This window comes from Macrobrachium nipponense, chromosome 2 (assembly GCF_015104395.2).
Source record: "Macrobrachium nipponense isolate FS-2020 chromosome 2, ASM1510439v2, whole genome shotgun sequence".
Lineage (NCBI taxonomy): Eukaryota > Metazoa > Arthropoda > Malacostraca > Decapoda > Palaemonidae > Macrobrachium > Macrobrachium nipponense.
This window is the reverse complement of record NC_087201.1, coordinates 118,494,107-118,766,018: the sequence shown is the minus strand read 5'-3', so window position 1 is coordinate 118,766,018 and position 271,912 is coordinate 118,494,107. Positions and strand designations below refer to the sequence as shown.

General features: G+C 38.4%; 2 protein-coding genes and 1 long non-coding RNA gene across 6 annotated transcripts in view; 2 read left to right on the top strand and 1 right to left on the bottom strand.

The window, feature by feature from the left end:
* Nucleotides 1-14,811, top strand: part of LOC135220946 (F-box only protein 11-like) — a 103,096-nt gene extending 88,285 nt beyond the window's left edge. Inside the window, 7 exon segments of the mRNA XM_064258601.1 lie at nt 2,783-3,086; nt 3,743-3,913; nt 4,366-4,498; nt 4,782-5,002; nt 5,118-5,351; nt 5,463-5,670; nt 9,826-14,811. Coding sequence (XP_064114671.1) covers nt 2,783-3,086; nt 3,743-3,913; nt 4,366-4,498; nt 4,782-5,002; nt 5,118-5,351; nt 5,463-5,670; nt 9,826-9,958 — 1,404 coding nt within the window. The 3' untranslated portion in view covers nt 9,959-14,811.
* A 14,033-nt stretch (nt 14,812-28,844) lies between these two features.
* LOC135220944 (protein held out wings-like) lies at nt 28,845-214,823 on the top strand. Of its 4 annotated transcripts, none has more exons than XM_064258598.1 (9): nt 28,845-29,079; nt 158,649-158,782; nt 193,885-194,001; nt 199,243-199,386; nt 199,733-199,823; nt 200,216-200,278; nt 203,041-203,331; nt 208,415-208,503; nt 211,760-214,823. In XM_064258598.1, the coding sequence occupies exons 1-8, from the start codon at nt 28,959-28,961 to the stop codon at nt 208,489-208,491; spliced, it is 1,038 nt and encodes a 345-aa protein (XP_064114668.1). In that variant the 5' UTR covers nt 28,845-28,958; the 3' UTR covers nt 208,492-208,503; nt 211,760-214,823. The 4 variants fall into 4 exon arrangements, with proteins under 4 accessions (XP_064114668.1, XP_064114667.1, XP_064114670.1 ...); XM_064258597.1 differs by having other exon boundaries at nt 203,014-203,331; XM_064258600.1 differs by lacking the exon at nt 200,216-200,278.
* Nucleotides 214,824-215,279: 456 nt separating this feature from the next.
* On the bottom strand, nt 215,280-228,880 carry LOC135220945 (uncharacterized). The gene is made up of 3 exons (XR_010315832.1): nt 222,708-228,880; nt 215,895-216,049; nt 215,280-215,427 (listed from the first exon to the last, which is right to left on the bottom strand). It is a non-coding gene; the product is annotated as an uncharacterized LOC135220945 (long non-coding RNA).
* Nucleotides 228,881-271,912: the final 43,032 nt, after the last annotated feature.

The following is a 271,912-nucleotide window of genomic DNA, read 5'->3' as shown; positions in this document are numbered from 1 at the left end:
AGGAATATTATTGTGGAGGCTCATTCTCAAGTTAAAGAATCAGATTTTAATGCAATGAAAGTGAAAGCTCACAAAGTGAGAGCAGTGGCTACGTCACTTTCCTTTATACATATCCTCTCTAGATTCCATTATCTAAGCGACATATTGGAATGGCAAATCAGTGTTTGCCTCTCATTACCTGTGTTAAATCAAAATGGTTTATGACAACTGCAGTACCCTGGGTCCGTATTTAGCTGCTGAGATGGTGTTGAGTGAGAGTGTATGGGAAGTCGTTTCTTCCTAATGTAGTCTCTTCGCCTTGAATAAGGTTGTTGAGTTTTAAGGGGAGCTGGGGGCTACCATTGATGTACTAGGAATACCCTTCAGTCTTTTATTAGTTGGGTATGGTTTTTAATTTTTGGAGGTGATATATTTACTCTGGTTTGATTATGTTGATTGTGGTACTGCGGCCTGGGCCGAGGCATCTTTCTGTAGACCATGCTATCCAAGGACTATTTCCTAGTTGCATGGATCCTGCTAAAGTAGAGGATGACCCTTTGCTATACCACCACGTCTCTACAAGTAAGATGAGCATCATCCAGAGGCAGTAATCAGGTGGGAGAGGAGGACCTTAGTTTATTAAGAACTAAAGCTTGCGAGATCAGATTGGTAGCCACATCATTGTCTTGTAGACATTTGTCTATTGCATCTATTTTACAGGCTGTCTATTGGAAGTGTTGATGAGTCTTTGCAACAAATTTTTTGAAGGATGTGGAAGTGATTTATGATAAGTGCAGTGCATTAGGGCTTTTATCCGTGGCTGGCAGGGTGTTGGGAGGAAGTGTAGGAAGCGTTTCTTCCCATCTGATTTTTTGCCTTGATATCAGGTTTTTGTGTTCATGGGGAGTTTGGGGGCTCTTAGTGCTTGGAGTGCCCTCCACTTCTCATTTATGGTTGGGTTTGGTAATTTTTATATGTTGGTTGGTGTAGGTGTTTATTGTTATATAATCTGGTCTTGTTTACTCAGATACATGCCCAAGGCAGGGGCAACTGACTACCTGTATGCTTAGTAGTCACCGGTTTCGTACCATGCTACAAAGCTCCACTGTTGTAGAGGTGAGTCGAGCCAAGTAGCCACACCCTACATGGATAAGATATCATGTGGCGACCAGAGGCAGTATCATCTCGTAGCCACTTATAAGGTGGGGAACAACAAGCATTGATTCAGTGCTTTTATTTTCTATGTCTCTGCTCATTATTATCGTTAATAATGCATGAGGTAGAATTAACCACATCCCACCTCCGGGTCAATTTGGGATTCAATAATATAATTACTTGGTAAGTTACATATATATATATATATATATATATATATATATATATATATATATATATATATATATATTATATATATATATATATATATATATATATATTATATATATATATATATATATATATATATATATATATATATATATATATATATATATTATATATTATATATATATATATATATATATATATATATATATATCTCTCTCTCTCTCTCTCTCTCTCTCTCTCTCTCTCTCTCTCTCTCTCTCTCTCTCTCTCTCTCTCTCTCTCTCTCTCTCTCTCTCTGGAAATGAGATATTTATGATAAAATAATGATTTATATATATATGCACTTGCCAAGTAATTTATATATATATATATATATATATATATATATATATATATATCTATATATATATATATATATATATATGTATATATATGTAACTTGCCAAGTAATTACAAATCAGAGCCTTCCCTCCTCCCTGTGTTTGGGATTGGGCAGAAAGCTACACCAATAACATAACTAGTTACCGTGATTGTAAAATTTTAAGCAGTTGGCACTAGTGAAACTGTAATTCATGTTTCTTTAAATTCCATAGATGTTTTTACTATATTTTCAAATCTGAAAGTCACTATATCCTTGGTTCTTTCCTTTAGTACATACTCGTAGAGGATCATTTTTAAGGCATCCAGCACATGAATCTCCTAAGTAAGTTTCAGTTCAGGCATATCTGTCAATCCCTCAAAATCACTGCCTTGTGCACAGTTTTTGTGAGGAATAACCCTTCTGGTTGATGAATACCATGGGGAGAGCCTATGCATGTGTGGACATGCTTGTTTTCTGACAAATCAGAAGACTGATGGTCATGGGAACATTCAGGGCACATAATATAGGCAGTCCCCAGTTATGGAAGAGGGTTTCATTCTTCATGGGGTGCTTGTAAGCGAAAACCGCCATTAACCAAAACTGTGATTTATGGCGCATCTGGCACCGATATCTGATTAATGGAGCCTCTGTTAGGTATGTTATGGTGCTATAACTCTATATAAGGCAACAATAACTGGAACTTGCCATGTTGTTAGACAAGCGCCATAAACCAGATTTCCAATAACCAAGCCCGCCAAAAACTGGGGACTTCCAGCATATGATGAGTGAATTTGTATGAATGAAACTGTTTTGCACATGTTCTGGGTTGCATTCAGAATTTGGATTAATTTTTTCAACAATGTGTAATTACAAAGATTATCAGTAGTTAGGTCACATGGAATTATACTCAGTGTTTTTAATTTACTGTATTGGCTGAGCTATTACAGCAAGTTTAGTGACTATGCTTTTAGGGATTATTATAATAGTTTCATTTTCTATTTTAATATTAACCAGAACTAGATTCTATAAAAGAACATTATATACACTAATTTGCAAAAGTTTATTGTAGTCTGGTATGTATGTAAACTTGATTTTTATACTGCTTTTATTTTCCAGGGATATTTTGAGGCAAATGATATCCATAATAATCGCATAGCAGGCTTTGAAGTGAAGGCACAGGCAAATCCAACAGTAGTGCGTTGTGAAATTCATAATGGCCAGACTGGAGGAATATATGTCCACGAGCATGGCATGGGTCAGTTTATTGAGAACAAGATCCATTCAAATAAATATGCAGGCGTGTGGATAACTTCAAATAGTAACCCAACTATAAGACGGAATGAAATATATAATGGACTGCAAGGTGGTGTCTACATATTTGGAGATGGTCGAGGCTTAATTGAACACAATAACATATATGGTATGTGTTTTAGAATAATTTTCAGTAGGTACAGTCAGTAAGAATGGAATTCAAAATTTTTTTCAGAAACCAGTGATATTTATCAACAGAATGTGTTTTTCTGAAGGTTATTACTAGGACTTTTGATCATATTAGATCTCATTCGTTTAGAGTCAAATAATATTAGGGGAGTGGTTGAGTAGAATTTTTGCTTTTGAAAGGAACAAAAAAAAATTACATGAGTTTTTGAGGATAAAGTTGATGTACTCTGTAGTTTAAGGTGCCTTTTGTGCCAGATGTAAATAATATATATCCATATCCCAATAGATAAAGACTTTCGCCTCAATTTTCTCCACTATCTTTTCATGTGTACTCTACTGCCTAAATTTCCTGTAGGGGCTACAAAGTGCCTTCAGTGCACCTCACATGGTATACTATAGGCATTACTAAAGGTTGTTTTCATTTTCCTCTAGGTTCCAGCTACACCTGCTTTTTTTAGCCTTGTACTTTACATCCAATTTAATGGAACTTTAGGGTTTTATGCTGGTCTCACCTTAGGTCCTTGTACTTCATCTCATTTATTTTCTTGATTGCTTTTATCTTACTGTCTATCCACTCAAGCTCCTTTTCACTGCCTTAATATATTTGTGTTAATCAGTTTGTCTTCTTATTTCAAGGTAATGCACTAGCTGGAATCCAGATTCGAACCAATAGTGATCCTATAGTACGGCACAATAAGATCCATGATGGTCAGCATGGTGGAATTTATGTACATGAAAAGGGTCAAGGCTTAATAGAATGCAATGAAGTATATGCCAACACACTTGCTGGAGTTTGGATTACTACAGGTAAGAAAGCTACTAGCTGTTGATTTTTCTCTAAGGAATAGAACAAATATCAAGCAAATTCAGTTGAGTTTATAATTGTGTAATCATAATACATAAGTTAAATTTAGTTACACTAATAGAAAAGACCTGGTCTCATTTGATGATAAGTATGTTCCATCAATTTTAGTGGTTTCAGTGAGTCCTCTGTAAGGAATGAAGTTACTTCACATGTGATTATGTTAACATTTTATATTATGAGAATTTGAAAAATCATAAAGCTCATAACTATTGATATTGTAAACTTATATTTTTTTTATGTACGTCTTACAAAGCGTGATATTTCAGGAGAGTAATTAAAACTGTAAGCTGCAATTTTGATTCAAAAGAATGTTACAACATGTTCTGTCATTTATGAAAACTAAAAGTTTCCAGTGTTTGGTTTATTTTCATTGTGAGTTTTTTGTTTTTCACAGGAAGCACACCAACTTTACGGAGAAATCGTATTCACTCAGGAAAGCAAGTTGGTGTATATTTTTATGACAATGGTCATGGTCTCTTAGAAGATAATGACATTTTCAACCACTTATACTCAGGTGTACAAATAAGGTGAGTACAATTTCTCTCTCATCAGGTTGCTGTCATCATTTTTGTGTAATATAGTCTTAATTCTTTGAAATTCTTTTTTTAATACATGCAGCATACCTAGTTAAATCTTTTTCATTAGAGCTTAGCTTAGTTTTTGTAGTATGTTTTAGAAGGGTAACAAAAATAGGTGAAAAGTTATCTGGATAATCTTTAGTTATTGAAAAATGGCAAGTAACAAATAATAGAATATATTTTTTTTTATTTTGATTTGGATGAAATAAATGTGTAATTTGCATATTTGCAGAACGGGGAGCAACCCCAACATCAGACGAAATAAAATTTGGGGAGGCCAAAATGGAGGAGTGTTAGTATACAATGGAGGCCTGGGTCTCTTGGAACAAAATGAAATATTTGATAATGCAATGGCTGGTGTATGGATCAAGACTGATAGTAATCCAACTCTTCGAAGAAACAAGATCTTTGACGGAAGGGAGGCTGGAATTTGCATATTTAATGGTGGAAAAGGTAAGCATCATTTGCCATTTCAGTCTGAAGGTATGACATATCTGTTAACTATTTAAACTTAGCAGACGAGGAAACTGGAAAGTTCCAATTAACTTCCTTTTAACTTTATTTACAGGTGTACTTGAAGACAATGACATTTTCCGTAATGCCCAGGCTGGGGTCTTGATTTCAACACAAAGCCATCCAACTCAAAGTCATCCTATTTTGAGAAGGAATAGAATATATGATGGCTTAGCGGCTGGCATTGAAATAACCAATAATGCTACTGCAACCCTAGAAAATAACCATATTTTTAATAATCGTTTTGGTGGTTTGTGTTTAGCATCTGGGGTCAACCCAATTGAGCGAGGTATGGATGTTTATCCTTTTTGTATACTGAAAGTGTTGGTAAACTTGAATTAGATGCATTCAACTTTCTAATGTCTACACATGTCTTCACTGGTTCTTTTTTTCTTTACAGCTAATAAGATATTTGATAACCATGATGCGGTACAGAAAGCAGTAACAAGTGGTCAGTGCCTGTATAAGATTTCATCCTACACAAGTTTCCCAATGCATGACTTCTATCGCTGTCGTACATGCAATACTACAGAACGTAATGCCATCTGTGTGAATTGCATCAAAACATGTCATAGCAGTCATGTGGTGGAATTTATAAGGCATGACAGGTAAGAAAATATTGTTTTGAACCTTACTGTCAGTTTACCCAATATAAATTAGTTGGACAACTAATAAAAAAATGCTGGGGTACCAATGGCATGTACAGTATTCTTGGGTAAATTTATTTGGTGATTTTAAAAAATATGGTTACCATATTTTCCAGCATGTAAGACTTACCCTAATTCTAGGAGTTTATTCTGATAAAATTAAAAATAACCACTTTTGTCAGATCTTCATAGTCCTTCACAGTTTTAATGTTATTTTTCAAGCATCTTACCAGTATTCAGATATTCCTGAAGTAATAAAAGGCAAAAATTTTGGGATGGTATGTGATCTGACTCTCAGATTTGCATTTTTCTTAATTATATTGACAGCCTTTGCTTCACTCGGTGAATTGTACGAGTTTAGCCACAGTCTCATCTTTCTCCTGCCTTTTGTTGCCATTCATTTCTGATACATCATTTTTAATCCTATTAATAAAGTAACATAGCACTACTACTACTACTACGTATTATTATTAAAGTGGTATGCCGTAGAAAAAATGCTGCATCATCACACAAATTTTATATACATATATACAATAGTACCTTGATTTATGAACACGTTTCGTTCCTAAACTTTGTTCTTCTTTCAATATGTTTGTGACCTAAAGGTCGGGGAAATCTTGTTCTAGAGATTTGTTCCTTATGGTGTTTTTTTCCTTTCTCACAAACATCACAAACTTATCCAATGTCTGTTGCTTTGTCCTTTCTGCATAAGTGATCTAAAATGATTCATTAAATTTTCGTAGACCACATTTGTGATCCTGTTTGTAACAATTTTGTTTGAATGGTGCAACTCAAGGAAACGCTGGACAACATTCCACTTTTCCATTGTGTATTTAATTAATTCAAAGTGGGCATATGTAACTTCCTCCCTATTCCCAGCACCTTTTGCTGCTCTTTGTGGAGTTGAACCAGTCTGCCCGCTGTCAAATCCTCCACATGTTCAGCCACCAGTTCATCAATTTCTTCATCATTGAATTCCAGACCCATTTTTTTTTGCCCATTGACACAATTTCCTGTACAATCTCTGCATTGAAGCCCTCAGTCATGGTCAGTTACGCACTTAGGCCAAAGTTTCCACCATGCAGAATTTAATGTGCTCTACATGACCTCATTCCATGCATTGTCGATGAAGAGTTATGCAGTGAAAAACATTAAAAGACTTCTTCCAAATTTCTTTCAAAGTTAATTTTTTATTGTGGTTCATATGGAAGCATTTAGTGAAGAGCGACTTGGTGTATAATTTCTTAAAATGACAAATGACTTGTTGGTCCATTGGCTGCAGAATAGGGATCATGTTTGATGAGAGGAACCCGACCTATATGAAGTCATGTTCAATGCTGTCAGCCAAGTAAGGAGAGTGTGGCGAGGCATTTTCCATGACCAGAAGGCACTGCTAGGGTAGCTGGTTCTCGCTTAAGTACTGACTCGTAGTCAGTGCGAACACTTCATCCAGCCACGCCAAAAAGCAAGTTCCATGTCACCCATGCCTTTGTGTTGGCCCTTCACATTACAGGCAGTCTGGCCATATTTATGTTGTGTTGCTTAAAGGCTCAGGGGTAGTTTGAATGGTAAACAAGTAGCTGCTTTAGTTTCAGGTCAGCATTTGTATTCGCACATAACAAAAGTGTAAGTCCAACGGGGCATCTTCTTCCAGATGAGGCCTGTTTCATCACAATTGAAAACTTGTTGCAGGATGTATCCTTTGGCCTCCATGTACTTGGCAAACTTGGTCCCGTACGCCTCGGCAGCAGCCTTATCACTTTAGCAGCATCACCCTGCCTAAGTACACAATGGATACCAGTTCTCCTGAAGTTGGGGAACCACCCTTTACTAGCCTTAAACTCCTCAAGCGTGGCACTAGTAGAGGGGGTTTCCTTCATTAAACTCTGATGAACTTGCTGAGCTCTCTTGTAGATGATTGGCTCATTGATGCTATCACCTGCTATCTGTTTCTTGTTTAGCCACTTCCAAAGGATATTTTCTACCTCTTCAAGTGTTTGGGATCTCATTAAGTACAGTCATGTTCTTTGCAACATTAGCCTCTTTCGTGGCCTCCTCCTATTTCAAAATTGTCAAAATCCTTGATTACTTCGTAAATATATACAAAAAGTTTTTTAGTATAAAAATGTCATCTTGGCCATCTTGTTATTGGTCGTGAGGTCAGTCACACGAAATACCCTGCTCATACTTCTTTATAATTTCTTTATTTCAATGGTTAACTTCTTCTGCACCTTCTTACCATCACTCCTCACTGTCTTTGGGGCCATTATAAAGAAAAATCACTAGGTTGCAGGCAAAACAAGCACAGTTTGAAGTGTATGAACATGCGTCTGCTGAAGACCATAATAAAAACCAGACTAATCATGGGTGAAATTGCATGGGAGATATACATACAGTACCCTACAATAACAAGATGGCGGCCCCCATAGTGGCTCAGATGCACCCACATTAGATGAGCAATTGGGCACATTTTTTAAATGTTTGTGTGTCGGAAATGACTTTGTGAATCAAACAGCCTTTTTATTTATATTTTTCTTCATTGGTTAATGTGTTTGTGAATCGAGGTCCTACAGTATATGTTATGTAGTTATGTATATGAAATATATATCTTTACAGCATCAAAACTATCATAGTTATTTGCATCATACAAATGAACTCGAACAGTTAATACATTCATCTGCATGACTAGCTTAAACAAATCTTTGTACAGCTGCTATTGATACTACAATTTGGTTATTTAAGTACAATTATCACACCTTGCAAAGGTCATTAGGTTATTTCAATTTGAATCTGCACCGAAACAAATGTATGTTAGCTCTCTCTCTCTCTCTCTCTCTCTCTCTCTCTCTCTCTCTCTCTCTCTCTCTCTCTCTCTCTCTCTCTCTCTCTCATAGTAGTTGTGATGGATGCACAACTATTGCAGTTTAAAACTGTTTGCACTAGTTGCTGATTATATAAGTAATCTGTAGATATAAAAATGGATGTGTTTGTTCCATCATAACTGAAATGCACTGAGCCATTTCAACCAAACTTGTTATACGTACAATGACTTTACTGTCTTGGAAAGAATACTCTGGGGGTAATACATCACTAGCACCAAAGGGTGTTGGGGGTGGGAAGGCTTTCCTGGAAAGGGGCTTGTTCTGCCTGAGATTTAGTAACTCAATAAATGAGGAATTTATCGTAACCACATTTCAGTATACATACAATTTACAATCTGGAAAAGAATATTTTGGGGGTGGGGGTTAAGCACCACATACCAAAGAATATTTCGGGGTGGGGGTTAAGCACCACATACCAAAGGGGGTGATACGTTAAGATAACCAAAACCAACATATATTAGTGTCTAATCCAAAGTTTTTATGGTCATTAAGATGAATGGTGACACTCCTGGTGACCTTTACGACCAAGTTCAGCCCTGAAGGGTAGGGGATGAGAAGGGGTGAAAAATAAATGACAGATATTAGGTCTTATCCATAGTTTTAGGGGTTGCTGAGATGAATAGTAGTAATACACCTGATGCCCTTCAAGTCCAATTTCAGGCCCAATATGAACGGAGGTTGGGTGTGAGGAAAGGTGAAATATAAAATGTCAAAAATGCTGGGCAATGTAATAGAAGCAGCCATCCTTACATGATTTCATACCATATATAATTTTTTCTGTTAGTCTATGTTATTTTTTAAAATATGGTAATGGACAGTTTTATAATCTGTTGAGTAGGATCACAAGGAAAAATTGTATGTATTAGACCAATGTACGCTTGTTTGTATTTTTTGTTTCAAGGGATCACAGTAATTTGTGTTAATGTTGGTGGGATGTGTTACTTGTCACTAAAACCACTTGCTCATATTATTTTAGTTATAAAATACAGGAAATACACTGCAGTGGTGATGATGACTTGAGTATGAGTTTGCACATTTGGTGGAGTGGGATTTTTATACTTGTAATATTTTTTATATATAGAATCTAAAGTACTAAGTACTGTATCATAAATTGCATTATCTTTGTTGGGTTACCTTTCTTCCCTTGAACTTTTGAGAAAGATATGTTTTGTGATTGGTAGCCCACAAACTTCGTTTCAAAATAAGTTTATGAATGACATCTTCATTGTTTCAGGTTCTTTTGTGACTGTGGTGCAGGAACTTTAAATAATCAGTGCCAACTTCAAGGTGAACCTACACAAGACACCGATACTCTTTATGACTCTGCTGCACCCATCGAATCACAATCTCTCATGGCAGAAGTTTAACTGCCTTCATGGCAAGTACACTATTTTCACTAGGAAATTTTGCCATGTGATGTAGCCTTGGAGCTCCCATAACTAATTGAAAATAAAATACAAGATATACAGTAGAGTGTGGCTCCTCCAGTATCTGTTCAACTACATTAGTGTGTCTGCAATAGGTCAGCATGTTCTGGCCACCAGCCTTTCTATTATGACATACATATACACATATATAATCAATATTTAGCATTGCAGGATTACTCTTTGTCCTCCATCCCCTTACTCCCTGTATGATAGAAAAGTAGATGAAAAAAAGGCAAAGGAGGTGCACCACTTGAGACAAGAGTTTATTGGGTCTTTATAAGTGCATTCCTTTATTGTTAAATGAGTTTTCTTGATTCCCACTTGAGTGACATATGACCTAGAAAAGACCACATTACAGTATATCCTTATTAAAGAATTATGTGTTTTTCAAAAGAAATATTATTTGGGACAATTTACATACTATTTTCAATCCAGAGTGGTTTTTGGAAAAGTTACCATTTAAAAATAGCCTTTAGTATTACTTGAGTTTGAAGTTTTTTGGAGACATTTAATATTTCAGATATTTGATATACACTACATACATACATTATATATTGCAACCTTATTCCTTATGAATTTCACATAATGAAATTTTATTATAAAGCTTTATATACATACAGTATGTATTGCAACATAACTTCTTGTGAAATTCACATAATGAAATTTTGAGCATTATAAAGCTTTATTTATCATTTGAATGTTAAATTATGAATTGTTTAGTATGGACTGTACGTAATTTGAAATTAATGGATTTCTTTTCAAATAAGTATCATCAGTATACAAAGGGTATTTTTGTACTCCTGTTAAAAAATTTTATGTAATCCTATAAATGATTTCAGTTATTCTGTAAAGATGCTGATCATTTAAATACCAGTCTTGCAATGACTATTTACTCACCATATGGACAGAGCCTGTGCGTTTACAAGTGCATTAAAGGTCCACAAGTAATATCATATTCAGACTATTGTGGAATGCCTGTGATAATTCCTGCAAGTTTTTCCTGTACATTATTTGACTGCAGTATTGAAAATGAATAGGAAACAATTAGTTAGGAAAGTCCAATAGAGCATCTAGTTTGAAGTGGTGCCCTTTTTATATTTTCCTTGTTTCATCCCCCTCCAAACTGTTGAAACATCCTAGGGAGGAAATATACATTACATATACCTATATGTAGTTTTTACGCCCACCAGAAGTGCAGTGATTTGTCCACAAATCCGTAGCCTTACAAATACAATGTACTATTAAAAGTGGACTTGTGAAACTCTGGATTTGAGAGTGAATATCCGGTGGCTTGAGTATATTGTGAGGTGATATCAAGAGTACATAGTTTCAGTTACTGTAGGTGGAATGACAATGACTCCACGTGAACATTTCAAGTGAAAAAAAAAAGACGCACGACATGAAGGTTGCCTTGCATTATTGTGACACTATACAATAGTTACGTTAAAACAGTTGATGTGTATCACACTGGCTGTTAGAGTGTATAACGACACAACTTTTATAAATGGCCTCTAGCACAAGAGGGGTTTTTCTTCCCTTGGGTCATTTTAAAGTGGCATACACAAAGGCCTTCTAAGAACGTGTTTAAAAAAATTGGTTCATAACCAGAGAACTGCAGTTGATCAAGATGGCACAAGATTATACGTGAAGCACAAGACATACATTTTTCTACCTACAAGACAATGTAAAGTGTACAGTGGTACCAGTGATGTACATAGTACTGTATGTGACGTGAAGTTTTGTATTGCAAGTGAGTGCAAAAGGGAAATAGTTGTAATTTTTTTCAATTTCCCATTTGGTGTGAATCATTGTGCAGTGTTATGGTCGAATAAAGTTCGTAAATAGGAATAAGCTGTTAAAATTTTTATGTTGAAATATGCAGTAATTGTAGTTGTTTTTTGATAATTTCATGTTTTGTTTGGAATATATGTTGTATTTTTTGCATGTGGAGTTAAGTTACATTTTGCAATGTCTTTGTGAGTTGGAAGAATATTTGTTGTCATTATTTTGTTGAGAATTTATAGATTGGAACATACAGAAAACTGTGATGAAAACCAAAATATTTGTATGCTTTGCGTGCTCGTAAATTGAGCAGTCACATATGAGTGCACCTGCAATCCTAGTAGCTCGAGACGCAGGGATCCTCAACTTAGTGGCTTTCAGAAATTGACTGAGCAAAGATAAAAAGTTATTCCCTACAGAATGTAATGTTAGAATATTTGTGCAGCTTTGTAAAAAAAAAAAAATGGATTTAGATAGTGCCTTTATTTTTGCATTCTTAGGTAGTGCCTCATGGCAAGTTTTCAATTCGTTGCTTATCCCTTACCATCATCATCATTTATTTTGTATTTTTCTTGTGAATCACTTTTCAGCCTATATCTCAGGATTCTTCTGAAGTAACTATAGTTTCCCATCCTTTCTTCCTCTCCATTTATATATTTATATACAGTATATAATGTGTAACCAAGATAATGTCATCTAACTTCTTATTGATCTCGACTGCTCAAAATTCACTGTCCCACCATGTCTGTCTGCCTTTTTTCTTGCTGCTCATTTACCTCTGAAATCCAAATGTTAAATACCTCAACATTTCCCGTGTGTGTTTCTGTAGTAAGAAGCCTGCCACTTCTCCGAGCCCCATGTTCTAAGTGATTGCTTTACAGATACACAAGTAGCCTACATCTGTGCACATCAGTCTTTTAATACTTCTATTTAGTTATTTTCTTCTTCCCCAAAACTGTAGAATTAGAATTGTTATTGTTGCTCAATGTGCCATATATGTGTTTTAGGTCTGTTTGGTAACATCATTTAAGTTCAGCTTGAATAATTCGTTGCTGTTGATGAGGAAAAGCAAAACGTGCGAAAGATAAGAGTGACTTTCCAATCCTTGGCAGATAGGCGCCGAGAGAATATTACCTTTACATTTATATTATTGTAAGTGGTCTGCATATTAATGTTAAAATGTGTATTCAAGAATAACATATCCCTTTTTCATAAAATTAAAACTTATAGGTACTGTATTTTTTTATGCACATCTTTGGGAAGACGAGTTGGTCGTTAACATTTGAGAGTGATGGTGAATAGTGAATAATTGTGGCACAAGATTTTGAAACATATAAAACTAAATTCCTATTTGTGTTCAAGTGTGCTTCCACATGAGTTTACAATGAATTTTTCCCCCAAAGATAAGAGTGAACGTTATCCTCCTGCTTGTTTAGTATACTGATAAAATAACAGAAAATCATTAAATAATCAAATAACATCTCCCTGAAGTAAAAATTAAAAGAATGGAGCAGTTGCAGCACTGCTTCAGCAACAATCCTTACAGTAAACAAAAATATAGACATAAATGGTGTAGTATTATGTTTTTCTTATTCTTTCATACTTTATTTTCTGTCCCAAGTAGTGTGAGTGTATGTTAGTGTTTGCTTCTGCCATGAGTTTGTATCAGTGGGTGTACATACGTTTTAGGCTGTACACCATTTACTCAATGTGTACTTAGTGCGTGCAGTTTGTCTGGTGTAACAGTGATGAATAAAGTATATATAAAAGTAAAAAAAAATAAAGAGGGCTATTTTTTTTTATCTACCAGTGAAGTCATGCTTACAGTTTGACCAGCATGTCTAACTATCTCTCTCTCTCTCTCTCTCTCTCTCTCTCTCTCTCTCTCTCTCTCTCTCTCTCTCTCTCTCTCTCTCAAAAATGAATTTTATAGTAAATCACTGTAAAATCCTTAAGTTAATCATTGTTTCCTTTAAAGAAGTGCAACATAGGTATATAATGAAGTTTGATACAAAATCTTTGCATGAAATTAATATTTAAGACTTGTTATGATTAAGCTTAATTGTGAAAGCTCGTATGATGTAAAATAGGCTAGGTTGAAATTTGGAAGTTTTTATTCTTTACTTGACAAAATGCAAAATCCATAATGCCTGCAAGTGAGTCAGTAGAAGTATTTTCGAGTACAACTGCTGACAAATCATATCTTTCATAAGCAAAAAAAAAAAAAGGAAAAGTTTCCTCGGCATGTAGCAGAGGTGATTGGAAGGCGAAAGATTATATGTGTGGTAGGTCTTGAGCTTTAGCTATTTTGTTGACCCAGTTATATTTTGCTTCTTTGTAACAGATGAAATCCTTGAGTTTTATATCTGGGTCACAAAAGTATTTAAAAGTTTCAAGATGGAGATGTATTGTACCCAAGCCCTTGCCGTAAGGCTTTGAAATATGTTTTATTCAGCTGACGATTTCCAGCAGAATTAATATTCATCATCTCATTATTCTGTAGGTTATCATTTTCAATTTCTCTTGGTCTTTTTGATATTGCATAAACCTACATTCTAATATTAAATTTCCAGTTAGCTTTGTCTCGGTATATGATTTCCCTACACATTTTGTATCACTTGCATTTCGTTTTCATATAGTTCCTGTTCGTTGTATGTGCAGAAGACAGATGGTAATGTTTTCCTTATCTGTCATGATTTATCAGTTTTTTAATGTATAGAGAAATATATATGTCTGTATATATTTCAGCTCTTCAGAGCCTGCACTTCAAAACCAAGTACAGTACACTTCATATCCTTTTACGTTAATCATTTCATTTCATATGCAAATGTGTGGCTATGTATTACTGAGATAAATATTAGGTAAAATACCTCATACTTAGGGCTGTCCCTAAGGTATTGTAATAGACCTTGGGTACTGTGCATTCTCCTATGCATGTAGTGGAGGTTCATGTATGATGTGCACTGTATAAAGGGCCTAGAATTGTATATACAAATAAAAAATGAAATGTCTTTGTTTTATATTGCCCTATATATATTGAATTTTCTCGTTTTCAGCAAGATTGCTAACTTGCAACCCTTGCTCTTCCATTGAAAAAAACTGAGTTAGGTGTGGTTTTCTTGAAGACTACCTTTTCGTGTATCCAGAACCCTGCTGATTTTTTTTAGCCTGGGAAGATTATTTCCCCCTTTTTGGTGGTTGCTTTCCTTGTTGGAGCACTATAGTTGCAGTTTGGTAGTAGTAATGGAAAACCATATACAGGCAGTTCCCGGGTTACGTCGGTGTCGGCTTACGACGTTCCAAGGTTACGACGCTTGTCAATAGACATTATTTCCAGGGTTACGACGCATGTTCCAGGGTTACGACGCTCATCTGGGAGATGAAATATGACACCAAAAATGCAAAATAATCAATATTTGAAGGTGTTTTTGATGGAAAATGCCATAAGAATGCACTTTACATAGTTTTCAATGCACCCAAAGCATTAAAAGTAAGGTTTTCTTAGGATTTTTGACGATGTTTCCGGCTTACGACGATTTTCGGCTTACGACGCGTCTGAAGAACGGAAACCCCGTCGTTACCCGGGGACCGTCTGTATAGAGATAGATGAGTTATGTATTAAGTACCCTGCTTAGTGAAATAGCCGCTGGCCCAGTTTGAACATAGATACTTTGACCAATTCAACTACATGAATAAAACTTCCATATAGATAGTGATGTGGATGATTGAAATTAAAACTGGGATAAGAAATTTATTGAAATTCTAAGTTTTTATCTAATACTTTAGAGTTGTCTGCTAACGGTCAAATTGGAGATAAATATAAATGTGGAAGAATAGGAATAGCCAGCGCCTCAGTGGCGTGATCGATATGATCTTGGCCTGCCACCTCGGTAGCCACGAGTTCGATTCTCTGGCATTCCATAAGAATTTCACTCTATGTGGTTCAGAAGTCGCATAAAGCCATTGGTCCCGTTGCTGAATAACCACTGGTTCCATGCAAAGTAAAAGCACTGTACAAACAAACAAATAAGAACATCTACTCTGACAGACATAGTCTCCACAGTCCTGAAGAACTTTATTAACTTATTTTACAACTGAAGGAGAAATATGAATGTAGTAGGTATGTTATCAAAAGTAAACTTTCTGAGTCGGGGTGTAATAGATGAAAGCACGTCCATGCTAGACAAGTGGCTAGTATAGCAGGAACTGGCGTTATTGCGACAGCATGTTGCAGTACAGAATGCATCCTATATATAGATTAACTGAACGCAAAAGAAATCGATGAAAAACTTGACTTAATGACGACCTGATGTAACATGTTTCACCAAGCTTTGGCTGGAAGGTTAGTTTCCAAGCTCTGAAGATGCACGCAATTCTTTGCAGCGTCCCTTCACTCCTTAGCTGCAACTCTTTTCATTCCTTTTGCTTTGCCCCCATTCATATTCTCTTTCTTCCATCTGACTTTCCACCCTCTCTAACACTTGTCGCACAGTGCCACTGTGAGGTTTTCCTCCTGTTACATCTTTCAATTGAGTCTCCTTACTGTCAATTTTCCTTTCAGCGTTGAATGACCTCATAGGTGCCAGCGCTTGGCCTAAGTTCTATATTCTGTCGATACAGGTAAGCTGAGTTCTGACTGACAAATTTGTATGGCCACGGTCGTCTGCCTCCACTCGCGCATCTTACTGTATACATAATATATACTTGATAAAAAGAAAAAAATCCAACCTTTACTTTTTGTTGATCGTATGACCACAATTAATGGCAGGAAAACACTTTTATTCAATCTCCTCCAAAGTATGACTACCTATAGATTCTTCAATCCACTTGTCTGTCTATTTCTTTTATGCATTATATATATATATATATATATATATATATATATATATATATATATATATATATATATATATATATATATTATATTCCACCCGTTCTCATGAACCCTTATACCATGGGCGGACGCTCATCGGGAAAGGGGGCACTTGCCTCCCTCTGAAATCTTGGAAAATTACACACACACACACACACACACACATATATATATATATATATATATATATATATATATATATTATATATATATATATATATATATATATATATATATATATATATATATATATATATATATATATATATATATATATATATATATATATATATATCTATATATATATATATTATTTGTATATATATATTTATATATATATATATATATATTATATATATATATCATATATATATATATATATATATATATATATATATATATATATATTTATATAAGTGGTCTATTTATTATAGAAATGCAGGCGTTGATAGTGATACTTTTTTTATTATTATTATTATTTATTTGCTAGTTCAAAGGATCAAGTGTTTGTCTGCTTAATAACGGAATCTATCACTGTAGATACTAAGGTTTGCCCGCTCCCCCACCCCCTTGGAAAATATACTGCGAGCGCCCCTGCTCATAGAAACACTCACTGGTCGTCAGCGCCTGAGACGCCCTTTTTCCAAGACCATTCAGTTATTTAGTTTCCACCATTAAATCCTGCACATGAATGTTCCTTTTTCCCGAATTTTGCTGGCAACAGGCTCTCCTTCTGAGCTTGGCCATTACGACACATTTTATACTTTTGTGTTTTTAAGGCCAAGGCACACTGAACCTTATCATTCGCACTCCATTCTAATTAATTAATCCTAATTTACTCAGGCTAGCTGATGAATTTATACACATCACTATATCAGTAACGTCAGTGATCATTACAAGAACAAGGACTCAGTCGTGGACCTGTCTTAATTTGTGGAAGTCTAAGGTTTGTAGAGAAAAGACTTCTTCCTCTGCATTAGTTTTACCTAATTTAAAATGAGATGTCCTTTTAATAAGAGCTGCAAGGTTACCGAACAATAAGCTACATTTCGTATAAAAAATCACTCTGGGAAAATTCAGAAACATGACTCTCTACTGATTCTCCATAAAAGCTTGAATGGAGGAATAATGGTAGGAAACATTGCATTTGCTCATCCTCCCTATAAAATGGGCCACGAATCATGCTATTTATAATATTAACAAAGTCTGATAGTTGATTATGTTCGTCACTTCATTAGAATCAAAGTCTGTCACCCTTTTCAAGTATAGTAAATATTACAAATGTTTTATTTTACTTTTAACCATTATAATATTTGGACTTGAAAGTATCCTACCCATACGTACCTTTTAATGTGTACTTTGAACCCTACTGACATTAATTTTGTTGGCGAACGAATAATAAATTTAGAAATATTGATATATTTCATTCAGATAAAGGTAGAATTATGGAATGTTTTAAAAATCATGTACTAGGGTATGGACGCAGTGCCCTAGGATAGGTTAGGTTACTTGTAGTTTCTTGGGTCAAACGTTCAGAGCGCACACGAAAACAAGGGGAATACTATTTTCAAGTCCAGAATGCGATAATGGTTTAATGTAAAATTTCATCAGTGTCTAGTACACATCCAAAGGGTTTGTTATTAGTTTTCCCAACTGAAATCCAGTTGAACGATCAATGTGGCACATTCGTTTTTTTTTTTAGTTTGACTTTACTTATGAGATTTTTATTTATCCAAGTATGATACTGCACAATGTTATTGTTTAATAATTTCATGGATAATGTAAAGCATTTTTGGATAGTGGATTTTTAGAAATTTAGTAAACTGAGGAACATTGGCCTGAAAGTGCTTTTTTTTCTGGTTCCATTACGTGTGTTACTTTGGAAACGTTATTGCATAGCGAAGAGGCTGAGGAATAGACGTAGAGGATTTAGTAAAATTATATATATATATGATATATATATATATATATATATATATATTATAATATATATATATATCATATATCTATTATATATATATATATCATACAATATATATATATATATATATATATCTATATATATATATATATATATAAATTCTATTTGAAAAGATGTATTTTGTATTATGCTTAGTTGACTGCAAGTTCTGAACATTTGAGAACCACTGTAAAATTAAAACAAGTTACGTCAGGATGAAAAGATAAAAATGTCATATAAAAGAAAAAAAAAGTCCTTATGAAGCAAAGAGCTGTTAGTTGAAGGAATTTAAATTTGTACACGCATTTATGTGCTTCTCTGGTTAGAAATTTGCTCTTGTGTTTGGACTGAACAACATAAAAAAAATCCAGAAGTTCTAAATTGAGTTCCTTTAATATCAGTTTACTATGCGATATTTGTTTTATGCCATCATCTTAAAAAAACAATACTAATAGTCAGAGAAAATAACAAATTTGAAAATTTAAGTTTAAACAGATTTGTCTTTCTACATCTCAATGGCAGATATCAAACATTCTGTAACATTTTCAGCAATATAAAAGAAATTTGAGTCAGCATAGCTGAACAATAAATGCGCCGGCATTTTACGTGTTTTAGCCGATTGATTTGAAATAAAGACATTATATCGTCTTAGTCACACGTTAAACGAACACGATTCGACTTATTACCTGAATGACTCAATTTTTAAAATGCAAGTTAAAATTAGGAAGTTACCAGACATATAGTTTTAGAGAAGTACGGGAAATTTAATTTTAAAAAATAACATGGTTATTTTTTTTTTATAAAATTTAGTTTCCCGTACTTCTCTAAAACTATATCTGCTGGCATGAAAAAATAAATGTGACAGGTGTGTTAACTCGTAAAAGTACGGTAGAAAAGCATAGTTCGCAATATACTGAATGCTTTAGAAGGGTATGATGGCCGCTGTAGCTTTCTCTGCGTCTTTTACCAGAGGCGTCAAGATAGGAGACTGTTCTCTCTTTCGTTCGCCTTATTTGATTTGCAACACCAAAACCTCCATCGGTGGAAAGGAGGGGGTGGAGCCGGAGGGTAGGTGGGGAACTCGCCAAAGTTGCTGAAAACCAGCCCCGATAAAAACTGCGGTGATCACGTTCAGGTGCTCTGGTAGAAAGTGTTTGTGACTTTTAGATAGGAAAGTTCTTACCAACGCGGTGTTTTAAATCTGAGGATAACATCAGTGAAAGTCAAAGGACTTACAATGTAGTAAACAGTAGTGAACGTTCTCACTTTCATACATTCACTACTATTATAGCTATCGTGGCATTCCTATCAAGATAGGCGAAACCAGCAATCTATTCTTAAGAGCCTTGTGAATTTGTTTCCCAGACTTCCTGGGAAAGGAATAGGAACTAATTTGTAAGCAGCTCTCGTCTTTTAGGTATGCTGACCATATAAATGAGAAAGCGATTCCTAAAGCAAACATCATTTTCTACCGACCCCCTCAAGACAAGACCAGAGAAACACCCAACAATAAAATAAAAATTCCACACGTAGACAGGATTAAGACGGTGACCCAGACGATTGGAAAATCTAACCCTGTTACCTTTACCTATCCTACCTTAGCTAAATCCCTGATTAACGTCCAACAAAAGACAATCCTAAATCCCATGCCTGGACTTACATCTATTTTACAGGAAAATCACTTCCCCAGAGATTAACACAACATAAACGGTCAGTTAGGTATGGGCAACAGAACTCGGCAATTTTCAACCATATAAATAACCATAACCACAGAATAAACTGGAATTTGTCATATAATTTATAGCAGCAGCTGTCGATACAAAAGTCAGATGATAGGGTCGGCCTTGATTAAACAAAGACAGGTAATGAACATTTCAAAGGGTGCCTGGGATTCAGATGTCATAGATGAAATCTTCCGTCAACCCACACTTAAGAGAATTAAAGAGGAATTATCAGTGAGAGTGACCTAAAATTGCTTAACTGTGGATGGATCTCTTAGTATAAATACTGCCTGTTCTGTAACTTTTCTCACTATTACCTGCCTGAAGAGAGACAGCAGTCTCTGAAATATAGTACTTTCTTTTTATATTTTAGCATTCTTATGAGCTCCTTTTATTGGATGGAATTCTGTTGTAACAGAACATTTTCACCAGTCATATGTATATATATATATAATTATATATATAATATATTATATATATATATATATATATATATATATATATTACATTATATCACAAGCGTGAGGTAAAGCCACACACATATATATATATATCATATTATATATATACTATATATATATTATATATATATATATATATATTATATTCACAAGGCAGTGAGGTAAAGGCATGTCTCAGCGTACATAATTTATTGCCGACGTTTCACATCGGTTCGATGCATCTTCAAGGCTGGGGAATTGATAAGAATGCACACATATAAGTCACTAATAAAACACAGTACAATATCTAAAATTGAACACTAAAACACTAGAACATTTAAAATGTAAACATTACTGTACAATAAAACACTAGGTTGGAGAGACAACCTACCAGAGTAAAAGTTAGAGTGACTAGGACAGAGCGGGGGAAAAAAAACACACACACACACAAAACTATACAAAAGACAAGAGACTGGGACAGAGCGGGAAAAAAAACTTTTACTCTGGTTGGTTGTCTCTCCAACCTAGTGTTTTATTGTACAGTAATGTTTACATTTGAAATGTTTTAGTGTTTTAGTTTTCAATTTTATATAATGTACCGTGTTTTATTAGTGATTTATATGTGTGCATTCTTATAAATTCCCCAGCCTTGAAGATGCATCGGACCGATGTGAAACCTCGGCAATAAATTATGTACGCTGAGACATGCCTTTACCTCTCCACCTGGTGATATTTGTAGGGTTGAGCCCCCTTACTAGTCTTCTATATATGTGTATATATATATCATATAATATCTATATATATATATAATTAATTATATATATATAGATTACTATATATAATATATTATTATATATAATATACTATATATATAAGTAGATATATATATATATCAAGCATAAAAGTCCCATTAAAACACTCTGGTTTAAAGCTAAGGACTATATTTCGCTGGTCTGACTTCCATTATCAAGCAGTGCTAAGGCTCCACTGGAAGTCAGACCACCGAAGTAGAGTCCTTAGCTTTAAACCAGAATATTTTAATAGGCCTTTTATTATTGAGACGTATCCTGTTTTACCAAAAGAATTCATTTACACACACACACACACACACACACACACACACATATATTATTATACATACAGTATAGGTTATATATCTTATATATATATATATATATATATATATATATAATGCTTAAAAAATCACAGTAGATGCACGTGACTTCATAAATAAGCGAATTCCACAGGAAAATGATAGTCAGAAATCCAAGCGCTTTCGTCTTTACTCAGACATTGTCAAGGAGTTAATGAAGTACAATTGGAGAGAAAGGTCTCAGGTACAACACAAGATCAAGAATACCAGACGGTTAATTGTCAAAAGGGTAAAAATTAAAAGAGATAATCCAGGATTATCGGATATCACACGGTCACAAACCTAAACATATTGTCCCTAACCGAAATTACAAAGTTTCTTTACAGTCCAAAACATGTAAAAACTGAATATATTAATTTTGTTGCTTATGTTTATCTACAACTTTTTTCATTATGAAAGCATCAAGTTTAAATAAACCAAGACTTAAATTTAGAACATTTCTATTATTTGACTTGATGAAACAAGATTCAATGATATTCCTTTTAACTGTGTCATTACATGGGATTAAGGCTCTTGCTTGACTCCAGTTAATAGGATGGTCTAAATCTCTCATATGTACGAATAATGCATTCGATATTTGCCCAGTTCTCACAGAATATTGATGCTGTTTGAGACGTTGTGAAAGAGATTTAGCGGTTTGTCCGTAATAGACTTTATCACACTTTTTGCAAGGAATTTCATATATGCAGCCTGGAAGATCTTTAGGAGAATTTTGATTACTAAATTCTTGACATTAATATTACTGAAAACAACATTTATGTTAAAAAGATTTAAAATTCTAGGAATATCTAAAAACCTGTCATCATAGGGTAATTTTAGAATGTTATGCTTACTAAATTCAAATTTGTCATTAGTTGAATAAAAAGTTTTTCTAGCTCTTTTCCATGCCACATTTACAAAAGTCCTTGGGTATTTAAGTTTCATTGCAATATCATAAATAGTTTTAATTTCAGCGTCAATAAACTGAAACATCCCAGAAAAAAAAACAGAATTTAACATTTTGATGGTGATTGGAGCAGTAATGAGCAAAAGAGGCAATGTTAGTTGATTTTCGAAAGACTGAAAAGGTGAAATTTCTATCATTTCTATGGACAGTTACATCAAGAAAATTCAAATTACAATTTCTTTCTTCCTCTACAGTAAATTTTATTGAAGGGACTAAATTATTGAGATTATTAAGGAATTCCTGGAGATTTTCGTGAACTGGCCAAATACAGAAGATATCATCCACATATCTAAACCAAATAACTTTTTAGGGCAAAATTCTTGGTAAGAGTTTTGTCTAAAAAAATTCCATGTAAATATTGCTAAGGACAGGAGATAAGGGATTACCCATAGCCATGCCAAACTTTTGTACAAAAAATTCCCCATTAAAACAAAATTTACTATCTTTTATACATAACCTTATGAGACTAATGAGGTTTGCCACACTTAAGGGAATGTCATGACGTTCTAATTCCTCCTCCAAATATTCAAGTAAGTCATCTACAGGCACTTTTGTAAATAAAGAGACAACATCAAAACTAACCATATTAAAATCAAAATTCAAATTTAAACTATTCAATTTGTTTATAAAATCAACATTGTTTTTAACAATGTTGATTTTATAAACAAATTGAATAGTTTAAATTTGAATTTTGATTTTAATATGGTTAGTTTTGATGTTGTCTCTTTATTTACAAAAGTGCCTGTAAATGACTTACTTGAATATTTGGAGGAGGAATTAGAACGTCATGACATTCCCTTAAGTGTGGCAAACCTCATTGGTCTCATATTTATGATATTGCCTTGAAACTAAAATACCCAAGGACTTTTGTAGACGTGGCATGGATGAGAGCCTGAAAAACCACTTTATTTAACTAATGACAAACTTGAATTTAGTAAGCATAGCATTCTAAAATTACTGTATGATGAAAAGTTTTTAGGAATTCCTAAAATTTTAAAGCCTTTTAACATAAATGTTGTTTTCAGTAATATTAATGTTAAAAGTTTAGTAATAAAAAATTCTCCTAAAGATGTTCCCGGCTACATATACCTGTGAAATTCCTTGTAAAAATGACAACCGGAAAATCCCTTTCACAACGAACCATACTGTACAAATATCGAGTGCATTATTCGTACATATGTGAGATTTAGATCATCCTATTAACCGGAGTCAAGCAAGAGCTTTAATCCCATGTAATGACAGTTAAAAGGAATATCATTAATCTTGTTTCATCAAATCAAATAATGAAATTGTTCTAAATTTAAGTCTTGGTTTATTTAAACTCGATGTCTTTATAATGAAAAAAGTTGTAGATAAATATAAGCAACAAATTAATATATTCAGTTTTTGGACTTTGTATGGCTAAGCTTTAGTTTCTCTTATGGTTAAATCTATGTTTAAGTTTGTGACCGTGTAATATCCGATAATCCTGGATTATCACTTTGATTTTTACCATTTTGACAATTAATCATCTGGCATTCTTGATCCTTTTGTTTTCCTGGTGACTTTCTTTCCAACTGTATTTCATTCGCTCCTTGACGATGTCTTAGTAAAGACGAAAGCGCTTGGATTTTTGCTTATCATTTTCCTGTGGTATTCGCTTATTATGGAAGTCACTTGCATCTAATGTGATTTTTTAAAGAATATATATATATATATATATATATATATATATATATATATATATATATATATATATATATATATATATATATATATATATATATATATATATATATATATATATATATATATATATATGTGTGTGTGTGTGTGTGTGTGTGTGTGTGTGTGTGTGTGTATGCTCTCCAACCCCCCACCCCCGCCCTTCGTCACGCATTTATTCATCACTTTTTGTATTCCGCAATTGCAGATTATGAGAGGTTAAATTCTAAGAACAACTGTCATATTCGAGTTCATGCGGGCCTCTTTCCTTCATTACAAGAGTTCCAGTTCTATTAGGGCTCAAACCGTCTCTTATCGCAATTTATTCAGGGACCTTTCATGGCCAATAAATGATGCTCACGTAGTGGGACTGTACCACAAGTCGGTGAACTCCTTGCTGTCTACTTGGACACGCCGACTAACGTAACTGTGAACAGGCCACTGCTGATTAGCAACTCTGTGTCAGTGTAGAAAGCAAGCAATGTCGTGGAAGTTTTCATCGCAGGAATATTAATGTAGCAGTGATCGTTGTCTTAACGTTTCTTGGGAGCCACGCCTTTTATGAGAAAGAGGCCATAGTTGGAATTATATATGTATATATGAATTTTTTTCCCATCAGCGTGATTCATATATATATGCATCAAGCTACAAATGTCCTTTAATATCCAATTCGCTATACCTTGGAATTAATAAATTTTCATAGATGTTAACAGAAAGGGATTTTTTTAGGTGATAATAATTTCATCCTCTCGTGGGTTAGAACCAGCGCCCAGCGGATCCGCCGGGCGCTGGCTCGAATCCACGAGAGGACGAAATTATTATCAACCAAAAAATCACCTTCGCTTAACATAAATGAAAATTTATTAATTCCAAGGTATAGCGAATTGGATATTAAAGGACATTTGTAGCTTGATGCATATATATATATACACATATATATGTGTGTGTTTTGTAACTACCAATTTAATAAGAGATTTAAGCTCCTCAAGCTCATAAGGAACCTCGGCCCGGGGGCCTAGTGCTGTCAGTGCACCTCAAGTTGTGCACTTAAAGCATTACCTAATGTTCTTTGCAGCATCCATGCACCCCATAGCTGCAATCCCTGTTATTCCTTTTGCTGTACCTCCATTCGTATTCCTTCTTCCATTATTCTCTCAACCCTCTTGTTTCGTAGTGTAATTCGCGTGGTTTCCTCCTGTTACACCTTTGAAACATGTCTTCTCTCAAATTTCCTTTCAGCGCTGATCGACCCCATAGGTCCTAGCGCTTGGCCTTTGGCCAAATTCGGTATTTCATTCCATTAAGCAAGCAACCTCGATTCTAGAGCACTATGGTAGATTCACATCGTCCGTGCATCTAATGTCTAGGCCAATCCCTTACGACGTTCCTGATTGGCTGTTGAGAAGCCAATGACAGGGCTGGAAACTCTGTCTCTCTTGAGAGTTCACTTAGGCAGGATGTATGTTCCACGTCGCCTGAGGGATACGTCTTTCTGGAAAGGTGGAACAATTATCCTGTCTATGTGAACTCTCTCGAGAGACTGAGAGTTTCCAGCCCTGTGATTGGCTTATCAACAGCCAATCAGGAACGTCGTAAGGGACTGGCCTAGACGTCAAATGCACGGTTGGCGTGAGTCTATTATAGTTCGATTCAGCGTTTGGAGAACGGCAGCCAACCATCCACTTAGCTAGAAGAAGAGTGCCAAAGCCCATCATTATTCCAGAAATTCGAGACAGTTGAGATAACTCGTATAAAGTGAAAAATCAGCGAGGCGTCGATCGAGCTAATCTGTCGGAGGAAACGGAAGTTGGGAAACGGAAACGTTTGTTTACGCGCGACGACAACGGCGCAAAGATAAGGTCACTTTAGGAGAGATAACCAAAAGATAAACCCCCTTCTGTGTTCTCTTGCAATGTTTTCCTTACATGGCGTGCCACAACAACAGGCGCCGTGATTTTAATAATAAATTCAATGCTTTGGTCAATGCTTTTGTATACCTACCCCGCACAGTTAATTATGAATCGTTTGGTTTTACTTGTATACAATATATATATATATATATATATATATATATATATATAAATATATATTGCACACACACACAGCACACACACATATATATTATATGTCTGTCCATTCCTCTTACTGAATTTCCAATATTGATAACATTGGAAGTTAAAGAGATTTTTATGATTACTGTTGTGAACTCAGGGCTGAGGACATGATTTTGTTCAGTTTGTCGGTTCTTTATTAGGACTACGGAAAAAATGACCTCGTTTTACGTGATTTTCCCCAAAGCCTGGTCTCCTGACAAGCAACAGGTGATTAGTTTTTGAGAGAAAGTGGAAAGGAACTTTGACGAAGAGCGACCTTTCGTTTCAAGACTGAAGACTTACTCGCCATTGTTGTAGATTCTGGCAGTTCAATTTAATAATTAAACCAATAAAGAGAGTCTGGCTAGAAGTTACGTTCCCTCTTTACCGGTAAGATTTTGTCTGGATGCCAACAATGAACGTTTCCGGTTCAGGAAATGTTTTCACAAGGGTTTAACGTAGGCGGAGGTATGCACTCTCTAAGTAATTGTGAGCTGAAAATGGTAGCAATGTATTTTACGAACCTGAGGTGCAGCCACTCACAAGCTTATGAAGTGAAAAAACTTAATTTCCCTTCATAGATATTTTTATCGTAGTTCAGCTTCAGAAGCGAGTCACTTTCTATTTGATATAACAGCCCTGGTCTGTTCTGTAATGAAAGCGTAGGGTTGCTATGACCATATCTTGCGTTGGAAATATAAATAATATTTATTGAAGCGTGGTTTGTGTGCAAGGGAATAAATATTTGGCATTTCTCTGGGGTCTTGGCTCATTTTCTTTTTCATTTTTTTCAAAATGAAATCGTTTCTTAGCTGACTTTGGTAGAAAGTGATTTTTCACGACATCCTAACCGTGCTGAAGATCGCAATAATCATGCGATCTTCAGTAATGTAAATGATAAGATTATAAGCGACCAAACACGACGAAAGGATTAATGAGTTATGATTTTATTTTGGGAAGTTACCTTGTCAGTTAATGGCCATTCAGGGCTTGATCCATTTGGACGTGTTCAAGATTTGAACCTAAACAATAGCGACCAAACTTGGCTTGATTAGAAAAAAGTTATTACTTTTAGATATTCCTAAAAACTTTTGTTATTAAATAACCTTTATTTCTAATTAAATCAGTAGACGTACTACTAAATTGTAGGTTAAAACGTGCAAATCACCATCCTTATCCTGATAATTGTATCTCCAAGACAGTATGACGAGATTTTACAGTTCAACACAACACAGGATCCGGAGTCAATGGAAGACATTCTTCGTTTTATGAAGGAATTTCTTCCCTCAAACACATAAATATACACAGCGAGACTTTAACCAGAGTGGTACAGTTAGGAGACTGGAAGATTAAAATACTAATGCAACTGTAACATGAAGAGATCTTCCGTTTGTTATGAATAAAAAAAGAAAAACATACCGTTATACATATATAGTGATAAGTTTAAATAAATTCCATTGGTATACTGTATAAAACTTTATTCATATTCTGCGACCTTAGTCCCAACGCTTCAAGCCCAGCTTGACCTAACTACAACGCGTGAATGAGATAGATTAGTTTCCGCTCAAATAACTGGATTCTACTTGATGCAGTTACTCCTCCAAAAGAAGGCCCGAAAGAAAACGTACTGTGTTGGGGCGGGAGGGGATGTTCTAACCGGGAGGACGTATATCACAGATAAATTGAAAATGACTTGTTCTAAAGGAACATCACAACAAATAAACCATATGAATTTTAATTATACTAAGGGAAAACAAACGGGTGTCCTTTACTCTGCGTATTAAGAAAAAATCTTAACTTACGCATAAAACAAAATACGCGTTGGTACCATTTCTTCCCACTAATGGGGGATGAAAGGGGAGGAGCCAAGATGAAAAGATGGAAATGTTGGAAGATAAAAAGAAGTTTCAACCAGATACGAATGTTGTTAAAGTTCTTGATTAATAGCAAATCATAAATATAAATGATATACTCGATCATGGCATTTAATCTATTTACTCGGATCCTTTATGTTCTGAGATTTTATTGGTCCTTGGGATGAAGGAAAGAGAGAAGAAAGAAGAGAAGGGGGGTGAAGATGGAAGGGGGCAGAGAGAGTGCTAGTGCGCGTGCGCGAGTATAGTGGTGAGTGAGCAACAGTTCATGGAGGTACAGTACTGGTAGACTCTTGCTCCGTAGTAGTGTCACAACTAACCTCTTGTAAATCTCACCCCCTCGTCTTCTATAAGCTACTTTTAACACAAGTCTGACATAATATATTTACACAAAATGGGTGACTCTAACAATACTCATAGCATTGCGGACTACCTCGCGCAGCTGTTAAAGGATAAGAAACAGCTAGCAGCCTTCCCAAGTGTGTTCTTACACGTCGAAAGACTTCTCGATGAAGGTAAGATTTCAAACAAGTTCATTGTTAAGTTTTTCTCATGTTTCTGTATTAGTGCCTCGCCCCTGGAGGAAACCGCGAGTGAATATTTTGTGCAGGATTTATGAAGTGAGAGTTAATTGCTCCGGTGTTTCGCAAGGATGAAAGATTGTTTAGTGTTTGCGGGTAGTCAGCTGACGACGAGCATGGCCGATGATCTCCCTACCCCCTCCACCAACCACGCTCTGCCTCCTCCTGCCCCTCCTACTCCTCCATCTGCTGAAAATAGTGCAGCAGCGTGGGCCATCATCATCATCCTCTTTCTCTTTCTCGAATGTTGAAGTTCTGTAAGAAAGTGTCACAGAAACCGGATGACCAGGATTCATGAAGTACATAGCCTAAGTTGCTTATCAGCTCTGCCGTTGGTTTCACAAACGTTTCTGTGGGTATTTTGCGCTCCTGCCTAAGGATTTTGTGTCTTAGGCCTAATTAATTAGTTTTGGTAATTGATTGAAGAATTACGGATGATGTTGAAGTATAGTTACCTTTTCCCAAGCTTCCGTTATTGCGGGCTGATTGGACTTCATGAAACCTGCTTGGTTTTGCAGAAATAAGAATTGCAGACAACCAAAGGAAAGCGGTTCAGTCTGCTTAAGGCCTAGGCTTACATGTCTCTGCAGCAACCAGATTTCAGAGGCTCTGAGATAGCTAACAGAGAACCGTTAGGGAGATAGTTATGGTCAAAGGTAGAATAGGCTGTTCGGACGGAATTACGTTAGGGACAAATTTGTGCTCCTTATGTGGGTAGCCAAAACCTGCCTAGGCGTAGTTTAATGCCAAGCTGTGTTTGTTGGCGTAATTGATTATATTGAGCGAGTTTCGATGCTTATGTTTTGGTATCAGATTAAGGATTTCTCTCTCTCTCTCTCTCTCTCTCTCTCTCTCTCTCTCTCTCTCTCTCTCCCCTTGCCGAGTAGGTGAGTCCATGATGCGTCTTAATGTGTGTTATTGGGAAATCCAGAAATGTGGGGTATTTTGGTGTATTTTAATTCATATTCTTAAATCAGTAAGTGTATGTTCCGGTATTACATAGTTGATACCGCGAAGTAGTTTCAACGTCGTAGTGGTGATTTGATGCTGTTTTTATTATCTGTAATATGCTGAATGTACCATGCGCTGGGATAATTTCACTAATATTGTTTTGGTCTCCAGTTCTTATGTATTTCAGTGTATGCAGAATACAAGAGCCAGGAATTGGATTAAGTTTGAGTATTTGAAAATCTTGAATTATCAGTGTTAAAATGCCGTAATTAAATGTACGATTCCAGATGTTTTAATGTTTTGCCAAATTTCGCAAGAGATTTCTTTCTGAAACGGATGGATAATAAATGCCGTAGTCTCCGCGTAGGTTAGGAAGGAGCATATTCATGCTTCGTAATTGTTTTAGACTGCGGAATTTTGGTAACTTTCTTGCAATGTTTATTCGGAATTTTTTTATATCTCTGCAAGAGGTGCGCCATAATTTTGGCTTTTAAAGATTTAGTTTTATCTTCATGGCAAATTTTCTAGATTTATAAATTATACGTGCCCTCTCAGATAACTTTTTTTGTGATTGCCTGACGATTACATGCACGCGCGCTTGCACTATATATATATATATATATATATATATATATATATATATATATATATATAATATATATAAATGCTTAAAAATCTCAGTAGATGCACGTGACATCATGATATAAGTGAATACCACAGGAAAAGTAATAAGTTATATATATATATTGTATATATATACATACACATACGCTTACGCTTACATGCATTATATCCTATTGATGTAGTCATTAATTCTATTAATATTATATATATATATATATATATATATATATATATATATATATATATATATATACATATACTATATATATGTATATATATATATATATATATATATATCTATGGCGGTATGTTGATAGTGTTTGGTTAAAATCCTTGTTTTAGACAGCCAGCTAAAACTGAAGCCCTCTTGCACTTGCGCGAGAAGACGTCGCCACCTCGTTGAGAGCCCTAATTTGTTCCATTGTTAAAATCAGTTGGAAAGTATTTATCATAGGTTCGTTGGGGAGGATGTTATGCCAAAGATATGAGTCTGTCTGATTTGTAGCTATTAATTACCATTTTGTGATTTTTCTTTAAATTTAAGGGCCTTAATGTCAATAACCATATTGCCTTGTTACTGTTTTTCTCCCTTTTTTTATAGTTAAGGTTGTCTTTATTTCCTTATTTTGTTGATAATGACCCACTGCTTTACATTAGAATATGGGAAGTTTCTTATCAGGCGCTTCCCGCCAACTTCCTAGTTTCATTTACGCCATTTACCCTTTTACCTGTGTTCTTGAGTGTTTAGATTATGGGTTGTAAGGCGAAGAGCGCGAATACTTCGATTTAGAGTGAGGAGCATGATTGCAGAAACAACGGTAGTCCAACCGAACTAGACGTCACTGAACTGATTTTGCTTCCGGTATGTTTGATATATCATAATCATGGAATTCCGGTTTGCTTAAAATATATATATATACTGTATACATTGTTTATCCAAAGGAAGCGTGTCCGTAATTAGTACCCGAGTAATATTCCTTAACTATTTTATTAGGTATTAATCAGGTTTTTTATCTTGCTCTCCGTTGGAAGTTGACCTCTTTGATGTGATTTTATGAATTTCATCCAATTTAGTTATCGGCTAAGTATGGCCACTTTTGGACTTTGAAATTCAAGTTGCAATATATTTTTCCATTAAGACGTGAAAACATTATATTTTTGGTGGAATCCCTCTTGGTCACCACGCTCAAGAGTATGTTTAAACGTTGCTTTTTGTGATGCGTCTACGTTACCTCCCACCCCTGATCTACTTTCACCGTACTTGGCTAAGTCGGTTTCAACCCTGAACGTTGTGCATAGACATGCCGCTCAAAGCTTAATGTCTTAGACCTAGTTATTACTATTTGCAACCTTACGCATATTCCAAGTATGACTCAATTGTGCAGACAGAGTTAATTTTTTCTAGGCTTACTGTCAGATTCAGGTATGATTGCTTGTTATTTGCAATTCGTGTCTCAAAGGGTTTAAGCTGCGGATGTGATAGTCCTGTTATATAAAGCTAACAGTTTGTCAGTATGTGGAAAGGACTGGGCTATCGAAGTTGCTTTTTCCATCTGGTTAATTGTCATGATTTATACATTTTTAAATTTTTATTTTTATATCAATGAGGTGGATGGTTGGTTAGTTAATTGTTAAATTTTTGGTTGTAATTGAGAAGTTTTAATGCCTTTGTTCTATCGAATGATATTTTTTTTCTTTTCTGGAACATCACGGATAATGAATGCTCACTTCACAGCCCAGCAGTAAGAACCATTTTTGAATGAAGTAGAGAGCCTTCGAATGGCGTTTTTGCTACATTGTGGAGACATCATTGACAGATAAACACTCAAAGGAAAATATACCGTTTTCACTATCATTCTTTTACCTCTGTAACGGTAGTGATCGTCATGGGAGTCAAAATCAGCTGGGACTTCAAATTTATTGTTGGTGGTCCACGAAGCATGGGAGTGAGTGCGTTACACGCAATTTCATCAATTGATGAGTTTGTACGTTATACCTTTGGATTCCCCGCCCTCTTGATTATGAATGGGGAAGTTGTGAGCGTTTTTTTTATCAGTTTTGGAATGTATTATGAAACTGGAAGAGGATATCAGGTGTGTTGAAGACATTATTCTTGCCATTGAAACTTCTCATAATGTTTAGTCTACGTCACATCCCTCGGTATATACTATATAGGTTGTTTGAAATCTGAAGTTGAGTCTTAGCTCAATTTTTGCTCTCGTGTAATGTAGGTGCTTTTGATGTCACATGAGTGTAGCTGAGCTTTGTAGAAGAATACAGGCTGGTCAGATTTTCTGCCCAGTTCAGTGAGTTTATTTCTGGATAATTACGGGGGTTATCTGGGTGCCATGTTAGGTAGTAGTTTACACGATTCTCCTTTTACTCTAGTTTGGTCCCATTTTATCGGCGTTAATTCTCAATTTCCTAATTAATTTTCTCACGAGGTTAAATGTTCCAGGTGAAAGCCTTTCAGTTTCGGTGCGGCCGTGACGGTTTTCCAAAATAATAGTATTTATGCCTGTCTAGAATTCGATTTTGAATGACCATTGGGTCTTTGCTAGGACGTTTATTGTAATTTAGTAATTACTTTTCATACCTGGGCTGTCGCGTTATGGAGATGCTGTATATGATATAATGGGCCTTTTCGTTGTCTTAATTATTATGTAAATGGCCGTGTAACAGAGGAACGAACCTTTACCCCTGTAAGTGTTTATTTTTTTTCTAAAGCCCATGGAAGAGAAATCTTCGACATACCATCTCCCTCTCCCCCACCAGTTCCCACAGTTCTGTTTAAACTCCTTCCCCAATTTGCTCCCACACATCTTGCCCACAAGGCACGGACGTTGGCGTCGGATCATGAAGTCTCCGTGGGCGGCGAAATGACTGGTGTGAGATGGGCGGCGCCCTATTTGAGAAAAGTTCATAATGAGTTCCCTCTGCCCTTGTACCAGAGATCAGTTTGGAGAGGCTCACTTCCCCCTCTTCCTCTCGTTTTTCTCTATACTTTTACTTTTGGATCTTGGGTGTATCCAGGCATTTTAAGCTGGAGAGTAGATCAATAGTTTAATAGCTTTTAGGGGATCGTCCTATATTATTCCATAGTTTAATATCGGGTGCAGTTTGGTTGAGAGAACAAGTGTCCGGTGAAGTATACACGACTTAGCTTATACTATATTGTTAATCTCATGTATCTTAAAAAGGCATTGTGTACATCAAGGTTTCCCTGCAGATCACTGTAGATAAGGCAATATTGAGGTCATTTCTTGTTGCAGGTTTTAAAATGAAAGTAAAGGGCTTTCTATGTGATGCGAGGTCACTTTATTATTGTAATCTTTTGCTTCGTGGCTTATTGTGATTTATGAACAGGTGTGTGGTTACGTTTTGTTGGCATGTGTGTGGATTCGTAGTTTTGAACATAATTCTTGTAATACTCTTCGGAATTCGGTTCTTACAGTTCGAGTCTGATCACTGCCTGTAGATCACATCTGCCATTTCCCATTAATGAAGTATTAGCGTGAGTTACGGCCGAAAACCACATTTGTCTTCATTTTAGTCTTTACTGCCATTAATGTAATTTATGTTTCAAAAGGTATAATATTTGGGATACCTGAAGTAGGTAGAAGGATTGATGCTTATAAGGTGTATGTATACCCGAAGGCCAATTCTCTGCATAAAAAGTTGCCTTCACTGATGGTGTTTGCCGAGATGTCAGGGAAATGTTGGAATAGCTTATTGAGTGGCTAGTAAACGAGTTGTAAAAATATAAGCATAGCTCATTATTATATAACAAATGACAGTGGTGATAGAATTTCTGCGGTTGGCTCTCTAAACCAAAGAGGGCGTGAAGGCATCACTTTGCCTCACCCCTGCCGGAAAAAGTCGACTATTCTGAATTGTTTTTCAATCAAAGGTGTAAGTGTCCATGGCTCTGCTTGTAACTCCTGATCTCATTTGTCATGTTTACGTATTGGTAATATACCGATTTGTAGAGGCCCACTGGAGCCCTCTTCGTATTTGTCTTTCAACTGAATCATATTTGGGTGAACCCCTGTCGTTTTATGGATGTCTGCATTTCCTTTTCCTCTTGTTTTACATTGAAGAACAGCGTCTTCGACTGAGGATGAATTTCTAGTTTTACTTTGTCTTTTAGTGATATGAGCCCCTGTTATGATATTGCAAATGTCTATTGTAATGATATTGTTGTGCAAGTATTGCAAATCAGTCTGGAACGAAGGAAGATTTGGGTTTCTTTCCTCACGTTGGAGAAGTTCAAGTTAGCCTCCCTGTTTTCTCGATGTCTTGGAGCCTTTGTCCTTCTGCACCATGGATACGAGACACCCCGCTAGCAGGCACTTAATTCATTGCTTAATGTAGCATCCCGGGATATATATATATATATATATATATAATATATATATATATATATTATATATATAATATATATATATATATATATTTCAAACACGTAATAACAGGATTCACTGTAAATAGGGTGATGCTTAACGGATATTTTTATTCAGAAAAATACAAGTTTTCAAGGACTATCTCTTCTCCTCGTCCTGTAGCTCTTAAGTTGCCTTTGGGGGGAGGGAATTAACTTGTCAGGGTCCAAAGTTCCCAATTTGGGAATACAACTTCAAAACAACTTGGAAGTTCGCTAATACTTCTATCACATCAGTTATTACCCTTTGCGTTAGTGAATCTTTACTAAAAATAACAGCCTCAATTATGTTTTCATTATAAGAAAATTTTTATTTCATTAATTTCATGATTACTTTTTTTTTTTTGCTAAATACCTATCCGTATATTTTATATCTCATTCAAATTAACTGAGAAAATTTTGTACATGATACATTTTTGTAAGTTGCTCTCAAAAGAAGAACGTTGGACACGGGGACACACAATATAGGTGCATTATTATGGAACTTTGGGATGCATTCAATAAGCGCCCCTGACAAGAGCAGCGCTACGAGGCTAATCTGATGAGGGATACTTTCCTGTGACTTATAATAACAATTGAGCAGCGTCAAAGATGGGCAAAATTTTACCACTGCTTGATAAATCGAGGTATGATTTCCCGAAATTTGGAATATTCCATGAGTTTCTGAATATTGAAGAGTCGATACCTTATCACGGACATCGTAATGCGAAACAGTTAATCAGAAGAAAGCCTATTAGATTTAGGTGTAAAATTGTATGGGTGCAGTGCTGATGATTATCCGCACAACTTTTCGATCTGTTGAGGAAAGGATTATAATAGGAAATTGCCACTAGGAGCACAAGGAGGTATGCTACAGCCACGGGCGAATAAAGGTGAACGTGTTGCTGTCATGCATTCATGGGTTAGCTTACAAACCAAGGCATTCGCATCTTTGGAAGTATTAGATGATAACCAAACTGGAAATTTAGGTCCATACGGTTATAGATTTCATGGTGCTGTTTTATGCGTAAAGAGGAATGCTGCCATCATGTTACCGTTGCTAGCAACTACTGTGGAGAACATTCCCGTCAGAAGGTAGACAGGTGGACGAAGAAGGGAGGAGAAACGGGAGTGAACCAACCCTACCCAACAAGAATGTATAATAGAAGCACGAGTGGTGTGGTTGCGTTTGACAAGCTCCTGTCAGCCTCCAAGGAATGGTGGTGCAATATCTTCTCTCAAATTGAATTTTGTTGTTGCCAGCTTCCGGTTCTACCAGCATATAAAAATCCTGGCTCGGGGCTCCACCGTAAGGATTTGAGGAGAGACATGGCTCGAACACTTGTAAGGGTTCGAGCGCCCAGGAAACTGAAACGACAGTACCCGAGGCAAAAAGGTATGATAGTTCGATCAAATTCTTGAGCAGTGTAGGCAGGAAGGTACTATGAGTGGGAACTAAATCTGCACGATTCTGTGGCACAAGATGTGAAAAAAGCTTCACATAAAGTGAAGAATTGAATTTTGCAATTAAATAAAATGTCATTGTCAGTGTCTGTCAATTCCGTGGAAATGTGAAGATTAGGAGAAAATGGTTATAAAGGACTAAATATTGCAAAGCTAATGTGTAAAATCAAGTTTTCCCCACTATTATGCATTGGCCATATATTTTATTAGTATATCGTGACCAACTACAGAAGCTGATGCTGTAGACAATTTTTAGATTTTTTTTTTTTCGAACATTTATAGCAAAAATGAGTCGAAAAATGCAAATGACAACGAAATGTTTATTTTACTCGGATTTGAAAAGCCAATTAAATATCCATCGTTCCGATTACGGGGACACCAGAAAATGGTGGAAAAAATTCCAAATGGGCAATATCTAATTTTTTTCCTCCTAAGGACTTGAACCAATAATTTCCTAGATTTGTATGTTATCGTCATTTGTGTGTGTGAGTATGTATACATATATATATATATATATATATATATATATATATATATATATATATATATATATATATGTGTGTGTGTGTGTGTGTGTGTGTGTGGTTGTGGGTGTGTGTGTGTGTGTATTTAATTAGGCGTGGAAAACATAATGATCAGCCCTTGTTTTTTCTCTTGAAAATAATCTTGATTAATAGGGTAGATATCTAGATAGGAATGTGCCGGCGTGCGTATAGAGAACATGGTAAAGATTTTTAGTGGGCAGCCTTAGCAGATAAAACTGGTTTTCTTTGTCTCAATAACGAGATGTGAGGAAAGTGCGACCGACTTCTTTCGCTGGCTGACGGACGTATAGCATATTTGTGAGGGGGGGAAAGGTTCGTTTATTATACTCTGGTGCATGTGGATTGCTGACGAGTTGTACGTCGCCTTTATTTCCTTAGGGGTGACGCCAGTGATCGGGATTTGGCATGCCCTGTTTCTCTTGAAATTATAACATTCCATTATAGATTTATATGGGTATGTAGCCATGGCCGGTTGTTGGTTATGGGTTTTCATTTGTTAATTTCCTGAACAGTCGGTTTTGTTCTCTTGAGTGTACCTTCAGAACGTAGTCATGTATGGTTTTGTCTAATATTTTTTTTCTTGTAGCTTTAATATTATTGGTACTGAGGGTTGAAACACTGGAAGAATTTCTATTATGCGTCATAGTTTAATGATATTCATCTTCCTGTACGACAGATAATGGTTAAAGTAACGTTGGGGATGTTACTTCCGACATGATTTCAAGTGAGTATAGGTCAACAGAAGTTAATTATATGGTTGTCGCCACATTCCATATTATGTCGGCGGCGCCACCTTGACGGATGGAATGAAAGGAGGGTAAGATTCCCTGCATTGGTTTGTCTGCTTGCCCCCCCCCCCCCAACCCCCCCCCCCCGCCTCAGATATGGAGATGATTATTTGAGGATGTTTTTTTTATTCCTCATTTTCTAGTCTTAAATTTTCACGCTGTATAGAGATGACCAATGGAAGTGATTTTATTTATAATCCGCTCCGTCAGCCACCGTGTTGTGGTTTTGGTGTTGCCATTTTTTCAAGTGTAATTTTGGTATTTCTATTAATGGAAATTTTTTTTTACTAACATTGGGTGGTAAATTTTACGAGATTTGTGACCAAGTTTGTTTTTAGCGTTACTGTTTCAGATTTGTGAATGTTATGATTGCATGTGGTATCATACCTTAGTATGGTACGTTTAAAGTCATACATTTTTAAAGCTGGGGTTTCATGAATCATATTCCTTATAACGTGTATCAAATCGTCTTCTTACATTGATTTTTTGGACTTCTCCTTTCAATGTGCTTTCAAGGTGTTCTCAGGAGATGCAACATTTAATAACAAATGTTTTCTTAAGGCCTTTTGCCTTTGGCGTTGCATGTGCAGTTAGTGTGCCTTCATTGGCCTTGGTTAGGATACTCTCCTATTGGGTTTCTTACGGAGAAGTTTTGTTTGTTAGGCTCTCTATTCAGTGCAATGGTTGATGAGGCATGGCCTGGCGTTAAGCGCTCTCTCTCTCTCTCTCTCTCTCGCTCTCTCGCTCTCGTCTCTCTCTCCTCTCTCCATACTCTCTCTCATATAGATATATATATATATATCAGGTATATTATATATATATATGTATATATATATATATAAATATATTAGGTATATATATATATATATATATATATATATATATATATATATATATATTGAATAGCTTGATCACGAAGTATATAAAACGTGATGCTATGTATATATATATATATATATATATATATATATATATATATATATAAAACTATTACACGCACACAAAATTATATGAAATGATTTCGTGCAAGTTTGAAGCATCCTGATGTCTGGCCATAACGTGTTCTTTTAAAGTTCTCTGTCGCCTGTAGCCTTCCAGGATGCTAGTAAGGCGCCAGGTTCATGTTGATTGCTAATTAATATCTCCTATGCCGGTCACTTTTAGATTGGAGATGAATGCGCTACATTCAGGGGTCAACTCTATCAAAATTGTGTATTTAGAGTTTGCTAGCGTCTTTATATATAGCACTGTACGCTCGTGTTATGTTCTCTATACAAATATGTAAACAATATAAAATGTCGGCTCTTGATGGGAATGTAAGTCAAAGCCCCGGTATAGTGGCCAAGAAAAACCTTGTGTTATTTGCTTATTTGCAAAGTTTAAATATCACAGGCGAGTGCGAGAATGTAATACAATGAGTCTGAGAAATATCAGCCTGCTTAAATTCGATCTCACGACGACAGACGAATAGCTCAAGTAGAGGATGCGATGAAAGCGACCGAATAATGAGAATAAGACAAAACTAAACCTATTTACAGAATGTTGAAAACCGGTTTTGTAATTTCATATCGGTTGGCCATGCAGCAGCAGATAGCCACCAAGTCCTGTAAACCGGATTCGTTTATAACCGAAGCGGGCGTACTTGGTGTATGTGTCTCTTAAGTGTATAATAGTTTGAAATTGGTTAATGCAGTGGGGGCCTTTGGGTAGGGTGTAGAGGCGTCCCGGTTATGTTTTTCAGGGGTACGTGAAGGGCGGGGCTGTTCGTCGAGTGCAGAATCAATGTAGGACTCCTGCTGTTTGTCAGATGTTGATATGGGCCGCCTAGAGCGTTGCAGTTTCACGTAGCCTCTTCCCTCAATGCCCCGTCCTCATCCTCATCCCCGTCTCCGTCCTTTTTCTCTTCTCTCACGCCTGCAAGTTGCTTCCATCACAACAGTGCCTTCCTTGTCGCATTGGGATCTCTCTCTCTCTCTCTCTCTCTCTCTCTCTCTCTCTCTCTCTCTCTCTCTCTCTCTCTCAGATTTGGTTGGTACTTGGAATTATAATTTTCCTGGTGCATCTAGGAAAAAAGGAGTTGGTGTACTATTGCAAGGTTATGCGTCAGAGATGTTAAACAGTTGGGTAGCATTGGATACGAGGCCAACACAGCCGGGAGAAGAAGTCGCCCCCATCCGGCGTAACAAATATTCACAGCCTCTTAAGCTTCATCTCATGCCGCCCTAATAATATGACACTGAACGTCATAGGCTACACCACCCTTGACGCGTCTTCCCAGTCCTTATCGGGCATTCGAACTCCACAAGACAATCTGGGTTGAAATAAGGCACTTAATATCGTCGAGTGATTCGAATGACTCATTAAGGAACAAATCGAACACTGAAACCCTACAGGTTTTTTTATTAGGTGTATACGAAACGTTGGACAGGTTGTACTATAGATAGGAGATTGTACAAAATAGGACAATGGGCATAATTGCGAGAAACCGGCGAGTCTTCTTCCGAGAGAGAGTAAGGGAACTGAAAAAGGTAAAAGCCCCTACCGCCAGACTCAAACAGCCATCAGAACACCAGCTGGAAAACAAGGCAATAGAGAGTATACCAAAATAACCCCAAGCTCTTCCATAGACACGCAAACTAAAAAAAAAGTGAAGAGTGGAATTGCCCCTACCCAAAGTAAATGGATTCTTATCGCATCACCAGACAGATATGCGAATGCCTGTCAGATCCGAATCGCAAGATAGAGGATTTAGAAGCATTCTTCTACCTAAGTGGGAACGACTTCCCGACACTGCGAAACATTAACCTTGCTGGAAAGAATTATATAAGAGAAAATGAGAATGAGCTGCATTTGGGACAGACCGCTTCCCGGCAATGCTATCGAAATGATGCAAAAATGGGAATCGTTAACATACAATAACAAAACAAAAAATCTTTTAACCACTCAGCCCAGCCGTAAAGCCAAACAAACGAACTCTATCTTCCGAAGTCATACATGAGTCAAGCAGTTGTCAAACATTTGATCGATAACGTTCTCCTCCATCAACCAATTAGACAATACAAGGGAAATCCCTGGCATCATAGGTAGTCATTCAGTTTGTTATTGGGGTCTAGGATCTGGCATTGAAATTAGCACACAGTATATCGACTTTGCAAAGGACTTTTGATAGAGATGACCACTTCCTACTGCGTAACGGTTTCTAAAGAAAAATCAGAGCCTGTCTATGTTAATCCATCCAAAGGAACTTTCAAGTAGGATATGAGCCATTGGAGCATTTTCCAAGACCAGCCCAAGTTATATCAAGGCAAAGGTCCTTGATATCAGGTGTCCCGCATGGAACTGTGTCTGGCCCTGCTCTCTCTTTTTGATTAAGATGAATACGGATTTTGATGACGCGAGGAAACTGCTAACAGTTCATTGAATAATGGGAGTTTTCTGCCGTCGGTTAACGGTCACAATGAAACGGGTACTTAAATATATTCCCGGGCACGCAAAACAATGCTTTTTTACCGGGGTCAAACTAAAGTACATACACTTCGGTAAGAAATAGGGAAGTTTCGATCATTAACTCAGATGAAAATGCCAAGTAAAAGATTTTGGAATCGACACCACCGAGCACTGAATTTGGTCTATACTTAAAGATAAAATCGTAACAAATATGAGTAGTCGGCGAGGATGTTAAGATTTTCAAAAAGATGCCAAGAAGCGTTGCCACAGTTCACTTCTAACTCGATTTGTCATCTTGTATTCTTTCATGAAGTGAGATCCACATCATATGCTTTCAGTAAAGGTATCGTGGTATTTTGGGTGTATGTATGATTTTGTTAAATATGAAAAATACTGAAACCGTACGTTATTTTGCTGAGGATGTTCAGTTCGTAGAATATTGGATGGTTACGTGGGAAATGATCTGCCAAGATGTTTTTTCGTCAGAGGTACAGTGTCGTGTAAAGAATTATTTATACCACGTTTATATATGTTCGTATTAATACTGAATTTTCATTATTCAGCAATTGCATCTAGAATCAGTTTAGGACTATTGACGGTTTGTGGAAGTAATGTTTTTGGTCTTCTAGTGTGATAATTTGATAATTGCTTATACTGAATTTAGAAGTGTCTGGTATTCTTTTCTAAATGGTCTTTTATTTGTATTTAGCGAAATTCAAAAAGAACTGGTCGACTGTTGGCACTGACAGTTAACCGTGAACTATTTTAGGTGCCATATTAAATTACGAGGGGCTCCGATACATCGAGTAGTGTGACGTGGCTCTCTCTCTCTCTCTCTCTCTCTCTCTCTCTCTCTCTCTCTCTCTCTCTCATACACACACACACAAAGATTTTGTTGAGCATTAAGGCGCGTGCACCTTGTTGTTTATTATTTGTGAAGGCAAACGTTATTGGTAACGTTAATGCTTTATCTAATTGGTCGTTGAAGCAAAGCTAAGAAGAGGGCAGGAAGTGTTGCAAGGTAGTACTAACATTTGACTTTCGATTTTCTACTTGTGTAGGTCGTGTGTAGGTGGTGATAGTAGGAATCTGAAGGTGAAGTGGGCGAGTGCCCTTCCGAGAAGTAAATACGCCCATAGCATCCAGATATATTACTGGTGTCGATATTTCTCATGTTATGTGCGTAGGAGCTTTCATAAGTCTTTGCAGCTAACGGGAGAAGAGATAGGACACCTGTCAATGTGCCAAATATTGTGTAGGGTACAGTCCTTGTCACTGGGGTCAAGGGTATTTAATTTCATGTCCTGGAATATGTGATAGAGCACTGTCATCTTTAGGTTGTTTGGGGTAGAGGTAGTCTTCAGGATAACGTGCTGTAGGGTGCATATAGTATATAATGTAAATAAAGGCGGGAATGAATTTGAGTTGATGAAATCGTTGAACAAGCCCGGTCGGTATATTTGTTGCCACTGTAGGTCTGGATGTTCTTCTTGCTGTTTTTTTTCTCCCATGTGTTAGGACATTGCTATTATCTTAGACTTAAAAATTGAAACTAAATTCTTTGTAGTATTTGTGATTCAGTTTCTTCATTTTCTTTCACTTTGATTAGTTTTTCCTTTCATTTCTTTCACTTTGATTAGTTTTTCCTTTCGGAAAAAGAGAAACGACTGTGGAAGGTCCGTTTTCGTGTTCTGTGCCAGTGAAACGTGAAAGGGAAGGGCTGGGGCTTTTATCCAACAATAAGAATCATATTGACCTGATTCCTAGACTCTTGGTTGCAACGGGCGATGCATATCGTATGGTTTTAAACTTCACTCGAAAATTGTATGTTACTTTGACAATGTGGCCTTCTCTCCCGTAATGATAATTGAAAAGAAGTCCATCGGCAAGACAGTGGCATTAATTACTGAATGAGATAAAACGCATGTTTTCTGAGTATGGGTATAATACGCACTTCAGGTGAAGAACCTGCTGAAGCTAATCAGTATAACGGCATCTTGCTATCGCTATTCGAAGAGTGTGCAGCTGAGTCTGTTTGCACAGCATAGAAGATTAACCGAGTCAGTTACGGTGGGACTGCGTAGTTCTTTCAGAAAAGTCTGTCTCTATAGAAGACAGTCTTGTCTGTTTTGAGATTGCTGTGAGGCAGCCAGGCCAGCTGGTTATGCTATGGGGCAACGTTCCGCGGTGTCTGCTCCTAATATGGAGTATGACCTGCCTTTAGGATAGGACGGCTTGTTTGGGGGGTATGGGGAGGAGTAGGGGGGTGTGAGAATTGCAGCAAAGGTAGAAGATTGAGTTGGTCGGGGGTAGAAAGGTTAGTTGGAGAAGGATAATGTTACTTCTGCAGTTTTTGAACAAAAAAGGAGTTGGTGACAGGGGTGAAGGAAGGTTTCTTGTGGGAGGGTGAGTGGGGTAGTTAGTTACCCATCAACCAAGATACTTCATTCAGAATTGCAGCCCCCTGGCCTCCCATGGGCTGGGCTTAGGGACGGTACCGACGTAGAAGATGGCTGGGTGGCAGGGGTAGCTGCTTGGTACTTGATTTTTTCTGCTTGAATAATATGCCACAGTCACAGTCATGTTTGCTTCGTCTATCTCAGTAGTTGGTGTTTTTAGATGACTGACAGATTATATCTCTATTTCGTTTTATTCACGTAAATTGATGCTGCTATAGAATGAATGGTCTTTACCATCCGATTCTTTTGATAAGTACTAGAACGCTTCCTTTCCCTTTTAAAGCAGAGTTCATTCTTCTATTGCTGTTCATGAAAAATACCTGGGTTTAATTTTTAGTGCGTTGTTGATTGTTAGATTACCATTACGATAGTTGCTGCGGTGTAACGCGTTTGTTACTAAAGGTAGAATAGAAATTTGAGAACAGTATTACTAAGTTAGCTGGAATATCCGATAACTTCTGCTAGTGACCAGTGTTTGAAGCTTGTCATGCTAGAATTCGTACGGTTTGGGAAGGAAATAATATACGCCTGAGTTGTTTTGCAAGGCTGTAGTGATTTGTAATCAAGGTTTCTGCCTTGAGTTTCAATTAACGTAAATTTGTGTGTGACAACTGAATGGTATTAAGATATCTGGATGAGTTGAACTGCGGTTGAAGCAGCAAAGGTGAAACTAGTGATATACTTGATTTTTACAATCACGAAATTGAAACCTCGGAGAACTGTAAAGTAATAAAGGTGAGAAGGAAGTTGAATCGTAAGCGAAAGTACAGTATAGACTTAATATACGTAGATATGTGACGAGGGGGACTAAAATAAGACGAAATGGATACCTGCTGTGTTGATTGTTAGTACATTCCACACTGATTTTGAGGTTACATCGAAATCTCCATACCCGTCTGCGCCTGTCTTAAGACGGCAATTTCAGCCTCCGCTATTGAAATTTTCATCCTGGCTAGCCAGTGGTCCCCGTAAGGTGTCTGGGTATTAAGGATGTTGGGGGGGAGGGGGAGGACGGGTATTCCAGGGTATCGGTTAGGAGTTGGGGGGTTGCGAGAGGAGTGTCTCTTGGGGAGATGATGGAATGGGGAGGAGGAGGAGGAGGAATGTTCAACGTAATGCGATTGGTTGCGAGGTGGGTCTTGGAGCCTGGCAAGCCATCAAAGGAAAAACTTGAGACGCCTCCGGAATGGACAATGAGGCACTCTGTTCTCCCTGCTCCCTCCGTTCTCCTCCAGTCCCTCCCCCTCTTATTCTCCCTTCCCATGAGATGAAAATCTAAGTGGCCAAGCGAAGTCGTCATTCTCAGGTAGGCAATATTTGGAGAATTTGCCGACGGGCAGTCATTGAATAAACATGGGCGACATGGAAGTACTTTGACGGAGACGAATTGTGAATGGTCTTTGTAGTCTTCGGTTCACACGCACTATATGTACACGCGCGCGCGCGCACACACACAGACATATATATATATATATATATATATATATATATATATATATATATATATATATATGTGTGTGTGTGTGTGTGTGTGTGTAAAGAATGTTATCACGTGCCGAGTACTCTGTAGAACTTTTTTTTTTTTTTTTTTTTTTTTTTCAAGCAACCATCTCTCACTTCTCTTACACTTGGGTAATAATGGGTCCAGTAGGTCGAGCAGTGGTCTTGGGGATAATGAGACAACAGATCACTTTCTTATCCTTTAAATTGATGTTTGGTAAAGAAACGTAATATTCAGACTCGAACTTTTGAGGTGTGAAAACATTTAATCGAAAGTGTCTATGATATTTCTATCACGTTAATTTGGCAGAGGAAAAGCAAGAGATCTCAAAGGATGGGTTCTGAAAAAGAACAGTTAAAGATATTCACTGTTGTCTAGTGTGTGTGTGTAATGAAGGACCATTACAGCGACCCCAAATGGGGACAAGCTTGTAGAGAAAGAAGTAGTCTAGTGTGTGTGTGTGTGTAGTGGAAATGAAAGCTGTTGAAATTTATGTTGTTGTTCACTATTGCTTGTAAATTGAATGCGGATAAGGCTGCTGCAGAGGTCTGGTATAGCCCCTGGCTGTTCTGGTAACTGTGAAGGTAGGTAATCTTGGATGGTACCTAGTGTGGAATGTTGATTCAAGGCGTAGTTCGTGTTCGATAGTGATAGTTTTGTTGACAATTTTTATTTACCTTTATTGATAATTGTATGAGGGAATGTACAAGAACCCATGAACTTTCTTTTTTTTACCTTGGGCGATGTCATCCTTTTCAATTTTGTAGTCTGGGTTCTCGTGTAATTGATGGTAAGTATTCTTGGCCCCAGTTAATAAACTCGTTCCTGGTTTGTGTCCACTCCCAAGGCCATCCATCCTTGGCATCCTCATTCATCTCCTCGTTATGAAGTCTCTCTCTCTCTCTCTCTCTCTCTCTCTCTCTCTCTCTCTCTCTCTCTCTCTCTCTCTCTCTCTCTCTGGGCAAGAATAAGGTGTGCATAGGCTTCAAGAAACGATCGGATTAAAAGGTGTCATGCTCGAGGAATCAGTCTGAGAGTTGGGGTGTGGATTTTGGGTTTGGCGTCGTCTTTAGAATGTCTGAAGGTACGCATAGAATATAGCCAAGTCCAAGTCTGTCCCAGGGGATTCAAATGAGCTCATGTTTGGTCTGGTAACTTCGTTGGTTAGATACCCTCCACCACCCATCCCTTGACTCGCGCCAGAGGGAGTGGTGTACGTAAGTGATGTCGGTGTCTTGTGAGACGTCTTCTCTGGTATTAAAATTGGTATGGCCGATAAGGTTTGTCTTTGGCAAACCCATCACGTTAAGGAACTTAATTGGGATGAAATGTGTATCGTTCCCTGGTGTCAGATGTAAGTGATATGTGGTCTGCTGCTTTGTAAAATGGCGGGCTTCTAAAGTTTACGTGCCGACCCCAAGATCCATTACAGGATTTTCGATGAGGTATTGGGTTTATTTAAGGTTTATATGCCACACATATCGTTAAGTATCCAGTTCACTCGGGAAAAACTTACACCCAAGGGGAATTGTAATTGATCACTGAGCCATCAAGAGAAGTGTGAGTGAATTGGATGTTAAATGATATTCAATTTAATGTTTAGGAATATTAAAAATATCACTTCGTATGTGACAGAAGTTCACACATATATAATTGCTTTTAGAGTAGGCAATGATATTATATAATTAGTTGTAGCAGCAACTGTTGCACCGATGTTTTTTATATCATGGCCTTTTGAAATCTTCGACGCTGGCTAACTGGCTTAAACAAACGAAAAATAAGTATTGCCAGTTCACTGGGATTTCAAAAAGGTAAAAACAAACGAGCATTACCTAAAACAAGGACAGAGGTTTCCTTTGCAGTGTGGTGGTCACGGGAATTTGACCCAACTTTCCTCACGGATACAAATTAGTGAATGGAAGCAGAATAGGATGAGACAAACTTGGCGAACATTCTTCACTGCAGAGTACGATGAGTCCAGATATTCGAATAGGACCTCGGGAATAGTCTCTCTCGGGGACCATTTAAGGAGGATTTCATTTAATTGGTGAGAACCTTGAATTTTTTTTAACCTTGAAGTGAAGTATAGTTTTTGGCTAGTGGATTGATGGACCTTTGACAATTAGTATTTTCCGTTATTGGTAAGGTTGCGTAGGTCATATCCCTATTGCTTCATTCCATAAGACTATTCAAGGTTATATAGGTAAAGGTGTCCCATTGAAATTATTATTTGTGATAAGACTTTTCTCGTGAGTTTCAGACCAAAACGCCTGCGTACAAGTTACGATCCTTGCTTTTGTATTATGAAAGCGCTTTGGACCGAAGATGTTCATGTCTAGCGAGAATATGTCTGTTTCTTCTGTAGAAGGCGGCAGGATGGCGCCGGTTGCTGAGACCTCGCACTTAAGGTATTTCACCACGCCCACTTGATATTCACCGACACGCCCTGTCCCCACACCACCCACCCACCCACCCACCGCCCTTGCAGGCCCTCATCTGCCTGCCTTCCATGTTCTACTGCAGAACAACTGTGTCCTCAGTCGTTTTAGAGGAAGCTGATACGCAGTGTAGGAACTCTGCCGGGATATATCTGTCCACTCTTAGATTACAATCTCTTTATTAGTATATTTGACTTTAATCCGTAAAGGATTCTTGTTAGAAGAGGAGGACTTGTAATGAGCGTATCTTTATATTCATCTTTATATCCATTTTCTAGTATAAGTGAAAACAAATTTCATGTGGGTGCTATTGTTTTGGTCAAGTCCTGTGAGCCCTCATTCGCTCATTTTCTCTGGAATCAGGGCATGAAATATTGTCGTATCATCGATTTTTTTTATTGTTATTCACGGACACTATTTGCAATCATGTTCCCTATTTAAGATGACTATTTCATCACCTTCAGTCTTGTATTAGGTAAATATGTTGGCCCAGAGTCGAGTCGTCGTTGATGCAAGGCTTATTGCTTCTCCCTGAATTTATTTTATGAAACGCCGTACTCCTATTGGTTGAGTGAGTAATTACCCGCATTTGATTGGCCAAGGCGTGGTGACGTCACGCTCTACCCCCTTCCACCCAGCGTGTAGTTTGGAGTTGTAGCAATTTCATTTTCATAGCATTTTAAAGTGAATTTTTGTGCGAGTAATCTATTTAGTTGAAAGAGAGTTTAGTTTTAGTGTAGAAGGGTCTGTTCTTTCTTATTGTATGCACTCGATTCTCTGTTAAAATTATAGGTTAGAGTATATTTTCTCTCTCAACTTCTGATTGCATAGAGTCACATGCTTTGTACCAATGTTTTTCCTGAAGGTACTAAAAAATGAATCCACAAGCTCGTGTATATTTGTATTGAAATACACGTAAATTCAGCTTGTTGGTGTTTTATACAGCACAATACTAAAGAATGCGTGGAATCTAATCTGTTTTATGTAATCAGGCCGCCTATAATCTTCTGTAATGGTCGACCCTTTTTCAGCCAGCGAGATGTTCTCATGTTTTTATTCTCCTCAGTCATTTTCGGCAAGCGCTGATTGGTGTGTGGAGAAACAGCGTTCATAATTTGCTGCTATTTCCGCTTTGGTCTGAACTGTTACTTCTCTGTTCTTGAAACTCTTACTGTTTCTTTTTCTTTAAGGCGAATTGACTTGTCTTGGTGGTCAGTGTGTTTGCTGTCTGCAGGTGTACGTACTCGAATCCTGTGGCAAAGAACCAGGTTTATGATGTCGTTCGTTCATTGCTGATGGTGAAAAAAAAAAGTCGTCACAAGTTTTTGGGACCTGAAGCGCCTTGACCCTGCTATGGCATTTCAGCGCCGGCGGTGGTGGTTACTGGTAACGGGAAGTGTAGGCAAATGCCAGGGGTCTCTCTCTCTCTCTCTCTCTCTCTCTCTCTCTCTCTTCTCTCTCTAGGTCACATAGTAATTGAGATAGTTTTCTCAGGTTATATTTTTTTCTAGGTAATGGTGAGATTTATATTTTCGCCATGAGACGTCGCTGAAAATGTTTCGTCTCATTGCTTAAATTGTAATTATTATTACATTTTCATATTTTCGAAGTCAGCTTGACCATGTATATTGAGGAACACAATTCTTTACTAGCGGATATGGGGAAATAATCTTCATTCATATACGTATTATATATATGTGTGTATTTTAAATATATATTATGTATATATGATTAATTTATAACATATATGTGTGTGCATGTATTATGTAATCACGTAGGCTTCCTTATTAGTAAGTGATCTAATGAAGATTGTGTCTTAACACGGGCTTTCCTTCTTCGAATCTGTGCCAAATATGAATTTTTTTCAATGAATTTTGTAGTGCATCATCAAAGTCTGGTTTGAGAACCACCTATAAGACAGTTCGTAGCATAAAACTCGATCCCTATATCGAAAACGGTCATAGATGATTTCTCTCGAGTTGTGCTGTAGAGCACTGCCCATCGAAGGATTGGGCAAGAGACGTGTAGCTGGGCATGGCTGGGCTGCCGTCCTTTGCTGTGACTTGAATACTCGGAACCTAATTTCTAGGTCGTTTGGTGTGCTGTTAATACATACGTCCATCCCTGTTGCTTGTGAAACTTGACAATTTCCTCGTGATTGAGTCTCATTTGATCTTGGAAACACCTGCCCACTTACACGGTAAACGCTAGAAAACTTCAATCTCGGTATGAGTTTTTTTTTTTTTTTTTTTTTTTTTTTTTTTTTTTTTTTTTTGTGCAAGTCAGTTTGTCACTGATTTTATTCTTGGCAGGCGTGTTATTCACTCTTGGTACGTTGTTTTGAGAATCTGTGTCTATAAGTATCGGCTAATGAATGACTGAGGTAGCCAGCTGTCCTGTTCTCTCTGTCCTAATAATGCGGTTGTTTCATTTGCAAAATAATTTCTCATGTCGACCAAGTGGAACACTGCTAGAATTAATAACAGTTTTAAAATGAGCCAGGTGGTTGAGGATTCGCCCATCTCGAATTGGAACATTTAAACGCGTATATTTTAGTAAGACACCCGTCCTACGTACTAGACCCTAATAGAGCGACTTGAGAAATTGATAAAAAAAAAAGAACTACAGTTGTTAATGCATTTAAACAGGAATCTGGTAAGAAGTAACCAATGGGTTTTATCAATTTCTCAAGTCGCTTTATTAGGGTCTAGTTTGTAGGACGGGTGTCTTACTAAAATATACGCGTTTAAATGTTCCAATTAGAGACCTCTTCAGATTTAATAAGACGTTGCATCAGAAACGGGAAACATTTGTTATTCAATTTCGCCTTAATCCTAGAACCTCAGTTGAGATTGATCCTATATCATTTCGTTTGCATCTTCTGCCTTAAATTGATCTTTGTTGCATTTCAACCACCACTTCATCATCTAGTGCATGTGTTTAAAAATAGGTTATACGTATACATGCTATCTCATCGTCCATTTCAGCCATCCCAATGCAAGGAGCAATTTCATCACCTTGCATTCAAAGTCAGGTTTGGCATTATTGCTTTCACTATCGCAAGTAATGAACAAATCAAAACAGTTGGAATTTCTCTCTCTCTCTCTCTCTCTCTCTCTCTCTCTCTCTCTCTCTCCACGCTGTTTGGTACCATGAGTTGGGAACAATTTTGGAGATGTAGTACCATGGAATATGCCTAATGTAATGGGACTGGCGTAGGCCTAACATTATTGGCTTGTTTTAGGCTTAGTTTTGTCAATTTATCCACTTTAACTTTCTCCAATGGCCCTTTTATCTTGTTAGTCTCAGAATAAATGGATGGATAATTCGACTTTCTCGTCTTGTTAGTGATCTCAGATTATTTTCAGTGTGAAGCGGAAAAGGTGGCCTCTTTTGCACTGGTCTTTCTCCTAAAATGATGAATTGAAACTTGGGAGTCGGGTGGTCTTCTGAAACCTCCTGTAAGAGGAGGAAGAGGTGGATAGTTCGATTGCCATCGTGTCGGGTTGCAGGGCGAAAGTAAACAAACTTAAGTTTCGTTCCCTCATAGTACAATGTGGGTTGCGATGTTTGTGGTTGGTTGAATTTTATTCTATAGCTATTTGTAAATATATATATATATATATAATAATAATAATGATAGTTGAATTCTTGAATTTTATAAATCTTTCAGGTAGGTCCTTTTTCAGACGTTAGTTTTCAGCAACCATTCCAATATTCTCCTAAGCAGCCAACAGGAGAACAACGGCTTCTTACAAGTTGTGTTGAGGGGCTTTGACTATTGCTACGGGCCTGTGAAATAAATTATGCCTCCATATCAACGCGAATTGTTTGCCGGTGACTTATTATAAAACATTTGTCTACTGGCTACTGTTGACCTTTTCCATATGCAGTGCACCAGGTTGTTTGTTTCCCCGTTCTTCGCCGACTTCGCGTCGATAGTCGTTAAGAGTCGCTTGGGAGTTGGAGAGGTGTTGAGCGAGATGTTGATGAGTGGAATGACGTCACAGCTTTTTCCCATTTTTGGTGCTGAGACGGGAGGTGTGTCTTGCGCAATCGTTTAGATTTGTTTTCCATCACAATTTAGTTGACTGGCAACTTATCTTCGTGGATATTTCGATGAGTATGAGCGAGTGGGATGTGAAATGGCTGTCGTCACTTTTTCCGTTGAGAGGTCCATATATGCATGGCCCCCGTAGGAGGATAGTACACCAAATGAGGTGCACTGGCGGCATTATTTAAGGTCTTTGCAGAGTCCCTTCGGCCCCCCTAGTTGCAACTACTTTCATTCCTTTTCCCCAGTGCATGGCATAATGCCAAAAAATCTATTTAAATCAAATCAAAGCATGCATGGCATTGAAGATCTCTGGTTTTTCAGCGGCTTTGCTCTTGTAGTTAGAGCTTTTTTCACGGATTACAGTGAACGAATGTAGTAGTTTTACGTAGCTTGTATTTTTCTTGATATAGAGTCCTGTGAGGTCTTGCTTGTTTTCCCTAAGTGCACATATCCACTTTATTGCTTATTGTTTGGGTGTTAATTCATTGTGTAGAAACGCCTGACCTGGTAGCATCGAAATCCTTTAATTTTTATCGTTCTGCTGTTTGAATCTTTTTAGTGGTCCTGGAAAATTTAGGTTTACATATTTGGAGGGACTTGTTTAGATAACACTTTTCCTTTGTATTGCACTGCCTTCTTGATTAATACTTATGAATATGAATTTGTACAATCAGACCATTGGACAGCAGTTCGAAAGATTGAAACAGTTGAAAGAATTAATTTTGGAAAATATTTATTAAGACTCTCTCTCTCTCTCTCTCTCTCTCTCTCTCTCTCTCTCTCTCTCTCTCTCTCTCTCTCTGTGGTTGTACTTATACATATAAAAAAGAGAGTAATAGTAGTGCAGAAGATAAGAGGCAATTTGAAAAGCTATTAGATATGCTACTAGAATACAACATTCAACAAATAAATCACCTGCCAACAAGAAAGGAAAATACTTAAGACCTAGTATTTGTGAACGAGATGAATTATGTTAAAGAAATAATAGTTTATAATGCGAGTATTTCAGATCATAATGTCATATAATTAACAGTTCATCCTCCCAAAGCAGTGAAAAATAGAGATAAGCAAGAAATGAAAAAGTGGGAAGGATATGGAAAAATACAAACTTCTACAGTAAAAATATAAAATGGTCAGAAATTAATGAAGAATTAAACAAAGATTGGATAAACATTTTCGTAAGTGATGACATAAGGGTAAATACGGAGATATTATATAAAATATTGGAGAAAATAGTGGATAAATATATACCGAAGAAGAAAAGTAAACATCATACATGCATACCAAGAGACAGAAGGATCTTGTTCCAGAAAATCAGAAAGTGGAAAAAAGGTCTTGCAAAAGAAAAAAATGCATGGAAAGTTATAGAACTAAAAAGTAAGATAGAAAATGCAGAACAAAAGATTATACAATCAAAAGAAAATGAAAAACGGGACTTGGAAGAAAAAACCCTATTAAATATCAAGCAAAACCCCAAACTATTATACTCATATGCGAAGAAGATGAATAAAAGAAGAATAGAAATAGGCCCTCTGAGAATTGAAGGGAGATTAACGAATGAAAAAAAAGGAAATTTGCAACATACTGGCAGAACGATATAAGAGAGAATTCACCCCTAGAATAAATAATGAAGATAATGAATATAGAAGTAAGGGACGAAAATAGTGAATATTTAGCTGACATAGAAATTAATGAAGCTGATATTGTGCAGGCAATTAATGAAATTAAAATAAGGAGCTGCTGCAGGGCCGGATGGAGTCCCTGCTATTTTGTTAAAGAAAGTAGTTCATTCTATCGCAAAGCCACTTGCAATATATTAAGACAAAGTGTAGATACAGGCAAGATTTATGATGAGCACAAATTAGCATATATCACCCCTACTTTCAAAAGTGGATCAAGACTAGAGGCAGTAATTATAGGCCTGTGAGTCTAACATCACATATTATGAAAGTGTATGAAAGGGTAATGAAGAAAAATATTATGAAACATTTTAATAAAAATAATTGGTTTAATATATGGACAACACGGTTTCGTACCCGGAAAAAGTACACAAACCCAACTGTTAGTCCACCGTGAGAACATATTCAAAAATATGAAAAGCGGAATGAAACAGATGTGGTTTATCTAGACTTTGCAAAAGCTTTTGACAAAGTAGACCATAATATATTAGCAAAGAAAATTAGAAAACACAATATCGTAGATAAAGTAGGAAGATGGTTAAAAGAATTTTTACACAACAGAAACAGATAGTTATTGCAAACGATGAGAAATCGGATGAAACCAAGGTAATATCCGGTGTGCCACAAGGTACGGTGCTAAGCTGCAATATTGTTTGTTATTATGATTGAAGACATAGACAGTAATGTTAAGGATTCGGTAGTGAGTAGTTTCGCTGATGACACAAGAATAAGTAGAGAAATTAACTTGTGATGAAGATAGGAACGCTCTACAAAGAGACCTTAACAAAGTATATGATTGGGCAGAGGTAATAGGAATGGTATTTAACTCTGATAAATTTGAATCAATAAATTATGGAGACAGAGAAGGAAAGCTATATGCATATAGGGGACCTAATAATGGAAAGACAATCACAAATAAGGAAAGCAGTTAAAGACCTTGGTGTGATGATGAATAGGAACATGTTATGCAATGATCAAATAGCCATTCTGTTGGCAAAATGTAAAGCAAAAATGGGAATGTTGTTACGGCACTTCAAAACAAGAAAAGCTGAACACATGATTATGCTTTATAAAACATATGTTCGTAGTCCACTTGAATATTGCAATATGATATGGTACCCACACTATCAAAAGGATATTGCACAAATAGAGAGTGTACAAAGGTCCTTTACAGCTAGAATAGAAGAAGTTAAGGACCTAGACTACTGGGAAAGACTACAATCCTTAAAATTATATAGTCTAGAAAGGAGAAGAGAACGCTACATGATAATTCAGGCATGGAAAACAGATAGAGGATAACAGAAAATATCATGGAACTAAAAATATCAGAAAGAGCAAGCAGAGGTAGATTAATAGTGCCCAAAACTATACCAGGAAAAATAAGGAAAGCACACAGAACATTAATCCACTACGCACCAGCATCGATAATGCAGCGTCTATTCAATGCGTTGCCAGCTCATCTGAGGAATATATCAGGAGTGAGCGTAGATGTGTGTAAGAATAAGCTCGACAAATATCTAAACTGCATCCCAGACCATCCAAGATTGGAAGATGTACTAGCAACTCTCTGGTAGACATTAGAGGCGCCTCACACTGAGGGACCTGGGGCAACCCGAACGAACTGTAAGGTCTGTAAGGTAAGGTCTCTCTCAGTAGATTTGAGGTATTTCTCTTTTTTTAGGGAAGGAGAGCTGTGTTTGGCTGTTAGGCCTCAGGTAGTTTGCCTAGATCAGTCATTTGGAGCAAAAGGTGGATGTTTCGGAAGGTTAGCGAAATTTTGAAAAGGATTAGCTAAGTATTTCTGTACCTCAGATTTTTTTTAATTCTTATTTCCTAACGGTAGTTGAACTTATGTCTTAATAGATATTCTTTCGTAATTCGATTCTTGTATTTAAGTATAAAAGTTTTTTTTTTTATTTAGATGGTGAAAAATTGTGTCGGACATCTAGATAGCGTAGTAAATGCTCTCATAACGCTAACTTTTTCTAACTGCTCTTACTAAAAGAACCACAATGTTAAACTATTTTAACACTCTCTCTCTCTCTCTCTCTCTCTCTCTCTCTCTCTCTTCTCTGCAGAATGGGAGTAAGCACAGTTAGCACAAAGTGGAGATGTGGTCGTTTGGCAGTGTAATTGGTTTCCTAGCCCGTGTCCCTTTGTACCAAAATGAGGAATCCGTAGGGTAGTAACATCTAAAAGTAGCTAAGTTTTTTATTATCTTTGGTTTAGCATTTTCCAATATTATTTCCTTTTAATATTTTGCCTCCCATAGGTAAAATTAGACAGTTTTATCCCCGAAGATTAAATTTTACAAACCATGTTGCGTATTAATGAATAGTTTCTTTAAAATTATCAATATGTTATGATGGAGCGAAGTTTATATTAGCTTGCTATCTTAGTTTTTATGATACCTTATGTTACCTTGAACATTAACTGATTTAGCATTTGTCTCTCCGTCAGCTCTCCCTCAAACCATTCTTTTATTCTGTTTACAACTTTTAGATTTGCAATTCCTCATCGAGTGAGAAGGAACTTGTTTGATGTAATTTTACCCCCAGCCGATTAGGCGGTCAACTATCAGAAGTTGCGTTCACATTTGACGGTGTTTTCATCATCACCATTGAGCTGCAGCTTATTCCAGTTTAATGTAGCTTCGTGTGGAATCGTCTCTCTCTCTCTCTCTCTCTCTCTTTTCCAAGGGTTCCGTCGCACCACCCTGTTTCAGAGCACGCAGAGGGCATTAATTCATGGGTGATTAAAACCCCTTGTCCATGCAAGCCCTTGGAATGTCGCATAAGAAATGCACAGGACGTGCGTAATGCGAAGACAGTTCCACAGCGTACGGAATGCTTCATGCGTTGGGAGAGCTAGAATGGGAGGAGGTTCTTGGGGTGGTGGTACTACCTGTCATGCCCCGGGACCGGTGGGGTTTTAGCAGGGAGGTTGGTGGATGCTGATGTTACTGGTATGTATCCAGCCCTTCTCTAACCCCTTTCTTTGCTCTAACCTCATTTCCCGTCATTTCTTTATCTTCTAGCTTGCTATTAATTTAATCTTAAGCTGCTCTTTATTAATTGACCTTTCCACATCGTCACATCATTGGCGTTATGATAGTGTATCCCCCCCCTCCCCCGTTACAGCTCGTGATATCCCCTCCCTCCACTTTCCTCTCTTGGTGATCCCCTGAGACGCCAGCAACCTTCCAGGCATCACCTGCAGGCCATCTTAGGGTCTGGAAAGGTGAACGGGGGAGGGGGCCTAGGAGGAGGCAATGGTGGTGGCGGGTGGCGATCACATAAAAAAAACTCGTTATGCTGGGGGAGTTTTTTGGTGGCGAGTCGGTTTAAAGAAGCAAAATTTGTTTAAAAAGTTATTTACCTTTTGGTTGAGTGGTAATGTACTCAGGATTCCTTCCATCTTTTTTTTTTCTCTCCACTGAGTAGCTTTTTATTAATTTGTATTTCATACACTTGTGAGTCTTGACTCGACATTCCGGTTTGCTGTTTCCAGCGAAGCCACAGGGCCAGAAATGGGTTGTTCTCTCCTGGATGTTTGGGTGACTTGTGGCGGTTGGGTGGGACGTTTGGGGAGGTCTCCCATCTCTCATGGTCCTGAGGAAGTGGGGGGGGGGGGGGGGGGAGTGAAGATTTGAGATTAGTAGGATTGGGGGAGATGGAAGTCGTCTTGGGATTAACTGTGTGACGGGAGCAGATGTCTTCGTGATTTTTTTTACATAGAATGTTACAGGAAAACATACTCTAGAGTTATTCAGAAGAAACTGTTCCTGGAATTCACAGATGATAACGATTAAATGCTGACTCCCTTGTTTCGTGGGATGGGTCCTCATATCCCTCACTTTGACCTTGGCGTCTTTCGCACCACATTCTCGAGGTGCATCACCATTCATTCTTGTCACCCTCAAACTAAGTGTTCTCTTTCTGTAAGTTTCCCTACTGACATTTTTCGCCCAATTTATCCTCCATTCCCAGAGAGAGAGAGAGAGAGAGAGAGAGAGAGAGAGAGAGAGAAGCTGGTACACCTGCCACGGGAGTCGGTGTATGGCCTTAGGGGAAGCAGGTGTGTTTTAGGGTGGCTCAGGTATTACATCTCTCACCCTAACGTTCCTTTTGGTCCTCCCCTCCCTTCCCTCCTGTGTCCTTCCTCCCTTCGTCCTTTCTTTTGCCTTCTCCCCTTTTTATCCACGTGCCTCTTTTCATATTCCCTCTTTCGTGTTTTGCCGTACCTTTTACACCAACAAAGGGACTAGGATGAGTGCGGTGTAAAAGGAATGGCTTTCAGAGAGGGGGTGGGATGGACTTCGTCGGGGGAGGAGAGGAGAGGGGGTTGGAGGGTTGGTTAGCGGGGAGTGGACATTGCTTTGAAATGTGGAAGTCGCGGAGGATGAGAAAGTAAACTCGGGATTTGGGATGATGTTAAGGAGTGTTGGATGTGTTGAGTGTTCTCGGTTATGCGATCTATTAACTGGCCCCTCCATCCCCTCCCCTCTCCTCCCCTCACCTTGCGTCGTGTCTCCTTTCCTCAGGGGTTTCCTGAGAGTAAGCGGCGTTATGAAAGGGACTGCACGATTATCCTGGTGCGGCAGCCAAAGGAAAACAGCATCAGTCAGTTCTTCTCTCTATTGAAAGAACTCGCAGACAATCATGACTTTTCATTTTAGATTGTTTTAGAGAATTCAGTGTGATCTTACGTTACTTCAGACATTAATATATTGAGAAGTGTTCGATGCGTTGTGCATTTTGATATTATTGGGAGTTCTTACTAACATGACCTGATTATATTTAGATTGGTTTAGTCATTATGTACCTTCCATTTTGTTGAATTCCGATTGGTGTCTTAGGAGTAGCAGCCTAGTTATGTATCTCTCTCTCTCTCTCTCTCTCTCTCTCTCTCTCTCTCTCTCTCTCTCTCTCTCTCTTATTGGTCATTACATGAGACGCACATGCATGACAACGACTTGCATGTGTGAGTCAACCATTGTTCTCGACTGTTTGTTTATTTCTTCTCTCTTTGAAACTTGTGCTCACTTCAAGCTGTTCCTGCTATTTTCCAACGTGAATTTAAATTGTTGTACAAGATGGTGGCCGTTGACAATGTCACCCTTGTGTCCGTTCGTAGCCCGTGCCTGAAGAAGAAATCTTAGTGGATAAGAAACCTTAGTCAAGAAGAATTTTTCAAGGCCCAATCCGTCATGTAACATCATCTTTTTATTTAAAAAGTTTGGTGTTTTATTTTCCTAATTTATCTGGTCCGTCATGTGCATGAGTAACAGAAGCTCTGGCTGTGTCCTTGGTGGTGTCAGTTGTAACTGCGTTACTGAATCTCTCTCTCTCTCTCTCTCTCTCTCTCTCTCTCTCTCTCTCTCTCTCTCTCTCTCTCACAATGTATTGCAAGAACGCTGTGTTTGTGCTTTGTTGCAGGTTATGCATTGCATAAAAGTCAGATGATCTGGTTGATAAAAATCGCTTGTCGGGTCAAGTTTCCCTAAATGCGTAGATATTCTCGTTAACTTGAAGTTGTGAGGTTCTTGGGATCATGAATGTGCGTATGCATATGTTAAAGACTGCTGGTCTAACAGTTTAAATATGAGACTTGTTGAAATCTGTTTGTAGAATTAAAATGTGAAAAATTTGAAAATAGCGGTGAGAAACTTATTTTGCTGTAAGAATACAAATCAGTGTACCACATGGCCCCACCAGTGAAAGCATCACGAGAGAAGGAAACGCTGTACAGTGGTGTACAGAATTGAATAATTGAATAAATATAATTTTTTACCATTAAGAGGTCCTTACCAAGAAGTTCTTTGGTTTTTATTTTTATTATTATTATCAAAGTTCAACAGAAAAATAATGGTAAAAACTTACGCTAACTATTACTTGTAGAAGAGCCTTCTAAAGTTGCTGAGAACGTATTTTAAGTTGGAGATCAGAAGGGAGGCAGGAGGTTCTAAAGGAGATGAAATCTTAATAAGGTCGTTTTACTTACGGCTGGATTTTAAATTTCCTCATGTTCAGCGTCCATTTAGCCTTCCCCCACCCCTCCCCCCTTCTCCCTCTCAGTCATATCCCATTCACTCCCTGACCTCCCTCCTTACTCCCTCCCCCATGTCCATAAAACATCCCACTGGAAGAGGTAAGAGATGAGAGCTCTTGGTATTCGAGTCTCGTGGAGGCGAGGCGACCGAAAGACGCCTTAATGAAGCACATCGGTCTTAGGGTGTCTTTCTTTCATTTCTTCCTCTTGAATGTCTCCAGTGTGTGCATGTTTAGTTTTCTAGTCCCGTCTTGGACTGGACTCTTGTGTACTTGTGAAGGATGGTTTTTGGTTGTCCGGCGAGCCATCAAAGTACATTTTAATATTAACTAGAATGTTAACATCTCTAGGTGGAAGAGGCCAAAAGGTCGTATTAGTGTTCTTAGGGAGTAGTTTTTTTTTTCCTTTTTCTTTTGTGGCATTAACTTTAGCAGTTACATTGGAGAAGCCCCTGGAAAGTTGTAGGTTTTTATTTTTTTATATATTTTTTACTGTTGTCGTAAATCTTAATTTCCATGAACTCAGCTGATAAATTTTTTATTCAGCGGCGTGTCGATATTTAGATTTCGCCGCTGGAAATGAACTTCAAATGAAAGAGAACGGCGTTTAATCAGAATTGAATTGTGTAAATAAGACTTCCTCTGATAAATTGGCCGTGGAAACAACTTTTTGGTGTTGAGTGTGGTAGTTTCACTTTCGTTGTTGAATGAAGCTAAGGGCTCGGAGTGAAGTGAGAACCATTCTATGTTAAAAAAAAAAAAAAAGTTGAAAATCAGTTAGGGATTCGTTATATCTATTAAAATCAAACTGAATTGGAAGTCAGCTTTGCAAATTATAGTGTTGCTCACGAGTGCTCAGTTTTCCAATAAACACTATTATTAAAATTGAACATTGTATCCGAAGAATGGAAGTATTTGTTCTTGATAGAACCCCAAAGAAAGGGTAGACGAGTTTGATTATCGGTGATTGATTTGTACAGGAAATAAATTGTGGGCTAATTGTATTTCAACATTCTCATATTCATCGGTAGGTTCTCTATATATGAATGACTTTTATAGTCCCTTCTCTTTAAAAGACTGATTATTATTATTATTATTATTGTTGTTGTTGTTGTTGTTGTTGTTGTTGTTGCAGCAGTAGCAGGAACAGGTAAGACCATAGAGTTGCCGGTGCAGCGTGTCTTTTCACTATTGGATCGATACGTGAAAATACAAAATCTGAGGAGTTTGCAGAAATTGTCGTTCTTCCTGATTTTCACGGTCCTTCAACCAGTACGCTTATTTCAGATGTGTTTGTACTAAACACGCAAAAGATGCAGTTGTATTTTGTGGATTACCTCAGGATTTTGCACCGACAAGCAAAGTATCACTGCCACAGCGCCCTCTTACCTTTCTCTAGAAGGAAAAACAAACAGGTTGTAAACCCCTGACCCGTCTGACCAAGAGGAGAGGTGGTAGAACTCGAGGAAAGCGGAAAAAGGAGGATAGAGGAGATTTTCTTACTTGAGGATAGAGGAGATTTACTTAGGAGAGTTACTTACTTTAATGTTCGTTGATTAAGACCAGAGTCAGTTAACAATTTTCATCTCGATCTCAAGTGCCATCGCCCTTGATCAGTAGGAGGCTTCTTTTTTATGACGTATATCGATTTTGGCAGAATTTCGCCGCCGTCAACTTTCCAGTTACCGGAGTCTTTTATTTGTCCATCCGAATCAAGTCACCAGACTTTCTTCAGTTCAGAAGCACTCGATTAAGTCGACGAACTAACTTGTCAAGAGTCGACTCATTATAGTTATCACAGGTTTTGTCCTAACTTCCCAGAAGGAAATGTTGAGTATTCCCCACAATTTTCATGTTCTGTGCAATATTTTTAAATCAAACGCACACATATATGTGATAACAGATTGGCTTACACACACACACATGCACACACACACACACACACACACACACGTGTATGAATGCAATAATAGATTGGCTTTCGCTCATAGTATTATTATGTAACCGGACTGTTAGGTTCTGTGTTTTCTTTGGTTGTTGGCCAGTGTCTGTAATGCTGTCTCTCTCCTTGAGTTATTCATGCCATGTCATGCCATTGTGTCTGTCAAGAGATCGTTATCTTGTTACAAAAAAGATCGGGATTTTTCTTCCATAGATCAGCTTCTCACATCGGGTTTTTTCATTGTTACTGTTTAGTATATTCATATAAAACTTTGTTATTATAATTACAATGTTGTATTTTTGTGCAAACAGACTGATATCTAAGTCCGTACGTTTTTCAAATTATAATTTTTATAGATATACTAGTTTAGTGTATAAAAAGAATATATCTATGGTACCGATGCTCCCTTTTATAAAGTAACCACAATAGAAAGGACAGCCCTAACGAATGGAGTGCCCCAAGGCAGCGTTCTTGGTCCACTGCTATTTGGCATTTACTACACAATTGAACTATATAGAATTCGAAATAAGCCGAAGGTTGAGTATAAACTCTCTGCTGATGATACTCGGTTTTATTATCCTGTCGAAACTGTAGAAGACGTCATGAGTAAAATTGACGGGATAATGCAAGATATCAAAAAATGGATGTCGGTGCAGAAATTGCAACTTAATGAAGAAAAACAGTTTGTTGTTTGGATCTGACAATGCACTACGAAAATAAGAACACTAAAGGAATAACTATTGGTTCGTCAACAACGAATATTGTAGCAACAGTGAGGAACTTGGGAGTGTTTATCGATGATAAATTGTTATTGAAGAACCATATATTGAATATTGTAAAAACGTGCAGCCATCACTTTAGAAAATACCTAAACGACGATACTCTAAAAACAGCAATTTGCAGTCAAATACTTTGAGGCTTGACTACTGCAACGTTATATACTACGGTCTCCTTAAGTACCTAATAAGAAGATTGCAATGAGTACAAAATAGAGCCACCAGATTAGTAAAAGGACTACGTTCCCTTAATAGAATAACCCCAGCACTAATTGAGCTACTTTGTAAAAACAAGGATAGAACAAAATACTTCTTAACGTCTTTAAAGCACTAAAATATGGTGAACCAACATATCTGAGAAACTGCTTAAGCTTCTTTAGACCTGAAATGAATATGGTGATCACACATGCAAATGAAGCGTGAAGACTATTTGAACCTAAAACAAATTATTAGTCGGGCGAGAGGTCTTTTATGCATTGTACACAAAGACTACAACAAGACGCCGCCTGAAGTGAAAATCATTCAAGAAGAAAGCAAATATAAAAACGAACGTAAGACTCCTATTCTGCAGCTATTATAGCGACAAGAAAACATAATTATAACATAAGTACAAGGGCCCACCAGAGAGGGAATCATCCCTTTGGAGGGCTGTGCATTAAACCAAACAAAGTGAAACTACACACACATATATATATATATATAGTATATATATATATATATATATATATCTATATAATTGTGTGAACAAGGGGAAGGTAGGTTTAGAATGAAAAAGGGAGTTAGTTTTGACCTTGGAAGTTTGAGAGGAGCCCCAATCATCCAACCAGCCCATAACAAGTCCCTCCCCGCCGTCTTCACTCTGGAGAAAGTGGGTGTGGGCGTGGAAGTGTGAAGAGAGCTGATCAAAGATGTCAGAGGGGAGTACGAGAGAAAGGAAAAAAATCGGCTGAATTAGAAAATGAGAGCAACATATGACCGGGTGGTAACTACAGACACCAGGCATTCCGTTGCTGCTGCAAATCGGTATTTCCTTTATTCTCAAGTTTGGTTTGCTCTTTGGTGAAGCCCTCCGACAAGTCTGTTTTCTTAGTCAGAATAAAAGATAAGCAGGTTTCCCTTTGCTTATAAAGGTACTTCAGTTAAATGTATACTTTGCTTTTTTTTCCCCACCTTAAGAATATTTGATACTGTCTCGACGCTCGGGCCAAATGACCTTCATTTGATACATTGGCAAGAGAAGCTGTCCCCTGGCTGGAAGACGGCAGGTTCAAAGGAGTTTATTTTCTCTACACTTGTTGTGGAGCGCCCCAGTGGTGTGGTCGGTATGGTGTTAGCGTGCCACCTCGGTGGCCGCTTGTTCGATTCTCGGGCATTCCATTGAGGTGTGAGATGTGTATTTCAGGTGACAGAAGTTCACTTTCGACGTGGTTCGGAAGTCACTTAAAGCCGTTGGTCCCGTTGCTGAATAAAAAGTTTCCATGCAACGTAAAAACACCGTGAAAAAAAATACACTCGTTGTAACACTCAGATATTTATTTATAGACATTGTGGTTTTTCATAGAGACGGATCCACGCGTATATTTATTTTTATTGAATCATATAAAAATGACTTTCTGATTTAGCGTTATTCGTCGGTTTTCGTTCAGTATCTATGGTATGGCAGGAGGTTGTACTGACTCGGCTTCAGATAAAATCAGGGTTGAAGGAAGTCGGGGCTGTGGGAGAGGAGGCGATGGAGACGTCGCGTCCCGAAAAGAAAGTTGAGGGGTTGGGGTGCATGCCCCCCCCCCTCCCCCTCAAACCCCGGGAAAAGAGAACAGGATTTGGGTGGGAGGGGTGTGGGTAAGGTCGCGGAGGCCACCCTTATTTAAGCCTTAAGCAGATCGTTAAGTCAGATTTTCATGATTTTGCTAGTGACTTTACTCCATTTCTGTTTTGTTTTAAAGTCGCCTGATCACAGTACTCTCTGCCTCTAGTATTCACGGCGGGAAAAAATCCCGGCAAGTAGTGATGACCTGGTCTAGATTTGCTTGCAGTTCCTGCCTTCTGCTTGCTTGAAAGTCAGACGAGAAAGCAAGAGAGGAAGGAGGAAAAAAGTCGTTCATATGATTGGTTCAGCTGGCATCCTTTTGAAGTTTCCAATTCGTGACCTTTTAAAATAGAGAGAGAGAGAGAGAGAGAGAGAGAGAATAAAACTTAATATGTACTGGATATGCTTTTGCTGCCTCCTAAACTCATTATTCTTTGTTTATAGATGATTGATCTACGTACCTCTTACATTTTTGTTTATGGATGTACTTACTTTTAGTGTGCGAATAACTCTTGAGAGAGAGAGAAGAGAGAGAGAGAGAGAGAGAGAAGAGAGAGAGAGAGCAGTGGCTTTGATTATAGGATGCGGGATCGGGGCGAAGGAAAAAGGAGGTTGTGCATCTACTTAATTACTTTGATACCAGGATTATATGTAGGGAACAAGGTTTGCTTGTTGGTCTATTTACGAGGGATGAAAAATGGAGGATTCCTTAGAAGGTATCACTTTCTGAGGGGTTATCGTGTTTCCATTCAACACCAGTGTGTTACTATCATGTACCTCAATGCTATTCAGTCGGTTATATTTTGTATAAATTTCTTGTTTGTCCAAACTCCGTCGCCGGTTTTATGATTGTTTTAATGTCTATAGTTTTTTAGATTATGTGACTGAAATAATGTTCGGACGGGAATCGCTAGTATTGCTTATTTCCAATTGACACTTATAGAGATTAAGTACCGGAGTTTATTGTTCTTCTGCACCTCTTTCGAGGGTCTACTTTTTGCTCGTGAGTAGCAAGTTGCATCGGCCGCGCCTGTGCTCTGTTTCTCTCGCTTTCTCTGGGTATGTATTGAGATCTTTGCAATTCGATTGTGATACAAAGCGTTATGAGGAGAGAAGACTGGTTGCAGCTTATCAGTATAGGCTAATTTATTAACAGTTAACCACTTTTATTTGAGGCGGATACATGGGGAAGTGGAGGGGAGCAGTCAACAAATATGGTAGGCTGTAGTGCCGAGTATCGCTAAAGGGTGTTTGTAACGTCTCGTCGGCCCAAAGCTGCGACAACTTTTTGGCCTTCTATTTTTGGTTCCTTTCTCCCTTCTTGCTGATCAACATTTCACACTATCACACCTTAGCGCAGCTGTAAGCCTGTCCCAGATTCAAATGTACTTTCTTTTACTTCATCTTGTACATTTTTGTTCTTCGTCTTTATTTTCTAGATCAGTTCATTTCTGTGTCCAACCTCTCCAAAATCCCCCTTGACATGTCTTGAGCACTGGGGGCTGCAAGAGCCCCAGTCAGTGCTAGTGCTTGTTGTTATAGCTCAAGTTTCACTAGTCATTCATTCAGTCATTTATTATTCATTCATTCCAGAAATATACCACGTATAACACAACACGTCAGCACTAGTACTACTTGGTCTAAGATCAGGTAGTGGTGTAAGACCTACTACAGTAACTTCCCTTCTCCATCTCTTAAACTCACGTCACTTGTCTCTTATGGGCTTAAGGTAACTGAAAAAAAAAGATAATGGTGGTTGTGTCAAGATAACCTGTAAGCTGAAAACAGAACTGCAACTCGAAGATAGTTTGATATGTTTTTAGATAGAAAAATATAAACGTATATAAGTCTACAGTGCAATATTTCATGACGTCGTGATATAAAAGTGAATTTTCTTTACGCAAAATTACAACCTCTATACACATGACTTCATTCAATACTAAACTTACATTATCCAGTTTATTAACCCATCATACACACAGTGAAGCAGCTAAAGTTAAAGATTAAGATCTTTAACAAACGAATGACTTTGGAGGGTAGACCCTAATTATAAATAATTTTTTTATTTGAACGCTTTGTTTATAAGTTAACGTCATCCTTATTAGCATAAACGGTTACTATAATTATGGGGTGGTTATTAATTATATATATATATATATATATATATATATATATATATATATATATATATATATATATATATATATATATATATGGAGCCCATAAAAACACCAAAATATGAAGTACTATATTTCAGAGACTGCTGTCTCTCTTCAGGTATATACCTGAAGAGAGACAGCAGTCTCTGAAATATAGTACTTTTCTCTCTATATTTTTGGTGTTTTTATGGGCTCCTTTTATTAGATGGAATTCTATTGTAACAGAACATATATATATATATATATATATATATATATATATATATATATATATATATATATATATATATGTAAGTAGTAGCTGATAGATGCTGTAGTCATGGATAGTGACAGCTTTCACCTTGCTGGCCTCCCTCCACCTCTTTGTTGGTTTTGCCAGTGTTGCTGTAATTGCAAACTACGATATTTGAACTTTGTCAGAATTATTTATAGTTCTTATAATATAGGGATGGCTGTGATTTATGCATTTCATTCAGCAATCATGTCAAAGAGAGCTATGGTTGTTTTGACATCCATTTACGCACTCATTCGGTTGTGTAGAGGGCAGGATTTTCTCTTCAAGTGGTTGTGTATATTTACGTTACAGTGTTCAGTGAGCCTTTGGAACACAGGCTTCGAATCCTGGAGTTGATGCAAGCTGTGGCTGGGAGCTTGGCTGTCTCAGACCAGTTGTTGTTATAGGGACGCTAATTGGATGGATCTGTGAGAGAAGTGAGTGGGATGGTGATACTTTTACCTTGATTCCTGTCGAATTGTGTAGACTTTAACAACATTTACATAATGAAAATTTAGGAAGGAATTTGAAAGGTCTGTCTTTACGTTAAAAGGTTTTTGGGTAAACTATTTTTTTTCATCTGTTACTTGAAATAATTTTAGCTTGATTAGCTTTTTTCAGCTATGATAATTGGGGAAGTTCTTATTTCATCTCTCCGTATTTAAAGTTCAGAAAATGATGTTAAAGTAATTTCTCGTATGTGTGAATATTAAAAAAAAAAGGTCTTATAAAGTCGTGTATGTGGATTTATAACGTCAATTTTAATCACGATTTCTTTAACCTATTTAGTATATAGCTGGTAACATTATAATGGGTTTATATGGAATACCTGATGATGTGTTATTCTCTGTAAATATGTTACACTACAACATATTTGTACAAGACAAGATTTGTAAACTGTGCTCTATGCTGTTATTATTGTCCGATATCTCTTTATGCAGTGGTGAATACGCCAATTTCATAGGGAAAGCTACCAGTTACCCAGTGATCTAAGCAGAAATATTTTTGTATATCACTTATTTCTCTTCTAATTCCTGTACGCCGAAATCCCATTTCTCCTTCCAAGGCGTCTCATTATCTTTAAAAGGGATGAAGAAAAATAAGACCTCGCTACCTTGGTGTACCTGACAGAATAATGGGGTCATTATTCCATCGAGTGACAAGAAAAGAGAAACAATACTCGGCAGCAAAGGAGAAAGAAACAATACGACTCGGGAATTATAGCGTAACTGTAGTCTTGTGGGGAATACGGTGGCAGTGGTGGTTATGACCTTGCCTCCCTCTGCTGTTCACCCCCCCCCCCCCTCTCTCTCTCTCTCTCTCTCTCTCTCTCTCTCTCTCTCTCTCTCTCTCTCTCTCTCTCTCTCTGGACGCATTTGCAAGTGATTTTGGTTTTATTCAGTGGATGATTCATGTTTCTCGGGATTATTCAGCCAATGTTCAAATGGTAGAATTTCTAATTGATTACCTTTCATTATTATTGAACTTGGTTTTATTACTTATTTTTATAAGCACTTTACACATACCCTTGTGCATATGTGTGTATATTTGTGAGTAAACACAAGGTTTCTGCAGTCTTATACAACACTGAACACAAAATTCTGCCGGTCATTGGCCGGCTCAGTAGCTTGCATTAGATTATGATAATGGTCTAGTTCTTATTCCCGGTTCGGGCCTGCTCTAATTTCTCACGCGTTAATTCTTAGTCTGTTGGTGCTGTTTTTTGTTTTTAACAGGTGTAAAGAATAACACGAATTGCGCTCTTGTTATTACATAGTGAATGTTTAATTTATTGGTTATGTAATGAAAATATTGCGGAGTCACTGTCAGTTTTAATTTGTTAACTTCAAGTAATTTAGGAAATGTGTCGCATGTTCTGTAGTGGAGGTTATTTGGGTTTGTAAGGAATGAATACTAAATGTCAGCTGTCCTCTTAGTAAGGGACTTGATATGTTTTAATCAATAGTTTACATTCACTTTGTGTGTGAGCAGTAAGCAGGTTAGCCTTTTTGTTAACCGCTTCCGTCTCTGATGAATTAGCAATATTCGTAAAGTTGGACACATTCTCAGGTTTGACACGTGTGCTATTCTATTTTCCATGATGTGAGAACTTCGTTATTTCTCGTTTTGTAGGTGAGGTTGTGATCGCCTATTCCCATTTTGTCACTTCCTCGTGCAGTGCATATGCCATCTGTAGTGTTCCTTCCTTGGGGTCTAGGCCGGGGGATGGAGGAACAATTGACATTTGAAGCCCTGAGGGCTCCTTCATGAGGTGGTTGCCACCCTTCCTCTCTCTCTCTCTCTCTCTCTCTCTCTCTCTCTCTCTCTCTCTCTCTCTCTCTCTCTCTCTCTCTCTCTCTCCGACCTACTGAACTCATCCTGTGTCGTGCAGTGAACTTGTCGAAGATGGGAGGACGGGAACGAGAAGGACCCAGTATTTTAAATTTTGTTTCTTAAACCGACTTTTTTTATATATATAATATATATATATATATATATATATATATATATATATTATATATATATATATATATATATATCATACGTATATATATATATATATATATATATATATTATATATATATATATATATATATATATGTGTGTGTGTGTGTGTGTGGTGTGTGTGTGTGTGTGTGTGTGTGTGTGTATGGGTCCAGTTTTTGTCATGCAGTTTTCCGGTGTGTTTCTAAGTACAAAGGTAATCCGCTTCGCCCTTCTCCACCTTTTCTTCAAAAGAAATTTCATCGGCCATCCTGTTATGTTTCCGTAGGAGAGGATGAGAGGTGAGGTGTGTAATTGACACGTCGTTCCGTTTTAAACGCCTTGGAGTGGGATTTTGTGTCTGTCGCTTTTGAACGAAGGAAGTTCGTGTACTTAATGTCATCATTGTAGCCTCTGAAATTTTAACGGTTTGTCTTGGTTGGCTATTGGATGGAAAGCGGTATAAAGAATGCACGCGGAGTGTTTTGTAGCTGATAATTCTGATTGTGACAGAGAGAGAGAGAGAGAGAGAGAGAGAGAGAGAGAGAGAGCAAATATATATAAAAACATGAACAAAGTATGTGTCAGAGAGAGAGAGAGAGAGAGAGAGAGAGAGAGAGAGAGAGAAAATATATATAAAAACATGAACAAAGTATGTGTGTGAGAGAGAGAGGGAGAGAGAGAGAGAGAGAGAGAGGTGCCAATGTACATAGTGCCACCCAGAGAAAGTTCATCTTCCAAGGAAGTCTCAGCCTTCTCGAACGTGACTGTTGGCGAAAGGTTTAAATGGTGTCTGAGGCCACGGTACTCAAGAAGGCTGTAATGAAGGAAGTTCTAAATCTAAATTACAGAGCTCTCTCTCTCTCTCTCTCTCTCTCTCTCTCTCTCTCTCTCTCTCTCTCTCTCTCTCAATTTAAAGATTTCGCTTCATATTTAATACTCGAATTGTATGTTCCCGTGCTCATATATCACTTTAAAATAAAATTTTAAAAAATCATTGGATTGAGGAGTGGAATCGGAGTTTCTAAGCACTACGGTTGTTAACTTATTTGCCCCATGCGGGTAGACAACAAGGTGGGGACGTAGGGGTGGGAGGAGGGGAGTAGGGGCTCTCTGTTTGTCGAACTTTGAAGTAGATGACTGACGCTACGCAATTTTCCCCTAACCAATGTGTATGGAGTTCGATCTTAATTAAATCACTCGTATTTTAGTCTTCATGTCCGCCGGTGACTTGGTCGTTCGTCCGTTGGAACATTTGAGCTTTCTTGTTGGGCAAAAATGAGTTCAGGATGTCTGAGGCATTAAGAAAAAATGATAGTTATGGTCAAATTGGTTTGGTAGGGGTTACAGTATTTGGTAAAGGAATATGATAATGTGGATGTCTAAAACTTTTTCTTTTTATTTAATTTTCTCGTAATCTTTTCCGATGTAAATGCGTCGTTGAAGTAGAATTGAGAATTTTGAGAATTAATAATGGGGAAAATACCAAATTTTCGCAGTTTAGTAACGCCCTTCACACACAACTAATTCCAGGTAACTTTTTATGTAGATTTATGATATTTAATTATAGGCTATATATGGCCATGGTGTAAATACAAGTCGGATCATTTCTGTGTTTTTGTTGGGCTGTGCTGTGCTCTAGTCCAGCCCCAAACACGGACCCAGAGGAAGGCTTTTCTTTGTAGTGGCGTTGTTCAGACTAATTATATTGCCTTCTCTCCTGCATCTTTCTTAATCGCTCCGGTCTCGTAGTAATTATGCGAATCCGGGATAAACTTGGCGGAACAAATGAGGGAAATTGCGTGAGAAATGGTGGTGGTCGTGAGAAGATCATTCCTTTTCAGTAAGAGGTCAAAGGGAGAACTAAGGAAGCAGAAAAAAAGAAAACCAAAGAAAAGAATGAAAGGGTAATGTGATGTGATAGTAAATGGCGGTTAGGTAGCGTAACGTGTATGTGGGAGATTAGAATGAATTAAGGAACTTATTGTTACGTAAGTGTCTGCAACACGTGTTAGTTGCCAGTCTCTCTCTCTCTCTCTCTCTCTCTCTCTCTCTCTCTCTCTCTCTCTCTCTCTCTCTCTCTCTCTCTCTACTGGGTGGTAGCATTTTGTTTAAATTTTAGACTAGACGAGGAAGACAGATTGTCTTGTTTTCTAGAATCCAGCTTGCCTCAGTTAACCTGTGCAATGATTCATGTACTTCGTTGTTAGACGACTATTCTTTGTTGCAGTAAGAGGGTTTAAAAGGGAGATGAAACTGAACTTGAGCTTTCATTGCTGTCAAAAATGTATTTAATAATCAAAACGAGAGATTAAATCTTCATCCCTGGGGGTTGAAGTCTCTCTCTCTCTCTCTCTCTCTCTCTCTCTCTCTCTCTCTCTCTCTCTCTCTCTCTCTCTCTCTCTCTCTGTAGGCCTGTAGGCGGTATATACATTCATCATGGAATAAATTGGTCTTTGAGACACCCTAATCTTTGTAACTCCTTGTAACATAAATTTGTTTTCACTAAAATTGGTTATCTGCAAAGGGACATTAAAATCATGGATATTCACATTCTTTGTAATACGGAAGTAGTAAGTTCTAAGTTAAAGGGTGGATACCTAGTATAACTGTTTATCGTCAACAGCTTATCCAAGTTCCCTACTCAGCCTGAAAACTTTCAACATTTATACTTCCACAAAGAAGATTTGACAATTGATTTCTTTGTGGCACATCGTTGGCTCCGAAGCCCACACCTTTCTTTTCTGTCTATTGTATTGGCCTTGTTAGCATCCATTCTTCTCCTGCTGTGACATTCTTCTCCTATCACACCATCATTCATTCCATTTACTGCTAAATATTAGTAGCAGCCACTTCCATTCTTTCACCATTCATGTTACCATTCATTGTTCATCCTCGTAGTTTCAGTTTCACATCTAACCTTACACTTTCTCATATTTTGTAACTCTTCTCTTACAAACACAAATCTTTCACTATTTTTTTTCTATCATAATTATTACTATATACATTGTTTTTCTTTCATTGTCCCTCGTTAACACTGTCATGTACAAATATCAGGTCCTTGCTACTGATTAAAGATAGCGCCTCATCGGCGTGACTGGTACGGTCAAGGCCTGCCATTTTGATGCCTGCGAGTTCTATTCTTGGGCATTCCATTGAGGTGTGAGAGATGTGCATGTATTTCTGGTGATAGAAGTTCAATTTCGGCGTGGTTCGGAAGTCACGTAAAGACGTTGGTCCCGTTGCTGAATAACCACTGGTTTCATGCAACGTAAAAACACCACTCATACAAGCAAACTAACAAACTGATTAACCTGCTTCCAACGTCGCTTTTCTTTTCTCTTCTCATCGCCTCATCCATACAGAGTTCACACACCCTCACCTCAAACCCGTTTTTACACCTAACCAGCCACTCTCTGGTGTACAGAAGGTTACAGGCTTTGCTTTAGTCCTCAGAAAAGAAGTGTATTCATTCATCACATTTTGTCCATGGCCATGTATGCCAAATACAGATTTTTTTTTCTCTGTTCTCTCAAACATACAGGAGTGTTTTCGGGAGTTTTCTGGGCCTAAGTCTCTCTCTCTCTCTTATATATATGAACGTTTCTTGATTGAAACTTGGTCCACACTTTTCTGCACCTAAAGCCCACACTGCTCTTGCCCTATCATTACTTCTCTAACAAATCATAATCGTAGAAAAAAATTGTCCTAGTCTGTATGTGTATGTCATTATTTCCTACATTCAGTCTTCCCTCATAACCAGAGGTAATTTACTAAAAAGGCAAGGTTTTGTTTACTCTCAATCGTAATGTAAGCGCATATATATGCATGCATATCTATATATATATATATATATATATATATATATATATATATATATATATATATATATACAGTATATATATATCTGTGTGTGTGTGTGTGTGAAAACTCATCACCACTTTCTTGCCCTCGACTTTACTAAAAAAAAAAAATCCCATGGAAGTGCCAGGCCCGTGGGCCTTTGAATGATTCACCGAAACACTAAAACTAGGTTTTCTACAGCCGTCCGGGCCTTACTTAGTGTTGTCAAGACTAAAGGGTGGTATCGCTACCCAGTGCCACTCGGTTTTAGCTGTTATTGGACCAATCAGCATGTTAAAAGATGCAGCAGGCGGTTGGATTTTGTCTGTAGAGTTGGAATCTCAGTATTTTATGACCGCCGATTGGTCGTTAATAGCGGCCTCCTTAGCATGGCACTTTGTTACTCCCAAGTGATGTAGATGGTCACATCGATGCATTCAGTGATGTCCCTGGCTCTTCAGCTTAACCTCTCCCCTCCCCCCTTCCTCCTCCTCCTCCTCCTCCTTTCCCGCCCTCCTCGTCTGTTTCACTGGCTTAGTCATGGCGGAGTCTCTCTAAACGTACTCACTTGACTCAAATAACTGAGTCATGCTGCTTTAATTGATATTTTACTCATCTTGTGGATAGCAACGTATTGTTGGCTTGTACTTGACAGCATGTTTTCCGTTCCTCAGCATCGCCATTTTTACGTTTGTTGTCTATTATTTGTAGTCTTTATTTTTAGAAAACATTTTCCTTATAATCTCTTTGATATTTGTTTGAGTTATCTCTTCGATAGCACCATAGTGTTGTTTTGGCCTGCGGCATGTTTGTCGGTCACGATTTTCTCTTCCTTGAAAACTGCCTATTGAAGTTTTGTCGTCTTCGTATTACGTTCATTTTTTGTAGTTCTATTGGTGTATGTCGGAGTGTCAACAGTTTCTACTTATACAAATAGACATGCCAGGCATTCTCTTCTGAAGTGTTTTCGTAGGTTTATGTCAATAACCCCGACTGTCATTTGCATAATCTTGCATCCTGGGGGCTTTGTAGGCCCCTCAGTTTTCAAGGTAAATAATTTCATGAGGAGTTTCAGAAGATAGAAGATTTTTATTCGTAGTTACAAAGTGAGTTGTTAAAAAGAAAAATCTTGAATTTAAACTTTTACTCTGTACTGCACCAAATGTTGTTGATGATATGGTTGTTAATATCAGTTTTGAGCCAATCTTTTTCGTGGTTTTGGTACTTCTTACTTCTTACTTAGGTCCGAGAGAGAGAGAGAGAGAGAACATTACCTTACCTTACAGACCTTACATCTTGTTCGGGTTGCCCAGGTCCCTCAGTGTGAGCACCTCTAATGTCTACCAGAGAGTTGCTAGTACATCTTCCGGTATATTTTGCATCTTCCAATCTTGGATGGTCTGGGATGCAGTTTAGATATTTGTCGAGCTTATTCTTAAACACATCTACGCTCACTCCTGATATATTCCTCAGATGACTGGCAACGCATTGAATAGACGCTGCATTATCGATGCTGGTGCGTAGTGATTAAATGTCTGTGTGCTTTCCTTATTTTTCCTGGTATATTTTTGGGCACTATTAATCTCCTCCTGCTTGCTCTTTCTGATATTTTTAGTTCCATGATATTTTCTGCTATTCCTTCTATCTGTTTCCATGCCTGAATTATCATGTAGCGTTCTCTTCTCCTTTCCAGACTATATAATTTTAAGAATTGTAGTCTTTCCCAGTAGTCTAGGTCCTTAACTTCTTCTATTCTAGCTGTAAAGACCTTTGTACACTCTCTATTTGTGCAATATCCTTTTGATAGTGGGTACCATATCATATTGCAATATTCAAGTGGTACTACGAACATATGTTTTATAAAGCATAATCCATGTGTTTTTTCGCTTTTCTTGTTTTAAAGTGCCGTAACAACATTCCCATTTTTGCTTTACATTTTGCCAACAGAGTTGCTATTTGATCATTGCATAACATGTTCCTATTCATCATCACACCAAGGTCTTTAACTGCTTCCTTATTTGTGATGGTCTCATTATTAGGTCCCTTATATGCATATAGCTTTCTTTCTCTGTCTCCATAATTTATTGATTCAAATTTATCAGAGTTAAATACCATCCTATTTACCCTCTGCCCAATCATATACTTTGTTAAGGTCTCTTTGTAGAGCGTTCCTATCTTCATCACAAGTAATTTCTCTACTTATTCTTGTGTCATCTGCGAAACTACTCACTACCGAATCCTTAACATTATTGTCTATGTCTTCAATCATATAACAACAGTATTGCAGCTAACACCGTACCTTGCGGCACACCGGATATTACCTTGGCTTCATCCGATTTCTCGTCGTTTGCAATAACTATCTTTTGTTTTTCTGTTGTGTAAAATTCTTTTAACCATCTTCCTACTTTATCCACGATATTGTGTTTTCTAATTTTCTTCGCTAATATATTATGGTCTACTTTATCAAAAGCTTTTGCAAAGTCTAAATAAACCACATCTGTTTCATTTCCGCTTTTCATATTTTTGAATATGTTTTCACGGTGGACTAACAGTTGGGTTTGTGTACTTTTTCCGGGTACGAAACCATGTTGTCCTTTATTAAACAAATTATTTTTTATGTGTTTTCATAATATTTTCTTCATTACCCTTTCATACACTTTCATTATATGTGATGTTAGACTCACAGGCCTATAATTACTTGCCTCTAGTCTTGATCCACTTTTGAAAGTAGGGGGTAATATACGCTGAATTTGTGCTCATCATATATCTTGCCTGTATCTACACTTTTGTCTTAATAATATTGCAAGTGGCTTTGCGATAGAATGAACTACTTTCTTTAACAAAATAGCAGGAATTCCATCAGGCCCTGCAGCAGCTCCATTTTTAATTTCATTAATAGCCTGCACAATATCAGCTTCATTAATAATCTCATGTCAGCTAAATATTCACTATTTTCATCCCTTACTTCTATATCATTATCTTCAATTATCTATTCTAGGGGTGAATTCTCTCTTATATCGTTCTGCCAGTATGTTGCAAATTTCCTTTTTTTCATTCGTTAATCTCCCTTCAATTCTCAGAGGGCCTATTTCTATTCTTCTTTTATTCATCTTCTTCGCATATGAGTATAATAGTTTTGGGGTTTTTGCTTGATATTTAATAGGGTTTTTTCTTCCACCAAGTCCCGTTTTTTCATTTTCTTTTGATTGTATAATCTTTTTTTCTGCATTTTCTATCTTACTTTTTAGTTTCTATAACTTTCCATGCATTTTTTTTCTTTTGCAAGACCTTTTTTCCACTTTCTGATTTTCTGGAACAAGATTCTTCTGTCTCTTGGTACATGAATGATGTTACTTTTCTTCTTCGGTATATATTTTTCCACTATTATCTCCAATATTTTATATAATATCTCCGTATTACCCTTATGTCATCACTTACGAAAATGTTATCCCAATCTTTGTTTAATTCTTCATTAATTTCTGACCATTTTATATTTTTACTGTAGAAGTTGTATTTTCCATATCCTTCCCACTTTTTCATTTCTTGCTTATCTCTATTTTCACTTGCTTTGGAATGAACTGTTAATTCTATGACATTATGGTCTGAAATACTCGCATTATAAACTATTATTTCTTTAACATAATTCATCTCGTTCACAAATACTAGGTCTAAAAAAAGTATTTTCCTTTCTTGTTGGCAGGTGATTTATTTGTTGAAATGTTGTATTCTAGTAGCATATCTAATAGCTTTTCAAATTGCCTCTTATCTTCTGCACTACTATTACTCTCTTTTTTATATGTATAAGTACAACCACAAATCTCCTATTCGTTCTTCCATTCTACGAAAGGAAAGTTTGAAGTCACCAGATTAGAGGAAGAATAGTCCAGTTCCTTGTGATTTCTACATATATCATCCAATTTTTCAATTATTAAGTCAAACTCTTTAGTATTAGGGGAGTCTATATATTACTATGTCATCAATTTTTCAGATTCAAATTCTACCGCTATTAGTTCACATTCTGAGTTACTATATTTCTCATATATTTTTTCCTTGTTTTTTGTCTTTCCCATATATTTGCGGTTCCCCCTTGATTCCTATTTTTTCTATCTGATCTAATAAGGTTTGGAACCTTTTATTTGATCATCATTCCCAGTCTCTTGGGAATACCAGGTTTCACTTATATTCATTATATCTATTTTCTTTTCATTTTGGGTTAGTTCTTCTAAGTACTCTATTTTTCTTTTTGAGTTACTCGTAACTAAACCCTGCGCATTCATCACTATGATGGTTTGCGTGTTTTCTCCTTCATTTAATACTGATAGTAATAAGGATTTTCCCATGTCTCTTTCCTGTTCTGGTATGTTGTTCTTTTTTTCATTTCCAGAAATTCTGACATTAAAAATCCAACTTTTCCATAATATTTGATCTTCCTTCATCATAATTATTCATTTTGTGTCTGAAATCTGCAATTTTCTCCGTTTCTGCAATATCCTCTTGCATAATAAATACAGTTATTATCTCTTGAGTAGAATTTCGGAGCTGATGCTTTGAAATTCTTTGCTGACAACCTCTGCATATCTCATTGGTGGTTTCGCTTCTCTTTTACCTGATATTCTTGATTTCTCTCTTTATTTGTTTCTTTCTTATTTTGGATTTTATTACTTGGTTGGTTATTTATTTGATTATGATTCATGGCTACAGGGTGCATATATTTGCATTTTTTGTCGAACTTACATCCTTTTCCTTCTTTTAGGTTTTTTACATATTTTTGGATGCAGATCTCTGCAATCATCCCCATATCCATCTAAGTATGCACATTTACCATATATTTCATAGTTTTGACATATCTTAGGATGTTTGTAGTAACATCTTTCCTCCAAATCTGCAATTCCCTCTTTTCAAAAGGTTGCAGATTTTGTCTTCTTGTCTATTTTTTCCTCTTTCCCGTCATTGTATAGATCTGGGTAGAGCCTCTTCGGGAATTTGCTTTTCTGTTGTCATATCGTAATTTATTTCTTCGTAGGTATGCTGCTTTATTGCCTCATATGTAGTATCAATGAGTATCTCTGCATCCATACTTTTATCTTGTTCTTGTTTTTTTCTTGCATTTTTTTCTGTCATTTCATTTTGTTTACTTCCTCTTCGTTTTCCTCTTCTTCTTTTTCTTCTTCTTCTTCCTCTTCCTCTTCTTCTTCATCCTCAACTATTTGTACATTCAATCTTGATTTAATAACATTGTCTATCCATGATAGACATGTTGAACAAAAAATTCTTGTGTCTTTTCTCAAATCTTGTATTACCTCGCACACTGTGGATGGGTCGGAATGTTGCATGCAGCACATTTTCTGATTAGGTTTTGTGGATTGACTATGCTATCTACCAAACCCTTACACAGTTTTATGCATGCTTTTGGCATTCTTTTTCCTAATGCATCATTAGTATATTCACAAGATTCACCTTATTCATTTTCTTTGTCGGAATATGTTGGTTTATGTATATTTTCTTTATGATCTCTTGACCACTTGGATTTTATTTGGAACTTCTTCAATTATTTTCAAGATGTTTTCATTAGATTTGTTCCAGTTTGAAGGATTATATCCTTCTAATATATCTATGAATGCTTTTGTATCTTTTTGGTTAGGACTATTGCTGATTTCATAGATGAGAAATGCCAGTTCCCTTCCTGCTACCTCATCGTATTGCGAATCTGCTAGACACGCCAAATTACGCCACCTTTCCCGCAGTTGGAACTTACTGCCATCTTGTTCTGATTTATAGTATTACACTTGATAAACTAACTTAGAAGACGCTTTATCCTACTATTTTCACACTAATCTTATCACCGATAGTTCACGAACACTTCTAGATATTTCTCAAATTCTAGTCGTATGTTAAACTTGTGATATCTGTTGATTATTGTGACTTCACGCGGGTACGTCTCACCAAGCAAGATGGCTACTAGAGAGAGAGAGAGACAGAGACAGAGACAGAGACAGAGGGGGGGGGAGGGGGATTATTAAACGTTCTTGAGAGGGAGACAGTGTAAAAAAAAGGTGGAAAGGAACATGATAAATTATCTGGAAAGTGCATCCGTGCGTTAATTGTGGCTGGGTTAGAAAAATCCCATTGAGCAGTTTTCGGCGTCTTTATGCAATTCAATAGTGGATTTCTGAAACATCAGGACTTGAATACTCGAGTTGAAATAATGGGTTTCGAGTAACAGGAGATGGGAGAAAATGAAGAGGTCTCCTGATGACAGGCAGTTTGGGAGTGGAGGTAGTTCTTGCAGAATATGATAGAATAGCTCAAAATCGGACTCCTGTATCGAATGGGATAATGAAAATATGAACAATTTAATAATTTCGGACGGTGGATGTGCATCACATCAAGATGCGTTCAAACTTCAAAATCATAAATTGCCTGGTAACTATCCATGTTTGCGTTTTTGGGTGAGGTAAGCCATATTTTGTATTCCCTGTATAGGGCAGCCTACTGCGGTCTAGGCCTTCCTTTTGCAACAGCACCTCAAAGTATAGTGAGGTTTCTTTCAGTTTCGTTGAAATATGTTTATTTTTATTGCTGCCACATCTGATGTAATAACCTTTTTCTTGCTCCGGGATCTGCTTCAAGGAGCATTTCAATTACTTTTCGAGGTTGAACTCTTAGTCACGACAGAGCCTTTTGTAATGTGACTGCTGTTCTTTTTCATTGAGGTTTTCGTGTATTTGTAGAAGAGACAGCTGACCATGTATGGAAGGTGAATCTCCCTCTATCTCTGTTTCTTTCTGTTTGATTATGAAGTGTGCCAGAAATCTCTTGCTACCAATGAGTTTGCATTCGAGAGACTGATATCGCAAGAGAGATGGTAGACGATCAGTCAACAGTCCGCCGACAATGTAGTGCATGCTTCGGGATTTATTCAGTTCTGGTTGTTTTGCTTCCCTTGCCATTAATTTGGTCGATTCTCTCTTGCTCTCCCCTTCCTCATTCTCCCCCTCTCCCCTCTTTCTCTATCCCCTCCCCCCCCCCTCCCCCTCTCTCCCCCCCTCCCCCTCGCGCGCCGACACCCAGAAACTGACGGTTGCGGTTTTTTTTTTTTCTGCTTTTAATACATTGCGGATGAGTTTTTAGAGACACTGCCAACACGAATTTCATGACTACAAAGAACCCCGAGATTGAAGTGATGAATAGGGGAGAGGTGTTGGTTTTGCTCTCCGAGAGAGAGCAAGAGGAGGAGAGAGAGCGAGCTAGCGAGTTCGTCCATCATTGTAGTGAGGACGGTCGTTTTCGTTTATTTACTTTGTCTTTGCCTCGGTTCTTCTCGAGATATCTGTCGAACAGCTGCTTCTGCTAGTTGACGTCGCTGCCGTTGGAGCTGTTGCCCTGCGCCACTTGTAATGATGACATTGATGTCAAGATCCTATGCTGTTGCCTCGGGTCTCCTCCCTCCCTGCCTCCCACGCGTCTCCTCTTCCTCGTGTGTGTCTCTCTTTTGTCGTTGCCTGCTCTCTTTGAGGCGTGGAAGGCCCATGCGTTCATTTTCCATTTGAAGCTTCGAGGGTCTAGGTGGTGTCCTGTTTCAGGGTTTGTTCGGAAGTCGAGTGAAACGGAAACGTTCAGCAGCATTTTGCAAAGTTTTCATTATTGAAAGTCATTGCAAAGTTGCCGCCTCGTCGCAGTTGAGCTTTTCACCAGGACTGACTTGATCTAAATTACATAATATTATCACAAGACGATTCTTGGCTGCTGCTGTCCTCTCCTGTCACTGACGATTTCCTGTTCATCTTACTTGGTTTTATGCGAGTGATTATTTGTTCCGTGCATTTTCATGTGGGAGATTTCCACACAAGCCATTAATGTAGAAAGAAAGAATTATTTGTATCGCTTTTTTCTTGTTCCCATAATTACTTTTCTCATGTTTTTTTATGAGTTGACAGTGACTTGACAGTTCAGTAATTAAATGTATCAGTTTATGGTTTATATTTAATAGTAAAAATTTTTCCCTGTGACTTTATAGCGGGTACAATCGGAATGCCTTGAAAGTGTTGTGTAAGGAACTTGGGACACCGCGGATTGAAGCGAGATAGACCTTGAGGATGCGATTCAGCTAAATCTTTGACGCGTGATTGACCTTGAGATTGAGGTTAGCCAAATTCGTGGGTAGAACCAATTGGGGCTGCAATCAAATTTGCAGTGAACTGTTCCTTTAATGTTTCTAGTTTGAATACTGTACACGCGCTTTGAAATGTAGGTGGCATTGAAAAAATAGGGACGTTTTTATTAATGTTTTTATATGCTATTCCTGGTTTGATTCGAAGGCAGGCGCCAGTCTCAGAAGTTCTTTTTGTTCGTGAGAATGTTCCTCAGAGCGCAACCATCACAGTTGTAAAGGTTCGGAGGCCTCTGGGTTTTGAGTACAAGTCGATCTCATGGTTTGCCAATGCTATGTATGAGTACCTCTGTTTAGCTTGTTTATTTTCGGAATTCAGGATAGAGCTTTAAATTTAGATTTATTCGCGCGTTTTATCATTTGTATAGTCATTTGCATCCCATACTATGCCAAGTAACGCCTGTTTTGGCCGTTTGAGGAAATGTAACCAATGCATTCCTGCCCATTGTTTACTGAGAATGACTCCTAAGCCGCCCCTCCCTCACTCCCTCCCTCCCCTGGAGGGGATTTGGCGCGGCTGAACATGAGGGGTAGCTTCTGCCAAGACCTCCATATTGGAAGTAGGCAGTCGAGGTTACACCAACAGACACGTGTTTTCCAACCCAACCAAGATTTCTGGTTTGGAGAGGAATAAAGGGAACACTGCATGGTGGGTGCCCTTCCCTCTCGCCCCACATCTTCGGTTTTTAATTTATAGCTTCGTGTCTGCGATGAGGCTTATTGAAATAGAGTTTTGTGTGTGTGTTTTAGGGCGAGACATTGAGCAGGGCTCTGATCGAGTGGAGTGAAGAAGTGTCAAGAGGGAGGGAAATAAGCTGAGACAAAGCGAAACTATTCAATTAATGTTGGTAAGTCAGCAAAATTGGGAAATGAATAGATTAAAGCTGAATTGATTTGGAATTCGTGAAAGCGAAATGGATACGAGAGAAGTATCGCCGTTCATCAAAATTTACTTACAATATTGAAACGAAACAGTAGAGCATTGAGCTATGAAGAGAATGCCAATCTCTTTATGACCAGGAAGCCTTTTTGTTGCAGCTAGTTGTGGTAACCTCATCAAGCCACGGGAAAAACGATTTTGCGAATCAGCCATATTCCTCAAGGGAAGGAAAGCGAGCACCGGAATTCTCTCTCTCTCTCTCTCTCTCTCTCTCTCTCTCTCTCTCTCTCTCTCTCAAGAAGTATTGCGTGTTTTATATATACTTACATGTATGCACACATTCAAATCACACACACATATATGTATAAAGATAATGCCAGGGATGAAAATGAAAAACGATAACTGCCGAGATCTTTCGGTCTTAACGACCCTTTACTAAAGGTAAATGTCGTTAAGGCCGAAAGATCTTGGTTCTCGTTTTTTATTTTCCTCCGTGGCGTTACATCTATTTGTACATAGCGTCAGTTTTATAGATTTCGTGATATATATATATATATATATATATATATATATATATATACATATATGTGTATACATATATGTGTATACATATATATATATATACACATACATCTGCTGCCCTTCCTTTGACTTCTTGAATCACTCATATCATAAGAAAATAAATAGCAACAAAGTCCAAACGCATCTTTGTCTCAGCCTCAGTTTTACTTCAGACTGCACATCTCTCGTATGCACCGGGACCATTCACATTCAAAACCGCGAGATGCAACAACCTTTTACTTCTTGTTATTTGCAGTGAAGGAAGGTATGGGGCTGCATTCTCAATGCCCCTGTCATGTGGAATCTCAAAGCACGTCGGGCAGCGAGATTGCTATTATTTTCCAGAATGCTACGGGAGAGTGATGCGTTTGTCATTGGCCACATCTAGAGTCTCATATGCCATTTAGGAGATCATTTCTTTTCCCAAAGGGTCCATAACCCCTCACTAAGCACACTTCTGTCTTGGAGTACATCCAACCATTGATACTTCATGGAGCACAGAGGTTGCACCTTAACCTACGAAACACGCCACCAGCCCTTATTTATGGTACCAACGGCACTTTTAACTATATGTATGTTCATGCGCTGTGCTTTCACCCTAGCACTTATATAAATTAATCTTACTTACCAGTCCTTTTGAAAATGTCTGACTAGACGGAACAGTCAGGACAATTTCTTCGTTTCATTTTTCTTGTGGTATTTTTGTGGTCAGACTTCATCTGCGCTGTGAGTTACGCCCATGTATAAGCTAAATATTCTAGGGAAACGAGTCTTCTAATTTTGTTCCCTTAAGATACCTGAATAACTGAAATTGTGCTTGACACTGAACCTTTTGTCCGTTATTTGCCAATGGTACTCGCTCAAACTAACATCATGTTCACACTATGATTTTGTAACACACGCATGTATGTTTTGTATTGTTTCACGCATACTTTTTTTTTTTCGCGCGTCCAGCCCAGTCAGCTGCCTATCATGTACATAATTCGAACCCGCATCCCGAGTGATCAGAATGAGGTCATGTGACCTCGTTCTGATTATTCGGGATGCAGGTTCGATTCTCGCTACAGAAACAGAATTTCTTGCATTTGGAACCAAGGCTTTCTGGTGATACGTGCTTCCAAAAAGTGTGAAGAATTCGAGAAGTGAAAGAGGTCGTTGGGGCTATTACAATTAACATACGTATCCCGGTAAAGAAAAGAAAGAAAAAAAAAATATATATATGTTATTAATATAGTATTATTATATGTATTATATAATAAATATATATAGATATATTATATTATATATTATATATATATATATATATTATATATATATATATATGGCATGTATGTATTATATGTAGGTACATAAATTACCCCTATCCTTCTGGCTAGCGTCTGTGTTAAAGATAAATCTTTCTTTTCTCTTGCCATCATAAATCTCGGCAGGGCTCTTTCATTTCAGCGTTTAATTTATCTGTTTGTCAGACACATTAATAGTAGCACCCGACACTAGAGGCGAAAATTGCTTCAGAATTATTTTAGTTTTTTTTTTTTTATTCTAATGTGTTCGGTCTCTATTTTTCTTGTCTATTTATCAAATCTTGGAAATGTCGTATTTTGTGGAGATGAAAGGTTTGTTCATTGCATTTTTCCTTAAGTGACCCAAGTGATCCAAATAGAACGATCTGTAAGACTGTAGTATTTTCTGGTTATTGTTTTCTGTTCAGAAGCCAGAGATAGGTATTTGGATTCATCGCCCGTCATATTCAGCCGTGTTTCATATAGAGCATTTGAAACACTTCTCCTTTAAATAAGGAACTTGCTCTTCAGACGTTTTAGATCTCGTCATTTTTTGGTTGATTAACTTGTTTGGTCTTTTATCTCTTCAAGTTTCCTTAAATTAAATTTTGTCTCGTCTTATTGTATTTTTATCAACCAGCCTTTTCCTTTTCTCTCGTCGTAAGAATGAGCCCTCTCGTAGCATGTTTTAGCTTTCTTGAAGCGTGGCCGGATAAGGACATGGTCATGTGAGAGCCAGATCTTTTAGTACTAGAATCACGTGTGGCATTCGTATGCAGGAACCATCTTATTTCACCTTGGCTCGGCTGCGCATATTACACCTTCCTCTGCGCACGCATATGTTGTCTCTGAACAAAGTTTACCGATGAACCAGCAAGGTTGCATTTTTCCAATTTAGATTGTCTTTGCAAGATACAGATGTGATGAACTATTAAGAGCCTGTGGTGAAAACATGATCTAACACACACACACACACACACACACACACACACACACACACACACACACACACACACACACACACACACACATCGTCATCGTCATCGTCATCGTAATAAAGGTTGTGGTGGGTGATGTTTCGGTGGCCGTCCGTTGCAAAGACGAGGAACTGATGTATTTGTGAAGTCATAATATTTTGAGTTGTTCAGGACCTTTATTTTTACATCCATTGTTTTAAGTAAAACTGTGACTGTGGAATCTACCGCATATGTTTTAATTTCACGTCTGCAGAGTGGGTGGTGTGGCGCACAGTTTAAATTAGCCACCCCTCTGCACTCGAAAAAAAATGACAGGGTTTTTGTATAAATAAATATTTTTGGTGTACGGTCATCAAGTATCAATTACAATCGTTTATATTAACAAAATTTTCATTTTAAATTGGGTTTCAACCTTTTAAAACTAAATCATTTGTCTCGAAATATAACTAAATCTGTTGTCCAAAGAACGTTGTGTAATGTTTAGAAAGAAATATCGTTGTGAAAATGTTACGAATACTTTATTACTTCTAATTACTTTTTAGATTGATCATGAAAATTTATTTGTAACTATTATTCGTAAGTTACAGACATCTTGCAAATGGGGAAAAAAAAACTGACGATCAACATATGACCGTGTGGAAGAGGAGGTTGGAAATAGCACTTTTTAATTTACCTGTTTCCCCTTTCGTTGAGAAGAGAAGAAAGACCCCTCTGAACACAGCCACCGGGGTTTATACTGAGGCAGCTGTTTGGTGGGTGGGGAGAGATATTTTAGGGCGAATAACCAACCTCGGGAAGAAACAAGAGGGATATCAAGACGGTTCCTCCACCTTCTATGTTTTGGAGAGACCTAAGATGGCGCTTGAGGAAATCGGCAGCACACCTTTCTTGCATATGGAGGATGCTTCATTCTCTGTGTATATATATATATATATATATATATATATATATATATATATATATATATATATATTATATATGTATGTATGTATGTATATGTATATATAAGCGAATACCTGTGATATTCGCTTATTTTAATGAAGTCACGGGCATCTATTGTGATATCTTAAGCACTTAAGCATATATATATATATATATATATATATATATATATATATATATATATATATATATATATATATATATATAACAGTCTCGAAAGTTTTTCACTTTGCCTTCGTAGCTTCGTACCTTTATAATATATATATATAAATAATATAATTATATAATTATATATATATCTATATATATATTATATGTAAACCTAAAACATAGAGAGATATATATATTATAGTAAAGAAAAGGAGAGAGAGAGAGAGAGAGAGAGAGCGAGGAGAGAAAGAAGAGAGAGGAGAGAGGAAGCTGGGAGGGTGGTGAGTGGGCTATGTTTGGAGACGTCAAAAACGAACTCATTTTCTTCAGGTTCTCCTCGGCAGCTGTTGCCCTCCCTCTCCCCTCAGCACTCACTCTACCTCCGTTCACGTTCTCTCCTACCTCGACTTTCGCATCTTCACTCTAATTATCGTTGTTAAAATATCTCTCTCTCTCTCTCTCTCTCTCTCTCTCTCTCTCTCTCTCTCTCTCTCTCTAGTACAAGTACACAATTAAATTATTGATAATATATGAAATTTGATAGACTATTGATCTTCATGCTGGAAAATTATGTTGATTATCATAAGTATGTGTATATATACTTAAGTATTTAGCGTGTGTGTGTATATATATATATATATATATATATATATATATATATATATATATATATATATATATGTATATATATATGTATATATATAATTTATAAATATTTGTTAGGTGTAAGGCTATTTATCATTTCACCGGTGCAGTAACTTAATGTGGAATATTTATCAGTTTTCCGTACATCTCAAGGTATCATTATATAATGCTCCTTATTTTTTGTTTACGTGACAAGTCCATTTATTTTGTTTTCATTCATGTTGCGCGGTATGCGCATTAATTTCTTGATTTCTGACACATTTCTCTTGTTAGCGGTTTTTATACCAATCATTTTCCTTTACAGGTATGTGGAGAACATTAGCGTGCGATTGACCCGTCTGTGCCGTTTGGAGGTAATGTTGTTGTCAATCTTATTTCCAACATGTGAATGACAGTCATAGATATGAGGCAAACATTGCCGATGGCAATATGACTCACTTGAAAGAATAGCCACTCTGTCGTCCAATTTGATTGTGGAAATCTGAACAGTTTAAGGAAATAGATCTCTTATTTCTATATATGTAGGGGTAGTTTGCTATTGATTTAACTATGTTATGCAAGCTAATCAATCGTAAATGCATGTGTAATATATACTGTGATTTACTATTGCTTGCCTGTGCGCTTCGCTCCTCGGGAACGTGTAGGAGAGAGGATTGGGCTGTTCGGTTATGTCATGATTGGTATGGATTTCAAAAAAATATCTTGAATAACAGAGGTGGGAAATGAAAAAGGAGTAATGTTGCAGTGAATTCTCATCTAAGTAACCACAAAAAAATGGAACGTAATGTCTCATTGCAATATTTAGGATTGTGACCGAGGTAGAATTCTCGGAATAGAAAGATAACATACGGCGTGAATCATGTAAACACGTCATGACGTAATACGAAATGAGAACATTCCAGTCCCCCTTTGTACGTTAAGCAGTTATGTCCTCGGGGCTTGGAAACTTCTCAGTCATTCTCTGTCTCTCTTTTCGTTACAAGACAGTAATCTATTGTTTTTGGTCAAGAGATTGATCGGGTCCACTCGGCAACCATAGTCATAGAAGGCAGGAGAAAAACGAGATAAAAGCCATATGCTGGCTTTGCGACCAGTTCTGACATTTGTACAGCTACTGCCCGTGAAAAATTTCGTCCGTAATGGAGATGGTAGGAGTGACGCCAGGCAACATACGTCGTTGGCGTAGGTGGGCTATTTTTGATTTGAGTGTAATGAGTGACCAGTGTATGAATTACAAGTGGCATTCGGTGACACGTTGACTCGGTGACATCACAGGAAATGGTCGGAATGACATCATTGGTCTTACTCCGCTTACGAAGCAGACAAAGGCATGCTTGCCTCAGGTGACAGCGTCACCCAGACACCAGTCGCGTTCTTTTCTCTTTTTTCGATCTTAAGGTATTTACGCCTCTTCCGCAATTTTCTCGTCAGCACGCACGTACACAGTTCGGTTCCTCTCTCGTATTTTGCTCGTTTTCGGACAGTATGATAATCGTTTTCTTATGTTTGCCGTTCTATAGACGACAGAAATAACATTCCACGAAATTTTAAAATGTCAAAAGAACAGAAATCAGCAGTTGTTGCCCGATTAGACTTCAGTTGCCATCGTTCTTTCTCTTGTAATCCTGTGATCGATCCTGTTCATTGACTACACACTGTCACTAATATTCACTCTTTTTATTCACTCTAGTCGTCAGTTATACCATCTTTCAGTATTAAAGTTGTTTAAATTTGAATGCTCCATGCATTTCTCCAGCCCTCTGTTCAGCAGTAGAATTCGAGGGCCAGCAGTTGGCGCTTGCAAAAGGGTTGGTAGTATTCCACTTTGTCATTGTTTAGAGACCTTCCTTGACATTCTCAGCATGCCGTACTTGACGCTTCGTTACACTGTCACGCAGCAGAGATCTCGTTCTTATCCATAAGTCTTTAATCTTGCAGCACTTCATCGTTGCCTCTGTTATCTGTTGGCCTCATTCGTTATAGTTGAGCACTTTAGGTGCAGTTAAAAGTCTCCCGGTTAGATTTAAAACTGGACGGGACCATTCTCTCTCTTCCTTTGGAACTCGTGCATCTGGTTCACCCACCCTCCTCTCCTCCTCCCTCTCTCATTTCTGTCATCTCTCTCCTCCTCTCCCTCTTCTCCTCTCCTTCTTTTCACTCTGTTTTCCCTGTCTCTCTCTCTCTCTCTCTCTCTCTCTCTCTCTCTCTTCTCTCTCTCTCTGTTTCATGTACTATTATTAGCTCCGCTTCCTTTTCAACCCTCCAATCTTCTCTCACTTACCCTGGCTCTCTTGAATTTGCTCAGTGTTTGTGGCATTGCTATACAGGGCTTTTTGCTCTGCGAATTATAACTCGGTCTTATTATTTGCTTAGCAGCTAATGTTATTCAACTTGAATGACCGATCAGATTGTAACATTAGATTTAATATGATCAGTCAGTCTTGAGTTGATTCGTTGTGGCATGGAATTATTTACTAGTTGAGGAAATTTTCTTCTTATATATTATTATTACTATTGGTGCAGTTTTAAGTATCTGGTTCCGTAATATAGGCTGTTTATATCAGTGGACAACTCATGGAATAAAAGTGAGGCGTAGGGTATGAATGCTCCAGTAACCGTTGAGGATATCACCGATTCCAGGACAATTGCCATCTTTTTATGACTTTTTAGTGTCGATAATAATGATTTTGAGACGATTGCAGATAAGAATTTTTAATGAAGACATGCTATCTCTAGTGATTTTTTTGTCTGTCAAGAAGTCTTGTTTGGTTGAGAAGGCTGCCTTCGTGTATAAGTACCAGAATTGGCAGGTCAATGGAACACCATCTACAGGATTGTTTTCACCAGACAGCCGAGCTCTTAATGATCCAGCAGATATAGGTTTTCAGTTTACACTTAAGTGTGAAGAAGCACATGTCGCGTTTCAACGCCTGTCTGTGTACGTCCACTCGCAAAATGAACATGTTTATCTCTTCGCAGTAATATACCCATGGACATATGCATTGATATATATTTTTGTTTATTAGCGAACGTATGTTAGGAGAGACTGGTGCTTCGTGAGATTCAAGACTGGCATCTGTAGTCTATCAAAAGATAGAGTAACTTGTGCTTGACTGCTGTCGTTTGCATTCATTGCTCATTGGAACCTTATCAGGAAAATCATTCCTCTCTCTACCACTGATAGAAATGTTTCTCACATCAGTCAGTCGAAATTGTTAGACAACAGAGTTTAACCGTTGCCTAGTGCATAAACTTATTTTTTATGTGAATTATAATGCCTTGCGTAAATGAGTGTTTTTTCTAGCTAAAGTGCTTACCGGCGGTCAAATGTTTAAGCATGAAAAATGCTTGTCTACGCATTCCAAAGTTTGTTAGGGGCTTAAGTATTTTATTTGATAGATATCTAGCTGAAGTTTTTTTTATTTAATGATTCATTAGAAACATAAATAGAAGGTATTTTTTTTACTAGTATGAAAATAAGCATAATTGATAGAGGGTCGTCAAACGTTACATAAATGATGTCCCCCACAGTGTGACACATTCCTTCAGTCAGGGAACGGAGGACGAATGTCAGTTTATTTTAAGTATCAAATTCAGACCCGCTCTTACCGCCTAATCCTGAGATAGGTTGACAATCGTATATTTGTTTTTATTTACAAGCAGACCTAGTTCTCGTCCCCCTCTAAATCCGTAGATTGATCATCTTGTTTTTATTGATCTTGTTTATATTATGGCAGTGACATTCAAGTGTCGTCAATACGCTGCTGTATTTCGGGTCAAAGGTCAGGTAGGGAGAGCTCTGTGAGGTGGGTCTGTTTGGTAGCTTTAAAGAAGCTGGTCTCGGTATTTCTGCTTAGATTACTCCTGTTAGGTCTTATCGTCGTTTTTCCATTAAGCTTGCGTCAGTTTGTTGTGAATGTCGTTACTTTTGAAAGCCCTTATTTCTTGCCGTTGCGTAACAACATTAAAGGTGGTCTCAGCTTTCTGGTATTTATCATTAAGCTTCTTCACTGGGTAAAGTTTGTTCAGCAGTTTGCCTCTACCTTAAAGCCTCAGAGCTTTTGAACAGTTTGGTGTGTGCGTAGTATAAATGTCTCGGGGCTGTTACAGCGTTTTGTTTTTGATCTTTCCTTGGGTGTAGTAGAATGACCGATGGAAATGTCAAGGGAAGGGCGACACTGCACTTTCAGGCAGCTGATGTGGATTAAGATTGAGGATTTTTATTGAGCGTGATATAACTCTAATGCCAGCGAACTTTATTGATGTAGTATGTTGATATATCATTGCGAAAGTTACATTTCTGGTCTTATTCCTGTCTATATTTTTGTTGATGACCAGTTCGTGTTGACGTTATGGTAGCTGGAATAATGTATTATTATTGTCATTAGATTAAGCTGCATTTATGCCCGTAAGTAATTGTTCATCTGAGATTCTGTGAATCTTGCTCGTTGTTGTTAAGGTTTCTATTTTAATTGTTGCTGATGTACCAGAGACGGTTGTTAATGCCAGTGCAGTTAAGATTCGTTTATTACCAGCTTTTGTACTTTGTGAATTAATAAAATGTGCCATCTATGCCTTCCTCATCGTTGCCTCATGTGTCCTGTGCGCTTGGTCCAAAATGGGATTGGCTTTAGAGCGAGTGATAAATGGATGCAGACGTTCGAGGCGGATACGTTTATGTGAAGAGGTTGCAAGAGGAAAGAAGGTGATTGACGCCGAGGGTTTAGGGAGGGGGAGAGTCTCAAGTACATGAAATCTGAGAGAGAGAGAGCAGAGAGAGAGAGAGAGAGAGAGAGAGAGAATTTTTAAGCTTTTCAAAAGGGAACTGGATGAGAGAGAGAGTAGATTGAATATATAACTGCACGGATTCATGGTGTGTCATAGAAAAATAAGGTGGTAACACAGTATAGACGAGAGAGAGAGAGAGAGAGAGAGAGAGAATGCTGTTGCTCTTCAAGTGATATGCGGGATAGAAAGATTTGGGTTTGATTGTGATGGTCTGATAATAGAATCAGGTCTAGAAATACGGTGATGATGGATTAAAGAAATGATTAAGCATATTGGTTTTGATCACCGACATAATAAAAGTTAGGAAGAGGGAAGCTATTATAAGAAACTTCATAGAGCATGAATAGATCACCTGTGAGATAAGTACTCCCACAGTGGTTCACAATCTGTGCTATCCCTTTGGCTTGATGGTCTCTTTCACGGTAGTTTCAAAATCGCCATCTCTATCATCACCTTCACACTGTTCAAGCCTGAAGAGTTGCAAAACTGCAAGCCACTTATCGAGCTGCTAATAAATGCATAATAAAAAACCGAAGCCTGATTTACTTCTAGTTTCTGTTAGAAAAATTTTTCTTCAGATTCCAGCCGAGTTTTGTGTGTAAGCTGCACAATTTATCTAATGCACAATACATTTATCATTAATGAATTCCCCTTGGCTTTCTTGACGTGCATTGGATCATCCGTATTTTGAATGATTAACCCGTAAAGGGAACAGTTATTATTTTAGAAGTATGCATTCGTTTACTTTAGCGAATTCTGGAAATATTATGCAATGCAAAATACCTACCGCTGGGGTCAACTTACCTTCCAATCCGGGTTATACATTTTGATGAGAGAGAGAGAGAGAGAGGAAGCCGGTTACAATTAGTTTTCATTTCCTACTGAATTTGCAGCATAGTGTATCCTAGGTTGTTTATATATGTGAACTTGGCGTGCTTAACGTAATGAACAATATGCCACTTTAAAAGGCGAACATCAGCAGTACATAGTTTGGGACGTGTGTGTAAGTGTTCAAAAGATTCTAACCATTTTAACTTTAATCCTTTAAAGGTATAACAATTGTGACCACCCTCCATTTGCAAAAAGGATTTTTTTAAAGCAGAATTGAGAGAATTACTTTTTTTATTTATTTATTTAATTATTTTTTGTCATCAGTAAGAACATGCTAAGAGCAATGCACATTGGTGCCACGTGATCATATATATATATATATATATATATATATATATATATATTGTTATATAAGATTATGTATATATGTGTGTTTGTATATATATAATCTAAAGTTTAAGTATGCCGTATTAATTGGACTTGTTGACAATTTCCAAAGTAATATAGGTGCTCTCATGATCTAGAAATCCACGGAATATACGTCAGCTTGTAAGTAGTGAACCACTGATTAGAACTTCATACCCACGAGGTCTCAGTATATATAGACTCATAATCCGGGAGATGGGAAATCGTTCAAGATGATTTTATCATAGCATTCACGTCTATTCATCAGTGAAGTCATCTAAATCCTCATATTCCCTACATGTGTTCTTGATACATTATCGTGATTTAGTTTCTTTTTGTAAATGTGTTTCATCATTCTCATCCGCGTGACACGGCGTGGGATTGGTGGCTGGGGGCATGTATCGTGTGGAAGAGTTTGTAGAATTGTGTAGTTAAATCTCAAGTCAGGTGGGAATGAGTTGAGGGAGTGCGGGAAAAAAGTGTGGCATTCTTCCAACCCTTGCCAAGTATAAGGAAAGAATTCAGGAAAGACTTGAGGGAGAATGAAAGGGGAACACGAAATTGATGGAGGGGGACTGGGTTGCAGTGAGAGTAAGAACGAGGAATGTGAAATAGATGGAAAAGTGTGGTGACGACGTGATATGGCAGATACATGGAGAGAGGAGACTGGGAATGTAAAAAGGAGGAAAGAGGACATTGATTGGGTTGGGGGTCGTAAGTGAATGTAGGAATTTATGCGAAAGCTTGGAATGATCAATAGTTAAGATAGCCGGAGAGAGGAATGACATGAATTAATGAAGGTTGTGAGGTATTTCGAGGCTTAGGTGAATAGGAGAGACTGGTTGTTGACGGTGCATGTATATAGTATATATGGCCAGCTCTCTTACTTCCCAAACTGAGGGACCAGAGTTAGGTTCTCGATTCGTTTGAGGAATGACGAATAGCAGGGCTCCCTAAAATCCGGTATGACGTCAACAGTGCACTGGCCACCTAAGTGTTAGTCGATCGTTGTAGGGCGAAATTAGATGTTTCTTAGAGAGAAAGAAAAAAGAAATAGAACCGAGTGTCTGCTGCTCCGCCAGAATGTTTTATCAATAATACAGTAAGGCCTCGACGAGGAAAATCTCGCTTCACTGGGCTGAAGCTTTTCGTAAAGACTCACTCCCTTTCCGTAGGAGTGTTGGAAGCTGCTTACACGATATTAGAATATCTTGAGTTGAAGTATTTATTCTCTGTCACACAGCGCACAATCTTCAACGAAATTTACAAGTTTGTTTTCAGTGCCCAATGCGGGTGCGGGCGTTGGCCTTCGTTTACAGATGCCGATCTAATTTCTTAGAAGTCGGTCTTCATTCTTCTGAATGCTATGGTGTAAAAGTCTGTGTTTTATTAAAGATTTCTTTCTGTGAACATTTCTACTTCTATCACTTCCCTCTTTCCTCTCATGGTTATTTTTATTTCTTGGTATTCCGACGTATTTTTATATTCGTTATTTTGCTACATCCGGGGAACAGATGAGCGTCTCCACCAATCGTCGCAGCTTCCCAACATTACTGACACTCTCTCTCTCTCTCTCTCTCTCTCTCTCTCTCTCTCTCTCTCTCTCTCTCTCTCTCTCTCTCTCTCTCTCTCTCTCTCTCTCTCCGTAAATTAATCTGGAATCTTGTATACATTGCCAAAGTCAGATCTTAAGTAATTGCTTACAACTACTTCAACAAATAATCTCCTCTTAGTGGAAGCAAACTACAAGTAACTTTTCAAATAAAACTCTCTCTCTCTCTCTCTCTCTCTCTCTCTCTCTCTCTCTCTCTCTCTCTCTCTCTCTCTCATAATTGTTGCAAGTGTGTTCCCTTTCGTCTCTTTCCTCCTTTAGTTTTATATTAAGCTGGCCTTATGCCAGCATGAGTTCTTCCTAATCTCCTTGAATAAACCCCTTGCTCAAAGGTGCTTATTGCATCCGTAATTCAGTGTGAACTGGTTTTTTGTAACCGCTGAGATAAAGCGAAAATGGTAAGCATAATGATTGTCTCAAGTAAAAATTAATATTTAAATCTAATAAAAATGATAAACACTCAAGTAATTTTCTTGTCTTGTTCCCCTTTGAATATTTACATTTGACACCGTATTTGATGATTTTCAACGTAATTATTTATGTAATATTGTTCAGAATTGAATATTCTTTAATGTATTCAGTCAATAAATCCTCTACGGATTATGTTACGTACAGAGATTTTAGGAAGTGGGCGGCCAGGCAAGACTCGATTAGCTGAACTTTCCAGAGGCCCTTTTGCGTCTTCTGGTAAGGCGGTGGAGGCGGTGATGATGAATTTTCAGTTTTACAAGGTGACTCCCAGGTTGGGCTGTCGATTAATTTTTGCCAGTGGTTACCATATTTTTGTTTCTTTTTCCCAACGTTTTCCCCGTGTTGTTGCAAGTTATTTCTTTGTGCAGTTATTGTTTGTTTCTACTTTTATTACATTGATTACATGGTTTCATTTGGTGGTTGGCGGATTTTTGTAGATTTGTAGTTGAAGTGTAAACCAGATTGTGAATTGAGTTCTAGCAGTGTCATGCTAATCAGGCCTGTAAGAATTTGCGATGGGTTTGGAATTATTTTTGCATTCGTTAGCTGCATATTCCTAGCTTTACCACAATCTGTGAATAGTCTTATACAGTACGTCTTAACGAAGTATATTTCAGGCGTTAAGCAAAATTCGTTTACAATTGCTATAGATGACATTGTTTGAGAAATGTTGTAAGATTTAAAATGATTGATTCCTAGACACGGCGAAGCTGATATAGATAAGCGCATGTCTGCTGTCAATAGTAGGTAGGAAGCGCCTCAGTGGCGTGGTTGGTATGTTGTTGGTGTCCCACCTCGGTGGTGGCGGGTTCGATTTTCGGCCATTCCATTGAGGAGCTAGAGATGTGTATTTCTGGTGATAGAAGTTCACTCTCGACGTGGTTCGGAAGTCACGTCAAGCCGTTGTCCCGTTGCTGAATAACCACTGGTTCCATGCAACGTCAAAGCACCATACAAACATAAAAGCAAAATAGTAGGTAGGCTAACCGGTAGGCGAGTTGCATTTTAATGTTGTGTTTTTATTTGGATGGCATAGTGTGTTTAGAGAGAGAGAGAGAGAAGAGAGAGGAGAGGAGGAGAGGAGGAGAAGAGAGAGAGAGAGAGAGAGAGAGAGAGAGAGAGAGAGAGAGAGACTCAGTTCTTCCAGTTTATACGCCATTTGTTGTTGGCGGACTTCCTTTGAAGCCTTCCGGCGTTTTACTGTTATTGTTTCCGTTTAGGTGAAATTCAAATATAGTCTTCATCTCTTACTATCTGAAAGGAAAAGAATTTCCTTCGTTGGCAGGAAATTGATTTGTTCCTGTTCCGGCCTCAGATTTGCTGAAGTTATACGATTGGTAATTTTAGTTATTTGTAATTGGGAAAGTCTTTCTTTTTAGGACTTCAAATTACCCTCAAGGGTGAAATATTTTGTTTTATATATTTATGGTACTTAGAGTCATTCCTTTATATATATATATATCTATATATAATATATATATATATATATATTATATATATATATATATATATTATATATATATATATAATGTGTATATGTATATATAAGGGGAGTAATAACTTGATAATTTGATGCCTTAAAGATTAAAGATATAAAAACTCAAGAGGCCTGATCTGACGTCAGCGTGACTCAATGGTACACAGAAAGTTTCAGTCAACACTGAAAATAGAGGTATTGTGACTTTTGGTAATGATTACGTCGATTCTGTGTGACATTAGGACTGGGATCAGTCAAAGTTAACCTAATTAAAAAAATCGGTAGAAAGTTCCCAGGAAGCTACTGCTTCTTGTTTCCGAGGAAACCTACATTAGAATAGTCATGTTTATTTCCTCATGATACTTTCCATACCTTTGTGCCTCCTGACCTATGCAATTCTTTCTATAATATTTCTACCCCTGTCTCCGTCGGGATTGTCATGTAATTTGTTCTATCTCTTTATGCTGCAAAATCATCCTTTAGATAAACTACGTTGGGTTTGTATTAAAGGTTATATCTGTCATTGTCCAAAATCAGGAATGTTGCTCTTACATTTGGACTTCTTCCTTTGTCTCCCTTCCCAGTACTATTGGACAAAGACGATTCCTTTATTCATTGACCACATTTTTTTTTATCAGTATATCTCTCTCTCTCTCTCTCTCTCTCTCTCTCTCTCTCTCTCTCTCTCTCTCTCTCTCTCTCTCTCTGGGCAGAGTTTTGTCATCATTTCCATCTTTTCAGTGTGGCTAAAAGCCGTTACGTATCTCTCACGTACGAGTGGTACCCGTTTACCCTAAGATTTGAACCCTTGTGTAATGCTCGGTTCAGTGGTCGTCGTTCTGTCCCTTCCACAGTACTGCCAAGCTTCGGAATTCGCCCCCTCCTTTCCTGATGTCTGTAGTCGTTCTTGTTTAGAGCATGTCTCTGTCAGTTCTTTCGAGAATAGACTCGTTCTTGCCTTTGTTATTTCCGTCATTAGGCCTTGACTGGCCACGGCATGGTGTGTCCGTGATTGACGACATGTGGAATATAATGGTTTCTTGTATGTCATTATTTCGGGTCATGGTGCCGCATTGTTCTGTGGAATATCTTAAGTGAATATGAAAGTAGTAAAGACTTTGTTTTGTTTGGGTGTAGTACAAGAAATATTACCATTTTATGCATTGTTACCAAAATCTTCTTCAGCTCCATGTAAAGTAGGTTCTCTCTCTCTCTCTCTCTCTCTCTCTCTCTCTCTCTCTCTCTCTCTCTCTCTCTCTCTCTCTCTCTCATTGTCAGTAGTTATACCTGTTATTTACACGTCTCCGATGTCGTGACAGAATCGTTATTTATATACGGTATATTTGTTCGTGTCTTGTACGATATTTGATGAATGGCTGCAGTGTGGCGTTCTTATCCCCTGGTTATGTTGTCTTGACAGAGGGAATTCTGTGGCTTGATCGGTCAAGTGTAGCTTTACGTCACCTTTTCTTTTATTTTCCTTCTTGAAATGACGCAATGAATAACGCCTGTAACAGCAATAGCTGTGAAGTCTTGGGAAAGACTCGAGATAGAGTGAGAAATGAGTCACTATGGAGTCGTTCCATCGGTGTCGACGTGAACTCTGAGGAAGACGCCTCTGAGAGTGAGCGAGTCTCGTGTGGGTGGTACCTGCAGCCTCCTCTCCCGTGTTGTCATTTTCAATAATAGCTGCCAAATGTTTTCCTGTTAGTTTTTTCTACGCTGTGACCCGATTTGGTATTGACTATTTGTTTTCAGATATCCGCCAGGTGTTTGGCTTTGGCTTTGGTTTGATAGTGTTTGCTCTTGCTCTCCATAATCATTCTCCTTATTGCTGAATCATGAGCTATTTTTGTTAATAGGCGAGTTTTTTTTAAAGTGAAGGCCATTTGGACATCGTAAGAATAGACAGGATGTGGGGGAAAGACAGATTTCTGTAATTAGAGTGGTTGGATTCTAGGATAAGTGAGGGCTGATGTTCAGCGGAGCTTGTGTGTACTAGAGAGCCGCTGTTGGTGCCACTGTTCACGGGAGAGTGAGGGAGTTCACGGTTCTCTAGCCGTGGACCAGGAGCCTTCTTAAATGCTTAAAAACTTCTTAGAAATAACTCTCTCTCTCTCTCTCTCTCTCTCTCTCTCTCTCTCTCTCTCTCTCTCTCTCTCTCCGTGAAGAGGGTGCCACTAGAAAGGCTCGTTAGTGAGTCATGGGCCCCAAGCCAGCTGCTGCAATCCCGGAAATTTAGTTTCTTTTGTTTTTTATCCGGATCTTCTGGGGCTTTACGTCAGACCTTTTCGATCTTCAAGTTTGAAAGAGAAATTGACATTAGGCAAAGGAAGCAGCAGATCAAGTCTTTGGGTTCGTTGAAAATGTAAATTATTATTCTTGTTATTATTTTGTTGTTTTAACTAAACCGTTTATGTAAAATGCTGAACTCAGTGGCATAGCCCAAGGGGTGGAAGGCCTCCGAGTGACGAAGAAACAAATGAAGACTAGCGAAGAAAAATCTAATGATGAAGAATGCACAACTAACTATAAAAACTCGCATGAAATTAGCGTGAACGACGAGACTGTTGTATGCGTGACCTATATTAGTTGACTTAATGTTGATATTACGATATTAAAAGTTTTTATTTCATTTTATTGGGAATAAAAATTCGAATATCATTGGTTAATTTTTCTCAAAACACATTTCTTTGTCGCAAGTATTGTCCTCCTCTACAATCTAGTCAGTCTCACAAGTGTATTTCCTTATCCGTGATTCGGCTTCAAGTCTGTACTAATCCCGCTGTTTTGCAGTAGAAGTGTACCGTGGGAATGTGTTTGTGTAGGAGCCTGCCCAAGGCGTTTCTGATACTACCCGATCAACCCAGTGATGCCAGCGCCGTGTTGCATTTAAAATGGTACGTGGCGTGGCTGAAAGAGCTCCCTCCCGGCTATAGGCGTATAGAGCTTAAAAATATATGAACAAGTTTTCTCTCTCTTCCTCTCTCGCGTCTGCGCCAGTAGCCAAGAATTTCGGGGACTCGGCGCTGCCGTATTTTTCGTTCTTTTTCCACTCGAGCCCTTCTCTCAATCTCTTAATGGCCTTTCTTTGTTCATGCCCGAACTTTGTGCTGTAAGTAGCCTGGAGGTTCGTGTTCACTGCCGAATACGTTCGACGATCTGCGATCGACCAGGTGGTGAATTTTGCGGGGGATTTGAACATTTTTTATTGCCTTCGCACACAATCGTAGTATTCGGTTAGCAACTGCCATTTGTTCGATGTGGGCTTGTATGTATTAAATAATAATAATAATAATTATTATTAATAATAATAATGCAGTATAACTCATTGATGTCGCAATACCATGGGACACCAGAGTTGAAGGGAAAGAAAGGGAAAAAATGGATAAGTATCAAGACCTGAAAATAAAAATAAGAAGGATATGGGATATGCCAGTGGAAATTGTACCCATTATCATAGGAAAACTAGGCACTATCCCAAGATCCCTGAAAAGCAATCTGGAAAAACTAGAGGCTGAAGTAGCTCAATGACTCGTACAGAAGATTGTTATCCTAGAAACGGCGCACATAGTAAGAATAAGAAAAGTGATGGACTCCCATAAGGAGGCAGGATGCAGCCCGGAACACCACACTATCAATACCACCCAGTCGAATTGGAGGACTGTGATCGACAAAAATATATAATAATAATAATAATAATAATAATAAACGTTGGAATTAGGGCTAATTTTACGTTAGAAAAAGGAAAACCCCGTAATTGAGGTTTTCTTCTTTTGAAAATGCCAAATTTATATCATGCCAGTGAATAAGTAATTAAACGGACGGATATTTTGGAAATGGGTGGAGATAAAATGTGAAAGAAAGCTTGCAGTTTTTTGGAATAATGAGGCTATTGTACCGTCATGGATTTTTCGGTATAAAACCTTTAGAATCCAATGCGATACATTGATAATTCTTGAAGGAAATTGACGATCAATAAAAAGATTTAAATTGGTGACGTTTTGGAGGTGCAGTTATTTTGATTGAAATTCCATGGGAGTCACGAAGGACAGTTTTTGCTGAGTAAGGAGAAATAATTTTAGGGATTTGATGACCCGCAGGAAGATGAAGATGATCCTGGGAAAGTGCCTCGGGGCGTGTCGTCCTTCCAGATTCAGTGAAGGACCCCCTTGGGCTCGTCTGTTTCAATGCCCCCTTGATTGTTCGGTCGTTAATATGAGTGATGATGTTAATAGATCTCGGGGAGTCAACAAGTCAGGGACGATGGTGGTAGTTGTAATTATAACATTGTGGCGGTTATGAATTAGAATAATACTGATAAAAGCAGAAATATCATACAGATATAATTATTATTATTGTTGTAGTTGTTGTTGTTGTTGTTGTTGTTTTTCTAAGGGGTCTACAATAATAAAAAATGTTGAGAGTTCGTGTATAATTTTAAAACTTTTTACAAAAGGCTTTCGAACCCTTCCCTCGGATCATCTCCCTTACTAATTATTATTATTATTATTATTATTATTATTATTATTATTATTATTCTGGAACAGTCATTTAAATTACTGCTTGTAATATAAAGTTTTCGATACTTATTGACCTCGGATTTCTTAACCCTCCATTTAAATGGAACATCCTCAGTCTTTTTTATGTATTTAGTGTCGGTATTTCCCTTACAATATGGCTTAGATAAATCCTCATGAAAAGTCAAAAGAGGTAGCGAAACTGCATTGAATAAGAATGACGAAGGGGAATATGACATATAATATCACATTCATACATATTGCAATTGCAAAAAGAAAGGTTATCATTCGATACATCATGCACAAGGTCGTCATGTCAGGTCTGTCAGGGGGAAGAGCAACTTTATTGCTGAACTTTTTTTATTTGTCCAGTTGCCGCACGAGATGACAAAGGTTCTTGTGGGAATCATGTGAGGAACGCAAATAATAAAGGGAACCTCAGCGCTCACCTTGGCGTATCTCGTGATTGATGCTCATTTGTGATCTCTATGAGAAACCTCAGAGACGTTTCGGTAACCTTGTCCTTCCTTCCTTCCCTCCTGTGTCACTCCCTTCGTCACGGGGTCTTTTAAAACCGACGGAAATGTTGTTTCCCGACGCGCAGGGCCTAAATAAGTCTGATGATAAAATACTGAGCGGTTTATATTAAGGTGATCCTTGCCTGCATTTATTCGTGTGTGGTATTGCCTTTTATTTTAACGCATAGTTTCTTGTAACGCAATAGTACGTAGAGTAGGCATGTCTGTGACTGGCCAGAAATTTGATAAGCAATTTCCCTTTTCCTTGAATGACTGGTGAGTCTGAAGATTTGCATATAAAATTTATGAAGGGTTATTTGGTAATAGCAAAGGAGCTCTTAAAGGAAATTTTGACACCCTCGAAAAATGACTCGCGTTAATGGGGAGGTGCGTTTGACACGAGAGGATTGGATAATAATGACAGAGTTGTTAGAGTAATGTCTTTTGTTATTTTTCAAGGATGTGTTGAAGAAATTCTTTTCATGGGAAAAGGCGTAGGTTGGATTTAGTTGTTAGTTCATCTTCAGAGATGATCGTCATCCCAAATGTGCAGGTGGCAAATATAATTATGATGTGCCACTTGACATCCTTTTTGGGCAGTTTCAAGGTTTTGTCTGAAGTGACGAGGGCAATGAAAGGAAATTCATTGTTAGGGAAATGTGCCACATCATCGCTTTCATTTCTGCAAGCTAAATACCTTACTTTGCAGAAATTAAGACGATGCATTTGTTAGCGGTGGGGAAACCATTTTTTTAGGAGAAACATAGAGGAAGAAAGTAGAATTGGAAATAATTTAATATAAGAGATTTTGTGAGTGTATTTTAGCTTTGCTTATTAGCCCCGGAATAGTTTCGAGGTAATTTACAAAAAGTGTTACACGCTTTATCTTCTGGGACGAACGTATGTAATATTATGTCTAATCTAGGCCGACAGAGAACAGTTGGCAATAGGATAATTATTAAATTTTTTTCCTAAAGATATTGAACGCCTTTATTTTCTGCTTTGTGTAAGTACAGTATAAAGCTGCCGTCATTCAGTGATGCTATTAATTTTAGCCAATTTTCTTGAAAGTTTTCTTTTTGATTCTAAATGAGAGATGATGAGTTTTTCGTCGTAATTAACGTCTTACACGAGGTTAACGTCTTATCAAATCGTGAGCAGTTGTCAGAATTTAGAATCCCGAGACAGGGAGGGGAATAGTCCATGGCTAGTAGTTTACGATCCTCCATAATTTCTAGGAATCGTATGTGGGTGCTGAACAAACATAATAATAAACTTCCTCGTAAACTATAGTTTTTGCATAATAAATTATTTTTTCTGTGGAACCTATTATTGTTCTGTTTAGAGTCTATTAAAAATGGACGTGAATTTAATTTCTCAACCGTAGAGTACTTGGCCGTATTGAAGATGGCATTCAGATTTTAATAACGTCAGTGCCATAGAGTAGTAAGAGCTTCTTTGATGTTCCACGGTTGGCATGATTCCCCTTTTTATCTCGCGGTGGCAAAAAGTTTTTCCGCTCGAATCTTCCGGGTTGTTTGCTTTTCAATTATTGTGCATAGTGCAATGTTGCAGATTTAGTGAGACATCCCCCCCCCCCCCCCACACCCCCCCACACACACACACACACACACACACACACACACAAGGATCCTGCAGGACTAACGCTTTAACTCTTTAATTAGGAGCGCGTTAAGGTAGTCTGGGTTTCAGTTCTCTTTATTGTTTAAATTTCCTTTTTATTTCTGTCTTTTCGTCCTTTTTAATTTTTACCGTTGTGGTATTCATTTCGTTAGTTTTCTTTTATTATTCGTCTTACTTCTTGATTGCCGAATATGAACGGGGCTGTCTCATCATGATTCACTCATCTGTACCTGACTGACGCGCGGCACTTCCGCGTCAGGAGGCGCCGCTCAAAGGCTTTGAGGAGGGAAGGTTATTTTTAAGGGAAAATAAAATGAAGAGGAAAGCGGGACTGCTCTCAGAAGGTTTTAGAGCGGATGAGGGACGATACTGAATTTAACGCAGTTGTATATAAAAAAAAAGTAATAGTAAGCTGGTGCACATTCGGCAGACAAATAAAAAAAATGACTTGAAATGTGGAAATTAGAATGCCGTTGACAGTTTTACAGAATGTGGGGTTGGTGTAATTTATTTACATCACTCGATTTACTGGTCTCTTACATTATTCATGTCACTGGGAGAATTCGTGGGTTTTGTGTAAATTCTAACTAGTGCAAAACACCATTCATATAACGTGAAGGAACAATTCGTGTTGATATTTCATGTATGAAAGCGCATTTTAATGTTTCAAAACGTTTGCTGTAAGTTATTTGGTCATTTGTTCCTTGTTTAGAATTTCTTGGCACTCGGCTGTGACGTATTTCCCTCATTGATACAAAGGGACCACAGATGTTCCCTAGCGCTTCAAACCCGCTTTGCCCCTTAGCGAAAGGGCGCCCTGTTTTGGCGACGGGACTCCGCACGTATTTCGGGTGCCAAAAGTCATTAGTTGTGTCATTAGATTATGCACCGTTAACCTGCGGAGGCTCAAGATATCAGTGAGAATTTCAATAGAAATTGGGAATATCATAGCGTGGTAGCTCTGATAGATGGATGGATGTAGGTTGCGAAAGGGAGGGAGAGAGCTTTAGATTATCATTGTGTGCTGGAGCAGTATGTGAGTCAGGCGTCTGAAGCAGGGTGTAGAATCGCGCTTCTATTTTGTAAGCCAATAATTCTGTACGCATATAGCACTCTTTACGGCTACAAAATCTGTAGTTAAGAAAAGTATACTGTGGATTGAGCGGAATAGTCATAGTTGGAATGGAAAAGTAATTTAAACAGCATAAAAAGAACTGCAGCTGTATATATTTTACGAGAAGGAAAGAGACAAACAGACGGAAAAGAAAAAAATGTGAGAAAACGTGCAGCAGATGAAAGTGGAAATGTTTGTGCTGCCCCGAGGATTTGGCAACAGCTCTTGGTACGACTGACTTCTTTTTGGTTTCCCTTTAATGAGTAAAGCCGTCGAAATTAGCGACTTGGTGTCACACACACACACACACACACACACACTCTCTCTCTCTCTCTCTCTCTCTCTCTCTCTCTCTCTCTCTCTCTCTCTCGACGAGTCTGTTAGGTGAGTTGCCTTTTCGGTTCTATATACAGTCGATTACTTATAGTTTCCATTACCAGAGGTACAGCTTTTCTAGGCGTTTGTTTGCTCTCGTTCAGATAGGTTATTCGTGGTTGTCATTACTCTCTCTCTCTCTCTCTCTCTCTCTCTCTCTCTCTCTCTCTCTCTCTCTCTCTCTCTCTCTGCGTGGTATTGAGAATTCTTCAACCACTAGATCACTGTCCAGCCTTTAATCCAAGGAGAGAAGTCCCTACAGAATCCTGGCCTTGCGTATCACCGACCTCCCGCCAATTTGAAATCTTTCAGAAGGTTGTCATTCAAGCAGCTTTCATTCATCTGACCAATAACGTTCTCTCCCATCAGCCAGTAAGGCTATATACTTGGGGTATCTCCGGTATCATATCTAAACAACCAGATTCAATAATGAAGAATCCTAGAATCGAGCAGTGAAACTGACACTTCTTTATCCTCAAGGCATTGGACAAAGTTGACCTCTTCAGCATCAAACACGAAGGAAAACGGATAAGTGGTCCTCTTGGAGCCTGGTTACGTAATTTTCTTTCAGATCGAACGCACTATGTATCAGCTAATGAGGCATTATCCAAACCAGCTCAAGTCATATTAGGGGTCCCACAAGGAACTGCTTTCGGTCCCGATCCCTTCTTTATTATATTGATATTATGTTAATATTGATAATGAGCGATAATGGTAACACCCACAGAACCAATTTGCACCTTTATTTGCCGCAGTCGTGTTTAATTTATTGTATTGCCTCCAACGCCGCATTACGCATGGAGGGTTTGTGAAATTCCGTCACTTGCCTCACTATAGTAGATTCACATCGACCGTGCATTTAATGTCGAGGCCAGTCCCTTACGACGCTCCTGATTGGCTGTTGATAAGCCAATCGCAGTGCTGGAAATTCAGTCTCTCTCGAGAGCTCACATAGGCAGGATGTATGTTCCACCTCTCCTGAAAGACGTATCCCTCAGGAGAGGTGGAACATAGAACCTACCTATGTGAACTCTAGATAGAGACTGAGAGTTTCCAGCCCTGCGATTGGCTTATCAACAGCCAATCAGGAGCGTCGTAAGGTACTGGCCTAGACATCAAATGCACGGTTGATGTGAATCTACTTAAGTATGCTTTGCGTTCCACGAATCTCCACTCCTCTCTAGCCTCCCTTCTCATAGTTCGTATCCAAGCAGGGCTGGGTCTTCCCAAAGTGTCTTCCAACTGACACTGTCACGGACTCCTCTCCCGGGAGCTTTGCGAGGGACATGGTCAAGCCATTTCCAACTCCCCCCCGCCATTGTTTCATTTATTAGAACTCCAATGATTTCTTTTTTGGTATTATTTCTAACTATCCCGCCACCTGGCTCCTAATATTCTTGAAGCTTTATTTAGAAAATAATCTTTATTGCAAGGGTTTTGCTAACAAGAGTGCTTGTTTGAAACTGATTGCTTTGCAGGCATAAATAAAATGGTATCCTTATGTGTTCGCATTTTATCTCGTTTCATGTGAAGCACTTTACGGGGTTTTCTTTGATTTCGACCATGGCTACAGGCATCTTTAATGGGGTTGTTGTGTTAATCCTTTATTTATGATACATTATCTTTTCTTGTGGTCTCTATTGAATAATGGCCAATTATATTTGTTGGCCATATGTTTTCGCTGATTTACTCATTCTCAAACGAGTACGTCATCCGTGATTCTCTCTCTCTCTCTCTCTCTCTCTCTCTCTCTCTCTCTCTCTCTCTCTCTCTGCTTAGATGACCTTACGGCAGCAGTGCAATGCTTGACGCGATCACTCGCTGGTTTGGTTGTTATCGTTGTAGTAAGGTGTTCGGAAATCTGATTTTGCAAGAAGTTGGGGCTTGCGGATATTTACTGTGCAAATGTCAGGTGCAATCTGTGCTTATTATGCCTTACTCGTCCCTTGGAGTTAATAATGAATAATATAAATGGATACATATCTATATCATTCGTATTTTGTGTATGCCACAACTATGTTTTTTGGGGATAAGCTCGCATTTATTGTTACGTCATGCAAATTTTGGGCCCGTTAGCGTTTCGGGACGATACTTATCTTCCTTTGAGTAAGAACTTACTGGTTAGGCCCTTCCTTATGTCACCGCCATTTTTACGGTGTTGGTATAGCAGGTAAATATATCCATCACGGCCAGAGTTTAAACGACCAGATAACTAGCGATGCGTGCCTGACAGATCCGAAGTGAAATTCGTTTACCTAAAGCGCAGGATTACTTCATCTAGAAGCATCTAAAGTATTGTCAGCAACTCTTAAAGCTGCTGCTGCTGCTTCTTGTGAAAGCGTACTGGGTCTTCGTCGGTTGCTCACAGACTAACAAAGAAGCGAGTCTATTATTCTTCCAACATATCTGGTCTCATCGCACCACAAGAGGTGACATCACTTCCAATCTTGTCGCAGATTCACAGAAATCGCTTTGCTCTTCTGTTTGGATGCAATCTTGAAGTGTTCTCTCGTTATCTATATTTTAAAGTAAGTTCTAGTTTTTTTCCGGTTCATATCGCCTTGATGTCTTGAGTAAGAGTAACTCGAGCGTAAGGGACTCGCTTTTGTCAAAGGAAGATGTCTTTGGGATGGCCTGTCATTATTGTTATACGAGTAACTTTGAAGTTGCCATTTTCCTCTCACCTCCACCCACCATTTTTATACTCGGTACATTTTTCTTTCCGTGATGATTTTCAACGTTCGTTTCATTGTTGGGGTGTCGGTGCACAATCCCTGATGATGTCATTATGTCAACGAAAAGGCAGGTGGAAGTCTCGGGCTTACTGAGAATTTGCGAGTCTCGCTGGTCTGGAAATCTAAATGTTTGTATTTGGACAAGAAATTGGCTGTGTTTGTATGAAATGATCATCGGTTTTATCCACTGGTCAGATGAAAGAAGAGGTGCTTTGTATAATGTCGATGCCACAATCACTGTTTACCGTCGTATTTACTTACACGCGGTGCAAGATGAATGTATCATCGACCACAAGGATCCTTTGGTTGGTGGGGATTGTGTACCGTGCATATACTGGATTTTTTTTTTTTCCGTCGCGCTCCCAAGTTCATTTTAGTTTTGTGCACGGTGAGCTTGTCAAGTTCCCTAATGTAGAACGTCGAATATGGTTTTATGCATTATTTTCTTGGGTAGGAACATTTCTCAGTCTGGCCCGCTGTCCTGTCTGTCCTTCCGCCATACTTATGTTTTCTGGATAATGTTTAATAAACCATCCATATTTGACCCTTTTTCTCCTGGGGGTGGGGGGTGGAACTCATATTCAGTAGCAACACCGGTTTATGAGAAGTTTATTTTTCACTGAATTTTACTGTAACTTTTTTCACATAGCTTGTTTTGTCCTGCTCTTGGACTTACCAACGTTTGGCAATTATTTTGTGTGTGTGTGTGTGTGGGGGGGGGGGGGGGAAGTAGTATAGTTTGTTGCAACCGACTGCTTTTGATCAATTTGGTTTGCGTATAAGATTGTATGGTTTCCGTATATAACCCTTAACTTTCCACCATGGTCTGGGTGATTTGAACGGTTGAATGATTATAGTCGGTCATCACCTGTACAGGAAAAATATTTTCCAGCATTGGCGATCCTGTGTTCCTTTATTTGCTAGGTTATCATTATTATTATTATTATTATTAAAAATTCCTCATAGTATCCTTATGGAGAAACAAATCCACAGTTATGTAAATGGACATATATTCAAGTTTAAAGTTTTAAGGATAGCTTTCGGGAGTCTTTTCGGTTCCCATTCCCGAAACCTATCCTTAAAGCTTTAAACTTAAATATATGTACATTTACATAACTGTGGATTTGTTTCTCCATTATTATTATTATTTATTATTATTATTATTATTATTATTATTATTATTATTATTATTATTATTATTATTATTATTGGGAATTTTTGCCCATCAATTTCTTCCTCCAGTGAATTGTATTGGACTTTCTTTGTATCATCAATTAAGAATGATTGAATAATGATTCTCTCATGATGAAAGTAGCCCATCATTTGCCAACCATAGTTGTGACGACACTAACCAGCATTCATAAGTTGTGACGACAGGCTATTGAATTCAGAAAGAAAAAATAAAAATAGTTCCAAAATATGTATTGAATGATCGCATAACGCCTTAGTGTCATAGCTAGATAATGAAAATTCCCATGAATAAGGCATTTCGCGATGTGATGCCACACTCTTTTCAATAGTCACGTAAAGTTTCACCAGAAGTCTTCCCGAAGGGATGACTTTGCAATCTTGCATTGGGTCTTCCCCCCTCCCCTCCCCATCTCACGATTACGTCATTGTTGTGTGAACCTGACTCTTGCTTTTGTTTGCGGGCGTACATTGTCGGCAGACTTGAGTCTCCCCTCCACGCCGCTCAAGTTATTTCTCAGTTGGGAATGCTGTGCGACGCTTTGTGTTCTGCTTTTGTCTCTCGAGATATATTTTTGAACATTGTCTTTCGATCTTGAAATGATATGTTAGTAGTATTATGATTTTTAGAGGTACTGCCATTAAAGTGGGTTTTTATGCAAATCATAGTACTGCTGAATTATCATTATTGTTATTATTATTATTATTGTTATCATTAGTAGTAGTAGTAGTAGTAGTAGTAGTAGTAGTAGTAGTAGTAGTAGTAGTGATATTTACCTGAAAATGTCAATGGAGACGCGGGAGTATGTGACTACACGGAAGTCTTTCCATTCATTAACAAGAGGGAAATTTGTGGCCATTTAAATTGTTGGTGCCTTTGAATGTGGGAGGGGAATGCGTGAGGATGTCAGTTGGAGGGAGGAACGTCTTGGAGGGTTATAAACATACCATAGGGGCAAGAGGGTACCACGCCATGCCATAGGGGAATTGGGGTACTCGTGAGATATTTTTTCCCCTCGTTGTGTATAAAGGGTCGGGTCGTGTGGCTGCATGGATGGGGGCATCCGAGGGGAGATAGGATTGTGAGCTGGAAGGGAAGGCCCTGGTTGGGGGGAAACGATCATGCGGGAGGTTTTTAGAGAGGAACGCGGGCTGTTGATTGCGTGCGTATGCCGGAAACGTTTCTAAAACGAGGTTAATGTCTTTTGTGGTTGAGTTTCGAGATCATGTGCGGGTACGTGATTGTGTTCGTGCATATGCTGGGCCGTTTGGTAGCACTGTCCAGTATTCTTTTTTTCCCTCTCTCTCTTTCCGTCCTTTGGAAAGTTCTTTTGAGCAAAGGAAATATGTTTAGGGTTTAAACTTTGACGCATGCAATGTGGATTCTGCTCGCTTGAGATTTTGACATTGGTGCCAATCCAAGGTGGCCTAAAAGTTTTCGTATCCAGATGAAATATCCAAGTTCGTGAATATCACTCGGCAAAGCAATTATTATCAGTTGCCAAAGTACCGTAGTTACAATTAACCCGACAGCTTGTCAATTAAAGGCTGTTAACTATTGGAGACGGGGTCTGTAACGGGTTAAAACCGGAAATGTTTTTGAGGAAAGCTACGCAGCAGTTGTTTGAGAGAATGGGAATTAATAGAATTAAATTTTTTTTTTTTTTTTTTTTTTTAACCTACCAAAGCATTTTGGTGGAAGTGGTTGGGATTAGGTAAATTTCGGTCAGGCTTTTTTTTTTTTTTAATTCGTGTAGTGAGTTTTTTTTTTTTTTTTTTTTTTTCTGTGTAATGAGTTATCTCTTCGGAAAGAAGACTTCTGTGTCGTCAATATGCATTTTGATTAGCGTGCCTGGCATATCATCATACTTACTCTGTATAGGAAGAAAGTAAGGCTTTCAAAGGTATAATATTCCAGAGAGAGAGAGAGAGAGAGAGAGAGAGAGAGAGAGAGAGAGAGAATGGTAGTTGCTCCATTTGAGAGTTCCGGTTTCCTAGCAATGCAATACTGTTTTTGCTTCGGCACGATTATGCCATTCTATATCTTCGTCTGGCAGTGCCATTGTTTGGCCACAGGGTATATTATTCACCTTGTGGCGTATTTGGATTGTTAAGATTGTGTTTATGACTTAATCAAGAGGTATTCAAGAACTGCATCATGTTGGGATGATATGATTTACTTATGTGGATTTATTTTTGCTTGGAATATCCGCCTCATATTGTGCAAAGGTAAACCGAATTCACTGTTGTCTTACGTTGGTCCTCCAGTATTATACGGTTCTGCTCTCGGTCAATTTATCATGTTCAGCTTCGTTATTTTCCTTTCTGAGAAGTCCCGTGTAAATTTGCACCGGCCCTTCGATTATTTGTCTGTATATCTTGATCCAGTGGTATTTGAAACGAAGCGTATACTCTGCACCCACCGACACACAACACACACACACACACACACACACACACACGATTCACAGAAATTCACACTAGCCCCACCACATACCATATACTTCGCCGGTTGGATGGTTCTTGAAGGCGGATCTTGAGAGAGTGGCAACGCTCCTTTTCGCCCTCCCCTCCCCTCCCCTCCCCCTTCCCCTTCAGTCCCACCGTCCTTATGACAGCCACCCGATTACCGCCTCCCCTCCCCCCTGCAGTCTTGCCTGCTGCTGGCCCGCTATTTGAATTTTAAAAAGAAGTTAATTAAGATTGGGTTGTGTAATGTAGTGACGGAAGAACAGAATTTGTGTTAACGGAAGTTAGTTTTGTATCATTTACGGTCAACGGTCCACTTTCTTAACTATTTATTTTTTTAGCAACGTGTAAAAGACAAGATGCCATTTTTTCAAAGGATGCTGGTGGTGAGGTGGGTAGGATGTTTCTGGTGCCATGTGGCATGGATCGAGACTACGAATATGGCCCCAGTCTGAGTTCTCCCCTCCTCCCCACTTCCCCTTGTTCCTCGCGGCTGGTACCGTGGTGGCGTTTTTATCTTCTGGCTCTTCTTATCTCCTGTCTTTACGTATTTGCCTGTCCTTCGATGCGGATGCCTTGGAGACTATCTGATGGAGAACATTTGCACGTGTTGAATCCCGTGGCTCATGACTCCGATGTAGAGCCATTTTCGGAGGGTCTGGGCTGGTGAACGCTCAAGTAAATGACCTCTCAAAGGCAACATCGGGAAGCCCTACTCCTGGTTTCTCCCCTCGGAAAGTGAGGGAGTGATAAAAGGGCAACCCACCTCAGCCCCTGGTGGGCCGGGCTCTCCCCCTCTCTCTACCCTCCCTTCCCCTCGCATGTGCCCACAACAACTAGCACCAGCAGCAGTTTCTCATAGCCTCGGTTTATATAGAGGGCTACTCTTATTTTTCTTGGTCGTTTTTCAAGAGCCTACGCCATTATTTTTTCTGGGTGGAGAAACGATGGGGACCAGGTGTTTCGGCTAATGATGCCGTTTTTATCTCCATTGACATGTTTGAAGGACGACTTACCAACCTCGGAGGAGAAGCCTCGACGATGGTGGTTTTTACCCTCTGAGTTAGGGCTTGTGCTCCTCATTTCTGCTCCCCCTGCTTCCTCACAGCCCCCCCCTCCCCCCCTTCTCTCCATTGCCCTTCCCTCATCTCATGGTGAATATCTTCAGACGCCACCTCAAGTGGGTTGTTGTTTCAAGATTGCTCTGCGCCACTCTTCCTTCACTTTGCTTCTTTTATTCTGTTGCTTTCGCTTCTTTTGTCTTTTTTCTATCAAGTTACGAAATACGAAAGTAGCGGGCAAGCGGTCGCAGGAGAATTGAAACTTGTGATTGATATTTCTATGGGAAACAAGCTTCAGAAAAAACCGTACATCCTTGTTTTCATAAGTAGCACTTTATGCGATCCACTTGGAAAGGTTGGTTATGGTTTCCATCACTTCACTGCCTCGAATTTGTTCCAAGGCAGTGAGTGTTATGCATCAAAAAAAAAAAAAAAAAAAAAAAAAAAAAAAAAAAAAAAAAAAAAAAAAAAAAAAAAAAAAAAATAATAATAAGCGATGCCGATGTTCCAGGAGGCTCTTGATCCGATTGTGGCCTCGAAGTCCGGTACATGTTCAGAATGTGGATAGTTATTCAGCTAAATTATGGCAACTCGTCAACTGATCAAGAAATATGAGGTTTATCTCGTGCAAGTGTTGGTTTCCAGATTTCATTCTGGCTTTGCTTTTTAATTGCTTTGTTTTGAGCTATGTCGTTCACCAAGAACAGAAGTGTGTATTTTGATAGTATTCCCATATATGTGTAGTTGGTACGAAATGAGTTCGTGTTTAAACATGAGAATTGAGAATAAATGTTCAAATACCTGTAAATTAGATTATTTGCCAGTGTGTGTGTTCTCGGGTCTCCATCCTGAATGTTAGTTACAGATTTAGCAATAATCTCGACTTATTTCTTGGTGCCTGTGAAGGTTGAATAGTTTTCATACCAGTGATTTTTATGTCCTTGAAAGAAGTGGGAGTTGGATTCTGGGATGGGGAAGGATGAGGGATCGGGCAACATAAGGCTTCTGTGTAATGCCTTTTAGATGGCAATCTTTCCGACAACAGTCTGTTTTTAGATTTTTCTTTTTATTTTCCTCATACTGAGACTTCCCTTATTCAGTATTTGTATGTAATCAACACCTTTCGTGAGACTTAAAAATTGATATTCGAGCGTCACTCAGGATATTTACCAATCAGTTTAGTTTTAATGATCGTTACCGTAGTAGTTTTTCATGATGATGTTGACGAAGGGGAATAATTATGTAAATTTTAGCTAATGTGTAGCTTGTCTGTGAAAACAATATAAAAAATATGGGGTACGAAGATGACCAAAAGCAGAGCTTATTACCCATGGTGAGGGAGAATTCTAGAATCAATGTGACTTGAGTGGATTTCCTTTTCCTTTATCTTAGTTTAGTAAGCTACTTTTTTGGAGCAAACTTTTGTTCTTGACTTCCACGATTTTCCGTAAACACGCATTAGTCGTTTTAGCAGATTGTTTCTAGCAATAGGACTCAACGAAGGCATCCATCAATCATTTGTGTTGCAGTTTGACCAACAGCTTGGACCAGCATTTTCTGAATATGTTTCTATTATTATGTTATAATTTTGTATCATTGTGAGTACCAGAAATAAGGAAAAAAAAATCAAGATTCTCAGTGGATTCGCGGAACATTTAAGTTTTTTTTTCTCGAGTCAAAGGCAAACGGACCATCGATTGGTTGAGAGAGAGAGAGAGAGAGAGAGAGAGAGAGAGAGAGAGAGAGAGAGAGAATGTTGTTATTTAAGGTTAACTAGGTGTTTGCCAGTAACTGATTAGTCTTTGAGTACAAGGTTTACGAAAAAGTAAAGATTAGATATGTCTTATTCTCAATACATTTTTTTCCTTTCGTTTTGATAATACTGTAGCAGTAACCTGTATCTCGTTCAGGCAAGAACTGAAGTTACGTAAATGGCTTCTTTGGGTAGTTGCAAATATAAGACATTGCTGTAAAATAAGTAAAATAAAGATATATTTCTGGGAGAGTTTTATGATGATTTGGCCTCCCACCATGTCCAGACCATCTTTTCCTTTTTTGAAGTATTGAAGTGCGTGGAATTTTGCTGTGTACATAATACATATTGATTTTTTTCCCATTAATTAGAGAGGTAAAAGGAATTATCATTGGCATCGTCATATCTACAGAATTTATCTAGCATAGCGACCCAGGAAAGTACTGTTATTGTGCCACAGGTTTTTCATAATTTACGTAGATCATTTTTTTATATATTTTTATGCAGTATTTGTGGTGTTACGTTTCTTCTAGTAATTGTCTTGTTCTCCGGTACACAGACATGACGATATTGAATTTGCATACAGGCATGTATCGTCTTGTTTGCTAACAAAGTTTTCTTTTTTATGGTATGAAGGCCTTTTATTAGACGCCATCTTGATTGTGTATGCACAGTACTCCTCTTCCAGGTCTCTGTCGTCACTACTTTCAGTTAGTAACCAAGTCGACTCTTTTGCATTGCAAAAGCAAGAAGAGGTTTAGTTCTTTGTAATGAAGTATTTTTGTCGGGCAACGTTATTACTTGATAATCAGAACGCAGTGTTCTCTTATTACATTCAGTATTTAGGTATAAAAATTTAATTCATGTACAGGTTTTCAACTAATGCCTGCTTTTGCACTAATGATGTGAATTTTATCGCAGCCAGGAGAGCAGATCAGTATGTTTTTTATAAAATGTAGAATGGCTTCTTCTTTCCAGAGATGACGATGCCATATTTAATGTAGTAAAGCATAAAGCATACATGCAATCACATTTTCTTCCCGGTGACTTGGTAAAGCTGCGTCTTTATCTGGCAATTGATCTCCTCCGAAATTGCACTTAAATTCTGGGCCATGTGGTTCACATGGTTTCAGGGAGAAGGAAGCAGATTTTAGTGTGATGGAGGAGGAGGAGGAGGAGGAGGAAAAGTGGAGGAGGGAGAGGGGGGGGGGGGGAGGAGGGGAGGGGAAGGAGGGGGGGCAGGAGGAGGGGGGATCGAGGAGGAGGAGGGGGAGGGGAGTTCGAGGAGGAAGATGCGCAAAGTGAAGAAGGCTTATTGACGCTACGGGTATTTATGGACCACCGAGTCACCCCCCGAAAATTCTCATGGATCAGTGGGACACTTGTTTCTTTCATGCTTATACAGAGCACTCTTTGTGTCGTTTATAATATACTGTACATTCACATATTTTATTCATGATGCTGTAGAAGGACACATATTTGTCATAATGCTGCATACGGGATTAGATAATGGACGAGTACTGTGCAGGAACTACAAGTTTGGTCAGTAGGGACTGGGGTCCTTTTCAGCTTCCTATGAGTTGATTGATTTGTTGACAAGATGTATACTAACAAAGATTTTGGCGATAAAGAATGCTATACACAGATGCATAATTTGAAATATACCGAATAAGGACACTGACTTATCGGGTTTTTAATAGAATAACGGCAATGCCGAAGGTTTTCTTCCTATTCAGTAGTTAGGTAGGATGTTTGTAGAAAATTTATATTCACAAATCGGAATTGAAAATTCTTCTCTGGTTCTCATCATTTATTTCTTCTGAGGTGTAAAAGTTCACAATTTCAAAATCAAATAATTATGTTAATATGATCCCCCCCTCTCTCTTCCTCCTCTATACTCTCTCTCTCTCTCTCTCTCTCTCTCTCTCTCTCTCTCTCTCTCTCTCTCTCCTGAATTCTTACAAATTAAATTATTGAATAATTTTCGCTTGCACCTTGCCACCAGTTATTTATTTAGCTTACCGGTATTCACTTTTTTGGAAGCCTTTGGGAGCTCATTAGTGACGGAGTTGGTAATGACTGGCTTCCGGGCTTGTGATCTTGAGTTTACCTATTAAAATGTCATTGAGCACGTTAAGACGAAAAAAGATAGCTTTTAAGAGGCTTGAATAATTCAGATAGCTTTTAAGAGGCTTGAATAATTCAGATTTCCTTAGTAATAATAATGATGATAAGGTTGATAACGTTGACAGTAACATGTGGTTATCGAAATAAGATTTGCTCATTTTTGGTTTAACGCTAATAATGGTAATAGTGCATAACCTCATAGCAGTTCCCTTTAAGTGGCTCCTCCGTACCCATTGTCCCGAATTTTTTTTTCTTTTTTTTGTAGTGATGTTTGGGACGTTCAGGAGAAAAGTAGTCTTCACCTAATCCCAAGACGGCTGCTGTTGCTCGTTGTTTTGAAGAGTGACGAGTCGAGAATTAGGGACGAAGTGGGAGGTCTTGGGCCCAAAGAGTCACGATCATGAGGCGATCTGTGAAATTGAGTTTGGACAGAAGGGACTCACCTGTTGAAAGATTAAGATTAGATCCTGTTTTGGGATGAAACATAACAGTGGCAGATATTTAATCAATCATATATTGAATGAAGGTGGCCCTGGTTATTTAACGAATTAATATTTCTTGTAAATTTAAGTGAAAACAAAATGGAGGAATTTAAGACATTAGAAAATATGGATATATAGTTTTGTATATCACACACACACACACACACACACACACACACATTATATATGGCTTTAATATTGGCAACTTCATTTTTCATCGGTGTGTTAATTGTAGGCTTGTATGCATACAGACAGTGGCGGTCTCTTTGAAGAATGCTGTCTATTACGACCTCATGTGAGTGGGTGTCAGATAAGTGCAGAGAAGAGTTCAGTATGATGACGTGTGACCAGAGAGAGAGAGTCCCGGAGAGCCAAAGGTATGAATGATATAGGAGGCGTTAGGTCGTATTTATAGGCTTCATTATACGCTCTTCTTGCCTCTTACTACGGTGGGTGGAGTCGTAAGCAAGTATGTCATACCCAGCAGCTGCCTGATTCTCTCTCTCTCTCTCTCTCTCTCTCTCTCTCTACATGTCATCATTCATGGCAATTCCCCTTCCCCCCCTCTCTCTCTCTCTCTCTCTCTCTCTCTCTCTCTCTCTCTCTACTTGCCATCATTCATGGCAATTCCCCTCCTCAGCCAAACGCGTCCTGTTATCTAAGATCGTTTTCATTTTCATCATTTTTTCCCTCGTCGTTATTCTGGTTGCCTTAGCGCTGAGCTTTCCCGCCTCTGCCAGCACTTTTTATCCATTTATCGCCTCATCGTCCTGTCACAACTCCTAGAGTCGCTCATCACGTTATTTTCCCTGGATTTTTTCTTGTCTCTCCCGGGGCGCTGAACTGTATTCTCTAAATAGGGAGGAACAGCGTTTTTTTAATATATGAATGATTATTTAATAAGTTCTAATGGGTTATTTGGGGTATGATAAATCGATGTGGATAGCTGCTACTGCTAATCGCTAATAGGGCGAGATCTCAGTTTATTAGTTATGTCCCCGTCATACTTATTGTCTATACCAAGAGAATTTTTGAGGTTAAAAAAAGAACCAAGATATATATATATATATATATATATATAATATATATATATATATATATATATATATATTTTGTTCTTATTTTTGCACAAATGGCACATGCTACTGGTTGGTGCGACGCGTTGTGGCAACCGAATGAAGTGAGAGACTTGGAACTGTGCTTTGTCGGGTTCCCAACAATAGGAAAAGTAGTAGGACAGCTGTGTCATATGTATAAGCAGTTTATAGTTGCACTTGTTGCATGCTAAAGTGGATATCAGTTGATTATAATAACAATAGCTGCTATACCCTCTCTCTCTCTCTCTCTCTCTCTCTCCTCTCTCTCTCTCTCTCTCTTCTCTCTCTCTCTCTCTCTCTGTTTTCATTACTCTATCATTTGGCTTTGCTTTGGTGTCTGTTTGTGAATGTAAGTTAAATCCCTGCTGTCATAGTCGTGGAAATGCTGCAATGGTACCATATTAAAACACTTGCCAGGTGTCTTTATTACACTATATTTCAGATTTTGGAATTCTCTCAGATTTTTCTATATGCTGTAATAAAATGGATTACTTGAACTTAAGTCTCTCGTATAGCTGTTACGCATTTTACTTCGTTAAAAACTGAACCTTGTATCGGTATTCAAAGCTGGCCGTACGCGGTTTATTTCACTCTTGCTATATTTTTGTACGAGAGTTAAAATTCTGAATAAAGTTTTTTGTCGGTCGTGGGTCCCCTGGGGCACGAGGGCATTTGTCTTCGTGCCGCGTTCTAGCTTGCTACGGACTGAAAGGTTTATAGCTTATTTTAGAGGGGGAATCCCCGACGATGGTGCCGTGTGAGGAATTATGTTTGGACTCGAGTTTTATGTATATCTTTCCTCGGGAAGAGCGGTTAAGTCGTCCCAGGTTTTTTTTCTCTCCCTCTCTCTCCCGTCTCTAAGTGATATATCATTTTCTTGGTAGAAATGACTGCTTTTTTAAACTTTGTGTTTTTACTTTTGATGTATAGGGTAGGGGTTCAATGTAATAATTCAAATTGTGGCCCATTTCTTTTTAAATGGATATTTTCTATTCTGCGTAAATAGTGATGTACTACGATATAATAAATGTTAACATAAGTTGTATTGGAGAGCCAGCCTTTTACCACTACCACACAGTGAGCTCGTTCAAGTTAATGAGAGGTTGGTCTGTCTTACCCTTACCTCAAGTTACTCAAATTGGATGTTGAGTACTCATAAAAACCTCAAGTAGTACTCTGCGTTACGTAGCATTATGGTTCTCTGCATTACGTTGTGTTATGACATTGTCTGGTGTTTGAGGTTTGATGATTGTTCACTGTCGCTTATCTACATGCACCATTGTAATTAGAACGCTATTTTGTATTAGCAAATTAATCTTAAGTAGTTTTGTCGCTTATGCGCATTTGCACGTTGTTTTTTAAAAATTTCTGACTAAGAGGATACGTGATTCAAGAGTTCAAATGCAGTGTTGGGCAGAAGCACAGACCGAGGGTGGAAGTTAAAACTTGTCTATTTGTGATTGCTTTCTGTGGGCATATATTTTCAAGCAGTTTTTATTTCTTGTCTGCTGTATCTCGACTGACAAGTTGTTATCTAGCCCTGACTTCATGTGTCTTGGCTCTGATGAATGAATACTCATTTTTAGTTTTTACTCTTAAGTTTTTATTTCGGTCGGTGTAGATACTGGGACAGTGTAATTTGCCTGATTTTAAATTGGCGTAACTTTCTTAAGAATTATGAATTATTTTTAATTTACCCTTTTTTTAAATTGAATGTCACTTTCATAAGAACTGTAAATTATTTGTGCTTCTCAGATGATCATCAGTTCGTGCAATAGATTCGCCTGTCTGGTGGAGGATGTTTGCACTTACCCCTTAATGGAATTTCTCTCGCAACAAATGTTTCAGTGCTTTACTGGTTGAAGAATGGCTGTGGGTTATAGCCAGTTTGGCATGACGCCTTTCGAAACGAAATCAGCTGCTGCTGCTGCTATAATCAACGGTAATTTCATGTATATTATCGTCCTTGTTCCTCCTAAAAGATCATAGGGTTTGGGAGTCCAGAAGTCCTCTACCAGGATGGAATGTCTCCATTGGCTTCATTCATAGACGATTAAAAATGAGTAGGAATCGGTAACTTATCTATGACTTGAGTCAAGTGATGCAGTTTTTTGGGGGGATGAGGCTGGTGGCAGTGGAAGTCATTTAGCTTTTTGGGGAGGGAGGGTGGGGGATGACTTGCGAATCAACTTTTCTTAGTTTTTCACAATCAATTTATGTATCTATCTGGTGTGAAACAGATACATAGATGAATACACTCTAACTAGGGTTCTTTTCAGCTTGAAGTAGTTCCCGTTACGGAAAATTATGACGAGAATCGTGGCGAGAGAGGGAGAGGGGTCGTGGGAGGTTTTCTGGTAGGGGGTCTGCTGCGTTGCGTTTCAGGGTCTGGGAGAATTTCCGTTTGTGTTGACCTTGACGGTTGTTGGTCAAGTGAAGGAAATCCCTCCCAATCTCTTGTTTCCTCTAGCGTTCTTTTGTTCTCCTAAAGATACGGACAAGATCCCCACTCTTGACTGGCTTCCATAGACAGACCTCTGCTGTTTATGTCGTTTTTATTTTATTGGTGGTTTCCCCATAACAGGAAAAGAAGTTTTGTTAGAAAGGCCGCTTACAGACATCGAGTGTTTTGTGAAATCAAGATTTTTTTTAAAGAGAAGTAGTTCTAGACCTTTTCTAGACCTGTATTTTAAGGTTTAACAATATAGTATGGGCATTTGGCTTGATATATCTTATGGAATTTTGTGATTGCTGATGTTGCTTGTACAAGATTTGCGTTCTTTTTCGCACTTTTGAGTGTTCAACATTCGCCAATTGTTAAAATAACTGTAAACGATATGTGTAACTCTCTTCCAACGTATTGCTTTGACGTTTCCCCCTTTGCAACCCCTCTCCCCGTTTAATAAGTATTATGTGGTCCACATCAAACTTCCCGTCCAGATTCAGCTGTTCCAGTGTTTGAATGAGATGTAAGTGACCCATGTTTTTTCTCTTTTACAGGTAAGACCAAAAGCTGTGAGGTCAGAGGACGGCGAGGTAGGGAATGAGGAGGAGGAGGAGGTGTGAGGAGGAAAGGTATGTAGAGCGGAACGAATGATGGTGGTGGTGAGGTGGAGGAGGGTTTCGAGTAAGAGGGGTTTCTTGATGGTAAGCTATTGTTTGGCCTTGCGAAAGAGGGCGGGTGTCTGAGAAGAAATGAATGTATTAATAATAATATATATATATATATATTATTATAAATTATTATTATAATATTTATATATATGGTATCTGTAAGTTTAAGTATTTGTATATGTTATAGTATATGTATATTTATATCTATATATAGATATATATATTTGTATATAATTATATATATATATGTGTAAATATATATATGTATTTGTTATTCATGTATATGTTGTATTTTGTCTCATGTATATGTAATTGGGTGTGGTATGTATATATTCTTATATTATTATTTTTATATATATAATATATAAATTATATAATTAGATTGCATGGGCTTGGGATGATGGGAGAGCTCTGAAGTGTTAATGTCCGAGAGTATTATTATTATTTTTTTTTTCCCCAGGGTTAATACTTCTATCAGTTTTGGCAAATTGCTATCGTTGCTTTATTCCACATCGCGTCATCTCATGTGAATAGATTGTAAATATTGTATGTGTGTTATTGTTGCGTTTTTGGCCGTTACACTTATCTGCCGAGTTTTGCGTGTAAATTAATATCGTTTGCTTTGTGAGAGAGGGAGAAAGACCTCCATCTGTATATATCCATCTGTATATAGGTTACCTATAAGAAAGTGCAGGAACCTTCTTTTAAAAGTCTCCGATGCAATGTGGCTCTTATCTGTTGTTGGTTGCTGTCATTGCGATTCTCGAATGTAGTCTCACTTTGCAGCTCTGAATCTCGCATTTATTTCTCTGGTTTCTGCGAATATAATGGAAAGTTATTCTTGATATTAGAATGACTTCGTTGTAATTACTGGTAAAATAATGACCTTATAAAAGACAAAACACGTGCCTCGGTTGACCTAAACTGTTCATTGGAAACTGATGTTAGTCAACGGGTTTGATCTGTACTCGTCTCTTTTCGGAGTCAGTGGCCCAACCTCTGACCGGAAACGGATATTCACCCCACTCTGACTTTGTCGCGAATATATCAAGGAGCAAGATTTGTAAATTGTCAAGAATATTACAAGTAAGCAAGTTGGGTAAATAGAGATGTTTGCGCCGTGGATGGCAACTTTCCCTTTTGCTTTCGTCCTCTTATTGTTTAGTCGAGTGTAATTTATTCTTGTATTCATGCATTTCTTATCCGCATTTGCTAGTCCTGTTGTAACCAGACTGTGTGTGTGTGTGTGTTGTGTTTGTGTGTGTTATTTAACATTTAAGGAAAGAAATTTAGCAGGTGTTTGCACCTTAACTATTTAGAAAGTAATGCGAGATTTTTTTTTTGGTAAAAATTCAATTATATGAATGTATAAGTTGATGTATTTAGTTCATATATGAATGCATTATTAGTGGTGTATTTAAAGTAAGCTTACACTTATTCTGTCAGTTTTGTTATTCGTATGGCTAGCAAAGGGGCATGTTTTCCAGCTGGGTTTTGTATACAATTGCTCTATAAAGCAGAAAATTCATATGAAAAATCCGTACAAAATATTTCAAATTTAAATCGGAAAAAAGTCCGTAAATGAACAACCGCAGGTAATAAATGGAAAGCAGGGGCCTTCCGTACTTAGTTAGAAATTATGCTTTGTGATTTTCATGGGTTCCAGAGTTCAATTACAATTATTTTTGGCCTACGTAAGTAGCTGGATTTTTCTTTCACTTCAGTTAAATGTATGAAGATATGCGAATTTGCATCGTATTCAACTGTATATCCGGATATTGTACCAGCTGATGAGATACCTAAATAATTTTAATCTGTACTAAATGCAATACCTCAGGAATTGGAATACTACAATATTTCGAAGATGTAACTCGGTCTCCCCCTTCCACGAGAACCAGATTTCAAGCGGTATTATGGAGTATTAGGTCAGTGTTCAAGGAAAAATGACGAGGCGTATAATCATCAAAGAAACCCTTTATAAGTTAACGTACATATTTTTTTGTACTTAGATTAGGCGCAGAGTAAGACACGATAAGATTGTTTAAATATTCTAAATAAAATATCAAAGAAATCCATCAAAAGTAATTCTAATATTCAACAGAAAATAAAAATGTCATAATGAAGTAAAAAATTATTTAAAGGGTGCTGCTGAAAATCCAGGGTAGGTACTTGAAGCGAGACAGAAACTACATTTCTTTATTTAATTCTAGCTATTTAGAATATAGGAGGCTGGCCGCATCTTACGGTTATCGTCTACATGAAATTTATATATAAACCATTTCAACTGCAAATGTTGTTATTTGGCTCACCGACGTACAAGGATATATAAAAGCGTCCATTTGATTATCTTTTCTTCTGTACACTTTATATTAATTATTGTATTTTTCGAATGCTATCAATTTTCCGGTTTAACTAGATTAGTACTTGACCTGTTCCGTCGCATGGATGTGTGATGATGTCGTCATCTTCTGTTACCATTTCGCTGCTTAATAATCGTCCTCCGAATTTCTCGGAGGACGTTATTCCCAAGTCAATGTGCTCCGCGTCAGTTCTGGGGAAGAACCACAGCTTCCTCTGTTAAAGGTTTATTTTATTGTTGTTGTTTCGTGCGTGCAATATTCCGACGTTTATCTTTTATGCCCTTGACTCAAAGTTGCGTTTTAAGTCGCTTGTTGTTGAGCGTTGTAGTGCTGTCTTTATAGTTTAGTTTTTGCATTGCAGAATCAGTTTTGCCCATTGCAGTTATCCATAATATATCCATTCTGTTGCAGGATCATGTCTTGTAGCGCCTTTATGCTTGTTTTTGGATTGCAGTCATTTTTGCCCATTGCAGTTATCCATAATGTATACATCCTGTTGCAGGGTCATGTCTTGTAGCGCACTTACGATTCCAAAAAATAAAAGTGCGAAATAAAAACATTACCCTAAGACGGACGCGCGCACATTGATAGGCATTTCTGCACTAAATATTTGCCTTGGTCCTTCTCTACAATTTATTCCTCTTTGAGGTGTGCGTGTTGTTTACTAATATCAGGAAGTGACTTATTTATATTTTATAAGTTTTTTTTATTGTTGAGTAAAGCCTTATGTGATTATGTAATGGCAGTAAATTAACGTAAGTTATTAGTTTAATAATATGTCAAGTGGTGCCAGTATGTGGCTTAATGTTTTGTATCACGTTGCTTGTTGTAAGATGTGACACGTCGTTTCATCAGAACGCGTCAGTTTTATATGACTTGTTTCGTTTCTAAGAGAAATTTCCTCTTGCTATTGCTAATCTATTTGTGACATAGAGTGGTTTTATATCATTTTTCCTCCCAAAATGACTCCTCTCTGTGTTTTTGTTACTTCAGTTCGCCTTGCTGTTTACATGGGAGAGACGGCCTTCCCCATCGATGCTTCTGTTTTTTAACTTTCCGTTTCTTATTGGCCAGACCCGACGTTCCTTGCTCAAGGATGTGGGGAGAACGGATGACACATTGTTGCTGGAAACCTGAAGGAAAGATTGGTGTGGCCGCAGACGAGGGCCATTGCGGGAGTACTTGGCTCAAAACCTCAGGCGATTGGAAGTCATCAGTGCGTATTTTGTGGTGTGGGAGACTCCTGCACTTAATGGATGCCAAAATTGATTTGTCCTTTATTGTAAACTCAAATATACCAACGTAATTGGTAAACCAAACGAAAAAGGAGACTGTACTTTCGCTTTTGTCAATAATGTATGCACATGCAATTGCGAAGTTTTGAAAATTTTTACATTAACTAATTAGCAGTCGTTTATGGAATAATGCCGCAGAACAGTCATCTAAATATAATAGTATAGATGTCAATAATAAATAACGATATGAATAAGAATGATTCCAAAAAAATGTTAATTTTAGAGATAAAGATGAGGATAATAAATGAAAAGTAACAATTTTTGTACGCAGTTTTTACATGTGAATTGCTGAAGGTAGAAGAAATAGAGATGAAAAAGTTGGTTTTAATATCAATTCTTTTGACCCCGTTTGAATAAGTCGGCGCTAGTCTTAGACGTACTTCATTTGAGGAATTATAGTTAAAGCATTGTTGATTGTTATTCAAGTTGCAAATGCAAGTAATAGCTCTTTGGGTCTTGCAACTTTCTCCTTGTTGACTTTGCAGTTAGAGCACGGACGTGACTGGAGTGCGGGGTTCCTGTGTACTCATTGGTTGTGGGCGAAAGTCCACGGAGGAGGAGGAGACAGGAGACTTGCAATTAGCCGAAAGAAATGTGTTGCTGTAGCATGAGACTGGTGTTGGCAGTTGCATTACATTACTCTATTGCTCATTGCGGGAGTCGGTAATACTAGGTTATATTCTCTTGCAAAGGTGGGACCCTGAAGACTCTCCACGCCTCCTCTTTTGTATTTTGTTATATATCTTTTCTTCTTTTGTGATAATGAGAGAGATAATGGATTCTGCACGTCAGTGGTATTGTGTAAATGTCTGATACGAAGTCAAGCATTTAACAAAGAAATTCAATTTTTATAGATAGTTTATTTTCCCATCAGTCACCATTGGCCAAAGGGTGAAAGCAAAGCAGAATTGCCGTAGTAATCGGAAATATCTTGGAAACAATATCTCCATCCTTCCATGCAGATATAGTAGGAATTTGTCTTGTGGGAGAGTGCGTGCGTTTGTTCATGGGAAAAAACTGAATGCCGTGGAAGTGGCCATGGGACCGCTCGGTTTATGGTGTGTGTGTGTGTGTCGTGTGTCGTGGGGGAGGGGGGGGGGGGGGGGTGAGCGATCCAAGGCTTGAATTCCCTACACTGCTACCAAATTACGGGTTTCGGCCCCCTCCCCTCCCCTTTCTTCACCCAGCCCCTCCTCCCTAGTCATTACCTTCCTTTCCTTCTCCTTCCTGCCCTACTGATCTAAAGCCCTGGAGAGAGAGAGAGAAGAGAGAGAGATAGAGAGACCCGCCTTCAGACCACATCTTTTTATTTGTCTTTGGTTGCACGTGATAGTGATCGTTTCGTTGACGTGATTTGTTTTGGGGATGAACACTGGCCTCAAAAGTAACCGAGGTCTGAACTTGACTGTGTGCCCGTCTACAGTGCTCTATTTTGTCCTATCTACTGAAAATTTGTTTTATAATTAAAGCAAAGACGTCGAGTTTTTTCCTGTATATATCAAAATCTTCATTAGAAATAATTTTGTAAATGCTTGAGTAAAGTATTTGAGCCTTAGAGATTGTCATTGCAATCCGAATCTCAACTGAGCAACAGTCGTGCACCGATACATACGCAGGACGATGGCTCGTCGTCGAACGGAATCCTCGGCGCTGCCGCCGTGGAAAACGTTCTTTTACCGGAAATCGTAGATCACACCTTATGGCTCGTTTAAGTCACTGCAGTGCTCACACCTACTCCTCCTCCTCCACCTCTACTAGACATCCAATGGAACAATGGCGTTCGTTAGGTGAAAACGTCTGGAAACTTGCACGTAGTGGACACACCCCTAGTACGTACACACACCTCATACCCGTATGTCCCCCTGGAGCTATTGTACGTGACTTAACATATTTGCGAGACGCCAATGTTTTGTGCCTCTGGCGTCTTTGTTGGCAAATGTCTCCTTCGCTGTTATTTCTTGATTTCATGTGCCGCTTGTCTTATGCGTATTTACAGAAGTTAATGTTATCTGCATTAGAGCTTTGCGCACAGCCTTGGAATGTCTGTTCCATTAAGACTTTCAGTATTGTACGAAACAAAGGGCCTCCTCTCTAATTTCCCGTGTTAATTTCATAGAAGTAGGTCTGGATCTTCCAGCTCTTACGGTGCCCACACGGACGCAGTTGGCACTTGCACTCTCTATTCTCCCCGGGGCATGGCTAACGATCTTCATCTCAACTACAAAAGGAACTTCTGTAATATTTGTATCATTTGCAGTTTGACAAATCAATGAATTGCCTTGCGCTGCGCTGGATGGACCACAGATACTGAAAAGGATTCAAGGGCTGTCTAAGCAGAGAGAAACTACTGAATGATATCCCTTCATAGCAATTACCAGAGAGCTCATCTTGTATGTTGAGGGAGAAAGAGAAAGTACGTATTTATTCCAGATAATATCTAAATAAAGTGTGCCATGTCGATGAGAAGAAACTGTTTGTGTTTTGTTTGCTTTGCTAATCATCATCAATCTATGTTTTATGCTGCGGTGGTGTATTATTTTTTTAATTAATTTCTCTCTCTCTCTCTCTCTCTCTCTCTCTCTCTCTCTCTCTCTCTCTCTCTCTCTCTCTCTCTCTCTCTCTCTCTCTCTCTCTCTCTCAAATTAATCAGTTATTACTTGTCCAAATTAATCAGTTATTACTTGTCTATAATTCAGTAGCATTCATAAGTGAATGACCCATGCCTTTACCCCAAAACCAAATTTTTCAGTAATGTTATGATTTTGCTCGGTGCATATGAAGGCTGTAAATAAGTCATAAATGAAACGTTTATTTTATATTGTATGGTGGTGATCTCTAAAATTGGTTTATGTATACTTTTAAATGCAAGGAAGTGAGGAAAAAGTGGTTAGTGTGCTAAGTTGATCATCTTTCAGTTGCTTCAAGTGTTGCTGTCCAAGGAATTAAGTTGAATTAGTGGTCACTTTTTTTTTAAGCTGTCGGCACTCTCTCAAAGCACTCAGACGCCAGGGAAAGTGGAAAACAGTGCGTCCTTTACGCCTGTCAGCTGTGATGTGCTTGGTGCAATAGCGCGGACGATCTTATGAGTAGGTTGCATGCTCCCGCCGTGTATTTGGTAAGAATTTTGAAAAGATGTCAGGTTTTGTTACCAGGCATGTCCTCAACTTGGGTCTGCATTGTGTCTGCAGCAGGAATGTTTTTGTCTCCAAGCAGTCACTAGTGCACACGTTGGTGGCCGAATTGTTATGTTGGTTTTATTTTCCAGCCCCTGTTGTTTGCAGTGAGTATTTATCCTTATGTTAAGACCGAAGGTTTTTAAGTTGTGAAAAATACAAATTGGTTAAAAATGTGTCATTTTTTTGCCATTTGCACTGATGCAAGCAGTGTAGATTAGTGTAAGTGTTTTCATCAGCAGCAGATTATAAGTATTTCATGCCCTGAATTATTCTAATAATAATCCTCCCAGCAGTCCCAGAAAAAAACCTAGCTTGGCTTTAAGAAATGCCAGCAACCCTATCCTTATAATCTTGGCAATGGAAAAACGAAATTAAATGCTCCATTGAAAGATTTATTGTTCTCTAATTCCAGTCGATCCACGATAACCAACAATTGAAACGAGTTAGTGGTTGAATTTGAGTGCGTGTCCTGCACATACAGCATCCAGTATCAGATGCGTTCATTTGCTCCGTCTTCAGCTTCCTCCTCCTCCTCCTCCTTCAGTGGTCGCTTGATACCCGAGGTAGATGCATTGTGTTCTCACCTGCGGGTAATTGATGACACAGGCTGTCTTGTCTTGTGCAGGTGATAACAGGCGTCGAGCCTATTCTTGTGGGCGGCGCTTTGGAGACGCAAGACGCTCGATCATCGCCCTTAAAATGTATTTTCCTTTTCTTTTAGCTCTTATCTTTGGTATGTGTCGAGGATTTCTGTCATCCGATGTTACTTAATCGTTAATTGCTTAATATATAAAGAAGTTCACATCTAACCATTGGGTATTTTATCAAGCAAGGAGAAGGCTTGAAATTCTTCATTTTTATTTCGTGGAATTTGTGCAATTCATCGTGCATGTCTGCTTTTCGAGGCATGAAAATCACATTGCATGTAACGTAATGTTCATAAGTGAAGTCATTATTTGTCTCTTGAATCCAGGCTTCATGGTTCTCTTAAAGCAAAAAAGATGAAAGTGTCGAAGTCTTGATTACAGTGAACTGGCGGAATTGATGATAGATAGACAGGCTTTATGGTTCCATTAGATAGACTTTCCCTTAAAACACCAGACCCCGGTGGCAGTGGCTATTGAATTTTTGCCATTTATGAGTTGCTGGATTTTCTTGTATTGAAGGTTGAAGAAAGGCCTCCATGAATAATGTATTGGACTTTTTATATCTTTGCTGTCTGGTGTTATTTAAAGATCTTAACTGGCGTAACAACATCTGTGGCCACTGAAAATGCACGCAGAACCTACAACAGTAAGTATGTTAACAAATAGTCTCGTGCAAATAATGTAAAGTGGAAACTGCAACAGTTGTGGTGTCTTTTCCAATGGCTGGTAAACAAGCATTTAAGCATAAATCAAATGGCTGTTTGGGCGTTTTGCGGACCGGCCCATCGAAGTACTGCAATGTTACGGATGACAGGAACAACGCTCATTGTTCCGATTCTGTACATACGACACGCATATCGTGGCGGTTTCGAAAATTGTGTTTGTTGAACGCCAAGGAATCGAGATCATTGCGCCGTGAGGTTTAAATTCACATTTTATAAGTGTGTGAAGCTCAACTTGTGGTGTTGTGGCTTATTGTATTAGTTATTTTGTTAAGGAAGGTGACGAGAGAAAATAAGTGCCTCGCTTACGCTCAAATAGTCATCAGCACTCTGAAAGCTCACTCACATCCCTCGTTATTGTGTGAAATTGACAGCGATCGAATTTGCTTTTTTTCATCAATTGATTTGTGTTGTCACGATTTGGGAAGTTAATTCATGCTCATGCCTTTCCAGGTATCAAAATGTTTGTCGCTCTAGCTGAGGTGTCTGACTATCTGAAAGGCTAATCCTTATGTGGGTTAACTATTGAGTTGGCAGTCTTATTGTTCTCTGTAATAGAAAAATGTTCGTCAATAAACATTTGTTTGGTAGACGTTCAAACATTAGTATGTTGTGTTCAGCTAATTGCCTTCTACCGGAAGTAAACTTGCCAGAAACCTTTCTATTTCATTTCTGCCGTGATGAGCTTTGATGCTTTGTGAACCTCTCATTTTTCCAGTGTAGTCTCCGGAAAGTCGCAGGTGCGGAGGGAGCTGCCGTTATGTGCTCATGATATGGTTTGGTGTGACGGTGTTTATTGGAGTGACAGACGGAACTGTTGTGCAGTGCATGACGTTGTTCTCTCTTTTTTTTTTATAACAGTTCTTTTTAAAACTGCTTGACTGTGATATCAGCAGATTTTGCGTCCGACATCATTCGACGATGATTTCAGGATATGATGACCATACTTGGCTACTTCGCATAACACCTATGCTGGTTTTATGTATGTACGTATGTAGTATGTATGTATGTATGTATCTTTCTATTTATTTATTGTAGGTGGATCCTGGATGTTCCCGAACCTACCGCGGCCTCGTGCGGAGGTTTTCGCCAATTTATCACTGATGCGTGTATTGAATTTTAACATGATTTCTAGAGGCACCTAAATGATAAAATCACTTACGATAGAATTTTTATTCATTCATGTACATCTCATGAGAGTTTTCAAAGGCAGTTCGGATATGCTGAATTTATACATTTTTTCTCTTTTTTGTAAGCATTATAGATAAGTAAAGAATGAATGTGTGTGAAATTCAGTCACCGTTGTGAGTATAGAGGAATTAACTTTTCCTCTCCGTAATTTGCTTCATGATGGCATTTTCTCTTTAGATACATCTTGGAGTGATTTCTGGCGTACTTGCTCTCTTGAAAACGATTAAAATATTCGGCTGATTTGTGCTCTTCAGATTTGGAAGAAGTGGACGTGAGGTGTGGTTCGTGCGAGTTATTGCTGTCCATTGTATGAAAATTGATCAGTCTTTGATATGTTTCTCTTTTTGTTTGTGTTGTAAAAGAGATCAAAGCAAGTTGTTTATTTTGATCAAAATTCAGTGAAGTTATTTGACAGTTTAAGGTTTCACTAATTTAAAGGAGAAAATTATCCACATTCAATGGGTTAATACATTGTGGAAGAAACGTTCTATCTCCATATACATATATACTATGCTTCGTTTCGTTTTTTTTCTTTTACCAAATGACAACTTTTCATCAGTCAGACGTTAGCTTGACGAATTGAGGTGTATGCATTACATGAGTGAGCATGTTTGAGAGAGAGAGAGAGAATTTGATTTCGCTACGAATGCACAGTATCCATTCGTAAGAGGCCAGTGAATTCTAAATTTCTTACTTATTAAATGGTGTGATTTAATTTCGATTCCAAGCTACAAAACGGTCAGTATTTCCGTTGTATTATATAAAAGCACATTTATCCCAGTTATAGGAATGTGCGCAAAGAACTTAAAGAACTACTGGGAGAAAATGCCCCAATCCAAAACATAGTTAATTATCTCAAAGAAATAAACCTGATTTATATGATATAACACATCTTATAAATTCATAAAGTTATACAGTAAGTGCTGAATGGCCTTTGCTGCCCCAGTGCTTGGTGTTACACATAAACTTTATGAAACCAACCAACCAACACACTTTTAATCATTGTTGTCTGAAGGAAGAGGCAGGCCAGGAATTTAAAATTGCCCGGTGCTAGTTGGAGTGACAGACTGTAAAACACAATTGATGGCGGCTGTTTATCTTGACTAGTTGCTTAAAGCAATGTCATCCGGGTGTCTCGTCTCACGTGAATTTCTTTATCTTGCCTTTGTGTCATGAAAATGGATTTGAAGATTTATAGGAGCATTTAGCTTTATGTTCTAGTGGCTGCAACTGCAGTGTATCGTTGTTTTGTGTGTGTAAAAGATTGAGCCGTCGATTGATGTGTTCAATATTAGTTCACGCTTTGTTTCGAACGATTGTGTATGAGCTTTTCCGTGAAAATATTTGTTCATGTCGGCAACGAGGCAAAAAATATGTAACTAGGAGTTTTGACACTTTGGTTCACGCGACTAGTTGCAAGTTTAGAAAAAATACCTGCTGAGAAGGTCGTCTTTGATTTCGTAGTCAGAGAATACAAGTGTGACTGACTGTTGTCCTGGTGTTTTGGGAGCCTCACACTATTATAATTATATACATATATTTATTTATCTATAATATCCGATCTATTATAATAATATATATAAATCTATATATATTATATATAATATATATATAATACATTAACATACACACACACACATAACTACATACATTACAATATTATGGTGCATACATACATACATACATATAATTACAGTAGATGCACGTTACTTCATAAATAAGCGAATACCACGGGAAAGCGCTTGGATTTTCATATTTCATCTTCCTGTGGTATTCTCTTATGTATAATGTTAATATATATCTATATAATATATATATATATAAAAATAAAAATAATTATTATTTAAGTATATATCTATATCTATATCTATATATATATATTCACACATATATATATATATATATATATATATATATATATATATATATATATATATATATACATACATAACACATACACATACATACATACATACATGTGTGTGTGTGTTTAGTGTGTTGTTTACAATTGTGTGATTGCATGACAACGTGCGTCTTCCAGTGAAACAGAGCCTGATTTGAGATTGTGACTTGTATTCTTCATTCAGTCACCAAGTTAGTGAGTCACTGTGTCAGGTTAATCTTTCGGCAAGTCACTGAGGATAACGTTAAGTCGTCTTGTTCGCTCCTGAGCGTTTTCTGTACGTGGCGACTTCCGCTGCGTGTCATTATCCTCGTCTCATCCGTCAAGCTCTGCTGATGATGATAGGAAGATGAGCCATACTTAGTGTGGCAGTTTGCGTGTTAAACCTGGTAGGAAAATGGCAGTTATTAGTTAGTATCGAATGTCATTCCATTTTCATACATGTTATCCGTTTGACTTTCATTTTTGATTAGGTCTTTTGCGAGATTCTGATTAGTTTGTATCCTTTGGTTTTGCTGTCGACCTATTTGTGTTGCAAATATATCGAAGCTTATAGCAGGAGATGCCATAGGACATTTTTAGTGATAATCTGAAAGGGCTTCATTATTAACGAATGTCAAGTTTTATTTTTATTTCCATACTTTCATATTTCTTTGATAATTATTCCTTTCTTTAATATGGACTTTCGAGTTGCATTTTTGCCAATGCATTCCATTTTTATGTCTTTGCAATCATTGTCAGATATACTAGTGAAATTTGCAATAATTGTCTGATATACTAGTGAAATTCTTAAACGTAACTCTGGAGGTACGGAACATAACAGAAATACGAAATTATTATTTGAATATTTGTTATTAGAGGGTTAGTTTTCAGTAAATTTCCAATGGCGGAGCCTATTCACATTCCTAATAGAATTTTCAATCGAAAGATGTTAGACTTATTAGTTTGATGCTTCAGGCAATGGGGCTAGAATTAATTTACTGTCAGCCAGTTATGTAAATATTGTAATCACAGGCATGTTAAGAAGTTATGTGATCACACAGAGGCAAGAAGTGACGGATATTTTAATTTCAAAGTTCTCTTGGAAGTGTTTATACAGTCTCCCGCGCGCGCAATGTTAATGGGCCATGCCTCCCTTTATATCTTGTCTTTATTTATTCAACTTTTTCACGAGTGCGTAGCTTTTTTTTAGCTCTGCCCTTCCTTCACCGTATCTCGACCTGCATCTATACGTAGAGCTATTGAAGGGTTGGCTGAAACGCCTAAGTATTTTACCAGTCTTGGTTTTCCTCTTTTATCTATATTTCCTCCTCCTCCTCCTCCTCCTCCTCATTCACCCCTTATCACCTCGCATGCATGAAGGCGTGAAAGCGAAATGTTTATGGACCACAACGTCGTCAAATGTAGAAGAAAGCAGCCGGGGGAGGGAGGGGCTGGCCTTGCTGTTGACGTCCCCCAAGATGGCGTTATTTTGAACTCATCCGTTTCAAATGCGCGAACACCGCGTGCTCTCGGATTTTTCGCCATTAGTGGAAAATGGCATGGTACTGTGACATGGCTCTCTCTCTCTCTCTCTCTCTCTCTCTCTCTCTCTCTCTCTCTCTCTCTCTCTCTCTCTGTCAGAGCTAGAAAGTGTTGGCCGTGGTTCGTAATGACTCCTCGAGTTTTCGAATGGGCTCCCAATGATGTTTGTGGTTGTGAATGTTTCCGAAGCTTAAATTACTTTTATGGTGGAGCATCCCGTGTGTTTGTAGGGAAGCGGTGTGTCTATGTAGACGCGATTTATAATAGAGAGAGAGAGAGAGAGAGAGAGAGAGAGAGAGAGAGAGAGAGAGAGAGCCATGTCACAGTACCATTTTGTTTTGCAGTGAACTTAGTTTGAACAGTAAGAAAAGGCTCACAATCTTTATAATCTATATTAATGACATAGTATGATTATGACAATGAGATTGTATCCATGCCATTGGCTATATAATAGATAGTTTTGTCATCCATTCCTTTTGCTGTAGTATAATCAATCATTCTATTTGTTATATAATACGTACATATCCATCGTATTTGCTAAATGATATTTATTATGAAATCTTGCATCGTATGACAATGCATTATTATTCCCACCTTTATCATGATTCATTTTCCTGTTGTGTGTGCCAACCCATATTCCTTCAAGGTCTCCGCGTCACGCAACTCTCCTCACGCAATGCCGCAGCCTTTTGCTGCAGCCCTGAATTTAAACGTCTCGGCCTTTCGTTGCCTTTCGTTGCTTCTCGTTGTGGTCGATTGTTTCTGCTGCGCAATGCGTAACGAGGCGCGCGCATGCTCGTTTCGTTAATGCTTCCATTTTTTTTTTTCATTGTCTTCAGTCATTGTCATTCCTGAATGAAGGATTTTAAAAATGATGATCATCTGAATAGCGATATTAGGGAAAGCGAGCAGCCGGTTTTGATTCAAGTCGACGGCACCTAGGAAGCTGTGTGTGTGTGTTGTATAGGCCCCTGGGAAGGGGTTGGGTGATTCAGGGAGGGGAGAGGGAATCCCAGGGCTCTAGTCTCTCCGTGTTGTGTAGGTGGGTACGGAGCATCAGAAACTAGCTATAGGGCAACCCGCAGTAACTATTGGCTACCCACATACCCTTATGCCCCTCCCCCCAAGCCGTAAGGATCTTTCCCCCCGCAACCGCTTCGCCCTTCCTTCCACTCTATCAATAGTCATTTATCCAATTATCGCTCAAGTAATGTTTGCAGCAGTTCGGTCGGATTTTGCTTTTTGCCATATTTCCCTAACATTTTTCTCTGTTATGATGATAAATGAACCACGTGCTAAAGTGTATTATAGTCATATATATATATATATATGTATGTATATATATATATATATGTTGTATATATATATGTATATATATATATATATATATATATCTATACATATGTATTATATAATCTAGTTAATTACTCACTTTATTACGTGATTCTTTTATCACACATATCCACACTTGAAAAATAAGAAGCAGGGTGTAGGTCCTGACCGGTTTCGACTTTATTTCCAAGCCATTGGAAATAAAGTCGAAACCGGTAAGGACCTATGCGCCCTGCTTCTATTTATCACATGTGGATATGTGATATTATATATATATATATATATATATATATATATATATATATTACACCCGTGTGTGTGTGTGTTTGTTTGTGTATGTTGTTAAATTGTAATAGTAATCCTGGATGTAGCGTATATTCACTGTGGAGTAGAAAACACCGAATCTAATCTGAGTAATAGTTGAAAAGAAACCCTTGATTGTGGGTGTCACTTCAGTTGTTTTCTCCCAAGTGAATTGAGGTTGAGGCGGTTCCTGGAGCCGTATAGTGCTCGACATCCACCTCTACCGTTTGGTTCATTGTTCTGGGGCCGTACGTGCGCCTGCATCTGCCTTGGGTCACTTGGAAGTGTCGGTCATGTAACGTTTTCACATAAATTCAATGTAGGCTCTTGTGTCATAAATAATAGATGTTTGTTTGTTGGTTGAGAGGGAAGCACGTCATGTCAATCTATAGTAGATTCACATCAACCGTGTATTTCATGTCTAGGCCCGTCCCTTACGACGCTCCTGATTGGCTGTTGATAAGCCAATCACAGGGCTGGAAATTCTCAGTTGAGGTATACGTTTGAAAGACGTATCCCTCAGGAGAGGTGGAATATACATACTGCCTATGTTAACTCTCGAGAGAGACTGAGAGTTTCCAGCCCTGTGATTGGCTTATCAACAACCAATCAGGAGCTTCGTAAGGGACGGGCCTAGACATCAAAGGCACGGTTGACGTGAATCTACTACAGTACTCTCTCTAGTCTGACGACTGGTTGGTTGCAGGAAAATCGACTCTGACGCTTTTTTTTTTTGTTTTTTTTTCATAGACAATGCTTAGGGCTGTCTTTAGTACAGCTAATGTAAACTCTTGAGAATACTTGAACATTTTCTGCAGTATTATTTCATGTAGTTATTGTCAGGCAGAAATTTATATGTGTGTATATATATATAATATATATATATATATCTATATATATATATATATATATATCTATATATATATATATATATTGGGTGTTTTAGATAACGTTATTAAGTTTAGCTATATATATATATATATATATCTATATATATATATATATATATATAGATATAGATTTATATATATATATGAATATATATATATATATATTATGTGTGTGTGTGGGTGTTTTAGATACGTTATTAGTTTAGCTCTATATTTGAAAACTGTGCCCGTCAGGAATAATTGCAATATGCATGCTTATGTATGTAATATTTTACTTGAAACACTGTTTATAGTTGGTTTTCACCTGAATAAAAAATGCCTGTAAAACCACCAGAAGACTTAATCACGTTGGCTTCCTCCTTAAGGGCAGTGATGACTCCAAAGTTTTATCTTTTTAACTTGTCGTGAATGAGTGTTTATGCGAGTTCTCCTCCTCTTTTTTTTCCTCTTCCTTTTCGCGTAACGGACTGTACTTTCTGTCAATCAAGTTGTAAGTTTCTAAGCTGCCTTTGTTGTCGACGAGTTTGGCCTGGTTATCTGTTATGAGATTTCAGTATTATCTTTAAACATAACTTTGCTCTCTTCATTAAAAAGAAGTGCATTTTTTTTATTAATTTTGTATACTTGAATCTTGTTTATATACATAATATATATATATATATATATATATATATATATATATATATATATACATGCACACACGCAGTACAGTAATAGCTCATTTGATTATGTACGTGGGCGTTTTGTCGAGTTGTTCAGTAATCGGCCTTCATATTTTCACAATATTTGCCGAGTCATATCCTGCCTCCATTTTATTTGTACGGAGGCTGACGGTACGGGCAATTCAGTAATGGAGTGGTATTGGAAATATGGATAACTTAAGGAGAAATGTGGGCAAATGGTGTGATATGTTGGCCTCATGATGCTTTGGGTTATACTGTGGTACCAATTGATGTTTCCGCATTTTGTGTGTGTGTGTGTGTATATCTATATAAGTCATATCACATTTCCGTGATTCACATACATATATCGAGTTACAATGTCCTTTAATTTCTAATTCGCTCTTCCTCGCGGTGGTGTAGTAGGTAAAAGCTTCACTGACGTTCCTGGATTTGAAAGGATCCATGGGTTCGCGCCCCGGTCCAGGCAAGTCTGTTATCGAGAAAAAATTCCCCTTCGGGTAAGCATATATGAAAATATATTAATTTGGAGGTAGAGCGAATTAGATGTTAAAGGACATTGTAAACTACCACTTACACAGTAGTTTATTATTCTGTGGTAATACCATTACTAACAGGACCTCATTAAAAGTTGATGGTATCTAGCGGAGATATTTATTCAAGAAAGGTTACTGTACAAGCTTTCTAGGATTAACAGTGCTCATTGTCAAGTATCCGTACAATCTACGGATACATGGCCATCAGGACTGTAAATCTTTTAAAGCTTGCCACTTTTATTGGATAAATATCATATAAATATACATGTATGTATGAGTTTATGTATGTATGTGTGTGTGTTCACACACACACACACACACCGAAAAAAAAAGGCAGAAATTACGTATAGACGCCCATTTAGAACTTGTAGAATATTGTTTAAACCATAAAAATCAAATATTAAAAATAATGCGAAAATATGCAAAACAGATACTATATTTAGAATACAGAAATATTTGTGAATTATGCGGGGCACACAAAAAGACTTGGTTCATTCTTTAGTGTCATGGTGTTTTATTACTACAATGTGTTTAATGGTATTAATTAGTGATTTGAGGACTGCTTTTATGTCTAATTATTCGATAGCCTACTCATTACATGCAATTTTCAGGCATTAAAATGCAACGAAGTAGTTGTAACACGTTGACCTTACTAACTAATAAACTTCAAATTGTATAGTGCCTTTCCCTGAACGCCCACCACCATGAATTGGAGAGTGTTTGTATATATACAAACATACATACACACACCTATATACATATATACATACATGCATCCACTTCATACAAGTATAGGTGATAGTTTCTCATTTCTTGCTGATGTCAAGCCTGCATTTGTAGTTCTTTCCTATACTTCAGATTGTGTGGGTCGTCGTGTTATATATAGAACTAGGAAGCGGTCTACATTTCGAACATGTTGCAGAATAGTTAATGCATCCTGAAGTAATGGTGGTTTGACTCAATATCATATACCGTATGGCATTTATATCATGTCAGTGTAACGTAGTGAACATGCCTGTTGAATTATCATTGTCTTGTCAAAATGAAAATGAAAGTAATTAAAGTCATTGTGATATCCTGATGAATTACATAAAATAAGAAGACTTGTGACGTATTTGTTACGATGTTTTGTATATTTTGTTTTCTGATGAAAGTGGTGACCCTTTGTTACTTTCCTCAGGTGAGGTGGCGCCTGCTTCCCCACCTGTTATTACAGTAAGAATTTTCAGAAGAGGCCAATCAAATTGCCAGGTTGTTCTGCCGTGTTAAAGAAGATGGTGTATATGATGTCAATTGTGTTGTTCATCGGGAGATGGGTCTGCTACCATTACTCGTTCAAGTAACTTGAAAGTGTTCGTGTTGCAGGTGACCCTTCAAACTTGCTGGTGCTCCTGTCCACGCGTGGGCAGTAGACTCATGTGGGCGTGAGCTTTGAGGGCGTTGCTGTTCAGTTTCGTGTAGAATAACCGGTATACATTTTTTGTTAGGTGGAGCCAGCCAATATGGCCCTTTTGTTGGTCCGGTGTGTTAGGGTTAAAAGATACGACTGAAGGATCAATGTTTTATATTTATTAATGTTTAGTTCATATAATCATACGTACACAATTTCGAATGAAAAGGAAAAAAAAAAAACTTTATTGAGATTTTGCTCATCTATTTGGAAATATGTGGAGGTCATTAACCAAGATTCAGTTCGATATAATAGTGGCTTCGTGTGAAGAAAACCAATCTCGGAGAAATATAAAAATGCGGTTGAAAATAATAACGGTGTTAAATCAGTATGGCATAGAAGAAGAAAAAATAAGAAAACACTTAACAGAAGGATATACATATATGTGGATGTAGAACATAAGTTACTGATTTTCATAAATATGCGTATATATAAACACGCTTCACGTATACTTTGCGCGCACACGCACACACACAAGGTAAGCCTGGCAATACGTGTCAAGGGTAAATTTTCAAGTAGTTGAAGTGGCCACGGTGTATTTAAGCTCGTATGTTACTCGGCCCACGTTATAGCCCTCATATCCCTTTCACTCCTAGTCTGGTGTTACGAGGCTGTAGCAGTGGAAACGCATTCATTTACAACACCCCCCCCCCCCCCCCCCCCCCCCCCCCCCCCCCCACCCCCCCCCCCCCTTCTCTCTCTCTCTCTCTCTCTCTCTCTCTCTCTCTCTCTCTCTCTCTCTCTCTCTCTCTCTGCGAACCGTGCGAGGAGGGACGGTATGGGTGTTTCCCCAAAATTCCATTATGCTCTACTGTAGCTGGAGGTACCTTCGAGAGTATCCATTTCTCCAACAAATTTATTCCATAAATTTGTTACGATGTAACTCTCTCTCTCTCTCTCTCTCTCTCTCTCTCTCTCTCTCTCCTGTATGTGTTTATTTTCATATTTACCTTTGTTCTTAGCTGTGTCATTTTGACAGTTTCTGCCATTTTCTCTCTCTAGTGTGTTTGATTCTGAGTGGGTTCATTCTCTCAGAAGGTGATGTTGTATTGTAATGCCCTTTTTTTGGTGTTATTTATACTTTCATTTTCGTATTTGTGATTTGTTTTATGACCGCATATTATTTAAGATGCAAATTGAAGCGCACTGAATCAGTATTCTAATCGGTCCTTCAGTTCATACAATCTCTCTCACCGATATCTGCTGTCTACTCACTTGATTCTGTACTATTCTCCTTTTCATTTTGTTTTATGATTATAGGAAGGGGCTCAATTTGAGACCTGTTCACATGCCAGAAAATTTTAAAGTATTTTTGCAGTGTCTTTGGAGGGGGGGGGGGGGGGGGATGAAATACTGCTAAATTTTTCCCAAAATTTTCCCATTCAAGAAGGCAGAGAAGATCCACATTGTTCTCTTCGAAAACCAAATTTTGTTGTTATTGTTGTTGTTGTTAATCGGAGTTGGTAAAATCTTGAGTTCTCGTGATATTTACGGGCCCTTAATGATGGCAGAACACTTATTAAAACACTAATTAGCTTTGCTCTTTATTGGAATTACGTTTGATTAACTGATACTTTACAGTCTTTCTAATTTAATAGGTTTTCTGTGTAATTGCACTTACAACTTTACCATTTAAGATTGGAAATTAGGAAATGTGCCTGTGTTTTATATTATTTTCATAAAATTAAAATTTTGCACTTGAGTTCGTCCCGCATGCTGCGCATGATTGGTCATTTGACTATAATGTATGTTCTTGGTCAGTTTTAGTTTTGATGGGGTTCCTAGTTGTTTAACAGAGCATTTTGATTTACAAAGGGTCAGAGAAATTGAGAAGCGCAAGATGCAGTTTCTTTTTAAAGTCACAGCCAATCATTATTCCAAGTAATAACTTCTTGATTCGGTTGTAGCTCCATGATGTGTCTCCTCTCGGTGAGGGAAACAGTCTCAGTGGTCTATCTGGTGTGATTTCGTTTATTTTTTTTAGTAATTACAAACATTGGTGTCCCTGAAGTGCAATGATAACGAAGGCTGGTCTGACGAGAAGTCATGAGTGCGAATAATGAAGCATGAAGAACCTCGACTAGGTTTTGGTAAAGGAGTATTTCGACGGTAAAGGACAATTGATAGTTTCAGGATGATGAACAACACACTACGTTTCAAATGATGTATAAATATAATTGATTGGGACATTTTTAAGAGATATGAATTTAATATGTGACCGATGATTGAGTCTTGTTGTCAAGCTTTCTTTCATTTTTGTCCCCAAAACTTGACGGTTTCCAGGAATTCGCCTTTGTTTTGGTAGCAGACATCATCAGCAAAACACAATTTTTGTTACTTAGCTGTTGATCAGATCGAATGATGATGACAATACTCACCCAGTTTAAATGATTTCGACCGACCTTGTGTCTTTGTGCTCTCAGGTATAACTGTAGTGGATTTGAGTTTTACATGACCCGCGAAATATCAGGGCTTTCTGCTAAAGGTAACCTGAGTTTGTCATTTCGGTTGGTTGACAACATAATGTGGCTTTTAATATACCAAAGAAACATCGCAGATTTGGTAAAATGAATATTTTGAAAGAAAATATATGTCTGGAGAAATTCTTTGGATACTAGGCCAATTCTCTCTCTCTCTCTCTCTCTCTCTCTCTCTCTCTCTCTCTCTCTCTCTCTCTCTCTCAACGAAATTAGCATTTTATGCCACATGAGTGCTTTGAAAATTTGTATTCAGCAAAGAGACCTCCTTCAGTAAAGAAGTGAATACTTGAGGTGTCAGCCGTTTGTCATCTGCTTCGCGTGGGTCTAACATCTCTCTTCTCTTTCTTTTCTCCTCTTGCGCGATAAAGCATTTTTCATATCCGCTAGGACTCCTTGGCACCGTGACGAGAGAGCGAGAAACAGAGACAAACACACTATATTGCCAAAAATTGCCCTTCCCTGTTCTTGATGTCCTTTAATTTATGTTCTCAGTTGTGTTGAGGTCCATCCGTCTTTCCCGGTTCCTTTCTTACAATTTCTTTCATGTAGCTTATCCTTCCGGTCATCGTGCTATATGGTTTTCCTCTCTCTCTCTCTCTCTCTCTCTCTCTCTCTCTCTCTCTCTCTCTCTCTCTCTGCTTCAACCCTGTCCGTTCTAAGAACTAACCCCAGAGAAATTAAGCACCTGTTGGTTTCATTATTTAGCAGCATTCGTTTCATTTTTACTTTTAACTATGCATATTTCTAATGGGGACTTCAAATTAATTTTTTAGCTTTACTTACAGAATTAACATCATTTTTGGCTTTCTTATTTTTTCAGTGTTGATAAACGTAGTTAAGGTTTGTGTTTACGGCATGGGGGAGAAGCTAACAGCCTCTGCCCATAGGACATTGCTTACTTCGTTGTTCAGTATTTCGTAGATTGTTTTATGTTGGTCAGGCGATCGCTGAAATTGTACAGGTCTTCTGTTGACTGAGGCCCAAATGAGAGAGAGGGCTTTCGTCTCCTTTTTATGGTCGTGTGGGAGTGATCGAAGGCGACGCTTGGACCTTCAACGTTCTCTATCTGCGCATGTATGTGCAAGAATGTATTGGATCTCTCTCTCTCTCTCTCTCTCTCTCTCTCTCTCTCTCTCTCTCTCTAAGTGAAAATATCAGCAGACTGTCTCGTTCCGTCAAGGATGAAAGAGGACAATTCTTTCTTGATGAATTTAGTTTTATTCAAGTTCCGTGTGACGAGGGAATGATAACTTTTTGCTGATGTATTCAGATCACGCGTGAAATCCTTTATGCCTTTGACTGTTTCTATAATTAGAGCCGAATGTCACACTCAGTGTTAATTACTACCATTATTTAGATCGACCCTTACTTCTTTAAAGGAGACACTTTAATGTTTATCTTGTTGAAGGAATAAGTGTTGCAAAGCGATCTGCTTTTTTCAACAGTCAAACTATGCTTGTGACTTCAACAAGTCATGAGTATTTCGGTTATTATTATTGATGATAAGGATACACCCATGACAAATGATGTATTTACTTTCTTTTCTCTTGGTAGAGTTTTCTCATATATGGGCTGTATAATCTTTTATCAGTGCTGCTAACGGTTGAATTGGCTTTGAATATGTTTCCTTTGAAAGTGGTGCAGCCTAGGTCGTCAAAATAGTGAGGCACAGTGTTGAGAAGCAATAGGCATTCCTGGTTCCTTCGCCGTATTGTCGCCTACAAGGCGTCTTGACATCCTGGCTTTCTCCGGCTATCGCTTCATGCGCCAGTTGAAGAACTCGGCTTTCAGATGTAGACTCGGTGTTGCATGTGCAACATGAGCGATTTGACTGGCAGAACTTATTACCTATTTCATAGAGTGTTTGGTTTACCCTTTGCCAATAATTTTTTGGCCTTGTGTTCAGTCGTTTGATGTCTCATTCCCTGGAAATGAGCACCCAAAAGGTGCCCCCCACCCCCCCTTTTCAGTTTCCTTACCACGTTGGTGCATCTGTTACTGCGGTAGACTGGTCTCCCGCGAAGGCGTTACGCAGACGTACTAGCTGGAGGTCCCTCCATAGGCGTGGGGTTTTGTTAAGGGGACCGCAACAAACTCGGTAGCACCTGTAACCCCAATTAGACAGTCCTACTTCGCAGCATGAAGTATGCTAATGACGAAGAGTGACTAACCGCAATTCATCGCCACGAACTGGCTTTCAATGGCAGCCTTTCTTCCTGTTGTCATTGGTGGGCAGTGCATGTGACTTGCGCAGTCGGGGCGACAAATTTTCGCATTGATATTTTTTACGGGTTTGAACTGCATGAGCATGTTTCTGTTGCGTCTTCACTATACGTATTTTCTGACTGGTTGTCATGAAGGACTTGAAAATGAGTCGCCCTCCTTCTTTATACACTTCTTGCTTCCCATTTCCTTTCGGACAGGTGACGAGACTTTCCATTTAAGTGGGGGGAAGTGTTAGAGTTTTTTTTTTTTTTTTCCCTCTTGATCATTAAATACCTTACCTTATTCAACCACTTTTGTCTTATTAGGGTGCTTAGTGGATTTGTCAACCTTGATTAAATTTATATATGATATATATATATATATATATATATATATATATATATATATATATATATATATATGTATATATATAGATATATATTTCTAATATATAATATATAAAATGTTATCAGTATATATTAATATTATATGATTTATTCAATAATATATATTATATATATAAATATATATCATATATATATGTTTATATAATTATTATATATATAATAATTATAATATATAGTGTGTGTGGGTCCTTTTGTTTCAAACAAGTAATACATGCTGATTTTGTTCATTTAAACTTTTGTCCGTTGATTGCAAACGATTTGATCAAATAGGCCTCGGGACTAATACATCTAGTAAAAGATTTATGAAGGCTATTGGAAAAGATGATTAAGCTTTGTATTTTACTATTTTTTAAAGTGGATTCAAGCTGAGTAATGCTACTGAACTGATTCAAGATTTACAGAATTTTGTTGAGATTTTGAACGAACTTGGTACTATGATGCTTGTTTTTCTTCTTCGTAGCTCAAGCAAAACTTGCGATTCTGACTCATACGTTCAGTGACCACGGGCGTTCTCCTCCTCCTCCAAAAAAAAGAACCGAACTTCATTGCCACCACGCCCGTACGCCCACCTTTCCCTTCAGTCGACCCTTCGACGTACACACGCGTGCACTCACAGACGCCCATTAAACCTATACTTTTTTCGGGCAACGCCTCTCTCTCTCTCTCTCTCTCTCTCTCTCTCTCTCTCTCTCTCTCTCTCTCTCTCTCTCTGTGTGTGTGTGTGTTTGATTGTTTATAATTAATAATATAGTCAGAATGAATAAGACTAAAGTCATGTTATATGTTGTTAATGTTTGTGTACCAAAGTTTGCTATAGGGGTTTGCAGTTATTGAATGTAAATAGTGATTTGTATTCTCGGTTCCGAGCATGATGTATGCCAGTGTACCATAGTTTTATAGAAGTAATGTCGAAGCGTTGAACATGAAGATTTCGCATATTGGCAATTTCCGAAAAAGATCTTGTAATATCTATCATGCATATGATTAAGACTGTTTCAACTCGATGAATTATTTTGAAATTATATATCTAAATATTACACTTTTGAAGTTGTATTTGATTTTCTATTTTTGAGTCTTTGTAACTGCTTGGCTTTGGTAATTTTGAGTAGTAGTTCGAATGTTGGTAGAGTAAAGACTTCTTTTGTTATTTATGCTCCTTTCACATCTGTTTCTCTGAGGGGTACAGATAAAAGCAGCCCTCCTTGTTATATCCAATGCAGTTGATAGAAATAAATCATCAGCCAGGCGAGAAACATTGGGCAGGTTTGAAAACGATTCGACCGAACAGCTTAGAAATATCCAAATGGTGCTTTTAACTCGCCAAGAAAAGTATTCTTTGTAGCCGAGAGAGATAGACTGGATTAACTGGTCAAGCTGGTGCGCTGAAGTATCCATCCCTGAGTCACCGAATATCTTCGTGGAGAGGAATGGCAAAAGTGCGAGAGGCATAAAACGTCCCGTGAGACTTTTTAAAATGGGGTTGGGGGATGGGCTGGGGGGGGGGGGGGACTTCCCTGCCGTTTCATTTTGGAAATATTGCGGGTTAAAATTGTCGGTGGGGATAGAAGAATGATTAGTGATTATGAAGATGCCCTATTTATATGGTATGAATATGATAATTCAAAATACCCTTGTACTGTGTGCACAACTTCTTAAGATATACTATGTGAAGTTTATATCTGATTTCTGATTTAATCAGTGGTTCTAAAATGATCTAACGGAAAGGATTTTTGTATATTGTTATTGACGACTAAAGTTAACCCGAAAAAAAGTTCCTTGACTTGTAAACTGGTAAGAATTGCAGTGCCCTTGAATAAAGTGTCTTTATTACGCCATGATGTAGACGTGGCAAGAACAATGCCGGCAAATTGTTATTGGTCTGTTATTGATAGTGTTTTTATCCATGGTTTTGAAAAAAAAATTCACTTATAAAGGAGTTCTTAGAAAATAGCAGCCGCCATAATTTTGGATTTTTCTTGCTATACCTAACGTTCTTAATGGAATATACCGGAATTCTCCCGTTATGGTAAATTTTTTGCAAATGATTAAAAAATAAACATCAGTGACGTGCACTGCGGCAATTTTCGAGATTACTTCGCATTAGCGGAGAGAATGATAGGCGTAGCTATTGCACAGTGCTAAAGAATCCCCTACCTCACGTGTAAGAGTTAAAAGCCAAGAATTATGATTTTTTAGTGGATGGTCTGTAGGAGGGAGAGGGCCTTGTCGAATGGGCCATTGCTGTTGCATGATCATTAGCCAGACCTGCTGGAGGGTGCAATTCTCGAGGTGGAGTTCTACCCCCTTCCATCCCCATCTGTCTCCCCTCCCACCCATCACTATCTTGTTTGACGCCCAAACAGGGGAGAGCCAGGACCGACTTTTACTGCTCTGGAGGACTAGTGTGGGCGGTGTGTGCGGGCGGCCTTTGTTGGACTTAAAAGGACCTCCGGGCCTCCTGCTTGTTTTTGGCGAAGACGCGAATGGTAGATGAGGGGGTTGGGGTTGGAGGAGGGGGTTTGTATTGGACGACCTCTCCTGGATCCGTGGTGGTCTGTCTGTTGGTAATACTGATGTATTCCACTAAGCATTGGTATCAAGGTATCAACACGATTATTGTTATGGGGGCGACATTTTGAAATAAAAATGTCCTATAAGAGCTGGGTAGGCAAAACGAATGGCTACCCTCAAAGAAGGCCTCCTAAACCCAGTGCAGAACTGTTATTGCTCAGGACAACTTCACATTGTGACTGTGAAATGGAAATTTCCAGGAAATTGGGCAAAATACAAGGGAGAGAATTCCAGAGCTTGGCACAAGATGGACAGAAGTTGAGAGACTACTTACAATCCGTGTATAGATTTTCCAGAGGGGAAATAAGGGTTGTGTCCTCTTGTAAGTTTACCGAAATGTCTTTGAGGCGAGAGGGGCCGCCACTAATTCAGCACTGACTGTTGTTGTTAGGCAAAAGTGAACTCTAGCACCCACGAAGTGCGCCCAATGTTTGAAAAGCCTTTTTGAGTCTTGGACTAACTCACAGAACCCATACTGGATGTTAATGGTCCTAGTCTTGATTCAGCTTTAATAATGTTATTTTTCAGCTTGTGAATACTCTGTCGATATCACTTGTTTTTCGTATATTCTGAGTCCCTTCTTGGATATATATTGTGTTCGGTTAATCAAGATTGAGAGTTCTGCGGTGTTTTATTGACTGGAAAAAAAAAAAAAAAAAAAAACAAACAAACATATTCCAAGTCTGTCAACTTTCTCTTGTTACTCCCTTCTAATCTTCCTCTTCCATCCTTGACCACTTTTTTCATGACAAAATCTACGAAGATGGCAGTCTACTTTAACTGCAAATTCACTTGGATTACGCCTTCTCGTGATCAACAGACGCTATCAGAAGGGAATTTTAAGATCCCATAACTACGACACAAAAATTAACAAAAATATGTGAGCTGTGAAGCCAGAGAAACAATAGGTAGGTAAGCCTAGATGATGGTTTGTTTGTTTGTATGGTGTTTTTACGTTGCATGGGACCAGTGGTTATTCAGCAACGGGACCAACGGCTTTACGTGACTTCCGAACCACGTCGAGAGTGAACTTCTATCACCAGAAATACACATCTCTCACACCTCGGTGGAATGGCCGAGAATCGAACTCGCGGCCACCGAGGTGACAGGCAAAGACCATACCAACCACGCCATTGAGACACTCTTAGATTATGGTAAACACCACGTTGCGGTTGTATGATATATATATATATATATATATATATATATATATATATATATATATATATATATATATATATATATATATATATATATGGTGTATGTTGTATGCTGAGCTTTCAACAATATCCTTATCTTTCCCAACACAGAATTATTACGGTATTGTGCCCATTGCTGGTACTTTTCTTATCGTTGCTGTTGTAGGATTCTCCTTTAAAATTCTAGTCAACCCTTTGTTGACATCGATTTCCGACTTTCACCTCGGGAATATAGTTAATCTCGTGACATTTCAAGAATACCAATCCCTAAGATATTTTGTCCGTCTGTCTGCCTGTGTGCGTATCTTTGTTTGTTTGTATGAAGTGTTTCACATGGAGACTTCGGTTCCTAGGAATGCGGTTGGCGAAGGTGGCATGGCGTTTATGGTACATCCCAACAGCTCGGATATTTAAACGCAATAGTAATAGCCTCTCTCTCTCTCTCTCTCTCTCTCTCTCTCTCTCTCTCTCTCTCTCTCTCTCTCTCTCTCGGTCAAGGCATGCCTCTTCTCTGGAGACCTCGTGAAAGAGGAGGTGACCGAATCTTCACTCTCAAGAGAAGCTATTTCCTCCTACGTGATTCGGAAACTGTCGGGGTTATGTGATCATTCAAGTCCATTGTACGTCCATGTTCCTGATAGCGGCGAGGAATGGCGATTGCGAAATAGGATGGTTTTGCTGACAGCCACGGATTAAATATTGTGGAAAAGAGTGGACTTTTGGTTAGATTTCAACTGAACGTTTATTGTATGTTTTAGATACAAAGGAATGTCAGTTGAAGATTAGGCTGATCAATGTTTCTCCCCTGTTTCGTGAATTTTAGTTTGATGTGTTTTTTTAATCTAATTGTAAATACTTCTTTAGGAACTCGTATCGCGCACCTATTCTTGCAGATGATGATCCTCGATCGCTTGAAGCCAGATTGAATACCGATATCGGTCTTGTACTTCGGTATTTGGGTCGAACTGAGCTGTATTTTTTTCGTCTTCTTCTTTTTCTAAGGGGAACACTTTGGGAAATTTTAATATTAGAAGCGAAAAGACTTATTATTGAGGATTATTTACTCTTTCCTCCTTTACATGAGTATTCATGATGGGTGCGTAGACTTCAGAAAGTTATAGCCAGGCATAATATTTGTCAAGATTTCAATTTATCAGAAATTCTTTATTTATCGTTGACATTACGTATTATTGTCTTGGTTATCGCTTTTTCTATGGGAAGTGACTTAAAATACATTTAGTCCAACTATAGTTTAAAACCGGCGAATGGACTAAGTGATGCCATAAATTTTCTTATGTATGTAAAGAATACTTGGTATAATACTCATGGAGCTATAGTGTCGTAAATTGAAATAGGTATATCGGTATGGGTGTTGGTCCTAATTTCATTTTTCTCCACCTCTGATATTTTCATGAACCAGTGTGCGTGCTTACTTAATTTTAAATACGCAATTGACAGGGCAAGGGCCATACTTTCTTGTTTAAATACTCAGTTGATAGGGGATTTTTTTTCTCAGGTACAGTTGATATGGGCACACTTTTCTCGAAATATCCATGTATGATGATCTCTTAAAAAGTAAACTATTCGCCGAATTGTTTTCGGCGTAATCGAGTTATCTGTACAGCGTGTAATGCTCTATGAAACTCTCTGCCTCGGCCCATCAAACTTCCCTGCAGCCGGCCATGAAACTCATCAACGGCACGGTGGTGGTCTGTGTTGTTTGTTGCTATAGCGGTGACAGACGCACGAGTATGGCTAACTTTAATCTTAAATAAGATAAGAAACTACTGAGGCTAGTGGACTACAATTTGGTATGTAAATAGCAATTTGCAGTCCTCTAGGCTCAGTAGTTTTTATGTGAGGGCGGATTGACAGACAAATAGCAATCTCAATAGTTTTTTTTTATAGAAAACTAAAAATGGTAATTTGAACAAAAACAGTAACTTACAGTACTCGTACTTTCCGTCGGCCGACTTAATGTGTCGTGGAAGTAGAACTGATAAAAATTGAAATGCCAAAGAAAGGGAAAGCGAATCAAAGTAAGGTAAGAGGAGGCCAGGGAAGTAGAACAGCTTCCATAAAAGGTGATTGTGGGAGATTGTCATTGTTGCGCCTAAGTTCCCTTTGCGAGTCCGGCTGGAGTCCATTCTGAAGAGGTGATGTGGTCGTCTCGCTGACGAGAGAGAGAGAGAGAGAGAGAAAGAATGGGCTTGGGGGTTTATCCATGCACATTGTACATGTATTGTTAAGTCGTATGTCGAGTAGCTAGCTTTGACATAAAGTGTCTGATTTAGCGTTAAAGCTCAGGAGATGCTGGTCTTCGTAAATAGCGTATTTTACTGCTGTTTGCACTGTTGTTACGTCAGCACACATTGATTGCGTCTTGTCTTGTTTAGTTTTAAATGGAAATTTTGACATTTACTTTGTGGTTGTTGGAGCCGACGAGAGCAGTATCCGGAACGAGGCTTGTCTGGGGGATGTAACATTTTGTTCTTTGCACAGTTCCGTGTTATTGGTGTCGTTTTAATGCTCTTTTCCAAAGGAGAAATTGGTTTTATATACAATTTATTTTAGCAATAGAATCAAAGTGTGCAACGTAGTCTTGCTTACGAAAAAAAATGCGTATTTGTGTAGTTCTTCAGTGCAATAGGTTTTTTGAAGTTAATGCCTCTTGTATTGACGTAGAGCGAATACAGGTAAATATTGATAGTAAATGATCGAGAATCGTGTGTATTTTGGAGTTTATACTTGTAACTGCGTATTTCGAGGTAATAAATAACTGAGAGGATTGCGAAAATAACAGATGCGGACTATTTATTGGGGAATTATTGGTGTTCGTGATGTACAGGTAAAGAGGTACAGGAAATTGCCGTCCATGTTTTGTTTGCTTTGCTAGACTGAACAGTCCTCTGGTGTTGCTTCTTATTTTACTCGATCCTTATGAACTTGCTTCATGGTTGAAGCTGTTAATCTCGTATCGTATTTCAGTTTAGACCCCACACTCTTTATTTCCTCTTTCATTGTACTGGCTGCTTTTAAAAGGAAGAGTCCGGCTAGCATGATGGCAGCCTAATCAAGCAGCAGCGTCATCCATTGTTGTTTTCCAGCAGGTTTGGATTACGTTAAACGTCCCTCATTCACTATAACTGAAAATTATTGCATTTTTATTATCATCATTATTATTATTATTATTATTATTTTAGAAACTTTTCTGAAAGGTAACAGAAGTGGCGCGTTTTCACTTTTTTTTTATTGTTGATATTTGTGTTTTTTTTTTTTTTAGAAATATTTGTCCGAATGCTTTGTGTCGGCTTCGTATATCGATTGATCACCCTCCACGAACCCTGTCCTGGAATTTGCGTCGTTACGGGCAACACTGCGCGTGGAGGTGGCAGTGACCACCCTTCTCACACAGGCTACGTATGGAATCTCCTTTTGCTTATTATGCGAACCATAATAACCAAAAGCCCACGTTGCGATGCCAGAGTGACTCAAGAAGAAGAAGCAAAAAAAGTGACTCACATTGATGGGCAAAATCCATCGCCTACGAGAGAGAGAGAGGTTAATCGTCTGCAGTTCATCATAAGAAAGAAAAAAAGAGAGTGCTGGATTGTTGTAATCTGCCGGTCCTTAAATGGGTTGGGTCTTAAAGAAGGTACATTAAAGGAAACATGGAGGAAGGATTTGAGCGCTTGGGGGAGGGGGAGGGGGGGATGAGGAGGGTTGTACAAGGATTGTTTTGTACCCAGAGAAGTGTTTGAGCAGCGTGGTTATTAAATGGTTATGCTATTTTTTCCGAAAGACATTGCATCCCGTATCAGGAAAGGTAAATTGCATCGTTCCCTCTCCAGAGAAGCAAGTTATGGTGGTGGGCGCAGTGTTCGATGTTGTATTAGGAAAGGATGTAATATTAGAGGAGCCTTGCTACCCTTGCTTATTTTGCTTTAGTTTTGCTGCTGGCATTTTTATCTCACCACTGCAGTTTTTTCTTTATCGTGAGGTTCTTTGGGGTGGTTAATGGCTCAAGATCGGTCATATGATCTCATACGGGAGTGGTGGCTGTTGTCTTGTCAGAAGGTGGTGTGGGAGTGTCTCCATTTTTCTTTCATGAAGAAGGTGGAAGACAGAGGTTGGAAAATATTGTATATGTCCGATACCAGTTCATATCTTGCAGGTTTATTTTCGTTCTTCTTTTATTGATTTTGCTGTTGATCCTATGTGTTTGCCTTGCTGTTGGCTCTCCTAGTTTCATAACATTGTGGCATTAAGGCTTAAGGCTTGTTGCTTGTTGTGTTATTGACACTCGTGTTATTCAAGGTTACAGGTTTTTTAACGTTAAAGTCTTGTACGATAGATTTTTTAGTGTATATTTTTTATCCCGAAATTTGGATATCTACCTTATTGGTTGTCGCTAGAGTTTTAGTTTATTTTTGAGTTGCAAAAATAGTTAAGTAAAAGGTCGACCTTCTATTCCGAGGGCACAAGAAGTACCGAGTTCTTTTGTATATTTTGTCATAGAATAATTTAGTTCTAATGCTTACTGAAGGGCTTCGGCTGCTATGTGGCTTTGGTACGAGAAGGTTGTAGCCTCTCTCTCTCTCTCTCTCTCTCTCTCTCTCTCTCTCTCTCTCTCTCTCTCTCTCTCTCTCTCTTTTAAGATACCAAGGTTACTATTAGTTTTTATTTTTAAACTGAGCAGACAGACATCTCATGAGTGGACATGCCAAGTAAAATCCATCAATATTGCCCTGGATTCTAAGTTGCCTAATTGAAGTAACGCGAATGTGAAGTGTATTTCCATAATCTTAATTCATCGTTTGGTGAAGAAGTATATTCTCGCGTATATCTTTATCCTCGAAAAATGGCGAAGGATATATGTAGTGGTAGTTAATGTTGTGCCTGTGGAAGGAGGTCATTTGTTCGGCAATGTGACTCAATAGTGCGCCCATGGGAAATTAAACTTATAGTAATTGCCGTTGCTATATGCATGACCTGGGGAATTGGTAACATTTATATATCATTCTGACCTCCTAGGGAGCTCGAATATCAATTAGAATCTGTAAATTTGGCGGTAGAAATGAGATATTTCAACGGTTTAAATTTGATGAAAAGTTTTCTTTCGTGATAGCCAAAAGGTAGAAAGGTTAATCATGAATGTGCATGCAACACCAATACTGGGAGGCAGGCCAAAAGAGATTGGCCGGAGGAGTCCCTCCCTCAAATGACTAACCACTCGACCACGCAGTCTTTCGAGTCTTCCTCCGCCGTGAAGGAGACGACGATTCCTTCCTCCATACCTAATTTAGTTCCATTCAGATCTAAGACTCCCCTCCTTCACCAGGGGTCCTCCACCCCCCGTGACCCTGTAGTTCCTGGGTGCTGCGTCCCAGGGCTGTCCTACCTTCTGGGTCTGTGTGCTCCTTATATGGCAGAGGCGTACTTACTTATCCAGTGCGTGGCGTGTCCATCACATTTAAATCCTTAATTATTCGGTTGCCACTTTACAGACGGGTTTCTGAAAATGTCTGTGAATGGCTGTTGCCCCGTTGCGTGGATGGCGATGTTGGAGTGATGACATGTTTGGGAAGTCCTTCATGTGTAGTTAGACAAATAATGGCTGGGTTTTGAATTTCATCTGGTTTTGTATATGTTTAAGTAACAGTTGAGTTTAAGATGCAGTCTCTCTCTCTCTCTCTCTCTCCCCCGAATCGAGTGCTCGTAGGAACCTAGGCCGATCGAAGAATGTATCTGTGGATTTCTTGATGTACCCAGTTTGTTCGAACGGTCGCTGAGTTTCCTGGCAGTTTTATCGTTGTTGGCTCGCGGAAGTTTACTGTCGACTTTTATAGACTTTCAAGTTCTTTTGGTAGGATGGATAGAACTGTCTTCTAGCATGATTGTTATTTGTTATTACCACAAGATACTTGATTCTATTTTATTTTTCTGCCACAGAAGCATTGTATTCTGGAGAAACTTAAGTGCCATGTTATGGATTTTCACTCACGGTCATGTATGTGCATTCGTTGACGCTCAGTAATACCCTCCATGCCACTCCTAATGCCAACTAACCCCCTCCCCCTTCTTTCCCTCATTAATGGCTCATCCCAAGCCATCTTCAGTCCCTTTATGAGGAACCAGCTTAGGAGAGTGAAGTCCTCAATTATGGTGGAGTATTTCAATGCCCTTGAGATTATGTTTCAGATGCCACCTGCTTTTAGTTTGACCTTAGGGCATGAATTGAGAACTAATGAAGTTGTATCTTAGCGATATGAATGAAACAAATAAGGAGACTCGATGATGATAAGACGGTGATGATGTTACGAAAACTGTGGGCATCATCGGAACAATAATAATAATGGTGATAAGATAGTTACTTAATGATGAGGAAGTATCGTTCTCTTCTCATTCTTCGGCGCCTCTTTTCAGTTGCGCCTTTTGGTCATCACACTTTGTCTCCGTCATTTAGTTCATTGGCTGTTGCGTCGTCATGATTTGTGAAACACTTCGATGCGATTTTTTTTTTTAGAATATGATTTCTGTGGTATGATATGTTCCTTAACATTGGTTGGAGAAGAATAGAGAGAATAATGAGCGACATATGTATGTATGTATATTATAGTATATATATATATATATATATTATATATATATATATTATATATAAATATATATATATCTATAATATATATATATATATATCATATATATAGATAATATATTATATATATATAATATTATATCTATATATATAATGTACATGTATAAACACCCCTTATATTATGTCAAGTGTTAACAAATAGACAAAGCCGGGTGCCAGTGCCAGGTGCTACAACCCAAAATATCACAAGCTTCGCTCACTCCACATAACTTTTTCACACATGTACGCTTACGTTGAAACATTCCGTGGTAGTAATGTTTGGGTAGGATTATACTCTCTTGCTATACCCTGAACATCATCAGCAAGATACAATAGAACTTGTAAGACGTTAAGGGATTTTTCAACATCCTATACGGACGTATCCTAAGTTCCTCCATTGTGGGATTTACTAATATATATAGTATGATTGAAAAAGTCGGTTCTTTTTTCGCTCAGGGGTGCATGTTTTCACAGCAGAATTGCAATAAAGGTAGTCTGCGGTTAAGATGTTACGACCGAAATTCGTAATTTTCTGTGACATCGGAGTCGCTTTAGAAGCCATTCAGAATTGTCCTAAAAATCCTTTTGCTAATCAAAGTATACTTTCATTCCACCAAATTGTTGGAAGCTGTTGGGTCTCGGAAAATATATGCTTATAACAAAATGAGGATAAAAACTTAGTATCGGGTCAAATAAATGCGAATGGATTAAATGAAGTAATTGATCGTAATGTTTCATTCTGTAAAGAATGCCAAATTGAAGTACATATTGTCATTCCGTCTTGTAATTGGTCACACTCGCCTGACCCGTGGATAACTTTTATGTATTACCCACATTAGCCAGTCTAGGAACGGAGAGAACAACACTTCGTTAAACTTAGTCAAGATTTCAAGCAACGGCGTTTACCAGCCTTCTAGGATTGTTTTTAGAATCGTTTATTTTATTAACGTTTTTGTATATGAAATAAGACCCAATAATTAATAGCAAACCCATCGGACTAGCACCACGATAGTTAAGAATGCTCATCCTGGTCTGGTCAAACTATTTATTGATATGTTGTATGAAATTTTTTTTTATTGTTTTGAATATATATGTTGGAATGCCTTCACTGGAGATGTCATCAGAGAGAGAGAGAGAGAGAGAGAGAGAGAGAGAGAGAGAGAGAGAGAGAGAGAGAGAGAGAGAGATTTGGGCTGTTTTCACTTAGGTACAAAACAATCATGCAATCAACTGGGCAGGAGCAAAGAAAATTTATTTTATTCTATTAATGCTCTGTAGAGAAATTCGTCAAGTTTAGTTTTATAAAAGAAAGTTATGAAGGAAAGTTTCTGTAGCAACGTGAACATGAGTCGTGGCATGTATATACTTGGTCCATTAATCTCAAAAGAAAAATGCAAGAAGTTTAGTTTTAGGGAAGGTTCTTCGAAGACGGGGAAAAGGGAAGCTGTAGTCCGGGAGGATTTGACCTCTGTAATGACGACAGGCTTCCGCGTACAGTCACTGTCAGCTGCAAATACTTGGTTTCCAGTCGTTAGCAATGTCCTGCTATATAGCATGTATGTTATAAATTTCTACCTTTTTATATTAATCCTCTAAAGATGGCGTAGTTAGCAATAAACCGACTCTGTTCAGGATCGACAACCGGTTTTCATTTTTTCCAGTTTGTGTTTGATATTTTTATTCATATGTATTAGATAGCTGCAACTCACAACAGTCGACTAACAACTAAGTAAATAATTAATTTAGTAGGTCAAGGGCGGTCACTGCATTTTAGGAATCCTAAAGTCCTCATTCGACTCTAATGATCAAGTTCGGTAGTCGAACACTTGTCCTTCAGATTGTGGGCTTTAGCATGGTTGCCTTACCGCTACCCCAGATGGAGAGAGAGAGAGAGAGAGAGAGAGAGAGAGAGAGAGAGAGAGAGAGAGAGAGATTCATAAACTTATGAGAGCATAGAATTTTAGGCCTAGTTAGTCTTTTTCTCGTTTCTCGGCCATATCTTTTTTTGTTTCTGAATAGTATCTCAAATGCTATTGATAAATTCTAAGCTCAAACAGGCATTATGCAAGTGTGGTTAAGTTACATAATTATGACTTTATTTCAGTCATATTTTGACCATAGGCTGCACTCGGCACAATCTTCGTTGTTATCGTTTAAAATAAATTCATGTGTGCGCCTAGGGCCCCCCCCCCCCCCCCCCCCCCACCCCCCCCCCCCCCCCCCCCCCCCCCCCCCACCCCCCCCCCCCCCCCCCCCCCCCCCCCCCCCCCCCCCTGAAAGAATGAGGGACAAAGCCACCAAGGGACCGGAAACATCTTTCATTAGGTTTATTCACACATTCCCCTTTTTAGACAACTACAATACATTACGTTAATCTGGTTTAAAGTGTTAGAATTTGAGCTTAATTGTTCATTTATTATTCAAATATAGGAAATTTGGAAAACCTAACGACAAGAGAGTAGTGAATCCTGGTTTAAATGTCAATAATAGAATGGTAGTATTGAAGGAAATATTGTTGTATCGATTCAGTGTTATGCGAGTCTTGACTTTTGTAATAATGAAACATCAAGAAGGTTTTAACTTCTAATTTTAGTCGAAATTGCCGCTTAAAGTACTGAATTACGTATTGTTTCAGATTTGTTTTTTCATTATATGTTTGGTGATGTTGAGAGACGTAATATCTTATGTAACGTTAGAGGTCGAAATCGCTCGAAGAAACTTGCTAGACGGAGCGATTCGTACGAGGAATTTCAATGGCCCCAAGGATGCATTGTAGGGGCCTACCTAGATAGACACGGCAGGTGATTGATAATCCTCTGGTTGGCTGCTCATTTTTGCGAAAAATCTTGTGGCTCTGTTGTGGTGGCCGTAGAAATTCTCATCCCCTTTTCTTTTCCGTAAGTTTCCCGGAAAAGTGTTTTCCTCGGATGGATGTGAACGTTCGTCATGTGGCTATAGAAATTTAACGTTGAATGCGGTTGCCAATAGTTTCTAAGATGGTAGAACTTTTCCTTTTCACAGTTTCGCTAATAATTGTCTTTGTTCAATTAGTTTTGTTGTTGACTTTTACTTCTCAAATGAGATAGTCATTTTCATTCAGATTTGAGTTCGAATTGTCTCGTTTGCGATTCGGTACTTTCATGTGCTCCCTTGTAATGAATTTAATATTATGTGGCGAGAAGTTCGTGTTGGAGAGTCACTTTTCGAATATACATTTGCTGATGTTTGTAAATCAGCTTGGTAGGCTGTGAAACTGTTTGTTCTTCAATATCATTGTCTCGTTATTGTAATTTCGCGGCGAATGAAGTGCGCCTCGTGAAGTTAGACCCGTGTTCGAAATCTTGTTATTCACTGTTCCCCTGAAAAGCCTCATTCAGCGTCCAAGCAGCCCACACAAACTTGTCTTGCGTCCCTTTCTGTCGATTAACCTCACGAAGCGAAGTAAACCATGTTTAGGTATGACTGCGTTATCCAGCGTGCAACTGCTTGGCAAAGTTTAAGCGAGATTAATGACTAAGCCACCTCCCACTTCATCACAGACAACTTCTTCAAGATTCTCAGTATATGGTATGAGTTAGTGACATGAAAGAGGACAGCTGTTTTCCTCCTTACGTTTTTAGAAGTGGTGCATCGATGCTTGTCGAAGAGTATAAAAGAAGTGTTGGCACGTCCTCTCTCTCTCTCTCTCTCTCTCTCTCTCTCTCTCTCTCTCTCTCTCTCTCTCTCGTTTCTGAATTTCTTTTCCCCCATCTGTCGTGACACTCTTCGTCTTCAAAGTTTGTCTTTTATAGTCCGACGTCCATTGTGATTTATCGTTTCAAATCGCGTCTTTGGAGACTTGTTTTTTTTTTTTTTTTTTTTTTTTTTTTTTTTTTTTTTTTTTTTTTTTTTTTTTTTTTTTTTTTTTTTTTTTTTTTTTTTTTTTTTTTCCCAAAACTTAACGCCATCGTCCCACTTCCTACCCATAAATCGACACGGAGTGTCGGCCAAAGCGTGGCTTTATGGCCACGGAGGTGGGGCCTTTTCTGGCTAGCTTTTAGACGTGATTCACACACACATCGGGATTGTTTAAACAAATGTGTTTTGCTAACAAATTAGTTGAGCGAAGAAAAAGTAGATAGAGGGCTGGGTGTTCGAGCCACAAGAGGTAGGTCTTTAAATAATAAGTAGGCCTGCTAAATAAATTTTAGTGCGTATGTTGGGGGGAGGAGTACTCAAAGGATGTTTGTGCTGGCTATTAGAGAAGACTCGCTAAGGCTTTGCTGTTGGCTGTTTATAGGAGCAAGTTTATTTTCGGGGCCTCCATGTCACACACACACGGCGCTGACGGTGCTAACGCCGTCACTTGAAAGATCGTCTAAATATATGCTATATACCCATCTGGTTTAGGTGAAATACGCTTAATTAAAGCCGTAGTTATCTTACGCCAACAGTGACAAGGTTTGCTTGTACACACACACACACACACACACACACACACACACACACACACACACACACACACCACAGGAGAGAGAGAGAGCGAGAGGTAGTAGGTTTGGTATCTGTGACTGATTGAAAGTTAGAAAATCTTCTGATAATTGAACTTACTGGCGTGACGTGATAAATTTGTTGCTTTCTATATATATATATATATATATATATATATATATGTGTGTGTGTGTGTGTGTGTGTGTGTGTGTGTGTGTGTGTGGCTAAATGTAATAGCCATTTCTCAAATTCTCTGGTTTTTTATTTGTCTGGTAAAAAGATCAGTTAATTATATATATATATATAGTATATATATATATATATATATATATATATATATATATATATCCAATTCATTTTAACTATGTACATTGTTTTTCTATAGTACTTTGTCTCATCTTGATGTTTTTGTCTTTTTTTTCAGAGATCAACAAAGTGCGAGCCAATCTCTTTCACATCAATGGTGGCGTGAAGGAGCCCCTCACGCTCCCTGACCCAGTGGGTCCCCCTGTCACTTTATCTGACAAGGTCTACGTCCCTGTCAAGGACCATCCAGATGTAAGTACCCCCCTCCCCTTGTCTGCGGTTGGACGCCGGATTTTATGTATACTCGTAGACATTTCGTCCGTGCGCCCGTTGGATTTCTATTTTGAACTTTTCGGTGTCGCTTTGGAGTAGTTTTTCCCTCTACCTGGCAGTATTTTACTTTTGGTGTATTTATTTTTTTTAGACAAGAGCACATCAGTTGTTCCTTTTTTGGCTTTGATCTTTTGATTTTTGTCAGAACTTCCTTTTGTTCAGGTAATTATGTACATTTATACATACATACATATATATATATATATATATATATATATATATATATATATATGTGTGTGTGTGTGTGTGTGTGTGTGTGTGTGTATATGTACGTAATATACACCGTCGGGTGTTTCTTTTCATCCATTCAAACCCTAGGGCAATTCTTGGCACCGCTTTCTTTAATGAGTTAGCAATTGCAATTGAAAAGAATGTTGTGATTGAAGCTATTTTATTTATAAGCATTGATATGAAGTATAGGCGGGTTTGATCGTGGATAGATATTTCCAGAAATTATTCCGTGATAAAGTACAGAAATTTTGCTCGTTCGACTTTTTAAGAGAGCGATATTGAATTTACCCTCTGTTTACGTGGAGTTATTAATTCACAATGCATTAGGTGGCAATGCTGTCTTTATTCAAGCTGATCCTTCATACTAGTGATGGATCATTTGACAAGTAGTAGTGGCATTCGACAAGGCGTGGCTGGGATGTCAAGCTAGGAAGGAAGGAGAGAGATGAAAGGAGATGAGAAGAGAGAGAGAGAGAGAGAGAGAGAGAGAGAGAGAGAGAGAGAGAGAGAGAGGTTCTTATAATCTGCCATTTTCAGTTTACATAGGATAATTTTTTTCTTTCGCAAACTGGTGTGTGTTTGTTTTAAAAGACTCCATTCTTTCCCCTTGGGATATTTGACCAGCAAAGATGGCTTTGTTTATGTCAGTGCGTTTTTTTTCAGCTCAATTATATTCAGGCAGAAAAAATTGAAGATTGATTGAAAGGTTTTGAAAAAGAAGGGCAGTACCTAATGTGTTAGCTAATTTTACCCCCCCCCCCCCCTCTCTCTCTCTCTCTCTCTCTCTCTCTCTCTCTCTCTCTCTCTCTCTCTCTCTCTCTCTCGTTGATGTTTGGCATTGTTGCGCCAGGACAATAAATATTATAAAATTCTAAATTTATATATCGGAAATACATCAAACTGCAGTGTACTGCATTTTGACGTATTTACATTACCAGAGAAAGAATAGCAGAGTATAATTTCGAAGACATAAGTATTGGATTGTATAACATTTTATGTCCTGGCACAACACTACTAAAAATTATTTGTATATGTATTTTATATATAAATAAATATACATATTTTTTGTAATCTTACCAACAGTCTAGAATAACAATAAAACAAATTAAGAGAAAGGGGTGGGTTGGGGTCGGCGTCGCTGATTGCGTGTGACAAGTTGTTGCCATCCACCTCCTCCCCGAATGACATCCACATCCCTGTATGAGGGAGGTGGATAGGTGAGCAAGGCCGGGTGCCTAATGTCATTATGGTTTATGGGGTAAGGTAGTCTGGGATGTCCGCATACTTGGAGAGTTTTGTTTGTTTGGGTCAAGCAATCCCTATGATTGGGGGTGGGGCTTGGACAGGGGGGTGTGGACGAGCAGGTGGCATTGGTATGTATGTTCTGCTTTGACAGTAAATGGTTTTTCGAAGGGAGAGGGGGAGAACTTCACTGCCGCAAACAGGGTACTGGTACACCTGTTCATGTTTCCTGGTTTAATATTCAACGAAAGATACAATCTGTTTGTTTATGATGACTGGCTAAAGTGGTTTTGACTGTCGGACTTCAAGTGTAGATGAATTTTGGAGTGGACCGTCTTGGAGTTTTTCTTGCCATAATGGCTTGGTCACCTGTGTGCATCAGTCGGTGTTTGTTTGTATTGTTTATAAAATGTTCATCGCATATTTACGTTTTTTTTTATATTTATGATTTTTTCATAATATTTTTATTTGATAAAGATTATATACCTTAACCAAATATAAGGATGCAGAGAAGTGCTTAGTAAGGTGATCATCGGTATTCAGGCTTTCAAGTGGCAGGTGTTGTACAGGAACCTGTCACATAACTTCGTGAAGCAAATGTCCTGAAGAGGCTCGTAGGAAAGGACTGTCTCCTTGGAGATACGTTCAAGTAAAATTCGGTCTTTCGGTCTTTGTTTTGAACGTGCTTATTGGTAAATTAGCAGTTTACCTCGCATGCATTACTCTATTTGCCCTAAACATTTGGTCAGCAATTCCTGTCATTCTTTATGTTGGCTTTCTGGACATCCGGCATCATTTCCATCTAAAGTTTGTTGTTAGCAATGGAACTCCCTGATGAAATTGTTTGCGGTGACTTCAAGTTGAGCTGCTTCGCGTAGTCTTCCTTCCTTTGGTAAGATCGCTTTCGGCCGTGTGTTGAAATTTCCCTCAAGCCTTTGGTTGCAACAAAGATAAAACTCCCACGCGCCGAGTAACTAACAGCATTAGTTAATGCTGCTGTTGCATCAGAGAGGTTTGCAACCCGCAACAAGATCCCTGTGCGATTTAGCGAAATAGCCCGGGGATGCGAACCGCGCTTGTGAGACATACAGGAATGTTTCTCTACTTGAGGCAGTTGTTGAGAAAGCTCCCCAGATATCGACTACATTTCATCTTAAATTTTTTTATGACTGATTTTTTTCTTTCGATGAAATCTTTTTGGATTGTTAGTATTATTCTTTTAACGAGAATATTTTGAGTTTGGATATCGATGTTATTAGATCGTTGGTATAATATCCAGTGTTTAGAGTTAGGGAGAAGTTTCCTTTTTATGAAAGCTTGTTGTTAATAGTGTATATGCATAAATCTAAATAGATCAAACATAAAACACATGAGGTCATGCAGAAAACAGACTATTTTGTTCTTAAATGTTGAAAATATTAGCACAACTTTAAGTTGTAAGTGACTGTGGATTTTTAATGAAGTTACAATACTGTACTTATTTTCTAGATATTGTTATAGTAGTTTCTAAGCAGTGAAAATGTTTGTTGAGGTGATCAGAAAGAAGTCTTCCTGCAGGAGAGAGTAAATTGCGTTTGTACATCACAAGGACAGAGGTGTTGGTAGGGACAACGTTACTGCCGTTTAAGAGATGATGTTTTCTTCGGTAAGATTTCTTGAAAGCAGTGCAAGCGTTGGCCATCTTTGAGTCCGGCTTGATTATGATTTTTAGAAGCGATCGTCTCGCATCTGACCTGGTGGTGGTGTTACCTTCACAGGTCGTGTTTTTTTTTTCCGCCTCCATTTGGGTTACCGCATATGGCAGGGTCCGCCCACAAGTAAGTTGTGCACGCCCATTCTGCTATGTAAATGATGCCCGCCCATGAAATGGGGGATGATGGGAGACGCCCTATAATTTATGCCCGTTTCATATCCCATACGCACTCTTGTGGTTGGGGCTGGGCGGGGATGTGCCATGCCAAGGGGAGAAATGACTTGTCTTGGGTATACGAGTGTGTAGGTGGTATTGGGTTTGTGGGTGGAAGGTCTATGCGGTTCCTGTAGTTTTTATTTTTTATCTTATTTTGCCTAAAACCAGATCTCAACTTGTGCTAATCATTGTTTACATAATATAAATCTCTCTCTCTCTCTCTCTCTCCTCTCTCTCTCTCTCTCTCTCTCTCTCTCTCTCTCTCTCACCTTTGGTATCTATATTTTTTACCATTATGTGTAGGCGCTTTTTTTTTTTTTTTTTTTTTTTTTGTTTTTTTTTTTTTTTTTTTTTTATCCCACTTGCCTTTTGAAACCAGGCTTTAGCCTAAGTATGATACACCTGTAGGTGCATTGAAAGGGAGAGGTGTTTGTTAGTAAGTACCTTTAATTGTTTGATGTTCTTAAAGTTGTGTTGATCACCATATTATATTCTACCAAAACACGACTAAAATGTTTTCATAAATAGTTGTATGTTAGGTTATCGACCGCCCCTTTTATTTCTGCCTCTTAACTAACACATTTTGACGTTGTCACGAAGATGAAACGAACTTATGATGGCAAACTTGAATTTCTTGTACGATGCTTTGGCATTTTGGACAAAATCAGCTGATGTGTCGTTCTTCCTTCTCTTCATGCCCACCCGTTCCACGATCCCTCGTAGGGAATAGCGAAGGTAGTCGCCCACCTCCCACAGGACGCGGAATCATCGACAGGCGCCGTATATGGCTCGTTCGAAGTGTAATCCCTCTCGAGTGAGTGTACCTCAGGATGGTGTTACCACCTCCTTATAAGGGACGGATTCTTGGACGCTACGGTAGGATCCGTACGTGCTATTATCCCGCGGCTGTGCCCAACAAAGCATCTGAAGCCGTTGCACCGGGTCGCACCTCGCTAAGGGTGGGTTTTCTCCACGCCGATCGCTTGGGGATGGGTTTACGAACATGTTTTGTTTGTTTTTATTTTGGCCCTTCTCTCTCACTGGAAACATGGATGTGACAATAATCACCTACGAAAAAGCGAGACCAACGCACAGTGTCTAATGATCACAAATGATCGTAACCTAAGGCACATCTCTGGTAACCCACAGCTCGAGTCTGATCGCCACCTAATAACATGTGACGCTGCATCTGATGCTCCACTGAACTTCATCCACAACACCACCCAAGAGTCTCTTCCTCTCAGTCCTTAGCCTCCACAGAAAAGCGCTTCTGATCGTCGATGGATTGGGATGAATGACTAGGAAACGACTCGAACACTGAAATCCCTCACTATTGATCGAATGTGTGCGCAATGGTAGACAAACTGTACCCTAGATAAAAGATTCTTCTTGGTAGGAAAACCTATTTAATTCCGAGAGACCAGCGTCTTACTTCGACAAAGAGGAAGGAAGGTGGAAAATGTCAAGCCGGTACAGCTGAAACACTTCAGATCGTACAAAATCTGTTGAATGGTCTTGAAGCCGGAAACCTAGGTGGTTTAGAAGATACGAAGTAACCCGAAATTCTCCTCGTGTGTCAACATCGAAGAGTGATGAGTGGAATTGGTTTCTCTCAGTCAATGGATCTTTATCACATCACCAGACAGATGGATGGATGCCTGTCGAACCCCAAGGACAAGATGAGGACACGAGGCAGTGAACTCCGATCACAACAAAATGTTGCTTGACCTCAAGGACTGACATTAGAGGAAATTGGCCCTTTTAGAATTAACAATGCATCCCGACCTGCAGTTCACGGCAATGCCGTTGAATTCAACTTGCGGCAAAATGAAGCAAAGAAGCCGATCTGCCGAAACCTTACCAACCTATATCAACAGACTCCTTCGTTACACAAACCTTTCCGAAAATTGTAAGTGATCAGCTGGCAAACATTTGACCAATGTGATTTCGTCCATACTAAACAGCACTGATATTATTCCGACTTCGCCAAGGCCTTTGACAAAGTCAGTCACATAGTACTGTGCAACCAGCTCAGAGAAAAAGGCATAAGTGGACAGACAGGCGACTGTACACAATTTTCTCTCAAGTCGAATATTTCAAGTATTAGTTAGTGGAGCGTTATCCAAACCAGATCTAGTCGTATCAGGTGTCTTGCAGGGAACTGTTCTCACTTTTTTTTTTTTATAGTGAGTAGCCATACGCACAACCACCTGAAAAATTCATTAGTGTCTGATGTGCCGACTATGTCCATGTTTTGACCCTATGAGACCTTTGACATTGACAAAATCGACCGCATACACTCGGTAAGGAAACGTAAATTATACCATTAACTTGATCCAGATGTTAATGTCATTACGATAAAGCCTCAAGTAAAAGATCTTCGAATTATCATCTCGGACGTTCAACATGGTCGGTTCATATAGACAGAATCATAAAAAACTGTTGTATTGAAGAAAAAAACAAAAAAAGTTGAGAACAAGCGTAATCTTTCGTACTTTGCTAGACTGAAAACGTTGAGGCTACTAGTTTAGCCATGAACGCTAAAAATTCTGTAAATCTACAAAATCCGTTTCTGCTACTTCTGCTGCCAAGTAATAGTACGAAAATCCTTTGGCTCCCTAACTCTTATCAAAACGTTTGCGTGTGCAATTATATAGGTCTTCATCGCTTCATGATCAAAAATGGACCTGGTTTTTTTTTTTTAAGATTTACCATACCTGACATTTTACAGTTCTTTCCTCCATTTAAATCATTAAGTGCTGTCTTATCTCGTTTTGTATTTATATATTTATTTTTATTCTGCTTCCTCGCGGGAATGTGTTTCGAGGCCTTATCCAGAAACTGGTTTTTGTCCTCAAAATGATATCGTTAAAGTTGTTTCAGTATTTCTCTTTAATTGTGTTATTTTGTTGTTTGTTTCAAGGAAATTTCACTCTTATGAGTTCTTATTGTACAAAAATGGAAAGAAGACCTTTTTTGTTTCTCCACATAAGGGATAACACATTTTACAGCCGTGTGACCCGACTTTAATGGAGCCGATTAAAGGAGTGATAATCCTTAATGATTTCTCCAGGTTGCCGAGGGGAGGAGACAGTGTTTGATGGCGGGGTGAGGGAGAGAGAAAGAGAGAGAGGCAGAGATGGACAAGAGCTTCTTATCTAATGAAAAAGAAACCGGTTTATTGATGGAGATGTATTTTAAAGTAAGATTATAGTATTAGTTTGTTTGTTAAGGAGACTGTCACTCTCCTGAATCGGAAATGATCGTATCTGAAAATATTGTCGTCTTACAAATTTTGCGTAAGTAGCTTTACTCAAACACGTGTTATTGCCTGATTTTAAGAAAATTTTGAATGAATGCTTTCATTCGATCTCCTCCTGAGGTGAAATGATTACATAATCATGAATTTGATTTGTAGGCTGTGTACGTCACATGTAAGAATCTTGTTTTAATCCGTTCACCAGGTAAGAATTAATGAGAGAGAGAGAGAGAGAGAGAGAGAGAGAGAGATCAAGCAGAGAGAGAAGAGGAGGAGAGAGAGAGAGAGAGAGAGAGAGAGAGGAAGCAAGCAAGCAAGCAGCACGCACTAACTTAAAACATGAAAGGGGAGAGAATGAAACCACAACATTACAGCTAGGTGAGGGAGATCGTAATACAATATGCTTTTATAGAATTCTCTCTCTCTCCTTTTCTCTCTCTTCTCTTCTCCCTCCTTTCGTCGTCGTATCGTCTCTCGTCCCTCCTCTCTCTCATCCTCCTCCTGCTCTCGTCAACCTCCCTGGCTCGTATCATCTTCCCTCCCTCGCCCTCGTCCACCTCTTCCCTCAGCCCTCCTCTCCTCTCCGTCCTTCCTCTCTTCGCTCCTCTCCTGGCTCTCCTCCTCACAGTCCAACCTCCCCTCTAACACTCGCTTTCCTCACGTCATTCTTCTTGTCCTCACTCCTCCTCCTATCCACCCCCTCCTCGTCCCTCTCGCTCTCTTCCTCAATTCTCTCCAAATTCTCCCTTCGTGACTCCTCATCACCCTCCCTCCCTCTCCCCTCCTCCTCCTCTAGTCTTCCCTTCGGCACTCTCTCTCTATCTCTCTCTCTCTCTCTCTCTATCCTCCTCTGTAGTGCTTAATGCTGCATACTGCTGTTTTAGTTGCCTGAGGCCTGGATGTGTTTTTTCTTTCGAACTTTCTCGTTAGTTTGTCGTGTTTGTATAATGGTGGCTATAATTTTATTCTGGAATTTTTATGATATGTTTACCTGATAAATGTAAGCTGTTTTCAAATTACTATAGTCTTGACTGTGAAAATTTAGAGGTTTTGTGTACAGTTTTGCCGGAGAAAAACAGATTATTTTACAGATTTGGTATTGGCAGTCATTGTATGGTAATTCCATAGGATATTAGTATTACTTATGCCTATATTCATAGTATTTTTGAGTAACTGATGTGGTGTTAGCGTTTTATTAGTTAAACCTCAGTGTCACTGACAAGTTCATTGGCTCTCACAGCAGCAACGAGCAATGACTGAAGATAATGAGTTTTGTCTGTCATAGTGGTGTATTTCATGACTTGAAAATGCACACAGAAATGACGTTTATACTTCCATAGCGTCGCTTTAGTATCAGATATGCGATGAGTGCAAATTTCTCATTGTTTGTCTCTTGGCAAGTGAACATAGAAGGGATAATGGCGCTAGACAAGAGGCTGCTGAGACTTCGTTCGTTCGTCCGATAGCATCTTCAGCCTTCTGTGTTTGTCGGGGGATTTGGTGGGTGACTCGCCTCAGGATTGGAATGACGGCGGGAGGCTGGGGGAACGTGCGAGGTTGGGTATTCAGCACATGCCTCCTCCCCCCGCTAGCACTGACCTTACCACTGACCTTCCGTAGCATGACCTCAGAGTGCAGACGGTCTCTAGTGCGTATACCTCTATGATTATTTTAGGAGTTTTTGAGGTGTGTCCTTTAATTATAAATTCTTAACGTGACCAGATTTTAGATTTTGTGTGCTAGGATCGACGAGAAGGCAGCCTATGCCCTAATGAAACTTATGACTAACGCCAATAATGAGAAAGGGGAGGAAGTGAGGGTGCCACGGTTCATGTCAGCGGACTGGCAAGCAGTATTCGTTAGTAAAGAGTGATATTCAGGTGCGCATTGGATATTCAGAAATTGTACGGGAGTTCTAGTTATGGCGCATTCTTGTCAGATTTTGCCTCCTTGATATATAGTAAGTTGAGGTCAAGAGTGAATTATTGTATGTTTTGTTCAAACGCTCCTAATGGTACTGCTATGCAGAAGCCAAATGTAGAATATAACTGTGAAAGTAATATTTTTCTGTCACTGAAACTTTCTTGGCGAACACACAGTCCTAAAGTGCAAGCTTTTTATTTATTTATTTATTTAAGATTTAGACTTACTACAATTAAATATCCAAGACTTGCGTTAAATATGTAGGATTGCATTATCTGAAGTAGAAGAGAAGCATCTAAAAAAAAAAATGGAAGAATCTGAGGATGGTGAAGACGCGAGAAGAGGAACGTTTAGGAACTTGAAATCATGATGCATTGGGGACCTTCTCTTGCCCCAGTGCAGACTCATTCCTCCACCTGTTGGTCGAGCTTTGGGCGTATGAAAGATACCGAAGGATTGTTATGACGTCATATAGAGAGAGAGAGAGAGAGAGAGAGAGAGAGAGAGAGAGAGAGAGAGAGAGATGACGCCTTTGCGATGAGTGTAGGCGGACGGTAAGTGACCTTACAAGGATATGCAAGAATGGTATGGGCTGACTTACTGGACGACGCCCATGGGTTCACCTCACGACCTTACGCCTCCAGGGAAGGGATGGGCGTGCAGTGGAATGGAATTGCTCCTGCTGAGGCGGAGGCATGTGGGCGGCCAGGTTTTGGCATTTTTAATCGTATATCTACTGAATATATCAACGAATGAATGGGAGTATTTTCTGGACAACGCTGATGGAAAGAACGGCAAAGTGAAGCTTAATGGTTGGTGGTGCATGATTCATTTCGGGATAATTGCTCTCTTTATCGAGACTTGATTTGTTTAACATCGGTGTGAGGACACCTGAACCAAGCTGGATTTATAGGTTTGGAAGAGAGGGGGAGGGGGAGAGAGAAAGAAAGAAAGATGGAGACGTAAAATAAAATGTCTAATTTCGTGTCATATCTCGAAGGTGTTGGTTTGAGATCAGTAGCGGTTTTGCTGACCGGTAGGCACTAGTGAAGATGGTTATCCATTATCTTTCATGAAAATCACCTTAGGACTTTGTATGAAAACATAGCGTGATTATTTTGCAACAACTTGGATGAATAATGAAATGTGTCATTTTGTATGTCTGTCATATTGGGTTTTATTGAGCAGCTTACAGGGGAGTTGTGTAGAAACTTGCCGGAGGTTGCATGTGGTGTGCTGTGCCCTCATTGCTGTTGTTGTTCTAAGAACGACGGCACTTGGAACACCTTTGGCAAACCAGTTCTTTAAACTTGTATCTCTGTGTCTTGCTTTTACTACGTTGTGCCAACTTCAGAATTTATTCATCGGCCATTGACCGTCGGAGGATGAGCTTGAAACCCTCCATTTATATTGTATATTCGGGCAGGTCAGAGATAAAATGAAGGCTGTGAGGCGTCTCTGGTTTCCTAGGGGTTTTCTTAAGAACAAGAGTACTTCCAGATAGAAACGCTTTCACGATGCACTTCAAAAAGAAAAAACTCAAAAGTTTTTTAATTGCAGCTGATAAGAAATTGGTGTAAGTTTCCACCAAGCTCCCTCTTGAAGTAAATTTTAAAAAGTTCAAAATGTGGTGAAAGGTAGATATGTTTCATATCGTGTACTTTGGAAAACGAAAATATGAAATTTAAAGCCTTTTTCTGTATAACGTATTATGAAGAAGATTCTCGAGTAAACAGATGATTATGCATAGGTGCTGTTGGTGGGAAATGAGAGGAGACATAGTATATTTAACCTTTTTTTTACATGGGTCTTGTTAATTTTCCCAAACTATTATTATGAAGTAGATAAAAATATTTTTGAAAGAAATTGAAACAAAATGGTAAAATAGTTGAAGCGCAGAATTTTTCCAGATAGAAATGAAGCTATGTAGCACTGGACTTTTTATGTTCAGTAATATCGTAATTGTTTTAAGTTTTATATTTCATGATACGCTTAATTCATTATGAGTTCCAAAGATATGTTACTTTTATGTCTTCTGTTCTAGTAATTGGTGAAAATTAAAAGCCTAGGTAATTTTATTAACGATATGTGATGTAAATCTGACCAGCGCATTCTCTCTCTCTCTCTCTCTCTCTCTCTCTCTCTCTCTCTCTCTCTCTCTCTCTCTCTCTCTCTCTCTCTCTCTCTCTCTCATATGTCTTGGACACGGTAACCATATCGTGTAGAAGTAATCAATTAATGAATACTTTTTGAAAATCTACTTTTACTTTGTATTGCACCTCATATTTCGTGTTCGGGAACCTCTGTGTTTTATCGCGTATTGCAAAGGCAGCTGACCCGATGATTCCTTTGGGGAACGCGACGTGACTCTTGAAAGAGGACAAGCAGGCCGTGATCACCGCCATGCTGATTTTCCCCTGGAAAGGAGTAAAGGGTCGACTGGCTGAGCAAAGCGAGGGAAAGAGAATTGACTGAGGGCTATCACATTTGCTGATAAGAAAGGACATGGAAAGTGGTATTATTTTGTCTCTTGATAAGGAAAACTCGAGAAAGTAGGAGTGATGTGAATAGCCAGCTAGTCGATGAAGAAAGGAAGAGAAAGTGGATTTGACTCACCGATAGTCTTCTGTTAAGGAAAACCAGAGAAAGCGGATTTGATGTTAAGTGGATCGGTTCAAAATGGAAGCTTAAAGGAAACACAGATGAATAAGCATCTGCATTTATAGCCACAATTTTTTAGTACAATCTATTCGTCTTGGGCATGATTATGATGAATTCATATCGTGATAACTACTAATAATGGGCGTTGGCTTTTTCCATTCGCTGGGTAGCTTGAAAGTATATTTTTCTAAAATGGTTAAAATGAAGACATTTACTATGAGTGAAAGGAAAGTGTGATTTCAAAACTAAGACGGCAGACGAAACAGACCAAACCATCCCCCATCCATGAGTAAGAAGAAGAGGAAAAGCAGAAATTAGACACCGAAACTGTTCGAGGCTAAAGGTATACCATCAAGATATGTAAACATGTTCGAGTCAAGCCAGAATTTGGAACATCTTCAGGTGAACCATAGGCTGCTTCCCTATTCTGTTTAAACAACGCAGGCTATATCTATAGTTCCAGCCTTTTCAGACTTGGCCTTCTTTGGAATCGAGTACGGAGGTGCGTGTCCGCGTGCGTTCGCTGGTTTTTTATTTTTTAACGTGCGTGGGAGACAAATTTATGGGTGTACGCCATTACAGTATTTAAGGGAAGGCAGGTTATGCGACGAGATTCGTAAGGGTGGTATTTCTATGTGTTGTCGAGGGCAGGTGTCTGTATCGGCATCAGGTGTGTGTTGAAATGTGGCCATATAAGGTGATGGGGCGAATTTGTGGCCTGCCAGATGCGCCGACGCCTTCCAGCTCACGGCACATACTGACGTCACTGGGACCTCCCTTTAGGCCCGAAGATGTATTTCGTTGAGAGAATGGACCGAGGCTTTCTTCTAGGTCTCCTGGTATAGTGGACTGTCGTAAGGTCTGTTGTAACAGGGCCACTTTGCAAAGGAAGTGTTAGTATTAGCCTCTTCCATATGAACAGTGAGTCAAAAGTCTCAACTCGAGGGTGGTCTGTTTAAGAGGGAGTCCCACTCGAATTTGGGTTTATTAAGTCCTAGCCTTGACATCGCTCATTTGTTTGTAATAGAATGGAAATAGAATAACTAGAAGCCCTTCCGTTTCACAGTTCTTCTGCATAGCATTACTTTCATTTTCAGCTGTGCTTCTCTTTCCACTTCAGGTTCCCCTGGCCGCCTTGCATGCAATAAAATTGGCGTTACCAAAACGGGCAATCCAGTATTCTCAGTGGTCTTTCTGAAAGTGTGTGTGTATATATATATATATATATATATATATATATATATATATATATATATATATGCATGCACAATAAATCACAGTAGGTGCACATGACTTCAGTAACAGCAAATACCACAAAAACTGACGTTTATGAATGGATCGTCTGGAAAAAATGAATAAATGAATGAATGAATAAACGTGAAAGCGCTTGGTACTGAACTTCTGCCCGTCATTTTCATGTGTTATTCGCTTATATTTATTTATATATGCCTATAATCACTCACATGAAATAACGATATTGAACAGCAATGTAGACACAACATACCATTATCTCAAGCGCTCATTTACACCAAACCAGCCAGTCTCCTGTTTACTTTAACACATTTTACTTACACACACACACATATATGTGTGTGTATATATATATATATATTATATATTATATATATATATATATGTGTGTGTGTGTGTGTGTGTGTGTATATGTATATGTATATGAAAAGTACTTTGTGCCCCAAAGGTGTGTTAAACACACGAAAAGACTTGGGGCACTGTAGTTTCCTTTGAACACTTCCTGTAGGAAGTGTTCAAAGGAAACTACAGTGCCCCAAGTCTTTCATGTGACGTGTGGTTTGACGATGTAAAGTATAGAAATGAGTGGGTTATGCGTGATTAATTGGTTCTATGAAGTGCTATAAGATGTTAGACCTAGGGTCAGGGTTGTGAAATAAAAAAGGGAGTCGTGAAAGGAGATTGGTTGGATTTTATGAATATCTTCATGGAGCCCCTCCGTTTTGATGGTACACGGTATACATTTTGACGGAGCAACGAACACTCACTCAAGTCTAGTTTTTCTCTCTTCTTCTCTTCTTGTTTATTGCTTAGGTCAGGGAATGTGCCCACTTGTTCCTTCTGGTCAAACACGGGTCGTCTCCTCGTGAGTTAAACGAACTATTACCAGGCGAAGAGGCTAAGTTCCTATAAAGAAAATGTTACGGTATCAATTGGGAACAGTGAAGAGAAACTATAGAAGCTTATGAAAGAACTTGCAAGTGTTGGAATTGAGGAGGAGAGGAAGACCTAGAACTTAAGTGGAGGATGGATGAAAGGAAAATGGTTTTAGAAAGGACGGTCGAGGTGAAGGGGACAATGTATGGTGGTGTTAGATTTGCATCTTTGTAGGTGTATGAAGCAGTTGATGTGGTGAAAAATTTTTTTTGCACTAGGTTAATTCTACTAGATTCAACCGTCCTTGTTGGAGGAGTAGTGCCGTCAGTGCCTCCCCTTTGGGTACAGTATACATTATGAAAGGAAATCTGCAGAGGCCCTTTGGCTTTTAACTGCATCCACATATTGCCTTTTACTTTACATCCATTCCCTCTTCCATCTTGCTGTCAAGTTTCTCCAAACTTTTGCATCTGAGTGAAACTGGCGGTCTCTCCCAGTTTCACCTGAAGGTCTTGTACTTTTGCTGGATCTCTTTTTCATGTTGTTCAGCTACTCTTTTTCATTGCCCTCATTGCTAAGTCATTGAAATTCTCATTGCTGGGCTTTATAGTTTCAACTTTCATTATTGGTTTGTTTAACAATTACAGTATGAATATTGTGGTGCCCTTTTGAGCTTCTATGAAGCCGCCACAGGTCAAATGAAACCGTCTAATGATAAAGCAAGAGTCATTGATGATCCTTGTGCACGGCACCATGGACTACTCCTCGCCCCAGTTTATAGGATCAGATATCTAGTCAGTTCTTACTGAATACGGACGATTGTTTGACTCGCAGTGCTAGTGATTACATATGAAAGAACTTGGAACCGAGGGTTATTTTCTTGTGGCATTCGTTATTGTATGTATATCGGCGAGTCGTTACTTCGGCGGTTGTAGAAGAGCTTCACGTAATTTGTGGTTTTGTTTCTTTTCTTAAGACTTGGGGAACTTGCATCTTCTTGTCCGGACTTGAACGTTTAATTAATAAAGGGGAGATTACTATAAGTAGTTCACAAGAAGTCCGAAGTTCTGACTTACGAAGACGTAAGCTTGGTAATGTAATTCATGAGGGAGAGAGTCAAAGAAATTGACAGGCTCTGAAGTTAAATAGCGATGGCCCATTGGCCACCTATGTTTGTATGAGCAACTATGATGGTTGGTTACTGCTATTACGTGGTCGGTGGTGTGTTGTGTTGATGACTGCAGGAATGTTGTGTATCTACCCCACCCACCTTAGTCTCTCCTGCTGTGCTGTTCTATCTCCTCCTCCCGTCCCAGTGAGTTGAGTACACCCACGGACAACATCCCCTAAGACCCCCCCCCCCCCCCCCCCCCCCCCACTACCCCAATCCCACCCCTTCACCCCTCCAATATCCACTTGCTGCTTACCTTGTCGAACTTCTACAAGGTCGACCCCCCGTTTCCTCCCCCTCCCCCCTTTCTGCCTTCTTCCATCACTGGGGCCCTGTCCCTTGCAATGCCTTCATTTTCTCGTCTTTTATATCTGTGATTGTGTTCTCATTGTGCCTGTCGTGGGGAAATCTGAAAGTCTCTCATGCTGCTGATTGTCGATGGGTGAAAATTGTTTTTCCAGATGAGGAGAAAAGAAAAAAGTGTTTCGTTGTCGCCATTGAGCGTTTGTGGGGGCTGCTTTGACGTGCATGACGTCAAATGTGCGGCTCCTTGGAGCTGTTGTTAGGGCGGCCAGATTTAGAGCGGTTGACTGAGTGAGGGTATTCGTCTGGAATTGGCGATAACTGTAGGAGGAGGAGGAGGAGGAGGAGGAGGAGGAGACTTAGAACGGGATGCTGGAGGCGGTGCTGAGTGAGGTAGATGAGTTGGGGGTGGGGGCGTCTAGGAGGGAAGAGGAAGGGGGAGAACAGATGAAGGGAGGGAGGGCGGGAGGGAGGAAGTGCCCAGCAGCCGCGGTGCTGTAGTGTCTTGCCCTTTCGCAGCTGGTCATGAAAACCCAGCTGGTGGGGAGCTGTGTTCCTCCGTGAGTTTGGTTCGGGTGTTCCGGCCACCTTCTGGATGTGAAATATGCGTTGAGTCAACTCGATGTTGAGTTGGAGGTGCGTGGTGACCCCTGTGACCTCCGTTGGCCTCATATGGCACAGAACGGGCCATATACTTCCCCCAGGGGGGAGTCTATACCTCCTGGCGGGGGAAGGGGGTGGGGAGATGCGGGATAACGACGAAGACTCGCTACCTCCAGTACAGTATCTTTTTCTTTCTCCTAGGACTCCTCCGCCCCTTTCGCGTTCCTAGGTCCCCTGTCCGCCTTCAACTGACCAAGTTGAAGGTTTCAAATACTTCGAAACACAAGAAGATCGAAAGGATCCATTAAAGAACAATTTCAACATTGTAACATTGTTAAAGAGAGAAAGAATGATCAAACTTCTCTGTCTGTCTGTCTCTCTCTCACACACACTCTCCCCCTACTGCTCCTCTTCCTCCTCCTCTCTCCCCCCTCCCCCCTAATGTTCCTCCAGCGCCCCAAGATCTGACTCACCCATGTTAATTACGACATTCAGACGTTATCTCCTATAACTCCTTCTCCCTCCACTTCGTTATTTCTCTTTTGTTATCTTTTTGTAGGCTTTAGTGTATTGTTTACCCAGGATTTAGAAATACAATTTAGAGGTACTTCTTATCCAAAATATCTCATTTACCCTAACCCAATTTTTATTTTATACTTTGATGCATGTAAATATGAAAATCGTCTTAACAGTTACAGTAGTTCTTGGCTCTCTCTCTCTCTCTCTCTCTCTCTCTCTCTCTCTCTCTCTCTCTCTCTCTCTCTCTCTCTCGGTTCAATGAATTATTATAGCCTCTTCATTCACCTGGACTCAGTCACCACTGACCTCGGCATCTCATTCACCCTGCTTCCTAGTCCCACCACTCCCCTGCCCATGGTCTTTGGACCGTACCTGTAGCAGGGCATTGTCTCCGTGTTTTTTCATCTCGGTGTTAGTGGTTGCAGGTATGTCACTGCAAGGGAGCCTGCGGTTATGTCTTTTGGAGAATTAATTCTTCTTATGTTTCGGTCTCATCTTTTGCGAACGATTTTTTCGTTTAATTTGAGAGAGAGAGAGAGAGAGAGAGAGAGAGAGAGAGAGAGAGAGAGAGAGAGAGAGCGCTTGGGTATTGAAGTAGCGACTTAAAAGGTCAGTGATCTGTGAACTTATTAAGGATTTGTGTATGAAACCTGTGTCATAAAGCGAAAGGGCAACGAGGCTGTTAACTTTTAGGCAAGAGAAAAGGTTGTCTCGTTTCATGAGAAAGACAGACTAAACCTGTAATCTTTCCGGGTTTCTGCTGGTGTCATCACGTAGGCCTTTCGAGTGAAGAGAGAGAGAGAGAAAGCCCCGAGGTGTCTACTACTCACTGAATCGGCTGTAGGCAGTTTGGACGCCTAGGAAAAACACCTGGCATCGAAAACGTGGACGCGTGTGAAAGGAGGCTATAACAACAGGCTTAGAGAAAAACCTTACACAAGGGAAAATAAGACCCACGTTCATTTTGGTGTGACGTAAAAATCTTCATTTTTAGTTGGTCATTTTGCAGATAATTCATTCATTTTTGTGCAAAAGACTTCATTAATTTGTATTTTCTTTTCATATTTTAATTTCATAAAATTTCTTTTAAAAATCCAGAATTTGAGGCAAGTTATTAATTTAGATAGGACAATGCATAACCGAGTCTCGCTCAAGGCTTCAATGGTAACAAAATGTTCCTGTGATCGGGATATTAAGGATACATGTTCGTCATATATGCTTGAAAGTGGCATGACTGAAGGTAAAGGGGCTTAGTCAACAGTTTTCTTGTGAGGGCTTGTTAGCTTGTGTTATTAATTAATTAATTTAAAAAAATTCTTAATATACACAATATATTTATTATTAATTTATCTATATATTTATTTTCTGTTGTGAAGTGTGAGAATAGCCTGGTACTGTATGGCATCATCAAGCTTTTTTGTTATGAATATTTATATATATATATATATATATATATATATATATATATATATATATATATATATATATTATATTTTACATTATATATTGAGTGCCTTTCACCATTTACTAGGCAGTCGATGTGAATGAAGTCATAGAGGCGACTTGTGGTTATATGGAGTTCACTTGCGTCATCGAGATTTCGTAGGAGGGAAAGTCGTCCCCCTCGCAGTTTTAGGTAGTGTTATGGTCTGCATGTCCTCCAAACTCAGTCATTCCCACCCATCACTTGCGCCCCCTCCTCAACATATGGTGAATGCAGCAGTAAGTGGCATGGCGCCATATTGTCATTACGCTAAACAGGGGAAAGGCCCTTTACGTCAACATACTCATCCCCCCCCCCCCCCCACTTCTCCCCTCCCCAACACCTGCTCCCTCATCCTTTCATTTGGGGGCTCGGTGTAATTCATTCTTAATTTTACTCTCTCTCTCGGTATATTTTGCATCTTCCAATCCAGACCATCCAAGATTGGAAGATGCAAAATATACCGGAAGATGTACTAGCAACTCTCTGGTAGACATTAGAGGCGCCTCACACTGAGGGACCTGGGCAACCCGAACGAACTGTAAGGTCTGTAAGGTAAGGTCTCTCTCTCTCTCTCTCTCTCTCTCTCTCTCTCTCTCTCAATATCCAGCATAGTGAAATGTAGAAATAGTATGAAATTATGAAACTAGAGGGATTTTTTCCGAATTCTCCAATAGTCCTGTCAAATCATGCGCTTTTGACCTGAAGTTTCCCCAGTCTCAGAATTGGTGTCAGATGACTTCCACCCCGACGTAATCTGTATCACATCCCAGTCGATATTGCTTGCACATCCTGAGTTGCACTCACGGCCTTCAACGTACGGAACTGTTTTTCCTGTTTTCAAGTCACCAATCAGACAGCGCACATTTCAGGCGTAAGTTCAACCTGTTCCTGGCTGTGTCATCGGATGTTTCAAGGGGCGTAGTTCCAATACGATGTGGTCCCTTCTATTCATTCCCGAAATCAGTTACAACAATAATGTTTACAGGAGCTGACAGAGTTCTCAGAGAAGGGCCCAAGACGGTGTAATTACCCCAGTGGAAACGATCTACAGGAAGGCGCTCTCTCTCCCTGTCTCTCATCCTCCTCGATCTTCTCTTCTCTCGAATCTCTCTCTCTCGTCATCTCTCTCTCTCTCTCATGCTATTCCTAGTTGTGACTTTTCCTCTCCGTCATTGCCAAAACGACATCAATTGCGGACAACCTACATTATGATAATGAACATGTCTGTGCGGTTGATCCAAGCACATTTTCATTGCCAGAAACAATAATGTTTTTCCTCTGGCAGGCTGCTCGGGTCTACTTTTAAGTATTTATGTACGCGCATATAATGCATGTAGAGAATGAGTTATAATTATAGATTTGACAGTAGTGGGTTCCACCCTAGGGGTGGGGGATTACCTCGTGAAGGCAGTGCCCCCCCCCCTGTTCTCAGATAAATAATGATTTATTTATTATGACGGAGTAAGAATCACACTTCTTCTTATCTCCCTGCCTTACTCCCCCCTCTGTAGTAGCGATGCACAGTAGCTGATTAACTACTAGGTACAACATTCAGATATTGGCCAACAGAGATAAACTTAATTTCGGAAGAAACTCGTTCATGGCATTCATTTCCTCGTCCGGTTCGAGGTTCAAACCATGGTGCACTCGAGACGAACGAGCCATCACTTCCAGGAGACAGGAGGAGCGTTCAACTAAATAGATGACATTGGTGTAAAACAGGAGAGCTACAACTTGGTTTGAGGTGCCTTAGTCACGTGCTGAGGCTGGGAGAGATGGGTTGGTGGAGATGCTGTGATATTCAAAAGTTGCAGGAGACAAAAAGGGTTCGGTTGGAAGCTCGATAGTCCCAACAGGATAGAGGGGACTGGAAAACTCTGTAATGAATTCGGATTAATACACACACAATAGTGAATAGCCCCGATAGAAAAGTTGGCATGAGTCATGTGCTCTAATTGAGCAATTGAGAATGCCTACGTCGGCATTAGCCTCTCCGTCTAGGTTTGCACTAGTGATACTGCGTGGGAAGTTGTGAAAGTTCGCTCTCTCTCTCTCTCTCTCTCTCTCTCTCTCTCTCTCTCTCTCTCTCTCTCTCTCTCTCTCTCTCTCTCAAACACACACACGAGAGTTATGACTAAAACAGTTTCGTTAGTTGTGTGTGAATTTTAGTTGTTATAATTGCATATTGGTTTATGATTGCATTGGGAATGCAGTTTTGTCTTGTGTTAACGTTCGTTACGGTACCTTCAGTTAACAATAAATTTCCTAAATGTCGTCAAATGATGATGCTGATGATGAGAGTAGCACCTTTCCGGAGACATTGGCTGAAATTCGGTCTCTATATCCTGGTATTTCATGTACTCATATTAGTACTAGAAATGAGCTGTAGTAGCTATAAGGATGTTTGTGAGAGAGCCACTCATTCATCAGAATTAGATTCTTGCCCGTTGTTTTGTTCATAATTTCTTTCTCTTTGTAGTTGGTTAAAGATCGTCACCTAGAATTTGGAAACGTTTTTCACCGGTTCGAAAAGGGCTGAGAGGAGTTTTTGCAGCTCTAGAGAGAGAGAGAGAGAGAGAGAGAGAGAGAGAGAGAGAGAGAGAGAGAGAGAGAGAGAATCACATGGATCATATTATGTTAAGATCTGTTCATTTTAATTGAAAAACATTTAAGAATCTGGGAGAGAGATAGAGAGAAAAAAAAGAGCTCGCTAGGTTTACGTGTAGAGCACTTGTAAGTCAGTTTAAGAACAGTTACGCCTCAGTCATCATGCAATTAGATTAAATTATCTTATTAAAGTCATGCTCGAGCATTATCTTGTTGAGTTTCTTATGTAGCAGTGAAGGGCCTGGTGGACCCTTTGCTCTAAATCGTCCGATGCTTTCCCATCTTGTCATGATTGTATTCTTTGTACTCTCCTTGATCCCAATCCGTTTCAGTTCCCGTATTTTCATTTCCGCAAGTCAAATTGCTTTATCATTCACCCGGGCCAACTGAATGAGGTGTCATGTCAGTCGCTTGGAAGACGTGGTTCCACGGGGGCCGTACTATTATAGTGGCTCTTCGCAAGGGAACTGTAGTTGCTGTAGGTCTCGCTTTCCGAGGGAGTTTGAGTCTCTTAGTAGTGAAAGGGCGCGTATACCCCTTCTATTCATGAGTTTTTCAGTTGTAAGAGGCGTTATCATTCTCTCTCTCTCTCTCTCTCTCTCTCTCTCTCTCTCTCTCTCTCTCTCTCTCTCTCACACACATAATTTACATAGCCGTCGATTCGAAATATAGTTATTTAATTTTACTAAAGAATTATGACATGCATTGCATAATGATTAAAGGGAAATGAACAGCTTATTCACGGAAGATAAGGCCGAAGAGAGAATAATTACTACTCTTAGGAGCCGTGAGTCTGTATATGAAATGGAGTGGCTCCTATAGTGGGTACATTTTCTTCTCCCCTAGGATCCACCTCTAGTGGCACTGTAGATTTCTTTACTTCGTTGATATCTCGTGCTGCTGATGTTAGGGCTATTTGAATAGCACACACACACGCCGGTTAAGGCTACATTGCCAAAATCAATATCGTTGACAAGGAATTATACAAAACTGAAATACATAATCGTTAACATGAATGATGGGGTGATAACGGTAGCTAAGTGACGAATGTATGGAGGGGCTAGGAATGGCTAAGATTTACCGATTTTTATTGATATATTATCAATTTTACGTAATTAAGCTCAAAAGACGTTTCCGGTGAAACTATCACGCCACTTCACACGATACGACTTTGAGACAATGCTTATTAAATAGCCCTAACATCAGCAGCACGAGATATCAACGAAGTAAAGAAATCTACAGTGCCACTAGAGGTGGATCCTAGGGGGAGAATGGGTACATTTTCTTCTCCCCCTAGGATCCACCTCTAGTGGCACTGTAGATTTCTTTACTTCGTTGATATCTCGTGCTGCTGATGTTAGGGCTATTTAATAAGCATTGTCTCAAAGTCGTATCGTGTGAAGTGGCGTGATAGTTTCACCGGGAAACGTCTTTTGAGCTTAATTACGTAAAATTGATAATATATCAATAAAAATCGGTAAATCTTAGCCATTCCTAGCCCCTCCATACATTCGTCACTTAGCTACCGTTATCACCCCATCATTCATGTTAACGATTATGTATTTCAGTTTTGTATAATTCCTTGTCAAGATATTGATTTTGGCAATGTAGCCTTAACCGGCGTGTGTGTGTGTGTGTGTGTGTGTGTGTGTGTGTGTCTGTGTTTTCCTCAAAATAAACATACTTCGGAAACTCTGTCGTGCTCGAAGTATGAGCATGTAAAATTTGTTAAGTTGCATGCTAAAGATAGTGGCATTTGTAGCAGACTTGATTTCTTGACCATCATCTTTTTTTTCCCCGCTCGTTTAGAATTGTTTTTTCTTTCCAAAAACGTTAATTTAAATGTCCTTTGTCTTTTAAAATATAATTTGGGTCTCTCTCTCTCTCTCTCTCTGTGTGTGTGTGTGTGTGTGTGTGTGTGTGTGTGTGTTGGGGGGGGGGGGTTAGACTGTTAGTTTTATATTGTAAGAATTGGTGTCAGTTGAAGAGGGTACTTTCTTGGCATTAGTTAGTGTGGGATATTAGGCCCTGTTATGTTTTCACACGTTCTTTCGTTTGTTGAGCAACTTGTTTGTCTCTTACTGCCATTTCTATCTGTTGAAGACCAAGAAAACTGTGATAAAAGCTTGAAGTCAACAGTCGCTTTCCTGATATTGCGCGTTGAAAGTTGAATGTCTAGATTATTTTTAACGCACCCCAGCTAATTGGCTTTACCGGAGTCTAGTAAAAACTGTCGGTCGAATACTTCCAGGCACAAACACACGCGCCGTACTTATGTACGTGTAATTCACACACATTCGTTTTTGAGTGTTCGTGCGTTTGTTTGCACAGTATCTCTTTGAGTGCCAACATTGGTCTTGAAGCGCTTCTTGGACCGCCTTTTGCCATCCGCGGTGCCAAGTCTGTAGTGAGCTCACAGAGGAGACGCTTGCCGACCCTCTCCTCCCTTCCCTTCCTCTCCCCTCCTCTCCCCTCCTCTCCCCATCCCCCACCCCCCCTCTCCACTCATCCTTGTGGCATGCCCTTTCCTCTCTACCCCCATCCTCTCCCTCTCCCGCCACCGCTTTTATAGCCTGAACACGCACATGATGTGCCTACCACATACGAAGCCTCTTCCCCATCCTCCTCCTCTCGGAATCTCCAGGGAATAAGGAATCGCTGGTCAAGTATGTGGTTGGTTAGGAGAGGCACTAAGAGGATCGCCCAGCTTCCCAAAGGTGCTTCTTTGGATGCCCCACGAACATCGGTTGTATGGCTTTCGTTCGGTTGGGTGTGTAGGACAATTTCCATTTGGGATTCAGTGATGGAAATATAACAAGAGATCCTATTGTTGTTGTTGGCAGTGCAAAAGGCGTTTTCTAAGAGAGAGAGAGAGAGAGAGAGAGAGAGAGAGAGAGAGAGAGAGAGAGAGAGAGAGAGAGAGAGCTGGGTTATGTATGTATGTAAACGGATTAATTCCAGACTTTTAATTAGATAGTCCACCTTAAAAATCGCATTCTTTGTCAAATATTAAGTTTTGAGGTAAAAATGAATTGTTCGGTTTAATTGTAATTGTAATGTGTCTAGAGCCATGTTGAATATTATGGGTATTTAAGAATAAATGCCTTATCATTTCTTTACCATTAGATTGTAACATATGGGAGAGAACTGCTCAGTATGTTAAAAGATCTCAGTATATTTTACTGATATTGTATCAGACCTTTTTTTAAACCGCTTTCTGCATATGTATAATTATAATTCAGAGTATGTTTTAAAATAATGTAAAGGAGGAATATTGAATGTAATTAGATTTGAAGAGCTTTCCAATTAATGGCGGGATGACGTTCATTCATGACCAACTCGACAGTTTCCAGTATTGTGCGCTTGAGTGAGTGCCGGTCACCGGACTTCGCGATGAGAAGAGTCAAAATTATATTTTACTACTTCTACGTTCTCACGTGTGAGTAATGGGTATAGTTCATTCAGTTTTTAGATGTGTTCGCGTTTTTCTTTATTTTTATTACGGCGGCTTTCCGTTGATTTATAGACGGTACCGTTGCTGACGCGCTTGCAATATAATCGGTGGAATTATAAAACGCGGAGTCTTTTTGTCTTCGAGTAAAACGATTGCAATTAAAAAACCATTTAAGAATGTCGGGGCCGGGGACTGGGGTGTTCGGAAATAATGACAGCCAGGTGGATGTCGCAGTGACACTGTTCGGAAGCTTCGGAGACACACCTCAGTCTCTGTCTGTATCTCAGCTATATTCCTGTCTTTTCTATCTGTCCGTCAGGTGCCTGAGTGGCCTTCTTGGCCCCAGTGCCGGGGCTTTTGCCCTAAATATCTTACATCCATCCGTCAGGTGCCCCATTATTGACCCAGTAGCGTGTGCTGTGATTGTTGGATTTGAATGTTTTTACCATAACTTTGGATGACTTACTTTAAGATAACCTAAGTTTGATGATTGTTTCTGTAGTAAATCCCAAATTCCTGTAAATCATTTTTTGTCGCAAATCTGATCGTTTGAAAGGTTTATTTAATGATTAGGGTTACTGTTGTGTGATTTTTATAAGTTTTTATATAGTGTGTTTGCGAAAAGCCATGTTTTGGGAAGTGGCAGGTAGGTAAGATGGGATTTTAGTTTTTATTTTATTTGGGACCTTATTTTCAAACCATGTAAAGCGTTTTGAACACTTTTAAATGAAAATGTTAAGCAATTAGGGCCAAAAGAAGGCAGTCTCTTGAGCTTTGCTTTAGAGAATGTTTGAGGTTAAATGCTGTCCCCACACGGAGGCGTGTGGCCGCGTCATAGCGTCCCAGAGCTTATACCGTGGCCCTCGATTGCATATATCACACCTCTTGTCTGTTTGTTAACGAACTTCATTCACTGTGACGTTTGTCGTTTTCATAACTTAATATTGTGACGTCTTTATGACGGCAAGGATGCTTACACGAACCTAGTGCATACCTCTGCTTAACCGTTACTCTTCCCCTTGGAGGATAGGGGGTGGGAAGGACCCCGGGAGGAGGTCGGGAGGTCTCGGCGAGATACGATGATGAGTTTACCAGGCTGCTAGAATAGATTCTCTCTCTCTCTCTCTCTCTCTCTCTCTCTCTCTCTCTCTCTCATGCTAATTCCATTTGTTCAATAATTCTCTTTTGCACAGTTCTATAAACCATAAATGAAGTATGTATCGTTTACTGGGTTGCTTTAGTGACGAAAATTTTTCTTTTTTAGCTAAAATATTCTCAGGTTTGTTAAACATCACACTGGAAATTCTGACCATCCAAAGAATCCTGGAATGTGTGTGTGTCTGTGTGTGTTTGTTGTGGGTGGGGGAGGGGTACGAGGGTGGAAAAGGTGGCATTTCATCTTAGTCATTTCAACAGATTTCATTTCCGTCTCCGAGTCGCAGGTTGTGAATGTCAACAGACTAGTTTGTCAGTCCATAAGATCAGTTTGACGCTGTCGACATAGGGCTACATGCTACAGTGCCGTTAGGTTGCAAGTATATTGATGTTGCCTGTATCTGTATTAATATTCACGTAATCCGACTAACTTAAGGTAGGCAGCCTAAGGGTAAAAGATCTACGATATGATACATAACATTTAACGGTTTCTTTATACCAAGTGTTGTTCTGGTTGACAAATGTTCATGCGCTCTCTCGACTTGAATTTTCTGTAGATTTTTGTATAATTCCCTTTTGGCAGTTCTCCGGGTCCATCTCGATAGGAGCAAATGTCACAGACATCTTTGATTTACAGGTTAATAGAAAACCATTCGCATCCAGAAGGAAATGTTAAAAAATGTTCGCTTAGTTATAAAAACGCGAAAAGATTATGGTATTTTGGACTATAACATACTTCAGCGCTGTTCTAGTAGTTTCACTGTGGCCATCAGATTTCTTTCTAGTAATTTAATTTGAACTAGCAGGTTTCTTTAATGATTTCATTATAGCCAGCAGATTTCTTGTAGTGAGTCATTGTAGCCATCAGATTTCTTTTAGTGGGTTCGTTTATAGCCATCAGAATCGTTTTAGTGAGTTCATTGTAAGCACCAGATATCTTTTAGTGAGTCATTGTAGCTATTAGATTTCTTTTAGTGAGTCATTGTAGCCATTAGATTTCTTTTAGTGAGTCATTGTAGCCATTAGATTTCTTTGAGCGAGTCATTGTAGCCTTTAGATTTCTTTTAGTGAATCAATGTAGCCTTTAGATTTCTTTGTAGGAATTACATTGTAGTCATTGGGTTTCTTTTAGTGGATTCCATTATATCCAGATTTATTTTAATGATTCGATTATAGCCACCAGATTTCTTTTAGTGATTCCTTTATAGCCATCAAATTATCTTTTAATAATTTCATTATATCCATCAGATTACTCTGTGATTCCATTATAACTATCAGATTATCTTCTAATAATACTGTTATATCCATCAGAATGTTTAGAGTGATTGCATTATAACCAACTAATTTCTTTTAGTGATTCCATTATAGCCATCAGATTATCTTTTAATAATTCCATTATATACGGCAGATTTCTTTAGTGATTCCATTATAGCCATCAGATTATCTCTTAATTTTTTTATATCCCTCAGATTTCTTTTAAGTGATTCCATTATAACCACCAGCTTATCTTCAAGTAATTCCATTATATCTGTCAGATTTCTTCTAGTGATGCCATTATAACCATCATTTTCTTCTAGTGATTCCATTTTAACCATCAAATTACTTTTAGTATTACCATAATAACCATCAGATTTCTTTCTTGTAGTGATTCCAACATATCCATGAGATATTTATTTGTTGATTCCATCATATCTTTGAAATGAGTGCAATGTGTTTTACTTTCCCCCACAGCCGGATAAATCGGTAGATTGATTTCCTTTGTTCTTCGTCAGCTCCAGCGGGAGCTAGGAAGCTATACTCGGTTTTTTCCCATCTGTCCACCCGCCTGTGGGGTTTGCGTATGGTAACACTGCGTCCCGGGCTTTAGATAGTTACATTCAACAATTATAATAATATCCTAATTCGAATATTAACGGTGTAATTCGCATACAGTATATTTTTAAGCACTTTTCAGATGCAAATGTACACCCAGATATCCTATTATTTGCCTAAAACTTATACATAGCGTAACTATCTAAAGCCCAGGACGAGTGTTACCATACGCAAACACCACAGGCTGGTGGACAGATGAAAAAAAAAAAAAAAACAGAGTATAATGCAATGATTACATACTGGCAAGACGTGAGAATGGGGATGTTTCCTTTTTTTTTTTTTTTTTTTTTTTTTTTTTTTTTTTTCTTTTTTTTTTTTTTTTTTTTTTTTTTTTTTTTTTTTTTTTTTTTTTTTTTTTGATAGTCAGTGTTATTTACTTCGGACTTTGCGGGCTTTCCTCGTTTTCCCTATCGTATATTTGTATCTCGTATGAGCATCAACCGTTGCGCGCGAGAGAAGGTTGACATTGGTTGAAGTTCGATGATTCTTGAACGCGGGTCTTTATCTGACATTTCTATCAATTTTGTCGTAAAGTTTGTTGAAGTTGCCTTTAGCCCGTTTGTATGTTAACGTCCAACGCAGCTGCCCCAAGAGTGTGTGGTCTGTCGCATTTTCTACGTCGACGCCTTCCCCTGGGTGTTTACACCAGTTCAAGATAAATATTATCTTTTCTCCGCCCTTCTAGCATCGCCTTCTCCACCAGGAGCTCTTGTTCTAACCCCCCCCCCCCCCCCCCCCCCCCCCCCCCCCCCCCCCCCCCCATCCCCCCCCCCCCCCCCCCCCCCCCCCCCCCCCCCCCACCCCCACCCCCCCCCCCCCGGCCCTTCTGTTCTTTTCATATTTTACCTTTGGTATTATGAAGTTGGCTGCGGAAATTTTCGTTCACAGTAAGTTAAGTTGGAGCTTGTGATGAGATTTCCTTGGGAATCTAAAGCTTTGTGTGTATAGAGTTCTGATGTTTCATTTTAATTTAAAAATCCGTTCTATTTTAGGTTAGGTTTATAAGCCGATTAATACTGCAGACATATATATATGTATATATATTAGGAAAATATGCTTATATTTACCCGAATCTAATGCAAGTTAAGCAGAGAAGAGAGAGTTATTTGGTGTGATTTTTCATTTCTGTTTTTCTAGTAGCGAAATTGTCTCTTTTCATCTAATAGATTCAACATTCAGTCCTCTCTGTCTCGCTTCCCAGTTTCTTTAAAAAAAAAAAAAAATATATATATATATATATATACATACATACATACATACATACATACATACATACATACATACTCATACATACATACATACATACACACACACGGCATGTGTTTCGTGTGTCAGTGCATCCACAACGTGCTGGAGAAAAGTCAGTTGTCTGTAAATTCTTTTTAATTAGTAGACGTGAATTATCTTAGTGTTTCCTTCATGTACGAATATTGCTTGTGCTTCACATGTTGGGTGGATTTGTAACTGACAGTCATTTGTCATGAGAATTTACAATTGAGATAGAATTTTTTCTTAGTTTTGTTTGTTTGTTTTTTCTTTTTCTTTTTCTTTTTTGTTGTTGGGGAAGGGGGGGGGGGGGGGAAGATAGTGGAATGTTGCCAGTTGTTTGATACTATAAGGGACCATGTCCATCGTCCAAGCTCGAACGGTGACTAATGTAATCAAATTTTTTGTTTATTTTTTTTCATTGAATACGCGTTCTTGATAGAAGTTTTGATAACTTATTTTCGGAAGTGAATAAGGGATTCGTTGGGGCGTTGCATTCTTCTACCTCTGGAGTATCAGTTGTCTGTCACGTGTCATCCTCAGGTATAAGTTCATTCATAAAATAGATAATTGTACACCTTAGTTAGATGGCAGTTGCATTGACAAGTTGGTTTAAGCTGCTTGTTGGCTCAGATTCGTCTGCATTATAGCCTTTCTTTATCCAAGCAGATTGTCAGAGGAGAGAAGCCGAGACTTGTAACCCTTAGAAGAACAGGAAAATCGAAAGACAAAGTTTGATTTCTGACCTCGAAAGACCTTTGTTTATATACATTATGTAAACATCACTATTACTAAATCCCTGTGTTCCTTATGAAGCCAAAGGAAAATTTAGTACTTGTATATTTTTTATACAGTGTAATCCAGAACTGAATTATGAGCAAGAGGAATATGTATTCAAAAGATGATTGAATGTACTATTTAGAATTCCAGCAGCGTCTTGTAAAGGAATTCATTTCTGTGTTTGTGAAACAAAAATATTAGTGTACATGTTATTTTCATACTTGTTTCCCTGTGTAGGTGGCGTATGGTTACCTCTAAATTATTTAAACATAGAGTCGACCTTTGCTGTACCAAAAGGATATGTATATGTTATGTTGTATTAGAAGAGAATACTGTATTACTCAGTGGCATTCCTATAGAGAAGTAGACGAGTTACAAGATACGCATCAGGTTTTTTAATTATTATTATTTTTTAGATCATACCCACAAACGTTTTAAATAGGAATTTACTGTTTTTCATGACAACATACGTCAGATTGTTAACTTCACTATACACTATCGGTTTCGATAGTATATAGTGAACTGATGAATTCTGTTGGAACGAGGCTCTCTCTCTCTCTCTCTCTCTCTTCTTCTCTCTCTCTCTCTCTCTCTCTCTCTCTCTCTCTCCTCTCTCTCTCTCTCTCTCTCTCTGTCCATGTCCTCCACTATCGTTATCAGCTCCATCGGAAATATTTACGGACGGATGGAGGGTCGGATAGTCGGGAGTAAGATTTCCTTCCATATGTTAGGGTCTTTGTGTGATTCTGAGACCCAGTCTGTTTTTTCTGTGCGTAATGAACTGTTCCAGTGTCTGAAAAATGTTTATCCTGGACATTTATTTATTAAATTATGTCTTGACGTCAAGAAAGGCGCAATAACTTTTTTAAGTAACATTTCTGTGTGTGAGGGTCGAATGTCTTTCACTGTCGTTAGGTAATTATGTGTCACTATATATATATATATATAGATATATATATATATATATATATATATATATATAATATATCTATCTATCTATCTATCCTCTGCCGTGTTGGCTCACGGAAAGAAAGTCATATGAATTCGCTCTTGGGTGGTCTTCGCATCCATTTGATTTTTTTTTTTTTTTTTTTTCTTTTTTAAATGCCGCAGAGAGACCCTTAATAACGAAAACACGACTGAACGTAGTCTCCAATATAGGGAAAGCATGGCTTTGTAAATATAAGGGGAAAAGAGTTGGGATTAGTTCGCTCAAGTAACACCCCTTTTACCTTTGCTGCTTTTGAAGAATTGAGACAGGTTGTGGATATAGCTCATTATTCTAACGCCATTGATAGAAGTATTTTCGTCTTGTTTCATTTCTTCAGATGCGCGCACTATTGGTAGTCTATACTATCAGTCACAGTTAGTCCTCGAAGTAGATCAGGCTGTTTAATTGATACTTCTTCCTGCTTTAAGTATATTTTAATTATACTTCTTTAGGTAACTATTTGTTCATAATATTACAACCAGTATAAAATGATTTGGCATTAAACCACCTTGAATGTGAAGACAACTTATCGAATTTTATAGTTTAAGTAGGTTTCATTGACAGACTGGCGTTTGTCACATTCAGGCGGATTTCCAAGTCGTGATGCGTTAGCCAGTATTCATATTCTCTGTTGCCCTTCAGGTTCTTTCATCCCGTGCGGAAGGTGATAATAATCGCGGACATTTTGAATTTTCTGCCCATTCGACAGAAGAACTCAAATATGCGCAAATTTAGATGAACTTATTTTGTTTTATTCAGTGCGTTCCATATCGCTATCGAGAAGAAGGATTCCTATAAGAACATAACGTCGTCTTCACGTAAGAGGTTTCGTTTAATTCTCACATCATGTGTATTATTTACATAGACATTTCAGTCTCATGGTTATGTAGGACATGGATGAGAAATCGGTTGGCAGTGGTTTTCTAATGCGGTCAGATCCCAAAGACGCATTTCAGAAATGGGAGAAGACTGGCGACCTTTATGTTTGAAGGTGCCTTCCAATCACTATTGGAAGTATTTAGTTATGCACAGCTTCCTTCTCTTGGTTTCCGCCGATCGTGATTCAGGACGCCAAGGAAAGAAACGACGCCTTGTATCCAAAGACCATCTCCTGCTTATTTTATTAGGAAACTTGAGTGCCAGTTTCTTACCGATGTTATGATCAGCTGTTGTGGAGAACATGTAAACCTTATATCGTATTTGGGCTTGGAATTTCTTAGCAGTTGTCGTTGGTGGAAGGCTTGAAAGGATTTACAAAACAAGGGCGTTTTCCCTAATTGTCTATTCGCGTACGAGTTTTGTAAACGCCACTTGCAGACTAGCAGTGTTTTATATGCAAAATGTATTTATTTGCAGCGATGGCGAATCCTATTTATAAGTAATATGATGACTGAAATATCTATATGCAAAATTGTTCAAAAGGATTTTTCTAATATGACTGACATTATTTCCTCCATATGTTAGTATTTAGAGATTTCATTTTCCTTTCCAGGCTGATTACATATTCGAATTTGAGTTGCAGTGTCATTGCTTTGTAGTTTTCGTACAGCCTCATGTGTGATGTAGTATAGTGAAAGTGCAGATGCTTTCAATCAATGAGTGCAGGGCTTTGAAGTACACCGGAGAACGAAATGTTTAAAGTAAAACCAATCTTTGCTGTCGTTAAGAATAAAAGAGGATTTTGTTTTCAAGGGGCTGGGCTCAAGGTACTTTGCTTTTTTATATAGCTGGAGGTTTTATAAGGCAAGGTCTTACACATTTGAATATTTTTTGTACTTCATATGTATATGTAAATATCTAATGGAATTGCCTTCGCTTGAAGCCACTTATAATGTAATATCGGTTGCTTTCATGTATTTCTATATCCGTCTTCCTCCTGTTGTGCCATATATTTAAGATTTTTCATAGATATTCTCATGAATGACTAGTTTTTCGAAATTTATTTTGATTCACAAGTTTTTGGCTTCTTTCACTAAAATAGAGGCAATAGCTGATTGTATCTTCTCTTCATAGTTGGTGCCACCCACCCACTTTACCTTCAGATCACTTAGCCTTGCTTTGCTGCTGGATACAGTGCCAAAACGAACAGATACGTAGATAATGTAGATTTCAAATGCAGTCTGAGTAGTCTTATTAAATGTTTTCTCTCTCTCTCTCTCTCTCTCTCTCTCTCTCTCTCTCTCTCTCTCTCTCTCTCTCTCTCTCTCACACACACATTGATTCATACAGTGCCTTCATTAATACCAAAATTGGTTTGAGGGTGACCTTTCTTGCCTCTGACATAATTTGTTACCCTATGCAGTCTCTCTCTCTCTCTCTCTCTCTCTCTCTCTCTCTCTCTCTCTCTCTCTCTCTCTCTCTTATCTCCAGTCCAGAGTTTCTGTTAAAGGGAGGCCTTTGTCTTACTTGTTGGTTCTGCCACGAGCTTGTCGTCATAAAGTTGAACTTGGCACTTCTGCGGACTGTGTTCTTGGTGTTTCATCTGCACCTGGGAGTGGTGGAAACACTTGGCTTCTGCTTTATTTTATATATATATATATATATTATATATATATATATATATATTTATGTGTGTGCGTGTTTGTATTTATGTATGTATGTATATGTAAATTTATGTGTATATATATATATATATATATATATATATATTATATATATATATAAAATGTCTTAATTAGTGGTTATAAAAAGTTTTATTTTTTTACTAGCAAATACATTCTAGTTGGTTTATCCTGTTTCATTCTTTCTTGTATCTTTATATGATCACACTTTTAGTATTTTTAGTAACATTAATGTAGAAGTGCTATACTCTTGGTTATAATATTACTTAATCATTATCATAGAAATATTATGATCATCATTATAATGCTAACCATTATTACAGAAATAGAAATACAGTTCTAAAATCATGACTGTAGTATTTCCATATCCTTAGTTAAAGAATACTATAATTATATAATAGTCTTTTTGTCATCATGATCTTCACTTAATATATAGATCCAAATAAGTATGTGTCCTCTGATTGAACAACATGATGAATTGGAATGATTGGCCATTACTGCTGATGATGCAATTATTCGACTCCTCTTGAACCTTTTTATTTTTGTGGCAGTGTTTTTAGAACTAGATGACGGTGGATGCTGCCATTTCGTGGTTTTGGTTGAAGACTGAGAGATGAGGAGTTGGTGGTAGTTATGTTTTGTTTGGTGGTCTTCCAAGAATGCTCTCTCTCTCTCTCTCTCTCTCTCCTCATCCTGTTCATCTCTCTCTCTCTCTCTCTCTCTCTCTCTCTCTCTCTCTCTCACATGAAGTGGGCCATATGTAAGTAAGAGTTCATTGAATCTGTACTCACTAACTTAAGTAAATGTCATCAGACTCGATGTGAGGAATTTTATGGGTTGACTCCTTTTGACAGTGTTCCTGAATACCTTACTTGTAAGCCTTGCGGAAGTACAGTTTTTAAGGTGCCTGTTTGTTTACGAGCTCAGTTAGTCATATGTAACAGCTTTGTAGTACTGTACTGAAGTGTATCTTATTCAAATTCATTGCTGCGAGTAATGCAGAGCAAGTGGGTAATGAGGGCTGTAAGTCACTGAATAAATTTCATGTATGCATATGTATATCAAACTTAATTATGATTCCTCTGCATTATTAGGACAATTAGAGTGGTTAGTTAAATTGATAAAGTCCATAGGGAGACAGTTTATTTCTCATAAGAATTTATTGGGCAAGTTAAAGCTGGCCAAACTTTGCTCCACCTTTCAAGATCAAAAATGTTATCTGCATAAAATTTTAGTTAGATTCTGGGTAAAATTATTCTCTCTCTCTCTCTCTCTCTCTCTCTCTCTCTCTCTCTCTCTCTCTCTCTCTCTCTCTCTCTCTCTCTCTCTCTCTCATATGGAATGGCTTTAATACTGTAGTTTCATTACTCCTTGAGTATCAGATACAAGGGGAGAATTGAATGACGGGGGTCACTGGCATTCCCTTTTAAAGTGAATCGTAATTAGAAACGTACCTTTAGGACTACAGTGACCTTTTCATTGAAAATATGAATGGCTAACTGGTAAAGATTCAATTAGGTGAATAAGCAATAAGAGTGAGTAAGGAGGAATTAGGAAAGAAGCCGAAGGTGTAAAACGGCCTGGCATGAAGTCTGTCAGAAATATTTGAAGATATTGTTCCAGTTTATAGAGACGGATGTCAGTGAATGTTTCAAGCGAAGTCATTCATGAAGACCAGCTGAAAGCATTGTGGAAAATATATTGCATTGAATAATTGATGGCGGTAGATAAGTATGTATGCGAGTATGAAATGGGTGGATGGGTGTGGGCGGGTTGAGGTGAAGTGGCTAAATATAGTAGATGCAGAGTTGCTCTCAAACGGCACCATAGGTATTAATAACCCCCACCTATCCACCCACTTGTGTCTTGCTCTGGTTCCACCCCTACCCCCACCTCAACACTTCCCTAACGCACAGATGGACAAACGCTCAATTCACCTTCCCCCTCCCTCCCTCCTTCCCTCCCTTCTGTCTCCCCAACACCATTTATAATGTGCATGTGGTGCATGTTCATCTTTGGACATCATCTGGTTTGATTCTGTGTATGGTGCAAGGTTTTTATATACATATTTAAGAGGTGGTACGTAATGTGCGTTAGTCATGTACTCTAATTTGCTCTCACATGGCATATCATGCTGTATTGCAAAGGAACAGTTAGATTTTGACTATCTTCTTGCCATTGCATAAGTGAGTTTGTCACGTCACCCCTTCCTCAGAACAGAAATAAAGTGATGGAAATAGAGGTTTCCAATTTAGCAACGGGATGGATGGTCATGGCATTATCTCTCTCTCTCTCTCTCTCTCTCTGCTTTTTACTTGCTTTTGTTTGCCTAGTCAGGATACTTTTTTTTCTGGTTCAGTTAATTACTGTGACAAATATGAAAACTTATAATGGCTGCCGTGTTTGAGAGAGAGGATGGTGTGTATATAAAGAGAACGCAGTTTTCTGCCACATGAGCAAGTTGATAGTAATTTTCTTCAAAAGTTGACAGTAATTTTCCTCAATGGTGAATGGAGTTATAGGAACATGTTTGAATCTGCCTTTCTAAGGACTTATAACTATGGATTACAAACTGGAAAGAGTCGTTTTTGTACTGCAGGACGCTTTTCTTTGGAGAAACTGCAGTCAGATCTAGAAAAAAATTTTTGTCATTGGAAATATTTGAATATTTAAATTCATTAATGAATTATTTTACTGTGGGTTGCATCAGCTACCTATATTCTTAGGAGCTTTCATGACATGGTACATTAATTTTACTTAATATTGTATTTTGTTTGCTTAGTGAAACTTTTTATGTTGTTTTGCATAATTGTAATTTGTTTTTAATTGTTGTTTAAGCTTATAGTTATGGTTTCTTTTCTTTCAATGATGTAGTATTTGTCTACTTTTTTTTATTTTCAGTTCAACTTCGTGGGCCGGATACTTGGGCCTCGGGGCATGACAGCCAAACAGTTGGAGAATGAGACTGGCTGTAAAATAATGGTACGCGGAAAGGGGTCCATGAGAGATAAGAAAAAGGTAAGGGACTCACACTTCTTTCTTTCTAACTGCTGAAAGTTGCCTTTGGAGGCTTTGCTGCTTCTGATTAGAATATCTCATGTGTTTTGCCTCTTTCTTTGAATATTGGTGCTCTTTTATTTTTCCATCTCTTGCATTTTTTGTAGGAATGCAGGAACTGTGCGCTTTTGTTAAATGGGAGAGATTTTATGAATTTTCTTTTTCTCTCAAATTTTTTGAAGTAGTCACCTTCAATGGAAATGCACATGAACTCTGTTGTTGAAAAGATCATGAATTTTTAAATTACTTTTTTTTAGAACTAGGAATACTAAACATTATTCCACATTAGGAATACATCCTTAACACCTCTAAAGTCTAGCAAGGAAGAGTAGTCGATGATGCGTAATGTGAGGGATTATGTAATACTTTCATTAGAGTATATACTTGATGTTGGAGGCTGGAGGCCCTGTTAGTACTGTCCTAATATTCTTTATTTATACATTTTAGTGAGATGGACTCTCTCTCTCTCTCTCTCTCTCTCTCTCTCTCTCTCTCTCTCTCTCTCTCTCTCTCTCTCTCTCTCTCTCTCTGGCGTTTACATAATGTGTGGTAATAAGTTTGAAATATTTGCAAGCTGCAGATGAACTCTTCACTTATAAGGTAAGGTTTAAAAACTTTCAAATTGAAGTTCACAATTCAATAGGAATTATATTAGTCCTTAACGTAAATGCTTCATGGGTCTGGGGTTATATAATAATGAAGTGTGATTAAGAACAAAGACCCTGTAGTGTAGTGTATCCAACGAATTGCAATACTTGAATACCAACCAAGTAACACCCAGATCAACCTGTGATGTTGGTGATGATGACCATTAGTTCTCAGATCTTGAAATAATCTTCTTCCAGTGGGCATTGGAAATTCTTACACAGCTTGTGAGTCAAGCAACCATGCGTCATAGTTTCAATTTAATTGTACATTTAACATCCAGTTTACATATACAGAGTAATTTTTATATGCTTCAGCATATAATTTTTTTCTGTTATACTGTATTTGAAATTAAAATGTCCATAATTCGTTTAATTTCTTTTTCATCTGAATATTTTGAATCCGAAAATGTATCGGTCTGAAATGTTGTCATACAATTAAACCATCCTTATGATGTAGCTGATAAGTAAAGAAGTCTGATAAGCTGAGGTATCATTATGTAAGTATTTATATTTTGAATACCCAATGCCTTGAAATATGTCACTGGAGCCATATTTCTAAATTTAGTAAGCAGTTTTTATTTTCTACGGCATCAGGGTTTTTGGAGTTGACTTTGATTTGTTTTATTATACTTAAAAATGATACCTAATACTTCAAGTTACCAACCAAAAAAGCCGCAGTAGTGTATCATTGTTTCCCAGGTTGAATTACTTTGCACATTTACTATTGAATTTTGGTAAATTGTAATAATTTTATTATTACTGTACTACAGTGTTGTTGTTATAGCCAGGCAGCAACCTTAGTTGGAAAGGCAGAATGCTGCATGCCTAAGGGCTCCAATATGGAAAGCAGCCCACTATAGAAAAATAAGTAGGAAAGTAAAGAATAAAATATATAAAAGAAATGTCAAAAGCAAGTAAAAAAAATCACAAATTATAGTGACACTCATTTGTACCAGCTCAGTAAAAAAAAGGGATTTGGCAAACGAAAAATATATTTCTAGGGGAAGACCTGTGTTGCCCGGTGAAGTGTCCCTATAGTGTTCATTTCTAGGTATAAATAAATGCTAAATATACCAGAGAAAAAAGCCATATGGAATGCTGGAGTTACTACCTCCAGCTCACTCACCCTCATAGGGTGTCAGTATAGCACAGGGGCGAGTGAAAGCCACTATCACAGATGCTTTGCCAATTAGAAGTCTCCTCTCTCAAAATCCCCCTCTAGAGAGGTGCCGTTACAACGTCTACCTTCCACTCGCTACTACTACCTCTGCCAGAAACCCTCATTCCTGAAATACACACCCAAGCTTGGGCCAGCTAAAGGGTGGGGAAAAGGAAAAAGAGAGGGATGGGTTCACCGTGCGACACAGGTCTTCCCCCAGAAATAGATTTTTCCTTTGTCAAAATCCCTTTTCTGGGCTCGACCTGTGTCGGCCGGTGAAATAGTAGCAGAGAATTGGCCATACAAGCTTGGTAAACAAAAAATTTATATGAAAGGAAAATAAAAATTTCCTTAAAATTATTGTTTTAATAACCAATTATAAATGGTAAAAAGCACCTAATATGACCAAATCCATACTATTATGGGAAAAAGCAACAGGTAATGAACATAAAAACAAATATAATAATGAACTATGTACATGTACAGGAGTGGGTTGATGAGCAATCCAGTCCGGAACAAAAGGCAGAAAGGCAGGGATTACAAGCGAGGCAGGTAGGTGAGAGTGAGTACTAAAAGATAATTAATAGCAAAATAATAAAATACAGATATAGAGTTACAACTAGGCCGTATCAGGGGAGACAATGTTCCCTGCAGCCACTGCCAAATATTTAAGGGCCTCTAGATTTTTCAGATAGTGGCATTTAAATACTGTCGGGGATTTCCAACCCGTATATTTTTTAAGATCTTCGAAGTTCATATGATGAAAATAATTAACTGAGGTAGCCACTGCCCGGATATCATGGACATGAGGGACTGAATCCGGATTGGCTTGTTTAATTAAATAAAGAATTTATTGTCTGATTGCCTTCAAGGATATGGTTCCACCTTTCTCTCTAATAAAAAGAGGACCGAAGACTTTTTATAAGTTCTGCCCAGATAAGATTTTAATGTAATAATAGGACATAATGATGGGTCTGTGGAAGAAGAACAATCTTCCATGGAGACCACCTGTTTTGTGGGTCTTCATTCTTTGCTAAGAATTTCCGATCTGGGGAGAGCAGAAATTCTCCTGACGGGAGGAAATCAGTATGATTTGGTTCTCTAGAGAGCCGACAGTTCAGATATTCTGGCACCTGAGGCCAGACTCATTAAAAATAATGTTTTCCTGAGAAGGGTTATATATGAGCATGATTCGTTATCAGTATCTGAAGCCAACCTGAGTACGTCATTCAAAAACCAGGAGACCGTGTGAGGGCAGTCTACTGGTCTCAGACGAGCACATGCTCTAGGGATAGACGAGAAGTACGAATCTGTTAAATCAATATTAAAGCCAAACTGAAATATCTTCCTCAAAGCAGATTTAGTCGTAGTAATGGTACTAGCAGCTAGGCCTTTTCGAACAGAGTTCTAAAAAATGAAACTGTCAGATTTGTAGTCATCTTCTGGACATTTGATCTTTTAGAAAGATGGCTAGCTTCCTTACTGCCGAATTATACTACCTGAGTGTTGATTCTCTTTTGTCTTACTCCATGAACAGGTTGTTTAGTTGGTCAATACTAGCATCCTTCTGTGCCGCAAACTTCATGAAGTCCATAAAGTTAGGGCATTCAGAATTCTTGAGGAAGCTGACACAGTCCGAGTTTGTACTATTTGAGTCAGTTTTGGGTTGGGAATCCATCTGGGACGGAGTTTCAACTCTAGTAGAAGAGGAAACCAATTGCTCTTTGGCCAGTTGGGTGCTTCTAATGCTCTCTGTCCTCTGAAAGATCTGAGTTTGTGTAGAACTTTCAGCAAGAGGTTTATTGGGGAAATAGGTAAATCTTCTGCCAATTGTTTCAGTCTATGGACATCGCATCTGTGGCGTGATCCAGAGGATCCAGATTGGGAGCCACATAACACGGAAGCTTGTGATTGGACTCCGTGGCGAACAGGTCTACCTGAAGGCCCGGGATTTGTTTGCAAATCCAATGGAATGATTTTGTGTCCAAGGACCACTCCGACTCCAGAGGAGTTGTTCTGGATAGTGAGTCCGCAATGACATTCCATACTCCAGCCAGGTGAGTAGCTGACAGGTGCCAATGAGGTTTCATTGCCAACGAAAAAATTGCAATCATCACATGATTTATTTGGCTCGACTTGGAGCCTCCTCTGTTTATGCAATAAACTATCACTGCGCTGTCCGAGACTAGTCTAATATGAATATTCCTGGCCGGAGCTAGTCGTTTCAAGGTCATACAAATGGCCATTGCCTCTAGTACGTTGATGTGGAACTAGCGGAATGTTGTCGACCCTGTTTCTTGAACTTTCTTGTACTGAGAGTAGCCCCCCCCACCCCATCCGCTCAGAGAGCCGTCCGTGTGGACTATTAGAGACGGCGGGGGAAATTGTAGTGGGACTGATTTGGAAAGACTCCAGACTTCTGTCCATGGGTGGAGTCTTTTCCTTAATATTGGAGATTTTGTCTGTGAACTTGTTGTTGGCTCTTTTCTGCCAAACCCAATTGATATCCTTCAGTCTGGCTTTCAATAGAACATCTGTTATTGAAGCAAACTGAAGTGAACCTAAGATTCTCTCTTGGGTACGACGAGAAGCCCATTTGTTCTTGAGGAATTGTCTTGTAGCTTTTGCTATCTCTCTGCACTTCTTTGGCGGAAGAGATAGTTTGTGTGTGGGATTTTGAGAGAGGAGACTTCTAATTGGCAAAGCATCTGTAATAGTGGCTTCCACTGAGGGTGAGCGAGCTGGAGGTAGTAACTCCAGCATTCCATATGGCTTTTTTCTCTGGTATATTTGGCATTTATTTATCATTTGAACATCTGAATTTCAAATTATTCAACTAAATTACCAAGAAGATCATTCATAATAATTCATTACTGAAACAAAAGTAGTACTACGAGTTGAACTGGATAGTCTTGGAAGGTCTGAATACAAAGTTGGTCAAAATATGATAGATTTTATACAACATGCATAGTAAGTTTAGCCAACGATGTTGCCAAAAATAGATACTGTATTAAGATCAGGAAAAAGAAAGTAGGGTAAATAAGTTGCCTTTTAGATTATAATTTTAACCAACAGTAATTTAATAAAAACAAATTTGGAATAAGATTTACTGTAATTTGCCTTTTTTTTTTTATTGAAAGTTGGATGTTATGTTTGTGTGAAATCAGATAAACTTGAGAACATTATCTGTGTACTTATTGTAAGAAAAAGTTTTCACAAAAATAAACTGCAGGTAAAAATATGCACTTTATCAGCTACCCTAGTCATAAAATTTAAAACTCGGTTTGTTCTAAAACATTGTTTTATGCTGATGTACATACCAAACATGAATGTTACCTAATGGTCCTGTGATAAAGAAGGAATTTATACATGTATTGACCAAGGAACATGTTGCAGGAGGAACAAAATCGTGGCAAACCAAATTGGGAGCACCTAAATGAAGACTTGCATGTGCTCATCACAGTAGAAGACACTGACAACAGAGCCAAGATCAAGATTCAGAGAGCCATTGAAGAAATCAGAAAGCTCTTGGTTCCATCGGTGAGATGTTGTTTTTTGTTATTATTTTCTTATGTACTTTGCACTGATTTAATTAAAAGAGTAAGAATTGGTAGTAAGTAAAGTACTGTGTTGCTGTTATTTTGCTATTTATTTTGTATTTACGGTGTATTTTAATTTAAAGGGTAAGAATTAGTCATGATGAACTAAGATCAAATATGTATCCATGTTCTTTATTTTTGCTATGTTTGGATTTTGGTTGTGTTTTATGAAGTGACTTTTTACAATTTATTAGTTTACTTTATCATATGAGCTCAGCAAAATTAGTTTTGTTAGATGCCATTCAGTACACTTTGAAATGAATTCAATTTAAACTCTTATCCAATAGGCGGATGGGGAGGATGAGCTCAAGAAGCGGCAGTTAATGGAACTTGCAATTATAAATGGCACCTATAGAGATTCTTCCAGCAAAAATGCAGGTGAGTTGTATTGAAACTTTGATGTGCATTTTTTTCCTTTAATTATTTTAGCCTTATTTATGACTGTCATGAGTTGAATCCTAGCTTGTCAGTTTGCTTAAATTCTAAAGTTTTGATTTTACCTGGTAAGAACTGATATATTGTTGGCAATTTAGTACTGAATGGAAATAAAGAAAGCATTAAGCATAGTCCAAATTCCATGATGTACTCTGCTATGCAAATTTATTGTCAGTTCTTACTTCTGTACTGGTTTAAAACAGTCGACTCATTACAGTGGCCACACCCTAACATTGGCCACTGGAGTTAAGGCATCCCAGCTCATTAACCCCTTTTTGATAACATTCATTACAATGACTTAATATTGCATTTTTGTTCTGGCTATTTCCTTACAGTGGCCTTTTTTGCCTCTGCCCAGAGCAGCCACTTTAATGGGGGTCGACTGTACCCAGTGAACGGTATAGTACTGTGGCCATTTTAAGTAATTATTCTTCTTTTTTGAAGTTATCTAGTATAGATTGTTCAGTTATTTATACTAATAACTTTAGAAAACATTCATTCTTCTTTCTGATGGCTACTTGTTTACAAGCCCTGAATATGATAGTTTTTGCAGAGGAAATTTGTGTTTCATAGTTGTTTTCTGAGGAATTTAGTGTTTTAGGGACATGAAGCTATTTTTTTTTTTTTTTATAAATATACTTTATTTCAGTTGGGTTTTGTTTTTCAGATTAGTTTATTCTAAACTTGAGATCACATTAGAGTGAGGAATGATTGTTTCCTGTGGAATAATTATTTTGTATTCTGTTAAAGTTATGTTAAGTAAATTTTTCAACCCAAGTGTTTTAATGCTTACTCTTGTATCTGTTATCTCATGTTCTGACATTTCCAACATCACGTTGTTTATCCAGCTGTCCCATCTTCAGTTTTGGGGTTCAAAGTAGAGTAGTCTTTACTTATATCCTAATGTCATCATTAAGCATTCAAACTTCTCTGATATAATGCTCACTAATCAGGTGAAATCTTGGCTCCTAATACTTACAACTTATTGAGCTAGGTTTCAATATTGAAAAATTTAATGTTTAGAATGGATTTTTTTATAATAAGACTTTTATCATGATCTAAATACAGCATTAAAGTTATTTTCCTTCTGCTTCTTAACCCTGATTCTGTAGATTAGAACACACTTATTAAAATTGGCATAAATCTCCTGTGAAGCAGATAAAATTGAAATTTTGATGCTGAATTTATGTTGAATGGATCCTTTCAAATTAGGTCATCTTTTACATTTGAGTTGTGAATGTATCCCAGTGCAGAATTACAGCATCTTAAAAGAGCTGAATGACTACTTAGGTCCCAGAACTTGTCCATTTGCCTAAATTTTACATTCCATGAAATATCTAAAGGAAGAAGGTAACTTGCCAATTCAATTCAGGAAACGAAAGGTCTTTTAATGAAAGAAAATGTCTAAAATTTGGTTTTTTATGGTGCATTGAAGTTGATGCTTATATATTGTTATAATATGGAAGGCCTGAATATGATAGTGTGGTACTGCATACATTGTGCTATAAATGGCATTGCGTAGGTACTATGAAAGGATCTTTGCAGTATCCCTCCAGATGATGTACTTTACACCAATTTTTACCAATTTTTAGAACCGATTCTCTGGGTTTATTATCTCGGAGGCTACAAAAATGACTGTTTGTTTGGCTAAACAGCTTCTTAAGTAATTTATTGGAACATAATTCATAAGACCCTTTATAGACCACCCATATCATAGCAAATGATTTGAAGTTTCTCTATTATAGTTCTGTTACTGAAGTAGCCCAGAACTATTTTCTTGGAAATATTCTCGTACAGCAGATTAGTTAGATGGGTGTGTGATTATGATTCATGCTCTGCAGTCTTCTCTGCAATCACTTAGCATAGCAGTCTTATGTATATTGAAAACCGATTTGGTGAATAATTGGAAAACTTGGTAGAATTATTAATCTGGTAATTTTATAAATTAAAATAAAACTTGGTAATTTAGGTTTTTGGCATTCTTTGTCGTAAAGGTTTTGTTGTGCTGGAATGTCCAGTTGGGTTTTGACACTTTTAAGGTATGATGTATGTGGGTGTGTAATAAATTATGAATACATTCCAATATGTTTGTTATTTCAATAAAAAGTATTTTCAGGATAAGTTTTGAGGAATGGTTTTGAATCATTACACTTAATTTAGTTTGAAATATCGGGTAAAATTAATTTTTATTGTACTGTCTAACCAAACAGTTATACAGCTGTAGGTTCCCTACGCCTGTATATAATTGTTTGGAAATTATGCAATAAAATTTCATTTTATCATAAAAGTTCCATTTTTTACACTTTTAATGAATATGTATCTAGTAATTTCTAGAGTTTATGAAGTTAATAAATGGTATTTCTTTCCTTTCCCACTTGACCATGTTTATCATTAAACTCAAATATAGTTGAGAACACTTGCAGCCTGATTTTAAAATGGATGATTAGTAAAATAAAGGTAGAATATATAGGTGCCTAATAATTGTTATTGAATTTTTCATATGTAACTTGAGTTTAGTTAACTGTAGATCAATATGCTTCCATACCGTAATCAGTTTTGAAAGTGGGGTTGCTTGTATGTGATAGATATATGCTATACGAGATTGCTCTAGCCATATAAATTAAATTGCAGAGTATATGCCATCTGACCTGTGAAAGGCTAATTATTCTGTTACGGAGTAATATAATTATGTACAAGAGAAGTTTTGGTGTTTTAGGATACTCTATAGCCACCAAAATAAATTTAAAATTATGATTATATGTAGCCACAAAAATTTATTTCTATGGTATGATACTTACCATTAGAAGGCTTTAGCTTTTTTGCTGAAATAGAAATCCAAATTAAATGAGTAACCATCCTAAGGGATTTGACTAACAGTGTGTGTGGCTATTGAAGAACTTATTAGCTTCAACTTTATAGTACACATAATCAGCTGTAAAAGATTGGCTGTTTAACCTGAGGTAATGAATGTGGTGTTGGGCAGTTAATTTATTTTGTTTCAATAAATTTTTAATGGATATTGATTTTGAGTAGATTTCAGTGCAATTTATTGGTGTTTTATCATTCACTAATTTTTTTTGTCTTGGTGGTGGTGAACTGACTTACTAACCCAGCCTTCTCTGTCCCTTGCCAGAAATTGAGGCTCTGGGTCATCTTACAGGGGAGGTTCCACGCCTGCTTACCCCAGGAATGGGACTTCAGTCCCCTATACGCACCACTACGCCACTGGGAGGCCCGCCTCTTATCATGCCAGCCAGAATTCATGTACCCACCTCCACATCGCTGATCAATGGAACTGGAAGTGCTGGCATACCTCCACCATTGATTGCTGCAAGTGATGCCTCAGCTGGTCTCCTCTACGCTCCATATGCTGCTGCTGCGGAGTATGCTGCTGCCAACTATGCTGCCATCACCTCACCACTCCTGACTGAATACCCCCCGGATGCTGCTGGTGGGTTGTTTGCCAGATGAACTATGTACTAGTCACCCACACCACCGCACCTACGCACCGCTCACATACGTGCCCACCCAAGGGTTAGCCACTGTACTACTATCAGGTCATATGTTGCCACCACAGCATTTGCAGAGTGTGCGGTGGTGTGTTGCCATGATAGCCAAGAACTGACTCAGTTGCGCTAGGGAAATCGGCTCTGGCTTAACACTTTCTACAGTGTTAGGGGAATTAATAGATATAAAACAAAGTACATACCTTGTTCATTAGTTGTTGATGTTTGCGGAAAACAAAACTTAACATTGGTTGAGCTTCATGGTTTTTATTTTTTCTGATTCAGTCCTCCAATAATCAAATGTTGCTCATTCAGCGTGCATAAAGCCCAGTGATTTTTTTATTGCATTCCATTTTGTGGCCAGTGCTTTCATTTGTAAATCTACTTATGTATGGTGCTTTCTCTACCTCTGAGGTCATCTTTGTTTTTATTCTGGAAAAGAAAAGGGTTACCATTACCAGATCTGGACTCAGAGGACTGGTCATTGTACGGTTTTTTTAATCAGTGCCAAATCTTAGCTTGTTAATTTGTGCATTATGAAATAGAAAATTATGGAATTATTATAATTATAATAATTATTCTAATTCTGTTGAGAGTTTGAGGTTGTGAGTTTGATGGCTCTTTTATCTTCATATTTATTTATATATACATATATATATATATCAGCTGATAGATATAACTCTTTTGCAAAGAGTGTTATTTCAATTGAAATTAAAATGGTCAAAATCGACCATTTTTTTTATCATAATAGCTTTTTAGTTGTAACTAGCATAATTAAGATTATCAGATATTTATGAGTATTCTTAATCGTCACTTGATCATGGTGGTGGATACAGTAATTCTGTATAGTTAATCTTGGTTTTGGGTTGACATGTCTTGCATGCATTAGATATTATAAGATTGTCTAATTTTAATTGATATTTCCCACTTCCTCTTCGGTAATACCTTAATACACATCTTTTCATTTAACTTTACTCCTTTGTTTTATATTGAAACATTTTTAAGCTCCTTTAAATGATCATATATGATTAGGTCTGAATTTTTATGCTTTTATTTTATTTTATTTTTTCCTTTTACTTTGATACAGTACACATAACGTTCATAGTGCATTTTGTAGCCATTGGCACATCAAATGAATAAATAAGATTAGAATGAAATGGAATTAAAACATACCAACATATGCTATTGCACACGGTATTCGTGTTTTTACATTATGTTTTTCTTTACAAGTGAGCTTATAGTAAGCTATGCTGTATAGTTTTCCACATGATTAATTTTCAGTATATTTGTATCAAAATTATTTTTACATAAATTATACTAGGCAAATTGAGGGGTGTGAAAAATTCACCTTGATCTTTGTGTACTTTTAGGTGGATGGATATCAATCAGTGTTAAATCTGCAAACATCCTAGTTATCATTTTGCTTTAGGTTAATGAGGATCCTTGTAGATATGTCAAAACAGTTTGCACACTTTGCAGCCCAGGATTCATGATAAATGCCATCTAGATTGAGTGGCTGGGTGGTTTTGGCTTATAGTACTTGTACAATGTTTGTAGGAACACTTGCTCACACCTGTATTCATTTGGACATCTTGTTTGGTTAGTTTTATAAAGTTTAGGGAGATTCATTTGACCTGAATTTGTAGACTTTTTGCATGATGTCCTGTACAACATTTACTATATATTTTTGTGAAATTTTTTTTACTTATAGCAAAAGTTGTCTTTGTTTTACTGGCACTTGAATACAATCCTTGTCAACTTTTGCTAACTTAGCATCACAAAAACTAGTATTCTTTATCATATACAGGTGTAGATAAGAGCTGTGTTGGGTGTTCTGACTAAAGTGAGGAAGCATCCCACACCCAGTTTAAAGCTTGCTTTTATTAACATAGATGGTGATATCATCTACAGGATAAGCTCACTTGTAAATACCATGTGCATATGAGATTTGTTTCTAACTAGAAGTAAGCATCATTTTAAAGGGGTTTGCTATGCACTTCCAAATTTATATTGCCTTTCTCTTGAATTTTTATCATTCTGTCTTGGAAGCAGAGTAAATAATTTCTGGAATGGGATTTCATCTCAAAAGCAGAGGTTAGTTGAAAGCAGGTACATTTAACAGAAATGTAGTTTGGTATACTTCAGTTCAAAGTAATTTACTACATCTTTTTATACAGGAGCTGGTTTGTGCAATCTAATAGAATGTAGTAATAACATTCATGAATAACAAGGTTGCTTTTATTGAGACTGTGACACCCAGATAACACTTGGACAGTATCTTCCAGTGTTATTTCAAGCACTTAACTAGTAATAGTACAGGTTAAGTAAACTGTTTTGCATTCATGAACCATCCAGAGTAGAAAATCCAGCTGACATATGATTCTCATTCATGCTTTGTTTTCAAAATGGTGACAGTTTCATAATAGCTGCCGAGGGACCAACTTACTAACCCAGGTGGCACCAGTTGGATAAGTTGATATCTGTGCCGCACTAACAATAGACTGCGTTCATAGTTATTCATTAAATTTTTTATAATTTTTTTTTTTCCAATTATTTTTGAGAGCAGTTAACCTATTTTAGAAAAACTTTTCAGATATTGGAGGTCTCCTAAAATATTTCAGTATGGTGATCCAGAATCTTAGGACGCAGCTTATAACCTGAATAGTGAAAGCAATTGCCTTGGATACAGAAATAGTCATTAGCTGGGAAATTTGAATTTTGACTAGTTTTTACTATGATTATTATTAAAAAATGTACTTAATGGAAATGCATGATGCTGTAAGCATGTTAAATTTTAACCCTGCTTCTATATTAAATAATTATTTTATATTTATTGCAAACTTTATAATTAAATTGTGATTTTTAGATACTTAATAGTAGTAGCTATAGACAGTAGTAAGTAATAAATCTTTTAAAAGAGCAAGGCAGTTGCTTTAGAAGCTGTATATGGAGGAATCTCTTCGTAGAGGTTTAACCATTGTGCCATAATATTAACACCATTCAATCCTAGGTTGAAGAGAGAAGAAACGGGTTACATGCTAACTGCATTGTAAAATGCCAGGATCATAATACGATAAGGATTTAATAGCCGTAGTAGAAACCAGCTTTTATAATCGAGTTTTCCTCTTATTTCTTCCCTTTCTCCTTGTGTACTGTAGTTGTAATGTTCCAGAAGTAAGTTATTTACTGTTAGGTCTTTGTCAGCATTCATCAGAGTTTATGCATTTATATAGTTTTGATTATTTAGCTGGTGTGTATCATGGCTATTCTAAGTAAGAACTAACCAATGGCCTTCACCTGTGGGTATTAACAAAACCTGTTAGGTGATTGAAGGGTGCTCTGCATAAATACTAGATTTCTTAATGTATTAACCACAAACTAGTATTAACATAGAAGCTAACAATCTAATCTTGGTAATTCTCAGTTAGCCCCCAATTGAAAGGGGGTACTCTCAATACTGAAATTTTCAATTAAGTGTACAAAAGCTTTAGTGGAAAGAGTAGTCCACACCACACTGGAAAAAAATATTGTAGAGTTCTGCCGATGGACATAAGTAAATTGAGGGTCTAATTTTCATTTTCAAGGGAATACAGTTTTGCCAAAGATATACATCTGCTATCTTTAAGAAAGAAATCTTATTCACAATATGTTGTTGTCGTTAATAACATCATAAATGATCTTTTGGTCAAAGGTACTTACAATGCTCTAGTCTTTAGTAATAATGTAATACAGTACAGTACATATTTGTTGTTTTCACTAATGTGGCAGGGTTTCCCCCGTTAAAAGAATTTGCCCTTACATGCTTTACTTATTTATGAGGTGCCAGATAATTTCTTTAAAACATTCCTTGGGTCTGCAATCACATGTCAGATAATTATAGTTGCAAATTTTAATTATTCAACTTTCAATAAAAGGGCATTTTTCCTGCACTGACCAATAACTGTATAATATTACAGTAATTTTTAATGTTACCACTGTACACTGCATTGATTAACTAGCAAAAGGAAAAAAGTGGAATGATTCCATTTGTGATAATGAAGTCGATTGTGACTGTGGTGGGAATCCCTGAATTCACTTTGTATTTATAAATATATATATATATATACTACTTGTGTATATATGTACTCACTTTTGATTACTAGTCACGTGGTGCATAAATTATGTTGGCAGAATTAAATATTGAAGTAGAGCCCCTTCAAGTTACCTCAGTTTGTTTTAGGCCTTGTGTTTCTCCCAACTGGGAACCCTTATACATACACACAATACACTGTCCATTCACACCCACACATGAAATGAAATAATGTAAGAATAGTAATAACAACAGTACTACTAACAGAACTAACTGGCCTTGGCCTTGATCATTTCCAGCTGCAGTCTGATTTCGGTGGTGCTATCAGTGTACATACACTTGTTTGAAATCAGGTTCTTCCCTTAGAGATTTTCTGTCTGTGTGCCTGGTCACGTGAAACCTGGCTTAAATATGAACTTGTGTGATTTTTTAATCGTTTATTTTTGTACTGTTGTAGTTATTTCCTTTTTAGTTACCATTGAGGACTTGATGTACTGAAGCAGCTTGTGTAGGTTCTGTAGATACTACCATAGCTTCCTATACATTACACATCAAGATTCAGTGATTAGGTGTCATTTGGCAGCAGTTGTAGTCGTGTACATTTTTATGGTGCAATTTTTGTAATGAATTGTGTAATGAGAATTGACACATGAAGCAATGTGTACTCAAGTTTATTAAAATTTTGGTTTTATTTTTGTGCATGAAAATTTCAAGCAGAAGTTTTGAAGTAGAACTATGCAGTTTATTTCTTCATATTGATGTAGGTTAATGCATTTTTTAAGTGTTTTGAAGACTGAAAAGAGTATAATGAAACAAAAATAAAAGTTCACTATAATTGTAATTCTGCATAGGTCTAATTTAAAGTCAACTGAAGCTTTAGAATTGGTGACTTATTTGGAGCTAAAGCCGTTGTTTGGTGTGTACGTTGCCACATGATGCCATCACATTATGTTGTTCAGGTGTAGCGGCCAAGCAGCGGCGCCATTTGGGCCAGGCACGGGAGCACCCCTATCAAAGGACGGGTACGCTCTCGTAGGCCACATCCCAGGTTAGTCTATTGTCCGGTGAGACAACATGTCCCTCGTTCATGCTCCCCACACCCATATCCTCCTTTTCCACCCCCATCTCAATAGTTGATCCATGTTTATCAGGTTCTGCTTTTTATTATACTTTCTTTCTTTGTTTCTTTTATTTTATTTTATTTTATTTTTTATTTTTTTTTTGCAAATTCCTTTCCTCTTGTTCTAGATGACTTTCATATATATTTTTTTTGACACTTGAAAAATAAGTTTTTAGGTTCTTAGATTGTTACTGTTGATGTGGGGGAATGATATATTTTAGTCATGTGTGTATATATTATATATATATATATATCTTTTATCTATATATACCATATATAATGGTTGGGCATGATGAGGCACCTGTCAACTCTTTAGTTATTTAAACATTCCGTCCATGCTGCAGTTATTTTGTAGAATATCTTGCTTGTTAGCGGTTTAATGAAAAGTGTATTTTTCTATTATTTTTAACCATTTTTTTTATGTTATGATAAATCTCATCTTTCATTGAAACTCCCTAGTCAATTCCATTATGGCCTTGACATCATTGTTTGTTCTGTTTTACAAAATCTGTTTGTTCCATTTCACCATTGAGATTTCTGTAAGCAGTTGAAAGTGGCTCACCATGTCCTCCACCATTAAAAAATGCTACCGGAATCTTGTTGAGAGGTTGGTCAATGAAAAGATTCTTAGTGAAATCTCTTTATGGTTATTTTCTTGATTGGTTGGTTACTGGAACTACAAGGCCCTTTATTAAATTTGGAGTTAATCACTTGATAAGCACAAGGAAACCATTTTGACAGTTTGACTTGCCTGTCATGTATTTCTGGAGCACTTTTTTTTTTTCCCCGTTTATAGTGTATTTTTTAAGTCACTTAAATTATGCTTTAAAATGGGTAGTTAATAAGGACTGTGGTTGTGTGTACCACAGAAGTTTTGGGACCCAAGAATATGTTGTGGTCGCATGTTGAGGAAAAAAAAAAAATAGTACAGGTCACAGCTACAAGAGCCCAAAGTATTTGTATATCTCTGGATTTTTTCATTAAGTCATGAAATAAATTGATGATGAAAATTAAATAATGTTTTTCATTCCAAGAAGAAACAAAAAGAATAACTAAGGTTACTTCAACACCTTTTTCATGTGTAAATAATGAGTAATGAAAAAAAATCCATCCTTAGAGTTATTGAAATAATTAATCTCCATCTACCTAAAAAGAAACTAACCAGCCTGAGGTAATTTTGTTGGGCCGTAGTCATGACTAACGTACAACCTGACTAATGGTCATAAGGCCAAGTGTGCTTGCCTGAGGAACCAGCCACAAGTATTGGGGACAGTAGCCGTAGTAGTAGTAATCATTGGATGTACTTTTTCTATCTTCACATTTAAAAGAAGGCATACCATTCATTCCTGGTGGAGTGTTTTTTTATCTTTACATTGTATTTATTCCCATCATTCATCATCATCATTCACAGTAAAAATATTTCTCAGTCACCTACATTAAATTTTGTACCATTGTGCAGTTCACTAGTGTTCCGGCATTCTACTTAAAGCTACAGCTTTTGCTTTGTACACTGATCAACACATTCACATCATTACCTCATGGTGTCCTCAGAAGAATTAAAGCTTTTGTATTTTGAATTCTAACTGTTTCACACTAAATATTATCAAATCCTTTTAACATTTACTTTTTTCATGCATCTTTAATTAATCTGTGCAATATGTATCTTAAATTATTCACCTTTTAAAATATTTTTACTATTAATTTAGACTTACTAATATTTAATTAACCTTAATGTAGTTATCTTTTATTGTGTTTTAGGCTTGCCATTTATTGTTCCAAAGTAATATTTTCACCATCAACAAAGCTTAAAAGTATTAGATGTATCAAATTTAATTAATAATTTATGACTCCAGATTACACTGCCTATTAAGGTGTAGAGATTACAAGCTTTTAATGATCTGCAATTGTGGATGTTTGGCTGTGGTCATACATATTGTATGGATCCTTGGTACACTTCGGGAACAACGGAAAACTAACAGATTGCGACATGTTACAAGATAGGGAAACTTTCCTTTCCACTTGTTTTATTAAACTTACACTTTATATCACTAGATTTGATTAAGTCAGTAAACTAATCATAGCCCCCCTGAAAATGTGCAGTAATTCAGCAAGAGATGGCCACTTCTTTGGAGTTTTAAATTTAAAAGCCTATGGAAATAATTTTCTCTTTCAGAAATTCTCAATATTTTCTAATTTTTCTTTGGTAGTTTGATTTCAACACGCAATAATCTTAGATCATTTTGCTTAAGGTCATCTGGTAATGTAGAAAACTACATTTTGCTTTCATTGCTTCTGTCAGATGCATCCATCACATACAGTACATGAAAACTTTGTTTGGCTTGTTTATCAATTAAAACAGTTGAGCTATTAACACGATTGTAAAGTTGAAGTACACTATTTAATTTCACTTTGATTTCTTTCTAACAATGTTTTTTTATTTCTTAATTTTTTGCAAGGTTTTAATCATGTTGAAAATTATAACAAACCATGTAGCTCCTTCACAATTTATTTGTCAGTGTTGTATATGTCCAATTTACAAATAATTCCATATGGTCCATGTACAGTATGAATCTAGAATATATTTATATAGAGATTAAATTAAAGTTTTTTGCACACTTGGTCTTGACAGGAATTTTCAAGTACAGTTAATATTTTGGAAGCATATATCCCTTGTAGGCAAGTGTTGCTTATTTATTTCATTAGCATTGCATCCTTATTTCTTGTACTGTACATTACACTACTGTACTATTTTATATTCCATAAAGCCCATTCATACTTCATTTTAATCTTTTTCATAAGCTTCTCTTCTGCTTAGTACCCATAAATTGAAGGGTATTGCTTTCTATTAGTCTATTTCCTCTTCCTCTCTTCCTTGATTGCTGGCTCTGTCACTTACAATGGCAGGTGGTTCCGCATGCATGCTGCCTAGCAGGGCACTGTAGAGCAGATCTTTAGGTTAGCACTGTAAATATATCTTTTTTTATATATACTGCAGCTTTATGTCCTAAGCCAGTGGATTAAGGGGTGGTAAATACAGTGCACCTTCATGTGTAAAGATCACATTAATAATCAAAATAATAATTTAGAATTAATGCTGGGGCATCTGGCACCAGTGTAATGTACTAACATTCGTTTCTCTTTTTCTGTTAACTCCCCTCTGGCTCGGATGATCCTGGTCCCTCAGCCGACCTGGCGCGTTGCTAACCCGCCCCGGGCTCCTTCTCTTGTGTCCCTCGTGTCACTACTGACCAGCACTGAGGCACCACCACCACCACTCCATCACCACCACCACCACCATTCACCCTAGGATACACCACTAACCTCGCTGCGCTCTGGGTGCTGCCGCATCTCCCACCCGGCTCCACGATCGTTGGTACGTGCCTTCAGTACCGCAAAATTTTGCTCTGAATCAGGGCAGGATTTACGACCCTAGGGTCTTGCGGCGGCGGCCATACTGTCGACCCGTGAACAAGGGCAGGGTGTACAACGAAGGTGGGCATAGGGAAGCCTACATGCATAATATAAATGAAGGCTTTGGCTGCCTACACCTTCCTTCTAGCCTGCCTGCCTGTATGCCTTTTTGAGGCGCAGCCATAATTTTTTTCTGAACTAAACATTTAAAAGTACTGTATTGCACTAACTTAACGTCTACTACTAAATAGGACAGAAAATCTAAAAGTTCAAAAAATCGTTCCTAGGGTGATATATGATGCTCAGTTTTAGGCAGCTTCTACTTAGGATTTCCAGTGACACAGGTGACAAATCAGTGAAAGAGAAGATGGGTCAAATCTGTTCAAAGCATGTTGTTATAAAAGTGAAAGTCATTTGAGACAGGTACTATACAAAGTGTGCATTTAGAGATGGTGCTAACGTTCAGCTCGGTCACACAGCTTTATCCTTAGGGTCTTTGTGTTGTTGGTGTTATATTTTATCATTTTTAGATTAGTGAATAATAGATGTTTAATGAATCTCAATAGCTTCTATCACAGCGTGTCATGTAGCTCATGTCTTAAGCATGTTCTAAGCCTAGTGCTATGATCTGGGACTATAAATATGCAAAGTGGGTAAACAAGTGTGTATTCATTAATAATTGTAGTGGCATATAGCCCATGGTTGAAGTAAAAAGGTGCAGCTTGTGATTACTCATGAATTGATATATATGTTTGATAAGAGGACAAAATCAAGGTATGAGCATATTTAGGTATGAAAAGGTTTCAAAATTTACAGGCACAACATTTACATTTCATAACTAAAGCATAATGAGGATTTTAGGAACAGGATATAAAAGTGTCCTAGGTTTCTGTGCTTACAGTATTTCATTCACTAGTACTATAGTTTATGACCAGTTGCCATTTTAGGCCAGATTTTAACCAAAAGAATAGTAAATTTTCTTACCATGATTTTCTTGTTACTAAAAGTTACATAGTTTAAAGGGGATGTTGCAATTATTCATGGTAACTTCATTAACTAGTGCCTTAGGTTGCCGGGTAATCACTCCATACATCGTTATTGTGTGATTTAGAGAATCTGTCGATAGATGCCATGAAGTACCCCGAAGTGCCTTCTGTTATGAAGCTCAGATATATATCTTATTTTGAGTTCTAATGTGCCAATTTAGAATTGAAATTTTTTTTGACATAATGGTAACTGTAAGTCTTCAAAACTTAGAAGAAAAAAAAGCCATAGTTGTGAGGAATAGTCTCATTAGGTTTACCTCAAAAGACTTGCAGTTTCTGTGTGATTTATTGATTGGTGTTAATATGTCTGAAGAGCTTGACACTTATGTACATAGTTGTTCATCCTCTCATTGTACTTAATCATTTATTGTTGTACTTAAGCATGAACCTATGCAATGACGATAAATATTAGAAGCATTTTTGGGGATTAGAAAGCCAAGTGCACGAAGTTTATTTTAATATTTTTTCTCTCAATGTTGCTGTTTGTGCCATACTTGGATGTTTGAAAAGCATCCAAGATTCGCCTTCATCAAAGTACGTGCAAATATTAATGTAAGTAGTTGTACTTACCAGACATTTCACAGGTAGTTCTAAGTAGTTATATGTATAATGCATTAACATCGAATCATTGTAGGGTGGAGGTTCCTTTTCATCACTGGAGGAGAAAGCCGTTGTATGCACATGTGCCAATTAATTTGTATAGAATGTAAATTTATCCCTATTTAGTTATCTTCCTTCTTTTGTTGCCTTATCTTGGTTGTGACTTCCATATAGCTCAAGGTATTTGAGCTCATATTTTAGTCGTTTCTATATTTTCTTTTTGATATTTTTCTTGCATGCAATTGGATTCACTGAGTACTAAAATGTACGGTAATGTATACTCAGATTTAGCTTAAAAATTTTAAGCCTGGTAAGTGAAACTAAGTGTAGAGTTATTTAAGAAATTTAATGTTCTTTTTTAGATGTTATTTTCATATGTACGAAAATCTTTCATCTGTCGTTTCAATTTATTCTCTTATGTTGGTGCTATCCTACACAAAGTCATTCACTGAGAAGTGTGTCACTACCACCTGTCTGGTTTGCGTTTAGTGTTGTTGTGGATCTGTGATGAAAATCTTTTTAGGAGGTTTCCAAAGGAATGCTATTTATTAAGAGAAAGTCATTTTTATTCAGTCTATTTATATTTTCATTTGTGACTTGAAAGGAGAATACTTTATGTGCTGACAGGTTCAGTCTGGAAATAATTTTTTTCTTTCTTTTTTGTACAACAATCATGATGATAACCTGTCCTAGTAAGTGTTCATGATCATCATCATCACCTTGCTCATCTCAGAGTACAGTATATACAGTAATTTTATTTCTAAAGAAGAAATGTAAATTATGTCAGATATTAAATAATTTCATAATATAAGATAATTTTAATGCCACTTGTTTTTCTTGTATTGGCTTCTTTCTACCCTGCAATCACTTTAGATCTATAATGTAGATAGGTAGGACTTTTACTAATTTTCCATACTCTCATTTCTATGACTAGGTCACAAGTAACATGTATTGATTCACAGAAAAAGATTAATTGGTATAGATTATTCACCTTATAACAACCAGGATGTTGATGATAACTAAATATTAGCTTACTACTGACAGTCTTGGGAATGGAATAACGTTTAACTGCGGCGGTGGACTACTGACGCAAAACTCAAGTTGAGACTTTTGCATTTTAATCCCACAGATGCAGAATGTATTTCATTTTACAATATCCTAATCTCTATAATATAAAATGTTTCGTACAAATCCTGTGTTTAACTCTTCCCTTTACCTTCCTCCTGAGTTACTAATTGACTAATCAAACAAGTTTCCCGAGATTTGGAACCGAAAAGTTATTTGCATGACAAGTTACTTCATGCTTGACCTTTCAGGACTTTAATCAGCAATACTGTTATAGGCCCTTTGCCTATTGTAGCCTTACTAATTATTCTTGACTAACTATAAATTGGAATGGGTCTATTTATATAAGTTTTAACCAACATAATGCCATGACTTTGTTCTTTTTATAAATGCTTTCAGATAGTTCCTATCTTGCTTCAGAAATAAGAAGAGATGAATTTTTTTTATTTTATTTTTAATATTTTTTTATAGAACCTACTTCTTAGGTTTACCTACGATCACTATTGGCTGTCAATTAATTTTGACCTTGGTCTTGTGAACAAAGGAAAAATCTCAAAAATGATTCATATTTAAATAGCTGCATATCAAAGTAAACTAATATTAGCCATGCAAAAAAAGTTGGTCATAAAAGTAAATTGCAGCATTAACACAGAAAAATGTTAATGTGTACCCTCTTACCTTTAGCTTGCTGCCACAAAGCTAATAAGTTTGGTTTCTTGAAAAAAAATACCTGAAATGAAAAATAAATAATTTTATACATAGTGGGAGAAAAATTAATCCTTTCTAATTAGGAGAAAACTTGCAATGGCCAATGTGACTGACAAATAAGCATAAAGAATAACAAAAGTAAACATTAACTATATAAATCACATCAATTTTACAAGTATTTAAATTTTTCACATTGCTAAAATTGATTTTTTGTTATCTTGAAAACAGTTTCATAACTTGAAAACTGTTATGACTTTTTTTGCATAGTTGCAGCTAGATTATCACATTTAAGTAACTGATAAAAGCTATAAACTCTATTCTATTCTACTGTACACTGTACATTCAGTATTAGCACAGTGTTTGGAACAAATTTATGCAATACTTCATACTATAATTATACTAAACTTGAATTAAAGGTTGCATGCCTACACTATTATTTATGGTGCAATTATGAAGTAATGAATTACATTAATTTGTGAATTACTATACCTAGAGATATAGCAGACATTCATGTCTGTCTCAGACGAGGTCAAAAGGAAAAGTGAATGTGTATCAACTGCATGGCCAGGATTCCTCCCTGACCATTGGTAGCCAATTACCAATATCCACTTTGATTTTACTTAAATGGCCAGCTCCAGCTTGCACTGAAAGTAAATCCCCTATGTAAAGTCAGGTTTTGTAAGTTAGAAAAAATACAAATTATTAAAAATTTGTCATAAACTCTTAAGGGAATGGCAGAGTATCATTAATAGTTCCCAAGCTTAGCCTACAATAGGCAAGTGTTGGCACCAGATTTCAATGAAAAAGTTTAAACAACACTTTTAACAATGCATGGAATAATAATATATTTAGGCTTCATATTTCATGAAGATTTGAAAAAATGCACCACTTTGCTGGCTAAATGGAGGTGAAAGAAGGTAACTACACAAGGTAAAATTGTTCTGTGCTTTACATCTTGGTATGTAGTGCCTTTGTCCAGTTATACACTGATTAATTGTACCAGCTACATAATTTAAGCTAATATCTTATTCTATGCCTAGGTTTACCTGACATCCGACCCTGTCTATTAACTACATACATCTGGAAATAGGGATCCAATATTGCATTATCTACTGGATAAGTTGAATGAACAGCAAGTATGTATAATTTATGAAAGTAATGGAACAAAAACAACATTGATGGTAATTACATATACAAAAAATTCAGCAAATCTGTATAATCTTAAAAATGCTATCAAACAATTTTTAAAAGAAAATATAGGGGCCAAAATTCCAAATAAATAATACAAAAAACATCCTTGTGTAAAAATAAAAGATAAGAAATTCTTAATTAGTGACGGTGAATTTACTCCCAGAGGTTGTGCTATTTCATCCGAGATATTGAAGGTCTACTCTACAAAGATTCAAAATTCCTAATGAATTATTTAAGAAATGAAAATAACTAAAAATATGCATTTTGCAACCTCCACAACTGTTTTAATACAAAGTCTAAAACTAATTTAAGTGGTTGCAACAGCTTTTAACAATGATTAATTAATGAAACAATTCATGTACCTTTTAACAGTAATTAATTAATGAAACAATTCATGTACAATCTCAATTCAGGACAATTTTTATCTATGCCGTATAGACATGCTGACAATAAGTCTGATAAGAGTATGTAAAACAACCATAGAAAAATGAGAAAATTTTATCCACGTAAAAATATTTGGGATTTTTACTCAATGTGTGTGTGTGTTACCTGAAATTATAGACCCCTATAAAGATGGGCAATTTCCCCCACTGCTATCCTGCAAACATCTCATCTCTCTGAGAGTCAACAGGAAATATCTATTTAAACAATAGGTGGTAAATTAAGTAATACAAATACTACCCATGATGTACAAAAACAAAACATCTTTTGTCAATATAAAGTACGTACAGTATGCAAAGCAATGGTTATTGTGTATGTAAAATTATTGTCTGAAGAATACAAGCTTCTATATCACAATGTTGCCATAATGGATACCATAAGGTATTCAGACACCTTTCATACAGGAATAGTTCCTCCACCATCTGCTATCTTGCAAGTATCTATCTGAAAGTTCTGATGGTATGCACTAATAAAAACAAGTGGCAAAAATTAGAAGTTGCAGTGGTCCTTCCTTTTGAAAATTGAACTTGCAAAATATTCAGAATAATTTTGATGTTATAAAGTATGCAAAACACTTTTATGTGTATATATGTAAAATTACCAACACAATATAGGTAGTCATAGTCATAATGTATACCTAAAGGAAATGACCTGCAGGAACTTTCCTCTCATCAAAGGTAAGTTCCTCTTCCATTTGATGTAATGCAAGCACCTCATTTATTTGAAGAGTGGCAAATTGGAGTGTTGAAAGTGCCCCCACTTAAAATGTGATCATACAAAATACTTTGAAAAGTTCTAATGCCATAAAGTAGCATTAAAATTAATGTGTATGTAATATTGCTCTCAGACCATCATAAGTGGATATAGCATACTGTAGTAAAGACAGATACAAAAAGGAAATTACATGTAGTTATAAAGCCCTCATTAAGGGCATCTATCTTTCCAGTCTCCCATCCAGCAAGTATTTCATTTATTCTAATGATTAAGACCATTCTTTTAAGTTTAAATTTGAGGATGCAAAATACTTTTGTTAATGCTAAAATATTATGCAAAGATTGTTTAAATTTTTAAGTAAAATTTCCTTCAGACCTTCTCAAGAAACTACAGAGCAATGTAATCATAATGGATACCATACCAAATGACTGATAGGTAGAATTCTCCTGTCAAATGAAAGTTCCTCTCTCATCTCTCATTCTACAAGTATCTCGTCTATCTGAGGGGTCATGGAGTAAGCACTAATAAAACAAAGGGTGGAAAAATAAAGGCATTACAGTGACCTCAACTTTAAATGTAAACTACCAATAATTTTAATGAAAATTAATGCAAAACCATTTTCAGTGCGAATGTAAAATTACATTAAGTTAAAATACAAGCTATAACGCAATGTAGTTATAAAGGATACCAAAGGGCACAACCTGGAGTTAAACCCCTCTCCATCAGGGACGAGTTCCTCTCAGATGTCCTATCCTGCTGTATCTTGTGTATCTGAAGGGCCAAAGGGTATGCACTACTAATAAAACAAAGGTTGAAAAACTGGAGAAAAAAAAGCATTCCAACTGTCCCAACTTTAATATGAAAATGCAATATTATAAAGTATTTAGAGCAATTTTCAAAGTGTAAAAATAATTATCAGACCAGCACAGGATTATACCATAGTGTACTAATCACAGTGAATAATAAAATTACCTGCAGACAGACCCCTCTTATCAAGGCTATCCTGCAATCATCTTGTCTATCTGCAGGGTCAGCAGGTCTTGTTTGCATAATCCCTTGTTGAGGTCACTCTTTTTACTGAACCTTTTCTAAATGTTTCTAAAGCCCCGTCCACACGACGGGCAAATGCCCGGCAGGCACTCTGATTTGCCCGGAATTCTCTCGCTTTGAAACTGTGTTACCAGATCAAACAGCCCAATTAACATTTGCTTCAACATCTGGTAATGAAAAAATGATCAGGAATATAATCGAGAGTTTACGTAACCATTAGCAACTGTTTGTAATCTGGTTTTACTTCTTACACTTCATGTACAGTAAGTTCCAGAAGTGAAGCGACAAATCTCAGAATTGATCGTAATTCTTTAGAAACTCGTGGGGTTGCCAGTTAGTATGTTTTATTCCAATTATTGTCATACTATTTATCTGATAATACGTATCAGTGATTAACTGTATAAGCGCAGAAATTATTTCCCCAGTGAATGATCAATGTTAGTTCAATAATTGTTTGTCAAAAGAAAAAAAAATTTTCCCCAAAGAAACATCTGCGGCTCTCAAAGTGTGATATCAAGTGTTCACCATAGAGTGGCAGCAGTAACCGAGTGCATAAGCATTGGCCTAATATTTGTGAATCAACTTTCTACTTTTATAGCGTTATATCAAAAGTTATTATGATTTCTTTTGATAAAGCACAGAGAAGTTTAGCATCTGATTAAGTGAAATATAAATAAGACACAAGTTGGTGTAAAAACAAAAAAACGAAATCCAAGTTATATGCGCGTTTAGCATTGGTTACATGGTTACACCTATTTCAAGAATCAAGGAAATATATTTTCCAGCTTGTTAGTTAATAATTTCATCGAATTTCTCAATTGTGCAAATTTTTGCATGTGAGGGTCGCACCAAACAAGTATTTTCGTAGGTTTCCACTTTTTTTTTCAGTGCATAAGTGACTGTTCTTGTCCATACGATCCGGAGTGTGAATATGTTTGGCGAGCATTATTTTATTCGAGTATCTACTTTTATGTCTCTCCTCTCTCTCTCTCTCTTCTCTCAGGACCTTTTTATATAGTCAGGAATAACAGAGGTCTGTTTTAAGAATCGAGCACTAGGCTATTGGTCATGCTCGGGTGCTTCTTTATATATATATATATATATATATATATATATATATATATATATATATATATATATATATATATATATATATATATATCCCCCAAAAAGTCATAAATTTCAGTTATACAATAATGCTTGACTGGATTGAACTGATTACTGGTTGTCCGTGGAAATATGAATTTGGGTGATATCACTCTCTTAGTATGATACGCCCACTTACGCAAATTCAGTCATAAATTTCACGGTTGGGATATGATTCGAAGATTTGAGGTAAAAGGTTGAAGTGAAAAAGGTGGAGATAGTATTGTGAGTATAGGTAGAGATGAGGGAGGGGGGGTAGGGTTGTTGGCTTGGGTTCTGTCGTCTCCCTACTTAACCAGTGTGGTTATTACGGGTGTTCTGGTTGCTTGTGACCGTCTTTCTTATTTTTTGTATAGCGAGTCTGTTTTCCCAAGTGCAAGGACAGGTCCTGGTATCGGTCCTGAAGGTTCTATCTTTGCCTAAAGTAACAGACAGTGGCCCTGCATTGTAAGCCTTGCAATGCCCGGAACTAGGCCTAGTCACCTGAAGGTAGCAGCAGCAGTTAGAGCCTTTCTCGAGATAGTGGTTTTTATTCTCGTCTAGAAGCTAGAATCAGAACTACCAACCACACCCAACTTCTCTATTGCATCTAGGTGCATTCATGGTTGATTATGTTTAATGTCGCGGAGATTTTCCCTTTACATTCTATTGATACTTGCATGGTTTTTATGCATCTTCGCTAAAATAATTGATGAAATTAACACTATGATATTAAATATTTGTTTCCACATTGCTCGAAATATACATTGGTAATGTTGGTTAATCTTGTGTTGAACGAGAATTTCAAATTGTTTCGTTTCTATTAGTTTGAAGTAATTACTATACTTTAAAATAATTACTTTTACCGTAATTTTTTTGTCTTATGATTGTTATAAATATCATAGATTTGATATTTTGTGCATATAGTTAGCTTTATTTTGCTTGATAGAGCTTTCACTGTAGAGAAAAAAATAATTTTTTCAGCTACGAGTTATAGTTGCCAGTTAGTGAATTTCGAACGAAATCCTCTGAAATTTGTAGCTTCAGTTTTGGAACTTACTGTACAAGCTTCTACCTAAAGGAAGGAGAGAGAGAGAGAGAGAGATAATATATATAACCTTCCCTTCAGTTAGCAAAATCCTAGTTCTATCATATATTCCAGTGAAAAATATACTAAAAGATAACAAAAGCAGAGTTACCAGCACACTTGCATCCCTGAACGTGTCAAAATCGTTTGTCATCTGTCACTCAATAATTCTACATTACGTAACATCGAAAAATGTAAACAACACATTGATGGCTTCTGGATTCCGTGTCAAGGCTAAAGGTTTGGTTAATCCATGTCAATAATTTCTCCATAAGAAGGGTTACAGTAAGTCCCCTGACCTTATACATGTGAACAAATAGTACACATACATACGTAGACAGAAAAACACACATATGCATACATACATGTGTGTGCAAAACATACACATAGGCATATAAGTGTGTATCATTAAGCAACGGAATTATCCGGATTTCATTATTTTCCAGTTTTGTCAATTTACAAGTATATAGCTTCTCTGCTTGTTCATTGGATGATGTACATTAACAGACATTACTATACGCATTTTCCATACAACATCCTAATTAATGACTACACTTACTATATTTCGTCAATCCCAACCAAGATTCTCCATCAGTTTTGGAAAAGCTAAGAACAAAATGGAAGGGGAAAGTGTCGTGTACATAACACTCTGACCTGAAGATTAAGATGATCTGCTTTAACCTGACATTTTATTTTACCAGTATAGCTTCGTCACTTCACCTCATACCACAGAGAATTGGGAACAGTGTCTTCCTGCCGGGCATTTGCCCGTCGTGCGGACGGGGCTTTAGACTCACTAAATGGCTCTGTTCAAAATTTGTTTTGACTCCAACCCTGTCTGTTGACCTAGGCTTGGAAAGAAAAAAATGTAGTCACTTCTAACAATACCTATGAAAAACTATAAAGAACAAACACCAGGGCAATTCCATTCCCCAAGGCAAATATCCCACACATTTGCATTTTTATAAGAAACATGACAAATCTTTAATTAATTTGCATTTTTTTTTATAGCCAACAAACCTGAGGTCTTAATAATAGGATAAATCTTCTGGCACCAGCTGGAAACTGGTTAAAATACAACCAAAGATTGCATATGCAAGGAATCTGTGGCATCTGTCGTCTAAAGCATAGAAGAGGTGGAGAGAAGTCATCGACCGTGCATGACCTGCATGATGCATTTAGTCTTTCTTCCAACCCAGGATTACTAGAGGGGCAGCTAGAGGTTGGCAGTTAATGTTAAGACCTCAGGTTTGTTAGCTATGAAAAATACAAACCGATTAGAAATTTTTCATTCGTACATATGCAGAACAAACCTTTGGACTTAACAATAGGATAGACTTATACTAGGGGGGAGGTGCGAGAATCCTGAACTGACTGGAGGTTCGGCACACTCGACCACCCTTTCCAGAAATGTGAGTTATAAAGAAGGGGGTCTAAGCCTGTGAGAGTCAGATATACAGGTATCTAAAACTCAATCCACTGGGAGTAAACACAATAAGACCTGTCCAGATTCATTGCATTTATGGAAGACAACGACTGTTCAAGTTACTAACTATGCCGACCACAAGCAAAGGGTTTGTCACAACTCTTTATTCCCTTTGCTGAAGTGAGGAGTATATGCTACAGAGAAGCAGAGTTGTATGTTGTATGGGACATAAAAATAAGTGCTATAACAGTAAGACTGCTGTACTCACCTGCATCAAGCCAGTTCCAGTGTATGATGTATCTAATCTTCAATTGTCTGTAGGAATGGAGAATGGAAAAAATCATCTTAGGCATGATACAAAAAGTCCCAACTTATTGGGCAGCCACCACCAGACTAAAGGAAAAAGCGTCCAAGGACCTGTGGGCAATACCCTTCAGGTAAAAGGAAGTGAAAATAGTCTGCTGAACCCAGGAACCAGCATTCAAAATCCTACTAACAGACAAATTCTTCTTAAAGGACAGAGAGGAACTTATTCCTCTGATGTCATGTACTCTTGCATGCACAGTACATTATTTGTGACAGAACATGAAAGTGATTAGTAGGCTTCTCTAATTACCTCACAAAACCAAACAAAGAAATGGAGTTCTTGGACACTTCCTTCTTGGCTCGGCTTGTGCTAACGAAAAGTCTATGACAACAAGGTGTTAGGTGATGAATCCTTTCTAGATAGCAACGCAGTGCTCTGATGAGACAAAGCAATAACTCTTCAGGTTCTTTGTCGACAAATTCCTTCAGGGAAGGAATAGAAAAAGAGGCAAATTTTTCATTAGAAACAGAAAGATTTTGAACCTTAGGCACAAATTCTGGGACAAAGTTGAAGACTATGGAGCCCAAACTCCTGGTGCATTTCAAGCTATAATAATGAAAGCCAAGGCCAGGAGGAAAACTGTTTTCAAAGTCAATTCCCTGTCTGACGATCGACATAATAGTTCAAATGGAGCCTGAGCAGTGACTGGTTGTCAGGGCAACAGTAACAATCTAACAGAATGCACAGCAGGGGAACTAGATACACACAAGAAGCAGTGCCACAGCACACCAGAGTGTCACAGGTACACTCATGAAGGTTAGGATAATCAACACTGTGAGATATCTAACCATCTACGACTACTTACAATCAACCTGAAGAAAAAAGAAAATTATTAAAAGGAGACTCCTCTCGTTCCGAAGGGCACTACCCTATGAAGCAAGAGGAGTCCCCTGAGATTAAATCACCCAATTGCCAAGACCAACCCCTCTCCTTGCCTGACAAGCAAGTGAAGAGAGCAAAGGAGATATCCCTCCAAAAGAAGAAAATGCCATAAGGAAAGAATACCATGCAAGAAAAACTGAGGGTGAAAGTTCCATAGTTTAGCTCCAAAGTTTATCTCCTGGCAAACTCTCCAACACAGCAAGCAGCAATACCATCTCAAAAATAATTATAACAAATATATACCGTCATGCCCTTAAAAGCAAAGGGCGTGAAAATGTGATAGGGACCAAATAATATGCCCTTGGATACCAGATCCAAGACACACATGCTGGGGGAAGGCGGATTGCAAGGCTATCACAAATCATGGGTTAGTATATTAGTAAATATCAAACATAGTACAAACAGTCTCCAGTTATCGGTGATCTGGTTTTATCGGGCTTGTCTAGAGCCAAAAATTAGGTCCATAATGTGCCGATTTCTGGTTATCGGCGGCAATAATATTTATGGCATTGATACATACCTATCAGAGGCGCCATTAAACAGTTATTGGCACCATAAGTGTCATGAATTGCAGATTTTTGATTATTAACAATTTTCGGTTATTGGCGATTTTCGCTTATCATCAGGCCGTCCGAACAGAACTCCAACCAATTACCAGGGGCTGCCTTTATTCAATATAGTATAGAAATAATAAAATAAAAGATCACCAGGAAAAGCAAGTTTAACGACAGTCAGGAAAGAGCTCATGAAAACATGTCTGCATTGCATGACGGCCAAAAGCAAAGTGGAATGTTTACATCCAGGCAGTCGGGTCTCCCTCCCTACCAGAGAGTAGGTACTGCTTAACCACCTTGTTCACGAGTCTTAGCAGCCGTGATCCAGCTTTGCCATAAGTATATTCCTAATGTAAAGGAATGATGGTTTGTATACCGTGTGGGAACGAACAACTAATACAAAATCTTAGATCAGAATCAACCATTTTCCTAGAAAAGCACTTCATATCAGAATAATCAAAAGGTCATCATAAAAGTCGACACATCATCTGGGCAAACACCAAAGGAATTTGGTTCAGCTATGGCATGCAAGCTAAGGGCAGAAATTACTTTGGAATCTCTTCATGCAGTCTTTTCTACACAAAGGCCCTTCAATCATTACAAACGAGAATCTGAGATCTCATTTGCGACAAAATCAACATACAGATATTAAAGGAATTTCTCGAACCCCCTCCCATTTGGGACAGATACTGTCTTAAGTAACTGACATATATGTAAAAACTTCACACTGTGGAACTTGAAAATGTGTTTGGTCTCACTAACTGTTTGATTGCTTTGGTAGTTAGTTGCCAAAGTAAATCTCCTATCACAGATGTAGCCTCTCACAGTTCAGGTGAAGGGGAGCCCAATCACTATCCTTACACACTCAAGCAAACTGAAAGTAAAAAAAAAAAAATTAGATAATCACATACTCGCTAGCAAAACACAGTCGTTAAAACACACAAATATAATAAAAAAAATTAAAAAACACATATGAACAACATAATGGTTCCAAAAACACTACTTCTTCTCACAAATCCAATTTTCCATACTACCACCACACTCCCCCTTACTAAAATAAACAAAATTTCATTTCCTTTTCTTTTTTTAAATCTCCTTCTCAACAACCATTCATACTCTGGAACTGGACCTTAACTTTGGGTCCATGGCCTCACATTCACTTCTACTCCAATCGCACTAGACTCACCCTGTCTTGGTTCCGAACCATTCACACCACCCTTATTCAAACTCTGGAGATTTATGTCCGCTCCAATCTCACTAGTACGTGACATGGCTTTTATCATGTCTTCCATACCCTCATTTCTTTCTGCTATGCTACAACTCAAATTATCCAAAAATCCCCCGCTCACAGGAAATTCACACAGTGTAAGCACCGTCTTTCTCATGACCCAGTGTTGTTTCCAATCCATTCAAATCTTGCATATCCTCATCCTGGTAACCATCATAGTACCTACGGAAAAGAACAACTCCCAGTCCAGTAGAAGATGCATAGGTCCTTAAACAAAAAATTCTATTAGGATCAGGAATCTTAAGGATTGGAGGTTTAGTTAACATTGTGGGTGATCACAAATGAAGCAACAAGATCTCCCCCACTTTGACCGTTCCGACTGACAAACTTTCCCCTCTGCCACACTTTCCTCTTCATGTTACTAACTACACACATAACAATTGGTTTGCCAAAATACAGAACACACAAAACACAAACACATGTACTCACCTTACACTCGAGATACTCAGTGCTAGACACTGTGCCGTCCACTGGATAAAGTCGTCGAGACACAACAACCGCTGAATTTCACTACCCATGACAGACAAGCAACAAAACCATACAACAACTCAAGAAACAATGCCCCAATCACTACGCAAACAAATACCAACAACTCAAAAACAATACGACAAATCATACGACAACTCAAACCAGCACAACAAACCACAACCACCAACACTGTCTCCAACAGACAACTCACACAACCATCAAAATGCAAAATCAAGTACAACAAACCTCTTCAGCTCAACTATCACCAGACAGACACATGCACAACAACCATACAATATCAATATCAATCAAGAAAACACCCAATACAACTGGCTACTTCTGACTGACCATCTTTTCCGACTTACTGACTCCTTATGACTCTCTGTAACAAGACTCTCGCCATAGACTCCTTCAGCGACTGCTCCAACAGATGCTTACACCCACCATCAAACCACTCCTCTCTCTTGATCGCTCGCTCACTCACTTCATAAACCTGAAACATGACATATCAAACATAAGAAAACATTTCAACTCTCAACCCAACAACGACACACTTTCTCTCTCTCTCTCTCTCTCTCACGCAACCCTCGAAGATGCTGTCAAATGTAACTACCATTATCACTCCTCCATATTACCTCCCCGTTACATTTGACAACGTCTCATCACAACACCCACACTAAATTGCTTTCCGCAACACCCAAAAGACGCATGGATGCAGGCCCCCTTGGATCTTGTTTGAGGACCCTCATACACTATCTCAGTTACATCGCCATTCACTTCTTCTAAACCACTTTCATTCTAATTCCCATTATCTCCCTCACTACTATCCTCCCAAATCTCATTCACTACTTCATCAACATCTTCGAGCTCTGGTCCCAATATCTCCCTTATTTCTGCTACCAAACCACTCAGTTCATCCAAACTTCTGTCAAGCTTTTGCAAAGATTTATCCATACTATCAACTTCCTCCTTACTACTCGGTTTCCTTCCCACTGAAGTCTCACTTATCCCTTTTAATTCAAACCCACATACACTATAAGTAACATTCATTCCTTCAAAGTCATCCGTATTACACTCTTTATCAACCGTTTGCACCCTAATACTAACACCCTTATCTTGCCATTCACACTTCTATCCTTCCATTCCCTTACTGTACATTCTTCTGCTCTCTTCCATACTCAACCAACACTAAATTGTTGATCTCCCAGACCAATTTGTTCACCAACACTCGGCTCATACTTATTCACCCTTAACCATTCACTCATCACATTCTCCCGAACATGTTGTGGCATGTCCCTCCATTTATGGTGCACTGTACCTTCATCTATCCCTCCACCTACTCGCAATTTCCCCAAAACATAACTCAATCCACTTGGTCCCGCTTCCAAAATCTCAAAAGGCCCTTCAGATTTCTCCCTTACCTTATTCAAATTTATTCTTCCTATCTCAACCACCTCTTTCAACACTCTATCACCAATCTTAAAACTTTCAAACCTTTCATTCGCTTTCTTCCACAAATCCCAATCACTCTCTGACAGACCTATTAATCCTTTCAAAATTTAACACATATTTACATGGAGACATACCTATACTCTTCTGCAGTGTGGCGTTATAGATGCACACTGCACATCCTACATACATATCAGTCATTGCCGCATTTACTCATCATTCGCAAAATTTCAGTCATCGTTATAACAGTCCTCACAGCTAAACCATTTGCACTGGGCAAATACGTATAAGGGAGTCGCCTTGCAATTGTTTGAACTGTGATGATATCAGCAAGTGTCAGTTGTAAATAACAAGTTACATTTAACAAGCTTACATCACAATGATATCTACAGGAAGATTTGGATAGCTCTTCCAGCGGAGAGGTGTGATAGAAATCTGATATACAATTTGGTTTACAAGATCATAGGTGAGCAATACATTGCTCAAATGTTATAAGCACAAATGAACGTACGAATCTAGGTCTGTCACATAGGCACAGACTGTAATGGGAACGACAACATGTATTTTGCCAGTGGGGCATCGGTTGGGGTTACCTTTTTAAAATTGAAACTGATGATCCAGGTGTATACAAACTAAGATGGTATACAAAGCGTAGTCAGAGCAACGTCAAGGCAATGTCAGCTATTCACTAACTTATGTTTTCCAATACTGCAAGATCCTACAGGAACACTGGAGTTATGATATATTAATTCAACAACATGTTGCAACTTATAGAATGTCACAATACATTCGTTTTTATGTGTAATCACTTACATAATGCTTGGTCCACTATATAAAATCAAACATTAGATTATAGGTATGCAGAAAGTTTGACTTGGATTTGACTTGTAACAGTGTGATTTTTAAAAAATATAAATGCAAAGATGTGATAAACACATTACCACCATCAAAGTGTTTAAGAAAATGATATACAACTGGTTATATGTAAAAATCTGATATAGAAAATACTTATAAGTAAAAAAAAAAATACATGGAGTACACAAATACAGATGCACGTATAAGGTATAAGACATATGCATATGATATAATAGTAAATAATAATGATCACATGTGATATATAATGATACAGTTATATACTGCTAGTCATGAGGATACCTATACTACAGAAAATACTGACATACTTCTGATAATTGCATGACATAAAGATTACATGATAAAAATCATATAGTAATTGTAATTAATGTTACCAAAATGTGATAAGATACAAGGTAACAGATTGATTATAGGAGATACCTGATTTGTTTATTCAAATAAATGATTAATACAAATGATTAATATAAGTGATCAATATAAGTGCACTTTATATAGATTCCCAGTGCGTAGACGCACAAAAATAATGATTCATTGTTTAATTTCAATATGCTTCAATTATGTACGCACATAGATAAAATGGCTAAGGTAGATTACAATTAAGATACTCATGCTTTTCATATGGAATACATTGTCAAGGAGGTTTCTACTGCACATTTAGCTAGAGTTCCAAACAGCATTTCACACAATCCACAGTTCCAAACAACCTCCTTGAGTCAAATGAAATGGCCAATTTCAAATGGCTCGAAAGTCAAATGTCTTAAGGGCCACTGGAAAATTGTCTGGGCGGGGTCCGACGTTCTGTTGATCAGCCATACTTGTTCTCCTCATCCTACACCATACAAATATGTTCGCAATGATTAAAATCACCACCAGCGCGAGGGTCGCCGCTAGTAAGCAGTAGAAACGAATGTCCTCCCTAGAATAGTAAGCGTGGTAAGTATGGTCCATTGTAGTCAATTTCGACAGCTGCTGGGCCACCTTCTCAATAAAAGGCAAAGGTAATGCTGGGATACAGGTATTGGTCCAGGAAAAGTTGCGAAATAAGCCCGCTCTCTTATGATGGTTCTTATTCCCCTTACGTTGTAGGTGGGCGTTGCTGCATTGCAGCCGTCCGCAGCGACGAACAGTCTTGAAGTTGTAGATTATCCGTTCGACTGCGAAGCGTAGCCAGGTTCCGTTATTCAGCCTGTAAGCAAACTTATTCTTGTCAAAAGGGTAAAGTAAATTCGGACAACATTCAAGCGTGTGAGGGAGAGAGCCATTAAGGACTAGACCTAACTCGCATGAATTCCCTGATATATTATGGAATTCAAAAGAGTCAGCTGTACAAACTTTATTACCCATGGCATTAGAACAATGAGTGAACCGATCAAGGTCTCTGACGACCGTAAAACGTTCTGATTAGGGGAAATTAATACGTAGCCAGAAAAATTTGATATTACTGGTAGTGAGCTATTAGACATGTAAGTGGGAAATGGAGCTATTTTGTAAGATTTCCAGGCATCAAAAGAATTGAAGGGAATATTAATCATGATTCAGTAATTCTCTACACTTACTGAAATTAAGCTGTAATAAAATTCAATCTTGTGTGCCTCTAACAAAGGTGCATAGCCAAGTTTCTCATGTGCATTCTCTAGGTTTAAGGTTAAATCTTTAATAGGCAAGAGATGCGACAAAAGAACTCCCTTTGTAGCTAGTGTAATTGCTTCTACATAATCTTTGGATTTTTCAATAAAATGTGAAATTTTCCCATGGATATGATCTACTTTTGAATTGTAATATGCTAATGTTGCAAGTAAATATTGCATATCTATTGAGCACAATGAATAAGAATGTATTATGTTCTTTCTACGTTATTGTGACCTACGGTCCACATAAGAAGTTCACGAGCTAAGCATTCCGCTTCAGCTGTCTTGTTTTGCAAATCATAAGACAACATCTCAGCTACACTCAAAGTCTGTGCAAGCAGATTCTCTGGGTTAAATGGAAAATGACGCTTGTGCAATTGATTCAATGATGCAGCAAAATGCGATAAGTTGCTTTTAAGGTTAATGACATCATCTTCTGGCAAGAAAATCGCTCGCAAGTCAACTTCAAGAATTACGTTACTCGCTGTAATAAATACATCCTCAGTTCTTTCAATGATAGAGCCATGTGTAAATTGGATATTTTTTGTTTTAACACTCCGGCCACACAAGAAGAATGTCTGAAAAAAAACAGTACCAATCCGAACAATATAAGTTTCAGGTTGGAAACCTGCAAATAGTAAAATATATGTAATTACTCATGTTAAATTGGATATTTCTTATTCAAAACTAATAAAAAAAATTTTCATACAAATTTTAGATTATTTACCCTGTAAGTTTCATATAGGTATACATATTTTCACTACGAACATGAGCCAATGGAATAACCCGTATGTCAGTAGGTTTTGATATGTTTTGAACTTTTAGCCTATTTGCCGTTAATATTTCTAAAATACTGAACAGGCCTTTGGATATGGATTTGATCACCTACTGCATATGGTTTTGTTTGTTTAGAGATTTTATCGTGATTCCTTTTCATTATAATTTGTGCCTCTTATAAATCTTATGAAGTATATTATATTGGCTTACACTTGCATCCATAATATCCCTTAGGGGATTTGATAAATTAGTGGTTGGCTTGAGTATGTGGAAAGGTGTTCTAGCGGGCGTACCATATAAGGCCTCATGTGGTGTCATTTTTATAGATACATGCTTAATGACACATGCTATGAATGATTAAGAGTACTTAGAACCGTGGGAATCGCTATATCCCAGTTAGGATCCATACCCCCGAGTGTAACTAGTAGGACATTTAACACTTTCCTGTTTACCCTTTCTACCAATCCGTTTGACTCTGGGTGATAATTCATGGTATTGATTCTCTTAATGCAAAGGAATTCACACAACAAGTTGAGGAAATGATTATTGAATTCTCCACCCGAGTCAGAGATTATCATGTGTGGAATTCCGTGTTTACAGATGTAGCACACTCATAGAATTTCCTAGCGCATTCAATTGCGGTTTTTGTTTTTATTGCTATTAATTCTGCATAACGTGTCAAGGCATCTATTAACACTAAGAGGTGTTTATTTCCTCTGTCAGACTCGTAAAACCCTGTTAATAAATCTAAGTGTACTCTTTCAAAGGGTTGATTTGGCACGGGATAGGCCCATAAACTGACAGGTGTCTTAGTGTGTCCCTTGATTTCATGACAAATGTGACAATTAGGTATGTGCTTTTTTATATCTGTAAGCATTGTAGGCCAGTAAAATAGTGATTTGGCTTTCTGTGACATGATAGAGAACCCTGGATGACTATGTAAGGGATTAGAATGTAACCAGTTTAGGACAATTGGTATAAGAGAGATTGGTACTACTACCTGGTCGTTAGTCACCTGCGGTGTGCTTCGGGTTTTCCTCGTCACGGACCTACACAGAATATTACCTTTGATCACATAATTCTGCTACACATACTTTAAATATTCTTTTTCTTTAGGATTTCTGTTCAAAGCATCTATTATTTTGCTTAACTGCTGATCTTTTCTTTGTTCAGTTTGGTAAATTTTCTTGTTCAGATACGGTTTTAACAATAGGCACGAATGTTTCTTTATCTTCGCTTTCCCAGGTAGGTATCCTATCTTGGCTCCAAAGTCCTGAATGATCATATGCCACCGAGTTCTTTTGGGACTGTGATGAAAGCCTTTAAAGAACTCGGTAAGGACCTTAACACGATAGCCGTAGATTATGAGCTTAAAATGTACTAGAGAGTGAACGATACCTAGCCCTTCCTTGTCTATTACTGCATATTTACTTTCAGAGGGCTTCAGTTTACGCAAATAAAAAGCTATAGGAAAGAACTGTTTATCATATTGCTGAAGTAGTAACCCTCCTACCCCTTGGTCTGAGGCGTCTGTTGCGATAAAAAATTCCTTATTAAAATAAGGGAATTTTAAGATAGGTGAACTGCATAATTCCTCTTTCAAGGTATCGACCGCCTGTTGATGCTTTTCAGACCATATAAAATCTACGCCCTTCTTCGTAAGATCTGTTAAAGGAGCTGCTATGATTGAATAGTTGCATATAAACCTACAATAATAGCCAGTACAACCCAAAAATTGCTATATCTCCTTTACGTTAGTAGGTACCGGAAAGTGACAGATAGCCGACACCTTATCATGGACTACCTTAAGACCTTGGTTAGGCACCATAAAACCTAAATAGATGAGTTCTGTTTTAAAAAACTCACACTTTGATATTTTTATTCTTAGATTGTGTTGCCTCAGTCTCTGTAGCACTAGCTCTAGTTTATGCAAATGTTCTTCTAAGGTATTAGAAAAGGTTACAAGATCATCCATATAGGCATGAAGGGTATCCCCTAACAAGTCTCCAAACACTATTAATCATTCTGGTGAATGTAACTGGGGCGCATACATAAAAATTCATAATGTCCCCTGGCTGTGCTGAAGGCAGTGTATGGAGTACTCTCACTAGCTAAGGGTATCTGGTGAAAGCCTTTAAGTAAGTCCAAGCTGGTGAAGAATTTGTTCTGACCTAACAAAGATAAGATATCGTCGGTACATGGCATTGGAAAACGATTGGGAATCGTTTCCTCATTTAAGCGATGGAAATCTACGCAAATACGCCAAGCCCGATCTTTTTTAGGCACGATGATTAAGGGAAAATTGTAAGGGCTATTTGATTTCCTAATGACTCCTTCTTCTAACATTTTTTCGACTTCGTCATTTATCTCATTTTGAAATTTCATTGGGAGTCTATACGAAGGTACGTATATAGCTTTATGTTTGTCCTTTAACCGTATTTGGTGTTCAATGACATCTGTTTTCCACAGAGATTCCTTGCTAGTGGAGAAAACATCATGATATTCAGATAAAAGATAAAAAAAATTCTGCTGGATCTCCTCTTCTTGAATGTCTTTATTACTTTTACTTTTGATAGATTGTAAGAGGGATTTGTCGACAACAGGTTGAGCATGATTAATTTCAGCAAGAGTAAGAATGCGATATTCATACACTTCCATATCCCCGATATGAGGATTTTTGTGGATGACTAGATTGGTATTCAAATGGTTACAGACTTCAATATTAACTTGTTGCTGTAAGTCAACAGGTATAGTGCTTGTGTCGTGGAAAGTCCATTTATTTTCAGAGTGTCAGGAAGGATTAAGATTTCAGATCCTGGCAAAGCCTTTTTTACATGCACCAAGATATTCGACGCTGCATTTGTCTCGAGAATTTGCGTGCAAGCTGATATTGCGGGTGTGCGAGAATTCTGTTGGGTGGCTTGAACAATATCTTCATTTATGAGACAAGTGATTGGTTCCTCTATGTAAGTTATTGTTTGATTAACTGTCTCTTTTTTGTCCAAAATGGATTTTAATGTGTTAGAAGATTAATAGAATTTTCCTTTGATAAACATGCCATGTTTGGCAGGAGCTAAGATAATGTTTTGTATGCCCATAGATGGGCACTACAGAAAGTTTGTACTTATCTTGATATATAAGAGGAAAAACCCATGTGTTTTGATGATGTCACGGTCTCTTCCACGTCATCCTCCCATGCGCAACCCACTTCTCTGATCGCACTGTTATTGTGCGTTGTTTGTTTATTGCTATGATTCGTTTCCCGTTGCGCTGGGTTGATGATAATCCAATGTGGAAGACACGTCCTGTTGAATTTCTCGAAGTTCCACACTATTGAAGACGCCAAATATACGATGTTTAAGCCTCTTGATATAAAAATTGTATGCTTAATTTGTTTCATTAACGAAGCTCGTGGATGAATGTCATCTCGGTATGATCAGAATGATACTCGTATTGCCATCAGCAGTCTTGGCTGAGACACGAAGTTGCTTGTAGATGCTCTTGCCTCGCCTTCATTGACTTCTGATATGTGATATGTTTCTAAGATATGTAAGTCTTTGGTAGATATGGGTTCATCCCACTGCTGCCACCATTATATAAGGAAGTCGCCTATCAATTGTTTGACTATCAAGGTGCCCCGTTGGTTATTATTGACCTGCGATGATATCCGCAAGTGTCGGTTGGTATACATCACATCTTCGTCGAAGTATCATTGACTGTGATGATATTTCTTCCAAGTCCCCATCAATCGTTACTTCTGGTATGTAGGTTTGAAGACAGAAAACTCATAGTTAAATAACAAGTTATATCTAACAAGCTTACATCACAATGATATCCACAGGAAGATTTGGATAGCTCTTCCAGCAGAGAGGTGTGATAGAGTCTGATATGCAATTCGGTTTACAAGATCATAGGTGAGCGATACATTGCTCAAATGTTATAAACACAAATGAACATACTTATCTAGGTCTGTCACATAGGCACAGACTGTAATGGGAACGACAACATGTATTTTGCCAATGGGGCATTGGTTGGGGTTACCTTTTTAAAATTGAAACTGATGATCCAGGTGTATACAAACTAAGACGTTATACAAAGCATTGTCAGAGCAACGTCAAGGCAATGTCAGCTATTCACTAACTTATGTTTTCCAATACTGCAAGATCCTATGGGAACACTGGAGGCATGAAATATTAATTCAACAACATGTTGCAACTTATAGAATGTCACAATACATTCGTTTTTATTTAAGGGTATCCTACAATTACAACTGGATACATATCAATGTTTTTTACAACTATAAAGGTATCTGTAAGCGTGCACTTACCCACCCTGTACTGAATCTGAGTTACGCCTACGACACTTAACTCGTTATTGCCAATTCATGAAAGTTGTACTCCGGATTTCTCAATAGAGAAGTTCGAAAACAACAAACGGTGAGTCCGTAGGTCCATGGTATTGCATGGACTACCAGAATAAAAAAACAATGTAAATGGCTGATATTCTAAATTTACGGCATGTAAAGTAGGGCATAATTCATCATTACTGATTATTGCATGTATTGTATGAAAATCTACAGGAACCTGCTCTGATTTATTTGATACGGGTCGTGTGATTCATAGGAAAATTCTGGAATTCACATAATACTTCTAGGTGATTAAATTTATTTTTTAATTCAAAAGGTGTTGACATGGATGACCCAACATCACTCTCCCCCTGGCTGAAATCACCTGCGTGGAATTTGCTTTGCTTTGAACACTCGGAAATTTTGACTGACTTTGACTGTTTTGGCTAGACGGCCCAGGAACTGAGTTCCCTGAAGTCCGATTTGCTTGTTTCTGATTCTGAGCAGAGTTATTGTTTACTTGTTTCTTTTTGATATAATGTGCATACTTCTTATTATCATTGGCAACGTTTTGTGTGTTTTTAACGTTACCTTGCTGTCGATTATGTGAAAAACATCTAGCGTAAGAATGACTTGAGCTATTATGGATTGAACAATAACACGTATGGCAGTCTGAAACCATGTGACCTGCTCTTTTACAATTAAAACAAGTTATCCCTGCTGCGTTATTATTAGCTATATTTACTTGCTGTGGTTTACTTTCATTCTTTGCAAAAATTTGAATAAGTGAAGGATCTAGGTCTGCGCATTTAGACATATGTTTCTTAATTTGTTTATAAATGTCTAATTCCGTGCTATCTGGCAATAGCTCTTCATCAAAACACCGTACCAAGGCTTCTGGTAACATAGCTGTTATGAATGTTAAGTATGTTAGGATAATAAAATCCTTTACAGTCATTGTTATTCCCTGCAACCCTTAGTGTGGTGCCCCATCCACCACGTTATGTTGAGTCATAGAGATTAAATTAAGAATATAACTCAAAACTAAAACTGCATCCAAGGCCTTGAAAAGGGACAATTACTGACCTGACTCTAACTAATGTTACCACTGGGTTATTGGGTGTGTGGATGGTCAACTTGTTTTTGTGTTTTTGCTTATCACTACGGTTCCTAGCGACCCTATCAAAATATCTGTATAAATACACATGTCCACTGCGTAAACGCATATTCAATATTTAATATAATGTGTTACATACAGAGTTAATAGTGTCCCCCAAAATGATAAGATTAAGCACAGAAAATATGATAAAAATATTTCAGGAGAACTTCTGGAAAAAAAAAAAAGTTGACAGAAAAACAAAGATAAAAAGCCTGCAGGAGCGAAGTACCAATGATGTAGATAGTTTCCTGTAAGAAAGTAGGATTAAGAATGTCTTGTAACTCACCCTTAGGAACATGATTCTCGACCTGCGTAATAGGAATCACTCAAAACCACACACCAAATGAATAGAAAGTTTGTACTTATCTCGATATATAAGAGATAAAACCCGTGTTTTGATGATGTCACGGCCTCTTCCACGTCATCCTCCCTTGCGTGACCCACTTCTCTGCTCATGCTGTTATTGTGCGTTGTTTGTTTGTTGCTATGATTCGTTTCCCGCTGCGGTGGGTTGATGATGATCCGATGCGGAAGACACGTCCTGTTGAAGTTCTCGAAGTTCCACACTGTTGAAGATGCCCAATATACGATGTTTTTGTTTAAGCCTCTTGATATAAAAATTGTAGGCTTAATTTGTTTCATTAACGAAGCTTGTGGATGAATGTCATCTCGGTACGATCAGAATGATACTTGTGTTGCCGTCAGCAGCATTGGCTGAGACACGAAGTTGCTTGTAGATTCTCTTGCTTTGCCTTCGTTGACTTCTGATACGTGATATGTTTCTAAGATTTGTAAGTCTTCGGTAGATATGGGTTCATCCCACTGCTGCCACCATTATATAAGGGAGTCGCCTTGCAATTGGTTATTTTTGACCTGCGATGATATCCGCAAGTGTCGGTTGGTATACATCACATCTTCGTCAAAGTACATATCATTGACTGTGATGATATTTCTTCTAAATCCCCATCAGTCGTTACTTCTGGTATGTAGGTTTGAAGACGGTAAAACTAATAGTTAAATAACAAGTTATATTTAACAAACTTACATCACAATGATATCTACAGGAAGATTTGGATAGCTCTTCCAGCGGAGAGGTGTGATAGAAGTCTGATATACAATTCGGTTTACAAGATCATAGGTGAGCGATACATTGCTCAAATGTTATACACACAAATGAACATACGAATCTAGGTCTGTCACGTAGGCACAGACTGTAATGGGAACGACAACATGTATTTTGCCAGTGGGGGCATCGGTTGGGGTTACCTTTTTAAAATTGAAACTGATGATCCAGGTGTATACAAACTAAGATGGTATACAAAGCGTAGTCAGAGCAACGTCAAGGCAATGTCAGCTATTCACTAACTTATGTTTTCCAATACTGCAAGATCCTACAGGAACACTGGAGTTATGATATATTAATTCAACAACATGTTGCAACTTATAGAATGTCACAATACATTCGTTTTTATGTGTAATCACTTACATAATGCTTGGTCCACTATATAAAATCAAACATTAGATTATAGGTATGCAGAAAGTTTGACTTGGATTTGACTTGTAACAGTGTGATTTTTAAAAAATATAAATGCAAAGATGTGATAAACACATTACCACCATCAAAGTGTTTAAGAAAATGATATACAACTGGTTATATGTCAAAATCTGATATAGAAAATACTTATAAGTAAAAAAAAAATACATGGAGTACACAAATACAGATACACATATAAGGTATAAGTCATATGCATATGATATAATAGTAAATAATAATGATCACATGTGATATATAATGATACAGTTATATACTGCTAGTCATGAGGATACATATACTACTGAAAATACTGACATACTTCTGATAATTGCATGACATAAAGATTACAAGATAAAAATCATATAGTAATTGTAATTAATGTTACCAAAATGTGATAAGATACAAGGTAACAGATTGATTATAGGAAATACCTGATTTGTTTATTCAAATAAATGATTAATACAAATGATTAATATAAGTGATCAATATAAGTGCACTTTATATAGATTCCCAGTGCGTAGACGCACAAAAATAATGATTCATTGTTTAATTTCAATATGCTTCAATTATGTACGCACATAGATAAAATGGCTAAGGTAGATTACAATTAAGATACTCATGCTTTTCATATGGAATACATTGTCAAGGAGGTTTCTACTACACATTTAGCTAGAGTTCCAAACAGCATTTCACACAATCCACAGTTCCAAACAACCTCCTTGAGTCAAATGAAATGGCCAATTTTAAATGGCTCGAAAGTCAAATGTCTTAAGGGCCACTGGAAAATTGTCTGGGCGGGGTCCGACGTTCTGTTGATCAGCCATACTTGTTCTCCTCATCCTACACCATACAAATATGTTCGCAATGATTAAAATCACCACCAGCACGAGGGTCGTCGCTAGTAAGCAGTAGAAACGAATGTCCTCCCTAGAATAGTAAGTGTGGTAAGTATGGTCCATTGTAGTCAATTTCGACAGCTGCTGGGCCACCTTCTCAATAAAAGGCAAAGGTAATGCTGGGATACAGGTATTGGTCCAGGAAAAGTTGCGAAATAAGCCCGCTCTCTTATGATGGTGCTTATTCCCCTTACGTTGTAGGTGGGCGTTGCTGCATTGCAGCCGTCCGCAGCGACGAACAGTCTTGAAGTTGTAGATTATCCGTTCGACTGCGAAGCGTAGCCAGGTTCCGTTATTCAGCCTGTAAGCAAACTTATTCCTGTCCACAGCAACCGGTCAGTGAGCCACCACCTTTCGGGAGCTGTAACAAGCCTACCAATAAAGGGAGCAGAAGACAGTAGGCCAACTGACACCCTAAAGGGAGCAAAGGCCCAGGCTACACACAACAAGACAAACTTAAAATAAATGATGAGGAATTACGGGAAGAACTGCGAAGGAGGAAAAAAAGGAGGGTGGGGGGACGCACCCAGCAAGGACCCAGCCTAACCCTCCGAGATCGGTACAGATCCGCTCAGGTAGGCTAGCCTGGCCTCCAAAGGACATCATGAAGTGGACAGCTAGAACCTAACTAAACCCTCCAAAATTGAAAATTCCGATCTGGTCAGGTACGATAAGTCTAGGCCCTACAAACATGACACGAGAGGAACTCTATGTCCTGGACTGCTCTCCCAGCAAGCATAATAGCCTGGGCAGGAGGCGGTAAGAGTGGGGCCGAAAGGGTGGAGGGGCAGGACTGCCTGACCTACCTTCCAAAACCTAGCCTAGGCCTGGTCGGGTAGGCCAGGGAAGGGCATCGCAATGACTTCCAACCTCACAAAGAATATGAATATTTTATCATAAACGTGCATATAATCGAGTGCATTACTGACTAACATCGAAAAACACGCTAAAAGAATGCATGCATGAATACCGCGAGAGAGAAAGAGAGGAATCGCCCTCTCCATAAAAACTGGCGTACTATAGGCAAGCCTAGAAGCCAAAACACACTACTCGCGTATAACATAAGAAAATAAATAGTACGTATGAAGGGGAACCAACACAATCCTGAGGGACTGAGGACAAAAAGGAGGCCACAAAAGGCTAGAATAACGAAAGATAGACATACAATAAGAGACCTCAGAGAATGTCAGGAGCGAGTTAGGGCCTACGACGTAAGGATAAAATTTGTAAAACCTATGCTCCAGAAAACGATAGGAGCTAGAATAATGATGGGGTATACAAAAACAGTAGTCTAAACAGTGAAATGCAAACATTGAGATAAAAATCATCATAATATATCAATGGGAAAAATGCACCTGGCGAATGATGCACCCAAGATGGCGGATGTAAAAGGAGCCTTACCCCGGTTTGCGAGAACTAAGGGGCCAAATAAGGGCTAAAAAGGGATGCATCGTGCCCTCACGAAATACAAAAACGAAAAATGGAATACCCAACTTAGATGAAGAAGCTTGGGGCTCTGGGGCAGACATGCTTCGTCAAAAACACAGGAAGAGGGCAGCGAGAAAAACACGCGCGGTCACTGTAGCGTGCTAATACAGGAATGAAGCCTTTGGGCCAGAGTTGTAGTAGTAGCGAGTGGAAGGTAGACGTATTGTAGTCCTTGTAACGGCACCTACCTAGAGAGGGGTTTTGAAGGGAATCTTCTAATTGGCAGAAAACCTGTGGCAGTGGCTTCCACTCGCCCCTGTGCTTATACCGACACCCTATGGGTGAGTGAGCTGAAGGTAGTAACTTCAGCATTCCATTTAGCTTTTTCTCTGGTATATTTAGCATCTATTTATACCTAGAAATGCGTGCCACAGGAGCATTTCACCGGCCGACACAGGTCGAGCCCAGAAAGTTATGTATTACTTCAAAATCTCCTAACCTAACCTTTAACCATACCTCTTCCCATACTAAAACACTTCCTTGTCCCAACCCATGTATTCTTACACTTGTAGACTGCCTTTTCACTTCCCAGTTGCATCTCTCAAGTTCTTACTACTGACCCACTCACTAAGGAAACTTGTGTACCTGTGTCAACTAAACTACAGTACTCACTGTATCATTTATTCTGACAAACATCACTATTTTCCCTTGAGTCGTCTTATGCATGCACACATTCACTGCCATGTCCACCTGGTTATCCATATCACAATCATCCTCAGTTATCTCCCCACGTCCGTACTTCTGATTCAAAACCCCTTCACAGTCCCTTTTCCTAACCAACCAATTACAACCATGTTCCCCACACTGAATCATCAAAACAGGTCTGTCCCATCTATAATACAAAAATGCTTTTATTCTATAAAACTCAGCTACTGCTGACAATAATTTATGCAATATTTCCTCTTCCCCACCTTGTTCCTTCATATATGCCACTTCCTTTTTCCAAGTCTTTCAATGTTAAAAATAAACATTCATACGCACTGTCATCCCCTTCAAACCTCTCTTTTACAACTAAACCATCAGGTACCATATTCAGACCCCAGTCACTTTTCACGATACCGTTGCCCTTACCATGTATCCTTAACATCATATCAGCAATCACATTTTTACTCCCTGGCACATATTCTAATCTAAAATCAAACTCACTCAAATCTGCAATCCTAGTATTCACACTTTCCTTCTCGATCATATATACTAATGGCCGATGGTCCATCCTTAAGATAAATTTTGCCCCATACAAAAAAAAACTTTCAGTGCTTTCACACAAAACCTTATTGCCGCAAGCTCCTTCTCAACCACTGACTACTTCCGCTCTGCTTTATTAAAAGCTTTACTCACATACGTAATTACTCTCAATTGTCCCTCCCCATTCACTTCTTGCATCTTCACTAAGCATCCTCCCATACTAAACTTACTCACATCAGTATACAACTCAAGCTTACTAGCATTCTCACTATAGTCTGGAAAAGCCAAGGTGACATCTCTAGCAGCCTCCTCTTCCAATCTCTCAAATGCTCCCACCATTCGCTTATCCCACCTCAGCTTAGTACAATTTTTCTTTCCCGTCCATTCAGTCAACGGCTTCCCTATACCCAAACAATCCCTAACAAACTTCCTCCCGAACTTAATAAAACCCAAAAAATCCTTTAACTTATGCACAGTCTTGGGATGTGGAAGCTCCCTCACTTTTTCCACAAACTTTTCACTCTTCCTTACAGCACTCGCACTCACCTTATGACCAAGAAATTCCACCCAGCCAACCACGTACGCTTCTCTAGCTTCACTTTCACTCCAACCTCTTCCAAACGTTCTAACACCTTCTCAAGCAGTTCCATATCCTCCTCAATGGTTTCACTCGCAATCAAAACATCCTCTATAAATACAGTCGCCTTTATTCTAACAAAACCAGCCAAAACTACATTCATCGCCCTCTGGAAGGCAGCAGGCGTGTTCGCCAACCCAAAATTTAACCGCTTGAATTGATAGTGACAGCTACCACTCGAGAAAGCCATAACATTCCTGCTCTTTTCCTCAAGAGGCATCTAGTAATAGCTCCTTACCAAATCTAATTTTATGAACACTCTCATCCCATGCATCTTATACACACAATCAGGCACCACATTAATAGAGAATCGCTCCTTCACAGTCACTTCATTTACCCTTCTGTAATCCACACACATCTTTAAACTTCCATCTGGTTTACATACTGAGACTATGGAGCTACTCCAAGCACTCTCACTCCTCTCAATCACTCCCACTCTCTCAAGTTCCTCAATCTCCTGGGTAATAGGCACAGAAAAGTGTCAGGGACGTTGATATATGGGGGTATTGTCTTCCAAAACTATCTTGAATTCGGGAAGCTTAGATCCCCAAAATCCTTGTCACCATGACTCAATGCACCCCGCCTATCCCACATCTGCATCAACCATTCCCTCTCGCCGTCACTAACATTTTCATTCACCTCAATTTTTTCTCTCAACTCATCATACTCGTACTTCCAATCATCATTTTCTTCCATGCTACCTGTCATCACCTTCCGTACCTTAACATATCTTTCGTCATCCGCATTCACCACTGCATATAACAACCCTACACAATCACCATCACGTATACCCTGCACTCACTTTCTCCTAACACTCGGCAACGAGGCTACAAAAACCCTAGGATTCTCCATATCTAAAATCCTGTCGTATACATGAACGCTTGCTCTTACCAACTTGTTAGCATCCACACCCTCAACAATATATTCACACTTGTCACCGTTGACAATCCCTAGACTATCTAGCCACACAACTTTCACACTAATAACTTCTCTGACTTCTCGTGGCACTTTTACACTCACTCTCTTTCATAACCAATGGCACCCTCTTCCATATTTTACTGTTTACCGCTCCATCCCTATCCAAGTACAACTCTCCACATACATTCCCTTTCATATGCAATTCAATCATGTTCGTGTTCAGATGGACCACCATCCCACACTTCTTCAAGAGCCTGTACCCTAACAACATATCATACTTATCATTCATTCCCTCGATCACATAAAAGTCCCTTTCATCCATCAGTATCCCTTCGATTTTTATATTTTCACACAACATTCCCACCATAGGCATAGCTAAATTTCATATTTCTTGTACCTTCCCTTTACATTTCTAATTTCACACTCGCTCTGCAATTCTTCACATCCATACTTAAAAAGAACATTGACACCACCCGGTATCAATTAAAGCAACCAAACGTACCCCTTTGCACCTCACTTTTACACTCATACAATCATGAGCTTTATCCCCAAATCCTTTTTCATGCAACAATCCTTCACGCATATCCATCACTCTTACTGCCCCCACACATGAGGACCCACCCAACTGAATCCCCTTAATACCTAGTTTCCCAAATTCCTAGCCTGACTCATCCTCTTTCGCCTACACACACTTGCTACATGACCTTCCATTCCACATTCATTACAGTTCGCACCCGGTTCCTTACACATCCTGGCATAACACCCATTCTTTCCACAATTACCACAAACCTCGTTCACATGGGTACCCCGGCATCCACTTGCTATATGCTATACCTGCCCACACTTGTAACACTTAATATCCCTATCTTTCTTACATTCACTCAATATATGATCCGTCTGCCCACACTCGAAACATGCTTTTTATGCCCAACGACACTCATCCTTCTTATGTCCTTGCTTTCCACATTTATAACACTGCTGTTCTCAGTCACGACTAATGGACCCTACTCTTCCAACGCTTACACTCCAGTCTCTCTTAGGGTTAACTACACTCACGTTACTTGCTCTAATGCTCCTATCAACCACTTGCTCTGCCATTCGCCTTGGCCCTTCTAAAACTGCCTCCCTATAGCTGTTAAACTCTGGTATACCCTCAGCTACTTCAGTCCTAACATTAACACTTCTACTCTCTTTCATACACCTATCTAGCTCATAATCCGCTACTACATATTTCTAAAATGTCATTCCATGTTAAACTTTCATTTGTCCATTGCAATTTCTCCTTACGCTTCTAATTCATACTCATATACGCTCTCTGGTACAGTCGCCAATAACTTCCGCACTAACTCTTTACACTCATGTATCCCTTCGTCCCCAAACTTTTTCCTAGCTAATGTTTCCAACCTGCACACTTACGTACATTGATGATGACTCACCAACATTCATTCTTGCCTCTTCAAAATAATTTTTTCTCCTATATCTAATGCTACTTTTTATCCTCTTTGCCTGTTCTTCAATCCTGGCTTTCACACTCTCATAAGGTACATTCCCTACACTCAATTTACCCCATACATACTCAACAAAAATCCCATCAAAAAGCTACTTAACTCTCTTGACCAAACTCTCTTAATTGTTATCCCATACTTAACAACACAATACTTCTCATATTCCTTAAAAGAAAGTCCTCTATATCCCTACTACCATATTCCTCGTATCGTGCACATCAGGGTACCTCTCTCATATCCACAGCCTTTCGTACTTCCTGCTCCCTCTCAACCTCTTCCGAATACAACGAATCAACTTCCATAACAACTTCCATGCTCTTGATTACGCTCTTCTTACCCTTCTTCTTTCTACCTACCTGGTCACATTCACTGCTATCTAAATCACTCTCATTCAGTTCTTACTATCAGTCCTTTCCCCAACGTCTTCAGTCCTAGTCTCATCCTGTCCGTCATCCTTACTAGCCTTCTTTCCCTTAGTTTTCTTCTTTTTCTCAGCCCCCTTCTTATTCTTGTCCTCAGGTTTATCCTTATCCTGTGTCTTCCCCTTCCTTCCCTTACTTATCACAACCAAATCACCTTCGTCACTCGTACTTTCATCCATTCGCTCTTCCACTTTTTTACCACTCCTGGCCCGTCACAAGACCCAGTAGGCCTATCTCCTACTGCTCCCTCTCCATGAATCCCTTCATCATCTCCTGAACTGCATTCATCATTACTCTGAATTTTTTGTCCATTTTCTCAACCATTCTCTCTTCCGCTCCTTTCACTTCTTTCATTTCCACTTTTGCACTCCTTCGCATTCCTCTCATTTCCTCTAACTCGCTCTTCAGCTCCTCACACTATACCCTTACCTCTCATTCTCTTCTTCCAATCGTCCTCTCACTTCTCTCTCTAACCTCAACTCGTCCTTCAACTTCTCTATCTCATTCAACCCATCCATCCTAAATTTTCTCACCACTCATACACTCCAGACCAATTCTCCTTCAGCTGCCACACCAGCAGTCCCTGTTTAGGCGCCAAAATTTCTGTGGCAGGATCACAAGTGAAGCAACAAGATCTCCCCTACTTACTTTGATCATTCCAACTGACGAACTTTCCCCTCTGCCACTTTCCTCTTCATGTTACTAACTACACGCAGGACAATTGGTTTACCGAAATACAGAACACACAAAACACAAACACAAGTACCCACCTTACACTCGAGATACTCAGGGCTAGACACTGTGCCGTCTGCTGGGTAAACTTGTTGAGACACAACAACCGCTGAATTTCACTACCCAAGAGAGACAAGCACCAAAATACAACAACTCAAAAAACAACACCCCAATCACTACGCAAACAAATATCAACAGCTCGAAAACAACAACAAATTATACGACAACTCAAACCACCACAACAAATAAACCACAACCACCAACACTGTCTCTAACAGACAACTCACACAACCATCAAATGCAAAATCAAGTGCAACAAACCTCTTCAGCTTAACAACCACCAGACAGACACAAGCACAACAACTGTTGCAAATGTTATAGTGACTGTTTTTCAGGTTCGTGCCAGATGGAGGGACGCTGATAGCCCTACCTTAGGGGACAGGCTCCAGCCCAAGCACAAGGGCAACTCAAATAGTAAACACAGAGGATTTTAAAAATTTTATTACAAAACTAGAATTTACTAATGTTAACAGTGAAACAAAGCAGTGATGCATGAATTTGGGTGGCACAGCACCCCAAATTTAGATGAATTTAACATGGCAATGTGACCACTCAAAAAACACAGAAAAATGACTTAAATTGAATCGCACTTTCATTAAAACAAATAGGGACAAATTCCCGAAAGTCGATTAAACAATGTGAGCAAGGTTTACATCAATTAGCCAAACAATGGCTACAGGAAAGAATGATTACTTACTGTTCACAATGTTCACGTCATTTGCACCTTCCCCTCATGGCTAAGTTCACACCCGTACACCATGTACACGACCCGGAAAAGCTGCTAACTGATCTGCGTTAATTAGAAGGAAGAGGCTGTGCAGTTGGAACAATCTCCTTTTATACCCGGGTAGATCAGGTAAGTCAATTTTACTAATAATTTTTTCTCTTCAAGAAGAAAGCATTCTTCTGTTTCTTATATAATTTACATGACAACAAGAATTCTCTAAATAATCCATGGGGGGGAAGAGGCGAGGACTGTTAAATGTGAACTGAGAAGAAAGGACCATTCTGCTTTAGCTGCCAGATCGCCTGATACGTGGCAAATCGCCTTGCACTGAAAAGCAGGAAATGGATGGACGGGCGGGATTACGTCACAGAAAACTTGTGCCCTAGTTTTTTGCAACAACAATCAAACAGTATCAATATCAATCAAGAAAACACCCAATACAACTGGCTACTTCTGACTGACCGTCTTTTGCGACTTACTGACCCCTTACGACTCTCTGTAACAGATTCCCGCCATAGACTCCTTTGGCGACCGCTCCAACAGAAAACTGAGATGTTTACGCCCGCCATCTAACCACTCCTTATTATCCATCCACAAATTACAATAATTCTCTCTCTGTCTCTCGATCGCTTGCTCACTCACACTCTTCAGGAAAACACATACGCACTTACATACTATCACACAGCAACACTAAACACGAAACGTGACATATCAAACATACAAAAACATTTAAACTCTCAACCCAACGACAACACACTTTCTCTCTCTCTCTCTCTCTCTCACGCAACCCTCGAAGACATTGTTAAATGTAACTACCATTATCACTTCTCTATAACATCAATTTCAAATTTTTAAACTCATCTTAGCAGTTTCTCACAGTTCAACAGGTTCCTTTACTTGTTTTGTAAGGTAACTTGTTAAGGTTAAAGTTTTATCAGCTAACTCTGGTAAAAATCGACAATAAAAATTTACAGACCCTAAAAAACTTCTTAACATTTTTTTATTATGTGGACAAGAATTTTTCTGTATATCCATTAGTTTATCACTGAGTGGAATAATATTATCATGACAAATCTTTAAACCCAATAGCAAATTTCCTCAAAACCCAAAAACATTTACCAGGTGTAGCTGTTAAACCAGGGTTTCTGAGACTTAACAGAACTGACCTGACATCCTTCAAATGATTAAACCAGTTTGGAAACTACAAAAATATTATCAAAATAAAATACAACATTCTCATTCTTTGCTAGAGCCATCCTCACTAATCTTACATGAGTAGCCAGAGCAGTTAACAATTGAATGGCATCCTTTTATATTGCATGAGACTAAAATTAGTAGGAAAAGCTGTATACCTACGACTGCTCTCTCCTAGTGGAACCTGATGATATGCTTTTGTTACACCAATCTCAGTAATATATTGAACATTACTAAACTTGTAGAGGTTCTCAGCATCTTTATCTGAAAAACTGTTTAAGGCATGAAAATCAATAACCAATCTATAGGTGTCATTGGGTTTCTGTATCATTACAGGAGAGGATGAATAAGATGACGACGAAGGTTCAATAATTCTGAGTTTAAGCAATGATTTTACCTCCTGGTCAAATTCATTCCTTAAATGTAAAGGAATTGGGTAACTTTTTCTTGAGAATTGTTCATGTGGCTGTATCTTTATGTGTTGCTCTATTATAATTGTAGATCCTGGAATATCAGAAAAAACATCAGAAAATTCATAAACTAGCCTCAAAATGTCTTGCTGGAAATCTCTGATTCACGTTTACTTTACTTTCTTCAGTCTCTATCAAAGCAATTTCCGGAGAAAAGTCTTCCTCTTCTTCAATAACATACTTTATGCACCTGAAATTCTGTTCCTAGTTCACAGGCCAAACATCACCTGCAACATGAAGATTATAGGCCATAACCAACTGAAATACTTTTTTTAACGTATTTATGTGAAACAGTTTGGATTTACTTTTCACATCTACATAATAATCATTTCATTTTCTTCCTGTAACTTTGTATGGTCCACTCCAAGTCATCTGTAATTTATTAGTGGATACAGGTACAAGAACAAGAACTTAATCACCAACCTTGAGATTATGTTTACCAGTTTTAAGATCAAAGTAAGTTTTGTACTTATGAGAAGATCTCCGTATTATTTCTAGCCACTTGAGCTGATTCAGCTAACCTGTCCTGTAATTCAAAAACAAGATTACAGCTGTTAACAATGTCTTCAGTTAAATCTGGAGTAGCCCACAATTCGTACAAGACGGCAATGGGGCCATGCACTTGGTGTCCAAACAACAATTCAAATGGGGAAAATCCTAGACTGTCACTTAGTAATTCTCTCATTGCAAGCAGTGCTACGGGTACATACCTATGCCAGTCTCTGGGTTTCAGTAAACAGTTTCCTTAAAATTTCTTTCAGTGTGGTACGCCATCTCTCTATTCTTCCATTGCAGGCAGGATGGTAAGGTGTGATAATTAAAGGTTCAACTCCAATCAACCTGTGAATTTGAAACATGAGATCTGGAATAAACTGAGGACCTCTGTCTGCTAATACCTCTTTAGGAATTCCAACCATAGCAAAAACAGATATCATGGCTTCTGCAATATCAATGGATGTGATATTTTTCAAGTTTGTTTGTTTGTATGGTGTTTTTACATTGCATGTAACCAGTGGTTATTCGACAACGGGACCAACGGCTTTACGTGACTTCCGAACCACGTTGAGAGTGAACTTCTATCACCAAAAAAACACCTCTCTGACCCCTCAATGGAATGCCCGAGAATCGAACTCATGACCACTGGGGTGGCAGGCCAAGCCCAAACTGACCATGCCACTGAGGTGCTTGATATTTTTCAAGGGTATGGCTTCTGGGAAACTTGAAGTATGATCTACGAGGGTCAGTACGTATGTACTTATGACCTTCTGCTGATGGCTGAATAATAGGCCCGACAATATCCATTCCAACTCTGTAAAAAGGTGTAGATATAACTGGTATCTTTTCCAAAGGCACAGGCTTCACCTCAACTTGGCTGACGTCCTTTGGCATACATCACACGATTGACAAAATTTGCTTATATCATGAGTCATACCCGGCCAGCAAAACTTATTAAAATTTTCCTGTAAGTCTTCCTGTGGGAAAAATGTCCTGCTACCAGAATTTCACAAGACCTTGAGGACATTTCATTTTCTTCCTGTACATTTTGTACGGTCCACTCCAAGTCATCTGTAATTTATTAATGGATACAGGTACAAAAACAAGAACTTAATCACCAACCTTGAGGTTACGTTTACCAGTTTTAAGATCAAAGTAAGTTTTGTACTTATGCGAAGATCTCCGTATTATTTCTAGCCACTTCAGCTGATTCAGCTAACCTGTCCTGTAATTAAAAAACAAAATTATAGCTGTTAACAATGTCTTCAGTTAAATCTGGAGTAGCCCACAATTTGTACGAGATGGCAATGGGGCCACGCACTTGGTGTCCATACAACAATTCAAATCGGGAAAATACTAGACGGTCACTAGGTAATTCTCTCATTGCAAGCAGTGCTATGGGTACATACCTATGCCAGTCTCTGGGTTACAGTAAACACAGTTTCCTTAAAATTTCTTTCAGTGTGGCATGCTGTCTCTCTATTCTTCCATTGCAGGCAGGATGGTAAGGTGTAATAGGCCTACACTTCTCAGGAACCACCAGTACCTTAGTGCCAATTTGAGTTTTATTGGGAGACTTCGTAACTTTTCTGAAAAGCAGACCATTTTCACATATATATTTTATCACTAAACCACCTTTACCACAAACCTCTGTAGAGTTATGGTATTGCTCCCAACATTTAGTTAAAGTTGGGCAAGTATGGTGTGCTTGCTTAAATTCTGAAAAAGAAAGATTTACTTTGGTAATTCAAATACAACCAGTGGATGAGAATACCTAATACCTGCTCTTGTAACAACCTTGACATGCATATGTTGTAGAATATTACCAACAATACAGTACAATACTTGATGAGGGTTCTGACTGCTTTGAACCATCCAGTAAATACAGAACAATTAATATGTATAACACTTAACAATAGGAAAATGGTCTTCTCTACCAAGGTAATCAATCAATTCTGCAAAAGTGAGGTGCTTACCCTTAGGTAAACTTACTACATCTTCAGAAACTATCACACCAGTACACCCTGTCTCTGAGAATGGTAAAAACATGTTTTCCATTAATAGTACCAGATATCATTAGCCCATTCATTCCATTTTGAGATAGTACATTTTTGGTTTCATAAGAAGCTACAACCTTTGGTGGACAATGTGCTTTAAAATTATTTCCATCCCCTCAAATAAAACATTTTCTATAAATTTTTTGTTGTGTATTGCTCTCTTTAGTCACTGTTTTACACTTTCATTTTTAATGTTAGCCTTATTACCAGTACTCTTTGAAACTGACATAGGATAAAGTTTCCTAGCTGAAGCATAATTATCTGCTAAACTAGAAATTTCTTCTGGAGTTTCTGGATTGCTTTCCTTAATATATAAGCTCATTTCTGATGAAATAAAAAACATAAATTGATCCATAACCATAAATTTTTGAACCCCCTCAAAAGATTTTTCAAACTTTGTACTTGTCATACCAATGGTCAAATAGCCTGAAAAGGAAAAATACGAGTACTACTGAAATCCTTCCGATATTGGTCTCGAGTTTTTCCAAAACTTTTTAGCAAAATTGCTTTCAGACTGTCATAATCAGTGATTACAGTTTCATGAAGAGAAGACAATATGGTCTGAGCCCTACCTTGAAGTAAAGATCCTAGCTTTACAGCCCAAGTTGTCTTTTCCCATTTAAGCAGTTCAGCAATCATCTTAAATCTCTGTACATAAGCAGTAATATACTCCCTATCTTTATTGGTAATGGTCTAGTTTGGTCAAAGGTCAAGGTTACTGGTACTGACTGGGTATTACATCAAATTTGTGTTAATACCAAATCATGATCCCTTTGTTTCTCAGCTTCCTACCTCTCTATTCTCAGTGTCTCTAATTGTCACTTTTTACATCTTTCCTCTCTCTCTCTCCCTAGCTTCCATTTCTCTATCTTTAGCTTCTTTTTCTTTCATCTCAATAAACTGTAAGTTGCTCCTCCATGTAGTCCAAGACCTTATCTTTCTCTTCCCAAAAACTATAGGATTCAATTGTGATTAAAACTATTTTCCACTTCGGTATCACTTACAATGCATACAACTTCCAGTAAACTACAAACTAGTCATTTACACTGTCCAAACTTCATACCTATAGTACAATGCTAAACAAGTGTACTCATAAACTGCATTCTGCAACAAGTAGCCGACTTCAGGACCCTACCCCTCAGTACCCTAACTAACTCATTGACTTTGCACAAATACAAAGATATCCTCACAACCACTGTATAATACATTTATGTATTACAATAAATTTTCATATAATCTTATAAATAACTGTCACAACTCATCTTAATTACACAAGGAAATTACAGTTTAAACTAATGTCATCAATAGCCTGGGCCAAAACCTTCAATCCTCAATTTCATTAATAATTCAACCTAAAATCTTTACACAAAAAAAACTTAACAGCTTATCATATAGGCAACTAGTAGTCCAGTGGTATATCCTTATCAGTGAAATAATTCCTACTTCAGGCACCTCTGGCTATTAACCCTTTAACGCCGATTGGAAGTATTAAACGCCAACATAAATTGTCTGTCGGGTGCCGATTGGACATATGGTACATCGATAATTTTTTTTTTTTTTAAATTTGCGGAAAAATACTTATGCTGGGGTCACATATTCACGTATCACGACGGCGTATGCCGACGTATGTGGATCGTGGGCATCATCGTGGTGAAATGACCTTGAACAGCTGGTAAACAGGACACGGGCTGACGGACGTAAAGCCACCACCGTAAATTGCGCCACAAATGTACGTGCAAAGAAAGCAAGGTCGGACGTCTACTTGGAACTTACGCCGATAGTGTAATGTTCTATGTACGTCAACTTCACGTCGTGACCACGCCCACCGTTGTGGGGCTGTAGGGTACAAAATGGCCAGCCTGTAAACAGAGCAGACTGTAAAGTGATAGAACATGTATGAGAGAATGTAAAAATATTGCATTCTGAAAATCCAGGTTGTAGATTCACTTTGGTAGAATTCTGCATGTACTGTAAAATATTGTATATTTTCAACAAATAAAAAAAATTAAGTCAGACATTATAATATACATACCATTGGCAGTCCCAACATCTTGGGCTTCTTCTGACGGACGATGTGGGGCTTGAGGAAGTAGAATATGTTCAATATCCACTTCTCCTTGTCCGTCAGTCGTCTTCCGTGTCGCTGTCTTCACTTTGTATCTCATCCAACTCCGACTCCTGTAGGTGGAAGATGACATTTCCTCGACCTGAGTGTCTGCAGGAGTGGCTGTAGGAGTCTTCTCCGGGCCGAAAGAAGGTCCTGCAAGAAGATGTGATGTTGATGGTCCCTTCCTTGGTCGTTTTAGGAGGTTCGGCATCTTGAAGGGCGTTGTGGAGAGTACTTGGAGGAAAATGCTGGTCTAGGGAGACGGAAACAACAGCTGACCTGAGGGCGCCGACCTGACCTTTCCTACCACGCTACAGCATTGTCATGTCGTACAGGGTTGTAAATGTGCGAATCGGTTTCCCCGTAGGCTACAGCGCAATTAGGAGGCCCACGTGCTTCGTGGCGGAAAGAAAACGACGGCGAACAAGGCAGGTGACCCTAGTGCCTACCCCGCAACAGTCACCGTGGGTCCCACGTGCAATGCCTGGAGCTACGTCAGGTGACATTTGGCTTGACCACCCACAACTTGTTTTGAACATTTCAAGACTGGAGCGGGCTACGGCGCCCTAGTGGGCGGAGCTTAGAGCCCGGACGACCCATCACCGTACGTCTACGATTTTACTTATGTTTTATGTTACATTTACGGTTTACTGACGTAAGCTGTTGCCAGTTACCAATTTCCGTTCATGCATGGGCGTGCGTGCGTGTGTTGATACGTGAATGTGTGACCTTAGCTTTATAGGCCTACCAAGCGAAAACTTTTGAATCAAGCGCCCTGGGGGATGCTGGGAGCTCACGGATAAAGCCGTTGTTTTGTTTACAATCGTTACACAGGCGCGCTAGCGCGAATTTCTTTCTTATCAGTGACACATCTCAGAAATTATTTCGTCACTTTGACATCATTTTTGCACCATTTTAAATTAGCCGTTACATGGAGTATTATATATGAAAATGTGCGTAATTTCATGTAGAATACAACAAAAAATACTCATGATTGTAGCTTTTATCAGTTTTGAAATATTTTCATATAAATAACGATAAGTGCAAAAATTTCAACCTTCGGTCAACTTTGACTACCGAAATAGTCGAAAAACGCAATTGTAAGCTAAAACTCTTATATTCTAGTAATATTCAATCATTTACCTTCATTTTGCAACAAATTGGAAGTCTCTAGCACAATATTTCGATTTATGGCGAATTTATGAAAAAAACTTTTTCCTTACGTCCGCGCAGTAACTCTTCCGAAAAAATCATAAATTTTTTTGTGCGATTGTCGTAATGTTTGCACCATTTTAAATTAGCCGTTACATAAAGTTTTACATATGGAAATGTGCGCAATTTCATGCACAATACAATTAAAAACAACCCATGGTTGTAGCTTTTATCAGTTTTGAAATATTTTCATATAAATAACGATTAGTGCCAAAATTTCAATCTTCGGTCAACTTTGACTCTACCGAAATGGTCGAAAAACGCAATTATAAGCTAAAACTCTTATATTCTAGTAATATTCAATCATTTACCTTCATTTTGCAACAAATTGGAAGTCTCTAGCACAATATTTCGATTTATGGTGAAGTTATGAAAAAAAAAAAAATTTCCTTACGTCGGCGCAGTAACTCTTCCGAAAAAAATCTGAAATTTTTTCGTCCGATTGTCGTAATATTTGCACCATTTTAAATTAGCTGTTACATAAAGTTTTATATATGAAAATGTGCACAACTTCATGTATAATACAACAAAAAATAATTGAAGGTTGTAGCTTTTCTCATTTTTGAAATATTTGCATATAAATCACGATAAATAGAAAAAAAAACCACGTTCGGTCAACTTTGACTCTACCAAAATGGTCGAAAAACGCAATTGTAAGCTAAAACTCTTACAATCTAGTAATATTCAGTCATTTATCTTCATTTAGAAACAAATTCGAAGTCTCTAGCACAATATTTAGTTTATGGTGAATTAAAAAATAAAAAACTTTCCTTCCCTCCGGGAAGGAAAGTTTTTTATTTTTTAATTCACGGATTCTCCGTAATATTTGCTCCGTTTCATATATGAAAATGTGTGCAATTTCATGTAGAATACAAAAAAAAAAAAAAAAATAAATAATTGAAGGTTGTAGCTTTTCTCATTTTCGAAATATTTGCATATAAAAAAAATATATAAAAAAACTCTACATTCGGTCAACTTTAACTCGTCTGAAATGGTCGAAAACTACAATTGTAAGCTAAAACTCTTACAGTATAGTAATATTCAACTCATTTTATCTTCATTTTGGAAACGAAAATTTGGAAGTTCTTCGTGAAAAATATTTAGATTTATGGTGAATTTTTGAAAAAAATGATATTGTTATGATACAATAAAGTTTTGTACATACTTACCTGGCAGATATATACTTAGCTATAGTCTCCGACGTTCCCGACAGAATTTCAAATCTCGCGGCACATGCGACAGGTAGGTCAGGTGGTCTACCCTTCCCGCCACTGGGAGGAGGGTGTATGAACCAATCCCGTTTTCTAATCAGATTTTTTCTTCCACCTGTCTCCTGAGGGGAGGCTGGGCGGGCCATTAATCGTATATATCTGCCAGGTAAGTATGTACAAAACTTTATTGTATCATAAAAATATCATTTTTGTACATGAACTTTCCGGTCAGATATATACTTAGCTGATTGGCACCCTTGGTGGAGGGTAAGAGACAGCTAAACAATATAGAGAAGGGAAACAACACATGTTGTTGGATATAAAAACCTTGGTTCTTACCTAGTTAGGCAGAAGACTTCAAGGATACTGTCTATGAGTCTGCATTGCCTGAAGAGCTACAGCGAGGGCGTGACCTGTTGCTGAAAGACTCTTCGGATCTACCAAAGGGATTTCTCATCCAGTTACATGGTAGAATCCAAGTAGGATCTTGTCAAAGAGGGTTCGCCCGCTTACATGACAGAACCTGTCCACCACTATAGCAAGGAGCCAAAACAATCCAGACCACCTAACCAATCTAACCCGTGTTATATCTAAGACACGAAAGAGATGCCTACCCGCATCCTCTTTCACACAACCATAAAAACACAAACCAAAAGGGATAAAAATTAGCTAACCTAACAAGGATACGTTTCAGCTCCCTGCCTCAGCACCGAATCCACAGATACGAAGGGTCCTAAGGCGAAGCACTTATCATACGTGATCCTTACGTCTCTCAAGTAGTGGCTTGCGAAGACCGAGTGACATCTCCAAAATGCCGCCTTCATAAGGTTTTGCACTGACATGTTCTTGCTGAAGGCTAGAGAAGTGGCAATGGCCCTCACTTCATGGGCCTTAACCTTAAGGAGCATGAACTGGTCCTCGTCACATGCTATGTGGGCTTCCTTGACTAGGCTCCTCAAGATGAATGCCAGAGCATTCTTAGACAAGGGCCTACTGGGATCCCTCACAGAACACCAGAGGACGTCTGTATTGCCCTTAAGTTGTTCCTTCCTTCTGAGGTAATACTTAAGGCTTCTTACAGGGCAAAGAGAGCCCTCTCTGCCTCTTCCCCTAAGAGAGCAGATAAACCTTGAACCTCAAAACTTCTGGGCCATGGATTCGAAGGATTCTCATTCTTAGCTAAGAATGAGGGAAGGAAAGAACAAACCACGGACTGATCTTTGAAGCCCACCTTTCCTTCTATGGCTTGCAGTTCACTCATCCTCTTGGCGGATGCGGATGCCACAGCCATGAGGAAAAGGGACTTCTTGGTAAGGTCCCTAAAGGAAGCTGAATGAAGAGGTTCAAACCTTGAAGAACTAAAAAATTGAAGAACCACGTCGAGATTCCAACTGGGTGTTCTCGAGGACCCTTTCTTCGTTGTCTCGAAAGACCTGATCAGATCATGAAGGTCTTTGTTCTCGGAAATGTTCAGGCCTCTGTGTCTGAACACTGCAGCTAGCATACTGCGGTATCCTTTTATAGTCGAAACTGCTAGCCCACATTCTTCCCTGAGGAAAAGAATGAAGTCAGCAATTTGGGTCACAGAGGTACTGGAAGAGGAAACTTTCTTATTCCTACACCATCGACGAAAGACATCCCACTTCAACTGGTATACTCACAAGGTGGAAGATCTCCTTGCTCTAGCAATAGCTTTTGCAGCCTTAGACGAAAATCCCTTCGCTCTGACGAGACTTTGGACAGTCTGAAGCCAGTCAGACTGAGAGCGGGGAGGTTTTTGTGATACCTGTCGAAGTGGGGTTGTCTGAGTAAATCCTTCCTTGGTGGAAGGGATCTTGGAAGGTCCACCAACCATTCCAGTACCTCTGTGAACCAGTCTTGGGCAGGCCAGAACAGAGCAATCAGAGTCATTCTTGCCGAATCTGACGCGGCGAACTTCTTTAGTCTCTCCCTCGGATCTGATATTGGACAGCAATACAGGTCTAGTCTTGTGTTCCTTGAGGTGGGAAGAGGTCTAGATGGGGCCTGCCCCACAGTTTCCACAGGCTCTGGCAAACATCTTGATGAAGAGTCCACTCCGTTGGAAGGACCTGATCTTTTCTGCTGAGGAGGTCTGCCCTTACATTCCTTTACCCCTGTACGAATCTGGTGAGGAGCCTAACACTCCTTACCTCGGCCCATAGTAAAAGATCTCTTGCTGTCTCGTACAGGGAGAAGGAGTGTGTCCCCCCTGTTTCCTTGATGTATGCCAGAGCTGTGGTGTTGTCCGAGTTGACCTGAACAACAGTGCCTCGGACGTGAGACTCGAAGGCTTTCAGCACCAGCCAAACAGCCATCAGTTCCTTCCTGTTGATGTGCCAGGACACCTGTTCTCCCTCCCAGGTGCCTGACACTTCCTTCGTTCCCAGAGTCGCCCCCCAACCTGTCTCCGACGCGTCGGAGAACAACACTAGGCTGGGGTTCAGGGATTGCAGTGACAGACCTTCGACAAATCTGTTGGGATCTGCCCACTACAAGAGCTTCTCCTTTATCTCCCAAGTTATGACGAAGGAGAACATCAAATCCTGGGAACGACGATTCCAGTTCTGATTTAGAAAGAACTGCAGAGGTCTCAGGTGTAACCTTCCAAGGGAAACGAATTGCTCCAGCGAGGAAAGCGTCCCCAACAAACTCATCCACTCCCTCGCTGTGCATGCATCTTTCCCTAGGAAGGTTGCAATTTTCTCGGAGCCTCGGGCTATCCTTTCCGGGGACGGAAAAGCCCGAAAACCCTGAGAATCCATCCGAATCCCCAGATAAACACATTCTTGACTGGGGATGAGCTGGGATTTCTGGAAGTTGATCAAGAGTCCCAGCAAACTTGTCAAATCCAACGTCTTCTGAAGGTCCTCCTTCCAAGTGAAGCCACTGCGCGACATTCCTCATGATCCCCGTGAAAACCTGAGGGGCTGTCGAGAGGCCAAAGCACAAGGCCCTGAACTGATAAACCTTCCCTAGCATCATGAACCTTAGATAGATACTTCCTCGAAGAAGGATGGATCGGCACATGGAAGTAAGCGTCCTGCAGATCCAGGGACACCATCCAGTCCCCTGGACGAAGAGCAGCCAACACCGATGACGTGGTTTCCATCGAGAACTTCTTTTTCTCCACAAAGAAGTTCAGGGCGCTTACATCCAGAACCGGTCTCCATCCCCCTGAGGATTTTGGAACTAGGAAGAGGTGGTTGTAGAAACCTGCTGAGTGAAGATCCGATACTAGTTTTATCGCCTCCTTTTCCAGCATCTGGTCTACTGCTAGAACAAGGGCTTGGTTCATGATGGGGTCCTTGTACTTGGCCGTCAACTCCCTTGGAGTTGTCGTTAAGGGAGGTCTTGAAGTGAAAGGAATGAGATATCCCTTTTTGACAATAGAGAGGGTCCAGGTCTCCGCCCCTCTCTGGGCCCAGACATCTGCAAAACCTAGGAGTCTGGTGCCTACTGTCGTCTGAAGGACTTGCTTGTTATTTTGTTGTCTTGATGGACTTCGAGAAGGTTTTACCTCTCCTGCCGGGTCTTCGCCCTCTAAAAGAAGAAGATCTGGAGGATGGACCCCCTCGAAAGGGCTCCTGCGCTGCGGGTTTCTCCTTCTTGTTCTTCACAGAGAAGGGTGGTCGAGGCTTCCTCGTCGACTGTGCCAGCAGGTCCTGAGTCGCCTTGGCCGAGAGAGAGCTAGAAATATCTTGAACTATCTTCTTGGAGAAGAGCTGTGACGAGAGCTGTGAGTACAACAGCGAAGACCTCTGGGCGTGAGAGACCGACTTAGTCAAGAAGGAGCAGTACACGGCCCTCTTTTTGACTACTCCTGCACCGAACAATGATGCAACCTCGCTCGCGCCATCTCTCACGGACTTATCCATGCAGGACAAAACACAGTGAAGGTCTTCTGGAGAAAGGGCGTCCGGCGTCTGAGTCTGCCTGGCCAAGACTCCCAAGGACCAATCCAGGAAGTTGAAAACCTCGAGAACTCGGAACATCCCCTTCAAAAGATGGTCGAGCTCATTCATGGCCCACGACGTCTTGGCAGAATTAAGGGCTGATCGTCTGGTGGTGTCCACTAACGCAGAGAAGTCTGAATCGGCAGATGAAGGGAGACCCAGGCCCAAGGGCTCTCCCGTTTCATACCAAAACCCGGTATGTCCTGTCAGCTTAGATGGGGGGAAGGAAAACACCGTCTTCCCTGCTTCTTCCTTGGAAAGAAGCCACGAACCAGATCCCCTTAGTGCCTTCTTCATAGATAACGTAGGTTTCATCCTGATGCAAGAGGATCCTTTCGTCGTCTTGGAGGTTGAAAACAGCGAATGTGGAGACGGAGGAGCGGCAGGGCTGAGGGAATCTCCGAACTCCTGGAGAAGCAAGGCGGTTAGCTTCTTGTAAGCAGAAACCGAGGCAGTCTTGGCGGAATCCTCGTCTGAGCCTTCCTGGTCTTCTTCCACCGACGAACGAGGAGGGTCCTTAGAAGAGGAGGCGGTCCTGTCAGGAGAAGGGCGCCTACTAGGAGATGGGCGCCTACGAGAAGCTTGTCGCCTGTCAAGGGTGGCAAAAGCAACACGAGAGCGACAAGCAGAAACAGAAGAGCGCCTGCTGGACATGAGAAGTCTGTGGGAAGACTCGCGCTTCGAAGTTGATGACAACTTGGACAAGGGGGAGCGCCTATCAGCAAAAGAACGTCTCTCATGACGAGGGTGCCCACGAGGCTCTTGGATCTTATCAAGAGGCGAACGGCTTCCCGGAGAAGAGCGCCTACTGGGGGAGTAGCGCACCTACTGGGGGAGTAGCGCGCCTACTGGGGGAGTAGCGCCTGCGAGGTTCTTGGCGCCTGTCACGAGGAGAGCGGCTACTAGGAGCAGAGCGCCTACTAGGCGACAGGCGCTTGCGAGGCTCTTGGCGTCTGTCAAGAGGAGAGCGGCTACCAGGCGAAGAGCGCCTAACAGAAGAGAGGTGCTTGCAAGGCTCTTGGCGCCTGTCCAGAGGAGAGTGGCTGCCAGGCAAAGAACGTCTACCAGGAGATTGGCGCCTGCGAGGCTCTTGGCGCCTGCGAGGCTCTTGGCGCCTGCGAGGAGAAGAGCGCCTGTTGGGACTAGTAGACTGGCGCCTGTCCTGTAAAGAGCACCTGTCCAGAGAATGGCACACGCTCGGGGATGAGCGCCTGACAGGAGAAGAGCGTCTGCAAGGCGATCGGAGCCTGTCCAGCGAAGAGCGAACGTCAGCCGAAGAGTGCCTGCCAGCAGCCTGGCGGCTGGACGAGGAGGGGAGCCAGCCAGGAGAGGGGAGCTTCTCGCGAGAAACCCCTCGCTCAGGAGAAGCCACAACATCCGGAGAAGAGCGCCTACGTAGAGGAGAGCGTAAGTCGGGAGAAGGGCGCCTGGATTTCTTGATTGGAAGAGAAACGTCCTTCCTCCGATGAGAACTGCCGGCCAGGGAGTCAGCGAGGGCCAAAATCTGTGCTTGGAGCCCAGTGAGAATACTAGAAGGGGACTTCTCAGGCTCCTCTTCCGGCGAAGTAGAGCGAGGCGCACAAGGAGAAGAGCAATCAAGAGATCTCCTGGGCCTCTTAACATCCAGAGAAGGCTCCTCTGGAAAGACTTCTGGGCTGGAAGCCAGGGAGCTGCAGGGCGCCTTCCAAGCTCTCTTCAAGGGGCGCGAAGCTTCCGGGGAGCTCCATCCACGCTTCGGCGATGGCGAAGCAGACGAGAAGCACTGGCGCAGGATGTCCTTCTTGATGCGGTCCGAGGCAGCCTGGGAACGCACATCAGGATCTGCCGAAGGGACGCTTGACCGCTGGGGGCTCTCCCTAACCTTCCTGTGGCTGTCGACTTTCCTCCTCCACTGGGTCTGGGAGTCTGGAAGAGGTCTAGGCCTGGAAGCACTATGGAGCCGGTCAGACGCCCCCTCCACAACACTGGGGGCACTGCACAGATCACTTTCACTACCACTCTTACCTTTTTCCAAGGAGCAGATCTTGAGCTCCATGCTGCGAATCGTGGCTTTCATCGCAGCCACCTCCGAAGACGAATCCTCGGGTTCGGCGCAGGGAGCAGGGCCTGAAACAGGGCAAGAAGGATCTGCTTCTATGAGAGGGTTAGGTTCTGACTCTAGCTCGCTAATGCGAGACCTACTCGAGCTTCGAGAGGAAGCTTTACGTACCCTATCTCTCTCCAACTTCCTTAAGTAGGAAGAAAGAGACTTCCACTCATCTTCATTCAAACATTCAAACCCTCACATTCCTTACATGGGTTATCAAATGCACATTCATTCCCCTACACCTCATACATACAGTGTGAGGGTCGACCGAAGCCTTCGGCAACCTCACCTTACATACATCCACTGAACATACTCTAAACATAGCAGGTATCTTAACAACAGAATCCAAATCAGACATATTCAAAGAAAAATCCAGAGCAAAATCAAAACAGTCCACAAAAAAGCGTATGCCAAGCCAAAAAGATCCAGTACATCACCAAAAATCCGTCCAAAAAAGATCCCAGGCAAGCGAGAGCGAAATCAACTATCAGGAGGAACCCACAACAGTTGTTGCCAGTCCCAGCGACAGAGAAAATCTGATTAGAAAACGGGATTGGTTCATACACCCGCCTCCCAGCGGTGGGAAGGGTAGACCACCTGACCTACCTGTTGCGTGTGCCGCGAGATTTGAAATTCTGTCAGGAACGTCGGAGACTATAGCTAAGTATATATCTGACAGGAGAGTTCATGTACAAAAACATTTTTTTACGTCCACGTGTTACGAATTCATGCATCATTTTGTGATATTTTCTCTGTGTTGCTTTGATCGTTTTACAATGTGTTAAATACCAAAATGATTGCAATTTAGTGTACAATGAAAAAAACATTATCCTTAGCTTTAACCATTTTGCTCACAGCGCGATTTGAATACAAATATATATGAAATTTTGTTTTCGCGCTATCATATATCGCATTATTTATATATGATAATGATTTTTTTTTCATTTCTGATGGTTGCATACTAAACTTCAGGCAATGACAAAAAAAAGGAGCCAAAAATAAACTCTTAATCTTGAAAACTAAGCACGCTGTGATTTTTTGAAAAAAATATTTTTTCCGCTTCGGCGCTCACTCCGAGATCCCCTCGGCATACGGGAGACGATTTTTATTATACCCCTTCGGCGTTAAAGGGTTAACAGCTTGCAATGGCACTACTGCAGCACACAAGCCACCATGCCATTTATTACATATTGGGCTAGCTGCCAAAAAGGAAACATCAAACTTACAATTTAAAATGACAAATTACATTTAAATTTAGACAAGAAACACTGCACTTACAATTTTATTCTCATAATATTTGTAACTAAAATACCTGCAATTTTAAGATTACTACCTTAATATTAATAAAACTCCTTTTACTTACTGTATAAAGTAGGCTAGGTGAGTTGATCAACCAGAACGCACAATTCCCACACAATTCTCCCAATACAGTTCCCTTAACAAGAATCTCCTAGTCACCAACAAGAGAAGCAACTGACTACTTAGCCACTCTTCTTTTTTCCCATCGATATCTTTACATTAAGGGGTCGGTTGCCTGATGCACCTTCTCCACTGCCTTCTATCAAAGGCATCATCCTCCACCAAATCTCTTCTCTCCATATCTTCCTTCACTTATTTTGCCATTTAATTCTCCATCTACCTCTCGATCTTCTTCCTTTAACAGGTCACTCCCAAGCCCTCTTCCCTCTCTCCTTATCATCCATCCTCAACACATGCCCATGCCATCTCAATCGTGACTCTCCTATCCCTCTATAATCTTTACTAAGCCTGCCCTTCTTATTTCATCATTTTCCAATCTCTCAAGCAGTGATATTCCCCTAATCCACCTCAGCATTCTCATCTCTGCTCTCTTAAGCTTTACTTCCTCTTTTCTTCATAGAGCCCATGTTTCTGCTCCATACGTTAACACTGGTCTTATCACTGAGTTATATATCTTGACTTTTAGCATGATTGACATTTTCTTATCACATACCATTCCAGCTACCTCTCTCCACTTCTCCCATGCAGCTTTTATCCTACTGTCAACCTCAGCCTCACATCCTCCCACTTGGCTTAAAGTAGATCCTAAGTATTTAAACTTTTCTGCCTGTTTTATAATCAAGCCTCTTTCTTGCATTACTATTCTGTCTCAGCAAAACATGAAAGGAATGCATTTGAAACATGTGCATTCTTCCTTAGATGAATCATCTTAGCTCATAGTTTGGTAATTGGTTCTGGGTCCTGATTGTACGCACCCACAATTCTGTGAGTGTTCACCAGGTAATTGGAGAGGACCAGAGGTCTTGCACCTTCAGAGCTTTACCAATTTGAGTTGGAGTGACACTTTCAAGAGATTGGGCTCATTCCTGAGTGGGAGGTGACCTTGACACTGTTGAACCTGGTCTTTGTAATAGAGTACACACCACTACACTCCAGGTGGGGGACCAGCGTTCAGACTGCTGTGGTCTCTGCTTGCAAAAGATTTCAAACCATAGTCAACCCTCCTGCAGGAATCCCTGTGATCAGCCTGAACCAGACTAGACTAGTGAGGTCATGTGAAAGTGAATGTGCAAGCTCCTGTGCAAGCACACATCAAGAGCTCTGAACGAACCAGATACAGTGGACCCTCAGTATTCGTGGAAGATGTGTTCCTGACACCCCCCCCCACCCACCAACCCCCCTGAGAATAGCTAGAATCCACAAATACTTAGAACCCTTATAAAATGACAAATTTTCTAAGACAATTTGTATTTTTCATGGCTACAAACCTGAGGTCTTAACAATAGGATAATTTCTAGCGCCTGGCTGGATCCGGTTAAAAAGCAGATGAAAGCAAGGAATCTTGTGATATCTGGCAACACATGCATAGATCGGGTGAAGAGTGGTCACGGGCCATGCATCTACGCCAGTCTTTCCCAACTCAGGATGACTTAACAAATAAAGGGGCAGCTAGAGGTGGCCAGTATAACGTTAAGACCTCAGGTTTGTAGCTATGAAAAATACGAATTGTCTTAGAAAATTTGTCATTTGTTCATACGCAAACAAACCTTCGGTCTTAAAAGTAGGATAGACTTATACTTGGAGGGAGGTATAAGACATCCTAGACCAGCTGGGGGCCTACCGTCCAGTCCAGCTCTCAAAAGAAATAGTTCTTGGAGAGGGACTGAAGCCCGTTGAGAAGCTAGATAAACTGCTGATATCTAACCACTCAGAACCTGAGTGACTTACAATGATATATGGGATAACCATTGTATAGGGAACCAAAGAGAAACTTTGACTGTCCAATAACAAACCAAGACACTACGGTTTGTATTACTCCCGACTCCTCCATGCCAAGGAGTGGAGCCTATGCTACCAAATAGTGGGTAAGATATTGTATATTGCACAACCGCACTACCAGTATGACTACCTTACTCACCTGTATCAGACCAGTCCAGCAAATGACGTGTCTATTCCTTAAACCGCCCGAAGGAAGAGGGAAAGGTACAAGAGAAAGGAGACCAGCCAACTCACTCATTCTCTCATCCACACAGTCATCTTAGGTAAGATACAAAGGGGCCCTGTTCAGGGCAACTATGAGTTACACAACCTGTTGGGCAGCCACCACAGGGCCCAGGGAAAACGTGTCCATAGATCTGTGGGCAACATCTTTAAGATAGAAGGAGGTGAACATGGAGTATCCAATAAGAGATAGTATTCTTAGACACCTCTTTCTTTGTATGGCCTGTGCTAACAAAAAGTCTGCGGCAGCCTGGTCTAAGGTGCCTGGTCCTTTTAAGATAGCAAAGCAGGGCCCGGACAGGGCACAACAAAAGCTCTTGAGCATCACCACCCACAAAGTCAGTCAGTGATGGAATGGAAAACGAGTTGAACCTGTCATCATGCACAGAGGGATTTTGAGTCTTGGCCATGAATTCCGGGACAAATTCGAAGGACATGTATTAGGGCTTGTGCCTTGTATGATAAGGCGCCCTATGAGGTAATGTTAGACTTGCGATAATCTATACGCTAAGTCGGTTGGTATTGCACTTCCATCTTCAATGGAGTGTCTGGGGTTTTGTAGATCACTTACGAAGTCGGTATTATCTTTACGACGATGTGTTAAACTCATGGTTCGGTGAGGTTCTTGTAGAAAACACTAAGTATAAAAAATTATATATTCTTCTGAAGTTTTACATGGTGAAGATCAGGTATAATTGTACAAGTCTTCTAATAACGATAGCTTGATCGCTTCTGCCAATGATGATGGCTAATCCTATTCCTCTACATGATAAAGCTTAGGTAAAGAGGTACAGGTCTTCTAATGACGATAGCTAACTCTCTTCTGCCTGTCTACCATCTCTGTTACAAGTTATGAAGGAACAGACAGTAGTTCGAACATATGAACATACATACAAATGACATAGTTTCATACGAACACACAATCAAAATGAGACACGCTACAGATCACGTAGGCGGTAGTTGTCTCAAGCAGGGAGCTTGGACTAATGTTTATAAACAATTGAATGACTACAGGTGACGGCATGTCAACTTAGCCTACATACTTATTGTATACGTCATCTTTAGCGTCTCTAGTCTGATCACATTCCTGCAAGCAATCTTTTATATATATGGACTAACATTCCATATTATTATTAAACACTTACATTAGCTCGGTCAGCTACCAAAACCAACTACTGAATATTACTCAAACTTGACTTGCATTTGACTTATAGGAGTGTGATACAGACACTATGTGAATATATATATATATATATATATATATATATATATATATATATATATATATATATATATATATATAAGTAAATAAAAATTCATGGTGTACATGAATTGATTCAAGTAATAAAATATAAACCAATGATATTGGTAAATAATAGTGATCACGTGATATATAATGATACAGTTTTTCACTTCATTTCATTAAGATACATATGCTACAGAAAATACTAATGTACTCTGATAATTGCATAGAATGAAGATTAACCTGATAAAAACATATTTAACTGATAAAAATTTTCATATATGAATTGATAACATTATTAATGTTTATGCTGATTGATTCGTTGATTTTTATGCTAAATGTTATATATCTGATTCATTAATCAATATACTAACTCATATAACTGCAGATATTGGTAAGAAAAAAAGTTAACAGATTGATTATAGGCATACCTGATCTGTTTATACATATGTATATGGATTCATATAATTATGATTAATATTTGTGCACTTTAAATAGATTCCTACTGCGTACACGCAAAGATATATTTCGACTCTGTTATTTATGATCAATTATATATAGGATACATGATACTTTATATATATAGGATACATGACCGAGGTTATACTACTTCACTTTCAACTAGCTTTCGAACAACTTTTCGTCCATTACACAGTTCCAGACAACCACCTTTAGCCAATGAAACGGCCTTTTTCAATGGTTAAAACAAGGGGAAAATTTGCCTGGGCGGGTCCAACGTTCCATTTTGCGCTCATACTTATTCTCTGCATCCTAAGCTACACGATTACGTTCGCGATGAATAGATCATCCCAGCACGAGTCCTTCGCCAGCAAAGTAGAGTTGAATATCCTTCGGGTCGTAATTGTCGGAAGTATGTCCCTTTTTGTAGTCGATTCCGACAGCCGCCGGAGCGTTCCGCATTAAAACGAGATTAACGACGAGATACGGTGTCGGTCGAAGAAGTCCATGAAATTCCTTTCACATTGTAGGCGGTTGTTACTTGACTGTAGTCGTCCGCTGCGACGAACGATTTTTTGAAGTTGCGATGTGAAACTCTCGTACTGCAGGATACTGTAACCAGGTTCCATTAATCAGCCTGCAAGTGAAATTATACTTGTCACAAGGGCAAAGTAAATTCAGACAACATCCAAATACGGGAGAGGAGAGAGCCATTTAGACCAGACTTAACCCACATGAATTCGCTGATATTTTGGAATTCAAAAGAGTCCGCTGTACAAACTTTTTTATCCATGGCATTAACAATGAGTGAACCTATCCAGGTCTATGATGACTGTAAAAATATCCATAATTATAACAAATAAACAGATATCAATACAAATCCCAAAGAAAATTCGATATTACTGGTAGTAAATTACTAGACAAAGAAGTGGAAAACGGAGCTATTTGTAAGATTGCCAGGCAACATAAGAGTCAAAGAGAAGATTAATCATGATTCTGTATTTCTCTATGCTAACTGAAATTAAGTTGCCTATAATCAATCTGTTAACTTTTTTCTTACCAATATCTGCAGTTATATATGAGTTAGTATATTGATTAATGAATCAGATATATAACATTTAGCATAAAAATCAACGAATCAATCAGCATAAACATTAATAATGTTATCAATTCATATATGAACATTGGCATGGTAATGAGGTTTTTCTAGGCAAGAGGTACTAAATGCACTGATGAAGATGAAGAATGGGAAGGCAACCGGACCAGACATGATCCCGGTGGAGGCATGGAAAGCATTAGGAGATGAAGGAGTGGATATACTGTACGATCTATGATAAAGATCCTTGAACAGGAAAAGATACCAAATGAGTGGCGTGGGAGTATATTGATCCCAATTTTTTAAAGGGAAAGGCGATGTCCAAGAGTGTGGTAATTATAGGGCATTAAATTGATGTCCCACACTTTGAAGATACTGGAAAGGATGATAGATGCTAGACTGAGAGAAGAAGTACAAATAGGTAAAGAGCAGATGGGATTTATGAAGGGAAGGGGAACAACAGATGGTATATTTTGTCTGAGGCAAATAATGGAGAAATTCGGGGAAAAGACAAAGGGACCTACATATGGAATTCATGACCTTGAAAAGGCTTATGACAGAGTCCCGAGACAAGAGGTATGGAGGAGCCTGAGGAGAAGATGGTGCCAGAGAAGTATGTGCGATTGATACAAGAGATGTACCGGAATGTATTTACCAGAGTGAGGAGCAGTGTTGGGGAGACAGAAGGTTTTGAGGTGAGAGTAGGATTACACCAGGGGTCGGCTCTGAGCCCATTTATCTTTAACATAGCGATGGATGTTATAATAGAGGAAGTAAGGGAGACAGTACCATGGAACATATTGTATGCGGATGATATTGTTCTGTGTGCAGAGAGCAGGGAAGATCTGGAAGTGAAATTGGAAAGATGGAGACAAGTACTGGAGGACAGAGGAATGAGAATAAGTAGATCCAAGACAGAATATATGTGTACCACCACTGAGGGGGATGATAGAGAAAGTATTCAGCTTGGTGGAGAGCAAATAAGGAGAGTTGATAAGTTTAAGTATTTGGGATCTTTTGTTAACGCTGGAGGAAGTATGGAAGAAGAAGTAAAAACATCGGGTACAGGCAGGCTGGAACAACTGAGAGCGGCCTCGGGAGTTCTTTGTGACAAAAGAGTGCCGCTTAGGTTAAAAGGAAAATTTCACAGACAATGGTAAGAACAGCAATGCTGTATGGTACGGAAACAGCAAGCATGAGAAAAGCAGAGCAGAAGAAGATGGATGTGGCAGAAATGAGAATGCTTAGGTGGATGTCTGGGGTAACAAGAGTGGATAGGATCAGAAATGACTACATAAGGGGGTCAACTAAGGTGGTGGAAGTATCAAAGAAAGTGCAGGAGGGGAGGCTGAGATGGTATGGACACCTGTTGAGGAGAGATGAGGACCACGCTGGGAGACATACTATGGGAGTGGAGGTGCAAGGAAGAAGAAAGAGAGGGAGACCAAGAAAGAGATGGAAGGACTGTGTGAGAGGAGATTTACATGAGAAGGGAATTGATGAGGCAGAAGCGCAAGATAGAAATAGATGGAAACGGCTCATCCGAAACGGCGACCCCATATAAAAATGGGAAAAAGCTGGGAAGAAGAAGAAGAAGAAGAAGAACTGAAATTAAGTTGTGATAAAATCTGATCCTATGTGCCCTAACAAAAGTTTCATATTCAATTTTCTCGCGCGCATCCTCTGAGGTTAATATTAAAAACTTTATTAATAGGTAGGAGATGCAACGAAAAAACCCACTATGTAACTAATTTCTATATAAATTTTTGGTTTTTTTCAAGAAAATGTGACATTTTCCCATGAATGTGATTTACCTGGATTGTAATAAGCTAATGTTGCAAGTAAATAATCCATATCCATATCGTGATACTTCTAAATGTCTATGAGGTTCAGAAAAATTAATTCATTTTGATGTTATAGAAATTCTATTTCCTTATTTTGTTTATTAAATTTTAAAATGATTGCAAGTTGCATTGCGCATACCGATAGACACTTGTACCTAACGTCTGCCTTGCCCATGAGAAGTTCGGGCTAAGCATTCCTTTCTCCAGCAACCTGCTGCAAGCAGAGACGACACACAGATGAAGCCTGTGTAAGCAGATTATTGAGGTTAAAAGGAACAAATGCTGATACGGCAATGATGACGTCGTCACTTGGCAGGAGATTGCTCTCAGCCAGCTAAGAGTTACGTTACTTGCTGTAATAAATACGACTTTAGGATACATTTTTTGTTTTTTAATACTCGACCCACATGAGAAGAATGTCTGAAAAAAAAAACAGTACCAAAATTGAACAATATATTAGTTTCATGTTGGAAATCTGCATAATTGTAATTATGTTAAATTAAATATTCCTTATTCAAACTAATGAAAAAAGGTTTCCATACAAATTCTATATATATTATTAGCCCTGTATAAGATTCATATAGGATTATTTCATAGATAACATTTTCACTTCTAGACTTCCTGACTTTAAAATCTCTTTTATTTTATTTTATTTATTTATTATTATTATTATTATTTTTTTTTTTTTTTCATTGACTACGAATATAAATCACCGGGACAGACAATATGTCAGTAGGTTTTGGATATGTGTTTGAACTTTTAGCTTATTTGTCATTACTAAAGCGTTAAGTTAGAGTTCAAATCTTTACGCATATATATTTGGATATTTAATTATCTATGGTTACGTTTTGCTTATTGATTTTATCGTGATTCCTTTTTTATTATAATTTGTAACCCTTCCGACTTCTTACGGAGTGTATTATATTGACTCCACTTGTATCCATAGTTTATCTTATTTTTTTTTATATTTATTTATTTATATATATATATATTTGATAAATTAATGGTTGGCTTGAATATGTGGAAAAGTGTTCTAGCGGCGTACCGTATAAGGCTACTTGCGGCATCAATTCTATAGATACAAGATAAAGGTATTTAAAACCGCGAGAACCGCTATAATCCAGTTCGGATCCAATATCACGAGTTGTAACTCGTAAGACATTGACACTTCCTATTTAATTATCAGTTATTCTACCAAACCGATTGACTCTGGGTGATAAAATATATTATTGGTTTTCTTAATGGAAAGGAATTCACACAACGTGTTAAGGAGATTATTGATTTACACCACCCGAGTCACAGATTATTATGTGTTGAATTCCATATTTACTGATTTAGCACTCATAAATATTCGTAACGCACTCAATTGCGGTGTTTGTTTTTAGTGCTATTAATTCTATATAACGTGTCAAGGAACTATTAACACTAAGAAGTGTTTATTCCCTCTGTCAGACTCGTAATTCTGTTAATAATTCTACGTATATTCTTTCAAGGATTGATTTGGCACAGGATAGGCCCTTAAACTGACAGGTGTCTTAGTGGATCCCTTGTTTTTCAGACACGTGTTACAATTAGTGATGTGCTTTTTATATCTGTAAGCATTGTAGGCCAGTAAACAGTGATTTGGCTTTCTGTGACATAGTAGGGAACCCTGGATGACGGAATGCAACCAGTTTATGACGATTGGTATGAAACTCGTCACGGACCTACATATAATATTACATTTGATTACATTATTCTGATACACATACTTTAAATATATTTTTGCTTTAGGGTTTCTGCTCGAAGTGTTTATTGGTTTGCTTTAGCCGCTGACCCTGTTTCCGTGTCGAAGTGTTTATTGTTTTGCTTATCGCTGTTGACACTTGCTTTGTTCAGTTTGTAACAGTTCTGCGCTCCGACCCAGATATTCAATGCTCGCGATCTCTTGGGTTAAGGAATTTTCTTGTTTAGATACGGTTTTAACAATAGGTACGGATGTTTCTATATTTTTTAGTCTAATTAATGGTTCTTTGCGGTATGGTGCGGGATTGCGGGATAATGCGTCAGCTATGATATTTGCTTTCCCAGGTAGATATCTTATCTTGGCTCCAAAGACCTGAATGATCATTTGTCACCGAGTTCCTTTTGGACTGTGATTAAAGCCTTTGAAAAACTCGGTAAAGGACTCATGTTCAGTAAGGACTTTATCAGGATAGCCATAGATTATGAACTTAAGATGTACTAGTGAGTTAAAAGATACCTAGCCCTTCCTTGCCTATTACTGCATATTTACTTTCAGAGGGCTTTAGTTTACGTGAACTAAAAAGCTATAGGAAAGAACTGTTTTATTCATATTGCTGAAGTAGTATCCCTCTTACCCCTTGGTCTGAGGCGTCTGTTGCAATAAAAAAAAAATTCCTTATTTAAATCAGGGATTTTTAAGTTAGGTAAGCTGCATTATTCCGTTTTTAAGATATCGAACGCCTGTTGATGCTTTTTAGACCATAATAAATCTACGCTCTTCTTCGTAAGATCTGTTAAAGGAGCTGTCATGATTGAAGAGTTACATATTTACATACGATTGTAATACCCACTACAGCGCCAAAGTGCTGTATCCCCCCTTTACGTTAATAGGTACCGGAAAGTTATGAATAGCCGACACCTTACCG

What these genes read in the sequence shown, in the direction of transcription:
- LOC135220944 (XM_064258597.1), top strand. Translation starts at nt 28,959, where the DNA reads ATGGGTGACTCTAACAATACTCATAGCATTGCGGACTACCTCGCGCAG. An exon ending in CGAAAGACTTCTCGATGAAG is followed by an intron (nt 29,080 to 158,648) that starts GTAAGATTTCAA and finishes CTTTTTTTTCAG; the next exon opens with AGATCAACAAAGTGCGAGCC. An exon ending in CCATGAGAGATAAGAAAAAG is followed by an intron (nt 194,002 to 199,242) that starts GTAAGGGACTCA and finishes AACATGTTGCAG; the next exon opens with GAGGAACAAAATCGTGGCAA.